We start from the raw sequence: 250,983 nt of genomic DNA, 5'->3' as shown, positions 1-250,983 counted from the left end.
GAAGAATATGCCACAGAGCCTTGGCATCAGGATGTGGCCCAGCTATACCCTATTGCTAATCTTGAAAGTGATGTTGCTCCATTGTAACTGACAGAAATGTGTATGTTCCAATGGATAGAACAAATGACGCCTGGGAGGAGAGCCTATTTTCCACAGCATTTCAAAGAATGTGCCAGTGGTCTGCATTGTCTACGGCATTTCTAACTTCCAAAGAGAGAAAATAATGTTGACTGGATCTACCAGCTCTGAAACTACACCACAAACCCAATACATACGTTGCATCAAGATCTGAAATTTTTGTTTTTGAAGTTTCCCTTAAATCTTTTTGTAAGTTTAATTATACTTTTTTTGTTTCTACAAAATTACAAAACTAATTAACATTTAAATTTCTGCATTTTAAGACTTCATGTGATGATTTCGTCAGGAGATAGTGAGATCCAAAATGTTGTTCTACATGGCACTAACTTTGAACTGTGCATGAAAGAGCAGACTGCGTATTAAGGTATATTTATTCAAGTTTGACATTGAGCCATATTTTTTCTGATATGGAAGTAACATGATTCTGTAAGGACTGAATTCAAGTAAATTACGTAACATTGCAAATAAGAAATGGAAGCAAAACCTGACTATAAAGACCCCTCAAATCTGCTTTGCCATTCAAAAGAATTCTAACTGATTTTCTGCCTTAACTCCACATTCCTGCCCATTCCCCATGTGCCCTGATTCCCTGAGGAACCAAAAGGCTATCTATCCCAGCCTTTAATAAACTCAACAATGGAGCATCCACAACCCTCTGAGGTTGCGAATTCCAAAGATTGGCACATGATGGCAGGCCTTGCTAAAAGAGGGAGTGAAGAGCTTTCATTGGTTTTTCAGCTAGTGGCCAGGACCCTGTCGCCTCCACAAGATTCTACCCATGACATACTGTGAATCTCTCTATGTTTTATCACATAAGCTGCAGTGGTGTAAGTGCACGTTTCACTTATTTTCATTGCATCCCCAACCACATCCATATCCTTGTGCCTTTCTCCTTTCAGAAACCCAAGAAGTGTATTCTGCCACAAAGTGGCAAAACTGAAAGAGGGAGGATGATGAAGACACAGTCAGTCACACTTCCAGCCACCACCCAGAAACTAACACTATAAGTAATTTAGTAATAAGTAAATTAGCTAAGTAATATAGTTACTAATTTAGTAACTATAAGTTATCAGAGACAGAATCTACACATGGTCAGACACTGGACATGAGTAGCCTGCGGCTACAGACCAAAACTAGAATAGAAGAGGTGTCAGCTGTGCTGTTGCAGAGAACTCAAAATCTTTGGTAAGGCAAACTACAGAAGGCAGCTGATGGTAAGTACAATGCAATGCTTGATGCAATGAGATGTTTGCTACAATGTGTACTTTCAATGCCAAGGAGGAATCTGACACCAACTTGGTACAGGTACAGTGCAGAGCTTGGAGCCCATTTTTCCGGCTTAGAAGCGGAAACAAACTTTGTTAGCATGCAATTGGACTCAAGCATGATGCAACTTCTGGCAACCACCTCTCTTGGGAAAACATTGTGGTCAATGGGCCGACGTGAAGGCAAGAACTGAAACTTGGTTCGGTATGTTTTGAGGACCACCTATGCCAAACCCGCAACAACCCACATGACCAGAGGAAGGACAGAGGTGACGCAGCTACAGAAGCTCTCCCAAACACTAACAACCATGAACTGCCAGTTCTATGGACATCTCTGCTGATGCTGCATCAGCTTCTCACTCACGAGAGGAGCAATAGATGACAATGAAATCTCTTACAACTTGGACATACTCAGAAAACACGGACCCTGCCAAGATCTGAAACAGAAAAATTTATAATAGAGAACAAGGAACTGGTAGAATGATTGAACAACTACTTTAGTTCAGTCTTTACAGAGGAAAACACAAATAACTTGCCAAAATGTAAAGGAACCAAGGATTCAGTGAGAAGGAGGAATTGAATGAAATTGGTATTATGAAAAAACTAGTGCTGGAGAAATTAATTGGACTTAAAGCAGATAGATCCCCAGGTGCAGATCATCTACATCCAAGGGTGCTAAAGGTGGTGGGTATAAAAACAGTGGATTTGTTCTTCCAAAGTTCGTTAGATTCAAGGACAGTCCTGCCAGATTGGAGGATGGCAAAAGTAACCCCACTATATAAAAAAAGTAAGGAGGGAGAAAGCAGGGAATCACAGACTGGTTAACCTAACACCAGTAGTAGGGAAAATGCTCAAGTCTGTTCTAAAGAATGCAATTCTAGAAAATATCAATGGGATTAGACAAAGTCAACATGGATTTGTGAATGGAAAATCATGTTTGGCAAACCTACTGGAATTTTTTGAGGACATAACTAATAGAATAAATAAGGGTGAATCAGTTGATGTGGTGTATTTGGATTTTCAGAAAGTTTTGATAAAGTAATATTTCCAATATTACTGACGACGTGAAACTAGGTGGGAATGTCAGTGGTGAAGAGGATGATAAAAGCTTCAAGGTGATATAGACACGTTGACTGGGCAAATACATTGCAGATGCATTATAAAATGGATAAATATGAAGTTATCCACTTCGGACAGAGAAACAGAAACACTTCGGCAGAGTATTATTTAAATGGTGATGGATTGGGAAATGTTGACATACAGAGGGACCTGGCTGTCCGAGTGCACCAATTACCGAAAGCGAGCATGCTGGTAAAGCAAGCAATTCAGAAGAGAAATAGTATGTAGGCCTTCTTTGCAATAGAACGTGAGTATGACAGCAAGGATGTTTTAGTAGCGTGCAGCCTTATTGATACCACACCTGACGTATTGTGTGCAGCTTTGGTCTTCTTATCCAAGAAAGGGCATACTCGCCATTGAGGGAGTGCAACAAAGGTCATCAGATCAATTCCTGGGATGGCAGGATTGTCGAATGAGGACGGATTGGGTCAACTGAATTCCTGCAGTCACTGGAATTCAGAAGAATGTGAGGGAATCTAATTGAAACCTACAAAATTCTGACAGGACTGGACAGACTGGATACAGGGATGTTGTTTCCTCTGGCTGGAGAATCTGGAACAAGGTATCACAGTCTCAGGCTATGGGGTGGGCCATTTAGGACTGAGATGAGGAGAAATTTCTTCACTCAGAGGGTGGTTAACCTCTGGAATCCTTTTCCACGGAAGGCTGCAAGGCACTGTCACTGAACATATTTAAGAAAGGGATAGATAAATTTCTAGACTCTAAAGGTGTCAAGGGATATGGGAAAAGTGAGGCATGGGGGGGGGGGCGGGAGCAGTATGGTAATGAGAGTGAAGATTAGTGACGCTCATACTGAATGGCACAGCAGACCTGAAGGGCAGAATAGCCTCCTCTGGTTCCTATTTTCTATGTTCCTATCATGTGACAGGAGCTGTCGCAGACCAATTATATAAAAGGGACTTACAGGAAACATATTACAATTATTTAAAAGATCTTAATTAAATGGCCACCAAGCCAATATGAGTGAAGAGCTTTTGGCATAGGCTGGGCACATGATGGCTAGCATTTTGGATACTTAGGCATCCATTTTATTTCTGTAAAATAGGCACAACACATCAATGAATTTCATGGCCAAATTCTTCCCTTCCTACAGAAATTTCCGCTCCCAATATTAAACTTGGATCTGTGAATAATTACATCCCCAGAATTTGATTGTTATTTGATATTTTCCAATTCTGGCAGAATGAGCATAATTTCTTAACCAATTAGGACTGATTTCCACCAGGAGATTCCAATAGATGGCAGCATTACTCAACCAAGATTACAGCCTTGCATTAAATAATTCTCAAAACAATGAAACTTTTAAAGAATTTTAATTAAGGTTCCAACACTTTATATATTAGGTTAGGTTTTCTTCTTAAATTTGAAATTCATGTATTTGAATCCTTTGAAATCAGTATACCATTTTGTGAATTAATGTATTCAAGTTGCTTGTTTGCGTCATTTTTCTCATTTACAGTTGTTCTGTTAAAATCTTATTTAAAGGCACTGTGTTACTTAGGCTTTCTGATTTTAATAAAATAAACCATTGCTGTGACAGTTTATTTAGCTCGGATTGTCACCCTAGTAAAGTAACTCATGATCCCTTCCTCCAGTCCACCCCCTAACAAGTTTCTTGTATATGGGATCTAATCTTACAGGTTGCAGTTTTTTTGCACTACTCATCCAAGTAGACACTTTTCATATGGTGATCCCACACATTGGTCATAGAATCCTTACAGTACAGAAAGAGGCCATTCAGCCCATTGAGTCTGTACTAACCACAATCCCACCCAGGCCCTATTTCCATAATCGTCATTCGCCCTGCTAATTCCCCTGACTCTAGAATCAACTTAGCATGACCAGTCAACCAAACCCGCACATCTTTGGAGTGTGGGAGGAAATCAGAGCACTCGGAGGAAACCTACGCAGACATGGGGAGAATGTGCAAACTCCACTCAGACAGTGACCCAAGGCTGGAACTGAACCTGTGTCCTGGGCACTGTGAGGTAGCAGTGCTAACCACTGTGCCACCATTGCCCCCAGGCTGTTCAATCAAAGAAAGAGCATCACAACTAGGTTTGCTGTCCACACACCAAGGTCACAACACAACAGTCCATAATGGGAGCAGCAAGTCACAGAGAGAATTAAACATGATGCATTGCAGGACCAAGAGCATAAGTAGCTAAGCAAGAACCGGGTTGATGCATGAATAGAATGTGTTGCAAGGTAGAATACAAGTGGAACAATAGTCCCCTATCTTTCCAAACCTTTTCTTGAAGCCCCATAGTTCCACTTGTTGGCTGCTCCTAGCTGGTCTTGCAATATCAAGTTACAGAACTAGCTCTTCCATTTTCAAAATGTTGATAGTGTGTTTATAACGTTATCAATAAATATGTTATAGTCACTAGTAAGTATGTTATAGTTACTATAGTTTCTTATAGTTTTCTGCGCCTGTGATAGAGGGGCAGCAATGGTGCGAAGAGGTGAAGCCATGCAGGAATTTGAATACAAAGATGAGACTTTTAGAATCCAGGTGCAGGTGGACCAAGATAGGCAAACGTAGGGCTAAAAGGTGAATGGGGCTTGTTGCAAATTAGGACACAGGCAGCAAAGTTTTAGATTACCTCAGGTCTACAGAGGGTGCAAAGTGGACACAGGTCTGAAGATTTTTGTAATAGTCAAGTCTAAATGTAACAAAGCCAAAAATGACAATTTCAATAGCAAATGTGGAGGTTAAGGAATTTGCATTTTGCAGTAACCGATTTCATTTTCCATTGCTCCTGGTCCTATGGTTAAAAACCAAACTCCATTGTAAAATTCACCAATATGTATGCTGAGGCAGGGATAGAGATCGGCAATTGTACGAGGTGGAAATCGTCGATCTTTGTGATACAGAAAATATAGAAAACATTTTCCCCAACGTCGAACTAGAGGAAATTGTGACTCATTCCAACTTAAACTTAAACACATAAGTTATCTTATCACTGCATTTAAAAGGGATTGGTAATTCAACAAAATCAAACAATAATGATTAGTGGGCTGATTGACTTGTGAATTAATACTTTTGGATGTATTTACCATCTAACGAACAGTAGGGGGCAATACAATACTTTTTCTTTTAAACTGGAACATGGAGTAAACATTTTCAGGAAACAATACCTCCCAATGTTCCCATTTCCACATTGTTCTTAAGCCCAAGTTTAGGAAAAAAGAATCCCTGAGCTGTATGTTTACAAGTTGAAGCCCACTTTAGGATTTGGACATAGTAATTTGGCACAATCTTACCAGCTCATCATGCCAGTCTATCGGCACAGCAAGCTAGTGAGATTGCATATGGAATGTAAAAATCGGGGTCACGCCCGGTTTCTCGCCGCACATGGAGTTACCGGAACGGTGTTGCTGGCAAGATTGGCTTCAAAGGGCGCAAAGCCAACTTAAATATTAATGTCACGCTGGTGAGACTCAGTGCTGATCTCCATCAGCAGAAACCAGATGTGATGGCCTCGCTGGGGAATCAGAGGCCATTGAAGCCTCTCCCAGACAGACCACCACCCACCCCCGTCAGCCCACCCAGTGGGCAGTGCCAAGGTGGACATTTTGCCCCTTAGGCCCCACACCACCTGACCTCTTGGTCCCCAAAGGTGGGGAACTACTCTAAACCCTGTTGGAATGAAGTACTCCTGGCAGGATGGGAGATTCAATCAGGCCCGGCAAGTTCCCAATAATGACATGCAAATTACATTTAAAAAAAGACTCAAATCACTTACCTGTCTTCCTGCCTATTTCCAGCTCAGTCTGGACTCCGGTTGTTCTCTGGCTTTGGGAGATGCACATGCATTCCCAGAGCATGTGCAAATCGAGCAAAAGGCCAACAATGCGATTCTCCTGACTGGACCCGCCAGAAAAGTTGCAGGTCGCGATGAGAGAATCAGGCCCACAGATAGCCATCCGGCTTTTTCTGTAGTTCAAGTGGATGTTAGAGATTCTATTTGAATTAATTGAAGAAAGGCAGGAAGATGTTGATGGGAAATTGTATTCGCTCAGCCAAAAACTTGCTCTGGACAAAATTGCGTCAATATTGCCTAAATAATAATAGTAAAAAGTTATTAACTGTATGTAAATTATTCTGAGATGATTCTGAGAGCTGTGATAAGGCACTATATAAATATAAATTCTTCTTCAATTCAACATCTTTAATCCTTGACCTTTCAATCTGCACACATGTGCAATTATTCAAATCAAAAGTTCCTCATCTTGACTGATTCGTCCCCTGACCTGTACCAGAGATTTTAAAGGAAAGAAAATAGACATGTTAAAATGAAATGAAGTTAATGAGAATAACAAATATATTATGACCTTGATTATCCACGCTCTCATTATCCATGTGGTGTTTCTGATCATCTGTGAAGAAGCTGTCAGAACTGGATCAGTAAACCAGTAAAACTGAAGACCAGTATAATTCAAGGCCAGGCTTCGAGTAGCATCACATTTGGGTCAGGGAGGAAATTGGCATTGGTCCCAGTTGAAATACCAGAGGGAATCATATTGGGAGTGACAGGGCATTAGCATTTGTTAAGAAATGGTCATAATAAAACACTATTTCATCAGAATTGAAAGAGGTTAACTGTAGACAACAGCATAAAACAGAAGCAAAATACTGGGTAAAAGTAATCTAAATATTAAATTTGGAATAAACCAATATGCTGGAAAAAATCCCACATCTTAGGCAGCATCTGTGGAGAAAGAAACTAGTTAAAGTTTTACCTCCAATATGACTCTTCTTAACTGATGAATAAAGGCCCCAAAGAAAAGTCATATTGGACTCAAAACATTAACTTTGTTTCTCTCTCCACAGATGTCGAGTTTTTAAAACCTGTTGAGTTTTTAATGTTTTGAGTCTAATGTGACTTTTTCTCCACAGACCTGCTGAGTTTTCCAGCACCTTCTGTTTTTATTTCAGGTTTCAAGCATCTGCCGTGCATAACCTCGATTAGACACTAGTTGCTAGGGGGGTGTATGTGTGTGTGAGAGAGAGGGAGAGATCATAAAGGGTAATCAACGTTCCTCCATTGATTAAAATGTGCTTCTCTGAAAATAAATCCATAATTGCTCCCCTTCCCATTCGTTTCTGTGAGACTTATTCTGTTAATTGAGAATGCTGTAGAGAACTCCAATGTAAATCACCATGGAAGTGAAAAAAAAACTTTCCACTTTTGCCCATTTTTCATTGTATTTGGTACAAATTTAATTCTCTTTTTTTAAACTTTGCATTATCTGTAAGAAGTTCTCTACAACCACAGGAATTCAAGTATTGATTGACAATGTGTGCTCAGGTGACATTGTCCATATTCATCTATAGGAATTTATAATACAAAGAATTCAATGTGTCCAATGTGGTTAGGTCCATTTGTTTCCATTTTAAAATAATATATTTGGTTTTGATTTGATTTGTCATGATTGGTGTTCCAGGAAAAATGTTGCACCCTGGAAAGAAAGAAGTGCTTTCAATTGAATTGGAGATGCAATCCACGTTTTCACTGAATTTATTCAAAGCAGAATTAGACATGGGAGTCAAGGGTTAAGGGGGAAGACAGCAAAATAGAGTTGAGACCACAACCAGGTGGTCAGCCTCGATCTTATTGAATGGCTTACTGCTACTCTTAAGTCATACATCCCATATACTTATTTCTAGTTACTGCAAACTCCTAGTGAGATACCCTATGGAGTTCATTAAAATGCCATGCGTGCCAGGCAAACTCTAGACATAATTTATAAACAGCTATGAATTTGAAAACTATTTTAATTTTGAATCAAAGAAGGAAAATTAAGATTGATGTAGGCATTTGTTTTTCATTGTTTTACCAATAGCTTCACTGAGTGTGATATTGCCTCCATATTAGGAACGACTAGCAGAATAAACTCCTGGGAAAGATAAGAATAGAATGCTTTACAATGCCGATGTGCTCCTGCAATACATAAGCCAGGGTACTGTACATACCAACTTATTTAGTGGTTCCTATAACAGCTGATCTCCTGTTCATGTGCAAGCTTGTGAATCCGCTGTTGTTTTAAAATTGTTTTAAATAGCTACTTAGGTGGTTACAGTACACTCCCAAAGGCTGGAGTATGTTTATACAAGTCATTCAGTCACAAAATCACTTAGCTAGCTTGAAATGTGGTAGTCATGGTATACATTTAACCTAGCTATTGATGTAATTAGCAATTGGAATTCTAACTATAGCAGATGTTCTTAGAGAATAATATTCAGCCAAAGCTTAAATCAATGATTTATTTTAATCTTCTAGTCAATCCATGTAGCAAATTGGTCTACCATCTCATTTCATGCTTGTCGCCTAGTAGCCATACCCTCCTAACGTTACAACTAGCAAAAATCAGCATGTGTATTTAAATCCCATCTTAAACAGCAGCTAATAGAACTGTAAAAGGACTGTATACCTCAATTACTGCTTACCTCAAATAGAAATCCATTGACTTATATAGGACAAAGCATTGCCAGGCACTGGAACCAGTTAATCATGGCAATGATTTGTAACTGTTCAAACCAATTTTCTCTATAGTTAAAACATTTATAATACAATCATAACCATGGTTACAATAATGGAAACTTTCTTTTCCAACTGCTGTAAAACAACTGGGAGTCACTTCTTGCATTGGATAATAAATTAACATTTGAAGACCTAACTAAAGCATAGAACACTTGAATATTCAATCTATTGTCAAAATGGAGAGAAATCTTTCTGTATACATTCGTTGTTAACATTCTTTACACATAGCAGGAACTCAGCAGGTTAGGCAGCATCTTCCTAACGCATGACCGCTATCATCTAGAACGACAAGGGCAGCAGATACTTGGGAACACCCTCACCTGGAAGTTCCGCTCCAAGCCGTTCACCGTCCTGGCTTGGATATATATCTGTTCCTTCACTGTTGCTGGGTCAAAATCTTGGAGCTCCTTCCCTAACAGCAATGTGGGTGTACTAACACCTCATGAATTGCATGTGATAGAATGATATATCACTAATAGCAGGGGTATCAATTACATTAATACGGACTGATGAAAAAAAAAGTAAAAAACAAAGAGAGGAAGAATTCCAAAAACGTGTAAAGAAACACCTTGTTAACCATGATGCTTCTAGCCCAACAAGGAAGAAGTGGTGGATATAGGAAATGAAGTAGGCCAAGGTGAAGAATGTCTGGGCAATGATGATCATAAAATAATTATGTGTAAATCTGTTAGGGAAACGGTAAAAAAAAATCAAAGACAATAGTATTTGAAAAGAACCAATTATTGTGATTTGAGAAGGGATCACGTACAGGTGGACTAGAAGTAAAAATGTACCAAGAAAAAAATGTAAAGTGAGCAATGACAAGCCTTCAAGCAAATTTTCACAATAAGGAAAGGTGGGACATACAAAGTTAGAAACCCTGATAACAAACAAAATTGAGATTAAAATAAAGGAAAATGTCAGGTACAGAGTATGGAAAACTAGTCAGAATACAGAGAAAATTCAAAGAAAAATTGAAAAAAATGTAAGAGGGACCAAGAAAGAGTATGAGAAAAGATTAGCAGGTAATTTAAAAGACAGCCCAAATATATAAAAGGTAAAAGGCTAGTGAAAGGAATGGTCAGGCCAATTAGGGACAAAAGGGGAAATCTTATTGTGGAGGCAAAGGAAACTACTGTAGTACTTAATAAATATTTTACATTTGTCTTCACAATCAATGAGGATGAAGCTAATGTCACAGTAGAGCAGTGGCAATTCAAGGTACTAGATTGGATGAAAATAGGTAGAAATGAGGTGCTAAATAGAACGGCAGGAAGAACTCTCACTAATGCCATGATGTAGGAGGTGGAAAGGAAGAGAAAAGTCCTCTCTCCACAATGGTCTAGGAGTATATCCAAATAACATTTGAGAAAGTAATGAAGGCTGATAATCATTGCAGTCAATGCCATAGTGTACCCTTAATACTACATCTGCAATACTACATATCGCTGAATATATTTAAGTCACAGGTAGATAGGTTTCTGATAGACAAGGGAATTAAGAGTTATGGGAGAAAGCAAGAAAGTGGAATTGATCCACTTCAAATCAGCCATGATCTTGTTGAATGGCAGGGCAGGCTCGAAGGGCTAGATGGCCTACTCCTGCTCCTATTTCTTATGTTCTTATGTTCTTACATGGCGTTCAAATACAATGTTATAGGAGGGCAAGCACCTGTAAAACTGTATCCAGGCATGACTCAACCGTTTTGGATAAGAAGAAATCAGAAAGGAAGAAGTTTCTCCTTTATGTTGGTATCTTAAAATTAGTAATAGAAAATTCTTCTTCATCTAAAGACTGTCCAAAATGTAGAGAAATGGTAGCAAAAACCCTGAAATCATTTGAGAATTGGCAAAATGCTACAATGCAGGGTGGAAGTAGACGTATGATCTCTCCAGAAGAACAAATTAAGAGGGGTCAAATGACCTTCCTCATCCGGAACTCGTGAAGTTGTGAATACACTATCACAACTGAGAAATTCTTGTGACATGGTCAATGATTGCTCTGCCCAATCCATAATTACAATGATGGTAATCAAATAGTTTTCAGCAACTTCTACTTAGCATTGCTGTCTTACAGCACCAGGGACCCAGATTCAATTCCTGACTTGGGTCACAGAAACTGCACGTTCTCCCTGTGTTTGTAAGGGTTTCCTCCATGTGCTCCAGTTTCCTCCCACAGTCTGAAAGACGTGCTGGTTAGGTGCATTGGCCATGTTAAATTCTCCCTCAGTGTACCTGAATAGACCCCGGAGTGTGGCAACTAGGGGATTTTTATAGTAACTTCATTGCAGAGTTAATGTTAGTGTACTGTGACAATAATAAATGAATTTTAAAACTTTTAAACTTTGTAAATGTTTAATGCTGTCTCTGTTCAGCAGTTAACATTACAATCAGTTATCTTAATCAGTCCCAAGCATGAATTGTATTGACAGAGTTGTGTGAAAGGGAAATTTTACCTACTGGACACTGAACAACAACATTCATAGGTTAAATGTTTTTCACTCTGCCATCAATCCACCTACTGACTCGAGATCTGATGAATGCTTCCAGAATCATAGAATACAATCATAGAAGAATCCCAACTGTGCAAAGGAGGCCATTTAGCCCATTGAGCCTGCACCTAAACAATTCCACCTAAGCCAGATCCTCTGTACCCCACGTATTTGCTCTGCTAACCTTCTGACAGTAATGGGCAATTTAGCATGGCCAATCCACCTAACCTGTTCATCTTCGGACTATGGGAGGAAACCAGAGCACCCGGAGGTAACCCACCCTGACATGGGGAGAACACGCAAGCTCCACACAGTGACCTGAGACTAGAATCAAATCCAGGTCTCTGGTGCTGTGAGGCAGCAGTGCTAACTACTGTGCCACCTGGCTACCCATCAGTTCCCTCAACCAACCCACTCCCCCCAAGGAGTTCCTGAAAAAGTGAAGAAGCCGGGAGAAAAGTCACCACAGGCTGTGCTACTTCTAATATAAGTGAAGTATTTAGAACTTGCACAGAATTAATTTCTTCTGGCAGATTTTCAGGATTTCTTGTGCTTACTTAGTAGCATAATAACAGTTTGAATAGTAACAAATGCATCATAGTCAGATGTTTCACAAAATTGATTCTTCTGGTTGCCATGCCCATGGAAAGGCTTTGAAAAATGTATAAGGCTGCCAACAGGCTGAGTTTTTTTTAATCCTCTTGAACGTGCCCTAGTTCAGCAAGCACCCATGGTGAATTACTGTCCTGATAGGCCATTAATTTGTTTAAAAACACCATTCTCCACATTAAGCACTTCACCATCCACATCCAACACCTCACCCTCCGCATCAACAATCTTTCTCATCTGAACCTCGTAGGCAACCTGAGATTTCTCTCCCAATACAGAAGCACCATACAGATGTATAAGCCTATATGTAATGCTTAACACTGGGGTTCTAGATGATAACAATGCTGGGAATTTGATAGTCAGAGCTGTGCTGTCAAAAGCTGCCACCATTCTTCTGAAATTGTTACAGAATATTGGAGTACAGATTTATTTGCACAAAAAGATCTAAAATCAGTCGTTCAGCATGTAAATTTCTTTTAAAGAATGACTAATCTTTGAAGTTCACCTGGCAAGATCTGCTGACTGTTCATACTTCTTTATAAGATGAACAGAAAATAGCAATGACCTATGGAAGAATCAAGGTGATTCCCAAGAGGCAGGTAAGGGCATGGTAATAGCACTGGTTACTAGCGAGCGCATGAGAAGTTCTCAGTTATCTCATCAAAGCACAATCTCACTGCACATGCTGCTGCTGAGATAAGTCATTCCTATTTTGAATAAATAACCAAATAAACTGAGATAAGTCATCATGCACTGGCAGCAAATCACGAGTTAACAGGAGAAGATCACATCAAATACATCAAGTCATGCTTACAGCTTCATAATTCCAATCATTGCACTTTTAGAGCTCAGTGGACTTTTCCACTTTACCTAATTAAATTCTTTTTGAATTTCACTTCCACCTCTAAAATGGATGTCAAAGCCAGGAGGCACACAGATTAAAAGCAAACTGCTGCGGATCTTGGAAATCTGAAAGAAAAACTGAAAATATTCAGCAAATTTGGTAGCATCTCTGGAGAGAGAAAATCAGAGTTAATGTTTTGAGTCAAATATGGCTTCTTCAAAGCTGAAGGATCATACTTAACTCGAAACTTTAATTCTGACACAAAGAAAAATATGTTTATAAGTTTTTTCTAAACAAAACAGGATTAGAATCCAAACCCACAACCACTTCCATCTAGAAAGACAAAGGCAGCAGATAAATGGGAACATCACCACTTGCGAGATCCCCTCCAAACCACTCACCATCCTGACTTGGAAATATATTGCTGTTACTTTACAGTCGCTGGATCAAAATCTTGAAATTTCTCCCTAACGGCATTGTGGGTCAACCCAAGGAACATGGATTGCAGCGGTTCAAGAAGGCAGCCCACCATCACCATCTCAAAGGCAACTAGGGATGGGCAACAAATGCTAGCCAGCCAGTGACACTTATGTCCCACGAGTGGATAAAAAAATTAAGTTACATTATGTAGAGGTTACAGATAAAAATTAAGATACTAATATAGAACATAGTAAAGAGAGTAAAAAAAATCACTACCAGACAATGGCCAGACTGGCTAGAAACTGGCCTACTCATTACAATACTCTACATCTAACCACCCTACTTTTTTTTATTTAACCACGCTACATCTGACAGTGTGACACTCCCTCAGTATTGCACTAGAGTGTCAGTCAGGATGCTATGCTCACATCCTATGAGTGAGACTCACATTCACAATAAGCTTGCCAACTGTGATTGAATTGCACGCCTGAAGGTTTCATCACATCTCCCCCCCAGCTCGCCAGCCATTACTCAGCCAACACATCCACCTTTGTGATGTACTGCCTTCCTAAGCATGGAAAGCAAAAAGATTCTTATCCAAATGGATAATGCTTGACTGTCAGCCAAACAACATTTTTCCCTCACTTTTAATATTTTTATGTCTAGTAAAGAGAAAAGTTCAAAGAAAATGAAAATAAAAACGATTTTTAGTGTTGCAATGATATTTATCATGTTTGCACACAACAGCATCCTGGCGTTTGATCTTCAACTCCTTGAGACTCCAAGTCAATCCAGAAATTTAGCAACCCTAATCCACCACCATCGGACTTCAGAGGTCAGGGTGATGCCAACTGAGCCAAGGGTAACGCAAAGAAAAAGTAAGTTGAAGCTAGCTTGAGCTTCAAAAATTATATAAATTATTAAAGAAAATCCCTGACAACCCACTGAGGATTAAGTGACATTGTTTTTTCAACGAGTAGGGAGTTCTTACCACTCACTCATCTTCCAATAACTCAGTTTCATACTGAAAGAAAATACAAAAAGAAAATAGAACATAGAACAGTACAACACAGTACAGGCCTTTCGGCCCTCGATGTTGTGCCAAGCTATGTCTGAACCCCAGATCAAGCTATCCCACTCCCTATCATTCTGTTTAAAAATATCCCTGACAAGATTCTCTTTCTGCCATAAATGTCAAAATTTAAAAACAATTAAAGTCTTTGATTTGATTTGTTATTCTCACATGCACTGGGATACAGAGAAAAGTATTGTTTCTTGAAATTTATGCAGGTTCTGCAATGCCCTCACTGCCTACCCTCCATATTGAACTTAGCAACTTTCACTGCATGAAAGGTTTGACGGAAATTCAGCAGCACAAAATTAGGAATGAAATAGCTGGGAACTGGTGAGGACCCTATGCCGGTTAGATGCATTGGCTACGTTGAATTCTCTCTCTAGGTGCACCCAAACAGGCACCAGTGTGTGGTGACTAGGAGATTTTCACAGTACCTTCATTGCAATGTTAATGTAAGCTTACTTGTGACACTAATTAATGACTTAAACTGATGAGTCTGCTTATTGAAGGGTCCTTACACTCTCAGCCACCAGCAAAGATCATTCACTCACTCTCATTCACAAGCTGTCCTTGTCAATCAAAGCGGCCGTTGCCACGGTTTCCAGTGACGTGAGTGGCCCAGGGCCATCGGCTACATTGCCCGGTCGTATTAGCATACGGACGTCACAAAGGCGCCCAGCGCGCCATTGGTCTGCGGCCAGAGGGTGAGGACGGACGTCACAGGGCCGGCGAGGCGCTGATTGGTTGCTGGGGCGCATCCCCGGAGTATGCGCGCGGGGGGGTGTAGACGCTGGGTTCGGAGCGGCTCATTCACTGACTCGGTCCACTCCCTCCATTCTACTGCACAGCACGGCAATGGGAGCATGAGAGCTGCGAACCGGCCCGCAAACCAGAAGGGAGGCGCTTATTATATTTGGGTCAGTGCCCAGCGTCCAAGTCATCTTACGACAGGTTCCATCTTGCTTTGCAAAACGAATTGAGAAGGAAAAGAAAAGCGTTGCCAAGTGACTGACACCTTCATTATAAGTGCGCTGAGGAATTCAAGCCCGGGTTTGTAGTGCAAAGAACCAGGTCGGCATTGCGGGGAGCGAAAGGAAAAGTTGCTGCCAAAGCTCCAGTTTGAGGGATTCCACCTAGGGAAGGGCGAAAGCTTAAACACCGAGTCCAAGGAAGATGATGCAAATCATGGATACGTACAACCAGAAGCATTCCCTATTCAACGCCATGAACAAGTTCATCGGGGCGGTCAACAACATGGACCAGACGGTCATGGTGCCCAGCCTCTTGCGGGATGTCCCCCTGGAGGACGAGGGCAAGAGCGAAGTCAACGGCGTCTCCAGCACCGGAGCATCCAATTACTACTCGGACCAGCGGGACATGTACAACTACTACGTCCTGCTGAAGTCCATCAAGAACGACATCGAGTGGGGTGTGGTGCAACTGGAGGACAGGAAGAAAGATAAAGCCGCCAGCATGGACATGAGGGTGGACGAGCCCGAGGGAGAGGAGGATTTGCAGAAACAATTCCACTATCATCTAAATGGACTGTACACCGTCCTATCAAAATTGACCAGAAAAGCGAACACTCTAACTAACCGCTACAAACAGGAGATCGGTTTCGGTAGCTGGGGACACTGAGCACTGGTTGACTTTATGCTTAAGACTGATGAAGTTAAGCCAAGCCTAACTGAAGGTTGCAAGGTTATTTTTCTGCTCTGCTCCGGGGGAAAAACGGATTTAGCTTGATCACTTAATAAGCCCTTTTTCTGTGTTTTTTTTTCCGTCTTATTGCTGGGAGAAGGGAAGGCTTTTGTAGGAGTATGCTTAAGAAATAAAACTTCCTTGGAACAAGCGTGGTTGTGAGCGGCAGTGCCGGTGGAGATTACATCATTTTACTTTGCACTACTTTGTACTGTATATGTGATGTTTAAAATTGTAATGTCTTGTAACCCGTTTACTCATTTTATAAACGCACAAGATAGACGCGTATCTTTTTACATTCTCTACGGTGTATGAGTTTGTAAAATACGCCTCGGAAGAGGGTTATAAAATGCCTGACACGAAAAGGAGGCTATTGACAGGGCCAATGAAATGACTGAGCTGCATAGTTACTTCTGTGTGCAACTTACGGTATGGAACCAACTGAAAATTTCTGCTAAAGAATAATGACGAGGTTCCTTCCTGTGTCGTCAACCTATCTTTTTTCCTTTTTAAAGCCCTACTTTTGTACAGGGTGTTACATTGAAACCTATGTGTTTAAAATAATAAACTAAGATTTTCACGAGCTTGTGGTAAATTTGGGATTCAGTTAGTAGAAGACGGTTGATCATGGAAAAGCTGGTGACACGTATTTTACGGGCAGAGTTGAGCCTGTTTCCTTCTGGAACCGGGAAAAGTATTGACGCTTTTAATTAATCCGGTTTAGGGAGAGCTCAGGATTTGCTCCCTCTCCCTCGGCGCCGGCTACTGAAAGATCATTGGCTGCCCCCAGAAACTTGTGCAATGTGCTGTCTGAGCAAATGCGGTCTCGGGGTGGATTGTTTCAGGGTGTGGAAGGATTTGTCCTTTCTGCCGCATTCTTTCCCCGCCTTTTACAACTGCGAGTGATCGTGGCTGGGGCACCTCCATGACTATTGAGCTTCCTCTTTCCTATAAACCATGCCTCCCACACAAAAGCTTGGATTTTTTTTTCTCCTTGCCCTCGCCATTAGTTAAAGCCCAGCGATCTGCTTATTACCAAATTCGGGAATTGGGTGATATGATTATTGAAATGACGGAATCGAGGATGCTCATGTGGTTGGGGGTAGAGGCGAGCGGGTGTAAGGGAAACAATGCGCCCGTAGGTCAGACACAACAGACATTTCAGATAGTTCTTTTAAAATGAGCATTGGTAAAACGTACAAGATAATTGATCTGCTGACACAGGAATGAAGAACGGCTTATAGGGAATGCTACAATTGAAAATTACGGCACCGCGTGCATATAGGAAAAGTGCAAAATACGTATTTGAAATACTTTAATGTCAAAACTCTCGTACCTTTTTAAAGAGGGATATATGTCAAAAAACGTTAGTTCGAAATATACGAAGGGCCTGAATTTGCTATGCAAGTCGTATCTTGACAAAGGACCCGAAACAAAGCTGCATTTTTCCATGCTGATAATCGTTTAAAAAAAACAACCTTTTTCCGGGTACGTTGAAATTATGATATATTTCTGGCTTTGTATTAATAAATAATTGCAACTCAAGGTTGGATGATGCAGTCCTACTATAAATGGACGATGAGCCGGTATAAATGTCTCCTCTCCATTCTTAACTTCTCTCTCCACCATTGACGGCTATATCGCCAACACCCAACCCCCACGACTGGAATTCCGGCTCTAAATCTCTCCACCGCCCTCTCATTCTTTCTGGCGTTACAGTCCACCTCTTTGAAGACCGGCATTTTTGGCCCTCAATATTTTAATCCTGTTTCTCAAAGGATAACATTTTAGGTCTATGACCTTTTATCAGCACTGGATGATGTTTAACCCTATGTTTCATTTTTCTAACCAATCCAAAATGAATTTTTAAAAACATCTAGTAAAGAACTTGAGTAAAATAAAGCAATGGGAACCTTTGAACCTTAATATCTGCAAAATCCACTGCTTCTGTTTATTTCAAATTTTTGGCATCTTCACTTTTTTTTGTTTCCTCTGGTTTAAGTTTGTGAAATGCTCTAGAATATTCTTCTTAGCAGTGCTATGTAAACTGTTAAAAGCTAATCTACACTTTCTGGACTATAGACTAATTTTTGTAATGGGACTGAAATTAAATATTCGTCAAATTGTTCCATTGTGTTTTAATTGCAATCGAGTAATGTGTTGGTAGTACACTCATCTGATTCCGAACGGTTTGAGCTCCACATGCTTCAGCTTTAGTTCAGTAATTGCTAGATATCCGGCCCGTAAAATGTGATAAAAGATGGCTGGATTTTATGGTTATCCGCCGGCATGTTTGAGGGCGGGAGGGAACATAAAATGCAGTGTGTGGGTTGGCCAACCCACTGCTTTCCTGCCTGTCACAAGCCTGTCTCCATTTTATGATGGGAGGTGGAGAAGTCAGATTTGCCCTTGTGTTTATTGAGATTCTTGAATGCTTCATCCTGTCTCCACTGCTATTTTACTGCAGGGGCTGGGGTGCATTATTGACCCTAATAATCACATTTTAATTTGACGTTTTTAAGTTTCCTATATACTTTGATTTTGTTCGGGCTGTTCTCCTTTCTTTTGGGGAGCTGCCCCTTTTACTTTGTCCTAATTTAATTTGAGTTTGTTTATTTGGTATGGCCATAAGAGGCCACTGCTATTTTACCCAGGGCAAGAGGAGATCCAGCTCATGGGAGTAGCCAGGTAAGGTTTTAATTGAGCTTGCTGTTAGGCAAAATGGGGTGTGGCAGCAGTGAGCTCTTTTGGGAGGGTTCCCTCTACCCAGGAGAATTTCCAATCTCCTCCTGCCAGGTTATAGCCTCTTTTTCAGTCTTCCCACCCCCCATTTTGTCCTCTTCCCTGGGGCCTTCAGCAAATATCCCAGAATTATTCAGCTTCTGAAACCATCTCTTCCAAAATCATTTACAAAATAGAGATTGGGGTGCTACCAGACCTTGAGAGCAGAATGAGTGGTGACGGAAAGGGGAACCTGTGGCCATTCTGATTTTTAAAGCTGTCAGACTGGACTGCCACTCTATATCATATGACACTCCTGAATAGACACATTCAACATCTGGAGAAACAAAGCCTCGTAGGTCTGACCCAGGATGAGAAGCCAAATTATGGAACAAGCCAGGAAAATCATGGATAGTTAGTAACCTTGCCCTCTGTTTTAGGATCTGGTTGTAATCCCTGCAGTGGCTACCACTCTGACCTGCTATCAACCAATCACATTGGCCAGCAACTCCCTAACGTGGGACCTTATCCCCAAAAGGTGGGGGGTGGGGTGGGTAGAAGCCTCACCTTAACCAGTTAATGCCCTGTCGAGTGTAATATGGCCTGCGAGGCTGTATTACACGGATACTGTGGATGGGCTCCTGAACAATTTTTTTAGTCGGGATATAGGAACATGGCACCCATAAACTCCAGCGCCTAAATGTAAAAGATTGATAGTGCTACTTAAATCAGGGAGTTCTTCCAGAGTCATAGCCACTATCTCAAAAACCTTTCCAACGTCACAACAACAGGTTAACTTGTAATTCATTAAATGTCTCAACATGTTCCCATGCTTTCCTTGTACCTTTAGAGTCAAGAAATCTATCTCTCCTCAAATATAATGAGTGATTTGGCCTCCACAACTTTGTAGTCACGAATTCTACAGATTCATCACCCTCTGAATGAGAAGGTTTCTCCTCAACTCAGTTCTAAATGGTTTACCCCATATCCTGAGGGTTTAACCCCTTGTGTAGACCCCCACCAAGATAGAGGAAACAACATAAAACCAAAAGAGAAAATGCTGGAATATCTCAGCAAGTCTGGCAACAGTCTATACGAAGAGGAAAAGAACTGATGTTTCAAAGCGTCAGCTCTTTTCTCTCCTTACAGATGCTGCCAGACCTGCTGAGATTTTCCAGCATTTTCTCTGTTGGTTTCAGATTCCAGCATCCACAGTAATTTGCTTTTATCCAGAGGAAACAACATTCCTGCATCCAATCTGTCCAGCCTTGTCAAGGATTTTATACACTTCAACTGGATCCCTTCTCATTCTTCTGAATTCCAGTGAATAAAGGCATAGGCGACCCAATCTCTCCTTATACAACAACCCTACCTTCCTAGGAATCAGTCTGATGAACATTTGCTGTACTCTCTCTGTGGCAAATAAATCATTTCTTTGGTAAGGAGACTAGAACTGCACACAATAATCCAGCTGTGGTCTCACCAAGGCCCTGTAAAACTGCAGTAATGATGTGGGTATGCTGGCGTTGGACTGGCGTAAACACAGTAAAAAGTCTGACAACACCAGGTTTTAGTTGGTTAAATCGGTTGGACTAAAACCTGGTGTTGTCAGACTTTAAACTGCAGTAAGACATCCTTACTCCTGTACTCAAGTCCTCTTGCAACGAAGGACAACATATCATTGATCTTCCTACCTGCCTGCTGTACCTTGCTTGCTTTCAGTGACTGGTGTACTAGGGCACCTAGGACCCTTTGTACATCAACATTCCCTAATCTATCATCGTTTGCCCACTCAGTCACCCTGTCTAAATTACCCTTAAGTCTTTACATCTGCCTCACTATTCACATTGTCATCAATTTTCATATTGTCAGCAAACTTGGAAATATTACTTTTAATTCCCTAATCCCCTTTACTCTTGTACTCCATTTCTCCTTTGAATCAATCTCTTGGTCCTTTCTTGCTGAATACTGAACTGCTCCCAATCCACAGGCTTATTACTTTTTCTAGCAATATTATATGACTCCACTACTAAAAATATCCTTAATTTTGTTTGTAAGCCATGTTTGGGCTGCTTCTCTTTTGTGTTTGCACTCAAAAGGAATATTTATCTATTGCACTGCATACATATATTCTTTAAATATTAGCCATTGCTTATCCACCATCATGCCTTTTAATGAAGTTTCCCATCTATCTTAGCCAACTCACACCTCATATCTTCGTCATTTTCTTTGATTAGATTTAGGAGCGTAGTTTCAGATCAGACTTCTTCACTTCCTGTCCTAATGAAGAGTTCTATCATGTTATGGTCACAGTGGCACAGTGGTTGGCACAGTGCCAGGGATCCGGGTTCAGTTCCCTGCTTGGGTCACTGTCTGTGCGAAATCTGCATGTTCTCTCTGTGCCTGCATGGGTTTCCTCCCACAGTCCAGAAGACATGCTGGTTAGATGCATTGGCCACGCTAAATTCTTCCTCAGTGCACCTGAACAGGCACCGGAGTGTGGTGACTAGGGGATTTTCAAAGTAACTTCATTGCAATGTTAATGTTAGCCTACTTGTGACTCTAATAAAACTTTAAATTGTTTTCTATAGGAACAAGATTATTACTTAACCTGTTCTCATTTGGCTTGTGCACAATTGACTTTTTGTTTTAATTCATTCAGAGTGTGGGTGTTGCTGGAAAGATTGGGATCAGAACCCACCCCAGTTGGTTTGAAAAGATGGGTTTGGACCTTCTTGAAACGCTCGCCATGGTTTTATTGCAACTGAGTCTCTTGTTAGGCGTATTTAGAGAACAGACTCGTTAAGGATGAGCGATTCTCTACCCTCATGCATATTACTGAACCAATTAAGTTTTATGACAATCTTGACAACTTCATGTTAGCTTTTTGTTTCCAGATATTTAAAAACAAAACTGAAATAAAATGATCAATCTATAATGGTGAAATTCAAATTAATTCTGTTAAGTTACTAATCTAGCAATATCATATCCCTTCTTTGCATAATAGTGGCTGCACTTCAAAGTGAAAGTTGTAAAGCACCCTGGGATATAAGAACATAAGAAATAGGAGCAGGAGTAGGCCATCCAGCCCTTCGAGCCTGCCCCGCCATTCAATAAGATCATGGCTGATCTGTCACTGCTCAGTTCCACTTTCCTGCCCTCTCCCCATAACCCTTAATCCCCTCTCTTATCAAAAACCCATCATGACAGTATTTTATTCCAAAATCTTTTTACAAATGTTCTTTGTTAGAAAAATCTCATACCTTTCCAGTTGTCAACATGTTTAAAATGACAATTCACAAGGGGATTAGCTTTCTGCTCCAGGATGTATGCAGTGTATGCTTTTACTCCCTCTTATTGTAGCAGTTACTAGTAAAGTGATGGAAGAGTCATCAACAGTGCTATCAAACAGCACCTGCTCAGCAATAACCTGCTCACTGACGCCAGTTTGGGTTTTGCCAGTGTCTCTCAGCTCCTGACCTCATTACAGCCTTAGTTCAAACATGGACGAAAGAGCTGAATTCCAGAGGTGCGGTGAGAGTGACAGCCTTTGACATCAAGGCTGAATTCGACCGAATGTGGCATCAATGAACCCTAGTGAAATTGGAATCGATGGATATCAGGGGGCAAACTGTCCACTGGTTGGAGTCATACCTGGTACATAGGAAGATGGTTGGAGTTGAGGAGGGTCAGACATCCCAGCTCCAGGACGTCTCTGCACGAGTCCCTCAGGGTAGTGTCCTAGGCCCAACAATCTTCAGCTGCTTCATCAATGACTTTCCCTCCATCATAAGGTCAGAAGTGGGGATGTTCACCGCAGATTGCATAATATTCAACACCACTCATGAATCCTCAGATACTGAAGCAGTCCATGTTGAAATGCAACAAGATCTGGACAATATCCAGGCTTGGGCTGACAAGTGGCAAATAACATTCATGCCAAACAAATGCCAGGCAATGATTATCACCAATAAGAGACACTCTAATCACTGCCCCTTAACATTCAATGGTGTAACCATCACTGAATCCCCCACTGTCAACATCTTGGGGTTACCATTGACCAGAAACTCAACTGGACTCACCACATAAACATAGTGGCTACAAAAGCAGGTAAGAGGCTAGGAATACTGTAGTGAGTAACTCACCTCCTGATTCCCCAGAGCCTATCCACTATCTACAAGGCACAAGTTAGGAGTGTGTTGGAATACATCCCACTTCCCTGAATGGGCGCAGCTGCAACAACACTCAAGAAGCTTGACACCATCCAGGACAAAGCAGCCCTGTTTGATTGGCACAACATCTACAAACATTCAATCCCTCCAGCACCGACGCTCAGTAGCAGCAATGTGTACTATCTACAAGATGCACTTTAGCAATTCGCCAAAAATCCTTAGACAGCACCTTCCAAACCCATGACCACTTCCATCTAGAAAGAGAGCAGCAGATAAATGGGAACACCATCACCTGTAAGTTCCCCTCCAAGCCACTCACCATCCTGACTTGGAAATATATCATCATTCCTTCACAGTTGCCAGGTCAAAATTCTGGAACTCCCTCCCTAATGGCATTGTGGGTCAGCCCACAGAACATGGACTGTGGCGATTCAAGAAGGCAGCTCACCACCACTTTCTCAAGGGCAACTAGGGATGGGCAATAAATGCTGGCCAGCCAGCGATACCCATGTCCTAGGAATTAATAAAAAGAGTATCAGCAGAGAATTTCATGCAACGGTTTCATTTCCCACCCTTTCATAATTACCTCAATTCTTTCAAGGACTCTCAGCTCTTTGTTCTTATCTACATTCTGATCCTTGGTGACTCTGGTTGAGGCCCAGTTCCACACATACACTGTTGACACCCAGTTCTAGATTGCCATCACCTCTCCTGACCATTTATTTTCACTGTGTTAGACCGCTTGTCCGACTTTAGTCTCAAGGCAAATTTGCATCCAATTAAACTCAACACACATTGAATTTGGAAACCAAAAACAATTAGTAAGGGAGAATTTGTGCCTTAACTAGTCCCTCAAGCATCTGAGCTTCAGACCTAGATTGACAATATGTATTGTGGGAATGTTGCATGCTTAGGGAAGTCCTATTCTTCAGGGGACATCTATTTATTTCATTAGTGATTCAAAGCAGAATGGCACTGCTGAGTGAAAATCTAGGAGTTATCCTGGTATTGTGGTTAGCATTCCTCTTTCAGCCAATAGCCTGCAACATGAGGTGTTATGATATTTAATAACATGGGGTGCTATGATTTTGTATTGCATTGCCTGAAAAGATTGTGGAAAATGATTCAATAACTCACAAGATGGAATGGATATATACTTGAAAAGGAGACATTGGGAGGGTATGGGGAAAAAACTGGGGACTGGGATTAATTGGTTAGCTCCTTCAAAGAGCTGGCACAGAAAAATGGGCCAATTGGGCTAATTTTGTACTGTTCCAGTCTCTGAAATGCAAGCTGATGTTGAACCATTACAGTTCAAGGCAATTCATAATCCCTCTTACTTATGTGTACTGCTAGATTAGCAGCTGCAACCTCTAAGAACAGAATAAGGTCAAATATAAAGATATCTAGCATGATTTGCTTTCTAAGTGGTACTGCTGCAGACTAAATAGCTTATTTCTCAAAAATTAAGTATTTTGTATTTTAAGTATTTTGAAAAACAACTGATAAAATAGTTCTTGCATTTTTGCTGATATACCTTTTATATACAACACGTTTGCTGAATTCAAGATGTTTCATTTTACTGTTCATAAAGGACAAATGTTTACATTAGAAAAAATGCAGTGTAGTCTACAATTTTGTTGCAAGCTTATTGTTGTGGTGATGTTTATAGATCTAACTTACAATTAATGTAAACTTTACAACATCACAACCTGTTTGATTGAAACAGCCCATAATCATTTCAATTTTATTGTTTTTTTTTCAAATTGCACTTTCTCTCAAGGTATTCATTCTTGCAGATTCGGGTGGTAGGTGATCTCTGACATTTCAGATAAGTGAGCATTATTCTTATCTGAGCTTAGAGGTGCGAAAAATGAAGCTATTTCTGTCATGTGCTTTATCTATGTTTCTCATAAACATTTAGCTAATTCCCAAGTACTTTGGTTTTCTTTTCCCTTATGGCCTTTTGCTTTGTACAAGGTTTCTCAGACTTTATCTTTCAAGAAACGGATTGTTGCACTATGTTCCTCCCAATTATCTCTGTACTTAACGATTCATAATTTTATAGGAAACTCTGTCTTGTCAGTCATGTATAGCATTTTGCTGACACCTCAGTACCAAATAAGAAGTTTAAATATTTGAGCCATATATTCTATGCAAAAATTCACTTTAAGGTTACATATATTTCAGCTTAAAAGCTGATTAATTTAGATTAATTAGTCAGGAGATTAATGATCATTTCTAACCACAATTAGCAAACAAAATACTGTAGCTTAGACCTACTTTTGTGTTGAAACTTAAAGCAGCAAGTTCCTTCACAGTTCTTGTACCTAGTCATGTGTACTCAGCCAAAAGAAGTTATTTGCCAGGGGTGAAATGTGGAATACCTGCAAACTGGTCATCATGAGAAAGACTGGGGAATACGTAAATTTAGAAGTTAATTTGTTAACAATATTATACTGAAGCATGTAAGATCTTTATTTATTCTAGATTTTCTCAGCTAGTCTTGAGCAATAATCAAGGAATATAACATTAAATAGATTAGATCCCAAGATGATTACAAAGGGTTGGAACACTTGAATCCTATGATGGCCTTTTGATTTAGATGTAGGATTCACAGGTTGTAGAACACATGTGCCTACTTCAGTTTAGAACCCTGAACTGGTATAGGTCAGTGCAAAGTGTTTGCTCCAATTCAGAATTCTGAAGTTTGAAGTGTTTAGTTTCCACAATGGACAGCAGATCTTACAAAATTAATATGATTCTAACACATTTGAAATAATAAACATAAAACATTGTAGAGAGATTGCAAAACCCCTTGATATGAAGATGATCATGTGTAATTTTGATAATTAGGTATTATGGTTAGATTTCCAAGATTACAATGAAGAAGCAAATCAGTACAACATAAAGTGAATTATGTGAACAACTAATTAAATGTGTTCTTTAATGAGGAGATTCTAGCAGTATATATGGCTTGGAGCGTTTCTCTGGCTATTGTTAGTGAAGGTAAATTCTCCCCAGAAACACCAGATACTCAATGTAGACAACACAGTAAATCTTAGAACCATAGAAAGATTATGGCTCAGAAAGAGGCCATTCGGCCCATTGTGTCTGCATCAGCCAAAAGAAGAAGGGAAAAAGAAACTAGCTGCTTCTTTTAATCCCACTTTCCAGCTTTGCAGGTTATAGCTCTTCACGTACAGATCCAGGTACCTTTTAAATGAATTGAGTACTTCAGCCTCAGTGAATTCCAGATGTCCACCACCCGCCAGGTGATAAGGATTTTCCTCATATCCCCTCTAATTCTAATGCCAATCACCATGCCCCCTAGTATTGACACCTCAGCTAAGAATCACAGAATTCCGACAGTGCAAAAGGAGGCATTTTTATCCAGCTTCTTCCCCCCCCCCAACCTATATATCTTGGGGCACTAAGAGGCAATTTAGTATCACCAGAAATTCAACCTATCTGGACTGTGGGAGGAAGCCGGAGCACCTGGAGGAAACTCATGCAGACACGGGGAGAACATGCAAATTCCACACAGATAGCCATCCAAGGCTGGATTTGAACCTGGGTCACTGGCACTGTGAGGCAGAAGTCCTTTCCAGTGTGCCACCCTTATGGAAGTAATTTTAATCTGGTCTTTAGACTTGTTTGAAACTTAAGATAGCAAAGTTCACCACAGTTTAAATGCAGTACACAGTGAGACTCAAGGTGAGATTGATCATAACCTTAAAAAGGCACTGAATAACTTTTCAAAGAAGAATAATGTGAAAGTACATGGGACGACATCAGGAAAATGGGCTGTAAATTACAAGTCAAAAGGGGTTTAAGTTGACCATAGAGAAGAAAGACTCAGCAGGATACTGAGCTAAGAACACACTTGGTTCTGTATGGTGAATTATTGGATTTTCATAAACACTTCAAGCATTTCATAAACAATAGAAATTTAGTGACATTTTGTACTAACAAATATGACCGCTATTTTCCAAGCAACAAGGAGGTAAAACAGCAATTTTCTTTTTGCCGATATTTATTCAGAGAAGAATGTTGACTAGGAGTACTCCCTGTACTTGTTAAATCATGCTATTCTGTCTTTAATCATCACTGGAACAGGCAAACAGGCCCTTGATTTGAATATATTCTGAAGGACCTCGATAGGAAATACATGATTCCTTTATCATTGCACTGCACTGTCAGGGTACATAGACCAAAATCTTTAATGGACATTGAATTCACAACAATCACAGGAAATCTTCCCTGTTAATAATTGTTTTTGGTTTCCAAACTCATTGTCTGTTTTGATGCCGTGACAAATAGTTGAGTCAGCTTTTTCAAGAACTTAATCTGATTAGCCTCACAATTTTTTTAACTTTTCTGATACCTTCCTTGAATATCACATGGCTGTGCATACATTCGAAACATTTTTCTTTGTCATAGGCTTAGTTTAAATATCACTAACGTCAATTTGACTCAATGATATAACTCTCACTTTTCAGTTAGATATTTTATACATTTCGAATAAAGATAATTAATTCACTATAAAGCACTATATGGCATCTTGAAATCATGGAACAATGCTATATAAATGCACATTTATTCTTCATCAATGACAACAATTGGGAACACATGTTTATTATTATTATTTAGGTAATATTTGGGAAAAAAACTACCAATTTGCTTCTCTTGTTTAACGTAAGTGTTTTGCAAAACAGGAAGTAGAGGCACTGAACCACTGTGCGCACATAGACTGAGAAACACAGGAAATGTGGTTGTTGCTTAAATTGAAACTTTTTCAAATGTGGTCACCTCCTTGCATTCCCTGCCACCAACACAAATATTACTTCCATTCAAGGAGGATACTGGGTTGATGCACACCAGTAATTTCTCCACAATGGTTGCTGTAAAATCAATTTGTTTACTTTAAAGCACTTCATCCAATCAATCCCACTAAGAAGCAATTAAAGACATTCTGCAGTGACAGATTGCGCCAGTGGGGTTGTAAAGAGTGGGCGACGAGGCAGGATAGGGGGGTTTCGGTGCAATTGATCTGACAGTTGAGTCAAGGAATGTTACTGCTACACGCTATAGATCCATCTCTGCTTAGAAAAGTAATTTATTGTGCCCAGTATTTACTATCTGTATTCTAAATCTTTCTTCTACCAATATTCACTTCTCCTAAAGTAATGATGCTGTATTAGCCTGTGGTTCTTTACGTGCCGGCAATGCTCCAGTACAGTGACCAACCAGTCCATTCTACATGTGAGTATTTACAATGACTGTTAATGAGCTCAGATGTAGGGGGGATCACTGCTGAACTCCACCCTGGCCTCATCCCATATGTGCACTTCCAAAAGTGGTCAGTGGCTGCCAGTAAGGAATGAGAAATCTGGCTGACCTTCCTGTACCTGACTCAGGCATGCTGAGAGCGACTGAAGGAATCCAATTTCAGTCTTAACTGAGACCAGCTGACTTAGCACAAGCTGGATATCAAGGCTGCAAAATTAGCTGAGATCTGAAAATGAATGCTTGGATTGTGATGCACAGTTAACCTGTGCCCGTTCTTTTTAATGCAGACAGCACTCGAACTCTGTGCTGCCTACTCATTACCATGATTGTAGTGTGCAGTCAGTACTGAGTGTACACTGAGTGGCTGCACACATAGGCACGGGGTGCAAGTTCATGAGTGGCTAGCACCACTTAAAGCCTGTAGTACTAAAGTCAGCTGGCACCTCTTAAAGGGGAAATGCATTTTGACTGGAGAAAAGTGGTCAAGCAGAAAGAACACTGAATGTACGGCTCAGCAGACCATGCAGTGTGCTCCATGGTTCTCTGACACAACATTGGATGGCCTGGACAGGGATTTATACACAGGGCACCAGGAGGCCATGCAGGCAGAAACTGTGAAGGTAGTGGGAACAGACAGCAATCAAGAACAATTCACCAGTGCAGCTCTGAGAACCAGGGTGCAGTGCAAGAAGTTCACTGATATCACACAAGTAGTCAGGGTCAATGAATGCATCATCAAGTGCCATATCATTAGAATCATAGAATCCCTACAGTACAGAAAGTTTGACCCATCGAGTCTGCAACGATCACAATCCCTCCCAGGCCCTATCCCCATAACCTCACTTATTTACCCTGCTAACTCCCTGACTCTAAGAAGCAATTTAACATAGCCAATCAATCCAACCTGTTCATCTTTGTACTGTGGCAGGAAACTGGAGCACCCGGAGGAAACCCACACAGACACAGGAAGAACATGCAAACTCCACACAGACAGTCACCCAAGTCATAGAGTCATAGATGTTTACAGCATGGAATCAAGCCCTTCAGTCCAACTTGTCCATGCTGCCCTTTTTTTAAACCCCTAAGCTAATCCCAATTGCCCATATTTGGCCCATATCCCTCTGTACCCGTCTCGCCCATGTAACTGTCTACACGCTTTTTAAAAGACAAAATTGTACCTGCCTCTACTACTACCTCTGGCAGCTTGTTCCAGATAGTCATGACCCTCTATGTGAAAAAATTGCCACTCTGCACTCTTTTGCATCTTTCCCCTCTCGTCTTAAGCCTATACCCTCTAGTTTAGATCCCTTTACCTTTGGGAAAAGATATTGACTATCCAGCTGATCTACGCCCCTCATTATTTTATACATCTCTATAAGATCACTCCTCAGTCTTCTATGCTCCAGAGAAAAAAAATTATCCAGCCTCTCCTTATAACTCAAACCATCAAGTCCTGATAGCATCCTAGTAAATCTCTTCTGCATTCTTTCTAGTTTAATAATATCTGATAATAGGTTTACCAGAACTGTACACAGTATTCCAAGTGTGGCCTTACCGATGTCTTGTACAACTTCAACAGGACGTCCCAACTCCTGTATTCACTATTCTGACCAATGAAACCAAGAATGCTGAAAGCCTTCTTCACCACTCTGTCCACTTGTGACTCTACTTTCAAGGAAAGTAGGAAACTTGTACCCCCAGCTCTTTTTGTTCTGAAACTCTCCCCAACACCCTACCATTAATTGAGTAAGTCCTGTGCTGATTCAATCTACCAAACTGCATCAGTTTGCATTTATTTAAATTAACCTCCATCTGCCATTCATCAGCCCATTGGCCCAATTGATCAAGATCCTGTTGCAATCCAAGATAACCTTTTTCACTGTCCACTATGCCACCAATCTTGGTGTCATCTGCAAACGTGGAGAAAAACTGCAGCAGGCGACGGTGCAGAGGGACCTCGGGGTCCTTGTGCATGAGTCGCAAAAACCCAGCTTGCAGGTGCAGCAGGTGGTCAGGAAGGCGAATGGGATGCTGGCCTTCATAGCGAGGGAGATTGAATATAAAAGTAGGGAGGTCTTGCTGCGGCTATATAGAGCATTGGTGAGGCCGCAGCTGGAGTACTGTGTGCAGTTTTGGGCGCCGTACTTACGCAAGGATATTTTGGCATTGGAGGGAGTGCAGAGGAGGTTTACTAGGCTGATGCCGGAGTTGAGGGGGTTGAGCTATGAGGAGAGGCTGAATAAACTAGGCTTGTACTTGTTAGAGTTTAGAAGAATGAGGGGAGATCTCATTGAGACGTATAAGATGATGAATGGGATGGATAGGATAGAGGTGGAGAGACTCTTCCCGCTCAGAAAGGACAGTAGGACTAGGGGGCACAGCCTCAAGATAAAGGGGGGGCGGTTTAGAACGGAGTTGAGGAAGAACTTCTTCACTCAAAGGGTGGTGAATCTCTGGAATTCTCTGCCCGTTGAAGTGGTGGAGGCTGCCTCGCTAAATATTTTTAAGACGCGGGTTGATGGGTTTTTGATAAGAGAGGGGATTAAGGTTTATGGGGAGAGGGCGGGAATGTGGAACTGAGCCACGACAGATCAGCCATGATCTTATTGAATGGTGGGGCAGGCTCGAAGGGCCAGATGGCCTACTCCTGCTCCTATTTCTTATGTTCTTATGTTCTTAACAACCATGCCTCCTGTATTCTCATCCAAATCATTGACAATGACAAATAACAATGGACCCAGCATTGATCACTGAAGCATACTGCTGGTCACAGTCCCCAGTTTGAAAAACAACCCTTTACAACCACCCACTGGCTTCTGTCATCAAGCCAATTTTGTGCCCATTTAGCTACCTTACCCTGCATCCGTGAGATTTAACCTTATGCAGCAACTTACCGTGCAGTACCTTGTCAAAGACCTTGCTACGTCCATGTAGACAACATCAGCTGACTGCCCTCACCTACTTTCTTGGTTACCCCTTCAAAAAACTCAATCAAATTTGTGAGACATGACTTTCCATTCCCAAAGCCATGTTGACTGTCCCTAATCAGTACTGGTGTCTCTAAATGCCTGTAGATCCTGTCTCTCAAAATATCTTCCAACAGCTTACCCACTAGAGATGTGAGGCTCACCAGCCTGTAGTTCCCAAGCTTTCCCCTGCAGCCCTTTTTAAACAAAGGCACAACATTTGTCACCCTCCAGTCTTCAGGCACCTCACATGTGACTATCGATGATTCAAATATCTCTGCTAGGGAACCCGCAATTTCCTCCCTAGCCGCCCACAATTTCCTGGGATACATTTCATCAGGTCCCGGGGACTTATCTACCTTGAAGTGCTTTAAGACTTCCAGCACCTCCTTCTCTGTAATATGTACACTCCTCATACATTCAGACAGGAATCAAACCTGGGCTCCTGGTGCTGTGAGGCAGCAGTACTAACTACAGTGCCATCACGCTGCCCTAGGTATCCCTACATCTGAATCACAAGCCTCACACTGTTCAATTTGTCCCAGCTATTTAACCACAGCAGCCACATTGCTCAAGCACATTGCACCACACACTTGATATGCTTCTGTCTCACTTTCTGGATAGGAGACACAAAACAACACAAGCAGCAGAATTTAACTGGTAGGAGACAAGCATAGCTACATATTCTCACCCCGGTAGAAGAGAAGGTGCTCACCATTAAAGCAGCCAGGACTGAGGTCACGGCCAGTTTCTGGGCTGGAAGGATCAAAGTGGATAGTATGTTCATACCTATTCCACCTAGAACTTGATTACCTCGCCCTCTTGACTAAAACAATATTGGTAGGAGGAAATGGGTAGTAACATACAGTACAATAGAAACATTTTGGGCAATGGTTGACTTGATGCTTTTGATGTGGTTTTACTCATATTTCCGTATATGAACTTCGTCTTTGATAGACTAAGTAATTATGTACTGAGACAATAGGAGAGTGAAACCGTGAATCTGATAATTGCTATGGAGTTAAGGATAAAGTGAAATGCAAACAAGGCAGCATGGTGGCACAGTGGTTAGCACTGCTGCCTCACAGTGCCTAGCACTGCTGCCTCACAGTGCCAAGGACCCAGGTTCAATTCCTGGGGTGGGTCACTGTGTGCAGTTTGCATGTCTTCCCTATGTCCGAGTACTCGGGTTTTCTCCCACAATCTGAAAGACGTGCTGGTTAGGTGCTTTGGCTATGCTAAATTCTTCCACAGTGTACCTGAACTGGAGCCAGAGTGTGGCTACTAGGGGATTTTCACAGTTGCTTCGTTGCAGTGTTAATGTAAGCCTACTTGTGACACTAATAAATAAACTTTAAGATGGGTAACTGATTTTAATTATTATAAATAATATAAAAAACATAAATTTGTGCTATGGAGTCAAACAGTGATAAATAAACTCAGAAATCTATAATAAATGTAAAATAAAAACATGAAAACTGAACAATGACTGTCCAAACAATAATGTAAATTGTAGTTTATTTGACACATTGTGCTTGCAACAAACGAATACTGCATAGTTTCCATTTCATTATGCTTCAGAGCTTATTTAGTTACCTGCAGCAATCAATTAAACCAAATAATTTAAAAGAAGCTATCTTAAAATGTTCCACCTTTTAATGAAGTTAACCTAACCTAGTTGTGGCATTTCCCATGCAAACAATGTGTCATTTCTGCTTTACTCAGCAGATTATTTTATTCCTTAGTTACTTCCCTAACTCCACAGTTTCTAGGAGCACGCTTAGCTTGGCCCTGACAGCAATGAGCACTTAGAGGAGCTTACAAAACCACTCTTTGTGTAAATTCTGGAGAGCCTTATTGTTCATTTATCAAAGCAAAAATATCTCCAGTGCTTTATTTGCTGCATGCAGAATCTGCTCAATTGGGTTGATGACTTTAAATTAACTATTTGTAAGAATTACCAACTAAAATGTAGCTGTAAAAGTTTTAGTACTAGCTCCACTAGTTTTCTAATAATGTTTCCCGAGCACATCTCTCAGACACTATGGGTAAAAGCAGGCCGGAGTTTTACTTGATTACCATTTACATTGAAATCAGTGAAAATGAAACTTCCAATTGATTACCCGTGAATCTGTACTGTACAGCATTTAGCATGCTGCATTCTGCTGTTGTTACAATTCACCAGTTGTAGAATGTCATTATTTTTGGATGCAAAATATTGTCAGCTCATTTTAGGAGAATATATGATGTTTCTTCTGATCACCCTTCCATTATGCTCTTCAATGTTTTCTCTCTTTCAAATGTGCATTTAGGACGTTTAGAGAGTGGTGAACTTCTGGAATGCATTACCTGTTTCTGGAATGTGAGCCGACTTTCGGCATACCTTCAAAAGGAAACCAGATGTTTCTGGTTGGGGGCAGAGATCACATCATAAAAAGGTTTAGCAGTTGACACATACATAGGGCAGGATTTAATCCAGCTTGTGCAGTGGGAGACATGGTATCTGGGACCACTTAATTATGGGAGAGACCTCACATCAGCAATAGCAAAACCGCACCTAATTAAGTTGGATGCTAGAAAAGGTTATTAGGATTAATAACCTTTTCTAGCATCCAACTTACTAGCTGGTGGAGTTCTGATGTCAGTTAGGCTCATTAATGAGCCAATTGGTACTCATTACCCCTGAGCCCTTTGCAATTTATGATGGCTCAAAGTTTAATTGGAGGCTGCACAGTTTTCCCAAGCTTGTGTAAACCTCTGTTGGGTTTGCTAGTGGTTCCAGGAGTGAGGGATCAACTGTCACTGGGCTGGAGGGGAACAGTGGTGCATGCTGAAAGCCAACCACCCCTTCCCCGAGTCCACCCCTCTCACAATCCTGACGTTGTGTTCCCCATCCAACCTTCACATGCCTGTGGCCTGGGGTCCCATAACGATCTTGGGCCTCCAGTGAGTGCATTGCCCTCAGCAGCCACTGTTCCCACATATGCTGGTGGCATGCTGATTTGACAACTTATGATTGTTTGGCAGTTCTCAGTAATGGTACTTCCACCTCTGGGGACCTCAATCGTAGGGAAGGCCCAATGTTGGCCATGGCCTCTCTTATGGAGTTAATAGAAGTTCCCCGGCAGTCCTCCAGCTGGTGGGTGAGACACCTGTTAGCCAGACAAAATCTTAGTCGTAGCCAATAGGATTTCTTGGACTGATTCCTATTACCTCAGAGGAAAGGAACCTCCCTGATTTTGTTACCTTTTTTCAATATGATAGTCTTATTCATGTTTCTGCACATGTTTCTGCTATGTTCATGATATCAAAAATACTTCACGTAGAACAAGTAAACTTGCATAGCACTAAATTAGGCCATTCAGCCCAAATGTTAATGTTCCACCCAAGTCTTCTCTTACATGAGTCACTTGTTGCAGAATACCAAGCCTCTGACCTGCTCTTACATTAACATGGCTTGTCCAATGAAGTTTCTGGTCAATGATGATCCCAGGATAACGATAGCGAGGAATTTGATGCTAATGCTGTTGAACATGAAGAAGAGGTAGTTAGACTTTTTGTTGTAGAAGTTGGTCATTGCACAGCAATTGTGTGGTGAAAATTTATTTTTATTTAATCATGGGATATGAAATTTAGGCCAGTATTTATTGCCCACCCCCAGTTGCCCTTGAAGGTGGTGGTGATCTGTTGACTTGAATTGCTGTAGTCCATGTGGTATAGGTACACCCGCAGTGCTATTCAGAATTTTGATCTAGGAATATGAAGGAATAGTGCAATAGTTTAAAGTCAGGACGTTTTGTGAGTTGGTGGAGAAGTTGCATTTGGTGATACCTGTGAGCCTTGTTTTTCTAGGTGGTAAAACTATGGGTTTGGAAGTGCTATTGAAGAAACCTTGGCATTTTGCTGTAGTGTTTCTTGTAAATGGCATATCCTACTGCCATTGTAGTGGAAGAAATGAATATTTAAAGGTATGAATATTTAAAGGTCTTTCAAATCAGCTGTATTATTCTGGATGTTTTTTCATTCGTTCATGGAATGTGGGTGTTACTGGCTGAGCAAGCCCTTATTATCCATCCTTAATTGTCCTTCAGTTGTGTGACTTGCTATACCATTTCAGAGGGCGGTTAAGACTCAACCACATTACTGTTGATCTGGAGTCACATATAGGCCAGACTAGGTAACTTCCCCAAAGGATATTAGTGAACCAGATTTTTTTTTTTAACAATCAATACTGGTTTCATGGTCATCATTAAACTTTTTAATTCCAGATTTTTACTGAACTTAAATTTCACTATCTACCCTGGTGGAATTTGAACCCAGGTTGCCAGAGTATTGCTCTGGGTATCTGGATCACTAATCCAGTGACAATACCACTATGTATGAGTTTCTTCAGTGTTGTTGAAGCTGCACTAATCTAGGCAAGAGGGGAGCAATCCATCACATTCCTAACTTGTGCATTTTAGATGGTGGACAGCATTTGGGGAGTTAAGAAATGTGGTCCTCGTTGTTGGATTCCGAGCCTCTTGCCTACTGTTGTAGCCACAATATTTATATGCCCAGTCCAATTAAGCTTCTGGTTAATGGTAACTACCACTTTCTTGCCACTTACTAACTCAAGCCTGAGTGTTGTTCAGGTTTTGCTGCATGTGGGAATAATGGTGTCAGTATCCAAGAAGATACAAATGGAATTGAACACTGTCCAATCATCAGCAAACATCCCAACTTCTGACCTTATGATGGAAGGAAGGTATTTTTAAGCTGCTGAATGTGATTGGGCCTTGAATACTGTCCTGACGAACTTCTGCCTCAATCTGCTGGGGCTTATAAGTTTGGCCTCCAACAATTGAAACCATATTACTTTGTTCTAGGTATGATCACTGTCAGTGGAAAGTTTACCCCAATTCCCATTGTTTAAATTTTACTAGCTTCAATAGCTCCTTAATGTCAAGTGCAGTCACTCTCACCTGAACTCTGGAAGGCAGTCCTTTTGTCCATGTTCGCACCTAAGTTATAATAAGGTTTGGAACTGAGTGGTCTTGGCAGAACCCAAGCTGAGCATCCATGAGCACGTGATTGGTGAATAATTGCTGAATGATAATATTGTCAATAAAGGAAATTCAGCATATCTGCTACAACTCTCACCAATTTTTAAGATGCACATGGAAAGCATCCTTGCCAGATGTATCACAGCTTGGTATGCGCTTTGCTCTGACCAAGACCACAGGAAACTACAAAGAGTTGTGAACATAGCCCAGTCCATGGCGCAAACCAGCCCTCCTTCCATTGATTCCTTCTGCACTTCCCGTTGCCTTGGAAAAGCAGCCAGCATAATCAAGGACCCTGTGCACCCAGACATATTCTCTTCCACCTTCTTCCTTCAGAAAAAGATACAAAAGTCTGAGGTTGCAAACCAATCAACTCAAGAACAGCTTCTTTCCTGCTACCATCAGACATTTCAACGGACCTACCTTATATTACTTTGATTTTTCTCTAACACCCTAGTTATGACTGTTACACTACATTCTGCACTCTCTCCTTTTCTTCTCCCCAATGTATGGTGAGGTTTGTCTGTATAGCTTGCAAGAAACAATACTTTTCACTATATACCAATACATTTCACAATAATAAATCAAATCAAAATCACTTTTGCTGATAATTGAGTGTGGACTGATAGGCATTAATTGGCAAGATTGGATTTGTCCTGCTTTTTATAGACATACCTGGGAAACCATCCAAATGGTTGGATAGATGCTAGCATTGTACCTGCACTGGAATAGCTTGACTAGAGTCTTCAATAGCACTGGACCATGTCTTCGCTTTTACAGTCAGGATTTTGTTGGGGCCCAGAACCTTTGCTATATCCAGCAGATTCAACTGTTTCTTGATATAATGCAATGATGTGGACATGCTGTCGTTGGGCTGGGGTAGGCACAGTAAGAAGTCTCTTAACATCAGGTTAAAGGTTTATTTGGAATCACGAGCTTTCAGAGTACTGCTCCTTCATCAGGTGAGTCAATTGATTATGCTAACAGTATTGAATTGACTGGAGGCTGGATTTTTGATGCTGAGACCTCATGAGGAAGCCAAGATGAGTCATCTACAATTGCTGAAGATGGTTGTAGACATTTCTGCTAATTTTTTGGATTCATGGACTGGATTCTGCCATTAATGAGGATGGTGTCCTTTGTGAGCCTCCTGCTCCTGTTAGTTTTTAAATTGTCCACCACTATTCATGACTGGATGCAGCAGAACTGCAGAACTTTGATGTGATCTGTTGGTTGAAGGATTGTTTATCTTTGTCTACCGTACACTGCTCCTGCTGTTTAGATGCATGTAGTCCTGTCCAAGTTGACCCTTCATACCATAGATGATTTAAAGGCACAACATGGAGAAGTACTGATTTATTAGCAAAGGGAGGATGGAAGGTGGAAGTTAGTAAATAGTTTGTTATTATTTGTATATAATTTACTCATCGTAAGACCAATTTAGTTGATGCAACCAATCAAAGTCATGACAGATTCTGTCTCTTTATAGCACATGGAGTGAGGACAATGTGTTTTCAGGGTAAGAATCTTTTTCCTCACTCAGCCTGTCTTTGAGTTGTCATGCCATCTCAAGAACAAACCCAGCCATTCTAATTGTGGGATGGTACAAGTTCAGCAAATGGTCTGTGTAGCTGTGGAGTTGGATAAAGATGAGCGGACCTGTGGTATTGTAGGGTCTGCAACGTGACTATGATGTTTATCCACTGTGCTGGAGCATTATTTATTCTGGTCTGTCACTTTAAGACAAAGTCAATTAGAAGATGATTGGCATCTTGTCATCTGTTGCCTGTAAATCCCCAGCTTGTGGGGAGAGGCCTGGTGATCAAGGTCAGACAACCCAGTTGGAAATAACTTCCTTATTTATTTTGAAAACATTTGATTCTTTGGTCCATAGTGTAGAAGCAAGAATATGATATAATTAGATAAATAGATAGATAAATAAAATCCAACAAATGGGCAATGCAGTTTCTTACTCTTACAACACATAGGTTTAAAACAAAACAGTGGAAGAATAAACGTTTACATTTTGGCTAACTATTCTGAATTGTCTCAGTTAAATCACTTGGTTATACATTTCAAAATGATGTTCCTTTTATTTCTGGAAGTTTGAACTTTTCTGAGGCAGGCTAGCACAGCACATGTTGCCTGTCTGAGAGTAATATTTCCTGATAGTGTACACTGTTGCACACTACTTTACACTATGCAAAGGATTATTGATAATGTTTAGATTTTTTTTTGAAAGGTGAAATTGTTGCAGCTCTGTTTAACTCAGAGAGAGAAGTGCAGCAGTTTAGAGCGAGAGCCTGCTGCTCCCACAGTGGAAGGTTGCCTGTGCTGTGTTCCGGTGCCGCTGTCCCTCTCTCTCACTATTGTTTGCAGAAGTGGCAGCAACAGCAGTTGTTTAAAACCAGCCTGGTTACCATGGAGAATGGGCCTTTGCGGATCAGCAGCACAGCCGACAACCTCACCGCAGTGCCGAATTCGCGCAGCACTCTGTTCAGTTCCGACTCGGAGGATTATAAATGTGTGAGTATGGATCAGACCCACAAACACCCGAGTCTGCAGGAGAGAGAGAGACAGAGGCCTGCAGGGCCAGCCAACTCCAAAATAAAGATGATCAAATAAATGCACACTTCGCTTTAGACCCTGCTTCGAGTAATGTGGCTTTTGATAGAGGTTCCTTTGGCCCCTAAGTGTAATTATTTACTCCGTTGTGCGCTGTTTAAAAACGACATAGTCATTTTATTTAACTTGTACGTTTTTGTGCGACCTCTGTATGATGAGGGGAAGGGGGCACCCGTTCAATTTTCCTCTGATCAACAAATCTTCCAAATGCTAATTCTGGGGTCTCATTTGCAGCACTGCGGTGAATTTAGTCTCTTCTTTAGCAGTGGAATTACAAAATGCATCAAAAAGTACCTTATTGTGAGTGACTGAGTGTATTTTTGATGTTCTAATGTTTTTCTCTATCAGAGTTAATGAGTAAAGTCCTTGCTTTGGTGGTTTTCAATTTTTAAAAAATGCTGTACCCCTTTTTATTTGTCACATAAAATTTGTCAGCATCCTTAGAATACTGATCTGATGGGGTTGATCTGTATGTGCTGAGGACCCCACTTAGTATTACTAAGAAATACTTTTCACTTACATCATATAAATCCTCTGTAAAGTGCCACTGGCGCCTGTTGCAGTTTTGAGCCGTGAAGTCCTGAGTTCAATCAAAATCTCTCTACAGTGTTAGCTAATACTATTTGGGAGTCTTGCTTCAGAAGCAAGGGGAAGAAATGGGTCAGCACTCCAGCTTATTTTGCAATAATATTGGCATAAAGCATGTTATTGGTGGAGCATGTTCAGTAAGACCAGGATCGGGCCTAGCTATGGTGCCTCTGTTGGTCAGGCATCCTGCAAGAACTCTCAGTATGATGAGATGAAGGAATAGCCATTCAGGGATGTAATGGTGAGCTACTGGTTTCTGGAAACCATAGATCAACGAAAGTGAACGTGGTGGTTTGAAGTTGCACAATTATGTGATTTCAGATGAGTTGATGATGGGATCATGATTTGCTGAAATATCTTGTTTATGAATGTGAAATTAGCTGTGCCTTGTCATGGGGTGAGCCTTTTTACCAGTGTGCATGTATGGAGCAGGTGATTTACAGGAAGTCTTTTGATGGCATCTGTCACAATACTAACCTAGCACTCAAACATTAAATATTTGGATGATGTCCTGACGAATCACCACTGCTGTGAAACTGTAAAGTGGCCAGGCTTTCAAGAAAGGAAATTTAAGGTGAGAAAATTGTATAATGAAAGGCCACGTGCTGAGAATTGATACTATTATTGTCAGTCGATGTCAATTAATTAAAGATCCCTTTATTGAAATAAACCACATAGATTCATCTGGAAGACTGATGGAATAATGCAGATAGCTTTGCATTTGAGTTTGTACTTCCAGCAGGATAATTCAAAATTAATTTCTGCTGACATAGATGACTAGATCACTCCCGACTGGTTTAGAGAGATGATGAATAACAGATTCAGTGAAAAGGAAAGAACTTATCATTTCAGACTGTGTTAATCAGACATTGAAAAAATTAGCATACAATTGAATTATCATCTCAGTATAATTTGACATTGCTAATTTTCTACACCCTCACACAAGGACCAACGTTTGCTAACCTGCACATTCCTCCAATTCCTGTCCATGCTGCCTTGTCCATGACACTGTTGAGTACCAACTTCACATCCTAGTCCCCATATTAGTGAGCATTATAAGTGGTTCCTTTTCCTCAGGTGCTGTTGCCCTCCCTTTCAAAACCACCGTCCGCGCTCACTCAACAAACCCACCTTTGACCACTCAGACTACTGTTTCATCTTCAATTTCTTTCCTTTCCAAATTCCTTGATAATGCTGGGAAATTACACTTACTAGCATGCTGGAAATGGTGGTGGGTGGGTGGAAGGATTCCAGCAGCACAAAGGAATTCTGGAGTATAGGTTTCTCTGTACACTGTTGAGTTTTTAAGTCCATGGTGTGTGACTTTTGGCCCTGACAGGTTTTCTGCTCAGAATTAGGGTTGATTGATAGGTGGGGCTTCCAGTTTTCAGGGAGCATCCTGACAGTCTCTCTGAGCTAGTTTGGTTCAGTGGCAAGCGGGGTGTATTATTTTCACGAGTTGGCTTTGATTGCCATTGATGCCTGACTTCAAGAGGGGCCCCAGTCTGGGGGTGGACAGTGCTTGTTTGGCTGGATGCGGGGGGCAGGAGAATTGGAGGGTGGATTGGTGAGAAGGAGGTCTGATGGTGGAATGTGGAGGAAGTACTTCTACTACTGCTGGCCCACCAACATTGCTGTCTAGGCAGTTACTTTCTCCCTCACAGAGGCTGTCCTCACCTCACTGCAGTTGTTTTGTTTCCCAAAACTGAGGCTGGCCACATGTAACCTACAAGGCAGGTTAAATCTGGGACTTTGAGTCTCATTAACATGTTTAAAATGTCAGCCCACCTCCTGGGAGCAGGTTGGCTGTCTGTATCTGTCCCATCTCAGTAAAACCTGAAAGTCAGCTTCCCAGTGTAATCTAAAACTTTGCACATTTAACTACCCATATGCCCTGCCCAATTCCATTCATTCACATGTATTAAATCTCACCTCCTATGGGGTGCAAAGTGAGGACAAGAAGGGGGAGGGGGATTGCTGCTCACCGTAAACGTTCCATTCCATTCTCCCAGTTTCTCCATTTCCGTTGCACCTGTTCTGTTCTGATGTTACCTTTAAAAATGGTGCTTCTGACGTCTGTTTGTTTTCCTAAACCATGATTTCTGCCCATCTGTGGTAACAGGGCACTCCATCGGCTTTGACTCATTTCCCATGTCTGCTTTCGCTCTTCCCCTCCCTCCCAGAACCATGCTAGGGTCCCCCTTGTCCTTACTTTTCACCCTACCAGCTTCTGCATTCAAAGGATCATCATCCGCCGTTTCTGCCAACTCCAGCACGATGCTACCATGAAACACATCTTCTGCTCATCCCCTCTGTCAGGATTCCGCAGGGATCATTTCCTTCGTGACACCCTGATCCACTCCCCCATCACACCCAACTCTCCATCCCCTTCCCATGGCACTTCATCTTGCAATCACAGAAGGTGCAATACTTGCCCCGTTACCCCCTCCCTCAAGGTCCCAAACACTTCTTTCAAGTTAAGCAGTGTTTCACTTACACTTACCTCAATTTGGTCCATTTTGTTCACTGCTCCCGATGAGGTCTTCTCTACATTGGAGAAACTAAATGCAGACTGGATGACCGCTTTGTGGAATGCCTTTGCTCAGTTCACAAATATGACCCTAACCTTCCTGTTGTTTGCCGTTTTAACCTGCACCCTTGCTCTCATGTTCTCATGTCTGTTCTTGGCCTGGTGCAATGCCCCAGTGAAGCCTAGCACAAGCTGAAGGATCAGCATATTCTAGTTTTGGCATGTTGCAGCCCTCAGGACTCAACATTGAGCTTGACAGCTTTAGATTGTGATTTTTCTCCTCCATCATAAACCCCCTTTTTAAAATAACCCATGCATGTATTGCCTCATTGCAAACACTCCCCACTGTCTCCCAAACCAGGTGGCATCTGTCTTTTGTTCTTAAAGTTGCTGGATTTTATTGCAATCTCTCACAGCTACACTTATATTCTCTTTTTCTTTAGTTCTGATGAAGAGTCAGAAGGACTGGAAATGTTAACTGTGCTTTCTCTCTTACAGTTACTACCAGACTTGCTGAGTTTTTCCAGCATCCTCTGTTCTTGTTGACGTTTAAAGATCCTTTCTGGTGTGGGGCCTCCTTAATTAGTGAATACTTAATAAGAGGTTGTGCTTGGAAATCAAGATTAAAATTTTAAATGTATCATTAATTTTAGTTCATAGAATCCGTACAGTGCAGTCGGAGGCCATTTGGCGCATCAAGTCTGCACCGACTCTGACAGAGTATTTTACCCAGTCCTTATCCCCATAACCTCACACACTAGGGCTAATCCATCTGACCACGCATCTTGGGACAATTTTAACTTGGCCATGCCCCCTAACCTGCACATCTTTGGACTATGGGAGGAAACCAGAGCACCCGGAGGAAACCCATCCAGACACGGGGAGAACTTACAAACTCCACACAGTCAGCCGAGGCTGGAATTGAATCCAGATTGGTGGCGCTGTGAAGCAGCAGTGCTAGCCACTGTGCTGCCTTTTGGTGGGCAATTGGCCAAAATTCATGTTCTTTTTGTATTTGCTGTTTGAATTAGTGAACCCTCTAGTGTTGGTTAATTGGCCATGGCATATGAATTGGTACTCGCCTCTTGTAGAATGTGATTGCTGCTCCTGATTGTAAGCCCTCCAGCTCTCTTTAGGAGGTATACAATATCAATGTATATGCGACAATTTGTTTCAAAAGGTATGCTATTCTTTGGGTAAAAAAAACTGCTATTTTACCTATTTCTGCCATTGCACAATTTTTAAGAATGACCCTCGGTACTTTCCAATGTATCTAATTGAAATGGTTTGTCAATGTGAACTTGGTCTGGTCCTTCATTTTCATAGGCCCCATTCAAATTGCCTTTGTGCTTTTCTGAAATGAGGAGCCAGCTTTTTCAGAGCTCTGACGAAGGGTCACCTAGATTTGAAACGTTGACTCTATTTTCTCGCCAGAGATGCGGTCAGATCTGCTGAGATTTTCCAGCATTTTTTGTTTTTGTTTCAGATTCCAGTATCCACAGTATTTTGCTCTTGTACAAGGACAAATTATGTTTTGTCTTGTCTTGAATAGCAACGTTCCCTGTAATCTGTGTGGCCCTGAACTAACAGTCCATATGTAGCCTGCACACAAGTTCAGCACCTTTGAATTATCATGTGCACAACCATACAAAAAAAAACAAAGGGGTCATGCTGTTTAAAAAGTGTCCACGTAGTCCAAACAAGATAGAGGGAATTTTATTGAAAAGTCCTATGAATCTAGCCCAGCTTCCTAAACTATTTAAATATAGTTTGATGGCATTGGCGGTTAACTTTTGGAGAGTTATGAACTATAATACCTTTCTGTTCCAGTTTCAGTCTTTTCCCTGTAAGATATAAGATGTACATCATTAACCCTTTCCACATGGTAGCATAGTGGTTAGCACTGCTGCCTCACGGTGCCAAGAACCTGGGTTTAATTCCTGGCTTGGGTCAATGTCTATGTGGAGTTTGCACGTTCTCCCTTTGTCTGCACGGGTTTCCTTTGAGTGCTCTGGTTTCCTCCCACAGTCCGAAAGACATGCTGCTTCGATGGATTGGCCATGCCAAATTCTCCCTCAGTGTACCCAAACGGGTGCCACATGTGGTGACTAAGGGATTTTCACAGTAACTTCATTGCAGTATTGTCAGCCTATTTGTGACAAATAATTACATTTTAACTTTAACATACATAATACTGCAGTTGTCTATATTAATTATTATTTCCCTAACACATTGAAATATGCTTTCAATAATTTGGCCTCCTTGACAGTCCTAACAGTAGCTCAAATCTTTGTATCACTTGCCAACTTCATTCCTGGATACTTATATCTGAGATTGTTTAGATCTCAACACTCATCCTTGTGGGATGCTACTGGTAATCTGCCTCCAAGCAGATCCAAAGCTACTGAAAATTTTCTGCCTACATACATGCAGCAAATTCTTAAATCACCACAGTAGCTTCCAACTAATTCCCCAAGATACCATCTTGTAAAGATTCTTATTGTGGTGTACCTTGTCAAACATTTTATAAAAATTCAGGTGAACGTCAAAATAACATGGCCCAACTCCACATTTGCCCAGCCTATCTGCTGCCAAAATTCTAATCCATTCCTGTTAAAGTTTAAAGTTTATTTATTAGTCACAAATAAGGCTTACATTAACACTGCAATGAAGTTACTGTGAAATTCCCCTAGTCGCCATAGTCTGGTGCCTGTTTAGGTCAATGCACCTAACCAGCATGTATTTCAGCAATTGGGGATTGGCAACAAATGCTAGCCCAGCCAGCGATGTCCAAGTCCCATGAGTGAGTAAAAAAAACTTGTATATTCCAATTGTTTCCTGACCAGCAGCCTATCTTCCACCCTCTGTAAACTTGAGCTCTGGTCTGGAGCCAAGAGTCAACATGTCACTCGAAACTTTTTATGCAAATCTAAGGCACCTCCTATAATTTAAACAGCCTTAGAGAATATGAAGGCTTTGGAGAGTGTATGTAAGATTTTATTGGAATGGTTTCAGGGATTAGGGATTATAGGTACGTGGGTGTACTGGAGAAACTGGGGTTGTTCTCCATATAGCAGAGAATTACAAGAGGAGATTTGGTAGGTAAAAAATAATGACGGACTTAGATTGGAAAAGGTTTCTCTTTATTACTCCTATGGTTGAAAGTTCAAAACCAGAGGACACAGATTTAAATGTTTAACTAAAGAGTCAAATAAGGAAAACATTTTTACCCAGCAAGTGGTTAGGAATTGTTATGTACTGCCTGAATATAGTAACCTTCAAAAAGGGATTGGATAAATACTTGAGGCAGAAGACATTGCAGTGACATTCAGTGAGAATGGGTGAGTGAGACAAACTGAGTCAGTCTTCAGAAAAGCAAATGCAGACTCGACAGGCTGAATGGATTCCTTATTTAGCGTACCATTCTATGATTATAAATATCTTGGTGGTGAATGCTAGTCACTTGGCCAAAATTTCTTCCAGTTCTGAAGAGGGAAAATTTGTTAGACGCTAGTTTTTAAACGGGAACTCTGCGACCTATGTTCAAATTCAGCCCAGATCAATCTACTTTGAGTTGATAGGGAATAAAACCTTGCAAGTGCTGCATTTGGGCTAGAAGTTATCAGCTCTTTCTGTTCCCTTCTAAAATGATTCCTGTTTTTGCTCAATCCTCGCTCTTTCTTGGTTCATAGTGACCCTCCCAGTACGTCATTCCCTTCCTGTTGCTCCCTTATTTTCCTTAGTAGCTCTACTATTTGCACCTTGAACTTCCAATTATAACTTCTTGTATCTTCCATTGTTCCTGGCTCTGCTCGTGCTCTGCACATCCTTGCTCTATCACAAAATCATCACAAGGGCAAATAGCAAGAGACCAGAGGCCCATTGGTCTTAACCGCTTTCCCTTTTCTCTTATCCTGCTTCTGGTCAGAGGCTTTGAATGCTTTTAATATTCAATTTACTTGTTTGAGGACAAACACTTTTTGCCTGCCTGCATCTGAATGCCGAATTTGGAATTTGAAATGGATTGATACAGAAGTACAACAGGAAGTAGTGTTTTGTAGATAGGAAGTACACACACACATTAAGGAGTAAAATTAGTCTTCAGTGGTAGCGTGAAATAAGGAATTGGCAACACATTTTACTCCCTGCTTAGTTAGCTTTTCCACAGTAGACCAATTTCACTACTAAGACTTTTTTTAACACATTAAATGTCTATGTGAATTTACTATTGATACTTACAAACAGTAAACACAAAGGAACATTAAAATAAATATTATTTTACTAATTGATCTTTACCTTGGTGAAATATGCTGGCTGCAAACAAAGGAGAACCTAATTTTAAAACATCCTATAACCTACAGGTCACTATCATTGCTGTAAAGCGAGCTTCTGCTGCCTTCTCTCTACTTGGGTGGTAAGTTTTTTTTTTGGTTGTGTTTTATCCATACTCTCTTTGTGCTATACTTCAGTTATATTAAAATTGTTGGACCATATAAGCTTGTAAAAAACAAAATCCTCCCTTAAATATGTTCATATATTTACACACCTTTTCTGATGGATTATCGATTTATCGATTTAGTAGCTTTGCTGTCCAAACAAGAAAGTCCTCTGTTTTCTCCTGGGTTCATAGCTGATCTGCTGGTTTGCAGGTGCAAGTGCGACCCTTGGAACCCCTGAGGGTGTCCCTGAAGCTGCCTCTCTGAGACTCACTGCTCTCTCAATGGAGGAGGCTGTTTATTTCGTGCTTAGGGTCAAAGCAATGACATCAAAGAATAAAACTTTCTTATTGCACAAAATTGAGCCTTGGAAAATAAAGGATGCCCATGTGAATTTCATTGAACCAAGGCTGGTCGAAAAATATTTAGGAGCAAAATTTGATCTCTGGGTGGGTACAAAGGGTAATGTTTGGGAAGTTGAGCTGGCTAATGGATTGATAATCTGAGGGTGAGTCCACTTAAACCAACACAAAAATTTAGTATATTAAAACTTACTTTATCCCCTGTTTCTATTATTACTTAATTCTGTTCCATGTGGACTCCTCCATGATGGAAGTCATGGTTTGCAGACCTTCATGGATCTCCACTGGATCTCTCCACACATCCTTCTGCATATGCAGCATCTGCAACTTGATGAACATCTCCAGAGGCTTGTCCTCTGCCTCCCAACTCAGTCCTTGTCTCCAGCCGTACTCCCAATGTCGCCACCTTGGAATCTCTCTGCCTGTGCACTCTGCTCATCAGCCTTCCATGACCTCCTGTTGCTGATGTTGGACATGAAAATAATGATATGAGATCATCTTATATCAACCTCAGCAGGCAGATGGATCCTCGGTTTAACTCCCAACCTGAAATATGGACCACCAATTTCATTCTCCCTCAGTACTCCATTGGAGTGTTGGCCCTGTTATTTGACCTTGAACCCTGAAATGGGACTTGAATTGGAGCCTTGTGATTCTTAAGACCATAAGACAAAGGAACAGAAATAGGCCATTTGTCTGCCCTGCCATTCAATCATGGCTGATATTTTTTTCTTCCCCATTCTCTTGCCTTTTCCCATAATCCCTGATCCCCTTATTAATCAAGAACCTATCTATCTCTATCTTAAAGACTCTCAATGACCTGGCTTCCACAGCCTTCTGAGGCAAAGAGTTCCACAGATTCACCACTCTCTGGCTGAAGAAATTCCTCCTCATCTCTGTTTTAAAGGATCGCCCCTTTGGCCTGAGGTTATGCCCTCTGGTTCTAGTTTTTCCTACTAGCAGATTCAGAAGAGAGTGCACTACCAACTGAGTCATGGCAGACCCAATTTTCTTGATCCACTTTTGTTGGAGATTGCCAGGCACTTGTATAGCACAAATGTTGCTACCTACTTATCAACCCAAGCCTAAATGTTCTTCAGGTCTTACTACAAGTGGGCATGAAGTGCTCCAGTGTTTGGGGAGTTGCGAATGTCACTTAACACTGCAGTCATCTGTATACATGTGACTTGTGATGGAGGCAATGTCATTAATGAAACTGATAATTGCTGGACTTTGGAGACTACCCTGAGGAACCCCTGCATTGATGTCTGAGACTGAGATGATTGACCTCCAACAACCGCAACCATCTTCTTTTATGTTAGATATGATCTTAGCAGTGGAGAGATTTCCTCCTGATTTTGATTAACTTTAAGTTTACTCAGATTCCTTAATGCCTCATTGGATGAAATGATGCTTTTTCTCGGAGACAGCTACTTGTGCCTCACCTCTTGAGATCAGTTGCCCATATTTAGACCAAGCTGTAATGAGGTCAGGACTGGCCCTGGTGGAACCAAGCTATGGTTTCAATTAGGACCAGTCCTGTGTGTTTATACAGTTAATCTCCCCATTTTTGTATATGAAGAGGGAAATCTCCTGTTCCTTTTGGAATCATTCATGTATGAATGTTGTAGATGCTATTAGGCTTGATGATAATGTTCTCATAGAATTCTGATGGATACAACAAAAAAGGAAGTAATTCAATCTATTGTGTCTGTGTTGGCTCTTCATTAGAGCAATCCAATACCAACCTTGTGCTGCTTGCTTCCCCATATCCATCTTCTTCTGTTTTAAATAGTTATCCAGTTTTATCTTGAAATAGTTAATGGCCTCAACCAAAAAAATTACATGTTCCAATAGCACACTATGTAAGGAGACTTCTCCAAACCTTTCACCTCACTTTGTTCATTTTAAATTGGTGACTCTTAGTCACTGATTCCTCAACCAGAGAAATCACTCTCTTCCAATTCACTGTCATAACCCTTTTTTAACAATCAACCTTATCTCCTCTAGATCTGACCTCTGATAGAAATAGTCATAGTCTGTCATCTTCCAAACTGTATTTCCCCATCATCAACTTCCTGGTAAGTATAATTTGGACACCCTATAGCTTTATTTGATTGCATATAATCCAAAATTGAAAACAACATTCTTAATTGTGGCCTAAGCAATGATTTGTACAAGTTTACCATTGCATCCTCACCCTTGTATATGCTGTTGAATTGTTTGTGAATTATCTGTGTGTTTCTACCTTCAGGAAATTATGCAATTGAACCTATGATCTCTGTTCAGTGTCTTTCAGATGAGTGGACACTCTCACTCCATATTATTTCTCCCTATATATTACTGCATACTTGGGTTGAAATGAAAATTAATGTGGCTATCTGCCTGTGTCCCTGATTAATAATGTCTTAGTGAAGCTTTCTCACACACATTTTGCCATACCTCCATACAATTTTAGTTACCAATTCAAGTCCAAATGATTTTTCTATACCAAAAATAAAAGTAGCCCTAAAGTGATTGCTAGATAAGCCATTTCCAATCTTTCTCTAGTTTGAGGGGTACCCATTTCCTTGGTGAGTCTTTGGTTTCCTGTTTTGTCAGGCAGTCTCCTATCTGTGTTGCTATGTTTACAATACATACACCTGTTTCACTCAACCACACACTTGGTGAATGAAGCCTTGGGAAGCATTGGATCAGTGTTATTTGTAATGCTTTTGGAGAATGTATGCTAATAATTGTATTGTTTTCATGTAGCTCCTTTATGCTCTTTGTGATATGGTTATTCCGAAAGTACACCTCTTTAGCCCAGGTAAGATATTGCTACAAAATTTTAAAAATATGTCTAGTTTTATTTATTAGCATCACAAATAAGTTTACATTAACACTGCAATGAAGTTGCCGTGAAAATCCCCTAGTTGCCACACTCTGGCGCTTATTTGGGTACACTGAGGAAGAATGTAGCACGGCCAATGCACCTAACCAGCGTGTCTTTTGGACTGTGGACGGTGGTGGATTAACTATCGCCCAGACCCCTATGCTGAGCTTTAGTAAGGCCCCCTGCCCCACCCTTCGTTGAATAGAATAAAGTGACATTAGATAACTTATATCATTGTACAATGTATAATGTACTACATGTATAATATCATGAAGTTATATGAATCAATTACAGCCCTTTCATTCATTTATTTTTCATTTTCTTTACATTTGTACTTTAAAAAGCTTCCATGTTTTTTGGTTTACAAAAGTGTTGATAACAACATGTAATTCAATAGATCAAAGCATGTCTGATTCAATGTGCATGAGTGCGAGATCACGAAGTTTCTCATCGCTCATTGTTGAGTGCAAATAGATTTTGATCCTCTTCAGTGCAGAAAATGAATGCTCACCTGCACAGTTAGTGATCATTAAGGACAGATAAATTCGAAAGCAAATGTATGTATTTGGATACACCTCATGCAGTTGATCACTTGTCAGAGCTCAATACATTCCTAAGTATGCACTAAAATCAGTATGTATACATGTTATAGCATGATAATAAATTTTTTTGTTGTATCTATTTTGTATTTATTTGCATGCAGTACAAGTCTGGGGGTTAAGCTCCTCTATTTATAGGTATTTGTTACATTAGTTCACCCACAGGGTATAGTTATGAAAATTTATTCATAAGGGTTAAACCAATTTTTTTTTTGCTCTCGGGTCCCCTTAACTTCCGGGCCCCTAGGCTTAAGCGTACTCAGCCTAATGGTTAATCCGCCACTGACTGTGGTAGGAAACCAAAGCACCTGAAGAAAACTCACGCAGACATGGGAAGCACGTGCAGACTCCGCACAGAAAGTGACCCAATCCGGGAATCAAACCTGGGTCCCTGGTGCTGCGAGGCAGCAGTGCTGACTGCTGTGCCACCGTGCAGTAATTGATAAGTATGCTCACACAACCATTTTCAAAGTGCTGATATGACTTCAGGCTTTTTTCCTCTGTGATCATTTCACTCTGTGGATGCTCTTGAATGAGAAAGATTGCGTGTCTGCTGATGAGAAAAAATATCATCTCGTAGTCATATTAATAGAATAAGCATTTTGGTAATTCACTAGCTATCTGTTCCATTTTGCTGACAGAGAATAAAGGCACACATTTTGATACTGTGGGACAAATGTTTGAAGTAGCATCCATTTTCACTGTAGTTTGTATACGCTTCATATGCAGAATGCCACAGACATGCAACATAATAGGTTGTTCAAATAGAAGATGTGGGTGCTCTGACTGAATCCTATGTAAACCCTATTTGTGTAACACAGTAGCAAAACACTGCGGATGCTGGAAATCTGAAATAAAAATAGAAAATACTGGAAACACTCAGCAGATTTGGTAGCATCTGTGGAGAGAGAAACAGAGCTAGCATTTCAGGTCAATGAATTCTCCAATGAAAGGTCGTTGACCTCAGAATGTTTACTCTGTTTCCCTTGACACAGATGTTGCCAGACCTGCTGAGTATTCCCATTTGTGTAATGTTATGTTTACCTTAAGTTTCTTTTAATAACTGCAGTAGTGAACAGTTTAACATCTCTTGTTCAAGATTGCATGTAACAAAAGTTTAAAACTGTCTTAGACCATAAGATATAGGAGCAGAATTAGGCCATTTGGCCCATCGAGTCTGCTCCACCATTCAATCATGGCTGATATGTTTCTCAACCCCAATCTCCTGCCTTTTCTCTGTAACCTTTGATGCCCTTACCAATCAAGAGCCAGTCCATCTCTGTTTTAAATATGATGTGGAGTTGCCGGCATTGGACTGGGGTAGGCACAGTACAGAGTCTCACAACACCAGGTTAAAGTCCAACAGGCTTAATTGGCAGCATGAACTTTCAGAGCACCGCTCTTTCATCAAGTGACATTCACCTGATGAAGGAGTGGTACTCTGAAAACAGTTGAGGAGGAATTTCTTTAGCCAGAGAGTGGTGAATCAATGGAATTCATTGTCACAGATGGCAGTAAAGGCCAGTTTATTGAATATATTTAAAACAGTCTCACAACACCAGATTAAAGTCCAACAGGTTTTATTATCTAATACTTGGGTGAATTGAATGAGATATGACTTTCAATGGAAAGATATTGTCCCTTACCTAAATTTTGTTCTCTTTTTGATGCTGTTAGGTTATCAGAGTTACAGTAGCTTTGCTGAAGCAATAAATATTGGTGTGTGCAAAAATGTAACTACAATGTTAATTTTGAAACTTGAAAATACTGTTAATTTTCTAAAAAAAAGTTCAGCTGCTTGAGTCTGAGTTGAGCCACAAAAACAAGCAAGGTTCCATCCAATCAAATTTGTGCTTCCAAGTAGTTTGTCAAAACTCTTAACAGGATTCTGACACTGAATGATGACCACTTGAATGAGGAACTAAAGGATGCTCAGCACAGCATGTGATATATTAGGCTCCAACAAGTGCTGCATGTTTTCAGGATAAAATGGAAAGAAATAATGAAGAACAATAGAGATGAGAAAGATGCCATTATGTACTGCACTCTCGTTAAGGTTGCAGTAATGTTTTTTGAAATGTTTTGTCTTTGTGGAGAAGAATTTCCATTGATACCTCTCCTGATTGTCCATCTTTAGTTTGAAGATTGCCTTTTGAAGAATTGCGGTTGTCAAGCTGCGTCCTGCCACCTAATGCACTTCATAGCACATTTAGTGAGCCCAAGCCATCACAGAGTGCATAATTTAATTTTTAACTTTCTTTTATGAAATATAAAAATAAAGGCAAGAGGAGACCACTTAGCTGATGCCATTCAGTTTCAATTCATTTTACCGTATGTGGGTGTCACTGGTGAGGCTAGCATTTATTGCCTATTCCTAATTGCCCTTGAGAAAGTGGTGAGCTGCCTTCTGGAAGCAGTGCAGTCTTGCAATGTAGGTACACCCAGAGTTCTATTAGGGAAGGAGTTCCAGGATTTTGACCCAGCGATAATGAAGGGATGGTGATATATTTCTAAGTCTGGATGATGAGTGGCTCGGGTGATTTTCAGGTTCCTATCTGTCTGCTACCCTTGTCCTTCTGGATGTTAGTGGTCATGGGTTTGGAAGGTGCTGCCTAGGGAGCCTTGGTGAATTTCTGCAGTGCATCTTTTGATGGTATACTCTACTGTCACTGTGCCAGATGGTGAAAAGAGTGAATGTGGAGCAGGTGCCAATCAAGTGGTTTGCTTTGACCTGGATGGTGTTGAGCTTCTTGAGTGTTATTGGAACTGTAGTCATCCAGGCAAATTGGGAGTATTCCATCACACTGTTTACTTGTGCTTATACATAATAGACTGGCTTTGGGAATGCAGGTGATGAGTTACATGATTCAGTCGCTGCAGGATTCTTAGCCTTTGCCCAGCTCTTGTAGTCTTGGTATTTATATGGCTAGTCCAGCTTGGTTTCTGGACAGTGGTAAGTCCCAGGATATTATGGTGTGACCTACTGCTAACAGCATCCCTTCACCACTCACTCCTACATTCTGCAAACTCCTGGCAGAAACAAAGGATAGTTTCAGGAAAATTTTGGGGAAATTCCTGTCTAATCCTCCAAAAGCTTCCTTTTTGATTATGGTAGACTAAAGAGTTTTGCGTTCTTGTAAAAACTTCAGTGAAAATTTAATTCCATTACAGCTGCAACTCTGGAATGTAGAATTTGTTGACATAAAGCAAAACTGCTTAATAACTTGGTCAGGATTTCCTCATTCACTTTGTGAGATCAAGTCACTCCAGTTTGTTGAATAAATTCTATATGTTTCCTACATGGCCAGAGCTTAGTTTGAATCAGAATTTGCAACTGGACTGATTGACTTTTGAAAAAAGTAGACTTTTTAATTCAACAAATTGTCATGTTTAGTGCACAAATATCTGAGAATATAGAATCAAAATGGTTTCCAAATCTGAACAGTTCCTGTCAAACTTCCTCTTGCACCTGTATTCACAGTAGAAATTAGTTTTAGTAGTTAATATGAGTCATTTTATGAACCAAAACTTCCAGCCTTCTGACTGATGTGCACTATAGGACAAACCAAGCATTTCGCACCAGAGACTAAGTAAGGGACTGCCCACAGTATTGACCATATTCTTCTGTCCATTGAGGAGCAATACTGTATTAGCCAAAAAATAATTGTGATACTATTTAGAAATTAGTCAATTAAACAAAATTACAAAGACCACATGACAAGCGTCGATTATAGTAATATGATCCTGGGGAAAACACTTGAACTTAAAAAAAACAAGGGACAACCTTTTAATTAATGCCATGTGCCAAAGTGCTTTAAAGAGGAGGTATGTAAGGTAGAGGAACAGAGTTCATAATGACTTTTATTTCCATCCACACTTCTGATTTACTGCCCCTACCCCCCGTGCTATACATTTTTTTTTCTAAAGGGCTCCCCCAGTCCCTGAAAATTGTACTACACTAGTACCCTCTGGTGAAATGTGTATGCATTCCTGTGTTTTTTTTCTCTGACGAAGAAAGCTGTCCCTGGCAGCTCTGAGTCCTGATAATGCTACTTTGCTATCTAAGCACATATCAGTAAAAGGCTCTGGATAAATGTGTCCAGCATAATGGGAGCCGCCGGAGAATCCAATAACAATTAACTACTAGTCAGAGCACAGCTGTAGGCGGAGAAATACTCCGAAAACACTGAACCTTTTGTGCTTTCCAACTTGGTCTCCTGCTTGTGTATGTTAACTGGGCCTTTTAGCTGCCACTCTGCTGCTTTTCCAATCATCGTCAAGTGTTTCCAGGTCACAGCCCAGCAGCAGCTGCCGCACCCCCCCCGACTCCGCGTCCCCCTCAATTCACCAGTACCTTGCCCTTTTACTCAATTGCTACCAGACCTGAACCCCTCTTAACCTCATTTTTCTGTGTGTTTTTTAGAAAAATAATGGTTTGGTGATACTAGAAGGGATTTTATACACAAGGAAGTCCGTGCCTATGATTCATTTTTAATAATCTGCTAAAATTTGAAAAAATACAAGAACACAATGTGGTAGAAATCCTGTGTACTGTAGTCCAGTTATTTATTGAAATTCACATAGATTTAGAAAGTGATACCAAGAACAAAACATTTGTTTTTACAAATGATTGTACCTTAGTTTAAATACTTCACAGCTTGCATAAGCACATTGCTGTTCTTTTACATGTATTGAAATAAATTTTCCACTCATCGTAGAGGTGCTGATCAGGATCTTGTTTACGCAGATTCTGTGGGCTGAATGGGTTGTCCCAAGAGGGACATCTGTGGCTTGCGCCAAAGTCTTCTGCTTCAGTGGGAAATTAGGTGCCACAGGGGAGCCAGAGGTCTGGCACATGGGTAGGGCAGACCTTTGCTTCATCAGTGCTGGAGACTGTGAAGGTGAGAAGGGATGTGCGCTTCCCAGCAGGCACTGGGAGGAGACAACCTCATTATGCAGCAGAGGCACCTCTATTTAGTGTCATCTTCTGCACTTGCCCCACCACCTGAGGGTCCCTCAAGTTGCACGCTTCTCTAGAAAGTCATGTTATCGAGAGTGTAACAGATTACCATAATGACTGAGATCCTTGTAGGGAGATCTTAGCAAACACCATCTGACTGATGCAGGCACCGGAATCACAACTTCTAATGGTGTAACCAGTGGTTGTCCTGCTGAGCATGTGGCATTTTTTTGTATCACCTGTCTTCTGTGCAACTGTCTTGGACATCTTCAGTGGAGTCAGTGTCCGTGTCTTCATGAGATTTTCATAGTAGCAGCCTGGACTGCCAGAGGATGAAGGAATCATGGTAACAGTGCGCGCAGGTATGGAGGGAGCTCTTGTTGTAGACCAGTTGGCAGTTGAGAGAGTGGCAGCCCTTCATGTTGATGGATCTCGCTCGGTGATCACTAGGTCCTTTGATGGCCATATCAGTGTAATTGTATCTTTGCCTCTATATGCTGTGTTTATGAACTCAGTTCACCTGATGAAGGAGCAGTGCTCTGAAAGCTCTTGATTCCAAATAAACCTGTTGGACTTTAACCTGGTGTAATGAGACTTCTTACTATAAACTTTCAATGAAGGAAATACAGATTGGTCTGTGAGTATGTGGAGCGAGGAAAGAAGAAGTATTTTACTGCTAACCTTATTTGGAAGCTGACCAAAATATTTGCTCAATTACACAACATGCTTTAATTAAAATTGAACAACTTGATAAATCCAGATTTTAGTTTTTTTCAAGTATGTCATAACATTATGTCATTCTAGCTCCTGCTGATGTTGGACTGGTGCTATATATCACTCGTGCAGCTCTTTATAAATAATGGATTGAATTTCCCCTGGTATATTTAACCCTTTGGTGCTATGGGCATAGGTCAGCGCCAAAATTAAATTAAAAAGTTTCTCCTTTTCTGGTTTTTAGTCTTTCGATCAAGAACCATATTGATGGTTGGGAAATGTTGCATATATACAATAAGATGAGAATTTTCTGATTTGGAAATTTGAACCAACCCAAGGTACCTATTACTTATGACAGCATTGGAGATGAATCTGTTGATGTGCTGACATGAACCATGGTTCACATGTGAGATAAACCTCCCTACCTTTCTGCATATTCCATTTCTTTGCTTTTCCCAAACTTCCACAGTAGGGACAGGTTCTTGTTCCCAAATCCCATATTTGTGTCCCCACAATTTCTCTGCTACCTTCTCTTACTTTTGAGCAACTCAGCATTTTCCACCCTTCCCACTTATTACTTACAATCCTTGTCATGCACTGCCCTCCCAGGTTTCATCAACCCTCACCAAATCTCCCCCCTTAACATTCGCATTGAGCATTTACTCACTCTCAATGATTTCAACCTGGACCCTCCCTTTCCTCCAATTTCTCTGCCCTCGTTACTATGCTCAATTCACTCTTCACATAAGCCCGGGGTGACCAAATTCACTAACCCATATACTATAATCTACGGACAACCTTTTCAACACATTTTTATTACCATTGCTTAAATTCCAATGAGCAAACCTTCAGCCTCTTCCTGTTGTGGGTTTTCTTTGTGCACAATTCAGATTGGGGCAAAAACAAATCTGTTCCACTGACATGATTAGAGGCAGCACATACTCACTGCTACTGACTTTGGTAGCCTTGCCCTTCCAATGTGCAAAATCAGTCAGGGGTTTTAAAACAAAAGAAACAGTTGTAACTGATTATTGAACAACATTTGAATCAGAGTACCTTTGATTTGATTTATTATTGTCACGTGTATTGATAGGCAGTGAAAAGTATTGTTTCTTGCGCGATATACAGACAAAACATATCATTCATAGAGAAGGAAAAAAGAGGATGCAGAAGAGGATGTGCCACTGTCACAGCTAGGGTGTAGAGAAAGATCAATTGAATGGACCTTTTTTATTAAAAAGTCTGATGGCAACAGGGAAGAAGCTGTTCTTGAGTCGGTTGGTACATGACCTCAGACTTTTGTATCTTTCTCCTGACGGAACTAGGTTGAAGAGAGAATGTCCGGGGTGTGTGAACTCCTTGTTTATGCTGGCTGCTTTTACGAAGCAGCGGGAAGCATAGATGGAGTCAGTGGATGGGAGGCTGGTTTGAGTGATGGACTGGGCTTTGTTCACAACCCTTTGTAGTTCCTTGCAGTCTTGGTCGGAGCAGGAGTTATACCAAGCTGTGATACATCCAGTAAGATGGTGTATCTGTACAGGTTGGTGAGAGCTACATGTGTCCTAATGTAATACATTCTTACATTCCTGTACTATATTAAACTGTTTCATCCACTTCTAAACAGAGACCAGAAATTGGTGAATGTACAGCGAGAGGATGGGTTAGGGAGCCAGAGAAAATGGCACTGAGGGTCATGCGACCCTGTGTAAGACTACGGGGAAACTACAAAAGAAACCTTGTGACAGTGCTAGATCGATCTTATCACTCCTCGTCCTCCTCTTCCACCCCCCACTGCCAAACCTAGCTGTTCATCTTCCACCAATATGCTATTCAATGGGTTTCACAGCACAGGGAATGCACTGCACTCTTGTATGTCACAGTGCTGCACATGGCTCACAGGTGCAGTTTGGCCACCCTTGATGTAAGCTTAATTTTTTAAAAATCTTTTCATGGGATGTGGGTGTCATTGGCAAGGCCGACATTTGTTTTGCATCCCTAATTGCTATTGAACTAAGTGGCTTGTAAGGCCATTTCAGAGGCAGTTAGAGTCAACCATATTGCTGTTGGGCTAGATTCACATGGATAGCAGATTTCCTTCCGTAAAGATGTTAGTGACCAAATGGGTTTTTCATGACAAATAATGATTGATTGTTTCATGGTCACTGTGACTGAGAGTAGCTTATGTCCCTGATTTATTCATAGTGGGATTTGAACCTGTGGTTGGAATGTTCCCATTTTCTGGCAGAGTGACGCATTGGGTGGTAAAAATGGTGTTTAAGCCATTGGCCCTAACGGTGGCTTTCTCTGCTGTATTATCAGGGAAATAGTTGAAAAAAGTTGGGGGGGGATGCAGATTCCATGATGTAACGCTGATGGAGCCCACCCTGCCAACAACTTAACCTTTCAAAAATTGGCATGCTCTTTTTAAAGGCCACCCCAACACGAAAAATGAAAAGTTAAAAATAAAACTGCAACCCCTCCAAACCTGATATCAAGGTTAACATCCATTCAGTGGCTTCATCTGAGCAGTGTGAGTGATTGTGGAATAGATCTGGGCAAAGGTTCAGTATACGGGTGGTGGTCTGACTTGGATGGCCACAGTCACAATTTGAACTCTTCCTCTAATTCCTTGGCCTGTCCTTAAGCATTAAGGGTTGTCCATATTTTCCGTGAAAGTTGAAACCTGGAACTTCACCACAGTTACCAGGAGATGTGTAATCAATTATTGAGGCAATCATGTTTGTAGGAAATACAGTCTGTTCCAGTAAAGAACTTCAGATGACATTGTGGGTTTTCTTTGAAGTTTCTTTCAATGGGATGAATCTTTTTCAAAACCCTTTTCTTCACATTGGAATCTCTCCATAGTCATAATCCACTTTGCTCCTCTAACCTTCTGTAGCCATGCATCCCGTTTGGAATCTCCCAACTTGGCTTTTATGCAATAGGACCTCCCTTCACCCAGCCATTGTTTTGTGGCTGTCAGCCATGTGGGTCCCATTTTCTGGAACTTGGCCTCTGAACTCTATTGCTCCACCTCTGCCACCTTCTTTGAAAACCTTCTGAAAGCACCAACCTTGAGGGTAAAGCTGCCAGTGTTCCCATGTGTGTTCCTTTATTCCTTCTTATTAGTTTTAAGAGTCATAGAGTTTCAGAGCACGCAAAGAAGCCCATTGTGACCATGAAGGCCATCAATCACCTATCTGTTCTAATCCATTTTCCAGCACTTGGTCCGTAGTCTTGTGTGCTATTGGCATTTCAAGTGCTCATCTAAATAATTCTTAAATGTTATAAGGATTCCCACCTCTAGCACCCTTTTAGGCAGAGTTCCAGATTCTGACCACCCTCTGGGTGAAAAGGTTTTTCTTCACATCTCCTATAAATCCCTTGCCCCTTAACTTAAATCTATGCCTCCTGGTTGAGTGACAGCTCTGCTAGGTGGAATATTGCCTTCCTATTCACCTTACTTATGCCCCTCATGATTTTATACGCCTTAATCTTTCTTCTTTTATCTCTAAATGCCAGGAGCTACATTTAAAGGAACTATCGAAATGCAAGATAGTGTTTGTGGCTGACAATGGGTTAAATTGCCATACGTCTTTTCTCATGATTGCTTGCTGTACACAGCAGCAGGTGGCAAGAAATTTAGTGCCATCTTCCACACATGAGGGCAGTGGAAAGGAAGGGAAACTGTAAACATGTTTAACACAAAAACCTCCCATGTGGCCTGTGATTGCTGCAGATTTGAAATTTGGACATTGACATTGCTCTCAACAATAACTTTAAATGATATAATTAAAAATAGTTGGGGTGTGGGAAGGTCGAAGATTGCAGCCAAAGATCTTGCAAAAATTGGCAATCCTTGTAAATCTGTTTCGCAAGAGATAAAGATTAATGTCTATTTACTTTGATTCGCGCTGATAAGCTAAATGAACAGTGAACCTGGGCACATGTGTCTGAAAATACAAAACATACCAAGGCCATTTAAGAAGTTACCAAGATTGGGTTGTGGTAGAACAGTCAGTAACAAAAAGGACTTAACTATTAGATCATCAGTAACTTGTGTTACTAAACTGTCACAGCACCCTGTTCATTTATATGAATTATTATTAAGTTTCTGATTTGAAGTAACTGTTCAGCTGGGGAAACTAAAAGAACATCATGATTGACTTTATCATCCCTGAGGTTAAGGGAGGGAAAATTGGCCAAGGTTTCTGCTTCTGATTACTAATCATTAAACCCTGCACTTGAAGTATATTAACAACAACTACTTGTATTTTTATAGTGTTTTTAACGTAATAAAGTGGCCCGAGGCACTTCACAGGAGCATTGTAAAGGAAAGTTTTGACACCAAGCTACATTGGATGATATAAATGCAGGTAGATAGGAAGGTTGGTTTTAGGCAGGGCCATGAAAGAGGTAGAAAGGCAGGGAGACAATTCCAGCGTTTTGGGTGTGTGATGTTTGCGCTGTTGGTTACAATTAATTTGGAGTCTTTCCTGGGATGCGAGCATCACTGATATTTATTGCCCATCCTTAATTGTCCTCGAGAAGGTGGAAATGAGCTGTTGCCTTGAGCCATTGCTGAACACTTAACATAGAACGTATAGAACATAGAACAGTACAGGCCGTTTGGCCCTTGATGTTGTGCCGAGCTTTGTCTGAAACCAAGATCAAGCTATCCCATTCCCTATCATTCTGGTGTGCTCCTTGTGCCTGTCTAATAACGACTTGAAAGTTCTTAAAGTGTCTGACTCCACTATCACAGCAGGCATCCATTCCACACCCCAACCACTCTCTGAGTAAAGAACCTACCTCGGACATCCCTCCTATATCTCCCACTGTGAATCTTATAGTTATGCCCCCTAGTAACAGCTACATCCGCTGGAGGAAATAGTCTCAGAACATCCAGTCTATCTATCCCCCTCATCATCTTATAACCTCTATTAAGTTGCCTCTCATCCTCCTCCACTCTAAAGAGAAAAGCTCCAGCTCCCTCAATCTTTCCTCGTAAGACCTACCCTCCAAATCAGGCAGCATCCTGGTAAATCTCCTCTGCACTCACTCCAATGCTTCCACATCCTTCTTATAGTGAGGTGACCAGAACTGAACACAATATTCCAAATGTGGTCTCACCAATGTCCGGTATAGTTGCAGCATAACGCCATGGCTCTTAAACTCAAACCCCCTGTTAATAAACGCTAACACACTATAGGCCTTCTTCACAGCTCTATCCACTTAAGTGGCAACCTTCAAAGATCTGTGATATGAACTCCAAGATCTCTCTGTTCCTCCACATTCTTCAGAACCCTACTGTTGCGGATTACAGGGTCATTCAAATTTGTCCTGCCAAAGTGAATCACCTCGCACTTGGTGTAGGTACCTGCACAGCCCGTTAGGGGAATTCCAGATTTTGACCTACCGACAGTAAAGAAATGGAAATGTAAGGGGACGATCTTCTGGAGAGAAAAATGGCATATAGAGAAATAGGTTGGTTTCCTCTCCAGATCTTTGCACACTAGGTCAAAAAAAAAACAGCTGGGTAAGTTTAATGGATCCCCATGCACAGACGCCTCACCCAACCAATGACACAACCCCCTATTCTCCCTGAACATTGGACTCCTTCCTCCCCACCTCCCAAGCAGTCACTGCTGGCACACCCTCCCCCCGAGCAGCCAGTGCCAGGTTCATGTGTGGGTGAACCTGTTGTAAACTGTGCCAAAGTGGTGTGAATATTGCCAGGGCACGGGCTGCAATTTATATTAAAATGTATTTTAAGATACTTAAATCAGGTTCATTCCAGTTGTGTGGTTTTGCTGCATCTTCAGCCTATGCTGCAGTCTCGTGGATGGCGAGAGTGGGCTTACAATCCTGCCCGTTGTTCCAAGTTAGGGTGAGGTGCAAGATGAAGGGGAACTTGCAGGTGCTGGTGTTCCCAAGTGTCTGCTGCCCTTACCCTTCTAGATAGTAGAAGTTGAAAGTTTGGATGGTGCTGTTGAAGGCTGCTTGGTAAGGTGTTGCAGTGCATCTCGTAGATAATACACACTGCAGCCTATGTGCAATGATGGTCGAGGGAATGAAGGTGCTAGTTGGGGTGCTGATCATGTGGCTGCTTTGTTCTGGATGATGCTGACTTGAGCGTTTTTGGAGCTACAGTCATCCAGACAAGTGGAGAGTCACACTTCTGACGTGTGCTTTGTAAATGGTGTCTTTAGGGCCACAGATTTCGCAGCCTATGACCTGCTGTTGTAGTTAGTGTTCACATAGCTGCTTCAGTTCAGTTTCTGGTCAATGCCTTATGAGATGGGAGGAAGCCACCACCACCAATGGTATCTTCCAGAGCGTTGATGATGGAGCGATTAGAATCAGGTGCTGAACAGGCTAGATTAAATGAGAACCAATATCTCTTGAGAAGTATGAGACTGCCGCAGATTGCAGAGAGGGGAGAATTGATGGAGGATTTGTAAACAAAAGTGAGAATTTTAAAATGAAGGCATTTGTAGGTCAGTGAGCACAGTGGTGATGGGTGAAAGAGATTCGCCCCAAATGCGGACATGTGGAACAAGGGTTTGGATGATTATAAGTTTATAATGGTTAGAATATGGGAGGCTGGCCAGGAGTATGTTGGAATAATCACACTTGAGGTAAACAAAGGCAGAAGTGAAGGTTTCAGCAACTGATGAGCTGAGACAAGGGTGGAGTGCGTGATGTTACAAAGATGAAGTGGATATGTGGTTGGCGGCTTATCTGAGGTCATATACGACACCAAGGTTGCAAGCAGTTTGATTTTGCTGCAGACAGTAGTCAGCAGCTTTTGGAGTTAGGATCAGTTTGTAGCGGGGCCTGAAAGCAATGGCATCTGACTTCCCTATATTTAATTGAAGAAAATTTCTGCCCATCTAGTACTGGGTGTTGACAAGCAGTCTGATAATTAGCAAAAGCAGAGGAGTTGGAAGAGTTGATAGTGAAATAGAAATGGATCTTTATGTGCAAACTAATGTTCATAGAATCATAGAAACCCTACAGTGCAGAAGGCACCCAATTGACCCATTGAGCTGCACTGACAACAATCCCACCCCAGACCCTATCCCCACAAGCCCACACATTTACTCTGCTAATCCCTGTAACCTACACATCCTGGGACACTATGGGCAACTTGATATGGCCAATCAACCTAACCCACATATCTTTGAACTGTGGGAGGAAACTGGAGTACCCAGAGGAAACCCATGCAGACACGAGGAAAACATGCAAACTCTACACAGACAGTGACCCAAGGCAGGAATCGAACCCAAGTCCCTGGAGCTGTGAGGCAACAGTGTTAACCACTGCCACCACGCCATTTCAAAAATGTTGTGTTTTTGGATGTGTCACCAAGGCTCAGCATGTAGATGAGAAGTAGGAGCACGCTAAGGATTTATCACTGTGGGATACCAGAGGTAGTGAGAAGAAAGAGAAGCCATTTTAAGTGATACTGTGCTTAGAATTGGATAGATAAAAATGGAGTTAGGCAAGGTCAGTCTTGCCCAGCTGGGTGATAGTGCAGAGGTGTTAGAGGTGTGATCAACCTTGTCAAAGGCTGAAGACATGCCAAGGAGGATCAATACGGATAGTTTATCTTTGTTACGGTGACTCTGAAAAATGCTGTTTTGATAGGTATCAGGGGTGGAAGCCTGAGTAGAGGAATTCAAACATGAAGTTCTGGGAAAGATGGTCATGGATTTGGATGGCAACAACATATTCAAGGACTTTGGAGAGGAAAGGAAGTTTGGAGATGGGATAGTAATATGTAAGGATGGTGAGGTGTTTTTGTTGACTGGGTAATGGTACCAGTTTTGAAGGAGAAGCAAACAGTATCTTAAAAGCAGGAACTGTCAACAATTACAACTAACATGGGGACCATGAAGGGAAATTAGATAACCATCTGTTTAGTAGGAATAGGATTGAGGGATCAGGGGGAAGCAATGCATTAAGGATAGGACTTGACTATTCATTCACATTTGATTAATGGGCACTTGCAGCAGGAATTTGAAGTTCACCTGTTCTCTGTGCAGCCAGACCATATCAATGACTTGAACATCAATGAAGGTGCTCGTGGGCAGGACCTTCTATCATCTTAATGAAGGAGGTTGGCGTAGATGGAGAGAAGAAACATCATTTAGTGATTGATTGATTTTAAATTTAGTAACAACTTCTTTTTGAGTACATTGTAGCTTTTTGAGAATTATTTGAATTGCAGTTTTAAAAGTGTTGTGAACCTGTGGATTCTTTGCTAATCTTGTGCAGTTTTCCCATCTAAATATGCTGTGCTTTGAAATTTTTACCCTCGTTAAATACCAATGTTTTGCTTTGCTTGTGAGATGATTAGGGTCTCCAATAAAGTGACATTCTCGTGATGCAATCTTGTAAGATGCCTAAATGCATTAAAGAGTTAAAAAAAAACTCCCAAGAGAGAACTGAAAATCCTTTAACTACTACATGTGTCTTCTGGCTGGCCTTGTAGCGTTGGGTAACCAGGAACAACAACTGTGTGTTTTCAAGTATTTTCTTGGAAGCTTACACGTAACCTTTTGAATAGTTCTACAGGTCTGTTTTAAGCGACCTCTTCCTTCTCTGTGGGTTTCCTCGGTCCAAGAGCTTTTCTAACCCAGTGGCTGCATGGTGATGTGCTTCCGTATGGTTCTTTTTGCCAACAGTTAAGAGGTGGTTGAAAATGCAATGCTATCCCTTCCTCTTAACTCTTCCTTTCCGTTCTTTGTGGAGGTGCGTAGCTTTACTTTGGCATAACAAGGGGCATGCACACGGTGGGTCGTGCGTGGGCTGCTCTTGGAGGTTCCGGGAGTGGCCTAGTACTTTGTGCCGGTGTGTGTGCTTGATCCTGGACCGGTAGACGGGCGCCGCAACAGCTCAGTGACTAGCACTGCTAGCTGTGCAGATACATGGATTTGGGCCTGTATCTGTGGGAGTTTGCGCATTCTCCCTGTGGTTGTGTGGGTTTCCTCCGGGCGCTCTGGTTTCCTCCCACACCCCAAAGATGTGCTCTTAGGCTGATTGGTTTACCAAATTGACACTATTCTCCCCTGAATCTGGCTAAGTTAGGGGTTCCACTCGCAGACACGCAGGGCAGGGTAGGTGTAGGAGGGTGCGGCGGCGCGGGCTCGTTGGGCCGAAGGCCGTGTTTCCCGTGCTGGGTTGTTCTTTGTTCTTTGTATATTCCCAAAGCTGTGCAACAACTCAGTGGAATGCAAGAGTCCAAGCTGTTCCCCATTATTTTGTTGTAGCACAAGGCACTCCAGTGAGCTGTGTTTCTTTAAAAAGTTAGGAATGCAAAGAAAGAATCATATTCTTTGAAATTTAGAAGGAACCAGTCAGCGACTCTAGGACCAGGGAGTATTGTCTAAAAATTGGAACCAGACTGGCATTTTGAGTTGGAGCTCTCTGTGACTACAGAGGTGAAAGTAAGGAACACTTTCACTCCTGTAGTCACAGAGAGGCTGGTAGAAATTTGAAACTCTTTCACAAATGACAGTTAGCACCAGATCAGTTGGATAGACTGGGACTTCTTTCCCTGGAGTGTACAAGGCTCTAGGACTATCCAAAGAGTTACTTAACATCTTTTCCCAAAGGTAGGGGAGTCTAAAACTAAAGAGCATTGGTTTAAGTGAGAGGGGAGAGATGCAAAAGGATCAGGGGGGGTGGAGGGGGGTACTTTTTTCACACAGAAGATGATGAGTATCTGGAATGAGCTGCCAGAGGCAGCAGTTAGAAGTGGGTACAATTTTGTCTTTGAATAAGCATTTGACAGCTTGGGTAAGATGGGTATAGAGGGATATGGGTCAAATGTGGGCAACTGGGACTAGGTTAGTGTTTAAAAACTGGACAGCATGGACAAGTTGGGCTGAAGGGCTTGTTTCCATGATGTAAACCTCTATGACTCTATCATTAATTTTGAAACTGAAATGGAGAGATTTTTGTTCGCCGAAGGTATGGGACAAAGGCACGTTTATGGAGTTGGATCACTGAGCAGTTCAGGTCTCATTGAATAGTGGAACAGGCTGAGAGTTAAATGGTCTACCTCTGTTCCTATTTTATTGAGTATTTAACAAGATAGACAAATATTGTGTTATGCTTTAAACTGACTGAAATGCTTTGCAAAGGTGTCTCCCCCCTGCATGAATAAGAAAAAGATGACAGGAAATGAGGGAAAACTGAGATAACCTGTTATGTCTGTCATGGTTTGTGATTTGTGAACATTTGCCCAGGGCTGTTTTTGATCAGTTCATGTTGGCATACTTACGTTGAATTCAGTTCACCAGTTTAGAATGACAGCGTGAACTTTTTGGAATTGGGTACTTCACTTCCTGCATCATTTTATTATTGAGATTTATTAAAACATTCTTAATAAATATGCATCCAAAATAAAACAGTAAATGTCTATTTCATGAAATGCTTATTGCAATAGCTTTTTTTAAAAAAGTAAAATAATCAGCCTGTTAGTTTAAAATTTGCCTTGTTTTACTGATGTGTTACTGGGAGATGGGATTAATGCACAGAATTGTGCCTCTCATGGTTATGAACTGTAAGTCATGATGCCATATGAGATATTGGGTGGCAAGATGGCACAGTGGTTAGCATTTCTGCCTCACAGCGCCAGGGACATGGATTCAGCTCTGGTCTTGGGTGACTGTGTGAAGTTTGCACATTCTCCCCGTGTTTATGTGGGTTTCCTCCGGATGCTCCAGTTTCCTCCCACTGTCCAAAGATGTGCAGGTTAGGTGGATCGGCCATGCTAAATTTACCCTGAGTGTCAGGGGACTAGCATGGTAAATACATGGGGTTATAAGATAGGGGCTGGATGAGATTGTTGTCAGTGAAGCTTGATGGGCCTAATGGCCCCTTTCTGCCCTTAGGGATTCTATGATATTGAGCAGTAAATGTTTATAGCAACGTGGAATCTGCTTACTAGCGAGACCAATGACACAACATATCTAGTGCAGATCAGAAATTTGTAACAGTTGCCAACTTAATTGTTCTTCATCGCATGCCTCATAGAGGAAGATTTAAAGGGCTGACATTTTGAGTTGAAGCTCTGTGACCCGAACTGTCTGATTTATATTGTATTTCGATCAATAAAATGATCAAGCCCTGAAGCAGTTCAGCAGAGTACCACGCTGCTGATCTCTAATATTAGGAGATTGAATTAGAAGGAGAGACTAGAAAAGCACTGTTCAGCTTTGATAGGTAACAGAGGGGGAAGCTGGTGAAGGTACATATTGCCTAGATATACATTGCTGTTCCTTCACTGAAGTGAGATCAAAACCCTGGAACTCCCCTCCTAAAAGCACCATGGATGTTCCCACAAAATTTGGATAGCAGTGGTTCAAGAAGGCAGCTCACTATCACCTTCTCAGAAATAATTAGGGATGGACAATAAATTGTAGTCTTGCCAGTGATGCCTACATTCCATGAACATTTTTTTTAAAAAAAAAGGAAATGGTATATGAAAGGCAAATTTGGAGTATGGCTTCAAATTAAACTGCAGTACCAAGAACTGCAAGTTTGAATTGGTAATCACTAAATTTATGGCAGATATGAAGGGACTTTCTGACTAAGAATGATCAACAAACAATGGATTTCTGGGTGGGTAATGGAAACAAAAACTTGGAGCAAATTACGAAACAGTTCATGCTGTTATGAAAAATTGTAGGTTTTATAAATAGATGGAACATATGGTCTTCCTCCTTTTGTATTTAGATTGTGATCTCGTGGAAAAAGCTGCGTGCTTTATGCCTGTGGACACTTATTTTTATGGATACTAGCGCCTGTCCTGTGAGTGCTCATGGTGAGTCAGAGAATTCTCTGTTTTGTACAGTGTAACATATAGCATATGATAGGGATCACTGATTAGGGTGACTGCAAAATTGGAATATCATATTTGTTCAGCTCCCTAATTAAGTTTATATATTTTTTCAGAAGTCCAGGAACCAGATGGTTATTATGGGGAAGATATTCCATGTTGCAAATAGGTAGGAGACATGTAGAAGGTGTGACGTGAATTAATTTTGTTAAGGTGAGTATCTAGCAGGTATGAGAATTGTGATGGGGTGTCGCAAGAACAGAACTGTATTGGGGCAATGAGGGAGGAGATCTTGGAGTACTGCAAGCAGTGTGGTAAAAATGATAGTCTGCGTATTCTGGTGTGGGAATGTTGGTGAGTGCAGTCCAATGGCATCAGAATAGGGGGAATATCCGACTCTAGGTGCCAGATTTTAACCCATTTAAAGCTCACTCTCTTGTACAGATTTAAGATTTGCCCCTGAGTGTATGTGAAACTGATCAAAAGCTTTGCCTTTGGGTATAAAAGCACTAAGAGGATGAGGGTAAGTTGTGGAAGCATTGCTCACTATAGAAAATGTGGAGAGGAGGATTACTGGATGTAGACATACTGAGAGTGGATCCTGGAGATCCAAATAATGAGATAGAATTGTAGGTACCGCAGAGAAAGACATTTTTAGTGGCTGTGGCGTGGGAGCTGAATATAATTTATTCCAAGCCTATATTTTGGTGAGAATGAAGCTTCTACAAAAGGAAGCCAAGATAAAGGAATTTCTCAGATGGTGGTAGAAGAAAACTATGTTCTTACTATGACTGACAAACGTCATAGTTGCGTGTGTGCTGAGAAAGTGGCTTTTGCATTCCCCAGCCAGAAGAAAAGTGTCAGTGTGTTTAGGTTTGGAGAGGGTAATGATGGGATGTGAATAATACGCAGCCAACTCAGGGAGAAAGAGGGAGAGAAATAGAGTTGGGCAATAAGAGATGCAGTAAGGGAAGTAGGCCGAAAGTAAGTGATACAGCAGGATGCTGTGCCATAGTGACACCTTTCTTGGACATGAGTTAAGAGGATTCACTAGGAATTAATTTATTTGTACGTCTAAATTCAGTACGATGGGAAAAACATGATTTTAAAGGAAGAAGAATGATACCAGAAGTAAGCGTAACCAAAAGAAGACTTCTAATTTTCCAGTATTAAGAACATAAGAACATAAGAACATAAGAAATAGGAGCAGGAGTAGGCCATCTGGCCCTTCGAGCCTGCCCCGCCATTCAATAAGATCATGGCTGATCTGTCGTGGCTCAGTTCCACTTTCCCGCCCTCTCCCCATAACCCTTAATCCCCTCTCTTATCAAAAACCCATCAACCCGCTTCTTAAAAATATTTAGCGAGGCAGCCTCCACCACTTCAACGGGCAGAGAATTCCAGAGATTCACCACCCTTTGAGTGAAGAAGTTCCTCCTCAACTCCGTTCTGAACCGCCCCCCCTTTATCTTGAGGCTGTGCCCCCTAGTCCTACTGTCTTTTTTGAGCGGGAAGAGTCTTTCCACCTCTATCCTATCCATCCCATTCATCATCTTATACGTCTCAATGAGATCTCCCCTCATTCTTCTAAACTCTAACGAGTACAAGCCTAGTTTATTCAGCCTCTCCTCATAGCTCAACCCCCTCAACTCCGGTATCAGCCTAGTAAACCTCCTCTGCACTCCCTCCAAGGCCAAAATATCCTTGCGCAGGTGCGGCGCCCAAAACTGCACACAGTACTCCAGCTGCGGCCTCACCAATGCCCTATACAGCTGCAGCAAGACCTCCCTACTTTTATATTCAATCCCCCTCGCTATGAAGGCCAGCATCCCATTCGCCTTCCTGACCACCTGCTGCACCTGCAGGCTGGGTTTTTGCGACTCATGCACAAGGACCCCGAGGTCCCTCTGCACCGTCGCCTGCTGCAGTTTTTCGCCACGTAAGTAATAGTCCTTCCTACCATTCTTCCTACCAAAGTGGACCACCTCACACTTGCCAACATTAAATTCCATTTGCCATTTCCTGGCCCATTCGCCCAGCCTATCTAGATCCTTCTGCAGACTCTCCACACCCTCCGCACAATTTGCCTTTCCCCCAATCTTGGTGTCATCAGCAAATTTCGACACCCTACACTCGGTTCCCTCCTCCAGATCATCTATATAAATGGTAAATAGCTGAGGCCCCAGCACCGACCCCTGGGGCACCCCACTAGTCACCAACCGCCAATCCGAATAGCACCCATTGACCCCCACTCTCTGCCTCCTATTTGACAACCAATCCTCTATCCACGCTAACACCCTACCCCCAACTCCATGTCCTCTGACCTTCTGCAGTAACCTCTTGTGAGGTACCTTATCAAACGCCTTCTGAAAATCCAGAAAGACCACATCCACCGGCTCTCCTCTATCCACCGCCCTAGACACATCCTCATAGAACTCCAGTAAATTTGTCAGACACGACTTCCCTTTAATGAAACCGTGTTGCGTCTGCCCTATCAAGCAATTCCCTTCAAGATGCCTCGCAATTTCCTCCTTAATGACGGATTCTAACATTTTACCTACCACAGACGTTAAACTAACCGGCCTGTAATTCCCCGCCTTTTGCCTGGCACCCTTCTTAAACAACGGCGTAACATTAGCCGTTTTCCAATCCTCCGGCACTTCCCCGGAATCCAGCGACGTCTGGAAAATAACCACCAAGGCATCCACTATCACCTCCGCCATTTCTTTCAGAACCCTCGGATGCATTCCATCCGGTCCTGGGGACTTGTCCACAATCAGCCCCTCCAGTCTGTCGCGCACCACCTCTCTAGTAACAGTAATGTCATTAAGACCCTCCAGTCCTACCACCTTTCCATCGCTAACACCCGGCAAATTATTCACATCCTCCTCCGTGAAGACAGAAACAAAAAAGTTATTCAAGACCTTAGCCATATCCCCATCCCCTACCACTAGGTCCCCTTTCTCATCCGCTAAGGGACCAACGTTCACCCTAGCCAGCCTCTTCCTTTTTATATATTTATAAAAACTCTTGCTATCCTTTTTTATATTAAGCGCTAGCCCAGCTTCATAGCTTCTTCTACTCTCCTTTATCAACTTTTTTGTCAATCTTTGTTGACATTTAAACCTTTCCCAATCCTCTTCTCGCCCACTGCTCTTAGCTACTCTAAATTCCTCCGCTTTTAATTTAACACTTTCCTTCACCTCCTTCGTTATCCACGGCTTATTACCTCTCTTCCTACTGTCCTTTTTAACCATCGGAATAAATTTCTGCTGAGCACCAAGAAAGATCTCCTTAAAGATCCTCCACTGCTCCTCAGCAGACCTACCTTCCAACGCGCTCCCCCAGTCCACATTCGCCAATTCTTCTCTCATCCTACCATACTCCCCTCTATTCAAACAAAGAACACGTGTCCGGGAACCCACTTTCTCCTCCTCCATCTGCAACAGAAACTCCACCATACAATGATCACTCTCTCCAAGAGGATCCTTCACCTCAAGGTCCCTAATTCTACCCGCCTCATTACATAGCACCAGATCCAAGATAGCTCGCTCCCTCGTCGGCTCCAACACACACTGTTCCAGGAAACTATCCCGGCAGCATTCCAAGAACTCCTCCTCGAGCCCACCTCGTCCAACATGGGTCGACCAATCAATATGCAGATTGAAATCCCCCATAACTACTGCCGTCCCATTCCTGCACGCCGCACTTATTTGCGCGTTAACAGCCCGCCCCACCTCCAGATCATTATTCGGGGGCCTATAGACGACACCCACCAGCGTCTTCCTCCCTTTGCTGTTCCTAATCTCCACCCACAACGATTCCACTTTCTGCTCTTTGGCTCCAATATCATCCCTTGCTACCACCTTGATGCTGTCCTTAATCAGCAGAGCTACGCCACCCCCTCTTTCCTCCTGCCTATCCTTCCTAAACACTTGATAGCCCTGTACATTCATCTCCCAGTCCCTGTCACCTTGCAGCCACGTCTCTGTAATGGCCACCAGATCGTATCCATTTGTGTCGATCTGCGCCACCAGCTCATCCACTTTATTCCGAATGCTTCGTGCATTCAGATAAAGCGCTTTCATCCCAGCCTTCTTCTGGACCCTATTTGCCGTAACGCCACCACTTGGGACATCCTCAGCCTCTTCCCTTACCTGTACCCTATCCTTAACTGTAGACCTCCTAACATCACCTACCCTCGCACCCTCCCCCCCCCTAATTAGTTTAAAGCCCTGTCTACAGTCCTCTTTACTCGATTCGCCAGCACTCTGGTCCCAGCACGATTCAGACCAACCCCATCCCGCCCGAACAAGTCCCACCTACCCCAATACTGGTGCCAATGCCCCATAAATTTGATCCCATTCCTCCCACACCAATCTCTGAGCCACCCATTCACTTCCTTTATCCTGTCAACCCTACGCCCGTCTGCACTCGGTTCAGGCAGTAGCCCAGAGAAGACCACCTTGTCGGTTCTACTTTTTAATTCCATTCCCAGCTTCTCATACTCCCTCCCCAGATCCTCAGTCCGCACTTTGCCTACGTCGCTGGCACCCACATGTACCACCACAACTGGGTTCTCACCCTCCCACTCCAGCTAGCTGGTCTTTCATTGCATTACAGTTGGAGGGTCCTGGACTAAATGTTTTACCTCAGTGTTCATAAAGAATGTAATAACGACAGTACAGTTTACCTCAAAACAGTAGACAATAAAAGCTTTTATTGTTATAACACTGAGATTAAAAATGAACAGAATAAAGTAGAATGTTTAAGTGAGAATTAAATGTCATTCTAGAATCACAAAAGAACATCTAAGCCCACAGAAATCAATGTGAATCACTTGCGTCATTACTGACTGACAACAATGAAAAGGTTACTAATGAGCAGTGCTGCCCGTTTAGATATGCTTTAGTGAATTTGTGACTTGATGGAGCATTAGATACAACTGACTGAATAAATTCATAGAGCAGCAGGTAGTAATAAATTAATAAGTACATTGAACTCTTTAACAAATGGAGAAACATGCACCAGTGAATTATTAAAATAATGACTAAGTGAAGTAATAAATCATAAACCAGTGGGCACAACAAGAAATCAATAGATTGGTGAAGCTGTAAGCATCTATGAGTTATTACCATCATCCTGCCTTTGTCAAGGTTGTCTCCTTCCTGCAGAGCTTTTACTGATTTCCGGGTGCTTCATGTTTCAGGGCACGATGAAGACTTTGGTATATTTTCTGACTGTAAAGTATCCAATATTAATCCTTAATATTTTAAATATAAAGATTTTAGTTTGCTGAGAATTTTAATGACTATATTTATATTTTATATTTGTGTAGCAAACTTTAAGTAATATTGTTTAAAAGGCTGGGGAGTTGAACTAACGAAGTAGCTCTTACAGAGAGATGACATGGACAGAATAAAGGGCCTTCTGCATTGTAACCACTCTGATTCAGTGTTGGCTTAACCACTAAGAAGAAAGATTACTAGGATAAAAGCTTCTAGGGAAAAGGATTGGTGTTGGTATGGGGTTGTTGCATTCAGGGTGTTGATAAAGTTTCTAAAAAGTGACGAACCCCAAAGACCAGATGGTTTCCAACCCTGCATCTTATAGAAAGTAGGTGAGCTTCCGAATTTATTCAATTTAGGAACAGTTCCTTTGGAAAGAAAAATTGCAGATCAATCTGCTATTTAAAAAATGGTGAGGGGGAGAGATATAGAAGGGTTCACAGATGATAGTGAGTGCCTGGAACAAGCTGCCAGAGGTAGTAGCAGAGGTGGGTTCGATTTTGTCTTTTAAAAAGCATTTAGACAGTTACATGAGTAAGATGGGTACAGAGAGATATGGGCCAGACACAGACAATTGGGACTAGCTTACTGGTTTTAAAACAAAAAGTGGCATGGACAAGTTGGACAGAAGGGCCTGTTTCCATGCTGTAAACCTCTACGACTCTTAAAAAGCTGGAGAAACTGCTGCCCATTCCTGAATGTGAAGTTATGCGTATAGTTGGTTGTCACAAGAGTGATATAGCTAAGAAAACAGATGAGCAATTGGATATCTGCAAGAAAATCCATTCTGGGGAAATGGGTTGATAAAGGATCTGATGTGAGCAATATTTATGTGATTTTTTAAAAAAAAACTTATTGTTGAGGTGTGTGCATCATTGGTAAGGTCAACATACATTGTTCATCACTAGTTGGTCTCAAGAAGGTGGCTTCCTTGATTCATTGCAGTCCAAATGGTGAAGGTGCTCCCAAAATGCTGTTAAGTAGTGGGTATCTGGATTTTGATGAACTACTGGTGACATATGTCCAAGTTACAATGACATGTAACGGAGAGGGTATCTTAGAGATATTGGTGTTCTCATTTACCTGTAGTGCTTGTCGTTGTAGTTGGCTGAGGTTAAATATTTCAGCGTAACCACAAAAGTGTCCCCACCCAAAGATTTTCCTAAATGTTCCTCAACCTTCAAAGGATCTCTTTATAGCAGCAAAAAAACAAAAAGGGAACACAGTCATGCTCAAAATAGCAACATGCATTTGCACCTGTTGTTCAGTAAAATATCCTGAGACGTTTCGCAGGAGTATGAGTAAACAAAAGTTGACAACCACATAAGGTCTAAAAACTTAGTTAAAGAAGTAGGTCTTCAGGAATGTCTTAAAGGAAGAGTGAAGCAGAGAGATGAAGAGAGGGAATTCCAGATAAATTGGCAGCTGTAGACACAACCCCCAACTGTGGACTGACAAAAATTGGGGGTCCTCGGGAAGTCAGAATTGGAGCAAATCACATATGAGAGTTGTGGGACTGGAGTGACAAAACTGACAGTAAGTGAACATGAGAGGATGCAAACAGGCTTAGATTGGTGTCAAGATAAAACAGCATTTTGGCCTCTGTGCAGAATTGTAGCCACTATTGTGCTTTTTATAAAACCATCTCAGAAAGTTTGCAAAATGAAGTTACAACATTAATTATTTTCAGACAAGGTCAGGTCCAGTTGTAAGCAAAGATTCAAATTATTGTGAAAACAAGCAAACAGAAGTTGTAAAACTTTTCCTGTGTTCTTTAATAAGTAAAAGCAGGATCCAAATACCTCATGGTCCAGAGTTTATGTTCTGCTTTCTGAATTAGTGATTTTTCACCGCAAGCACACTGGAAATTTTCTGTTTACACGTGTTTTATCGATATATTGGAGAGATTCCCTGTCTGTGTGTTTCTTATGGTGGGTGGCAGCACACTGTTTACCGCTGGCAGAATTTTCTGGTCCTGCTGTTGTCAATGGGATTACCCATTAATTGCACCCATACTGCTGGGAAACTGCAGCGGAGGTGTGCTGTCGGTGGGATCAGAAGATCTTCTGGTCCCGCTGATGTAAACAGCTAGATAATTATGATGAGAGTATGCACACGTGTAAAGCTGGTAAATTGAATTTTATTCCATCATATATCAAAGGGTTTGGGTACCTCTGTCTCCTTCATGTTCACCTTGAAAGATCTCATGGATGTCACGGTGATTGAGATCATCTGGCCAGCTATCTCTCTCCTTTCCCCTAACCCACCTGGCCAGTCTTCCACACAGGTTCCTGCTGCCCTAGCCCTGAACTTGCATCTTTCTCTTGTTTCTCTTTCATACCCCTTCAACTTTTTCCAAGTTCATCTTGTCCTTGAAACTGATCTCGTGCTCCCACAACCCTTATTAACAATAAACTGCTGTCTACCTAACATCCTTTCCTGGCTCCCATGTTTGTCTATGTCTTATTAATTACATTGTAACAGTTATATGGCAGTTATATTGTTCAGGTTTATTGGCAATTACATTGTTAAACAGGCAGTGGGTTTATACTCATGGAAAGCAACTGGCCCGGATGGGATTCTCGGACGAGCATTCAGATCCTGCATGGCTAGCTGGCAGGATGTTTGCAGACCTCTTCAACCTCCGTTTACAATCTGAGGTCTCTAATGGCTTCAAGAAAATGACCATCATCCCAGTATCAAAGAAAAGCCAAGCAGCATGCCTTAATGAGTATCATCCAGTGGCTCTGACATCCATCATTATGAAGTGCTTCAAAAAGTTAGTCATGACACAAATCAATTCTGGCCTCTCAAATTGTCTGAATCCACTACAGTTCATCTACTGCCACAACAAGTCCACAACAGATGCCATCTCCCTGGACCATCTAGATAACAAAGATACCGATATCAGATTCCTGTTTATCAAATACAGCTTAGCCTTCAAAACCATTATTGCTCCGAAACTCATCTCCAAACTCCGTGGCCTGGAGCTTGGCCCCTCCCTCTATGACTGGATCTTGAACTTCCTAACCCACAGACTGCAATCAGTAAGGATAGGCAACAACACCTCCTCCACAAACACCTTCAACACTGGTGCCCCACAAGACTGTGTCCTCAGCCCCTTACTATACTCCTTACACACCTATGACTGTGTGGCCAAATTCCCCTCTAACTCAATTTTCAAGTTTGCTGATGATACCACTGTAGTGGGTCAAATCTCAAACAATGACAAGATGGCGTACAGGAAAGAGATCGAGAATCTGGTGAACTAGTGCGACAACAGGGATCTTTTCCTCAATGTCAACAAAACAAAGGAGATAGTCATTCACTTCAGAAAGCGTAAAGGAAAACATACCCCATCTACATCAATGGAGATGAAGTAGAAATGGTCGAGTGCTTCAGATTTTTAGGTCTTCAGATCACCAGTGACCTTTCTTGGTTCCCTCCATGCCGACACAACGCCTCTACTTTATCAGAAGACTAAGGAAATTTGGAATGTCCGCTATGACTCTCACCAACCTTTATAGATGCACCATAGAAAACATTCTTTCTGATTGTATCACAGTTTGATATGGCTCCTGCTCTGTCCAAGACTGCAAGGAACTACAAAGGGTTGTGAACGAAGCCCAGTCCATCACGCAAACCAGCCTCCCACCTATTGACACTGTCTACACGTGCCGCTGCCTTGGAAAAGTAGCCAGCATAATCAAGGACCCCATGCACCCCGGACATATTCTCTTCCACTTTCTTCCATCGGGAGAAAGATACAAAAGTCTGAGGTCATGTACCAACTGACTCAAGGACAGCTTTTTCCCTGCTGCCATCAGACTTTTGAATGGACTTACTTCGCATTAAGTTGATCTTTCTCTACACCCTAACTATGACTGTAACACTACATTCTGCACCCCCTCCTTTTCTTCTGTATGAATGGTATGCTTTGTCTGTATAGTGCGCAAGAAACAATACTTTTCACTGTATACTAATAAGGGTGACAATAATAAATCAAAACACCTATAAATGGGGATAGGGGCTGCTGTTTTAATTTGTTCCTTAGTTTATTTGATTTAGTTTGTTTTTTACTAATTAATCAGCTCAAAGAATATAACTGGGACACTGGGGGGTTTATTTGTGTCTCAATTTAATTGATTTACAGTTCAGCTCCAAAAGCGTATAAATGGGATTAGCTGGGACAGTCATAGGTGGAGCAATGTTGACTGTGAAGTAAGTCAATAAACTCTGCTGTAATTTCTTTGGGTGTCAAATTTTGTTTGATAATGTTCCTATGAATTACCTTGGGTCATTTTATTGCACTTACATAGTACCTTTAATGTAAATTGTTGATGTTATTAATCATAGAATCCCTACAGTGCAGAAGGAGGCTATTTGGCCCATCGAGTCTGCATCGACCACAACCCCACCCAAGCCCTATTCCCATACCCACGTGTTTACCCTGCTAATCCCCCTGACACTATGGGTTAATTTGGCATGGCCAATCAACCTAACCCGCACATCTTTGGACTGTGGGAGGAAACCGGAGCACCCAGAGGAAACCCACACATACGGGGAAAATGTGCAAATGTCACACAGACAGTGACCAAAGCTGGGAATTGATTGCAGCTCCCTGGCACTGTGAGGTAGCAGTGCTAATCACTGTGCCACCAAGCCACCAACATGATTGGCATTTCCCTAAAGCTCAATAGTTAAATGCATCAGCTGGTGTATAGTGAGCTATGATGGTCAACATTGATTGTTTTCTCTGGTGAATAACCATATGCTGCAATGAATTTGTCTGTAGGACTGAAGAACCTGGCAGGATTGGAGTGGTGTTGTGGGGAATGATGTGAATTGATATTGAACAAACGAAAAATAAATGAATGAAATGAGTTGCTCACATGCACGTATTTTCAAATCATCCTGTTGATTGGTGCTGAATGGTGGAGAGGAAGGAGGTTTAAAACATTGATTTTTGGTTCTTCCATGTTGCTGGTTCTTGGACAGATGACGTTGGGAGAGTTAGAATTTGCTTCAGTGTCACAGGCATGTGGGGGGCAAAGATAAGCCAGGGTGTCCACTCTTTTTGAATCTGTTCTGCAATTTCCGTTGAAAAATTACCTTCCGCAGATGTTGATTGAGGGCAGGATTGGTATTGTCTATGATGACACTAATAGTCAATAGCCTGCTAGCATTCACTGTCTAGGTTGGTGCATGGATAAAGACTGTTGAGCATATCTTAGTATAAATTAACCCTTCAGGAGAGAAAGAAACGATGATTTTAAAGCTGAAAATATTTCACATATCTACTTTTTTTTATTGTTAGGTACAATTTGAATGTTCCATTTCACAGATTTAATACCTGGAATGCACATGCACAACTAACAATTAACCAATGGAATATGTTAAACATGATATATTTGGTTTTCCCCCTCATGTAATTGTCACCATATGTTGGTGAAATGATAAATAATTATTAGATTAGGTGTTCATTGGAGTAACACAAGACAGAAAAGGCTGTGTGGCCTCTTTCTGTATCTCAAGTGCTTCATGATTGTCCAAATCAGATGTTCCGGTCATATCCAGATTAAAGCTGTTTGTAATACCCAATCTGAATGATAACGAAGTGGGAATTGAGCACAAGACCTGTTGTACGTGCCTTTCATGTGCTGCCCTTGTTAACTGAGCCTTTGAGAAAATTATTTTCTTACACAGGAACTACCACAACTTGCATTCATTTAATGCCTTTAATGAAGTAAAACATCCCAAGGCATTTCACAGGAGAGTTAGTAAACAAAATTGGGACAATAAGTCATGTAGACATAAGTTAGGAGGGCTGAATTAGATTTGAAGGAGCAGGAGCATCCAGGAAAGAGGCAGAGAGGCTGAGGAAGGGAATTCCATAGCCTGAGGCCTAGGCAGCTGAAGGTACATCTACCAATACTGGAACAATTAAAATCAGCATGTCCCAGAATCAGAAGAGCACAGATATCTTGTAGAGCTGCAGTGCTGGAAAAGATTAGATATAGTGAAGGGTGAGACAATGGACGTATTTGAAAATGATCAAAATTTTAAAATCCAGATGATCTAGGACCAGACTCATGTTGGTTAGCCAGCACAATGGGGATGGATGAACAGAGGAGGACTCAGTGCAACTTGGAATATTTTTGGATCAGCCTAACTTTATAAAGTTGAAGCTGCTCAACATAGATTGATTTGTGAAGAAGTGAAACAAGGCTTTGTCTGTTTTTAAGGACAAATTGGGTCAGTCATGGGAGTGAGCACTCAGATTTTTGAGTACTGCCTAAAAAAAGGGACATTTTATTTGAGCTTTTCGTCTTGCACTCATCGCGGCAGCTGCGTAAAATAAACCAGCAGTAAAATAACAATTTATACTGCATGGGAAGAGACTGCTGATGGGTTGGCAAGTGGACTGTGATTGGGAGAGAAGTTGCCACTGAGGGTACAGCAGAGAACAGTTAACTGCTAAGCTGTCCTCTGAAATGGCCTAGCAACCCACTCTGTTTCATGGACAATTAGAAATCGGCAGACAAATGCTGGCCTTGCCAGCAACTCCCATATCTAATGAAAGAATTTGGGGAAAGGAACTGCTCAGCACATGTTTAAATGAACTTGCTTCAAGTGAAATACAAACAGAAAATACTGGAATGCTGTTCAGCAGCATCTGTCCTGTGATCTTTAATTTGAACTTTAGTTGACCCATTTGTACAGGCATGCTATAGTTGCAATGAGTACTGTTGCAATATAAGTTTGTAAAATTTTTATTTCTGATCAAAAGATGCTGCTTTCCCGATACATATGAAGGTTTGTGGAGGTTTGAAGTTGAAGAGACGAAGTTGCAGTAATATGTTGGGTCGCGGTAAAACTGGAAGCAAAGGGCACGCTACGGCCAGGACTTGCTCCTCCAGAGCTGGTCTCCAGTTCCTGGTGGGCTGCATTCACCAGCTGCTGCGGAAGGGCCACTGTGCCTAGTGGGTGGGCACTGGGGTGCCTGTCTACTTGGCCGCTGTGCTCGAGTACCTGACCACCGAGATCCTTGAGCTAGCTGACAATGTGGCCTGGGACAACAAGAAGGTTCCAATAAATGTTTCCCGCTTTGAATTTTTGAATTAAGGTGTGTCCTTTACCGATCAGTGGCCTGCAATGAGCGATGAAGCTTGGTGCCAAAAGCCCTGTTATAATGTCTGTCAACTAAGGGTGAATTTTATAATGGTCCTTTTGCCTTAGTAGCTCACCTTTTAAATTTGAAGAAGGTACTTGTGGCTTTATCCTTGAATATTCATTTAAGTTGGGTTTGAAAGATTTAACCCATTGATTCAAAGATGAAACAATAGAGCTCAAAATGATTTTATGGCCTTGTTTGGATCATTTAAGACACTGGTTTTACTGCCAGCCTTATATCTCATTACAAGCATAAGAATAAATCTCTGCAGGTTATGGCCTGATAATGGCTCAATGAAGGCATGAATTGCTATTAACTTGGTGTTGCTGATAATCAGTTGTAAATCTGCTCATGAAGCATGACAAGAGCAAAGTTTAGATGAATTTCAAGGTAGATTCAAAATCCAAATTTGATCTGTTAGGATTGTGTTAGACATGCCAAGTCCAAAATAATGTAGAAATATTGTGCCATTTTTCCTTGTTCTAGGTGGTTCTGGATGCCTAGTGGCACCTGACATTTCTTGTAACTAGTTTCACTTTTTTTCTGGATGCTTTAGTTCCTTTTAAAAGTTATATGTATTTCCAATGTCCTGAGTTGGATCATCCACTGTTACATGGGTGAATAACCTATCTCCAGGTTCCACACTGTGGCACAGTGAAATTGGTATTGAGTACAAAAATAAGAGGAGGATGGGGCTTTTTCTGATTTCCAATTCTTCTCCACTCCTGATACTCTATGATAACAGCCTGCAATTCAGCAATTTCATGGCTGAAAACTACAACCTATCATTTCATGGTGTTCTGCTGTGAACCAGCAGAGACCCACTCTGCAGAGCTCTACAGTTAAGTAGCCAGAATTGAAAACTGATTTGAGATTTCAACATAAGGCCTGAAATTTGCATCAATTAAAACCAGAATTAGAAGAGCAAAGTCAGGATTGAGTTTCCAATCTTCATATTTTTAAATGCTGACCTTTTCTGTCAGGAGTAGGAATCAGTTGGACCATGCCCACCATTTTAAAAAAAGCAAGGACTGAAAGGGGCATCAGAGCAGTTTACAATCATGTGGGAACCACCGCCTCATGACCCCAGAACCTTGTCCGGGTCGCATTCCCATATTGGGAAGCCTGCTGTAGAAACACCAACGTCTGTTCAATATCTCTTACATAACTACTCCATCTGCTATGAATATAGAATACTCTAAGAGCACACATGTCCAAAGATGTTGCTTGTGATTAGTGCTGAGAAATGGACAGAGTTGTGGTGTGTAATTCCAAAATACTAATATACACATATAGGGGGCAAAAAGTGGAAATTGACTTCTTTATCCCCCATAAATTTTTGATCTTGCAGATGCTCTAATTCTTCATAGTGAGAAGTGTGACATGTTAATATGATGAAACTGCAAACTAATTTTTATTCCCATATTTATTAGTACTGTGTTTAGTATTGATTTGGCGTTTGTAGGAAACTGTACAACAAGATATCTATTATATTCCCAAAGTAACAGCAAATGTTCAATGCATCCTATATAGTACAGAATCGTTACAGTGCAGAAGGAGGCCATTCAGCCATTGAATCTGCACTGCATTCTATCTCGCCTCATTTCCATGCTTTATCCCTTTAATCTTGCACATTCTTTCTTTTCAGATAGCAATGCAATTCCTTTTTGAATGCTTCAATTGAACCTGCCTCCACCCCTTTCTTAGGAAGTTTGTTCCAGACACCAATCACCCTCTGAGTGAAAAATTACTTTTACTCCTTTTGCCAATTATTTAAAATCTGTGCCCCCTAGTTCTTGATGTCTCTTGAGTGGTCCTGTCCATATCCCTCAGTATCTTGAATACCACTATCAAGTCTCCTTTTGGCCTTTTTTCTGAGGAAAACAGTCCCAACCTCACTAATCTACCCTAATAGCCACAGTTTTTTAGACTTGGAATAATTCTTGTGAATCTCTGCTGTACTCTCTCCAAAGCCTTCACATCCTTTGTGAAGTATGGCACCCAGAACTGGATGCAGTCCTCCAGATGAGACCTAACTATTATCTTATACAAGTTCAACATACCTCTTTACTCTTGTACTCACTGCTCCTATTAATAAAGCTTAAGGTACCATATGTTTTACTAACTACTCTCTCAATCTGCCCCGTATCTACAAATACTTATGTATGTATACACCAAGGTCCCTCTGTTCCTGCACCTCCTTTAGAGGTTCTCCCTTTATTTAATACTGTCTCACCATATTCTTCCAACCAAAATGAATCACGTATCTTCATCTATCACTTGTCTGCCCAATCCACCAACACGTCCTTTCGAAATTCAAGATTTCCTCATCACAGTTGATGATGCTTCTGAACTTCATATCATCTGCAAATTTTGAAATCATGTCCTGCACATCATCGTTTCAGTCACTAACACGTATCAGGAAGACCAAGGGTCTCTCAACACTGCCCCCTGAGGAATTCCACTACAAACCTTCCTCCAATCTAAAAAAAAATCATTTATCGCTACTCTTGTTTCCTGTCACTTAGCCAATTTCTTATCCATTTAGCGTTATCCATCTTATCTGTTAGTCATTTCCGTTTACTAAAACCATCCATACACTAAGGCCCTGATATTACTGGCACGCCAGTAATATCAGGCTTGCAGAACGGCATTCTCCGTTGGCCTTAGACACGATCTCACGAGCCTCGAGCAGGCGTGCCAGTAAAATTCCAGCCTAAGTATCTGATTCTAGTAGCTAGAAATTGAACTAAAATGCACGACTGTTGGATTTTTCAAACGTGTTTGCACGTGACTTCTGATCTAGCTCTAGAGATGAAGAAACTGCAGGAAGTTGTGGTAGATACAAAATACAGGGGAAAAACTGAAGTAAAACTGTCTATTTTTAATAGCCTAGTGAATGTACTGCTATGTGAGTTATAAACCACATTCTACTGAAATTTCAAAACCTGCTGAGCAAGTCTGGTGACACTGTTCTTGAATTTGTTTGCTAGAAAAGAGCTTAGAAATTGGCAGTTTGAGCTTCACCACACCTAGAGTTCCTACAGTTTTGCACTTGCATTGGTTGTTCCGGAATTGTTGAATCCACATAGTTGCATAAACAGGGCAAATTTGACACAACACAAACTGTATGATATTGTGGAAACATTTCCATTCATAGTTCCTCTAACATAAATTGGGCCTGTGTTACCCTGATGTGATTCTCGTGTGCTAATCATGTGTGTTATAAAAATGATTAGGTGTTGGCTTGTCTCTAACTTGGTTGAGTTTCTGGCTTCAGCAGAGTAATCTGGAGGAGGTTAGAGCTTAATCTTAAAGCAAGAAATGGCAGGCAACCGATGTTGTTCTCTTGCAAACCACAGAATTCTGATTAAAGTGTGGTGTTATCAGAGGCCTCAACCAGGATATCTGCGTACATAGTTTCAGCATTAATATCTTGGGGTAGGGAGGGCTTGGTCTTCCAATTTGCATTGAGATTCCTATACAACATTTCCCAGTCTTTCCATGCTTTTGGGGACAAAGAACATCAAATTCATGATACCTCTGTTTGTGCTATGTTTGCTCTAGATGCAACTTCTTGTACTGCTTTACTAACAAAGCAAAAAGGAAAAGAAATCTTCTCGAAAGTGAGTTATAAGTACCATTTAAAATTTACAACATTCTGACCTAGAATCATAGAATCCCAACAGTGCAGTAGGAAGCCATTTTGCCCTCGATTTTTGCCCTCGATAACTCCACTGCAGTATTAATGTAAGCCCACTTGTGATACTAATAAATAAACTTATAGGGCTACAGGGAAAGAGCAGGGAGGTACATTGTACTTCCAAAGAACCAGCATGGAAAACCATGTAAAATTCCAATGTATTTCACATGATTTTTGTTTAGAAATTGGTGACATCAATGTTGGGCTCAGTTAATGCATAAAGCACTAAGGTACAGATGCTGAGCAATTTCCATACATGTGGAATTACTTTAGTGACACACAGTAAAATTCACTGAACACAAAAATGTGATGGCTGGAACAAAAAAATTAAATATCGTTATACTGTTCACTTTGGTATAATATTGTATCAACATGTGATATATTTAAAAAAACAATTATATTTTAATGTGGGAGGTTGATTAATCAAGTTCGAGAGCTACTTATGTTAACGAACGTTCTGTTTATATTAAAGCATTTTGTGAAAATCCCGATAAATATTTACCATAACCTCTGATTGCTTCTTCAGCTAAAAGGTGCAGCAGCCTAGATCGTGGATCATTTAAGAGCTAAATTATAATCATTAATTTTGTTTTGTTGTTGGTTGATTGGAACTGTACTTTCATTGGGGCTGCTGGCTTTGCTGTATGTTTGATGTTGATTTGAATCAGAAATATTTTATTTCCGTTACTTCTGACCTTGACAAGGGTAAAAATTCTCAAATATCATTAGAAGGAATTTGAAAAAAAGCAGCCAAATGACGTTGAATGCAATTTTTACTGCTTGCCCGTTTTTCAGTGGTTATGCGGGGAATGATGAATCTCTGGAAGTGATTGCAAGTTAGCAATCCAATCAGAGATACTTAGATGATGTCATAAACCAAGATGATAAAATGCGTAGCTTATAACTATTGTCTGAACTCTCAACATTAAATTACTGAATTGCACCAGAACTTCTTTCATAACAACCTGTTAATTTTGTTGAGTTATAGGGCTGGTTTTCATGTGAACTAACATATCCCAAACATAAATCGAGGCAGTGTGCACCCAGCCAGTTTCAAATTTCAGTGAACCAGGCTCCATTTATGGTTTCAACTCATCAGAATGAAATGGGAAGGAGCAAGATGCAATTACTGTCACCTACTTGGCTTTCATTTGTGCTAGGGCTGGTGTGGGCTGGAGGACAGAGATTGAATGCAGTGGGAAGGGGGAATAATGTGTGTGCTACTGCTGGAGGTCTTGAAGGAAACTTGAAGGAAAATCCTTCCACATCATCTTGACAGAACAAGATCGTCTTAAGGCTGTTTAAAGCAAGTGTGGCATGGAAGGGATTCTATGGCCAGTTGACTTTAGAAACAATTAAGAGGATAGTATTTATTGTAGTTTCCCTAATGTTCTGGTCTCTCTTCCAATAGAAAATGATCCTGAGCCTGACTGTGGCTGCACTCTTTGATAGTATTGCCTATCTGATGGTAAGTGAGTTAACGTACCTTTAACGTACAACACAAATTTGGTAGATACTTTTATCGGTCTGAAAACCTCAGAATTTATGATTGTTAGCTGTAATAACTGCTTTTTGTCTTTTTCATGAAAATAATGTTTTAGTATTGTATCCTTAAACAGAACTGTCTTATGATATAGAAAAGCTGTACTGCTATGTTTCCAGTTACTATTATTTGAAAGATTTTAAAATATCTAATCCGAAAGATGTGCAAACTATTACTGTCTATTTAACTTTTCTAAATGGTATATTTTATGTAAATACTATTTGGATGCACTCTGTGACAAAATCTTCTTAAACTCATTACCCCAAAATATTTTTGGAGTTTTTAATTAGTTTATTTGTCAAACTTTACAGAAAAATACATCTGTGCCAAAGAGAAAGTTTGTCCTTTCAAAGTGCATTCCTTTGTACTATGGCAGTACATACAAAGGCACTATAATTATGTATGTGATGGAAAATGTGCATTTCTCTGAAGAATTGGTTTGCATATTTTGGAATTTGATTTGGTTTCCACTCAGTGATACGAAACTTATCTTTTGTAACAGGGAGAAGTTATCCCAGATGGTGTTCTTTGCAACTTTCAAGCCTGGTGGCTTACATACTTTGGTGAGTGCTTTGGTCCTTCTCCTACTTAGGAAACCCTGATTTCTAATATGATAAATTCCGAGCATCAAGCAACACTGAGTGTTTTCTCTCGCTGAAAGAAGGACTTACATTTAACTAATACATTTCATTACCGTAAGATGTTCAAAAGCACTTGACGGCCAATGAAGTGCATTTTGAAGTGTAGTTGCTGTGGGGTTTCCCACAAGTTCATGTGTGGGAAAACTGTTCACCTGCTTTCTCTAATTTATTAATATTTCTGTATCACAAAAAGCTTTCTGAGCCAAAAAGAATTGGAAGCACTTTTGGCAATTCATAATCTTTATGAATAGAATTGGTACGTCATATGGAAAGTTTTTATCTGACCTTGATTGCATATGTTTGTAGTACTCGTTTTTCAGGCTGTACCAGTGGCTCTATTCTTAAAGGGACCATTCTGATAATTGCAGCGGAAGGCTGCATTCTGGGCTATGCCATTTGCATGAAATACCATTAACTTAGTGAGCTGGGAGATTATGAAAAGAGAAAATGGCAGTCATGAGTGAAATATCTGATAAATCCAGAACATTCCAAACATTCCATGTTTTCAACAAGTGTTGTACCTCAGCAATATATACATTGAGAGAAGTTAGAAATGTCAGTAGCTTTTCTCCTTTACATTGACTGTTTGCATGTAGTGTATTTGAATAGAATGCAGTTTTCAGTTGCCATATGTCCCTAATTGTATATGAATACTTTAAGCACCCGCTTTTAGCATTAGCAGTTTAAAAAAAAACTGTCTTTCCAATTGGACAGGTGGGGACCCTGGAATTTGTGGATGTGGATGCGAGTGGCATTCTCGCCCAGCTGTCATCTGAAGTCCTTAAGTCAGGGTGACCATATAGAGTGACACTGTATTTGAGGCCTCATCCTGCCACCGCTGGTATTCTCCCTCCCTCAGGGAGCCAAAGAGCAACCCTGTTAAGTTTTTGAACAAGTTAACGATTTGCTTATGTTTAACAACTGTGTAAATACATTAACAAAAGCTAAATCTGATTTAATGCCTGATCACTCAGCAGAAAAATACAAATTGCTTTAAACTCCCCACACAAATTCCATTGCCTGGTCACTGACTCCCTGACAATAATCTGGGACTGAACAAGACTCTCACAGTCTGTATGTTGTATTTGGCCTTGAAAATGACCTCTGACCACACCATCACCAAGGTCACCTAATTCTACCTCCGTAAAATCTCTTACTCTTCCCCATCTCCGTACTTTTGTTAACTCTAGAATGGCTATACTAACACTTAGCTGACCTTATATGTCCCATCATCCATAAAGTTTAGTTCTTCCAAACTCTTATTTCCTGTATCCTAACTCTCTCAGCTAGTCCTTTTCACTCATTATTACCCCTCTGGGTTGGGCAGTGCTTCAGTTTTAAAACATCATTCTTGTTTTCAAATCTCTCCACAGCCTCACACCTGCCTTCCTCTGTAACTGCATACAGCCCTTCCACCCTTCAAGACACTGGTGTTCTTCCAGTTCTGACCTTTTGTGCATCCACTGTTTGAATTTCTCTATTGTTGCGGGCTGTACCTTCAACTGCCCACCCTCTTGAACTTCCTCCTGCCTGATGCCTTCTCTCTCCTTTTAAGATGCTCCTTAAAACCTACCCCGTTTAGCAATACTTTTGACCATGTCCCCTAATTTCTCCTTGCCTTGATGTGTTTGTGTTTGATAAAGCTCTGGTGAAGCAGGGTGTTTTATTACATTAAATTTGATTAGAATGCTGTATAAATTCAAATTGTTGTGAATATTGAGACCGTAAGATCTGCAGGACTTAAGCATTGTTCAGTCACTACAAATATTTTTTTTTAATGTACAAATAGTTCTTTGAGTTTTAGGAAGGTAACATTTTTGTATCAGCCAAATATTGGGCATTATTTGCTAAACGGCATCCTTCAGCTTGTTTTTCTAACAACTGCGTTTTACACACTATTTTTAGTTTGAGACTCTCTGATAATCTTGCGCAAAAAAGGGAAAAGACAAAACATTGTTTTACAAATTTCCAAGGACTAAAAATATTTCAACTACAAGATGTAGGAAATATGTCCTCTTAGCTTACTCAGTGCCACTATCTATATCTTTGTAAATGCTTAGAATGTATAAATGGAGCTCACCAACTCTTAACTAAATAAGCTATTAATGGATCTACAGTCTCAAGAAAATATGTCAACATCGGTTTTTACTGCTTTGCAATGATCTGACTAAATTGTGAACAGTCCTGTTCTAGGAATTAGTTGCTTTCTGGGAATAATTTGCAGCTTGGCAGTGATGTGTAGATCATTTGCCCTTTGCAGAACTGGTCTGGTTTTCATCCTGCTGTTTAAGAATGGGATAAAATTGAAAACTATCTCCTGTAACATGAATGCCCTTGACTTTTTTTTAAAGAAGGCATTTCTTTACTCTCACCAAGCACAGTTCTTCTTCCTTTTCTGAAGTTAGCAATTTATACTCTACTTGATTTCAGGGGCTACAAAGCCCCTAGTACCTCATCCAAATGTCCACTTGTCAGTCAAGGCGCAGTGTGATTAAGCTATTCAGGAATTTAGAGCAACTCAGCCCATTACTGTCCTGTAGCTGCATTTCACATACCCACACTTTCCATCAGAAGCAAAAATCTGAGATTAGCTTTTCTTCCTAGTCTGGCGTTAAGGCAAGTTCTGCAAAAGGCAGATGATCCACCAAGTTTAAAATTATTCCCAGAAAGCAACTAATTCCGAGATCAGAACTATTCACTTCAAATTTAATCTTCATCAGTTTTCCTTTGCAGAGAATGTACTGATGATCAGAGAGCTAAAGAAAATTGTGCCATCTGTGTAAATGCTGAACCCTTTACCCCAAAGGCTATTTAACTCTTTTAATGCAAATGGCACCAACTGGTCTTGTTTCCTGATACTTTGTAGAGCCATTAATGCATTATTTAGTCGATGAACTGTAGCCTGTCTATGACTGTCAAGCAAACATCAAAAGCTCAAAAGCAATTGGGAATCAGTTGTAAGTCCCTCCTCATTTATGTTCAATATTGCAACATGATAATGGTATTGAAAACATAGAGACATTCTGATAGCATTGAATCTCATCTCATTGAATACCATTGATTATACTGCTGTGCAGAAAAGAACTTAGTCAGTTAATAGTTCTACTGTTTATTTGTTTTATACTTACAGTTTATAACTCACTCCCTTTCTTCCTCATCTCATTGTTTGTGCTCATAATATTTCTAAAGTTGTATACAAGTACAGGTTATTTTACAGGTTATTTTATGTTTAACAAGTACTCCCACACAAATCCTTTAGAAATTTTTGAGTTTAAAAAAGACAAACCAACATTTAAATGGTGTGTTTCACATCTTGAGGATGACCAAGTATTTTGCAGTGACTGAAGTATTTTCGAAGTGCAGCCATTGTTGTATCATTGTAACAGTGATTTGCACAGAGCAAGTTCCAATTTGTTTGCTGTGTGCAATACCAATTTGCACACAACAAGCTCCTATAAACAGCAATGTGACAATGACCAAATAATTTACTTCGGTGATGTTTTTGGTAACAATGTTCTTAGGATGTGGGTATCCTGCAGTTATTGGCCCAAATAACCTTTGTTCCTGAGTGAGTCCTGAACGGCTTGTCAGCTACAACCAGGAACTCATCATGCCTGCTGGTGTTCTGGAGATCGATAACAGGAACAAGAAAAGGGATATAAAGGGATGATCTATGAGGAAAAAAGTTAACCTCTATTTCCTAGTTAGAAGAAAGTTAAGACGAGTAGATAAAAGTATTAAATGGTACAGTTGGATCCAAAGTATGACTTTTCAGTAGACGGTGAGACAAATACATGAGTCTTAATAAAACATCAATTTGTGTGGCCTTGCATATAAACACTAGGAATATGGTTGGGATTTCTCACAATCAGCTGCTATGACTTCAGGAATGAAAGAACGGAGTTCTACTTGATTTTCCTCTCAAGTTATTGTAGCCCACTGGGTGAAACCTCAATGAAATTCCTAGTAAAGGAGTCATGACCAAGTTCTGTCTTCTGGTCAAACTGAGTTAAAAGGCCTAGGGCAGAGAAAAGAGAAGAGCAGAGAGGACAAAAGAGGTGAGAGGATGGGGATAAAGGGCAGAGTAAGACAAAAAGGGATCCTTGACTGGGTGTGAGAAGTGAGGTTAGCACTAGGAATACTAAAGAAACAAGATGAGAATGTTGAGTAAATTGAGGAGCAGTCATTTCAGTTAAGCTTTGAATTTGGTGATGCTTCATGTTCCGTTTAAAATAAAATAATTAGTTCAAAGATATCTGAGTCCAGTAAATGCTGTGATCAGATGTGCTGAGGGTGCACCAATGTCTCAGGTGCATAAACAACACATTCAGTCTCATTTGGAAAATGAAGAAAGAGCGCAGCCTTGTGAATGAATGAAGTTGTGAACACAACTCAACTGGAAAATTGGCAGCGTTGACCTGAATGTGGTGCACTCTGCCTGGGTATCCCGATGAAATTGAACTTTAATTCTCCGGCTATTAAACCTATTCATGACTCCTATTGATCGACCGCAGCTCAGCCTTCAACACCATTATTCCAAGAAACTCATCTCCAAACTCTGTGGCCTCGGGCTTAGCTCCTCCCTCGGCAATTGAACTTCCTAACCCACAGACTGCAATCTGTAAGGACAGGCAACAGCACCTCCTCCACAATCATCCTCAAAACCCGTGCCCCTCAAGGCTGTATCCTCAGCCCTTTCCTATACCCCTCATCCATCTATGACTATGTGGCCAAATTTCCCTCCAACTCGATTTTCAAGTTTGCTGATGACACAACTGTAGTGGGTTGGATCTCAAGTAATGACGAGATGGAGTACAGGAAAGAGATAGGGAATCTGGTGAACTAATGTGACGTTAATAATCTCTCCCTCAATGTCAACAAAAACGAGGGAGATAGACATTGACTTCAGTAAGTGTAGTGGAGGACATGCCCTGCCTACATCAATGAGGACAAAGTAGAAATGGTTGAGAACTACAAGTTTTTAGGTGTCCAGATCACCAACAACCTGTCTCCAGACCATGCTGACACTATAATTAAGAAAGCCCACCAATGCCTCTATTTTCTCAGAAGGCTAAGGAAATTTGGCATGTCAGCTATGACTCTTCTCATCAATGTTTACAGATGCACCATATAAAGCGTTCTTTCTGGTTGTATTATAGCTTGGTGTGGCTCCTGCCTGTCTAAGACTGCAATAAACTACAAAGGGTCATGAATGAAGCCCAGTCCCCAGTCCATTACTCAAACTAGCTTCCCACTCATTGATACTGTCTACACTTCCCACTGTCTCAAAGCAACCAGCATAATTAAGGACCCCACGCACTCTGGACATACTCCCACCTTCCACCTTCTTCCGTTAAGAAAAAGAAAAGCCTGAGGACACGTAATAACTGACTCAAAAACAGCTCTTCCCTGTTGCCATCGGGCTTTTGAACGGGCCTACCTCACGTTAAGTTGATCTTTCTCCACACACCCTATCTATGATTGTAACATTACATTCTCCAATCTGTCCTTTCCTTCTGTATGTATGGTATGCTTTGTCAGTATGGTACATAAGAAACTATACTTTTCACCATATATTAATACATGTGACAATAATAAATCAAATAAACTAAAATTAAAGATCTTAAGGAATTGGATTTTTTTTAGAGAATTCAAACTTGGTAAGAAGCCATCCCATGACTATTACTCAGACCTGTAAAAAAAATTGCACCAAGCTTCTTTTTAATTAAGGAATTTCTCAGAAGCGGAGGCTGAGTGCTTTAAATGGGAGCAACCTACTTGAGCATCACATAGGCTGTTTCAATCATACTGGGGTGTGGACACAGTTAATGTGGAAAACTAATTTTTTAAAAAATTTATTCATTCGTGAGACATGGGCATTGCTGGCTGGCTAACATGTTTTTGCTCGTCCTTAGTTGCCCTTGTTCAGAGTCAACCACATCGCGGTGGGTCTGGAGTCACATGTAGGCCAGACCAGGTAAGAACAGCAAATTTCCTTCTCTAAAGGACGTTACTGAACAAGATGGATTTTTCTCACAAGCAACAATGGTTTCACAGTCATCAGTAGATTCTTAATTCGAGATATTTTTATGGAATTCAAATTCCACCAGCTGCCGTGGTGGGATTTGAACCTAGGTCCCCAGAACATTAGCTAAATTTCTGGATTAATAGTCTAGCGATAATACCAACAGGCCATTGCCTCCCCAGTAATACTGACTGGTAACAAGATGTGATTATCAATGGATTACGCTGTTTCAATAGTTCATTATTCCTCTTGGAAATTAAAGCTTGTAGAAGTTTTAACTTCACAAATTTATGATATTTTTGTGTTGAGTTTTTGCTAATTATAATTTTATCTAATAAAAATGATTTTAGTGACAATTTCAATCCAATGCTTTACTATCTATTTGCTTCCTTTTGTGTGGGTGGGGGTTTGATAGCCAACCATTCTTTGTGACCATATTATGGTTGAAATTACTTAAGCTGAGATATGAAATGATATTTTATTGGCCTGTACCTCCGACTTTTGGATGTGGAATGTACTGCACCATCAGTTGACTACATAAACATGTTAGGTCATTATAAAACTTATGGATTGAGAAACCCTTGGCATTTTTATCTGTAATAAATACTGCATTTTTCTGGACCCAAAGGGCAATCTGACCAAGATGCTAAGTGACAATTCCAATTGCAACTTCCAGAAAAATTGAGGATTTTTTTCCTGGATTAAATATGTTCCCTGTAAGGTTTTGAGCTGCTGTAGTTAGGTTTTAGCAGTTTGTGAACTGAGTTCATGTAGAATTTTTCAGTGTATTCAGCGCTTTATTTTTCATCTTCAGAGTACTTCAATTTGAATAAACTGAGTTTAGGTTGCAGTAACAGAGAAGAAAGGCAATGTGTGCCATTCATATGTCTGTTAATGAATGGAGCGTTGATGTTACCAGTTTCCCAATGAAAGTGAGCTTATGCTATTTAAAGTTACTACATTAAATGAAGAAATACCACAAGCTCTATTAGCTCATCTCTCATTGGCAATAGGAACAACGTGAGATTTGTTACCCAATTTGGGAAATTATCCAATTTTTAAATTTTGTAGTAGGGCTACATATTTCTGTCTCTTGTTGGAAGTAAAATCTGTGTGCTTGGATACTTAGATGAGCATGCATATACATCATAATGCATGACTTAAATATAAAGAACACGTTGGAAGGGTTGAGTTTGAGGATTGCCTCACAAAGTGATGTAATTTATCACTGTAATTTAAAGAAAAAAATTAGCTGTACACGGCTTTGAGAGAGCAAACCTTCAAACAATGCAGAGTTCTAGAGAGGGTTAATTGGGACAAGAATATGAAATAGTAGAAAATAGAACTGTTTTAAAGCAGTTTTGATATTGTGGAAAAAGAATGCATTCATAAGCGAAGAGAAATCTAGGAAAATCTTAAATGATAGGGGCAGAATAAGGAGTTCAAAATAACCTGAGCATCAAGCAAAATATTACAACAAAATAGTGAGAACTTGGAGTCATATAAAAATTAGTTGAGGAAGAGTAATATAAAGATAGATTGTATAAAATTGCAGCAATGTTCAAATAACATTGTATAAACTTGAGAGTGAGATTTTAGGGTAGCACCCGCCCCAAGATTGGAAATTTCCACCTGAGATTTAAATGGTCCATCAACTCTTCTGTCCCACCCGAGATCTTTCCCGCAGCAGGACCAGAAGATTTAGGCCACAGTGTTTTTTTTTGTCATGTCCAATGTGGAGATCTATGCTTTTGTTGAGATATACCCTCGCACCTTGCAGCACTTGCTGCTCTTCCCTGACTATAGCTGTTCAGTCATTGCATCTTGAAGATCATCACTCCTGGCTGTTTGGAAGGATTGGTTGTGGACCTTGGTGGCATCTTGCAAATGACTGCATACCTCTGCACCTCACAGATTACTGAAGTCCTAGATGAGACCTTGCAGGCACTAAAGGGGCTCGGGTTTTACTGGATTCCCCCTGTTTCAGGATGTTATGAATTGCATCTACTTGATCATCGAGACATCCAGTGATCACCCACTCAAATTCACCTCACTCTATTTTCAGCTAGTCCGTTGTTTGCATTTGTGGGGCTTCACCTTTCTAGAATTGAACGTGCTGCCAAGCACATACTCCTTAATTTTAGACTCCCGTACCTTTGGGAAAAGATATTGACTGATACAGCTGATCTGTGCCTCTCATTATTTTATAGATCTGTATAAACTGTAAAATCCGAAAAGGACTTGTTTTCTTTCCTGAGACCAGTAGATTTCTTCCTGTTTCCAGTTTCTGAGCACAGATGAGAATGTCCGGGGTGCATGGGATCCTTGATTATGTTGGCTGCTTTTCCAAGGCAGTGGGAACTGTAGACAGTATCAATGGATGGAAGGCTGGTTTGAATGATAGAGTGGGCTTCATTCACAACACTTTATAGTTTCCTGCGGTCTTGGAGAGGGCAGAAGCCAAACCAAACTGTGATTCAACCAGAAAGAATGCTTTCTGTGGTGCATCTGTCAAAGTTTCCTTAGTCTCCTGAGGAAGTAGACCATTGGTGGGCTTTCTTAACTATAATGTCTGCATGGAGGGACCAGAACAGGTTGTTGGTGATCTGGACACCTAAAAGCTTGAAGCTCTCGATCATTTTGACTTTGTCCGCATTGATGTAGACACTATGCTTCCTGAAGTCAATAACTATCTCCTTCGTTTTGTTGACAATGGTGGAGAGATTATTGCCGTCCCGCCAGTTCACCAGATTTTCTATCTCATTCTTGTACTGTGTTTCATCATTGTTTGTGATCAACCCATTATGGTAGTGTCATCAGCAAACTTGAAAATCGAGCTGGAGGGGAATTTGGCCACAAAGTCAAAGATGTATAAGGAGCATAGTGAGGCACAACCTTGTGGAGCACCTGTGTTGAGGATGATGGTGGAGGAGGTATTGTTGCCTATCCTTACTGACTGTGGTCTGTGGGTTAGGTAGTCTAGGATCCAGCTGCAGAGGGAAAGGCCAAGCCTCAGGCCATGAAGTTTAGAGATGAGTCTCGTAGGAATAATGGTGTTAAGGGCTGATCTGTAGTCTATGAATAGAAGTCTCCTTTTTGTGATCCTGTCCCAAATTTAAACTGAAGTGCTAAACTGCCTTAATGTGCCATGTCATAGTCATAGAGGTTTACAGCATGGAAATAGGCCCTTCGGCCCAACTTGTCCATGCCACCCTTTTTTTAAAACCCCTGAGCTAATCCCAATTGTCTGCGTTTGGCCCATATCCATCTTACTCATGTAACTGTCTAAAAGCCTTTTAAAAGAAAGAATTGTGCCCGCCTCTACTACTACCTCTGGCAGCTTGTTCCAGACACTCACCACCTCTCTGTGTGAAAAAAAATTGCCCCTCTGGACACTTTTGTATCTCTCCCCTCTTACCTTAAACCTATACTCTTTAATTTTAGACTCCCCTACCTTTGGGAAAAGATATTGATTATGTAGCTGACCTGTGCCTCTCATTATTTTATAGACCTGCATAAACTGTAAATTCTGAAAAGGACTTGTTTTCTTTCCTGAGACCGGTAGATTTCTTCCTGTTTCCAGTTTCTGAGCACAGATGAGGCACCACTGACTCTTTGTGATCGCCATACAGGTTGCTTTTCACTGGATGGTGACCCTTACTTAAGAAAATAAATGTCCTCCTTTACAAGGCTTCTCAATATCTACAGAGTTGTTTTATTGCATGATGTACAACTTGTGTTTGTTGCAGTCATCTCTTTTACTTAGGCACAAGACAACTTTAAAGGGGAACGGAAGCCCTTAAGAGCTGCTTATGCCAACCCTGTGATGTTGGCGGCTGTGTGCTGGGAACAGCGAAAATGTATTAAATAAGTTGACCTTGTATGTTAGCATTTTGCAGGCACACAGAGTACCCGAAGAAGGCTGCTCTTGATATCTTTCTGTATTATCATTATTGGCTTCGTAACGTATACTGTTCTGGGAACAAATAACAATCTGAACATGAAAACGAGCCATTAAACTTTCTAATCAATATAAAGTCTTAAATGTGCCTGTTACTCCTATAAAATATGTATTTCGCCATCATTGTTACAGCCGTGCTGAGAAAATGTGTTGGTAAACAGCAGGATGGCACTCCTGATGCTCTGCCAGTTATTTATTTTCGCACTGCTTCTACTTGTTTGAGAAATATCGTTCTCCTGGTCTGGTGAATGGACCATTTGATTATGACTTGATCCTGTTGCACCAAAGCAACAGTTAAACCTTGTACCTGTACAGCTCCTTAAACCTAATAAAGTATCCCAAAGTGCTGCACAGCAGAAGTATTAAAGAAAAAAAAGACCATCCTGGATGACCAAAACTTTGAGAGAGGTTTTAAGGAGTTTCTTAATGGAGGAAAGTGAGGCGGAGAGGCTGAGAGATACTCCAGAGCTTGGGGCCTCGGCAATGGAAGACACGGCCATCAGCTGTGGAGCAATTGAGACTGGAGATGCTCAAGAGGCCAGAATTAAATAAATTGCAATATCTCAGAAGATTATGTGGCTAGAGGAGATTAAAGGAATAGGGAGAAGTGAGAGATTTGAAAGCAGTTGAGAATTTTAAGATCCAGGCATTGTTTGACTGGGAGCCAGTGTAGGTCAATTTGCGCAGGGATGATAGAGAACATGATTTGATGTAAATTTGAACTGGCCTTAAGTTTACAGAGGATGTGGATGACCAAACAGGAATGCATTTGAATAGTCAAGTTGAGAGATAACAGAAACATGAATGAGGGGGTTTCAATTGCAGATGAAATGAGGCAGGGGCAAAGTTAGACAATGTTATGGAGGTGAAAATAAGCAATCTTTATGATGCAAACGTGACAGAAGCTCATTTTGAATTCAAGTGTGACACCAAGTTTGCAAACAGTATGGTTTAGTCTCAGATAAACCAGAGAGAGAGATAGAATAAAAAAGTTTATTTATTAGTCACAAGTAAGGCTTACATTAACACTGCAATGAAGTTGCTGTGAAATTCCCTAGTCACCACACTCTGACGCCTGTTCAGGGCAATGCACCTAACCAGCACGTCTTTTGGACTGTGGGAGAAGACCGGAGCACCTGGAGGAAACGCACGCAGACACGGGGAGAACATGCAAACTCCGCACAGTGACCCAAGCCAGGAATTGAACCTGGGTTCCTGGCGTTGTGAGGCAGTAGTGCTAACCACTGTGCCGACATATCGCCTAAAGTATCTAGGGAATTGAATTTGGAAGGGGAGGCAAAAGCAATGGCTTTGGTCTTCCTAATATTTAATTGGAGGAAATTTCTGCTGATCCAAGACTGGAAGTCAGATAAGCGAGCTGATAATTTAGTAACAGTGGAGGATTCAAGGGAGATAGAAGTGAGGTAGGACTAAGTGTCTTCAGCGTCATGTGCTTTCAGATAATATTTCTGAGAGGCGGCGTGTAGACGAGCAGTAGCTGCAGTGGTCCAAGGATAGATCCATGAAATAACATTATAGAAGAGAAGCTTTGTGAGTAAGACTCTGAACATGGATATAGGAATGTGTATGCAGTTTATGCAATTACATACAAAGTTATTTCAACCTAACCTCAACGAATACAAAGAAACCAATTGGAGTGTTTTAAAACTTTACTCACTAAACACATTTGGATTTTGAGAGTATAGAGATGTCAAAAAGTTAGGTATGTGTCTACAAGTTGGCCGTATATACTTGGGTCTGAGAAGGATTCAAAGGCTGGCTAGGGAAAGGCAGCTCAGTAATTACAAAATGTAGTCATGCTGAAGAGGAAGACTTTCATATGGCCTGGGAGGCAAGTGGCTGGTCCTGTAATGTGCTGCATCAGACATATCCAATATTTTTTGAAAATGACTTTAAAGTTATTAAAAATAAACTTTCATATAATCTAGCAGGAACTCTGTTTAGCTTAGAAAAATATTGCTCTGAGGTGAAGAGAGAGAGGCAATACACTTGCAACATTCAGTTGATAGTGAAGTCATGGAAATAATTCTGTCAGAACAATCTGCACAGATAATTTTCGAACCTTTATGTTCCTACTGGGGAGATGAACCAGTCAGGCACATATATCCAAAATTCAATTAAGTGCTGTGCACGAGTTTCCAATTAGTACTGATGTCTATGAAACCATTGTCAATTATCGGAAAAACCCCATATGGTTCACTAATGTCTTTTAGGGAAGGAAATCTGTCGTTCTTATTCAGCCTGGCATACAGGTGACTCCAGAACCACAACAATGTGGTTGATTCTCAACTGTCCTCCAAGGGCAACTAGGGATGGGCAATAAATGCTGGCCAGCCAGCAATGCCCATGACCCACGAATGAGTAAAATTTAAACAGGCAGTTGAATTTCAGACTTGAGATTGGTGTGATAGAGGTTCCACCCTGTAGAATCCTGAAGTTGAAAAACAATTTTGGATCTGTATGTTTTTGTGCATTTTGCCTTTAATGCTTAACTCATTTCCTGTTCACGTGCAGATTGGTGTTCCCTGGCATGGGTTTGTTGCATAACAGTCAACCTATATTTCAACTTGGTGAAAGAAATCAGAACAGATCGTTTTGCAGTGTGAGTATTGCATTAGGTGTTATTCCGTCTTTGAACTTGCTTTGGGATTGTGATAAAAGTACTACAAAACTATAACATTTTTCTACACTTATTACGGTTTGGCCAATGACTCTTCAGCTATTCAAGACGGATGCTGTGTGCTGGTTATTTTTCTTGTACGTGTAATGGAAATCAGGCTACTAAATTCCTGTTCAGCTAGATATTCGTAAGAAAGCCATTTGATCCATTGAGTCCGCATCAACACTCTGATAGAGCATCTTATCCAAGCCCTATTCCATAACCCCATAATTCCCTGAGTCTATATATCTTGGGATGCTAAAGGGCAATTTAGAATGGCCAATCAACCTAGCCCGCACATTTTTGGACTGTGGGAGGAAACTGGAAGAAACCCACACAGACACAGGGAAACACTATGCATATTTGTAAAGTTTACTCCTGTGAAGTAATTTTTATTTAAAAGCAAGTCTGAGAGGATTGAATCTGTGGACATGCTGCTGAAGTTTGGTTCTTCAGTAACATTACTTGGACATCACTGATTTCTTTCATTTATTAGTGTTCCTTGCCCTATTTTCCCCTATGTATGCTTACAAACCATTCATATAGTCAGTGCAATAGGGAGGGAATTACTTTCTGTGTAGTCAGTTGAGTGCAGAAATGGAAGCTGAGTTGGAAGCCTCAACTATATTTTTCTCCTTGTTTTGTGTTTCTCTGCTAGGTTTTGTGCCTAATTTTCAGCTTGAGATTAGCAGCTAACACCCCATGCTGAGATTCAACCTCTATTTTTACAGTTTTTAGACCAGCACACATAGCACTTTACTGAATCATCTCAATGAACTAATGGATTTTAAAGCTTTGGAATGAGTTACATTATTTACTGAGCCAAAAATCAGTAAACGAAGTATAAAAATCACTGCTGTTTATAAACCAGAAGTTCAGAATTCGATTCTTCCACATAAAAATGTGAATGATCAAAGTGGATTGCATTTCTTAGGAGAGGTACGGCACACAATGATTAAAATATATTTGTGAGTTCTTAGCATTTTAACAAATGAAGTTGCTGTTGCAGCAGACAAATAAGTCCTTTACTTTCAATATGAAGAACTGATGAATGACTGCAGCATTAACAACCATGACACAATGTGATCCCAAGGACATACGTGAACAAGGTCTTGGTTATGACCTCAGCCAGATGCACTTTATTGCTTAAAATGTGCTCTTCCTGTATTGAATCTTTAAATCTTCCCAATATAGTTAATACTTGCTGGATTAAGATGTTTGAATCATTCAAAGGATGTAGACATCACTGGCAAGACCAGCACTTATTGCTCATCCCTAATTTGCCTTTGAAAAAGTGGTGAAAGGCTGCCTTCTTGAACCACTGCGGTCCATATGGTGTTGGTACACCCACAGTGCTATTAGGGAAGGAGTTCCAGGATTTTCACCCAGTGTCAGTGAAGGAACAGCGATATATTTCCAAGTTAGGATGATGAGTGGCTTGGAGGGCAATTTCCAGGTAGTGGCATTCTCATGTATCTGCTGCTCTTGTTCTAGATGCTAGCGCTTGTGGGTTTGGAAGGTGCTGCGTGAAGAACCTCCATGAGTTCCTGCAATGCATCTTGCAGATTGTACACACCACTACCACTGTTTGCTGGTGGTGGAGGTAGTGAATGTTTTTAAAAAATAATTAATTGCAAAAGCAGAATACTGCAGAAGTTGAAAATCTGAAATAAAAACACGAAATGCTGAGCAGGTCTGGTAGCATCTCTGGAGAGAAAGAGTTAATCTTTCAAGTCTAAGTAAAATTCTAATGAGAGGTCAGTCATCAATGTAAAATTTTAACACTGTTTCTTGCATCACAGAGGCTCCCAGACCTGCTAAGTATTTCCAGCATTTTCTGATATTTAATAAATTGCTATTTGAATCGAAAGTTGCTTCATAATGGCAGCACCTTGTCCCTTATTGAATCTCCCCCTAACTTTATATCATCTTCCCTGCCCAAATACTGTGCTAGTGCTGCAGGCCTTATCACTAAGTCACATTTTGGTATCTCTCCCTCCTCCTTTTGGTATCTTCTATTCCTACAAGTACTTCACCTCTCACACGTTTTCTTTTAAAATTCTTGTTGTCCTCTGGGTCACCCTCACCAAGGAGTTGAGCTTTATGGGGCAGACAAGAAAGTGAAGTTAAGGCCGCAATCAGGTCAACCACAATCTTATTGAAGCATATTTGAAGGACCAAGTGATCTGTTTCTCCTCATTTCTCCTGATTAAGCCTCCCTCTTTATTTTCCTCTGTCTCTGCACTCAGCAACTCCTCATTCTCAGTAATTTTAATCACTATTTAAGGCCCTTCAGTTGCCTTTCTTTTAAATCTAATTTCCTGGTATCTTCTCTCCTACCTATATTTACAGAAACAGCCTTTGTTTTCTCTACTGCAGGTAACTGAGAGAATTTTTTTTATTTGTTCATGGGATGTGGGCATTGCTGGCTCGGTCAGCTTTTATTGCTCATCAGTAATTGCCCTGGAGAAGTTGGTGGTGAGTTGCTGCTAAACTGCTGAAACTTCCTTTTATTTTTCACCTATTCGCATCTCTTTTACCTTTTTTCAAACCCCACTTCCTTCTGTGCCTGTGGCAAGTCGCATCCCAAGTCACTCAAGTGCACCTTCATTTCACTTAACATTTCCTAAGTTTCGGCCTTTCATTCATCACAAATCTCCTATATTTGTTGATTTTCTTGACTACACTTTTCCTCCACCTTTTTGACCTAGTTTCCAATAAAGTTTGGAGTGCTCCTATTGCTATCTTCATTCCGTTGCAGTCTTCAGTGTATCTGGTGCATAACTGCTTTAGCTATCCATTTCAAGTTCTGGCTGGGCTCCATTAATTGCTATCAGGTCTCAGTGTTCTGCCAAAATTGCCCACTACTCCCAGGATAATTCTGGAGAGCAAAGATAACCTCCATCTTCTTTTCTGCAATACGAATTACCTTCTTGAACTCCTCTTGCATCTTGCTCTCACCGCCATCAATAGTTATGAGAACTTCATGGACTTTCTTTGTCACCTAACGTTTGTACTGTCCATCCAGCTGTCTCCGTTACTTTACAAATCTCTCCCTTTCTCATTGGTCCGCCTAGCCCTAGCAACTTTTTGGCATATCTCCAAGTCTATGTCACTACAAACTGTTGTCAAGTAACCTTTCTGTTGATGGTGCAATCCTGCATACCACATTGTTGTTGTCCAAATCTGCATTTTTGAACATTAATAATGGGTTAAAAAATGTAGCTGAGAATTGTAAAAAAAAAACTTGCAGCATTGTTACACGAAGTGAATGGCTGACTCTTTCATTTTAAAGTACTCTGCGGGCTTAATAAATTCACAAAGCATGAAAGCAAAACAACTGATTTATAACTGATGCTTGAACTTGGAGGACTGTCATACCAGGAAATCATTCTGAGATACCCATTATTTTCACAATGTACAGTGAAGTTCATGTTCCAGAATTTCTAAGCTCTTGATGCATGTTGATCCCTGCACATAAAAAAAATATATAATTCTATATTAAATCAGCCTGTACTAAAATACTGCACATGAAATATTTTTCAGCCTCCACCCCCAACCTTATAAGTAAAAAAAAACATGAGATATCAGAGCATACAGGCAAGGTCAAATGTGCAATTCTTGCACTGTACTGAGCTTGCTAATTCAGCTGGAGCAAGTTCTGGCTGGGCTACATTAATTGCTATGAAGTCTTAGTGTCCTGCCAAAATTGCTCACTACTGTCAAGATTATTCTGGAGAGCAAGGATAAACTTCATCATCTTTTCTCCAATACGAATTACCTTCTTGAAAGCCTCTTGCCTCTTGCTTTCACCGCCATCAATAGCTATGAGAACTTCATGGACTTCTTTGTCACGTAATACTTGCACTGTCCATCCAGCTGTCTCCGTTGCTTTACTAATCTTTCCCTTTTTCACGAGTCAAACCACTCCACCTAGCCCCATTAACTTTTTGGCATATCCCCAAATCTATGTCACTACAAACTGTTGTACAATGCTGTTTTGTTGTTGATTTGCTTGTGGGCATCATGGGCTGGAAAAGCATTTATTGCCCATCCCGAATTGCCCTTCGAATGATGGCGGTGAGCTGCTGTTGCAGTCTTTGTGTTGCAGAAACACCCAAAGTGCTGTTCAGAAGGAAATTCCAAAATTTAGGCCCAGCGACAATGAAGGAATAGTGATATATTTCCAAGTCAGGATGGTGAATAGTTTGGAGGGGAACTTGCAGATGTTGGTGTTCCACCAGTGCATTTGCTGCCCTTGTTCTCCTAGGTGGTAGAGGTCACGGGTATGGAAGGTGCCGCAGAAGGAGCGCTGATGAGTTACTGCAGTGCATCTTGCAGGTGGTATGCACAGCTGCCACTGGTCGTAGAATTGATTGCAGAATCCCAAGGCTGAAGGGAGGGAGAATCAGCAAGAATCTTTTTCATATCCGTCCAGTATTTGTTTTCGAAAATGCAGATGTGAAAATTGGGTGACAATAGAGTTTGACTTGCCTCTAGTTTCCACCATTTATTACCTTACCTAAGATCAGCTTTAGGCTTGTACGTAAAGAACTATGAACTGTGTGAGATACTTGAGGCTTATACCAGTCGAGGCAAAGCTAGCAAGGTCAGTGGGTCCAATGTGCATCGAGAGCTCAGAAATTCAATTGAACCACGTACTTCACCACTCATTGTAAAAATAATGGATATCTCAGAGTGATTTCTTGGTCAGACAGTCCTAAGAGTACAAACGTCAGTTATTGTTTTTGTGCTTTGTGAACTTATTAAGCCTGCAGAATACTTTATCATAAAAGAATCAGTCATTCAGTCAGTGTAACAATGCTGCAAGTTACAAGATTCCCCAGTTGTGTTTTTTTAACAATTCTTTGCTACATTTTCTAACCCATTATTAAAGTTTAAAAATGCAGATTTGGACAATAATGGTGGTATTCAGGACTGCATCATCCAACAGAAAGGTTATTTGACAACAGTTTGCCGTGATGTGGACTTAGGAATATGGCAAGACGTTGGTGAACATAAGAACATAAGAAATAGGAGTAGGCCAACTAGCCCTTCGAGCCTGCCCCGCCATTCAATAAGATCATGGCTGATCTGTCTTGGCTCAGCTCCACATTCCCGCCCTCTCCCCATAACCCTTAATCCCCTCTCTTATCAAAAACCCATCAACCCGCGTCTTAAAAATATTTAGCGAGGTAGCCTCCACCACTTCAACGGGCAGAGAATTCCAGAGATTCACCACCCTTTGAGTGAAGAAGTTCCTCCTCAACTCCGTTCTAAACCACCCCCCCTTTATCTTGAGGCTGTGCCCCCTAGTCCTACTGTCCTTTCTGAGCGGGAAGAGTCTCTCCACCTCTATCCTATCCATCCCATTCATCATCTTATACGTCTCAATGAGATCTCCCCTCATTCTTCTAAACTCTAACGAGTACAAGCCTAATTTATTCAGCCTCTCCTCATAGTTCAACCCCCTCAACTCCGGCATCAGCCTAGTAAACCTCCTCTGCACTCCCTCCAAGGCCAAAATATCCTTGTGTAAGTACGGCGCCCAAAACTGCACACAGTACTCCAGCTGCGGCCTCACCAATACCCTATACAGCCGCAGCAAGACCTCCCTACTGTTATATTCAATTCCCCTCGCGATGAAGGCCAGCATCCCATTCGCCTGCCTGACCACCTGCTGCACCTGCAAGCTGGGTTTTTGCGACTCATGCATAAGGACCCCGAGGTCCCTCTGCACCGTCGCCTGCTGCAGTTTTTCTCCACGTAAGTAATAATCCTTCCTACCATTATTCCTACCAGCGTGGACCACCTCGCACTTGCCAACATTAAATTCCATTTGCCATTTCCTGGCCCATTCGCCCAGCCTATCTAGATCCTTCTGTAGACTCTCCCCACCCTCCGCACAATTTGCCTTTCCACCAATTTTGGTGTCATCAGCAAATTTCGACACCCTACACTCGGTTCCCTCCTCCAGATCATCTATATAAATGGTAAATAGCTGAGGCCCCAGCACCGAACCCTGGGGCACTCCACTAGTCACCATCCGCCAATCCGAATAGCACCCATTGACCCCCACTCTCTGCCTCCTATTTGACAACCAATCCTCTATCCACGCTAACACCCTACCCCCAACTCCATGCCCCCTTACCTTCTACAATAACCTCTTGTGAGGTACCTTGTCAAACGCCTTCTGAAAATCCAGAAAGACCACATCCACCGGCTCTCCTCTATTCACCGCCCTAGACTCATCCTCATAGAACTCCAGTAAATTTGTCAGACACGACTTCCCTTTAACGAAACCGTGCTGCGTCTGCTCTTATCAAGCAGTTCCCCTCAATGGGGTTTGGCAAGTGAGAAAGGGATAAATTAGTAAAGTCATGGGGAAGGCTGGATGGACAGTGTTAACTCTATGCAAGTGGGTGATTTTGTATGGGTTAAAGTCAAGTCCAGTGTGTTTGGAAGAGGAAAAAATTTTGGTCAAAAACATTTTACTGCACATACACAGGTTCAGTTCTTTCATGGCAAAAAGATACAGGAATATTTCATGACTGTGAAGTATATAGCATCAAAACATTATTTATGTATAATTGTTATTGAAGACAGTCATTGGATAATTTACCAGAGTAAAACAGTTTGCATCATTTAATCCTTGTGTTATATTGTTATTTTGCTTTTGTGTGTGAATGTAGGATGCAGCACAAGGGAAAGGAGCCCCTGGATTGAATAGTGGAATTTATTTTTAACCTTTTGAATTCCTGTAATATAATTTAATACTTGATTAAAGGATATCTAAATTAGGATCACTGTTTGTGATCAAATTGTACGAGTTGTGAATGAAGCTAAACACTGAAATCACTGAAAAACAATCTGCCTGTGCATTTTATAATAGAGGAGAGTATATGCATTCCCTGCACGAGTACATGATAAGGCGGGTACTAATAGGGTAAAATAAGGAGAAAGGTATTTGCTTCTCAAAATAACCTTGGCAATTAATCCAGTTAATGATGATGCCACCCAGCACATGGAGATTAAACTTGATATTTTGAAAATGTCAACAGTTGCTTTACTGTTCAGATCCTTGTTCAGGTTTTTGGCAGCTATTATTTGGTTACTCTGATTTTTCTTTGGTGTTTGTTTCTATAACTTGGCAACAGAAAGCTTTCCACACACTCAGACTTCCTGATGAATCAAAACACAGGTCGTGCACAATGCATTAGTGAGCGTGTGCCCTGCTTCTCACATTGATTATCCTTGAGGCTTGCTTAATTGTAATTACGTGTAATTGAAATTACATTTTTGTGAACATTTTTGTGCTCAAGGCTTGTATCCAAGAGGAGCTAAGTTGAAATTCACCAGCTCATTTTACATAGGATCCTCGTATCCAGCAGGGAGGGAACCTTTCCATCTCACGAATCTTGACTAGCTCTGTGAGAAGAAAAGCCAGTCTGCTATAACATGCATTTCCTACCCAATAGGACAGGTGATAGTGTAAATTAGACTTTAAAGCCATTGTAACAGTGCTTCTTCGAAACTAATATAACTGAGCATCTTCAGCCAATCTTTATCTAAATAAACCACAGTACCAAGAATTAATTCAGAGCAACACTCAGTTCTGTGGACTGATTTACCACTGCTGATGCTGGAGTTGATTCGCTGGTGACAGTCTCACATCTCATAAGGCAATAGTTTGTGCCATGGTGGTCAATACTCTTTTACACACGGCCTGATGTGGTTCAGGAGCTCCACTCTGGTGTGACAGTACCTGCTGCATGTGTTCTGGAGAAAGGCAGTGAGCTGTGAAGGTGCACAAATTGCTGGCCTCTGTTTGGAAAGGTGGTGAAAGAGGTGAGTAGAAGCAAAAAGCTCAGCTGCCCAAGAAGACAGCCTAGGGGAAACTATCAGCTTCCAGATGTCATGGCCATCAATGATTGTTTGCCAGTTGTCGGTGTCAATGTTTGCCATGTTCATATTTTGCTTGCAGATGTCCTTCTCAGGGAAATGTGATTCGGTGGCCAGTTGACGGTACAGAAGTCTTTCGATACAAGACTGTCATCCATCCGATAAATGTAACTGTGCCAATGCAGATGTTGGTTTAGCAATGAGTGTATGCTGATAGAATTAGCATGCTGCAGGATCTCTGAGTTGTTGACCTTGTCCTGCCAAAAGCTGCTGAAGATACGTCTGAGACTACAAAGGTGGAAACTGCACTGTCTTTTTGTCTGTGTAGCATATGATGTCCAGGTCTTGCCATTATAGAGGAGTGCGCTGAGGATGCAGGCTTGGTAGACTCGCAGTTTGATGTTCTAATGTCACTGTTGTTTCACATTTTCACACTCCACTTGGATTTAACAATTGCAGTTTTTCCAATGTGTGTGTTGACTTCAGCATTGAATGACGGATTGCTGGTGATTTCAGAGTCTAAATAGATGAAGCTATCACCAACCTCCCGCGTCACATTAACAGTGCTGATACATGGCAGTATGGCAACATCCTGGACCATGACATTCAGTGCTGATGGCCAAACTACCAAAGGCGTGAGAGAGATTGCCCAGTTGCCACTGAAGGTATTTTTAGTATGGAATGAAAGAGCCATCGTCAGCATAGAGCAGCTCGCTGAGGACGTGGCACGCCTTTGTCTCGAAACTCAAGCGAGCAAGACTGAACAGATTTCTGTCAGTTCTGATATGCAAGTAACACCCCTTCCATTTGACCAAAAGCATATGACTGCCGTCAAGGGAAGAATATGCCAAAGAACATTAATGCCAGAACACAACCCTGTTTGACCGCCACTGAAGATCTCAACAGGTTCCAATGTTGCATTATCATAGTTAATTTTGCCCATCATGTTGTCATGGATATGTCGCGGAAAGAGAAGATCATAGTGAGCAGCTTCGACAGGCAGCCAATTTTCTCCAGCATCTTAACTGGACCACCTCTGCTCACATGGTTGAATGCCTTTGTGAGATGAAAGCAATATAGAGTGATCTCTTTTGTTCACATTTCTCTTGCAGCTGCCAGATTGAGAATATCATGTTAACATTCTGACGAAGGGTCATCTAGACGCAAAACATTGGCACTACACTCCCCCTCCACAGATGCTGTCAGACCTGCTGAGATGCTTCAGCATTTTCTGTTTTTAGTTCAGATACAGCATCCGCAATATTTTCCGTTTATATTAACATTAGTCGTTCTAGTTCTGAAATGGCACATTCAGCTAGGATCTGTAGTAAGTCTTTGCATCAGGCACATCCTAAGGTACTGCCCCCTCCCTCCAGCATAGATTGAGAAGTTTGTGCAGATGTTTCTCAAGCTTGGTGAGTTCAGGTGATCAGCATCAGCAGCTGGAATTTTAGCCATGTTGAGGAGTCATCAGCTTTGCTAAGCTTCTCCATTCTAAGTTTAATATCCAGTTCTGTCTTGACAGGCAGGCTTTCAAGCAAAAGCAAAATACTGTGGATGCTGGAATCTGAAACAAAACAGAAAATGCTTGAATATCTCAGCAGTTCTGACAGCACCCGTGGAGAGAGAATAGAGCCGACGTTTCGAGTCTGGATGACCAGTTGTAATGTGGATGTGCCGGCGTTGGACTGGGGTAAACACAGTAAAAAGTCTGACAACACCAGCTAATAAATCGGTTGGACTTAAACCTGGTGTTGTCAGACTTTTTACTGTGACCAGCTCTAACCATGGGTCATCCTGACTCGAAATGTTTGCGCTACTCTTTCCCCACAGATGCAGTCTGACCTGCTGAGATTTTCCAGCATTTTCCATTTTGGTTTCAGGCGTTCTATGGTGTCTAGAGGTTCCTCAGTCACGGTGCTGTTCTCAAGCACAACTCCACATAGTGTTGCAGCCATCTCTTCAACTGTTAATTACAGTTAGTGATGACGTCCACACCTTTGTTTTCAGTGGAGCAGTTCTTCTTTGCTGATAGAACTGTTGCCTATTTGATTCCTTCATACGTACCCCTAGCATTCACTGTGTCGAAGGACATCTGGATGTTCTGGCAGATTTGTAACCAGTAGTCATTGGCGCACCGCCAAGCAGTCTGGTGGATTTCCTGACCTCTGCTCTGCTATCATAAAGTGAATGCTGCAGAAATAAAAAGCTTCAAATTTTACAGGGAAGGATGGAAAATAGAGAAGTATTCTGATAAATTTATTCTGATTGCTCTTGAAGATGATGTTGAGCAGCTTACTTGAGCTTATGTAGTCCATGTGGTTTAGGTACACCCACACTGTTGTTTGGGAGGGAGTTCCAGGATTTTGACCCATCTACAGTGAAGGAATGGTGATACAGTTCTGACAAGTAAGGATAGTGTATGACTTGAAGGGGAACTTGCAAGAGGTAGTTCCCATATGTCTTTTGCCCTTCAAGGTGATAGTGATTGTGGGTTTGGAAGATGTTGTTGAAGAAGGTTTAGCACATTGTTACGTATCTAATATAAATTACTGCCAATGTGTGCTAGTGATGGAAGGAGTAAATGGTTTTTAGAGCCAGACAAAGGCTATGGCACAGAAAGAGGCCATTCATTCTATCATGCCTGCCTTGGCTGAAAAAACTAGGTGCCTATTCAAATCCCACCTTCCAACATAAAGTCTGTAGCCTTGCAGGTTACAGCACTTCGGGTGCGGATCAAGATACCTTTTTATGTGAGTTGAGGGTTTTTGCTTCAACCCACAATCTGTGCAGTGAATTCCAGAAACCTACCACCCCTTGGATGAAAAAGCTTTTCTTAATATCCCCTCTAATCCTTTTACTAATTCCTTAAATCAATGCCCCTTTATAATCAATCTCTCTGCTGGGGGAAATGAGTCTTTCCTGTTTACTGTATCTAGGCCCCTCATAATTTCATACACCTCAATCAAGTCACCCTTCAACCTCCTTTTGTTCTAAGGAAAACAACCTCAATCTACCCAATCTTTCCTCGTAGCTACAAATTATCAAGTCCTGGCAACATTCTTGTAAATCTTCTTTTGTACTTTTTCCAGAGTAATTATGCCCTTCCTGTAATGTGGTGACCAGAACTGCACAAAATACTCTAGCTGTGGCCTACCCAGCATTTTATACAGTTCCAGCATTACATCGCTATTTTGTATTCTATATCTCATTCAATAAAAGAAAGCATTCCATATACAGTCTTTGCTACCTTATCTACCTATCCTGCCACTTTCAGGGAGCTGTGGACATGTACTCCAAGGTCTCTCACTTCCGCTACCTCTCCCAATATCCTCCTGTTTATTGTCTGTTACACTGCTTTGTTGGCCCTCCCCTAATGCATTTCCTTACACTTCTCCAGATTGAATTCCATTTGCCACTTTTACACCCCTAAACCAAGCCATTGGTATAATTCTAGAGTCCATGCACATTCTCTTCATTATCAACTATGTGGCCAATTTTTGTGTCACCTGCATTGGGATTGAGGGTGGCAGTGCTGTGTTCTGGAAGTTATGACATATTATTTGCTTTCCGGAGAATGTTTTTAACTGCAACTTGATTGGAGGAATAGGTGATACCACTCTGTTCCGAAGAAGAGCCCTTCCTGAAATGTTTTCCAGCTTGTGTGTTTCTACTTTTCTGTTCTTTTTGCTTCACATTTACGTCATTTTTGGTTCCTTGCTTTATGCTTTGCCTTCTGCATTCCTCCAGATCAATACCATCACTTAAAGTAGCCTTATATGCGCCAATAATGTGCTTTGTTAATACACTGGTTCATGGGTCTCATTACACTGGTGCTTTATTCCAGACAGTTGCAATAAGTCATGCCTGCAGAGGATAGTCTTGATCTCCCAGGAGCTAACTTTGCTTGCATTAGTGGTTCACAAAGTGCTCGCACAGTGGACTGCTTTGAAACAATGCTATTATGACTACTCCAAGGGAAGCAAGCAGCCAAGTGAATTATGCAGCATTGCTGGTTGCAAATCAGGCCCAAATAAGATTGTGGAATTATTTTCTGTTTGCCTAGGACTCCTTGAATCTTCAGAAATCTTGACATGTTGCCATTAATTGATCATGCTAAAGAAATTGCGACGTGGTATTAGTAAATGCCAGGTCAAAGACATTGTGTGCATGCACACACTATGATCTGTATGTGTATCTCTGCCTGTATAATCTGGTATGGGAATATAAGTGGCAGATATCATCTTCTGAGCATCCTTTATGTTGTCTCCCAAAGAAAAACGCAAATTCAGAGGAATTCCCATTGGAAAATGCATTGTGCCCTGTGAATGGTGAACTAGTTGATGGAAACTTGCAGCCTCCCTCACAACAAATGTCTTAAAGAGGAATGTGAGAGTAGTTGAAAACAGTAACTAATTAAAAATAGTTTCCACGGAAACAGGTTTGAAGAAAGCTTTAACTTCACGTTTTCAAGTTCACAGAATTATTATAGTACAGAAGGAAGCCATTTGGCCCATTGCATTTGCACTGGATCTCTGAATGAGCAGTTTACCCTAGTGTATTCTCCCATCTTCTCCTTGCAAAACCCTGCACATTCTTCGTTTTCAGATAACAATATAATGAATTCCCTTTTGAATGCCTAAATTGAAACGGCCTCCACCTTACTCTCAGGCCAGATCCAAACAACCTAATGCGTGAGAAAAATTTCAATTGCTTCTTTTGCTAATTACTTGAAATCTGTACCCCCTTGTTCTCATTCCTTCCACAAGTGGGAACGGTTTCTCTCTATCTACTCTACCCAGACCTCTCATGATTTTAAATACCTCCATCAAATCACCTATTGATCTTTCCTTCTCCAAGGAAAACAGCCCCAACTTCTCCAATCTTTCTACATAATTAAAGTTCCTCATTCTGGGAACCACTCTTGTGAATGTTTTCTGTCCAGTCTCTGATGCCGTCATATCTTTCCTAACGTGTGGCACTCAGAACTGTCAGAGTACTCCAGTTGCAATTGAACCATTGTTTTTCTTTTAAACAGTGTTGGCACTAGGCTCTGGAATCGCTCTACTGCCTTCAAGCTAAATGACAGGAAAACAAACCTTGAAATTATTCAGTGCCTTTCATGACCTAAGTACTTCACTGGCTTCTGGTTTATTGGATGGAAAATCTATTCCAAGATTCTCTCAAATATAATTCTGCACGAGAACCTTATTTAAAAATCTTTTCAGAATTTGAATATCATTTTGACTATCAAAATAAAATGTGACCAGTTTTTGATTTAATTAAGAGGCTGTTAACTGAAGCCAGGGAACAGTGGGTGCACTGAGAATCAATTTCTGACCCTCACTAGATACAGGTGAGTTACCAGAGGGCTGGAGGTCTGCAAACATTGTACCATGATTTAAAAATCAAGGAATAAGCTGAATAATTATAAGCCCGTCAGTCTGACTTTGATTGTAGTATTATTATTTGAATCAATTCTGAGAGATAGGATAAGAACATAAGAACATAAGAAATAGGAGCAGGAGTAGGCCATCTAGCCCCTCGAGCCTGCCCCGCCATTCAATAAGATCATGGCTGATCTGTCGTGGCTCAGTTCCACATTCCCGCCCTCTCCCCATAACCCTTAATCCCCTTGCCTATCAAAAACCTATCAACCCGCGTCTTAAAAATATTGAGCGAGGCAGCCTCCACCACTTCAATGGGCAGAGAATTCCAGAGATTCACCACCCTTTGAGTGAAGAAATTCCTCCTCAACTCCATTCTAAACCGCCCCCTGTTTATCCTGAGGCTGTGCCCTCTAGTCCTACTGTCCTTTCTGAGCAGGAAGAGCCTCTCCACCTCTATCCTATCCATCCCATTCAACATCTTATACGTCTCAATGAGATCTCCTCTCATTCTTCTAAACTCTAACGAGTACAAGCCTAGTTTATTCAGCCTCTCCTCATAGTTCAACCCCCTCAACTCTGGCATCAGCCTAGTAAACCTCCTCTGCACTCCCTCCAAGGCCAAAATATCCTTGCGTAAGTACAGCGACCAAAACTGCACTCAGTACTCCAGCTGCGGCCTCACCAGTGCCCTATACAGCTGCAGCAAGACCTCCCTACTTTTATATTCAATCCCCCTCGCTATGAAGGCCAGCATCCCATTCGCCTTCCTGACCACCTGCTGCACCTGCAGCTGGGTTTTTGCGACTCATGCACAAGGACCCCGAGGTCCCTCTGCACTGTCGCATGCTGCAGTTGTTCGCCACGTAAGTAATAGTCCTTCCTACCATTATTTCTACCAGCGTGGACCACCTCGCACTTGCCAACATTAAATTCCATTTGCCATTTCCTGGCCCATTCGCCCAGCCTATCTAGATCCTTCTGCAGACTTTCCACACCCTCCGCGCAATTTGCCGTTCCACCAATCTTGGTGTCATCAGCAAATTTCGACACCATACACTCGGTTCCCTCCTCCAGATCATCTATATAAATGGTGAATAGCTGAGGCCCAGCACCGACCCCTGGGGCACTCCACTAATCACCAACTGCCAATCCGAACAGCACCCATTAACCCCCACTCTCTGCCTCCTATTTGACAGCCAATCCCCTATCCACACTAACACCCTACCCCCAACTCCATGCCCCCTGACCTTCTGCAATAACCTCTTGTGAGGCACCTTGTCAAACGCCTTCTGAAAATCAAGAAAGACCACATCCACTGGCTCTCCTCTATCCACCGCCCTAGACACAGCCTCATAGAACTCCAGCAAATTTGTCAGACACGCCTTCCCCTTAATGAAACCGTGCTGCGTCTGCTCTACCAAACAATTCTCCTCAAGATGCCTCGCTATTTTCTCCGTGATCACGGATTCTAACATTTTTCCTACAACAGACGTTAAACTAACCGGCCTATAATTCCCCACCTTTTGCCTGCCACCCTTCTTAAACAACGGCGTAACATTAGCCGTTTTCCAATCTTCTGGCACTTCCCCGGAATCCAGCGACGTTTGGAAAATAATCACCAAGCCATCCACTATCACCTCCGCCATTTCCTTCAGAACCCTTGGATGCATTCCATCCGGTCCTGGGGACTTGTCCACAATCAGTCCCTCCAGTCTGTCGAGCACCGCCTCTCTAGTAACAATAATGTCATTCAGGCCCTCCACTCCTACCATCTTTCCATCGCTAACACCCGGCAAATTATTCATGTCCTCCTCCATGAAGGCCAAAACAAAAATGTTATTCAGGGCCTCAGCCATTTCCCCATCCCCTACCACTATGTCCCCCCTCTCATCCTGTAAGGGTCCAACGTTCACCCTAGCCAGCTTCTTCCTTTTTATATATTTATAAAAACTCTTGCTATCCTTTTTTATATTAAGCGCTAGCCCAGCTTCATAGTTTATCCTACCCCTCTTTATCAACTTCGTTGTCATTCTTTGTTGACATTTAAACCTCTCCCAATCCTCTTCTAAGCTGTCACTTGGAAAGGAACGGATTAATCAGGGTAATCAGTATGGCTTTGTGATGGGTAGATCGTGTCTTACTAATTAATCACATTTTTTTGAGGAATTAACAAAGAAGATTGGTGATGGCAGTGCAGTAGATATTGTCAAATGGATTTTAGTAAGGCTTTTGATAAGGTCCCACATGGTAGGCCAGTCAGAAAAGTGAAAACCCACTGGAGACAAGGCAATGTGGCAAATTGGCTCTGACAAGAAAAAAAGGGTAATGGTTAATGGATGTTTTTGCCAATAGAAAGCTGCTTCCAGCGGTAGGCTCAGTGTTGGACCCCTTGCTGTTTGTTGTATGTATTAATGATTTAGACTTAAATATGGGTGGCATGATTGGGAAAATTACAAACGACACACAAAGTGGCTGTGTAGTTGATTGTGGAGAGGATAGCTGATGTCATTACAATTATGTCAATGGTTTGAGTGCTTGGAAAGGTGGCAGAAGGAATTCAATCCAGAGAATTGTGACGTAATGTATTTGAGGAAGGCAAATGAATGGAATATTCAGTAAATGGGTGGATTTTGGGAGGATTTGAGGGAATAAAAGGACTTTGGAGTGCATTTTCACAGGTCCTTGAAGATGGCAGGACAGGTGAATAAAGTAGTAAAGAAAGCATACAAAACATTTTCCTTTATTGCATGAGGTATAGAATATACCTCAGCTGACATTTACTGTTGGAATTGTGTAAAATGCTGGTTAGGTCAGAGTTGGAGTTTTCTGTACAATTCTGGTCGCCACATTACTGTAATTACTTAATAGTTCTGGGGAGAGTATTTTTTTTCATTCATGCATGGGACAACGCATCTCTGGTTGTCTAATATTTATTGCCCATCCCTAGTTGCCCAAGGGCAGTTGAGACTCAACCCCATTACTGTGACTCTGCAGTCACATGTAGGTCAGACCAGGTAAAGAATGTTAGTGAATCAAATGGATCTTTCCAACAGTCAGCAATATTTTCATGGTCATCACTAGATTCTTAATTCCAGTTTTGTTTTACTCCAACATGTGTTGCGACTGGATTCAAACCACTGTCCCCAGAACATTAGCTGAGTTTCTGGATCAAGTGAAAAACATAACTATCTGGTTCTCTTCTCCATTTTACTGCTGTTCCTATTTCTCATGCCCCCTCTTTTTCTTAGTTTTTCCATCACTCCTTTTCTCATTTTAGCTGCTTTTAGTTCTTTCTCTTCAGTAGCCATGTTTTTCATTTTGTTATTTTCTTTCCATTAGCCACTGCTGTTATATGGTTTAAAAAAATATCAGTGGTGTCAGAATTGTAGTGGGTGGTACAGTATATGCACATGAGCATCAGAATCATGGAGTCATAGAACCCCTACAGTGCAGAAGGAGGCCATTCACCCCATTGAGTCTGCACCGACCACAATCTGACCCAGGCCCTATTCCCATAACCCCACATTTTTACCCTGCTAGTCCCCTGACACTAGGGTCAATTTAACATGGCCACTCAACCTAATCTGCACATCTATGGATTGTGGGAGAAAACCAGAGCACCCGGAGGAAATCCTTGCAAACGTGGGGAAAATGTGCAAACTCCACGTAGACAGTGACGTGAGGCTAGAATCAAACTCAGGTCCCTGGTGCTGTGAGGCAGCAGTGCTAACCACTGTGTCACTGTGCCACCAATTAGTGTAGCTTAACTTGGGAACCAGCACGCCCAATCTGAGCCGCCTTGCCCTGCTCACACTGATAAGGAAGCACAAGCAGTTTCACCTGTCCACAGCAGAGCAAAAGTTGCCAGCAGGTTCTTTACCCCACCCCTGCAATTACACTAAACAAAACCAAGCAATTGGTCAATTTTTTTTTCATGAACTACAACACCAGGTTTGAAACTTTCAATGGAAATCGCAGTTAGATGGCACAAGTCAGTCATCACAATAAACAGCCTTTCCATTTCTCCTTCCCCCTCCACCATGTCTCAGTGGCAGCAACAGCACTCTTGTATTTGAATCTGTAGGCTGTAGTTTCAAGGTACAGTCCCAGATACTTGGTAGCACTGAAGGAAAATGCTGTGCTGTTGGGAGGTGACACTGTTTAGATGAAATGTTAAACCTCTCAGGTGTATGTAAAAAAAAAACCCGTGGCTATTTTTGAAGAATTGTATGGGAATTCTCCTGTTGTCTTGATCAACATTGAACTTACAACTGGCACCACAAAAAAAATGAGCTGGTAATTTGCTTTATTGGGGCCTTGATGCATGTAACCTTAGACACCTTACAATGGTGATGTCATTTAGGAAGCATGTTCTTGGCTGTGAAGAACTTTGGACTATCTCATGGAGATAAAAGGCATAGTAAAAATGCAAATTTTCTCTTCAGTCCCTTCTCTTGATGTAATCGTTCACTCTATCCTCTCCAAACCCATATCCCTCTTCAAACTCCCTATCCCTCCTACTCCTATTTTCATTGGATTTATTATTGTCACATGTATTCATATACAATCAAAAAACCCTCTTCCCCCTTCCCTTGCTTGTTCCTCTCCCTGTTTCTCATTTTTCTGTCTCGTTTTTCCCCCCTCCATGCCTCTTGCTACAACTACAATTTTTGAAATGCTATTTAATCAAAGCATCATTATGAATTCACTCTTTTCTATATGTAATGTAGAAATCTATTATAAAAATATGAATCCACATATAGATTGGATAAATACAGTGTATATATAATCTTGTCAATTTAATTTGTGTTTCTTCCCTTTTTTTAACCACATCTATGTCAGATTGACCCCTCCCTTGGTCATGCCACAGCTAGAATAATTAATCCAACATGGTTTTACAAATGTTTGGATGATTCACCCCCTGATTTAACTTTGTTGATGAATTACAAGTGAGAACCTGCATTCTATAACTGAGCAAGGCATTGTAGATCATAAGTTTCTTTTGATTAACTCTCCCTGTGCCCATTCTAAAATACCTTGATTTGAAATTTTTCTGCAGTTGTCTTCTATTCAGATTGGCTGGCATTTACTCACTTCTCAATTTTTATTTTGGCTTGCAAAACAATTTAATAACATTGCAGTTGGATAGTCCTCAAATGTATTTGTATCTCTCAAACATATTTTATTTTAGGCATTGTACCAGGAATGTGAATACTTGCACAATCAAACTTTATTAATTTACTTTATTAATTAATAAATTTACTAAATCAAACAACCAGTCAAAACCGGAACAGTATTAAATATTCATATGGATAAGTAATGAATTTCCTGTAAGATCTCTGTTGCTCCTTAAAACTTGATTCATATTACCTGAGTTATGCTATGGAAATGTCTTGTTTTTAAGTAAGGAGTTTCTCCTCATAACTATCAGATTATATTGCATGTAAACTCTCTTAGTCAGAAATCTGCAGATTTCTATTTGAGAAGTTACAGTAAGCATGCTTGCATATTTGCGTAAAAGTTACAGTTGGCAGGGTATTAGATATGCAACCTTTTAAATGATGACAATGAAGTGTATACTTTTCTGTTGGACTTTTTCACTCCTGCACATGGCAGCTTGGAATTTTCTGTCCATTCCCTTCAATGAGCTAACAATTGTGAGCTGGTCACATAACATCAGAGGGAAAAGCAACGTGAAAGCCTTTTCTCCTTCAATAGCCAGTGTCGTGAGTGAATAATGGTGTTCCTCCACTGGTTTTTGGAGCTGTATGACTTGGTGAATTTTCAGTTTTGCAATATAAGATGTTATATTTTGCTATTCAGTTAAGTTCAAAAAGGTCAAGCAAAGCATTGCAGTAACTCAGCTTTTTTCAGGCATGGGGGTTTGTGGTGAAGGTTATTACTAATACAATATTTGCCTGGACTTGATCCTGTCATTTGAACTACAAGTGATTGCACAAAGCTCATGAACAACCTCCTGCGTTTCTGGCAGCTGACTGGTTCCTCCTATGAGCACTTGCTATATAGCTTGTTTTGCAGTGATGGGCAGAACTGTGAGTCATGTCGGGAAAAATACAGGTAACTGGAAGCCAAAAGAAAAATGAAGTTTGGTGATTTTTCTTCCCAATGTGCCAGAGGCTTCTGTGGTGCTGGGTGTGGAGGCAACTGATGCACATTGCTATCAAAAGTACAGTTGTATATTTTGAGTTGCAACATAGAATGGCTCTTATATGTTGAATGGTTTGGAATGCATATGTATAATTGCTGGGAATAATTTCTTAAAGCTTTATCACTTGGCAATTATTGATGCAATAAAAATGATGACAGTAGAACAATCAACAATAACAATTAGTGCAAGTACTAATTATTTTAAGCTGAATTGTTAGAGGCATTGGCTCAGTACGATTGGAGCATGATTACTTAATGGTTGAATTCTATTTTTATGCATTTTAAAAAGGTTGTGTGCTTTGGAAAGGTTGATAGATTTCTTTCAGTCAGTACGAGTAGTGTGGATTTGAAAGGCCTCTGACCAGAAAACTAGTTGCCAATCATGGGGGCTCTAGTTACAGTTCTACTTGGGCTGCAGCATAACAAGGAGATGGAGTATAGGCAACAGGAAGGAGGAGGAGGAGGAAGGCTCACAACAGCAAGCCATGCGACCTGGGAATCTTCATTGAACACTTCCCCTACCTCCACCTCAAATTGGGTCACTGCCCGAGACAGCTTTGATTCACCAAGGAGATGGTCACACAACCTGAGTGTGCCAGCAGCAGTCTGAACTGAGTGACTGACAAACAGCAGCTGGACCACCAGCAGTGTGACAAGAGTGAAATGATGAATGATGTCTTCCTGAGAGAGGACAGCAGATTTTTGCACCACAAAAGCATTGTCACTTCCTGGAGCAATGTCTCGGCAACCTGATAATCTGCCGTAGCAGATTGCTGGACTGCTGTAAGACCCTGCAAGACCTTTTAACTGCTGGTATCCACAGCCATGATGGCAGCAATCAGAGCGTGTATGGCAACAAGGAAAGATCTCATGACTTAGTCTGAACCTCCACTGTAGCACTATAATGTTAGGTCGATTCTGCTTTTGCTGAAATGGAAGCCGAGACTTTGGCCACTCATGTATCATGGATAGGTTTTCCGTGTTTGCCAGTTGAAAGGGTGAGCTCCAAGCTCTGCTCAAAGCCTTGTGCTAAGTTTGAGCCGAGCTCCTTCATGAATGCCCAATCTAGGATGTAGCTATCTCCAGGCCTGTTTATTTCCGGATCCATGAATACAGCAAACTGACTTTCTGGCGCGAGACTACAAGCAACTAACTTTGTGAGCTGCAGAAAGCCCATCCCATCAAGAGAGTCCAATAATTACTTTTTCATATGAAATTTGGCTGTTTAATTCACCTAAATTACCCTGAAGAAATGATGATTTTTTTTGTCACCAGGCCTACAATGGTATTTTCCAGAATGAGTCAGATACAAGAACTATGAACTATTTGCTTATAATCTGTAAAAGTGCACTCTTCTCTTTAACTGTATTTCCTTTGATTGTGTTTGCGTGTGTGTGACTGTTAGATTTTGGGGTAAGGACTTGAATGATGAGCAGGTGAATAAACAAATCCTCTCTCTTTATTTAAATCCTCGAAAAGCTTGCTGCTGCTTATTCAAATTGTCCACACACACCCATCTTCCAGTGAGGAATTCACTGATTATGGACAGCAGGGAATGAGGATGAGGATTTCACTTGTTCCCTCTCACCTTGTTTCTCCCCCCTCACATTATTTTATAATAAAACTGTAGGTCATCCTACCGCATGCTTTGTTCCTGAACTATAGGGCTAGAAGATCCAGGGTTCATTTTGGCGCTTGTGATGCGTCAACTGATTGAGACCAAATGCAGAATTTTGACAGTGTTTGGGAGGATGAACATCAGTTGTGGTTCACACTTCAGCCCTTTGGTAGCATTATTTGCTCCTATTTATCATGTATAGGAACAAGAGTCGGGCATTCGGCCCATCGAGCCTGCTCCGCCATTCAGTATGATCATGGCTGATTGAATGCTTCACTGCTTTTTACCCACACTACTCCCATAATTTGTCACATTATTATGAATCAGAAATCTATCAATCTCTACCTTAAACATACTCAATGAATGAGCTTCCATAGCCCTTGAGGATAGAGAATTCCAGTCCCCGTGCTGTGGGTTGAGCCACAATGCCGGCGATTGATGCAACTGAGTGGCTTGATTGGCTATTTCGGAGGATAGTTGAGTGTCAACTACATTGCTGCAGTCCTGGAGTCACGTGTAGGCCAGATCAGGTAAGGACAACAGATTTCCTTCCCCAGAGGACATTAATGAACAGTTGGGTTTTTCTGACAATTGACAATGGTTTCATGGTCATCAATAGATTCTTAATTCCAGATTTTTTTTAAAATTCAAATTCCACCATCTGCCATGGCGGGATTCGAACCCAGGCCCCTAGAACATTAGTTGAGTTTGGATTAATAGTTTGGCAACAACACCCATCACTAGGCCATCACCTACCCCTTTCTTCAATCTCTCTTCATAAGACAGTCCTGCTATTCCCGAAACAAGTATGGTGAACCTTTATTGTACTCCCTGTATGGCAATAATATTCTTTCTGAGGTAAAGAGACCTAAACTTACACAACTTGGATTTAGTCCTTTTGAGTATTGTTGGAACGGGACTCATCCAGGCAAATGGGGAGTATTCCATCACACTCATAATTTTTGCCTTGTGGATGGTGGACTGACTTTGAAGAGTGGATCACACAGTGCTGAAATCCCATTCTCTGATCTTCTGTTTACAGTTTTTATAGAGCTGGTCCAATTCAGTTTCTGGTCAGTGTAACTCCCACAATGTTGATGGTTAGGGATTCAGTAATCGTAGTGCCATTGGATGTTGAGGGGAGGTGGATACACTCTCTCTCGTTAGAGATAATCATTGTCTGACGCAAATGTTCTTGCCACTTATCAACTCAGGTCCTGCTTCATATTGACATAGATTGCTCCAGTATGTGAATGCACGGTTTGGAAGAATGATGGAGGCAAATTCAATCATAGTTTTCAAAACCGAATTAGGCAATTATCAGAAGAAAAAGTATTTGCGGTGCTAGGAGGAAAAGGTAGGAAGTGGGACTGGTTGAATTTCATTTGCCGAAAGCAGGCATGGATAAAATGGGACTAATGGCCTCCGATGCTGTAACCAATTTGTGATGAGCTATTAGACCACACATTAGATTGGCTGCTTTTTCTGCTCTGTGACCAAGAATATTAAAAGCCAGCTCTCGGTTTGTTTTTGAATATTTTTTACTTATTAAAGTTTCATCATTTTGGAGGGGGCGTAAAGGGTGAGAAGCCAAAGACAGTGCTTTGCTACTCTCTTGTTTATCAGAAGAATGAGATTTAATCATTTTTGAAACAATGGATTAAGAAGATTAAATCCTGTTTTCAGTCTAAATGAGTAATCTTATTTGTGACTAAATCTGGAACAAACTGTTTCTCTTAATTTGAAAGGTCATTAAATGTCTAGACAACTATTGCAAGCTGCTAAATACTAGATTTCTTTGTAGAAGCTATCATCTCCAGTGGCAAGATTTGGCAAAAGTGATCCCTGCTACGTTAATTCACATGGTTGGAGTTTAGAGATGTGTTTATCAATTTAACAGTATACTGCAGCTGTTGGCACTCCTTAATGATTACCCATGATGATGTTGATTGTGCAATCACCAGAAGGAAATGGTCTTGTAAAGGAAACTAATACGAAACAGTGAATACAATAAGTGAGGCATACTTAACACTGCATTAGTCTTGTGTCACTTTATTTTTATTCCCTTTGTTGACTCCTGTTATCTTTAGTTAAGGCATGCTAGTGAGACTCTGCATCTGTCCTTTTTGCCGGGTAGAATAATGTATGGAAGCAAATTCTCTTGCTGATTGCCACCTTCCACTGATACATTGCTTGAGTTGTATTGTTGGTGGTCTGACTCTTTTTATTCCCTGTCCTCACTGAATGTTATATCTTACCCAAAATCTCTGAGAGAGGGGCAAACAGGAGAGAAGAGAAAAAGGAAAAACTCTGATTTTGGACTAAATAAACCATCAAAAAAATAACTCCTGCAAATGTACTGCTGCCCAACTATCCTAGAATGTAGAAGATTGGAGATAGGATTCTACTGGCCTTAATGCACCAAACATGAAAACCAAATCAAATTTTAAAAATAATTGACACAATCATTTCCTTTTAGTTATATATTCTGAACTGCTGTAATAAAAACTTACTCATCTCAGAACATAAGAACAAACATAAGAACATAAGAAATAGGAGCAGGAGTAGGCCATCTAGCCCTTCGAGCCTGCCCCGCCATTCAATAAGATCATGGCTGATGTGTCGCTGCTCAGTTCCACTTTCCCGCCCTCTCCCCATAACCCTTAATCCCCTCTCTTATCAAAAACCCATCAACCCGCATCTTAAAAATATTTAGCGAGGCAGCCTCCACCACTTCAACGGGCAGAGAATTCCAGAGATTCACCACCCTTTGAGTGAAGAAGTTCCTCCTCAACTCCGTTCTAAACCGCCCCCCCTTTATCTTGAGGCTGTGCCCCCTAGTCCTACTGTCTTTTTTGAGCGGGAAGAGTCTCTCCACCTCTATCCTATCCCTCCCATTCATCATCTTATACGTCTCAATGAGATCTCCCCTCATTCTTCTAAACTCTAACGAGTACAAGCAAGTAATCTGTGACTTTATCAAGCAAGAAATAACTCCACCAAATAATCAAAAATACTTTCATAATGAACTCCACATTTTTAAATAACAAACTCCCCCGTGTTGTGCTCTGACAATAATAGGTGCCATTAGAAGATAAATGTAGCAGGAGGGCATCTCACTTAGCCAAGTGCCAATCCAACTGGAGTTTGGGCTAGATTTGATAGCTGTTTGCCTGAGCCAATTAAGAAAATTCCTGCCTCAAAGTCCTCCACTTCTAGGTGGAGTGTTTCTAGATGATCAGAAGATGTGGATGAGTGATAAAAACAATTCGACCCACCTGGACTGTCCAAACGGAGGAAAGAGACCTGCAGTTCTTCCCCCACCCACCCCTCCCCCCAAACCTAACTCCCCATAACTGTATTCTAATTAATAGAAACACCATACTCAATCTTAAATGACAATCTGCTTTTTGTCTATGCTACTATAGTCAGAAGTCTTGTGTTTCACGTGCTGATCATTCCTTAGATGAAGGTCCATTTCCACTCCCTTAAATTTGCCGTTTACCTGTGTTCTTTATTATGTTATCATAGATACAGTTCAAGTAATTTTCTGGATTTAATATATCAGTGGTACACCGGTGGTTAGCACTGTTGCCTCAGTGCCAGGGATGCAGATTTGATTATCCGCTTGGATCACTGTCTGTGGAGTTTGCACGCTCTCCCCATGTCTGCATAGTTTTCCTCCGGGTGCTCTGGTTTCTTCCCACAGTCCGAAGTACGTGCTGGTTAGGTGCATTGGCCATGGTAAATTCTCCCTCATTCTATCCAGACAAGTATCAGAATGTGGCGACTAGGGGATTTTCACAGTAACTTCATTGCAGTGTTAACGGAAGCCTACTTGTGACACCAATAGATAAACTTTAGGATTCTACGTTACTGTCAACCACAGGCAACTCTTTGATACAGACAAATCTTATCCTTTCCTCTCCCACCAGCTGAAGGAATAATGGTGGAGTTGAAAAGACAACTAAAAACATTGTTTCACAGGTGAAACCACAATGTGATAACTTCTGCATGTTTCTTTTGTTTTGAGTGACGTGCACTTGTTCCAAACAGCTGCTGTATGGTTTCCTGAAGAACTGAGACTACTGAGTATGCGCTAATTTGGCATTTTTCAAAGTGAGGCCCACGACCCGCAGATGGTCATGTGCTGTTGAAAAATGGTAATCAAAAATGATCCCCAAAGATTGCGGGATCATTTTTTCTGTTTTCTCCTTGGATACGTTCTCGCTGCAGTTTATGACCACATGAGGAAAGAATAAACAGCTTTGCATGCACTTAGCACCAAGCGTCCTGTGCGTACATGCACTTGGTGCGAATTGACTTGGTGCGAACTTTCTTTCCCTTTCTAGTGAATGAATTGTAGACATGATAGACATGGATCATTTTGGTAGGAAGAACAAGGAGAAACATTATTAAATTCTGGTGCGTGGGAGCAGAGGGATCTAAGAGTATATGTGCACAGGTCATTTGAAAGTGGCAAGACAAGTAGAGAGAGCAGTTAATAAAGCATATAATATTCTGGGCTTTGTTAATAGGGACATAGAGTACAAGGGCAAGAAGGTTATGCTGAACTTATACAAAACATTACTTAACCTCAGCTGTAATATTCAGGTTTGGGCGCCACAATATAGGAAGGATGTGAACACATTGGAGAGAGTGCAGAAGAGGTTTACAAGAATGGTTCCAGAAAACTTCAATTATGAGGATAGATTAGACAGATTGGAACAATTCTCCTTGGAGAGAAGAAGGCTAAGAGGATATTTGATAGAGATGCGCAAAATCGTGAGGAGGCTGAACAGAGTGGCTCGGGAAAAACTATTCCCACTTGTAGAAGGATCAAGAATGAGAGGGCACAGATTTAAAGTGGTTGCAAAAAACAGAAATGTGACGTGAGAAAGAAATTTTTCACACAGCAAGTGGTTCAAGTGTGGAATTGTGTGGTGCCTAGAAGTGTGGTGGTTACCTAATCCTAACCTTGAGACATGAGTTTTATAATTTCAGAGTGAGTTTTTCAAGTTCTTGCATATTCTAGTATGTTGAAACAATGCTAGTTTGCTGTGATTCATTATTGTTACACCCAGTAATTATCAATGCAATTACCTACATTTCTAAAAGTATATTTTATAGCATTACTGTACCACAGAGGGTGGTAAGCATTTGGAATGGACTAATAAGGAAAGTGATCAAAGCTGACAAGGACAATAATTTTAAGAAGATTTGATTTGATTTATTGAGCTGGAATTTGGCAAGAAAAATTGAGGAATATGGATAATTTAAGGGAGCTGGTGGCATAGTAGTATTGGACTAGTAATCAGAGACTCAGTAATAATCTGGAGACCTAGGTTCAAACCCCACGTCGGATGTGGAATTTGAATTCAATACAAATCTGGGATTCAAAGTCTAATGATGGCAATGAAGCCTTTGTTGCAAAAACCCATCTGTGACTCCAGAACAACCAGTAATGTGGTGGACTCTTAAATGCTCTTTGAAATGGCCTAGCAAGCCACTCAGTTATATCAAACTACTAAAATGTCCAAAAAGAGCATGGATTTCTTGGCACCGGAAAAGGCAAACCCAGCTGTACCGACCATGCAAAGTTCTCCTTAATAAGATCAGAGTACTTGAGGACAGGCAAGCTGACTCACAGGTCAATCAAGCCTGACGTAGTCATACGCATTGTATGTCCCAGACACCACCAGCACCATTCCTGGGTTTGTCCTGTCCCACTGTTACGCAGTACTGTGGTGTACAGTTGGGAGGGAATTACCCAGGGAATCTGCAACATTGACTCTGGATCCAATGAAGTTATGGGGTCAGGTCAAACATGGGCAAGGAAACTTCCTGTTGATGACTACATGTCTTCTCCACTCAGTTAATAATCCATTTAGAGATGGCAAGAGCACAGAATGGGGACTTCTTCACCAAAGTAGCCTGGTAGAACCACTACAGAACGAATGAATAGTTTAGATACTTTTAAGTGATCTATATTTGTTCTGTTATACATTAAAAATATTGTATAGTTTTAAGTGGGTTTAATTTAATTTAACGTGCTTAGAAGAAACCTATAGTTAGATTCATGCTGGACAAAGATGTTTATATGTGTGAGAATCCAACTGGGATTCTATTATATTTAGAGAAGTTTAAGGCATGTAGACTAAATAGTTGCAGGCATTGCTTTAGCAACCAGAGGCCCACTTGCCAGAGAGGGGAACTATTTTTATTATTTATTTTTAACTGGAAGCTAGAGCAGATGGGAACAGGCAGCTAGAGAGAAAACATCTCTCAGCTTTGCTAGAAGAAAATCCATTTCATTGAGTAATAGTTAAGAAGGCCAGTGCCAAAACTCTAAGGACATTTAAGGAAACCTGAAAACTGATGAAGGATTTCAAGGAAGCCTTAAGTTATAGGAGCAAAGATAAAATGGGAGGAGAACATGTACTGTTCATTCAAGAACTAGTGAGGAGCTGGTTAGTAAGAAATCAAAAAGATGTCTGGTGGCTCTTATGAAATGCTAATTGAAATAATTGTGGAGCAATCAATTGCTGGACCTCGAGTGTGTAAAAGCCCCTCAAGATAAAGAAACTTTAATGGGGCTATTCCAAATCCTGGTGTGGATTCATTGTTAAAAATGGAGCAGAAGCTTTGGGTAAAAGAGTCAATTGTAAAACCTGGACTGGAGTTTAGAATGCAACCTGCTAATGGAAGACCTTATTACAAGAGAAAGTTTTAAAGTGTGGTAGGAGTGGAGCTTGGAAACTCTCATATGCCAATCATTTGGGGGGATTCTGAGGAGAAATCCACAGACACTAATTTGGGCTCAGAGAAGAGTATATACTCGACTGTTCATGTCATGTGCTTAAAAGGGACTTTGCGCGACATTGAGACTACAATAGCTTCAAATGTAATGTGTCATCTGTATTAATCTTAAAATCTATGTACATTCATTAAAGTGAGGAGATAAACAAAGGAGTATTGTATTATCCAATTTTTTAATGTTTAATAAATGTTTTGTTTTGTTGTTAAAGCTAATTAGCAGCCTTTGATTAAAATAAAGTAAAGTTTACAGTTTTTTGAAATGGGGTTCCGTTCTGGGATCTTCCCATCCAGTTATAATAACAACTGGGACCATAACAAAAGGCCATTAGGTGATAAAGAACATTAACTGCAAGACTGGGTCTGCAGCAGATGGTGAGGGAACCAACAAGTCGGTAAAACATCCTGATCAACCTGCCTGCTGCAGGTCTGTCCATGACCATGTCTGTAGGAGTGACCGCTACACAGTCCAGTGGAGACAGAGTCCCGTCTTCACACTGACGATACCCTCCATTGTGTTCTGTGGCACTACCATGCTAAACAGATGCATGGGAACATCACCGCCTGGAAGTTCCCCTCCAGCCTGCCACTGCCATCCCTTACTACACATCCCTTACTACATCCCTTACTAGGATTGCAGTGGTTTAAGAAGGCAGCTCATCACCACCTTCTTGACAGCGATTAGGGATGAGCAATAAATGATGACCTAGCCAGCAACGCCCATATCCCAAGAATGAATAGTTGGGTTCATTTGACATACAGTCATTAAGGGATTTCTAGTATTTTGCATTCCTGCATTCTCACTTCTACTTACTTGATAATTATTGAAGCCACAAGGTTTATTCATTGAAGTCAGTCAGACAACAGTTTGGACATACATACATTCTGCTTTATTCTGTCTGGTATGTGGAGTTACTCACCTATGAAACAAGATACATTAGCACTGCATTTTTTTGAACATGAAACACTACCTGACAACGGTGGAAAACCAGCAGAACCAGTTAAACCAAATCGAGTTCCACCTGTTATAGATGAATTTCATGCTAAACCAGCCTGGCCTGATAGCATGGTGAGGTGGAGGCTGACTCACTGGTGGTAAGTAGGCTCTAATGATTTTGGTTTGACGCCATGGACTGAATTTTCACCTGGATGTATAGGTGTGTTTCAGTGCACAAATGGCCACGCTCAGTGTGGGTGGAAATCTGATTTTCTTCCATATTCCCAGCCCCACAGGATTTGTTTATTGCTTTCACTGGTTGTATTCAGGCATGTGAAAGAACTGGGAAATAAGAGAAAAGACTGATTTATAGCAGAATTTTAATAAACCAAGATCTAATTAATATGGTCGTTGCTTTACATCTATTATTTTCAATGCTGTACATACATAATTAGTGTATTAACAGATTTAATTAAAGATAATAGTGCTGAAGGAATCAGTTGTCCTTTAATATTTGAAATTCGTGCAGGCCCAAAAGCAGGAATTATAAAAATCTTTTCTCCGTATCGGTGAGCTCATGTTCAAATAATTTAATCGAAACTTGGCTCAACTCTCGCCTTTCTGCAAGGGAAGTCTTGTTAATAATCAATTCTTTTCAAACTTCAATTGAAAATACAGCTCATTGAATGTTTACTTGTTTTACTCCACTTGAGTATAATTTCCTTTTGGCTTGCATCTCTTAATGTTATGAAACTCCACGTGCAATGCTTGTGAAGGGTATGGGTCAGAAAATTGGGCAGCTGATCTTGAGGTCCTGAAATGTAGCAGAGTAATTGTAGCAAGATATGATCTTTATAAACCAAGGGACAGAGTGGGGTGGGGGGAAGAGGTGGGGAGTATTTCTGCAGCGCACAGAGCCCTGCACTGAGTTTGAATCATTATTAACATAAGGTAATTAATGCTGTATTTCACAATATTCCTTGCCGACTTATAGTGGCACACGGCAGCTCAACATAGTTGGTCTGCGTTGACTTAATCCTTGAATCAAGTTTTTTATACAAGTTGCTTTTTGACAATGAGCAGTAATCTCCATTTAGTATTTTACACAGAATCTTTAGTGTGTGCATTTTTGGCTTGTTGCTAAAGTTTTCAATTTGCTAATCAGTACATTCTTGTAACCTTTGTTATTGCGGCTACTGTACAAGTTGTTGCGAACAAAATTGAAATCTTCCCTATGCACTGCATGAGCTGGATGAGGTCAAATTCATATGGGAACAAAATCTTCAGGGTAAATTACACCTCAAAACATACAGGTAAAAAAGAAAGATGCTACCATTGTTGGATATCTGTAGCATGCAGAGGACAATCAGTAGGCAAGAATAGCTGTCTACCTTATGGTTGTCTGTCTGTGTAATGTAACATGTAAACTATCTGTTCCCTCCAGAGATACTGACCTGTTGTAAGATTCCAAAATTTTAATAAACTACATGTTAACTCCAAGGATCTGTCACAATGTTCCTACCAAAGAACCACAGAATGGCAGGAGGAGCCATTTGGCTCCACAAGTCCTCACCGATTCTCTGAAAGATCATCTTACCCAGGCCCACCACCCCGCTTTATTCCCATAATCCCATGCATTTACCATGGCTCATCTACATAATCTATACATCTTCGGACACTAAAGGGCAACTTATCATGGCCAATCCACCTAACTGTGGGAGGATACTTGAGCACCTGGAGGAAACCCTGCAGACATAGGGAGAATGTGTGAACTCCACACAGACAGTCAGCCAAGGCTGGAATGAACCTGGATGCCTGACACTGTGAGGCGGCAATGCTAACCACTGTGCCACTGTTCCACCCAGGTACCTGGTATCTTCCCTTATATCCCCTGGTTATCCCCAAACTGCCTTCCTCGACAGTCCGATTCTCACACAGTTTTATGGACTGTGGTGAGTCTTCCTTGAACTGTGAACAAGCAGCAGGATCCTGGGGCAGTTTGCCAGATAAGCCTGTCTGCAGTGTATTTTTCTAATAACACATGACTGATGCTAAGTTTGTCAGATGAAGCACCTTTATCACTTTGCAAATGGAAAGGAGGCTCCAGTGTTGCAAGGGGCATAAAACTTTTACTAGCAAATAATCTTTGAATAGTTCCAAGAATTACTGACGTGACGCTGACATCTATCAATGCTTCAACTGAAATAAAAACAGTAAATGCTGAATAAACACAGCAGGTTTAGCCACATCTGTGGAGAGAGAAACATTCCAAGTCCATACGATCCTTCTACAGAATTCTCCTGAAGAAGACTCACACGCACTCAAAACGTTAAATCTGTTTCTCTCTCTACAGCTACTGCCAGACCTGCTGAGATTATCCAACATTTTCTGTTTGTGTTTCAGATTTCCAGCATCCCTGCAGAATTTCGCTTTTATTTGAGTACTTCAGCTGGCAGTCCTGATGTAGTCCTGATGTAGTCATGATGTGGAGATGCCGGCGTTGGACTGGGGTAAACACAGTAAGAGGTCTGACTACACCAGGTTTAATCCAACCAATTTATTTGATAGTAAACTCACAAGCTTTCGGGGTTTGCCCTTTGTCAGGTGAATGGAGAATTCTGGCCTCAGACAGAGCGTATAACAGCACAGACAGTTTACAGATTACTGTAATCTGTAAACAGTCTGTGCTGTTATACGCTCTGTCTGAGACCAGAACTCTCCATTCACCTGATGAAAGGCAAATCCCAAAAGCTTGTGAGTTTACTATCAAATAAATTGGTTGGACTTAAACCTGGTGTTGTCAGACCTCTTACTAGTCCTGATGTATGCATGAGTAGGAAAATCTATCACTCCCTAGAAGTCCAAGCATTTTCTGATTATATAAATTCAATTATGCATTTTGCCCTGTATGTTAATGAAGCAACCACAATAATTTTGTCCAGCTGTAGTCCACCATACCTTCATTATTAAAGAATTCAAAAGCAATTAATGCATAGTTGTCTGGAAATCACACCTAATGTTTGCAGCCATAGTAAAGAGGTCCAGTGCAACAACAGAGCACAGATACAATGGGACTCATGCCAATGAGAGGTAAATGCAATCTCTGTATTTGAAATCTGTTTCTACAATGGGCACATGCCATCACTGAAACTATGCTATTCCAATAAAATTCACGTTTTGTGGCTCAGCAGTTGTAACATTTTTACGCTTCTCTTTGACTCCACTTTGCTGGAACTATTTTGCTATATTTAGTTCATTGCTTTTCCGATGTCTTTAGAGATACTTTCCCTCTCTGATATTCTAATCATACATTCATATCTGAGGAATGCAAGGAACTAAGTGATTTTGGCTGAACCCAAACCAAGTGTCGCTGAGTCGTTATCAAGGTGCCGGTGTCACTTAATGACATTGATGATGACCCCTTCCATCATTTCACTGATGATTGGGAGAAAGCTAAGAGGGCAGCAATTGTTCTGGTTGGAGGAGTTGTGTTTTAGAATGCTTAGGATACCTTGACAATCTGCTACATAGTCAGGTTAGATGCCTGATCCATAACTGATACAACTTAGCTATGAGAGCAGCTAGCGCTGGTATGCAAGTCTTCAGCATCACAGCAAGGATGGTGTCGAGGCCGATGGCTTTTATTGTCTCGAGTGAATGCTGTTTTCAGCTGATCTCACAGTCTGTTAAATCCATCATTGATAGATTTCTGTAAATGAGTACGCAGGGTCTGAGTGGCATCAGTCACAGCATGTGAAAATTGGTCTGTGTTTTGGGATGGCTCTACAGATAGCTGTGAAGACGCCACTTACTCTGTGGTGCTGATTGTTTGTATAAATCCCTTGTGTGACTGCAGTGATGTTGGAGGAGTACTGTTGCACATTCTCTGCCAGCTGCTGCAAGCTGTTTATCACAGACTCAAGGATGTGGAAAATGTCTTCTGCTCCTGCATTCACTTATTGAATAGGATGCCAGTTTTTTGCCTATACAGCCGGTATATGTTGTGGACATTCAGCCCATCTAATTCCTTTAGCTTCCTCTTCCGCTTTCCACTTGTGTGTTAAAAATCGCCAATCACACATTCCTCAAACTTAGCTAACTTCTCTGCAATGTTGATATTTGTTCTCACCCCCGGATAGCTGGAATACTTGATGTAACCTGCTTTGAATTTCTAGATTTTAGTTCTACTTGCTCTGGAGTTTTTATCTTGGAACGATTCTATAGGAAGAACATTTGCAATGCATCCTCAAGACAATGCCTTCAAAGACAGACACAAGATCATAATACATTCCATGTGTCACGCACATGTTTTGCAAATGTAATCCTAGATTAAGAAAGTAGGTCGCTGAAGGGGGATCATCATAATTGGAGTATACGTAATGGATGGTGGCACCAATACTCCAAGCTCATCCCAGTTAATCTGTTCTACAGATTCATAGTCAGAAAGGGTAAGGGCTGCATTGTCACACTGAGTAAACTGTCCCAGCATGGATGGTCCTTGCCTACCGTTGTGCTTTCTCAATATTTGCAAAACACGTTTAATAAAATGTTAGCAGTCACACGAGCACCTTTCCCCATCACCCTTGTCCAAAGCTTAGCACATCTGTAACCAGACCAGTTTCTTGGGAAAAGCTGTTAACAGTGCCTCACTGCAGTCATACCCTACTGTTTCAGTTGTAGAAACGAATGAAGTAACATCGCAAACAGCTTTACATGTTACTGTCCTGAGAGTGTGAGAAACATCTGTCTATAGGCAATCAGCTTGTGTACAAAGGTGAATGCTATGACTGTCCTCCGATGCCACTGAATTTACTTTGCACTTTCCCTCAGTTGCGATAGACCCAGGGATTTCATTCACTTGCACAACTAAATCAACAGACCAAAGTCATCACTAGAAAGTCTGATGCAGGAAGTGCAGTCAAACAGCAACAAGACTTCAAGAGCAGCCATTACTAAATGAATGAGTTTAGGTACAGCCTTTGTAGCCTGTACTTCTCCAAGTCTATATGTTTGTCCTTCAAACTGAGAAACAGCAAACTTTCCTTTTATGGAAAGAAGCTGCCCATTAAGAGTGACTGGGTCAAATAATATGTTACTTATCCAACCATAATTTGGTCTGCTTCCAGAGCGTGTTCAGAAAAGTATCAGCTAAGGCCATATGAAATAGGTTCAGGGTGGGTCATACAACCCCATGAACCTCCTTTTACTATTCAATAAGATCATGGCTAATCTGACGTTGGCTTTAGTTTCACTTTCTACTTAGTCTCCAAGATCCTTGACTCTGCTAATGGTGTGTTAGTTGTATTATTAATACTGTGTTACTGGCTGGTCACGTGCTCCTAATCTTTGGTCACCCTATGCACAAGGGGACACGGAGGGAGGAGAACATCCTCATAACACCGCTCCTGGGCCTGGCTACCATGGCCTTTAACAGAACAAAGTAGCAGGTGGTCAAGGGGCCACCTGACCCAGCTGTCTACCCCTCTATCATGGCTGTGTTTGCAGCTGAGTGACCCCAGAGAGAAAACACAGTTCAGATCTTCCATGACCAGTGTGTGCTGCAGGGGCTGGGGTGCAGCATTACCCCGAGTAATAATGATCCTGTGGCACCCCAGTAGTTGTATTTTGTCAACCTGGAAATGACCTATTTATCCCAACTTTGTTCTTGTTAGATGGCCAATCTTCTCTCAACACCACAAGCTCTGAACTTATATTGTGACCTTTCGGATGATGCCTCATTGAATGCCTTTTGGAAATCCAAAAAAGCTACAACTACCCATTCATTTTTTTTCAACTCTTATTTTCAAACACAATTTCCATTTCACGAACACACATTGACTGTGCCTGATCAGAAGATTTTCTGAATGTCCTGCTACTTCTTCCTTAATAATGGCATCCCAGTAGTTTCCCAATAACAGACGTTAAGCCAACTAGCCTATAGTTTCCTGGTTTTTGCCACCTTCCCTTCTTGAATAAAGGCATTGCCTTTGTGGGTTTCCAATCTGCCAAGATCTTTCCAGATCCACCAAGATCATAGGGAATTTTGGAAGATTGCAACCAATGCATCCATTAATTCTACAGCTACTTCTTAAGGTTCCAGGCTCAAGTCCCACTCCAGGGCTTGAGCACAAAAATCAAGTTTGATAATCCAGTGCAGTACCAAGGGAGTGTGCACTGTTGGAGGTGCTGTTATTTGAATAAGATGAGGCTCTATCTGCCTGCTTGGGTGGATGCAAAAAATGCAAAGGGCAGAGGAGTTAACCCTAGTGCCCTGGCTGATGGTTATTCCTCAATCACCATCCCAAAAAAAAAGCTGTTCATTACCACAATTTTTTGTGGGAGGTAGTTGCACACATGTTGACTACTGTATTTCCTGCATAATGACAGTTTTTACAGGCTGAATTTTACATGCCCGCCAGGGGACACAAAAAATAGGGTGAGTGCCCATCCCACCATATGCCTGCCTATTCCTGTGCTCACCTCATGCTACAAATTTGGCGGTCAGCCCACCATGTATAAATATATAAACATTATTGACGGCACAGTGATTGGCACTGCTGTCTCACAGCGCCAGGACTTGAGTTCAGTTCCCAGCTTGGGTGCTCCAGCTTCCTCCCACAGGCCAAAGATGTGCAGGTTAGGTTAATTGGCCATGCTAAATTGACCCTAGTGTCAGGGGATTAGCAGGGTAAAATGTGGGGTTACAGGAATAGGGCCTGGGTAGGATTGGGGTCAGTGCAGACTTGATGGGCCGAATGGTCTCCTTCTGCACTGTAGCGCTTCTATGACTCTTTTATGATTCTGCATTTATTATCAAGCCAATTGCTCCTGATAGTATGTAGCCCATGTCATAAAATGTTTGGTATGGCTAGCCGGGTAGGAACAGGAAGCCCGATTTTTTTTTAAACTTAAATGTTCTAAGGGCGGGATAGAAGGAGAGATCACCTTTCAATGGTTGAGCTATGCCGATTGCGAGTCAGCCATCCCTTAGGTCATACTGTCCCACCCCCTTTCCTACCTGTTCCCTCCCTTAAACCCACCCCTTCCTGTCCCACCCTTCTCATTAATCAACCGAAACCTTCTGGCCCAAGAGCCTGCTTCAGGGATCAATAGACCTTAATCTTATTGATTTTCTTATCCTTTTGCAATCCCAGCAGCCACTGCTACTGCCTTCCTGGTGCTGCTAGGATTGGTGGAGTTGCTAACCAATTGGATTGGCTAGTGCCAGGATTGGCCAGCAGTTCTGGAGGCTGGGCCTTGAATCTTACTTGACACTCATTCGTCTGTCCCACAGCACCTGATGTCTGTGGGACAGGTCCATGTGGGACATGTTGGCTCCTTTCCAGCATCGTTTCTGGGGTCCTCCTCCTCCCACACACACACTATCTAGCCCTACACTTCAGAAGTGCTTCATGGAATTCAAATGTTGAGATAAGGTTATCATGAATAACACCATATAAATGTAAGTCTTTCATTTAAGGCCCAAAGATATAGGCATTAAAGATAATTAATTGTATGAATTCCTCCCACCCTTTTGCCTCGATTCTCTACAAATGTTAGGATGCTTTTTGGAATATTTGTTGATGTCTCTGCCATTTCCTTATTTCCTATTATTAATTCACAGTCTCATTCGCTAAGAGATCAGTGATTATTTTAGCTCCTCTCTTAGGGACAAGAGTGGAGAGTTGTGTATTGAGTCGGAGGGAGTGGGGGAGCTCCTGAATGAATACTTTGCGTCGGTATTCACGAAGGAGAGGGGTTCGGAATCGTGCGGTCTCTTGGAGGGAGCAGAGGTTCAGTTGCAGGATATAGTTATTACGAGAGAGGAAGTGCTAGGGCTTTTAGGTAGCGTAAGGACGGATAAAGCTCCGGGGCCTGATGGTATTTATCCCAGGCTGCTTAGGGAGGCGAAAGATGAAATTGCTGGGCCTCTGGCGCACATCTTTGTCTCTTCTTTGGACACAGGTGAGGTCCCAGAAGACTGGAGGGTAGCAAATGTGGTCCCGTTGTTCAAAAAAGGTAGTAGGGATAACCCTGGGAATTATAGGCCGGTGAGTTTGACGTCGGTAGTAGGGAAGTTAATGGAAAAAATACTTAGGGGTAGGATGTATGAGCATTTGGAGCGTTGCGATCTGATTAGGGATACGCAACATGGCTTTGTTAGAGGGAGGTCTTGCCTTACGAATCTGATGGAATTCTTTGAGGAGGTGACAAAAACGGTTGACGATGGGAGAGCCGTTGATGTCATCTATATGGATTTCAGTAAGGCGTTTGACAAAGTCCCTCACGGTAGGCTGGTAGAAAAGGTTAAGGCGCATGGGATACGAGGCCAGGTAGCTAGGTGGATTGAGAACTGGCTGGGAAATAGGAGACAGAGGGTAGTTGTGGAGGGTACCTTGTCGGGCTGGAGGCCAGTGACCAGTGGTGTGCCGCAGGGCTCAGTACTGGGACCTCTCCTCTTTGTAGTCTACATAAATGACTTGGAAGAGGGTGTAGGTGGTGTGATCAGCAAGTTTGCTGATGACACCAAGATGGCAGGGTTGGCGGGTACGGAACTGGATTGTCAGGTGATACAACAGGATATAGATAGGTTGGTGCAGTGGGCAGATAGGTGGCAGATGGCATTTAATCCTGACAAATGCGAGGTGATGCATTTTGGACGGAATAATGCAGAGAGGAGCTATGTGATAAAAGGTAGGCCAATTAGGAGTATAGACGTACAGAGGGACCTGGGAGTGCAGGTTCACAAATCCATGAAGGTTGCGTCACAAGTGGAGAACGTTGTTAGGAAGGCTTATGGGATGTTAGCCTTTATAGGAAGGGGCTTAGAGTATAAAAGCTGCCGTCTAATGCTTCAGTTGTACAGAACGTTGGTTAGACCACATTTGGAGTACTGCGTCCAGTTCTGGTCACCTTACTACCGGAAGGACGTGGAGTCTCTGGAAAGGGTGCAGAGGAGGTTTACCAGGATGTTGCCTGGCATGGGGGGACTGGGTTACGAGGAGAGATTGAAGAGACTGGGGCTATTCTCCTTGGAAAGACGGAGATTGAGAGGGGACATGATTGAGGTATATAAGATACTGAAGGGAATAGATAGAGTTAATAGTGAGAGACTGCTCCCTAGACTGGGTACGAACACGAGAGGTCATCACTTAAGGGTGAGGGGGGGGAGGTATAATTTGGAGGTAAGAAGAAGGTTCTTTACGCAGAGAGTTGTGGGGGTCTGGAATGCGCTACCGAGTAGGGTGGTGGAGGCAGGAACGTTGGACTCGTTTAAGATGCAGTTAGATAGGCACATGAGTGAAACGAGAATGGAGGGATATGGTAGGGGCTATTAAATAGGGTTAAACCTCGGGAGACACCGGAAGGGCAGGCTGTATGATTAATATTTTTTGTCTTTATTCCACAGGTGGAGGTCCACCTCGTGTCAAGCGAGGGGCATGCACACGGCGGGTCGTGCGTGGGCTGCTCTTGGAAGTCCAGGAGTGGCCTAGTACTTCATGTCGGTGTGTGTGCTTGATCCTGGACCGATAGATGGGCGCCGCAACAGCTCAGTGACTAGCACTGCTAGCTGTGCAGATACATGGATTTGGGCCTGTGTCTGTGGGAGTTTGCGCATTCTCCCTGTGGTTGCGTGGGTTTCCTCCGGGCACTCCGGTTTCCTCCCACACCCCAAAGATGTGCTCTTAGGCTAATCGGTTTCTACCAAATTGACACTATTTCTTCCCTGAATCTGACTGAGTAGGGTCCCATTCGTAGACATGCAGGGTAGAATAGGTGTAGGGTGATGCGGCGGCGCGGGCTCGTTGGGCCGAAGGGCCTGTTTCCCGTGCTGGGTTGTTCTTTGTTCTCTTTGTATACTTCTACAAGTGTACTGTTTGTGATTTTAATTTTTTTCAGTCACTCTATTTTGGCATACCACAATTTGATACCATCTTTATCTGCTTTAGTCAGCCTCAGCTGATTTGTCCTTGTAGAGTCTCTCTTTCTCAATGGAATATATCTTTGTGAGAATTATGAAATATCTCCTTAAATGTCTGCCAATGCTTCTCAACTATCTTGAGGTGAGGCTCCTAAGGTTGGCGTAAAAAATGCCACAAGCAAAAACTGGACCCTGATGCTGACATTTCCACCTAAGGTCACCTGGCAATGGAAATAAAATCAGATTGCAAATACCTTCATAATTATCCATTATCTCCCCATCCCCGTTAAAGTTATTTTATGGACCAATAAAACAGATTCCTGAGGAAGTAAAAGACGTAAAAAGTCTGACAACACCAGGTTTTAGTCCAACCGATTTATTTGATAATAGACTCACAAGCTTTTGGGGTTAGTCCCTTCGTCAGGTGAATGGAGAACTCTGGTGTTGTCAGACTTTTTACTGTGTTTACGCCAGTCCAAAGCTGGCATACCCACATCAGAAGTAAAAGAAAGCAGCACTCATTCGTGTTTCTTTTGAGGTTATGCTTTGTTGTCATCCTCCTCAAACAGGAAGAGTGGGATGGCTTACACTGAATTTCATCTTGGCGACCAACTGTACCTCTCTATTGAAATAGAAATCTTTTGGACTAATCCTTGCAGCTTTTTCTCCTTGCTTGTGCGTGATGTACTGTGTTTAATTGCTTCTGTGTTCAGGCAAAATTTAACAAATGAAGTTGAATTTTTGCCACTTGACGATGAAGGCATCCTTACTGGTTTTAACAATATTGTCTCTGATGTTATTTGTAATTGTATTTTGCTATTTGAGTGCCCTGGTTCTTGTGTGAAGCATATACTTTGTGTGTTTGATGAACCATTATACATGCTGTTTTCTGCTAATACCTTTGAATTGGTAGTCTGAAAGTTGGGGGTGGATTATCTCTGATTGTGAAAAACATCCATTAAATGTTTAGCATCTATTATGCACACGGCAAGGTTGTACTCATTTTGTGGAGACCTACTAATGTGATTTATCTTTCCAGAGAGTGAAATATTCCTGTAATTAATGTCCCATCTTGCTATGATTACCATCAATAAAGCACTAGGCTAATCATGTGTAAATGTCCTATGGTTTGAATAAAATATAACTTCTTTGTTGGCTTTTTGTGTCATTTACACCTAAGACCAGGTTTAAAGGAAAAATGGTTTCCCACTCAAACTGAATGGCATGCTGAATACCAGAAACATCTTGCATTTCTGAACTATAGTTCTAAGTTGCATTTCCTATAATTTTTGCATCGGTTCATCACAGGCTGTTTGAAATGCTGTTCCTGTCAAAAGAACAAACCTCCATTCCTCAGTATTCTTCAGCAGGAAAGCACCTACAGTAATTGGGATTTCTCTTTAAAATGATAGGGATTATTACTGACTTAATCATTTATCTTTAACTATTAGCTTTGATTTTTCTAACCAAAAAAAACTCAAATGATGGAAAATAGATAAGTATTTAATTCAAAAATTGTATTCTAAGCAAAGTAATTTTGGAAAGACTAGTTAAAATTGTTTCATTAAAGACTTGTACTAAAATTACTTCCCAGAATTTCTTTTCTGTTTTCACAATTTATTCGCAAATTACAACAGTAATAAAGGCAAACTACTGCGGATGTTGGAATCTGAAACAAAAACAGAAAGTGATGGAAAATCACAGCAGGTCTGACAGCATCTGTGAAGAGAGAATAGATCCAATGCTTTGGTGGGTGGGGGGAATCTAATTGAACAAAGGGAATGAAAATGGTGATGATAAAGGCTGAGAAAGATGTTAGGAGTGTCCACTACGAGATGAGAATGTGTGAACGGCAGTACAAAGGTGCACAGTGTCGAAAGGCAACCTGAGGAATATGAGAGACACTGAACGTGAGCCGGAAGTTGGGAACGGTTGTTATTTAGGTGCACTGATGTCTGCACCTATCATGCCATGAAGCAAAACTGTGCACCTTGGCACTTAAATGTTTAAAGTGTATAACAGTTTGTTTTATCTTTTATTGTTTGCTAGAATTAATTTTTTGCTCCCCCTTCCCCCCATATTATCTCTTGCAGTGCATATTATGTTGCCGCCTGGGGTGTCCCTTTCATTTTATCCTGTCTTCCGCTCTTTGGAGATTATTACGGTCCTGCCGGGGCATGGTGGTAAGAACCATGGCTGTGCCAGTAGATAATGTAAATTTTGTGTGAATCAACGGTCTTTTGCCATTTGCGGCAGAAGGAAAATCCATTCAATAAAATAGATTCAGGGGTTGAGTTATCATTTGAATTGTGAATGAGTATCTGCTCATTATTTGTGGAGTCTTGAGAGGAAACGTATGAGATGGGAATTTGTATCTAAATAACTGTGTTACTAAAAAAAAAAGGATTTTTTATGTCAGTTTGGAGATGCCAGATGGTTGTAAAATAATGTTTCCTGGGTGGGGTGAGGGCATGGTTTGCTTTTCTTGTTACTGTTTACATTGGCATTGAGTCATACATACCTGTTAAGTTCCATCTGCTGAAATTAGTTTGGGGTGACAACAAAAGTATGGCCACACTAAGGTACCTCCAGCAGAATAATTGAGGGTTTCTGCAGTTGCAGTGCACCTATGTGTGAAGCACACTGTAACTTTTTTTTATATGGGAGAAAACGCAAGCTCTCAAATATGCATCTTGTCTTTAAAAGCAATGGTGGGTTTCTGGAATTCAACCTGCGAGAGCTGTGGACCAGTCTGATTGCTGCGCAAGCTGTGGATGTGCGCCGGCGTTGGACTGGGGTAAACACAGTAAAAAGTCTGACAACACCAGGTTTAAGTCCAACCGATTTATTATCAAATAAATCAGTTGGACTTAAACCTGGTGTTGTCACACTTTTTACTGTGCTGCACAAGCAGCAGCAGTAGCCAGGACCAGGATTACAAGTGCTTAGTCCCAGAGTCCAGGACTAAGTTAGTCACAGCAGGGAGGGGTGATGAGACCTGGGAAGGGTGGGGAGTGGGCAATTGTCGCATGATAGAGAAGCCATGTGAAGGGAGCACCCGTGGGAGACAGGTCTTGAGTGGGGAGGTGTGCCCAATGTGGAAAGGCAACCCTAGAGGGAGGTTCCCCTCTTTCCTCCCGAGGCCCGATCAGGGTGACCTGCCAGACTGCATGTCTGTCCCATCCTCCCGCCAATAATTGGCTACTTAAAGGCCTGAATTGGGCTGAGGGCAATGTGATGGCTATGCCATCAATTTCATTGGAAATTTAACTGGCACCCCCAAACTGACATTGTGGGACTGGAAAATTCTGCCCAAAGAATCAGCTGGGTAGAACACACAATCTTCATCAAAGCATTGAACATTTTACCTTAATGGGATAAGCCTCCTTGTTTGTCAGTATTTATGAAGTCATTGGTGTCTCTTTTAGTGCAATTAGCACCTGTGCTTTCACTGGAGAATGGCCATGAATTGCAAATGATACCAATACCTTTTGGCAAGCCTCCGCAGCCATTGTAAAAATGCGTCCTCTTTTCTTTCACCACCACAAATTCCTCTTTCTATCATCAGCAGTAAAAGCTTCAAACTTACATTAACACTGTAATGAAGTCCCCTAGTCGTCACATTCCAGCACCTGTTTGGATACACTGACGGAGAATTTATCTTGGCCAATATGCCTAACCAGCCCATCTTTCAGATTGTTGGAGGAAACCGGAGTACCCAGAGGACACGGGGAGAATGTGCAAACTTGACAGTGACTCAAACTAGGAATTGACCAGGATCCCTGGTGCTATGAGGTAGCACTAAGCCATCACATTGCCCACAGAAATCATGCAAGAGCAGATTCCTCTCCAAATTTTGTGCTTTCTGTCCAAGTGTGCTACAGACTAAACTCTTTGGCCATTAGTTATTCCAGTTAGAAGGAGGTACTCCCATCACAATTCTCGAACTCAAAAATATTCATCATCCTAAAACCAATCAGATACAGTTAACAGAGATCTGTCAATTCTTCTTTCTGAATGGCTGAACCGAACTAGCCTCAATTTCCCCTCATCTGGATATATCTTGTGATTATGAGTGGCATTGTGGAACACATAACATTTGTTGCTATGTAACAATTGTTTCAGAAACTGAGTGGATCAAAATCGATGAGACACTTGGAATGGGTGTTCCTTCCCAATAGTTTTGTGTTTGGTGTTTTGCATGAGGCATGTCAAGTGAGGAGATGGGTGTGCCTCAAGCAAATCATGCAACTTCTCCAGAATGCTGAACGGAATGTGGCAATACTGGTTGAACATTCTCTGCCTCTGTCTGTTGGTAGATTATTATGTAACGTCTACGTTCTTTTAGAAATAAAAATGGAGTTCTTTATGACTCAGCCATCTCATAAGTTTTATTTCGAGACCAGTCATCACATGAAAATTCCTGTTGAAATGGGAAATAGATTTGTTGTGAGGAACTTTCCAGTGCTTGCTTACATTACAAACAGAAGGGAGTTGAATTTAAAGAGATCAGATCTCTCCTCTCACCAGCCAACCATGAGCTCCTTAACTTTTTTTGACGTGGTCTTGTGAAGGAAGAATGGGATGTAAAGCATTCCCCCTGGGATGTCAGACATATAGCTAGCTGGAGCAATGGCAGTTCGCTGCTTCATTTTATTTTTCTGAGATTTAAACCCGGGCTCATGCATCAGCAAGGATTTCAGCCTATCCTGGAATATGGAAGGTTAGATGATTTGGGAAGATTCAAATCTGGCCTTACTCGGGGCTAGAGTTCTGAATTCCCTCTGTTCGGGATCAGGCAGAATCAAAACCCTTGGTTTTAGAACTCTCCCTGTACAGCCACTGATTAAAAATGTTCGGAAGGGTTCAGTGGGGTGGGGGGTGTGGGGGGGCAAGTTCACAGGGTGTTTAGCACTCGGGGTTACCTCCAGGAAATGCTCGGCATCTCATTCAAGGGTCATCCTGACGTGAGAGGTTGGCTCTAATCTCTCTCCACAGATGCTGTCAGACCTGCTGAGATTTTCCAGCATTTTCTGTTTCGTTTCAGATCTCAGCGTCCACTGTATTTTGCCTCTATCTTTTTGATGGTATGGCTGAGCTGCTCCTGTTCAGTTTAGCTCCCCTCTCTTCACCTTAGCTCCTGTGGGTTCAGCTGTTCAAACCCAGGGGCTATGGTTAGGCTGATTGTCAGGAGATTGGGGTGTTTTATCGGGACTTTGGCCGCTTCTGGGGATTCCAGTCAGTGTCCGGCTCAGGCACTAGCACAACTGGAATGGTCCAGCTTTTGCTGCTAGATGCTTTAGGTTGGCATGGCAACAGGCAGGTAACCTGCCGCTGATCTTGCACTGGCCTTTCTGGTCCTGGATGATGAAAAGATGGCCTTCTGGGTAGTTGGCACATCCATCCCATATGTCGCTACAGTGCTGTAGCCTGGCGGATTGTTATAGGTCATTTAAAATATGGTAGCTAACTATCTCTGGCCACTTTGCAATTCTGCAGGATTTGCAAATCCTCCAGGCTGGTTGGGACCTCTTTTTGCTGGTTGCTGGGTAGTGGGCTCCATGTATTTTGCGACATGACTGCCATCTGGTTAAATCTCTCTGTACCTGCCGGTGGCTTTTCAACTGAGTGAGACATCACCCTCATTCTTTCATGAGAGGGCTGTAGGTTTAAATTTCCTTCCAACGTTAGAGACTGAGTGTCCCCTGTATCCAGGAATCATACAATGGATTGGCTCACATTTTGGGATAAGTAGGGCCAAAATCTTTGATGAGACAAAACTCCAGATACTTGTTGGAAGTTTATCCAGTTCAGGTGCACAATACCATGTCCTCCAAGGCATCAGTTTCTATAGTGAGAGCTGTTCTGCACCTGACATTGGGGCATCCTTTGAGGGATTATTCATATCAAGCTTAATTAGGCCAGCCGACATCCGCGCAACGTTTAGCACTCAGGTCTGGAATAGCTTATTCTTTTGCAGTGAGAACATACTGGTCACTAGGGTTTTTCCTTTTGGGCTGGAAGGAGACTTCTTAACACCTTTCTTTTCTGGGTGGGGGCCTTTCCTAACGATATTGCTCTGCTTATCTTTTCAATGCTCACAAGATTGGAACGGATGTGTCTGAGTTTGCAGGCATTTGGATGAGACCGTAGTTGTCTGCTGTGACAGCTGCGTCCCTAGCTGTGAGGATTTTCTGCTTCTCCAAGTACATTCATAGGTTGGTGGGCGGGCAATTCTTGATTTCCTCCAATAACACCAACTCGCGCGACTTCCTTATAGGTACATGGGATTCTCTGAGATCTGATCCATTGGTTGAATGTGATTTGCAGTTCAAACTAATATAGGTTTGGGTGGGCTTCTTATAAGTGTATTGGAATTGCTGACAATAGGTCTCCAGGACTAAACCTTAAGCACTTAGGATGGAAGCCTTTGTCTGCTTATAATTAATGGACACATCAAGAGTCAGCAGGGCTCTTCCTGATAGCTGCCCTTGAATTACAAATGTCCAGATCTCTGATGGCCATTTGAACTGTCTTGCTATTTTTTAGAAAGTGTCAAAAACTGACTCCACATCATGTTCAAATTTGGGAATAAATTTCACACACAGAAAGAAGATTAGAGTTAGATAGGGGCTGCTACTGGATAAAGAGGGGTTTTCCTTGCAGTTTCTAGCTGTCTGCTCTCTCTATCACTTTGAGCTGTTTACTTATAAATTTAAAAGTTGGAATTCCCTTTCTCTTTCTTGCTCCCTCGCTTTCTCTTTTTCTCTTTCTCCTTATCTCCCTTTCTTTCTCCTGAAATTCTCCTTGCGATCTGAGATTTTTTTCAGCTCGAAATTGTCTCGGGGACGGGACTCAGAGTCATGGCTGAACTCCACATCTAACTGTTCTAACAGTAATGTGAGATCCAAATGTTCTACCAAAAACTGGATCAGTTCACTTCTTCAGGCAGCATGGTGGCACAGTGGTTAGCCCTGCTGCCTCATAATGCCAGGAACCCAGGTTCAATTCCCAACTTGGGCTACTGTCTGTGCGGAGTCTGTGTCTGCGTAGATTTCCACCAGGTGCTCCGGTTTCCTCCCACCATCCAAAAGATGTGCTGGTTAGGTGCTTTGGCCTTGCTAAATACTCCCTCAGTATACCCAAACCGGTGCCAGTGTGCAATGGCTAGGGGATTTTCACAGTATTTTCATTGCAATGTTAATGTCAGCCTGCTTGTGACCCTAATAAATAAACTTTAAACTTTCCTAAACAATTGTGACTGAACCTCCCTAGAACTGTACCTTGCTAGCTACAGCTCTCAGTTGCATTGTACAGTAAGAAGTCTCACAACACCAGGTTAAACAGGTTTATTTAGTATCATGAGCTTTTGGAGCGCTGTTCCTTCATCAGGTGAGTGCAGCGCTCTGAAAGCTCGTGATACCAAATAAACCGTTGGACTTTAACCTGGTGTTGTGAGACTTCCTACTGTGCCTACATCAGTCCAACATCAGCATCTCCACTTCAGTTGCATCGTATGGAAGGCTGCCAAGGTTGCATTGTTCAAATTTCCTTCCTTGATCCACATTTGGGCATCAAAAGTTGCCATTTTCTTAGTGTTAGGGAAAAGGAATTTGCTATGATAAGTTACTTGTGTTTTAAAATTTGTTCCAGCCTTGCAGTTTTCCAACTTAGACTCTTATCAGAATTGGCTCATCTCAAAATTGGATCTGGTCAAGGTCAATTGGGATACCTTGACGAGGCCCCAATTCTGTAACGGATAGAAGGGAATTTAATTTAAACAGTCCTGATTTCTTCTCTCTCTGCCCATCTGTAAACAGAAAGGTTAAAGGTTAACGTTTGTTTATTGGTATTATGCTTACATTAACACTGCAATGAAGTTACTGTGAAAATCCCCTAGTCTAGAAAGGTTGATTTCCCCCTTTATAGGCATCACATGTTTCTCAATCCCTCAGTTTTGGTGAGATCTGAAATCTATTAATAACCCCACAGCAAACTTGAGATAAGATAAGTTTTGAAGATTACTTTATCTGTACACACTCAAACACAGGAGAGAGGATCAGTTTTGGGGTGAGGAGCAAGCGATTCAGAGGGAATTTGAGAAAAAAATATTTTCATGCAGAGGTTGGTGGAAATCTGGAATGCACTATCAGTGAAGGTAATGGAGGCCAGAAACCTTATAAACTTTAAAAAATATTTGGATGAGCACTTGAAGCATCATAACTTTCAGGGGTATAGGACAAGTACAGGGAAATGAGATTAGCGTGACTTTAGTGGTAGTTATTGTTTGGCTAAATGGCCTTTTCTGCGCTGTATAATGCTGTGACAATGAAATAGGCACATAGAGATGGAGTAGCCTAATAGGTGATGTACAGAGGTTCCAGTAGAAACAGTGTAGAGTTGGGCGAAGCATTCAAACCTGACAGGGCCCCTTTCCTGTGCTGCTGCTTGGCAGATGGAAGATGGCAAGTTGATTTTCAGTACAACTAGACTGTAAAACTGGTCTAGTTCTTCCAACTATTGGGGGATGAGTGGCAGGGGGAAGTGTCACGTGACCACTCCACTTTGGCTTTGCGAAAAGATGTACATTCCTTTTTCTGGGTTAATGTTCTAACCATTAAAAACTTGAAAGGAATATTGCAGAGCTATTTGTCCTAGCAGACTAGTAATCTCCAGCGGCCAGGCCTGGCTTATGAAGTGTAGATGGACTTTGTAAAATTTTGTCTGAATTTGGTCTCCACGACCCACAGGGGTCATTACTTTCCTCGATATTGTTCAAAGGTCACCACCAGACATAGCTTCAATAATTTTAAAAACATCGTTGTCCATTTTTTAAATTTTAGGAATTAACCATGATATGTATGTTATTAAATACAGTCTTAGCCTTGTTACATGAGGCAATATGCATTAGTAATATGAGGTCACACTTCCAATTCTTTCTGCACTCTTCCTTTACAATTGTATACAGCCAACAACTATAGAATCAGGGAGATAGATTTTGAAGGGGAATAATTCTTGTGCATTATAAGATTTAAGATGCGAATTGAGTTTGATGCATCAAAGCTCCTGCTCCAGGTATTTATGTTTTTGATTTTGTTCCTTGGAAGATGGACAAGATCATCCTAACGCAGCCCCCCCTTGATCAGAATTTTGTTCGTTTTTACAAAAGGGAGAAATCATAATATGCAAAGTATGAATAAAATCACCGAAAATGTATTAAAGTTTATTTATTAGTCACAAGGTATTAGTGGGGTGGCATAGTGGTTAGCATTGCTGCCCCACAGCTCCAGGAATCCAGGTTTGATTCCTGACTTGGGTCACTGTCTCTGTGGAGTTTGCACATTCTCCCTGAGTCCGCGTGGATTTCCTCCGGGTGCTCTGGTTTCCTCCCACAGTCCAAAGATGTGCAGAACCGTGCTGCCCCATTGTTAGAAAGCAGGAACAACCATAGCTGAAAGGGTTAGGTGCATTGGCCATGCCAAATTGCCCCCTAGTGTCCCGGGATGTGTAGGTTAGAGGGATTAATGGGGTAAATGTTTAGGGTTGTGGGGATAGGGCCTGGGACGGGAGTGTTGTCAGTGCAGAGCTTGTACTCGTTAGAGTTTAGAAGAATGAGGGGAGCTCTCATTGAGACGTATAAGATGATGAATGGGATGGATAGGATAGAGGTGGAGAGACTCTTCCCACTCAAAGGACAGTAGGACTAGGGGGCACAGCCTCAAGATAAAGGGGGGGTGGTTTAGAACGGAGTTGAGGAGGAACTTCTTCACTCAAAGGGTGGTGAATCTCTGGAATTCTCTGCCCGTTGAGGTGGTGGAGGTTGCCTCGCTAAATATTTTTAAGACGTGGGTTGATGGGTTTTTGATAAGCGAGGGGATTAAGGGTTATGGGGAGAGGGTGGGAATGTGGAACTGAGCCACGACAGATCAGCCATGATCTTATTGAATGGCGGGGCAGGCTTGAAGGGCTAGGTGGCCTATTCCTGCTCCTACTTCTTATGTTCTTATGTTACTAGTCTGCTAGGACAAATAGCCCTGCAATATTCCTTTCAAATTTTTAATGGTTAGAACATTAACCCAGAAAAAGGAATATACACACTTTTGCAAAGCCAAAGTGGAGTGGTCACATGACATTTCCCCCTGCCACCCATCCCCCAATAGTTGGAAGAACCAGACCAGTTTTACAGTCTAGTTGTACTGAAAATCGGCCTGCCAATTTCCATCTGCCAAGCAGCAGCACAGGAAAGGGGCCTTGTCAGGTTTGAATGCTTGGCCCAACTCTACACTGTTTCTACTGGAACCTCTGTACATCACCTATTAGACTACTCCATCTCTATGCGCCTATTTCATTGTCACAGTGTTATACAGTGCAGAAAAGGCCATTTAGCCCATTGAGTCTGCATCGACAATAACTACCACTAAAGTCCCGCGAATCCCATTTTCCTGCACTTGTCCCATATCCCTGAATGTTATGGTGTTTCAAGTGCTCATCCAAATATTTTTTGAAGTTTATAAGGTTTCTGAATCTCCTGCTCCTCACCCCAAAACTACGCCCCTTTTTTTCTGCACTGTAAGGTTTCTGTGATTTCTATGACAAGTAGGCTTACATTCACACTGCAGTGAAGTTACTGTGAAAAGCCCCAGGTCACCACATTCCGGTGCCTATTCGGGTACGCTAAGGGAGAACTTAGCATGGCTAATGCATCTAACCTGCATGTCTTTGGACTGTGGGAGGAAACTGGAGCACCCGGAGGAAACCCACGGAGACACAGGGAGAACATGCAAATTCCACACAGACAGTGAAGCAAGCCGGGAATCGAACCGAGGTCCCTGGCGCTGTGAAGCAGCAGTGCTAACCACTGTGCCACTGTGCTGCCCTGTTGTTAGAAAGCGGGAATAACCAGTTATAATCCGATAACATATGCTGGATCTTTACTTCCCAAACTGTAGCCTGTTTAAAAATTGATGAATTTCAAGTTAGCAGGGTCAGGCTTTTTGTAAACCTTGCTGATTTAACAACTTGTGCACCATTTCTGTTTTTCTCAGCAGTATTTAATGTCACAACATCCTGACTAAATGAGACAGTTGAGAGATCTAATCTGATGTATTACGTATAGCAGCACAACATAAAATGCCCACACAAAATACTTACCCGTATTTCAGTGTGATGTCCTGGAAGACCTAGTAGCAGACTTTTCTTTCTTGCAAATTAAGTAAGCATTATTTATTGGAATTTCTGAATTTATTATGGTGAAATCGAATTGGAGAACTAAAGTTCATTTGATTTATACCATGCTTAAATAAAACATCAGTCCATGTGGTGACTAAATACTGTGCTTTTTCCCAGCGTATTTTCTCTTATTTAGCAGGGTTTAAACCAAGTTCTTGTAACTGGTGAGGAATGTCTGATTTGCAAAGGCCTTTATGTTTAATTAACATTGGCCATTTCTGTTCCTATCTTTCCCTGTGATTACCGACTCTCTTTTGACAAAATATTTAAGGTAACAATTAGGGAAGTTCTCCTACGAAGTTGAGCACAAAATGTGGTCCAAGTTCATGGAATCGTAGAATCCTACGGTGCAGAAGGAGGCGATTTGGCCCATCGAGTCTGCACCGACCACAATCCCACCCAGGCCCTATCCCCGTAACCCCATACTTTTACCCTAGCTAGTCCCCCTAACACTAAGGGGCAATTTAGCACAGCTAATCCACCTAACCCGCACATCTTTGGAATGTGGAAGGAAACCGGAGCACCCGGAGGAATCCCATGCAGACACGGGGAGAATGTGCTAACTCCACAGTGACCTAAGCTGGGAATTGAACCCAGGTCCCTGGCGCTGTGAGGCAGCAGTGCTAGCCACTGTGCCGTCCACACGGTGGCACTATGGTTAGTTAAACAGACATTTTGGAATATCAGTACCTTACACACCTGCAGAGGTAGCAAAGAAAGGTATTGATGAGGAGGTATTGATGACACTTCCTTTAATTTACCCCTCAGTTGTTCATGCTACATGACATAGAAATCCCCAATTACAGGCAAAATCGAGCATGTAACCCCCAAAAAAATGAAGCTTATGTGGTCTGTTACCTTGACTATGCTGTTATTTGTCTATAGGCTCTCCAACCATGCCATGGTTGTTGATATGATCATGCCATCTTCTTCTATTTTCATTCCTCTACTGTCCAGCTCCATGAGACTGCCTTAACATGATTCCACTTCTACCTGTTCAGATGCAGTGAGAACATCTCCAGTAATGGTGGCATTCTGGGGAGGCAATGGTCTATTGGTATTATCGCTAGACTGTTAATTCAGAATCTTAGCTAATGTTCTGGGGATCCGGGTTCGAATCCTGCCATGGCAGATGGTGGAATTTGAATTGAATTTTTTAAAAATCTGGAATTAATCTACTGACAACCATTGTTGATTGTTGGAAAACGCCATCTGATTCACTAATGTCCTTTAGGGAAGGAAATGCTGACCAGGTCTGACCTACATGTGACTTCAGAGCCACAGCAATGTGGTTGATTCTCAACTACCCTCAGGCAACTAGGGATGGGCAGCCAGCGACGCCCATGTATGAATTAAAAAAAAGTGGCATCTCTTTCTGCCCCAACACAATTTCCAAGAATCTGTCTCTAGTTTGCTCCATTTTTTTCATCTCCATTGTGCCCCTTAATGAAGTTATGCACAAGCATGTGTTCAGCTTCCACATGTTAGCTGGTGCCACCCAGCATCTTTCAGCTTCAACTCAGTGCATTTGACACTGCCTCCACCCTTTGCCTCCAACATCACGTCTGAACCAGATTGCACAAAATTTGCTGTACTTCATACTGAGCTTCAAACTCTACATTTCACCACCAGCGTCTCCGACTCCAATTTCTGCAGTGTTACCCAGCTGTCTGCCCCTACCTTAGTCTTGCTGCTGCTAAAATCTTGGCACACACTTCTGTTACCATTTGACTTGATTTTTCCAGTGGCCCTCTTTGCAGGCCTCCTACCTCTCATCATTTGGAAATCCAGCTTATCACAAGATGGGGTTAAAATGGCAGAATTTTGTCCTTGTAACTCCTTTCAGCTCCGCAGCTTTTTAAAACACAGCATTGATACTGAAGATGAGGTCTGCTTTGATTTATTGATCTAAGCTTTAACTTGAGCTGCCTTGTCTTTTGCATCACATCCCCCTGAAACAATATACTGGTTATGTCAGGTGCTATCAAATTGCAATCTGACACAAGAACCTTGCACTGTACTGCAAGACACAAACACGTTTGGGCTTTGAACTGGCTATTGACATGGGTTTGATTTAAATCTATTTGCTTTGCAATTGGTTTAAAATCATCATCTGGAGCTTGACAATTTATACGAAGCTTGAATAATTGCAGCAAATTAAATGGCATAATTTACGTGTTACCTCATGATGCAAAGCAGGAAAAAATATTACAACCCCCAACCACCACCACCACCACCCTGGTTGTATCTGAATGTTTAAGGCAGTATAAAAGGCTTTTTTTTTTCATTTTTCTTTTCTCAGCACACTACAAAACAGCACATGTTAAATATTTATAAACTTTGGTTTTCTTTATTAGGAGATAAATTACACCAACTTCACACAGAGAAAACATACTTTGATTTTCCTGGTCATTTTCCTGGGGATCCCTCAGCCCTGGCCCTCGGAAACTAGGCTATGGAGCAGATGCATTTGGGCCTCCAGGACAGGCAGAGCCAGGCGATGTTGGAGCTTCTGGAGCTCAGTCCAGCTATCCTGGCACCCCATGGAGTGTCCCCGGGGCCTTTGGACACACCAAGGGAGGAGGAAGGGCTTGAGCCCGTGCAGGGGCCTTCCACCCAGGAGACTCTAGATGTCCCCAGAGCTTCTGATTCCCCGCTTTCTCACACCGGGGCATTTCAGGATGGCACCGAAACATCACAGCTGGCACCTCCACCTCCGATGTGTATCTGGGGTAGCACCTACATGAAGCAGTAGGCCACACAAAGTTAGAAAATTGTAGGGTCACCTAAGAAGGCCACCAGTAGTCAGGGTTAGGTTTTGGTCAATGTTAAGAGCACAATTAAATGTTTTTTGCATTTCACAGCTGTGACTAATCTGTCTCTGATTCTCCCTCCACAGAGTTGAGTATACCCCAGTCTCGTGCATCGAGACGCAGACTGCTGTGCCGCGCAATACCCACCCCACAACCAAACGCCCTAGACCACCTGCACTACTTTCTCCAGCATCCACTGGACCCTTGGACAGACACCACCCCATGTCATGCCTCACTCCCTCCCCGGTCGTGCTCCCAACCCACTGCCCGACCCTTACTGCTACGTGGGCCCAGGAGCCAATACGCATTCGGAGAACAAGATGGGTTCCCGTTCATTGCAGAGTATATGCAATATGAGTATTTTTGTTAACCAGAGCACCCTTGCTTGGAACATCAGCTACCTGAACTGATGAGTCCTCAAGCAGCACATGGTGCACTCCTCCACATCCCTTCCCCACCCCCTCCCCCAAAACCCCAGCCCTCAGTCCAGTGACTCACCACAGCCCACGGCCAGAACAATGGAACTAATGGACAACACCCCACCCCACAAATACTATATGGAACATCCCTGGGTCTGGGGACAGCACTTCCAACTCTCCAGGGAGTTCCCCACAAATAACAGAAAGTTTCCAGGCCCTGCCTCCAACCTCCCCTGCAGCCTGCGAGCTGCAGCTCCATAACACTTACTTACTTAGTTCTGTTCAACACTGCCACGCTAGGTCCTGACTTTTATACAGCCGTTGTAAACCCTGCCAGCGTGATGTCACACCAGAGTGGGGGGAGAAGCTAGCTGGGGGGGTTGGAGATTCTAGTTGCGCACCCACTAATTAGATGTTAAGGTATGTAAACGCATGCTAATTTCCGTTACGATGATTTTCAGCGTGGATCCGTCGATGCCAAAAAACTTAGGTTGGGAGATGCGCAGAAGCCTGAACGTGTGAATTGGCTGCTGCTCAGGTCTCCTGGCCCGCTGCGCTACAAAATCAAAACAGCGGGATGGGAGAATCAGAAATGCAGAACAGAGAGTTGTTCTGGTTTGGGAGTTGGCTCTCAAGAATCATTGTAGCTTGGTGTAGGGAGATTGGATCTTGATGAAATCGAGGGGCAGTGCCAGCCCAGTGAAGCTCGCTGGCTGTTAAAGAGCTGAAATTGCACCAGTAAGTAGAGACTGGAGTGCAGACTTGGAAATCCAGGGGAGCAGAGTCTCAGGAAATGGGTTTCAACCCATGGGAGGTGTGTAGTTTGTTGGGGCAGTCTGAGTTGGAGCAGTTTTGAGGGTTTTCAGAGGCTTAATCTTTGACAGTGATAAGTTTGGAGTTGCTCATGAGGGAGATGGAACTTCATCGAGATTGGTTGGCTCAGTTTACTGGTGTCATGGGGTGGTTGCTGAGCAATCTGTGGATCTGTCTTGGTTGCATCTGTTATGTTGTGCTATATTTGACTACAGTTTGACTGTTAATTCCTGAATGTTAATATAAGATAGATATTGTAAATTCTTTTTGACCTTGTATTGCAAAATTATATAATGGATCTCACCAAAGATCTGGGGGTTGGGTCTTGGATCATAGCACCATCTGAGCAGTCCTCTGACACTTTTACCAAAGTCCTCTCCCTGTATTTTTAGTTTAGTCACGTAGCTCTGCTATACAGGCCTATGTCTATTAACCTGGACAGGCAACACCATAGACCTCTATATTTCTGGCCCTCATGGTTTCTTCAGTGGTGTCAGTGGGGAACTCTGCACAGACCACAGAGCTGCTTACCTCAGGGGAATCAGTTTAAGTCAGTTTAGCACGACTCCCCTATGGTTGTTTGCGTTTTTAAAGAAGTGAAATATTAGAATTGATTCATTTGTAATTAATATTGATGGAACAAAAATAAAATGTTCAAATCTTCAGCATTTCTTGAACTAATTATTTAAAACTCCATTTAAATTGTCTTTCAAAATCACAATTCTTATTTTGAACAGGAACTTTTAATGACTGTTGTTTAATTCAGTGCCAGGTTGTGATATGTATTCATTTGCAATTTACATGGATAAGATGAGCAGTTTGTACCATTTGTTTAGTGTTCTAAATCCACCAGGGATTGAAGACAAATATTTTATTTTAGCCTTGGGCTAGATTCTGAAGCATGATTGGTTAAAACAAAGCCACATGTGGTCAAATGGTTTCCCACTGATTCACTACAAAGAGGAAACATCACTAAGAAATGGAACAATGTTCCATATTGTCTGCTGATCCCGCTGAATGTTAAAGTACTCACATAGAGGAATAACATTCCTTAAGCAGCACATTACTTGGCAAAATCACTAATTTTGTAATTCTGTCACTTGCAATCCGACAATTGAAAACAAATTTCTGTGATACGTAGGCATACGTATAGACAAATGTATATGCAGATATTTAGTTTTTTTAGCTTGCTAACTGCTGCTTTTGCAAAGCAACCAGACATTATAAGCTGAGTTTATCGATTAATTGCAACCAAACAAGATCTCGCAATCTTCATTTTTTCCATTTACATTTGTTATCATGTCTGCTGTTGTTGGTTAGCACTTATCTGTTCATCGTAAATTGAATTTTTATTGTTTTATACACTTCATATTGATTTTAAAGGTCTCAGCTGCTTTTTATTTCCCTTTCCCTATTTAAAGAATGTTTCTTCTCTTCCAGCTGGATTACAGATGATCATGTTGCCTGGCGATTTGGCATGTAAGTATGGCTGATTTAACTCTGAGCTCATAATACGTTTCAGGTCATCAACGTTCTCTTTTCATCTAAAATGTGGAACTAAAAAAATCTAATAAGACAAGTTCAGCTCTGCTCTTAATGTACTCCGATTCCTCTTGATAACAAATATCATTATGTGATTTTCCATTCTTGTAGTTACACTCTTGTACGTCATTGTTTATCCATGTGGAAGTAATGCTTTGATATCTGAGTTTAGTGAAATAGTTTCCTCCAAGTGACAACACCTCTTAAATCCCAACTTGTAATCAATGTATATTCTCTATTCTGTAGGCTTCCTCTCAGAGTGATTTTGAGAGAGGTTTAAGCTGTGCAGGAAATATATCAATGCATTATATGTTGAAAACAAGTGTTTTCAAGATTCCAAAGGTATTAAACCAATATGAGTTGCTAAAACCCACCTGGAATTTACTAAAATCTTGCAGCATGTCAATGGCTGTGTCATAATGCTTTTTCCTAGCACAAAGCTCCAAAGTGACTGAAACCAATTTGTAAATGGATTGTATATTCATGAGTCCCAGGAAGAAATGCCAAAAGGAGAACCCAGGCTCTGTATGAATTTTTTAAACCTTCCAGGATGATGAACACCCTCTGCACTTACCAGAAGCATCTGAAATAGTCTGATCGGGACACCATTTTCTGTATCAAGCATGATATGGCTCTACAAAAGATTCTCCCTGTGAAACTGACTGCATCCCAAAGACTACAAAATGATCATATATATAATCCACTGCTATATCATTCTACCTAGAAATTGCTATCCAAACAGCCATTGCTTGTAATTATTTTAATGGATAAAAATACTGCATAGCTAGTTACCACAGAGAACTCAGTCATTATACTTTCATCGTTGTATTTATTCTCAGCATTGTGCTTTATTTCCTCATGCCCTATTTTAAGCTTCTTCATAGCATCCTCCTAATATCAGGGGTGACAGACTGGCTGGTTGCTGCTGCAGAAGTCGCTTCTCGTGGAGCACTTGTGGCAGGCTTCTCACTGAAAAATCATATGCTGATGATTAGCTTTTAACAGCCCTTCCATCATTATTCGCTGGCCCTCTGAGAGAATTTTTTTTAATGAAAACTCTGAATACATAGGAGTGTAAGAGTACCATTTCTCTGCTTTCAAAACTGTGTGGCGACTAGGGGAATTTCACATAACTTCATTGCAGTGTTAATGTAAGCCTTACTTGTGACTTGTTATTTAAAAAAATAGTGGTTAGCGCTGCTGCCTCACAGTGCCAGGGACCCTGGATTCAGTTCCAACCTCGGGTCACTGTCTGTGCGGAGTCTGCACATTCTCCCCTTGTCTACATGGGTTTCCTTTGGGTGCTTCACTTTCCTCCCACAGTGCAAAGGTGTGCAGATTAGGTTGACTGGCCATGTTAAATTGCCCCTTAGTGTCAGGGAGGCCAGCAGAATCAAATCGTGATGTTAGGGGGATAGGGCCTGGGCGGGATTGTGGTCGGTGCAGACTTGATAGGCCAAACAGCACCCCCCTCCCCGCATTGTAGGGGTTGTATCGTATGAATTTATTCTTGCCGTCATTTTCTTCCTCATTGATATGTCCCTCGATTGCATCGCATCTCTCTTCCACTTCCTTAGCTCCACAAGAACCTTTGTGCCAACTTCTTAACCTCTACCCCTACCCATACCTCTCAATGTATTCTTTAAAAAAACATCTTTTCAAAGTAGCTTTTGGTCACGACTTCTCAATGTCTTACCCAGGCTCGTTGTCTGCTTCTACACTCGTTATTAGTTATTTTATTGTCTATCACCTTTCTAAAGCATGTTTTCTACATTACTGAGCATGTGAGTTATTATTAAAATGAGCTATGTACTTATGATTTGTTATAACAGTGTAGAGATTAGTTGCTCTGGCAAAGACCTGTTTGTTTTAAGAGCAATTGAATGTCTCTGCACTAAGGAAATTGTGCTGTATATCTTGAAAGAGATTTAAAACTTGCATTTATTTATTTTTTGCAGATGGTACATTCCATTGTTTGTCCTCATCTTTCTGATGATGTCCTGCTATCTTCACATTTTTTATGTAGCTAAACAGAGGGTAAGGATCCAGATTTGAAATTCCTGAAATATAATAAATTCTTGCAAAAAATCAATCCCCAACTTATACGTTTGTTTCTCTTTGAGTTTATTTTCTTCTATTTAGGGAACAAGTATAGTAATCATTCTTCATGCTGGTGATTTTTTAAAATGACGGATGGTAAAGCTATCAATCATGTTAAATATCTCTCCCGAGTGCCTGTTATGTTAATAATATGGTTATTATCTGTAACTATTTACTTCTGTTGCTTATTACTTTCTGGGATAACTTGCGGATTGCATCAGCTTCATGTGCATTTTCTATATGCACAATGTAAAATTGTGTTAATACTGCAATCAGTGGATAGGCCAGTAATTAAGAATAGATTGATTAAAATGTTTGATTAAAAGCTGGGCATAGGTTAGTCTGGGTGAAATAAAGGAGGAAGTAATTTGCATTTACATGGCACCTTATTATTTCTCCTAGTAATGCCCCTGAGAGCTAGCTATTGAACAAATAGCTTTGAATGTCAGTTAATATTTAAATATGCAGCATGTAGCTTTTCCAGTGCTCTGTTTTTAACACACCTGAAGATGTGATGGGTCTGTGAATCACTTCATTATTTTATTTTTAAATGACAGAATGCAACTGCAATGCACCATTTTCTTACACTTTTGGCTTTTCTGACCTTGTGATGGATTTGTTCTTGGGGCAGCACGGTGGTACAGTGGTTAGCATTGCTGCCCCACAGCGTCAGGGACCCGGTTTCAATTCTGGCTTTGGGTGACTGTATGAGTGGAGTTTGCACATTTTCCCTGTGTCTCCGTGGGTTTCCTTCGGGTGCCCCAGTGTTCTCCCACAGTCCAAAGAAGCGCAGGTTAGGTGGATTGGCCGTGCTAGATAGTCAAGTACCCCAAGGTGTGAAAATTAGGGTGATTGGTGGGGTAAATATATGCAGTACAGGGATAGGGCCTAGGTGTATCATACTTGGTTGGACAGTTGTTGCAGATACAATGGGTTGAATGGCTTCCTTCTGCCCTGTAGGGATTCTATGATTTTGTTCTATGATTCTAAGATATTTAGAGCATTAGTGTACAAAATAGGAGCAGCAGTAGATCATGCTCTCCCCCTCAGGCCTGCGGCAATGTTCAGTAAGATCATGCTGATCTTCAGCCTCAATTTGCTGTGTCCCTAAGTAGTTGATCCCCTAGGTGTCCAAAGGTTTATATATTTCAGCCTTAAATGTGGTTGATGATTGAGCATTCGCAGCCCTCTGAGGTAGAGAATTTCAAATATTCACAGCACTGCAAGTGAAGAAATTTCTTCTCATCTCAGTCCCAAATGGCCAACCCATTATCCTGAGACTATTCTCCCGAGTTCTTGGAAAGGTGCCTCTTAGCATCTACCTTGACAAACCTCTCAAAGTCGTTATGTTTCAGTGAGGCCACCTCTCAATCTTACAAACTCTAAAAAGTATGGGCCCATTTTACTCAAACTTTCCCCATTCCTCTCACCCCAGGAATCAATTTAGTGACTGGTCACTGCATTCCCCTAAGATAAGTATATCCTGCCTTTGATATGGAGACTAAAGCCATACACAATACTTAATGTGGAGTCTCATCAAAACTCTGCACAACTGCAGCAAGACTTTCTTCCTCCTATGCTCCAATTCACTGACAAAAGAAGTCAACATAACCATTTGCCTTCCTAATTGCTTTCTATGTTACGTTATGTATAAGGACACTCAACTGTTCCGGACACTAAAGTTAAATGGTTTCTCACTATTCAAAAAATATTGTGTTTTCTTCCTAGTAAAATGAATGACTTCACATTTTCCCAGAATTTACACCATCTGCCTCCTTCTTGCCCACTCACTGAAACTATCTACATCCCTTTGCAGGATTTTTGTGTGTTCCTCACAGCTTACTTTCCCAGCAAACTTGGCTATATTACACTCAGTCCCTTCATCTAAGTCATTAATATATATCGTGAAACGTTGATGCCCTCACATTAATCCTTGGGACGCGCCACTAATAACAGCTTACTAACCTGGAGATGACCAATATTTTTCCCCTGTTCTCTTGTTTTCTACCCTTTCATCAATCCTCTATCCATGTTAATATATTACCCCCAACCCCACGAGCCCTTATCTTGTGCAACAGCCTTTTATGTGACATCACATTGAATGTCTTTCGAAAATCCAAATGTACAACATATACTCATTACCTACTTTGTTAATTACATCGGCAAAAAGCGCTTAGATTTGTGAAACACTATTTCCTTTTCAAAAAAGTCATGGCTGTACATAACCTAAATGATGACACTGCAATGCAGTACTGAGATAATGCTGCACCGTTGAACATGCACCTTTCATATGAAGTATTTAAACTATCTATCTGTCCTGTCAGCTGGGTGCAGAAGATCCCATGGCACTATTTTGAAGAAGAGTCTGGGAGTTATGCCAATGAGCCTGGCCAATATTTATCCCACAATCAACATTGCAAAAAGAGGGTATCTGCTGTTTGTAGATCTTGTTGTGTATGAATTGGCTGCTGTATTTTCTACATTATCAAAGTGACTATACTTCAAAAGTACTTTGTTGGCTGTAAAGTGTTTGGGATGACTTATAATCATGAAAGGCAATTTAGTTCTTTCTTTAATCATATTATGATTCTCTAAGTACCATTACCACTTAATTAATAATGGCTTCCAGTGTTTTCCAGATGACTAATGCTGGCCCCTCAGCCCAATCTATTGCCCTACAATCCACTGAGACCGCTCCTGAATGTGGGAAATTTTGGAAGATCATAGTTTGTGCATTCACTAACTCTGTACCCACTTTGTTGAGAATACTGGAGTGTAGACCATCAGATCCAGGGAATTTATCGACTTTCAATCCCATTAATTTCTTTAGTACTTTTCCTTCACTAATATTAACTATGTTCCTCGCTTCCATTAGATATTTGGTTCCCCAACATTCCAGATTTGTGTTTAGTGAAGAGACTCGTAAATATTTGATTATTTGTTAGCACATTTTATTTTAATCCAGCATGCTGAAATGGACTTCCTGTCCATCAGGGGTGAATATCCTGCCTGCAGCATTTTTATCTGGGGCCACGGGTCCACATGTCCCATAAAATCCAGCTCATGATGCATGTTTTCTGACGCCATCTAATTGTCTGCAAGTCATGCATTGTTAATTTTTTCAAGATTCTCTCTCTCTTTCTCCCCCCTCCGCCCCCATCTTCCACCTCCATTAATGCAGCCTATCAGACTGTAACTGTAGTACCATCATAATTAATCCAGTGCTGCACCAAAAATAATTGATGTCTCTGGAATAATGATTTTTTTTTCTCTAACTGTGGACAGGCACGGCTCTAATGGAAGGGGCCGGCCACTGTGCGAGTTTCCGTCATCTACAGGATCAATAAAATTAACAGTCTTGGACTGGGGAGCTCGTGCATTTTCCTGAAAGTCTTTTTGCAATAATAGATTGCCTGGGGTTGCATAAGCTGATGTCTCCTGCTGAGTCAACACTCAGACATCCTACCCACCAGTATAGCCTGCTTAACTTCCACAAAAAACCTTGCAAGATCAGTGTTTTGTTTGTGTCTACTTCAGTGTTGCCGTTTTACTGCTAACGGTATAATATCCATTTTAAGCAGTTAAGAATTTTACAAATAAAGAATAGCTCTATTACATTTTTACCGCAGATGATCCAGTGCCACGCAAGGCTGATTGAAATATGTACTAAATATTGTTTTTGTTCCAAGGATGCTTGGCTATTTTGATTTAATTATAAATACTTGTTCATTTATAGTGCATTTTGCTCTATTTGTAATGCCAGATTCTGAATCTGTAAACCCATGTTTAGCCAGATGCATGTGAAAACACAGTCAAGTTCACAGTGAAAAGTCAAGATTTTTCAGACAGAGTTAAAATAGGTAATCATTATAAACCAATTTTAAGTAAGTGCAATCACTTGACTTGTGTCTGAATAAATTTATATCTCTGTCATCTGAATGCAGAATTTGAAGATAATATAGATATTTCAAATCTTTCAGAATGTTTTTAAGATAAAAAATAATATTTAAATACGGGCATAAGACAGTGAAGTCAGTGCACATTTGATGGGCCAAATGGCCTCTTCCTGCACTGTAAAGATTCTGTAAATATTTTGAATTCTTTGATCATTGTTGTATTGTGTGAGACTTAAAGGCAAGGGCAGTGTTTTAACTACAAGCACTATTAATCAAATATAAATAGTTGTGATCGTCTATTATTTATTTGTGATCCTTATCCACATTCTTTTCTTTAGGGTAAGTGTTAACTTTGACTGAAAATTTATCAACTCTGAAATGTTTGTGTTTATTTATTTTGTTCTTTCCAAAAAAGTCCAGTTTTCCATTAGAAATGCATTAAGGTTGTGCTCTGTATGTACTTCTTAAGTAACATTGTAAGAAGATAAATTTGGTAGGCTGCATTTGAATTCTCTGAATGTAGATTTAATTGACTTTTTTGATTTGCTAAGATGTTGCAGGTTGAATTGGATAGCCTCTGAAAATGGGCATGGGAAACACGATGCATAATTATCCCACTCCAGTTGTTTGGAACATAGGCAGGATGCCAACTTTGTGCTGCTTTCTCGTTTGCATGATTGCTGCATGCCGTCAATGCTAAGTGCAATATTGAGTGGCTGCATGTCTCTATAGAGGATCCAACTTTGTGTAAGACTGTTATCACTCACAACCAACCTGTATCTCTTAATGGGGAAGTACATTCTGCCTGGAGCAGATGCTGGAACTGTGTGTGGACAAGAGTCAAATAATGAGACTACCAGGGTGAGGGTGTGCTCCAGGATTCTTACACACTGCACTGGATGCTTTGATGGAAGTGGAGAGACGTAGAGAAATATTAGAGATGTGATCTATCCACAGGGACTAGGAGGCCTCCAGACAAACTTTGCAAAGGCCAGATAGCTGTGGTAATCAATGCTTGCAATCCAACCCTGAGGACCTGAATGCAGTGCCACAAACAGTTCAACAACATCACATGTATGGTCAATGTAAATGAGTTGATCTCCAAATGTCATATTCCACCAACTACACCACTACCCTTACACATTGCCCAATGCACCACACTCCTACACCTCACTCTTAACTAATCTCTCCCGATCACAACTCATACCTGTTGTGTATGTGATGTCTGTCACCTTAAGACAGCACAGCAGAAGAGGTTACCTGACTTGAAGGACCAATGGGAACTGAGTGTAAGTGATCACCCCACAGGGTGAAATCTTCTCTCAGGCAGAGTCATTAAGTAAACCCACAGTGCGGTTAGGGAGGAAGTTCCAGGATTTTGACCCAGTGGCAGTGAAAGAACAGCAATATATTTTCAGGTCGGGATGGAGGTGGTGGCTTGGAGTGGAATTTCCAGGTGGTGATTTTCCTATGTGTCTGCTGCCCTTGTTCTTCAGTGTTGTAGTGATTGTGGGTTTGGAAGATGCTGTCTACGAGTCTTTGATGACTTTCTGCAGTGCATTCTGCAGATTGACATACTGCTGCCACTGTGCATTTGTTGCAGGAGGAAGTGAATATTTGTGAATGGGGTGCTAATCAAGTGGCTGTTTTCCTGGAAGGTGTCAAGCTTCTTGAATGTTGTTGGAGCTGCACACAGCCAGGCAAGTGGAGGGTGTTGCATCACACGCCTGACTTGTGTCTTGTAAATAGCTAGGCTTTGGAGAGCCAGAATGTAAGTTAGTTGCCATAGGATTCCTAGGCTCAGAGCTGCCCTTGTAGCCCACAGTGTTTATATTTATATAGCTAGTCCAGTTCAGTTTCTGGTCAGATATTGATAGAGGGAATTTCATTGATGGTAATGCCATTGAATGTCAAGGGACAATGTTTAGATTTTCTCTTGTTAGAGATGGTCAATTGCTATCAATAGTGTGACAGAAATGTTTCTTGCCAACCCAAGTCTGAATATTGTCCAGGTCTTGCTACATTTGAACATGGACTCTCTCAGTATCTGATGGGTCATGAATTACCACAGCTGTCTGGCCTTCGCAAAGTTTGTCTGGAGGCTTCCTAGTCCCTGTGGATAGATCACATCTCTAATATTTCTCTACGTCTCTCCACTTCCACCATCAAAGCATCCAGTGCAGTGTGTAAGAATCCTGGAGCACACCCTCGCCCAGGTGGTCTCATTATTTGACTCTTGTCCACACACAGTTCCAGCATCTGCTCCAGGCAGAATGTACTTCCCCATTAAGAGATACAGGTTGGTTGTGAGTGACAACAGTCTTACACAAAGTTGGGTCCTCTATAGAGACATGCAGCCACTCAATATTGCACTTAGCATTGACTGCATGCAGCAATCATGCAAATGAGAAAGCAGCACAAAGTTGGCATCCTGCCTATGTTCCAAACAACTGGAGTGGGATAATTATGCATTGTGTTTCCCATGCCCATTTTCAGAGGCTATCCAATTCAACCTGCAACATCTTAGCTGAACATCATGCAGTTGTGTTTAGGACACTTCCCCGAGAAAGCCTTGCTGTGATGTTCTGGACCTGAGACCTCCAGCAATCACAGCCATCTTCCTTTGTGTTAGGTCTGACTCCGACCAGGGGAGACCTTTCCCCCTGATTCCCATTGACTCCAATCTTGCTCAGACTCCTTGATGTCATACTTGGTCAAATGCTGCCTTGATTTTAAGAGCCATCACTCTCACTTCACCGCTGGAGTTCTGCTCTTTTGCCCATTTTGAACCAATGCTGAAATGAGGTCAGGAGCTAAATGATCTTGACTGAACCCAAACTGAGCGTCAATGAGCAGCTTATTACTAAGCAATTGCCTCTTGATAACACCGCTGATGACTCTTCCTGTTACTTCACTGATTATCAAGAGTTGAGTGATGGGGAGGTAATTGGCCAGTTTGGATTCATGCTGCATTTTGTGTGCAGGGCATAGGTGATTTTCCACATTGCCAGGTAAATGCAAATATTGTAATTGTACTGGAACAGCTTGGCTAGAGGAGCAGCAAGTTCTAGAGCACAAGTCTTCCATGTTATTGCTGATATATCAATAGGGCCCATCGCCTTTGCAGTAACCAGTACCTGCAGCCATTTCTTGATACCACAGGGAGTGAATTGAATTGGCTGAAAACTGGCATTTGTGATATTGGTGATCTGCAGAGAAGATGGATTGAAATGGATCATCCACTCTGCTCTTCTGGCTGAAGATTGTTGCCAGCACTTCAGCCTTTTGCACTAATATACTGGGCATCCCCATCATTGAGGATGCAGACATTTGTGGAGTCAGTGAGTTCAATTATACATCACCATTCAGGGTTGAATGTGGCAAGAATGCAGAGCTCAGATCCAATCTGCTAGTTGTGGAATCGTTTAGCTCTGCCTATCACGTGTTGCTTACACAACATGTACATGTCTGGTACATAGGTAGTCCTGAGTTGCAGCCTCACTGGGTTGACACTTCATTTTTGGGCATACCTGGTGCTGCTCCTGGTATTCCCTCCTGCACACTTCATTGAACCAGGGTTGATGATTCCTTGGCTTGGTGGAGGATATGCCAGGCCATGAGGTTACCAATAGTAGTTGAGTACAGTGCTGCTACTGGATGCCCAGTTTTGAGCTGTTAGATCTTTCAAACTCTATCCCATTTAGCATGGTGATAGTGCCACACAACATGATGATAGTCATCTTCACTGAGCAGGGATGGTGAAGGTGGTTTCTGGGACATTATTGTAACATATGATTCTGTGAGTATGACTAAGTCAGGGTGTTGCTCTCCCAATTTTGGCACAAGCCTGTAGATGTTAGTAAAGAGGACGTTCTGTTGTTGACAGGGCTGAACCTGCTGTTGTCATTTCCAGTGCCCAAGTCAATGCCAGGTGATCATTCGGTCTCATTCCTTAAAGGCTTTCTAACAGTTTGATACAGCTGAGTGGCTTGCTAAGCCATTTCAGAGGCAGTTAAGAGTCAACCACATTGCTGTGGGCCTTGATTCACATGTAGACCAGAACCAGACTGATTCCTGGGATATCAGGACTGATGTATGAAGAGAGATTGAGTTGGCTAGGATAACATTCATTGGAGTTCAGGAGAATGAAGGGGGGATTTTATAGAAACCTATAAAGTCCGAACAGGTCTAGAAAGGGTAGATGCAGGAAGGATATTCTTGATGATGGGAGAGTCCAGGACCAGGGATCATTGTCCAAGGACATGGGGTGAATCTTTTAGGACTGAGATGAGGAAAAATGTCTGCACTCTGAAAGTGGAAGCCTGTGGAATTCACTAACACAGAAAGTAGTTGAGACAAAAACATGATATGCTTTCAAGCAAGAGTTAGATGTAGCTCTTGGGGCAAACAGGATCAAAGCATATGGGGGGAAGATGGGATCAGGCTATTGAGTTGGATGATCAGCCATGATAATGAGTGAGGGAGATGTTCGACAGGCCGAAAGGCCTATTCCTGCTCCTATTTTCTATCTAACAGTTAAGGATGGTAGATTTCTTTTCCTAAAAGGCATTAGTGAATGAGGTGGGTTTTTATGACAATTGACAATGGTTATATGGCCATCATTAGAATTTTAATTCCAGGTTTTTTTTATTGATTCAGTTCACATTCTGCCTTCTGCCATGGTGGGTTTTAATCCCAGGTCCCCAGAACATTAACCTGATTCTTTGGGTTACTAGTCCAGTGACAATACCACTACATCACCACACTGGGGGGAATTTTCCTCTGAAATGTAGGGGGTGGGGGGAAGGGGGCATACCATGCAAAGATCCATTGACGTCCAGTAGGATTGTCCGGTTTCGAGGTGAGCCCGGCCGGAAAATCCCACCCATTGTTCCTGACTGAGATTCAAGTTGGAGAATTGTTCCCAGAACACCCTCGATGGGTTTGGTCTCCTGCTGAGAGTCCATATCCCCCACTCTTCTGCTCATCATACTCCCACTTCTAATAGTTTGTTCTGCTTTGTGTTGTTGCTGCTCGTTTGATCTGATATGCTGTAGTTCACGGGGAATGATTACTACTGCACCTATTTCTAGCAGTTAGTACTTTCTGCAGAATTGTTCAAGTCAGAGCCAAGTCTGTATGTGCTGCACCACTTCCTGTACACCTCAGCAACCTTTAAGAATTTTAGAAACCATCAAATATTTTACAGTTGTACAGACAACCAAATCAGCAACTAACGTGAAAGTAGCAATGTATCTCCACATATGTGGATGCAACACATGTGCATGCCAATATTTCACCGAAGTGTGCAAACATCCCAAAGGTGTCAGTTTGAAGACAAAAATGGCACTCGGTGGGCAGGATTTTGTCCACGCTTGTCTCGAAACCAGAAAATCCCACCAAAGGTCAACAGACCTTTGCATGGTCTGCCCCCCACCCAGCCCCTGCCCCCCTGACTACGATTCCCGTGGCAGGCGGAATGGGAAAATTTGCCCCACCTTGGAGTTGAACCACCAGACACTAAGGAGCTAAATTTCGTGGCAATTGTTTTCCATTTCTAAATCCGCGTTCTGCCATTCTTTTCACACAGGTTTTAACTTGGTCTGGGCCATACGATCCCGAACGAGAGAGAAGCAAGGTACGGTTCAGATGAGACTACAACTTAGACTCAAATAAACCCCTGTAAATTACTGGTTAAGAAGGCTCTCCGTCTTCCAGTATTGGGGGGACAGATTTAACAGAAATGTTTAAAGCAAGTTCATGGCTAAGTAAGTTAGATGCTGACCTTTCACCGCTGATGCTAGGCTCAAAGCCAATCCAGACAAATAATTAGCAATCTGTCATGCTAAATGAAATTTTTTTAAATTTATTTTTGGAAAATGGGCATTTTAAACAACTCTATTTGTCCCACACTGTGTGTTAGATCAATGTTGTGGATTATGATGATGCCATTTCAGGCCATGAATGAAGAATACGCATGAAAGTTATTGTGTAGATTGAGTAAGTTATGTTTAGTCATTAAAAAAAAATTAGCACTATACAATTCTGGCAGTACAGCTGTAACTTGTAGCTGATACTGATGTACAAGTACCCATGCCATAATTTTATTTTTGATAGCAAAGCTGCAATCTCAAATTATTTTTACTTAACATCTGGGCGATGCGGTGACACATTGGTTAGCACTGCTGTCTCAGAACCAGAGACCTGGGTTCAATTCCAGCCTCAGGTGACTGTGTGGAGTTTGCATGTTCTGTCTGCGTCTGCCTGGGCTTCTTCCGGGTGCTCTGGTTTCCACCCACACTCCAAAGATGTGCAGGTTAGGTTGACTGGCCATGCCATAAATTGTCCCTTAGTGTCAGGGTAAATATGTAGGTTACTGGGATAAGGCCTGAATGGAATTGTTGTCAATGCAGACTTGATCGGCTAAATGGTCTCCTTTTGAACTTTTGGGATTTTATGATCAATTCTTCAATCCCAGATATAAAAGTCATTTTTGTGTGCTTTTGCTTGAAATAAAAAAAGAATGAAATCTCTTCTGAATATTAACATTTGTTCATGTTATCTGGATTTGAATCAATTCCAAGGATGAATGAACTAATTTGTTATGAATAATGCGAGGCAACTCCATTGCTGTTTTCTGGGAAATATCAAAGGTTGAAGGACCTGAATATGCTGCATATTGTGTGTGCTGATAGCAGGAAGTGAGAGCATCCAGTATTCCTGCAGGACTGATAGGTGAATGCTGCCCCTCGCTGGCTGACAGTAAAACTACAGAAGGTTTTGTCATCAAATGTCTTGCATCTCGTTTTTCAGGAATAATTAACCGAGTGCAAAATAATCCTGTTCATTATAGGTTTTTACTTTTAGCCTATTCCCAACACAATGGTTCTTTTGAAGAAAGCTTCCAATATTTAGATATGAACCAACAAGGACACAGCATGATTTTTTTGTTTGATTGGATGGTGGATACTAGGATCGTTTGTATTTTGACCAAGACTGGTTAATTAGCTGGAGTGTTCTTGATGCATATTATGGTCAAAATATTATCTTGATTTTATAGATTGTATAAAGAATAATGAATGATTTTTAATGTGTATCAGAAATTAGCATATTTTTATTAATAAAAGCTTGTAGGCACTGCAGTGCTGTTAGTCTTCTGACATACGTCACTTATTTTGTATTCTAGCAAGGCATCCCTATGTGGAGGCAATGGCCTAATGGTATTATCACCAGACTATTAATCCAGAAACTCGGTTACTGTTCTGGGGACCCGAGTTCAAATCCCACCAATTTGAATTCAATAAAAAATATCTGGAACTAAGAATCTACTGATGACCATGAAACGATTGTCAGAAAAACCCATCTGGTTAACTAATGTCCTTTAGGGAAGGAAGTCTGCCGTCCTTACCTGGTCTGGCCTACACATGCCTCCGGAGCCACAGCAATGTGATTGACTCTCAGCTGCCCTGTGAACAAGGGCAACTAGGGATGGGCAATAAATGCTGGCCAGCCAGCAACACCCATGTCCCACAAATGAATTTTAAAAAAATAATAAACCAGGGGCTTTTATGAAGGGTTGTTTTCAGATTTTTAAATACTATCATCTAATCTTGATAAAATAATTAACTCTTAACACACTGATGCACTGCTGCTAAGGCTTGCAGAATCAAGCAGCCCAAAAGGTGGTCTCACTTTTTGACTCCTGCACAGTCATAGCAGGTTCTCTCCGAGTTATTGCAGTGGCACACATTAATAATTTAGCTTCTAATACAAGGATTAATTTACTAGTAGTCAGATGCCTTGTGAACTCTGGATGTAATTAGTTTAAAACAAGACTGCAGCTTTGCTCTCTCATTTTTAATGATGAGTTTTCTACTGGACTTGCTATGCTGATAAATTATTTTTGTGAGAAACGATTGAAAACCGGTGGAACCAAATGTGTTCAGAAATTGTTTTCTTTTTCTCTCAATGTAGATTTTATTAACTCTGGAAATCAAGCCACTTAAGTGGTACCCATCTGTATACCTGGCGGTGTCTCTTTTCCCTCTCATTAACAGGTGAGTGAAAATAATTGTTGCCATTGCTGCTGCTTTTGGTACTTAATAGGACTACTGTAATTATAGCTTATGATCAGTAACACTAAAGAAGCAGTGTTAGGTAAGCTAATGTGGCTAAAGGTAGACAAGTCTCCCGGCCCTGAGATGGCGGGGGAAATAGCAAATGCACTAGTGGTAATTTACCAAAGTTTGCTGGACCCTAGGGTGGTTCCAGCAGATTGGAAAACAGTAAATGTGACTCCACTGTTTAAAAAAGGAGGTAGATAAAAGGCGGGTAATATAGGCCAGTTAGCTTAACTTCTACAGTGGGGAAAATGCTTGAATCTATCATCAAAGAAATAGCAAGACATCTGGATAGAAATTGTCCCATTGGAAAGACACAGTATGGGTTCCTGAACAGCAAGTCATGTTTAGCTAATTCAGTGGAATTCTTTGAGGATATTACAAGTGCGGTGAACAACGGGGAACCGGTAGATGTCGTGTATCTGGATTTCCAGAAGGTACTTGACAAGATGCTGCACAAAAGGCTGCTGTATAAGGTAAAGGTGCACAGTGTTATGGGTAATGTATTAGCATGGAAAGAGGATTGATTAACTAACAGAAAGCAGAGAGTGAGGATAAATGGGTGTTTTCTGCTTCAGTGCCTAGTGGTGTGCCTTAGGGATCAATGTTGAGACCGCAATTGCTTACAATTTACAATAATGACTTGGAGTTGGGGACCAAGTGTAGTGTGTCAAAGTTCGCAGATGACACTAAGGTGAGTGGCAGAGCAATGTGTGCAGAGGATGCTGAACATCTGCAAAGGGATATAGATAATCTAAGTGAGTGTGCAAAGTTCTGGCGGATGGAGTACAATGTTGGTAAATGTAAGGTCATCCATTTTGGCAGCAATAGCAGCAAAGTGGACTATTGTTTAAATGGTGAAAAATTGCTTCATGCTGCTGTGCAGAGGGACCTGGGGTGTCCTTGTGCATGAATCACAAAAAATTGATTTGCGGGTGCAGCAGATAATTAAGGCAAATGGAATTCTGCTCTTCATTGCTAGAGGGATGAAGTTTAAAAACAAGAAGGTTATGTTGCAGCTGTAGCTGTCTAGTTGGAAACTCCTATGGTGATTTTTTTTTTATTTTGTTTCTGCTGTATAATTTTAAAACGCAACAGTTTTTTGGGATGGCTTTATGTCCTTTTAGAAGCTGTTTTGTTTGATAGACTTGTCAAAGTCAGCAAAGTTTCCTCTTTCACAGCTCTAGGCCATGCCTGAAGTACTGAGTACTGTTTTGGTCTCCTTACTTGAGATAGGATATGCTGGCACTGGAAAGGGTGCAGTGGAGAATCACTAGTTTGATTGTGGGATTGAGAGGGTTGGCTTATGAAGAGAGACTGAGTAGACTGGGATTACATCCTTGGAATTTAGAAGAATGAGGGGTGATCTTATAGAAACATATAAGATTATGAAGGGAATAGATAAGTTAGATGCAGGAAGGTTCCACTGGCGGGTGAAACTAGAACTAGGGGACATAGCTTCCAAATGAGGGGAGAAGATTTAGGACTGAATTGAGAAGCAACTTCTTCACCTAAATATGTTGTGAGTCTGTGGAATTCTCTGCCCAGTGAAGCAGTTGAGGCTACCTTGTTGAATGTTTTTAAGACAAAGATAGATACATTTTTGAACAGTAAAGGAATTAAAGGTTAGGGTGAGCAGGCGATTAAGTGGAACTGAATCCACAAAAAGATCAGCCATGATTTTATTGAATGGCAGAGGAAGCCCGAGGGGCCAAATAGCCTTCACCTGCTCCTGGTTCTTAAGTTCTTATTACTGTAGTAAAGTAGCATGACTACTAGATGATTACTGTCAGATTAAAGATTCTTTATCTTCTGAGGGAGGAGTCAAAAACAGCATTCTAATTTTCCTTTTTAAGAGGATTGCATCTAATGCGGTGGTAGACACTTTGTTCAAAAATGGTAACGTAGCAAAATGTATCCTTAGTTGCATCAGTTAATATGTTGTTCTGCCCAGCCTTCCTCCAGGGTAGTTGCTAACTCATATGGTGGTATTTTTTTGTTACTGCTGTATAATTTTAAAACGCAATAGTTTTCTGAAGTGCTTTTATGCTCTTTCAGAAGAGATTCTGTTTGATGGACTTGCCAAATTCAGCAAGTTTTCCTCTTTCGCTTCTGGAACCAGAATTTAAACACAGCCCTGAAAAGTAGGATAACCCCCCTCGCCCCTCACTTCGTATACTGTAAAAGCCCAGGGTTTTGGGGAATTTCCGTTTGCAAAATAACCTCTATCGGTTAAGATAAAAGTCTGATCAAGTCCATGAACTATAGGAAAGTACAGATGGACGTTTTAAAAAAAGCCCATGGTTTAGTCCCTGCTTGATCATCTTTCTCTTCCTCCCTGTGCCTGCAAAAAAGAAACATTCGGAGCAATAAAAAAAACTTAGCATTGAAAATTTAAACATCAGCCTTGGAGGGCCTAATATTATCTTTATGGAAGTGAATGGGTTTTTAGGGAGTCAAAATCTTGTCTGAATAGGACTCCAAACTTTGGATTCTGAGAATCTGAATCAAAGCATACATTGTGAGGAATAAAAGCCCAAGTAGAAACTATTTTAATCTCACATCCATTCAAGACCTCGAGAGACAGTAAATTTTAAAAACTCGGAAATGCACCATGAAAAAACATGCGCTAAGGAATAAATGATGAAGGCAACAGTTCATCAATTAGGAGAAGGTATCGAGCACTAATAAGTATTTTCAATAACCATTTCTTTCTTGTTTGTGAAATCCTTTCTTTCATTTTCTCCTAATTCAGAGTCTTTTATTTTGCCATTCTTTTCTTCTCCGCTTATTTTATGCTCCTTTTCTCTCTCCCCACATCCCTCACTATGTCTCCCACAGTCCTACTTTTTGCTTTCCCTATCTCTATGAAGACTCTTTCTTTCTTGCAGTGTCCATTTGTTGTATCAGGGTAAATTTTCAGATGGCATTTAATCTCAGTGGACCTGTGGCTCAAATTTCCAGTGAGACCACAATAAGGGCAGAGCTCATGTTAAAAAAAACTGATGAGAGTTTAGTTTTAATGGCCCCAACAAGGAGCCGCTTTCAGTGTTCTAATGCTGTAACTCTGCCAGAAAGGCCAGGAACTAGGCAGGAATCCCCTCCCTCTCTGGGACACAGAAAGACCACTAGAGATACATACGTGTGGTGAAACCAAGCTTGTCATATTGCCAAAAGCCAGCAGCAGTTTAGACTGGGGACCATGGCCTAGAATTCTGAAAATTTACATTTATTTCTATTGTTTCTAAAGCACCTCTTCACACACAATCGTTCTCAGTGCCGCAGAAACCCACCAGTGAAATCCAAATTAGGGAAGCTCTCCTGATCGTGGAAAGCAATCGGAGATAGCGATAGATATTTCCAGTGAATACGCTTCAACAGTTATTCTGGCAAATGCTCCAGTGTAAAGGGACCATTGTGTTGATCACAGAATCATAGAATCCTACAGTGCACAAGGAGGCCATTCAGCCCATTGAGTCTGCACTGACCACCCAGGCCCTACCCTCATAACCCCAAGGATTTACCCTGACTAATCCCCCTGACACTAAGGGGCAATTTAGCATGGCCAATCCACTTAATGCACACATCTTTGGACTGTGGGAGGAAGCCGGAGCACCCAAAGCAAATCCACGCAGACACGGGGAGAATGTGCAAACTCCACACAGACTGTGACCCAAGCCGGGAATCAAACCCAGGTCCCTGCCATTGCGAGGCCACAGTGCTAACCACTGTGCCACCATGCCATCCTTTTTAAAGATCAGATGGTCCATTTGAATCATAGAATCCTTACAGAAGGAGACTATTTGACGCATCCTGCACCATCAACAAACTCATCCAGGTTCTATCCCCTCAGCCCCACAATCCCACTGACACTGAGGGGCAATTTATCATGGCCAATCGGGCGGCACATGCTAAAAATTCCCCCTTAGAGTCCTGAAATGCGTAGGTAGAGGAATTAGCTGGTAAATGTATTGGGTTGGGGGGGTTGGGGCCTGAGTGGGATTGTGGTCGGTGCAGACTCGATGGGCCAGGTGGCCCTTCCTGCACTGTAGGGTTTCTATGATTTCTAATCCACCTAATCTGCACATCTAAGGAGTGTTGATGGCAGTTTAGAATCATAGAATCGATACAGTGCAGAAAGACGCCATTCAGTCCATCAAACATCACCAACATTTTGACAGAGCATCTTACTCAGGCCCTCTATCCCACCCTACCCTTATAATCCCACACATCTACCATGGCTTATCCACCTAACCTACACATCTTGGGATACTAGGGGGTAATTTAGCATGGCTAATTCACCTAACCTGCACACCTTTGGACTGTGGGAGGAAACTGGAGCACCCAGAGGATATCCATGCAGACATGGGGAGAAGGTGCAAACTCCACGTAGACTTCCGAGGTCGGAATTGAACCCAGGTCCCTGATGCTGTGAGGCCATAGCATTAACCACTGTGACATTGTGTGGAGTGTGGCCAGGTGCCAGAATGTGGATGCTCCCTTCTAGTTTCTGTTGGTAGTTAAAGGGCTCAGCCATCTGGGACATGCACACTGCATGGTGCAAAAACAACAAGCATGAAACCTAGCATGTCACCAATAAAAGGGGAGTCCCATGACAGATAGAGAGAGAGTGAATCTAGGAGGAGATTCCAGTGAGTAGTCTCAGACAGGGGGACCACAGGGGAAGGAACTGCCAGGAGAAAAACTCACTGGACATTTTGGGAGGTAGAAGGAAAGGCTCCAGGCAGGAAAAATGCTGCTGTTACTATGGGTACAGATGCAGCAGGTAATTAGCAAAATTAACAGAATGGTATCATTTGTTACAAGGGGAATTGAATACAGGAGTTGAGGAGGCTATGCTTCAGGGTATTAGTGAGAGCACATCTGGTGTCAGTTGTGCAGTATTGGTCTTCTTATTTAAGGAACAGTAAGTAGTTGAGCGACACTAAGCTGAAGTCCATCAGCTTTATTTGGTAGCACGAGCTTTCAGAACATTGCCCCTTCATCAAGTGACTTAAGGAAAGATGTAAATGCATTGAAAACAATTCAAGGTTTACTAGTTTGAAAGGTAGAATGGGCATATTGTCTTATGAGAAAAGGTTAGACAAACTAGGATAGTATCTGCTGGAGTTTAGAAGAGTAAGAAGCAACATGACTGAAACATTTAAAATCCTGGATGACTTGTCAGTGTGGAAATGGAGAGGACGTTTCCTCTTGTAGATGAATCTAGAACTATGGGCTACAGTTTAAAAATAAGAGGTGGCCTATTTAAGACAGAGATTAGTTTTTTCTCTGAGGGTCTTGACTCTAGAATTTTCTTCCTCAAAAGGTGATTGAGGCAGAGTGTCTGAATATCATAAAGACAGAAGTAGATAAATTCTTGGTAATCAAGGGGTGAAAGATAATCGGATAGGCAGGAATATGAAGCTGGGATTGAAATTAAATCAGCCGTGAGCTTATTGAACAGTGCAGCAGGCTCAAGGGACTAAGTGGCCCACTCTAGCTTCTAATTTGTATGTTTGTACATTAGTATGTTGACAGGCTTCAGGTAGTGAGGGCTCAAGCAACCCAAGAAGGCGTTAGAAGGTTGTTTCCTTCATATTGGAAAGGTTAGGGCTCAGAAGAAGCCCTGGGAGACATTTATAGTTCAGAGCAGCCAGGAGACTGGAGTTTTGATAAACCTAGGGCGGTGCCATCTCCATGAAGCTTACAATCTGCTAAACAGCTGAATTTGCACCAGTGCTTAAATGCAGCTTTGTGAATCATATGGAAGGGAGTCTCGGGAGAAGAGATTGAACCTTCCGGAGGAATGCAGTCAGTGGAACAGTTGAAGTGACTTTTGAGGAAATAACCTTGCAATCCCTTATGAGGTAGACAGAGTTTTCTCAAGACTGTGTAACTCAGTATGCACACTGACATAAATGTTTTGAATTGTTTTATCAATCTGACTTTGTATAGTAAAGTTTACTTTGGACGGGATTGTCTGGCCACGCTCGCCCCAAAGCCAGGAAATCTCACCTGGAGGGCAATGGGGCCTATGCATAATCCTTTCCTGATTTCCATGGCGGGCAGGGTGGGAAAATTCCCCCCATTTTGTTTGTTTAATAGCATGGAGGTTTTATTCTCTTGCAGATTAGCTGGAGTTACAAACCTTTTCTATTTTAAATAAAATGTCATTGGTCCTTAATCATAACATTGGGAACATTGGCAGCATTAATCAATCTGCAGTTCATATCTGCATCAAGTAACTGACTGATGTACATTTTTTTAAAAAAATGTTCACAGGATGTGGTGTCACTGGCTAGGCTGTCGTTTATTGCTCGCCAGAAATTATCCTTGAGGAAGTGGTGATGACCCACCTTCTTGAACTGCTGAGCTCTATTTGATGTAGTTACACCCACAATGCTATTAGAGAGGGAGAAGACAATATAATTCCATGTCAGGACATAGTCTGCGACTTGAAGTGGAATTTTAAGTAGTGATAAAAGCAAAATACTGCGGATGCTGGGATCTGATGAAGGGTCATCCAGACTCGAAATTTGAGCCAGTTCAGGAGCTGTTGATGGCCCAGAATGCCTTATGGATGCCCATATTTGAGCTGCTAGGTCTATTCTGAATCGGTTCCATTTATCAGGGTGGTAATGGCACACAACAGAATGTCCTCCATGTGAAGGTGGGACTTTGTCTCCACAAAGACTGTGCTGTGATCACTTCTACTAATACTATGATAAATAGGAAAATGTGGGACATGTAGATTGGTGAGCTCATAGTCCAAATAGGTTGCTTTCTCATGTTGCTTCCCTCACTAACCAACACAGGCCCAGACAGATAGCAATGTCATCCAGGAATGGCAGTAGTGGTGCTACCAAGCCACTCTCGGTGATACCAGTGATGATCAATATGGAGGAGTGCTAATTCATTAGCTGAAGAAAGACAATAGGTGACAATCAGCAAGTGGTTTCCTCACATGTTGACCTGATAGGCTTCATGATGTTGAACCTCCAAGGGCCACTTCCTCTTGAATTATATACCACTATAATGCCACCTCTGCTGGCTCTGTATTGCTGGTGAGCAGGACATGCATTCCGACCATTATTTTGTAAATTGAGTTTGTATCTTTATATGCCCTGTTTGTGAACTGAAATCCCATTCACCTGATGAAGGAGCAGCGCTTCGAAAGCTAGTGGCTTTTGCTACCAAATAAACCTGTTGGACTTTAACCTGATTTTGTGAGACTTCTTACTGAGTGAGGGCATGCATGGCAATGGGGATGGTGGAAACTGGCTGAAAGACATGATTCTGTTGTATTACTATTTCAAGGTGTTGCTAACTCATCAGTGGGGCATATCTCCCAAATTTAATATAAAACCCAAAACATTATTGAGGAGGATTTTGCAAAGTCATTTGGCTGCGTGTGCCTTTGCCATATTCAGTAGCTGGGTCAATGACAGGTCGTCTGTCCTAATTAAGGGCAGTTAGTGATCCTTGTAAAGATGATCATCTAGAGTGAAATTTTATACCCAGAGAATGCATCTCAGCATTATACCTTGACCTTTCAAGAAAATAAGGGTTAAAATCACTGCCAATAATAATATAAAGGAAAAGGCCCTGCAGTGATTGTGTGGCCTGTTGAACGTGTGTTTGATGGAAGCTTCCCTCTCCAGCAGCGGCCCAAAAGTAGGGGAGGGGAGGGAGCAGCTTTGACGCTTAGTATAAGGAGAGGAGGGGATCTGATTGCAAGAAGGGTAGAGTTGGAACAGCACCGTAGGAAAGTTTTTTTAAAAAATGTTAACCTTTCCTTTTGAGAGCAGCTGCTGCAGCATCTGCTGTGCTCATCACAAACCTTCCCAAAGGGATTTTAAAACAGGCATTAGGCCCCTCATTAACATATGTAAGGATGCTAATGCCTGGTTTTAAGAGACGGCTCAGGACACCTAAAATATAGGCCCGGTTAATTTCACAGTATCCCAAACGTGTACCCAGATTGGATGTGGACCGTTCCACGGTTAAATCTGTCATTGCTGCACCTGTTGTAACACCCAAACAAAGTCTATTCAATGCCTAATAATTTGTGTCCTAACGTCCCTTTGAACTTACATAAACGAGGGCTTAAAATTGGTTAGCATCTTCCAAGGCACTAAGAATAAAATATTCCTGCATCTGAGGGTAAGTTCACTGAACCAACCCAGTTATTATAGCTTGAACGTTTCTGCTCAACACCATATGCTGACTCCAAGGTCAAACTTTGATCTGCCAATAGCTTACATTCTGCATTAACAGTGAAATGTTACTACGTATGCACCACAAGGTGCAGGTGATAAGATTAGAGTATCTGAACAGTCTTATAATTATCAATCATAAAGATTTATCGTTTGGAACAAAATAAAGATGTGTTCCATTTGATCTAGGATTCTGTTCAATATTCGAACCACTTACTGTCTCTGAAAGGACATTGGATGTGTATTGTCTTTCTTTGCAAATATGTTTGCAAATGAAACCAAAAGAGAAAATGCTGGAAAATCTCAGCAGGTCTGGCAACATCTGTAAGGAGAGAAAAAAGCTGACGTTTTGAAACATCAACTCTTTTCTCTCCTTACAGATGCTGCTAGACCTGCTGAAATTTTTCAGCATTTTCTCTTTTGGTTTCAGATTCCAGCATCCACAGTAATTTGCTTTTATCTTATGTTTGCAATGATATTTAATCACTAAATATTAAAATGGGGGGGGGAGAGATCTTTGTTTGGGCGCTGACGTGTCTAGTGGCACTAGGCAGGCATACCTCAGTTCACCAGGGCGCGTAGTGTCATTGGTCACTATCTGTACAACCCATGAACGATTTTCTCCCCACAATTTTCTAAGAAATAATCCAACCATTTCCCCTTGATATTCCATGGCATTACCATCGCTGAATCCCCCACTATTAACAGCTTGGAGGAGGGGGGGGGGGGTCACCATTGAAAATAAACCTAACTGGACTAGCCACCTAAATACTGTGGCTACGAGAAAGAGCATGTCAGAGGCTAGGAATTCTACAGAGAGTAACTCATCTTCTGACTCCCCATAGCCTGTCCACCATCTACAAGGTACAAGTCAGGAGTGTGATGGAAGACGCTCCAGTTGCCTGGATGAGTGTAGCTCATAAGAACATAGGAAATAGGAGCAGGAGTAGGCCATCTAGCCCTTCGAGCCTGCCCTGCCATTCAATAAGATCATGGCTGATCTGAAGTGGTACAGTTCCACTTTCCCGCTTTCTCCCCATAACCCTTAATTCTCTTGCCTACCAAAAACCTATCTACCTGTGTCTTAAATATATTTAGTGAGGTAACCTCCACCACTTATATGGGCAGACAATTCCAGAGATTCACCACCCTTTGAGTGAAGAAGTTCCTCCTCAACTCTGTTCTAAACTGCACCCCCCCTTATCTTGAGGCTGTGCCCTCTAGTCCTGCTGTCCCTTCTGAGCGGGAAGAATCTCTCTACCTCTACCCTATCCATCCCCTTCATCATCTTATACGTCTCTATAAGATCCCTCCTCATCCTTCTAAACTCCCGAGTACAGACCCAGTCTATTCAGCCTCTCTTCGTAGTCCAACCTGCTCAGCTCTGGTATCAGCCTAGTGAACCTCCTCTGCACTCCCTCCAAGGCCAAAATACCCTTGCGCAAGTGCGGTGACCAAAACTGCACACAGTACTCCAGCTGCGGCCTCACCAGTACCCTGTACAGTTGCAGCAAGACCTCCCTACTTTTATATTCTATCCTCATCGCTATAAAGGCCAGCATCCCATTCGCCTTCCTGATCACCTGCTGCACCTGCAGACTGGGTTTTTGCGACTCATGCACAAGGACCCCCAGGTCCGTCTGCACCGTAGCATGCTGCAGCTTTTTGCCCTTTAAATAGTGATCCCTCCTACTATTATTCCTGCCAAAGTGGATAACCTCACACTTGCTCCAACAACATTCAAGAGACTCAGCACCACCCAGGACAAAGCAGCCGTATTGACTAACACCTCAATACCCACTCACTTGCTCCACCACAAACGCATAGTGGCAGCAGTGTGTGCCATTTAAAAGATGCACTGCAGCAACTCACCAAGGCTCCTTAGACAGCATCTTGCAAACCCGTGACCTCTTCCACCTAGAAGGACAAGGTCAGCAGATCCCTGGGAACACCACCGCCTGTAAGCTCTCTTTCAAGCCAGTCATCATCCTGACTTGGAACTACATCTCCGTTCCTTCACTTCCGCTGGGTCAAAATACTGGTACTCCCTTCCTAACAACACTGTAGGTCACACTACATGGACTGCAGCAGTTGAAGAAGGCAGCTTACCACCTCCTTCTCAAGGACAATTAGGGATGGACAATCAAAATGCTGGCCTAGGCAATGACATCCACGCCCAATGAAATAATTTTTAAAAATGATGTAACCAAAGATCAAGATAACTTTGTTCATCATATATTGTTCTTTACAACAAAACTGCCTCAATTATACACAATGCAAGAAAAACATTGATGAAATAATTCAAGTATTTAAGGTACCTCTGCAATGAGGCAGGCCCAAAACAGTATTGGGTAGAATGATTAGGATATTATTCACCCAGATTTATCAGCAGGGAATAGAAAATAACCTAATTGCTAGGAATTAAATGATTTTGTCTTCAGTTCTATTCCTGCTCCAAATAAATGATCCCTGTGGAAAACACGGTATAGTGTTTTGTACTACAATTGATACATCACCATTCTAGATAATTAAGATAAAAGTTTGTTCTGTCTTCATTTCCTGTTGGCTTTTGCTATTTTCATGTCATCTAATGATTTTCTATTAAGCCGTTTGCAAGTTATTAAATCCATTCAGAGTCACTATCGTATCTGCTTCACTACATACCTGCCTGGAACTCGCTGCCTAGTGAGGTAGTGAAGTAAATACAATAGTGACTTTCAAGGGGTATCTTGACAAGTATATGAATAGGATGAGAATGGAGGGATATGGTCCCCAGAAGGGTAGGGGGTTTTAGTTAAGTCGGGCAGCATTGGCGGTGCAGGCTTGGAGGGCCGAAGGGCCTGTTTCTGTTAAAAACAAAATATGTGGGTTTACCACACCACCATTGCATCTTACTGAAGCAGATACGATAGTGACTTTGAATGGATTAAATAACTTGCAAATGGCTTAATAGGAAATCGTTAGATGACATGAAAATAGCAGTGAATTATGTGAATTATGTTACGTACCTGTCGTTATTTCCTTCTGATTTCAGATATCCCTCTGTTGTTTAGCCCTGTGGGTGCTGTGTTAGCATATATAAACCACAATGAAAGCAATATTTTAGAGTATTAGGATAACTTGGCAGTGATTAAAAGACGCTGATCTAATGAAAACCTTCAGATGGCATCTTCAATCATAGTAGTGAAACTTGAACAATTTTATTACGTTAACTGAACCACAGAACATGGTCACAGGCCTTGAACTCACTCACTTTATAACTAATTTAGAAACAGTCCCAATGAGTCAACCATATTTGTCCTTTGTAAACATTGGTATTAACATTTTTCAGAATAAGTTCCACAAACCCTTTTATGTTGATGGGTTTACCAAGTGCAAGGTTAAGATACTGGATTCTGAACTCTGTACTTCTGTACATTGTAAAAAGTCTGACAACACCAGGTTTAAGTCCAACCGATTTATTTGATAGTAAACTCACAAGCTTTTGGGGTTTGTCCCTTCGTCAGGTGAATGGAGAGTTCTGGCCTCAGGCAGAGCATATAAAGCACAGACAGTTTACAGATTACTGATTAGAATGCGAATCTTTACACCTAACCTGCTGTTCAAGTCCTAAAGTGGCCGACAAGGCCACTTTAGGCCTTTAGTTACAACTAACAGCAGGTTAGGTGTAAAGATTCGCATTCTAATCAGTAATCTGTAAACTGTCTGTGCTTTATATGCTCTGCCTGAGGCCAGAACTCTCCATTCACCTGACGAAGGGACAAACCCCAAAAGCTTGTGAGTTTACTATCAAATAAATCGGTTGGACTTAAACCTGGTGTTGTCAGACTTTTTACTGTGTTCACCCCAGTCCAACGCCGGCATATCCACATCATGACTTCTGTACATTCAGACATGTTAATCCAGGTCATGATCTGCTTTATTTCTGATCAGTTTATTGAACAACAGGGTGAGAGGATGAAATTCAGCTTCGTTGGAGATGCTCATCAGATAGTGGTGTGGACCAGCCACTCATTATTTAAGCCTGCCTGGTTTTCCATACCTTTTCAGTTCAATTCTCAACCAATTCACTAACACTTGTTTTGCTCTCCCACCGATGCTGAATTTCGTCCCCAGTGCCTCTCATAAAAATTCATAGGATGTGTTGAAGTATAAACTTTTAAACTCTCACTTAAAGTTGAAAATGATCAGTTCCTTCAATGGGGAAGACTTTGGAAAATGAAATTCTCTGTTGTAAAAAGCAAGCCCAGGAACATTTCTTTTCCTCAGTGATTACCTCCTAATAAGGATGCGTTTTCTAAAACTACAAGGAGGTAAGATTCGTTTTGGGCATTCACGCTCTAAAGCTTGTTTGCTCCTGTGCTTTGGTTAGTGGGCCATTCATTAAAAGGTGATATTTTCCATTTGTGAAAGGAGAAATTTAGTTTTAAAAAAAGGAGTTACTTTACTGAGCACACTTTCGACCTCTGAGGAGCACAAAATGTTCAGGTAATCTTCAAATATCTAAATATGCTTTTGTGTAAGTTCCAAATGAATGGCATTAACATGCAACTTAAAGCACCTTAGTAATGGTTGGATTCACTTTCTCCTAGTTTCCTGTAAATGATTTCTGGTTTATTATCCATGTATCGTACACATAAGTAAACTTTAAACTTTTATGATACGCAAGTTGGCTTACAATAACACTGCAATGAAGTAACTGAAAATCCCCTAGTCGCCACACACTGGCCCCTGTTAGGGTACACTGAGGGAGAATTTAGTATGGCCAATGTGCCTAATCAGTATGTCTTTTGGACTGTGGGAGGAAACCGGAGCACCTGGAGGAAACCCAGGGGAGAACGTGCAGACTCCGCACAGACAGTGACCCAAGCCGGGAATCGAACCTGGGTCCCTGGCACAATGAGGCAGCAGTGCTAACCACTGCACCACACACATGCTCCATTTGACAACTTTGGGGTGGAAGTAGTGTACAAAGGTTTACAAGAAAATATAAAGTGTTGGTTGGTGATCCTAAAATTTAATTACCTACTCGCTCCATTTTCTTCCCATTTTCCACAGTAATAATATTGTTACCAATTCAGATTGTGTGCACAGACGAATCCTAGTTTAATCGATTTTACAATAGCTGTCCTTCAGTTAAGAGCGTTTTAATAAAATTGTTTTCTCTAAAATCAAATGGCAATTATTTTTACTTTAGGTACCTGGCTTTCCATATTTCTAAAACTGTAGAAAAAGATTAGATTATTAGGGTTTCATAGATTATTAAACCATTCAGTTTAATCAGAAATAACATGAAGCATTTTTTATTTATTCGTGGGACATGGGCGTTGCTGAATGACCTGCATTTATTGCTCACTCCCAGTTGCTCTAGGGGGCAGTTGAGAGTCAATGACATTGCTGTGGCTCTAGAGTCACATGTAGGCCAGGCCAAGTAAAGATGGCAGATTTCCTTCCCTAAAGGACGTTAGTGAACCAGATGGTTTTTCCTGACAATCGGCACTGGTTTCATGGTCATCAGTAGATTCTTAATTCAGGTATGTTTTATTGAATTCAAATTCTACCATCTGCCATGGTTGGATTCGAATCTGGGTCCCCAGAATATTATCTGGGTTTCTGGATTAATAGTCTAGTGATAATATCACTAGACCATTGCCTCCCCTAGCAAATAAAACACTACTTCACACCTAAGTGACATTAATGATGATTTTTATTTAGAAAATGTTGTGATGGAATTGAATTGTATTTGGAGTCCATAAAAATCTGGTAATCAGGAAACATTTTTTGCTTGGATCAGAATTTGCATTTAATTGTTCCTTGATCCATAATTCCACAAATCATGAGGAAATTTTATGATGTGTTGGAATTGTATATTTACATCAGATTTATTGTTATTTGCAGTTCATTAGATTTGATGTTAGACTTAAGGGTGTGCATTACTGATTGAGGTAGCAGACACTACACAATATTTTAACACAGAGACAAAGGGTTGTTTTCAGCTGGAGAATTACCTTTAAATTTCCAGAAACCTAATACATATTTCCCCCTTTGCATGGATATACTTCCTGGTTACAATGGCCCAGATCTTCTGTTCTCTCGGTAGTCGGAGATCTGATCAAGCCCCTAAGATACACAACAGGATAGAATAGAAGCAAATACTCTATGGGAATTTTCCAGGAAGTTGAACTCCAAATATGCAAATTCCGAACTCCCCAGGAAATTCCAAAAAAATCTCCAACTCTGATTTTGTGTTGGAATCTTTAGGCGGTTCCTACCTACTAACCTGGATAGTGACACTGGAAATGAACCTAGGTTGGGATTTTCCAGCCCTTCCCTTCCTGCCAGCAGGATCTTCCAGTCCCACTGAAGGCAACCCCAGCATGTGACATGGCCGGTGAGCAATGCAAATGGCCATTGACTTCAGCAGGACTGGAAGATCCTGCTGGCAGCCAATAGCGAGCCGCCACTGCCTCTGGTAAACCCGCCGCACAGGAGTGGGTGATCCCAGTCGGAGTCTAGTTCCCGGGTTATTATACATCTGACCCCAATCCTTCACACTGACCACCCGACTCCCCCTGACCCAACCTCACCCCCAAGCCAACCTCAGCACTTGACTCTCCCCGACCCAATCTCACCCCCAAGCCCCCCGACCCAGCCTCACCCCCAACCCAATCTCACTCCTGACCCCCCCAACCTCACCCCCCAACCCCTCAACCCAACCTCACCATCCGACTCCCCCCAACCTCAGCCCCAACCCAACCTCACCACCCGATCTTCCCTGACCGAACCCTACCCCCAACCTCACCACCCAATCCCCCAACCCAACCTCACCATCCGACTCCCCCCAACCCAACCCTACCCCCCCCAACCTTACCACCCAACTCCCTCAATCTCACCCCCGACCCCCAACCTCAACACCCAACTCCCCCCAACCCAACCCTACCCTGCCAACCTCACCACCCACCCCCGCCAACGTCACCCCCAACCCCCCCACCTCACCACCCAACCCACCCAATCCAACCTCACTGCCGACCCAACCTCACCCCCAACCCCCTGAACCTCACCTCCAACCCCCCGACCCAAAATCACCACCCAACGCCCCCGACCCAACCTCCCCGACCCCCACCAACCTCACCCCCAACCCCCTGAAGCTCACCTCCAAACCCCCGACCCAACCTCACCACCCAAACCCCCGACCCAAATTCACCACCCAACTCCCCAACACAACCTCACCCCCAACCCCACACAACCTCACCCCCAAACTCACCCATGACCCCCCCAACATCTTCCCTGACCGCCCCCACCCAACCACCCCAACCCTACCCCCGTCCTCCCCAACACACCCTCACTCCCAACCTGCCCCCCGAACCACCCTGACCCCCCCCAACCTCACCCCGACCCCCCCAACCTCACCCCGACCCCCCCAACCTCACCCCGACCCCCCTCAACCTCACCCCGACCCCCCTCAACCTCACCCCGACCCCCCCCAACCTCACCCCGACCCCCCTCAACCTCACCCCGACCCCCCTCAACCTCACCCCGACCCCCCTCAACCTCACCCCGACCCCCCTCAACCTCACCCCGACCCCCCTCAACCTCACCCCGACCCCCCTCAACCTCACCCCGACCCCCCTCAACCTCACCCCGACCCCCCTCAACCTCACCCCGACCCCCCTCAACCTCACCCCGACCCCCCTCAACCTCACCCCGACCCCCCCCAACCTCACCCCGACCCCCCCAACCTCACCCCGACCCCCCTCAACCTCACCCCGACCCCCCCCAACCTCACCCCCGACCCAATCATAGAATCCTACCCAGCTGTCACCATATCTCTTTATCCATTTACCCTAGTGACCCCCTTACCCACATTGCTTTACCTACCCTACCCCCTCATCCACCCTACCACTCTTACAACTTGCCTCATCCACCTACCCCCTTTACTCACTGTTCCTTTTACCCACTCTATCCCCTTGTCCACATGCTTCACACACACTAATTCCTTACCTTACCCACCTTACCCGAGCAGCTGCTTGACCAATTGGGAGAGAATGACTGGTTTTGTGCCTATATGGCTCTAGTGTGTGTTATCTACAATATCCCTAAAATATTGTTTCAATATCAGTAAAAGTTCACCATTAATGAAATACAATAGGAGTTGTATCTAATTATTTAACCGGTGATGTTAGGAGGTCTACAGTTAAGGATAGGGTACAGGTAAGGGAAGAGGCTGAGGATGTCCCAAGTGGTGGCGTTACGGCAAATAGGGTCCAGAAGAAGGCTGGGATGAAAGCGCTTTATCTGAATGCACGAAGCATTCGGAATAAAGTGGATGAGCTGGTGGCGCAGATCGACACAAATGGATACGATCTGGTGGCCATTACAGAGACGTGGCTGCAAGGTGACAGGGACTGGGAGATGAATGTACAGGGCTATCAAGTGTTTAGGAAGGATAGGCAGGAGGAAAGAGGGGGTGGCGTAGCTCTGCTGATTAAGGACAGCATCAAGGTGGTAGCAAGGGATGATATCGGAGCCAAAGAGCAGAAAGTGGAATCGTTGTGGGTGGAGATTAGGAACAGCAAAGGGAGGAAGACGCTGGTGGGTGTCGTCTATAGGCCCCCGAATAATGATCTGGAGGTGGGGCGGGCTGTTAACGCGCAAATAAGTGCGGCGTGCAGGAATGGGACGGCAGTAGTTATGGGGGATTTCAATCTGCATATTGATTGGTCGACCCATGTTGGACGAGGTGGGCTCGAGGAGGAGTTCTTGGAATGCTGCCGGGATAGTTTCCTGGAACAGTGTGTGTTGGAGCCGACGAGGGAGCGAGCTATCTTGGATCTGGTGCTATGTAATGAGGCGGGTAGAATTAGGGACCTTGAGGTGAAGGATCCTCTTGGAGAGAGTGATCATTGTATGGTGGAGTTTCTGTTGCAGATGGAGGAGGAGAAAGTGGGTTCCCGGACACGTGTCCTTTGTTTGAATAGAGGGGAGTATGGTAGGATGAGAGAAGAATTGGCGAATGTGGACTGGGGGAGCGCGTTGGAAGGTAGGTCTGCTGAGGAGCAGTGGAGGATCTTTAAGGAGATCTTTCTTGGTGCTCAGCAGAAATTTATTCCGATGGTTAAAAAGGACAGTAGGAAGAGAGGTAATAAGCCGTGGATAACGAAGGAGGTGAAGGAAAGTGTTAAATTAAAAGCGGAGGAATTTAGAGTAGCTAAGAGCAGTGGGCGAGAAGAGGATTGGGAAAGGTTTAAATGTCAACAAAGATTGACAAAAAAGTTGATAAAGGAGGGTAGAAGAAGCTATGAAGCTGGGCTAGCACTTAATATAAAAAAGGATAGCAAGAGTTTTTATAAATATATAAAAAGGAAGAGGCTGGCTAGGGTGAACGTTGGTCCCTTAGCGGATGAGAAAGGGGACCTAGTGGTAGGGGATGGGGATATGGCTAAGGTCTTGAATAACTTTTTTGTTTCTGTCTTCACGGAGGAGGACGTGAATAATTTGCCGGGTGTTAGCGATGGAAAGGTGGTAGGACTGGAGGGTCTTAATGACATTACTGTTACTAGAGAGGTGGTGCGCGACAGACTGGAGGGGCTGATTGTGGACAAGTCCCCAGGACCGGATGGAATGCATCCGAGGGTTCTGAAAGAAATGGCGGAGGTGATAGTGGATGCCTTGGTGGTTATTTTCCAGACGTCGCTGGATTCCGGGGAAGTGCCGGAGGATTGGAAAACGGCTAATGTTACGCCGTTGTTTAAGAAGGGTGCCAGGCAAAAGGCGGGGAATTACAGGCCGGTTAGTTTAACGTCTGTGGTAGGTAAAATGTTAGAATCCGTCATTAAGGAGGAAATTGCGAGGCATCTTGAAGGGAATTGCTTGATAGGGCAGACGCAACACGGTTTCATTAAAGGGAAGTCGTGTCTGACAAATTTACTGGAGTTCTATGAGGATGTGTCTAGGGCGGTGGATAGAGGAGAGCCGGTGGATGTGGTCTTTCTGGATTTTCAGAAGGCGTTTGATAAGGTACCTCACAAGAGGTTACTGCAGAAGGTCAGAGGACATGGAGTTGGGGGTAGGGTGTTAGCGTGGATAGAGGATTGGTTGTCAAATAGGAGGCAGAGAGTGGGGGTCAATGGGTGCTATTCGGATTGGCGGTTGGTGACTAGTGGGGTGCCCCAGGGGTCGGTGCTGGGGCCTCAGCTATTTACCATTTATATAGATGATCTGGAGGAGGGAACCGAGTGTAGGGTGTCGAAATTTGCTGATGACACCAAGCTTGGGGGAAAGGCAAATTGTGCGGAGGGTGTGGAGAGTCTGCAGAAGGATCTAGATAGGCTGGGTGAATGGGCCAGGAAATGGCAAATGGAATTTAATGTTGGCAAGTGTGAGGTGGTCCACTTTGGTAGGAAGAATGGTAGGAAGGACTATTACTTACGTGGCGAAAAACTGCAGCAGGCGACGGTGCAGAGGGACCTCGGGGTCCTTGTGCATGAGTCGCAAAAACCCAGCCTGCAGGTGCAGCAGGTGGTCAGGAAGGCGAATGGGATGCTGGCCTTCATAGCGAGGGGGATTGAATATAAAAGTAGGGAGGTCTTGCTGCAGCTGTATAGGGCATTGGTGAGGCCGCAGCTGGAGTACTGTGTGCAGTTTTGGGCGCCGCACCTGCGCAAGGATATTTTGGCCTTGGAGGGAGTGCAGAGGAGGTTTACTAGGCTGATACCGGAGTTGAGGGGGTTGAGCTATGAGGAGAGGCTGAATAAACTAGGCTTGTACTCGTTAGAGTTTAGAAGAATGAGGGGAGATCTCATTGAGACGTATAAGATGATGAATGGGATGGATAGGATAGAGGTGGAAAGACTCTTCCCGCTCAAAAAAGACAGTAGGACTAGGGGGCACAGCCTCAAGATAAAGGGGGGGCAGTTCAGAACGGAGTTGAGGAGGAACTTCTTCACTCAAAGGGTGGTGAATCTCTGGAATTCTCTGCCCGTTGAAGTGGTGGAGGCTGCCTCGCTAAATATTTTTAAGAAGCGGGTTGATGGGTTTTTGATAAGAGAGGGGATTAAGGGTTATGGGGAGAGGGCGGGAAAGTGGAACTGAGCCACGACAGATCAGCCATGATCTTATTGAATGGCGGGGCAGGCTCGAAGGGCCAGATGGCCTACTCCTGCTCCTATTTCTTATGTTCTTATGTTCTTATGTTCATATATCCTTATTACTAAGATATGACCCTCTACTCCCTCTGGTGGCTAGATGAGTGATCAACAACCTATGAAACAGATCACTGCAGGTTTAGGGACATTCAGGTAATCAATATGTATGTTATATTGTTTGTCTACTGATAATTCAGAATGAGTTCAACTCAGTTTAAAATTACTATACTAAACCCATGCTATTCGATCCCTTAATACCAAATTGGGTCGCCTGCCGCAAATGGAACAGTTTCAACTGAGGCCCAATAACTAACCAGTGCCTACAGTTATGTCATTTGAAATCATGACAATGAAATTATCGAGAACGCAAGAGTTTATTTTCTTATACATGGATATTAAGCACATTTGTATTGATGTCATTAAAACTTACACTCACTAAAATTATTTATTTTAAATTCTTTGGTAGTTTACAGGTTTGTTAACATCCATTGTCCAATTTTATATGCACAAAATTGGCATTTAATTGAGGAACTACAAGAGTACTGAAAGCTTTGAACCTCTATCCCAGAAAGAGAGAAGACTCAAAGTCAAGGTTAAGCGTTTACAAGTACATCATGTCATATAATTGCATATTTTGAACAGGAAATGTCAACAACTAATACTTGTCTTAACCACACCTTCTGATAAGTTCCTACTGCTGCGAGAAACTCAATGATTGTTTAGTGGAGGACTGGGAAATGTTGTTTAGGTCTTCATCAAAAATTTAGTTTGGGTTAATCAGTTACCTTTTTCTGCGACATTCTGTAACTATCCCCAATGTTTGTGTTGTAGGGCTAATATTGATTTGTTAGAATTTCTGTCTTTAAATTGCAATAGATATAATGCTGTATTTTGAGATATTTGATGGGTTTTTAACCTAGCCTAGAAGGCATAGGGAACCCTGGGCTGGGATTCTCCTGCATTCTATGGACTGGTTGACCTAACAGGGAGGGAATTTGATACTATAGTAGGGGACCTCAGGTGAGGGATCAGAGGCCTTGTAGATATGAGAGGTTGGGTTCTTGTAGAGAGAATCGGAGGCCAGGATGAGAGGATTTGGCGGGTTTGGTAGAATGAAGGCCTGAGGTGGTTGGGTTGTCAGAGTCCTCAGCGTAAGTGAGGGATTGGAGTCATGGTGGATCGGATTGAAGGCCTGGTGCAGAGGAAGTCTGGCACGGAGGGTGTCTCATCTCATAGGCAGTGCTGGTGGGCATGTTTGATATTAGAGAGTGGCACAGTGGTTAGCACCCAAGTTCAGTTCCTGGCTTGACTCACTGTCTGTGCAGAGTGTGTACGTTCTCCTCGTGTCTGTTGGTTTCCTCCGAGTGCCCCGGTTTCCTGCCACAGTCTGAAAGACGTGCTGGTTGGGTACATTGACCCGAACAGATGCCAGAATGTAGCAGCTAGGGGAATTTCACAGTAACTTCATTGTAAGCCTTACTTGTGACTAATAAATAAGCTTAACTTTACTTTTACTTATTGGCATGCCGGATCTAGGAAGTAATTGTAAAAGCACTCACTTCCTGGATCTATCAAGCCTATGCTTGAAGATAGCTATTGGATTCCTTGACCTCAGGAAGCCCAGCTGATCACTGGAAATTACAAGACTATGAGGTAAACTTATTGAAACATATAAGATTCTGAAGAGGTTGGACAAGATAGATGCTGGGAAGACGTTTCTTGTCGTGGTGAAATCTAGAACGGGGGGGACAGTTTTAAAAAGAGGTCTCCTGTTTCAGGTGGAGATACGGAGAAGTTTCAAGGGGATCATTAGAGCATTGAAGGCTGGGACATGGAATATATTCAAGATTTGATCGACAAGGGAATTAAATATTATAAGAGCATAAGAACTAGGAGCAGGAGTAGGCCATTTGGCCCCTCAAGCCTGCTTGCCATTCAATAAGATCATAGCTGATCTTTTTGTGGACTCAGCTCCACTTACCGTCCACTCACCATAACCTTTAATTCCTTTACTGTTCAAAAATTATCTATTGCCTTAAAAATATTCAATGAGGTAGCCTCAGCTGCTTCATTGGGCAGGGAATTCCACAGATTCACAACCCTTTGTGTAAAGAAGTTCCTCCTCAACTCAATCCTAAATCTGCTTCCCCTTATTTTGAGGCTATGCCCCCGGTTCTAGTTTCACCCGCCATTGGAAACAACTTCCCTGATTCTATCTTATCCATTCCCTTCGTAACCGTATATGTTTCTGTAAGATCTCCCCTCATTCTTCTGAATTCCAATGAGTATAGCCCCAAGCTACTCAATCTCTCCTCTTAAGCCAACCCTCTCAACTCTGGAATCAACCTAGTGAATCTCCTCTGCGTCCCCTCCAGTGCCACTATATCCTTTCTCAAGTGAGGAGACCAAAACTGTACTCCAGGTGTGGTCTCACTAGCACCTTATACAGCTGCAACATAACTTTGCTGTTTTTAAGCTCCATCCCTCTAGCAATGAAGGACAACATTCCATTTGCCGTCTTAATTACCTGCTGCACCTACAAACCAACTCCTTGAGATTCTTGCACAAGGACACCCAGGTCCCTCTGCACAGCAACATGCTGCAATTTTTTTACCATTTAAATAATAGTCCATTTTGCTGTTACTCCTACCAAAACAGATGACCTCACATTTACCAATATTGTACTCCATCTGCCTCGTCCACTCAATTAGACTATCTGTATCCTTTTGCAGACTTTCACTGTCCTCTGCACACTTTGCTCTGTCACCCATCTTAGTGTCATCTGCAAATTTTAACATAGTACACTTGGTCCCTAACTCCAAATCATCTATGTAAATCGTAAACAATTGCGGTCCTGACACTGATTCCTGAAGCACACCACTAGTCACTGATCGCCAACCAGAAGAACACCCACTTACCCCTACTCTTTGCCTCCTATTAGTTAACCAATACTCTATCCATGCTAATACATTACCTGTAACACCGTGTACCTTTATCTTACGTAGCAGTCTATGGTGCAGCATCCAGACACACCACATCTACAGGTTCCCCATTGTCCACTACACATGTTATGTTCTCAAAGAATTCCACCAAATTAGTCAAACATGACCTTCCCTTCATGAACCCATGCTGCATCTTACCAATGCAACAGTTTATATCCAGATGTCTCGCTATTTCTTCCTTGATGATAGATTCAAGCGTTTTCCCTATTACGGAAGTTAAGCTAACTGGCCTATAATTACCTTCCTTTTGTCTACCTCCTTTTTTAATTATGGCTGTTTTCCAATCTGTGGGAACCACCCCAGAGTCCAGCAAATTTTGGTAAATTACCACTAGTGCATTGCTATTTTTTCCGCCATCTCTTTTAGTACCCTGGGATGCATTCCATCAGGACCAGGAGACTTGTCTACCTTTAGCCCCATTAACTTACCCAACACTTCCTCTTTCGTGATAATGCTAGTTTCTAGGTTCTCACCTACCATAGCCTTCCTGTCATCAATTTTTGGCATGTTATTTGTGTCTTCCACTGTGAAGACTGACATAAAATACCTGTTCTGTGCCTCAGCCATTTTTTCATTTCCAGTTATTTTGTTCCTTTTCTCATCCTCTGAAGGATCAATGTTTAGCCACACTTTTACATTTTATATATTTCTAGAAACTTTTGCTATCTGTTTATATATTCTGAGCTAGTTTACTCTCATAATCCATCTTACTTTTCTTTATAGCTTTTTTTTTGTGGCTTTCTGCTGACCTTGAAAGATTTCCCAATCCTCTAGGTTCCCACTAATCTTTGCCACTTTGTATGCATTTTCTTTCAATTTGATATTCTCCTTTATTTCCTTAGATATCCATGGCTGATTATCTCTTTTTCTACAGTCCTTCCTTATCATTGGTATATAGTTTTGCTGAACATTGTGAAAGATCACTTTGAAAGTCCTCAATTGTCCCACCATAAAGTTTTTGCTCCCAGTCTACCTTAGCCAGCTCCTCCCTCATCCCTTTATAGTCTCCTTTGTTTAAGCACAAGACACTGGTATTGGATTTCACCTTCTCACGCTGCATCTGTATTTTAAATTTAACCATACTGTGATTGCTTCTTCCAAGAGGATCCCTAACTGTAAGATCATTAATTATTCCCATCTCATTTCACAGGACCAGATCTAGGATAGCCTGCTCCCTTGTTGGTTCTATTACGTACTGTTCAAGGAAGCTATCACGGATGCATTCTATGAACTCCTCCTTGACTGACCTGGTTTGACCAATTGATATGGACAAGGGGGGGGAGGAATGGGTGGGCAGCAGGCAGGAAAGTGGAGTTAAGTCCACAATAACATCAACTATGATCGTACTGAAAGGCGAAGCAGATGTAATGGGCCAAATGGCCTACTCCTCTTTTAATTAGGAACTTATGAAAGACAAATTTGCTCACAACGTCATTATCACATTTATTGTCCATCCCACTCCTAGGTGTGAATTGGATGGCACCCACCTTTCAGCCTCAAAGTCAAAGTCAGAGGTGGACGGGTAACAACAGCTCTAGATTGTGAATCAGATTTGCAGACTTTAGTACAATCCCTTCCCCTCTCCACAACCCAAACCTTCCAGTTTTTTTTAAGGTTAAAATTCCTCCTGTTGAGTGCATGGAATGGGTTTGAAACCACTGAGACCTTATCATTCCTTTCCATTATAGTGGTGGAGCCACCCTCTGTCAGTCTGCCTGCCTGCCAATGCCAAGGCTGATGAAACAAATGGTTTCACAGATTTTCTGTCTTCACACTGAACCTCTGTAGATGATAAGTATCTTTCAATTTGAAGTTGTGTTTGTGGGGATAAAATTGAAGCACCAGTTTGAAATATCACAATATACTTGTTCTTTCACAGAAAAAATAGAAATACAATGGAAGATTGATATTTACTACTAACACATGTTTATACAACAAAAGCTAATTGAGACATCTGCGGTAAATTCAGGAGAGGAAAGGCATTTATAGAGGCAGTGGCAGTCTTATTATTAAACCTTTTGTGGTGGACATTTTGATGCAAGATCTGCAACTTTTCCCTATCCATTTATGTCAGCTTGTATTAGAAGGGGTAATGTATGCTCACTCTTAAGATAGCTAAAATGCCAAATTAATGACAATGGAGATCACTTTGGGAAGTGCCTTAGTGAATGACACACAAAATATGGGTTACCGTAGTTTGGTTGCTGTGCTGAAACACCAGATATTTTCCCTGTTTGTTTTTGTATTTGTTTATGGCGTGAACTCATCAAACAGTTTTCTGCCTTGACTATTTCTTTGAGGTCCCCATCTTTCTAGCAGTTGTGAAATGTTTGCAGAAGGAATTCTACTGAATTATCTTATTACAGTCCTCAGATTCCTTATCCTTGCTTTTCAATCCAACAAGCTTTGCTACAGTTTATATTAATTGAAGAAACTGGAACAGTAAGGTTGCATCTAAATTATGCTTTTGATGCTTTGCACATAGAGATTTCCCTGGTCCCTCACTTTACCGCAAACTGTTCTTAATCTGAATTTTACTTGCCTGAGTGAAGATAGTGTCTCAGAACAGGGAGGTATTCAGTCTGGAGTTAAATAATTAGTACTCTTAGGCAGTCCCATGGGATCGAAGAGGATTTGCGTCCATTCCAGTTCAATGGGTACTGAAATGGCTAATCAGCCCAATGTGTAGTCGACAGATTCTGCCACATGGGGGCCAAGTGGTTCTTGCTGGGTTGGGTAGATGACTTACTTGGAGCTTTTGCCAATGTCTCAGCTTCACCTCTGCCTGTTCCCAGCTTTGTCTGTTGATGTGTCTGATGCAATCCTAAATGAACCTCCACCATTTTTGTCGGTTACAAGCCAGGGACACCCATTGATCAATGGGGATAGTTGACCTCTTCAGGGATTCTTTGAGGACATTCTTAAAGCGTTTCCACTGTCTTCCTGGGAGTCGCTTCAGTTCCGTGTTGCACAGTTGCTTCGGGAATCTGGTGTCAGACATATCAGCGACGTCCTGCCTAACCAACTGGGTTTTGAGTTTTAGTGCCTTGATGCCTGGCATGTTGGCTTGCTACTTCTCCAGAGATTTGAGGTGCCTGCTATAGGTTGTCCAAGTCTCCAAAACTCTAGAAGCGCAGGGATCACTGCTGCTCGATGGTTTTCATGTTGTGTTTGAGATTGGGTTTGAGACAGTACTCTGATCCAGTATAATTAATGTTTTAATATGGGGCTGCATTATATTGGTTTAGTTCATTCTTGGCCATGGAAATTGGGGGAAAAAAAAGTTCCTTTATATCCTTAAATGTTACAACATTGTGAAATAGTGGAGACTTTTTCCTTTTGGCCTGTTTAAAGAACCTAAGTACAGAGGGTTTATAATATTATTATACTTTGTCCCATAACAGTGTGGTGTCAGTGCATGCACACCCACACACCCCACCACCAGAATGCATCAATATGTAAAGCTATAATCTGAACATTGGGCAGGAATTCAGAAGGGTGCAGATAACAAAGAATCAAAACAAAACTAAGAAAAGGGAATCAAAAATCCTGTTGTTATACCTAGTAACCCATGTTTTGCTGTGTACCCTGTTCAAAATTCTATGTAAAAATATGACTTTAAAGTCCTGAAACTGAGATTTTTGGGCTGGATTTCTTCCTGCTACTGTGCTGAGACCTGTAACTTTTTTCTTTGAAATTTATTTTCTTCCTCCTCAATGCATTTTGTCTTCAGAACTTGAACTCACATGATGTGCACTTTTTTATTCACATTTTCTTTCACAACCAACAGTGATATCTTTTGACAACTGTGTACCACAGCAGCTATTTTCCTATATGTTTGTAAGGCAGTCAAAAAGCTCTGTGGCACTCACTACACTGCACAGCTTTTAAATTATTAAATGTCGACTTCCCCAAATTCGCAACCCTGTGGAGTGCCAGTCACGTCATTTAGTTGAATATAGATTTCAGGAATACAGATAGCCTTTTCCCCAGTTGTAATGACTCCCCTACTGTAATGGTTTCTAAGCAAAAGCATCCGTGAACCTCTGTTACTATGGAGACAGTTTGAGCTAGCCTTGTTGGAGTCACACAGGATCGGGAAGGTGCTGGTCCTCCAAGCACAAGCAAAACTCGGGCACTTAAATCTAATGGATCAGTTTCTGATTTGCCCCGAGTTAGGCAGACAATTTGAGTCAGTGTCACTGAGCATTGGTCCCTTGGTCAAATTTAATGGGAAGAATAATGTTGATCTGGCTTCTTATCTAGTAACGCTTAGTCATCTTTTACATTGTTTTGATTAAAAGGCCAGTTAATGTGAAGTTTTTTATCAGGGATTGCTCCAATCAGCTGAATCTATTTAATATTGTTTTTGCTTGCCCACCTCCTTTCCCAACTCTACCCCAATTATTTATTAACAATTATATTACTGGCACAGTTCACTGACTGAACATGATTTACAGAATGATTGAAAGTATATTTTGCTGTGAAATCCACAACAAATGATTAACTATCTGTAACATGTCAGCAATGCCTCTTATTATGACAGCAAAATAAATGGCTTTGCCACACAGGACATATTGGCAGATTAATTTCAGGCACCGGGTTGCTTCAGATTTTGGGTTGCCTTTTGACTTTTCGTGCAAGTTTTTTAAATGACCTATCCCGTATTTCCTTTTAAAGCTAATTAATATGCCTTGATGCTGACCTTGTAAAAGAATAAATTGTTTTAACAAAGTGTTTCCATGACTGAAACAGATCACCCAGCAGGCACGGTGGCGCAGTGGTTAGCATTGCTGCCTCACAGCACCAGAGACTCAGATTCACTTCCCGGTTTGGGTCACTTTCTGCACATGTGGAGTCTGCACGTTCTGCCCGCGTCTATGTGGGTTTCCTCCAGGTGCTCCAATTTCCACCTGTAGTCCGAAAGACATACTTGTTAGGGTGCATTGGCCATGCTAAATTTTCTCTCAATGTACCCGAATAGGTGCCAGAATGTGGCAACTAGGGGATTTTCACAGTAACTTCATTGCAGTGTGAATGTAAGCCTAGTTGTGACACTAATAAGTAAACTTGAGAATCTTTGTGCAATACTGTGCCTTTAAAGTCCGGTTGTCATTCAAGTAATTCATGTAAAACAAACCCTGTGGATAGTTGATACAGGCTTTTGAACTTTCCAGACTGCTACCAGTTAAATTTACCACTCTGACATGTACAGTGGCAGGAATCATCTGTCTGAGGAGTGCAAACTATCAGGGTATGGGATAAGTCTGAATTTACTTAATAACATAAGAGTACTTTGCTTGCATTAGTTACAAACGCAAGTTGTATAAACCTTTGCACCATATTTAGTATGAAATATGTTAAACTGTAATTTCCACCTTTTCTATCTAACCTCTGTTTTAAACTCAAAGCATCACACATCTGATTATTACTCCGATCAAGTCATGCTGGCATTAGCATGGCAAGATCAAAAATACATTCGATTTATTTTCAAAATTGTCAAGAATTGTCTCTTGTCAAAACTGCAGTTGTGAGGAAAGAATGAACAATAAACAAGACAGCTTTTGCATTTTTAACGGTCACTTATTACCACAGCATCGACAATTTTGCTCTGCGCAGTTAATATGATCATACATAATCATGATACATGATCATACATGAAGATGTCGTGGAGTCCTTTGAGTAGTAATAGAGAATTTTTAATGCATGTACGTGACATTCGTGAATGGTCAAAAATTCTCAGTCACCATAAAAAGCACAATAAGGTGAAACAGCCACAGTTGTCATAACTTTGAATTGGTTAGCAGCTTTTTAACGGAGATGGAGAAATGCCAGAATTCCATGTTTCAAGTATGTATCTCTAAAATGAAAATTTTGTTCCATACTGGGCAAAATATCAACATGATGGCAATCTGTTTATCATAATTTATTAGAAAGTTCTGCACTCCAAATGATGCATGAAAAGAAATTGTAAAAGAGACAAGTTCTGCATTAAACATTTTCTTGCTAGATGTTTTTCAACAGTTCCATAAAACAATCCCTGTTCCACATACAAACCCATTTCATGTTTTGTGTATTACACTTAAAAGGACCCGGCAGGGTGACACCATGGTGCTGAGCACTGACATTCAGTGCCCCTGAGTGGGATGAACATAGGTTTGACTCCCCCATCAGTCTTGCTTTGATCTGTAGTGTGCTGAGCAGAAGCTGCAGTGTGTCTGTCCCTTCAGGGAAACAATCAGAAGGGTGGGTTATGCCTGGGTTACACCTAGCATCTTGTCTCACTTGTAGCTAGTTGAAGGAAGAGGAACAAAGACTTAGCAGGTCTGATCATGGGATAAGTTACAATCAAATGTTAAATAAAATTAAAACTCTTTAAAACTGCAATGCAAATAAATATTCAAGTTTTAACTGTAGAAATTGAAAAGAATATTAAAATGTAATGTGGATGATCTGGGGTAAGTTTTTTCTTCTTCCTGCAACTTATTCCCTTCTTCATCTGTCTAACGTGATTGAAGTCAAGGTGACAGCTGTGTTCTCTGTTGCCAAGTTGCTACCTGCACCTCTTTGGCAGCCAGGAAGTAACAAAGAAGTTCCAAGGATAGCATTTTCCCATCCCTCTAGAGAGAAGTGCCACAGCCTATATTTGCCAGCGCCCCCACCCACACCAATGTGAAGATCAGGAACCAAGGGAAGTATAAAGCTACTATTTGCAGTGTATGGCAATACCATTAACCACCTCTGGGGAAAAAGGTCATTACAGTAATAATATGTAAAAATGACAGACAATACAATTTGCTATATAAGCTATTCAGGAAATAGGAGTACAATGCCAATTAAAGGAAAAGCAATAATGAACCCCAGTCTTAGCCATGTCAGTACCATATTGTATTTGGACATGTTGTAAATAGACATTAACTGTTAATTGTGTAGGTCAAGACTTTGAGATTTCTTGGGTAACTTATCCAATTTTTTTCTTACTGGCTGAACAGTAAACTCCTGTCACTGCCTCTTTGGCTTCGAACTGTGAGCATAGAACATTAGTCATGAGATTTTCACTTCCCCATGACGTAGTGGAAAATTTAACACAGAAGATGGTTTGAAAATATATCATTTTCATTCTACTTATAATTCTAACCTCTTTAGTGTCTTCATCTTACATTCTTCAACCAAGAAGCAAGAAATATGGTCTGTCCTACTCTGGTAATGCCCACTTCCTTAAATACTGTTGGACTCTTTGCTTCTTCATGCATTGCTCCACCACTATGACACACCAAGGTTTACGCACTGTGAGTGGCATATCTGATCTTGAGAAGCCCTCCCTGTTGGTAGAGGATGAATGTGAATAACTCCCTATTATAATCAGTGAGAGGAAATTAAGGCTTGTACTGCCAGAGTGACTAGAAAAGATCATTTAAGCTTTCCACGCTTATCGGGTTCTAAGCCTATCTCAGTTGATCATGGAAACTGCACCTTTTCGGTCCAAGCAAATGTGAAAGCAGGGAACTTGGAGATGCAGTGCCAATGTCCCTCAGCAAATTCCGATGTATTAAAATATAAGCTGACAGGACTTAGCAATTTTGGGCTGAATTCAGGAAAGTGATTTCATGATGGAGAATAGGCAGAATTGGTTTCTTTCCTAGTTTCTGGCCACAAAAAAAAATCGTTGCCCCAATTTCTAACTCAAACCATATGGAAAATGGCAAGGAATTTTGCTATATGACTTTTAGAAAGCATATGTCACTGAGAGACTGAGGCATCTAATTCCATTCCTTTCCCCAGCCAATATATTAGATTGAAGCAAACTGTTTGCAAACTTCTTTGAGCTCAACTTGTGTTTCCAGCTTTATATCTCCTCCATCGCAAAGAATGGGAAAAATTGAATGGAGGGAGAAGGAAATTAGTTCTGTGGGACAAGAGGAAGCAGGAATGATTGGCCTGCCTGTCTTTGCCTCAATAGAATCAGTCATTGATATCTACCTTGTTCTCATTGGTTATAGAAACCTCACCATGCCTTTGTTACTCCCAAATATTACTATTCAGTTCTTACCTTCAACTTCCTAGTCCCTGCCTTCCAAAACAGTTGCTCGTATCCTATCCCAAGCTATTCCACTCAACCATTGCCCTGTGCTCACTGGGCTATATTGATAGCTGGTCTCCCATCACCTCTAATTTAAAATTCTTTGTTTTTAAATCCTTTTATGGCCTTGCCCCTCCGTGTCTCTGTAACGTTCTTCAGTCACTAAAATCCTCAAAACTCACTATTTCTCTCTGCAGAATCTTGTGCATCCCCACTACTAGACACGCCATAAACTAATGGGGATGGGGGTGGCAGGGAGTAGCAGATGAGAGGATTCAGGAAGAGAAAAAGTCAGAAGCAGCAAAGGCAAAATTGTGGCTTGAGGGTAGAGCAGCAGTCAGAGTAAAAACAAGCAGAGTGGCCCAGAAAAGGATAGTGAGAGTAACAAAGATCATTGGACATTCGTGGCAAAAGTGGCATGTGGAAAAAAGTCAAAACTAAAGCAATGGGCAAAACATAGACAACAAATTTGAAGCCTGTTGTCAGGTGTTGGAGTAGCTGGTATATTGTTCTGTGACACGCTGTAATTTTTAGCCTGAGTTGGGTTAAAAAAAAATCTCCATTCAGCGTTATCTGTACATGCATCCTTACTTTGACCAACACCCAAATATTGAGCATTGACAACAATGAGAAGAAAAACACAGTCGTGCCAAAATCATGTCAGCATAAATGGTTAAATAATAGCATGTTTTCTTACAGCTCGACTACCTGCCCCAGTGGTGGTAACTGCCAGCTTGTAAGTTTTTGGAACAGATTTGAATCAACTTCAGTATTGAGAAAAAGCTGTCTGCAGAATATAAATCTCATTAGCCCCACAGGAAAATGTGTTGCATGTTTCACTGCTTGATGTAGAGAAAGGCATTCGTGCCAACCAACCCAGATATTTGATTGAAGGGCGGTGCCATTATGACTCCACTCTTTTTTTTGTTCCAAATAACAAAGTAGCTTGAGTAGCACAGATTTAGAAAGTAAAGCCCAAGCAAACATTTAGAAAATGGGCAGCTTATCTGTGACAAAGGCCAGGCACTTAACTTCAAAAAAACTAATTTAAACGTGTAGGTGGTCTGTCAGAAATAGTTGTGTACTCCGCTTTCTGAACTGACACTCCAGCCAGCCAGCACTGTTGGATCAAACAGTTCTTGTATTATGCACAAGTGCGGGAGTTTATTATCGTCACTTTCCATTTATTAGTTCATACCGCTGGTGCATTCACTCTCTCTGGAACTAGAACCATGTTTACACAATGGCTTTATCTGAAATTTTACCACTGTTGTGAATTAAAATGCAGAGCATGCAAATAGACTGAATTTATTTAATCCAATTTTACATTAAAGTAAAAACTTCCACCTCCTCATGGCACTTTAAATTTGCCACTAAAGCTGATGGATTCAAATTGAATAGGTCACAAGTGGTACTCTCTAATAGAATACAAATTCAAAGGTATTTTGTCCATCCTGCAAGTGAATTTGCATCAAGTCAAATGCCTTTATCTAGTTTAAGCATCTACCAGTTTCTGATCCAAATAATACAAAAGCAGGTTGGCTATGCCATACTCAAATTGACCAGTGCAATAAAAATAAGCAAAATAAATTGTGAAATTTTAATATATCCATATAAGTAGATAGTCTTTTGGTTGCCGTTTAGCCTGTCTTACATATTCCTTACTTCAAGGCTATGTTTCCCAAAGGAATTCTGATATCTTGAACTCTGTATTAGGGCTTTATCTAAGGTAGGATTTTTCTTCCTAATCTAGCAGTGTTTCCAGGTCTTGTGTATTTTTCATTTTCTGTGTAAAGGAACAAGCAAACAAAGTATTAAGCATACTAGATTGCTGCTAATTAACTTTTGTAGCTCACGGTAAAGGTGTTTTCTTTCATAAATAGATGCACTTTGCAAATAAGATCTTCTGGCTTGAATACAGAATAAAGCAGCGTTCAACTTATCCCATCATTTTCATAAGAATGTAGTTCAATAGCTGGTGGGAATGGTGAATGAGTTTATGTTTTACATTTGCTTTTTTATGAAAAACACTTGTGTAAAGTATCCTTTTAATGTTTTTACATGTTATCTGTTTGCGGATACATTCAAAGTACTTTTTGTATCCTCATGAAAATACTTAATAAAAGATCGAGGTGGTCTCAGTCCATAATAGGACTTTGTTACCTCCTCATTCTTTGTCCTGAACCAGTGCAGATCATGCTGTGCTTGTCCTCGAATAAAGAAATGAATAGGATCCATAAAGATGTAAATGTTATAATGTACCTGCAAGATACTTTTCGAATATCCAAAAACCTTATTTCCTGTGCCACAATTGTATGCCAACATTTGTAATTGAAACTGTCTTTGTAAACATAGAAATCTATGAGTAGATATTTTTATAGTGGGAGATTCCTTGTTTGAGTATATCAAAGCTTTGAGTCATTTCATCCTACCCTGTGCGTTCTCTCATGACTGAAGAATCCAGTACAGGATTGGCATGGCTATCCATATGTTGTTGTTGTTGATGCTTGGGGGATCTTCTGTAGCTGTGCCACCTCTGGTATTCTTCTGGGCAAAGTGGATGTTGTGAGTAGCATACAGTCTTCAAAATATGCTAAACCAAGTTTTGCTGCTTGCTTACTTTTGGTGCAGGGTGACAGAGAAGGAGATGTTGGAAGTCTTAAAGTGCATCAAGGTAGATAAACCCTCGGGACCTAATGAAGTGTATCCCAGGACATTGTGGGAGGCTACGGAGGAATTTGTGGGTCATCTAGCAAAGATATTTGAATCATCGATAGCCACAAATGAAATGCCTGAAATGTTGAGCCTTTGTTTAAGAAGGGCTGCAGGGAAAAGCCTGGGTACTACAGGCCAGTGAGCCTCACATCTATAGTGGGTAAGTTGTTAGAAGGTAATTTGAGAGGCAGGATCTACAGGTACTGAGAGATGCAAGGACTGATTAGGGACAGTCAGCATGGCTTTGTGAGTGGAAAATCATGTCATATAAATTTGATTGAGTTTTTTGAAGGGGTAACCAAGAAAGTAGATGAGGACAGTGCAGTTGATGATGTGTACATGACTTTAGCAAGGCCTTTGACAAGGCACCACATATTGCATAAGACTAAATCTCATGGGATTCAGGATAGAAAATTGACTTGATGACAGGAGACAGAGGGTGTTTGTAAAGGTTTGTTTTTCAAACTGGAGGCCTGCGACCAGCGCTGTGCCTCAGGGATCAATGCTAGGTCCACTGTTATTTGTTATTTGTAGCCTTTAAAAGCATTTAGACAGTTACATGGGCAAGATGGGTATAAAGGGATATGGACAAGTTGGGCCGAAGGGCCTGTTTTCATGCTGTAAACCTCTATGACTTTATGACTGTATGTTAATGATTTGGATGAGAATTTAGTAGGCATGGTTAGCAAGTTTGCAGATGACACCAAGATTGGTGGCATAGTGGACAGTGAAGAAGGTTATCTAGGATTGCAATCGAATCTTGATCAATTGGGCCAGTGGGCTGACAAATGGCAGATGGAATTTAATTTAGCTGAATGCGAAGTGATGCATTTTTTTAGATCAAACCAGGGCAGGACTTACTCAGTTAATGGTAGGACATTAGGGAGAGTTACAGTACAAAGAGATCTAGGGGTACAGGTTCATAGTTCCTTGAAAGTGGAGTCACAGGTGAACAGAGTGGTAAAGAAGGCATTTGGCATGCTAGGTTTCATTGGTCGGAACATTAAATTCAGGAGTTGGGACGTCTTGTTGAAGTTGTACAGGACATTGGTAAGGCCACACTTGAAATACTGCGCACAGTTCTGGTCACTATTATGGAAAGGATATTATTAAACTAGAAAGAGTGCAGAAAAGATTTACTAGGATGCTACCGGGACTTGATGGTTTGAGTTATAAGGAGAGGTTGGATAGACTGGGACTTTTTTCTCTGGAGCGTAGGAGGCTTAGAGGTGATATTATAGAGGTCTATAAGATAATGAGGAGCATAGATCATCTAGATAGTCAATACCTTTTCCCAAAGTTAGGGGAGTCTAAAACTAGAGGGCATAGGTTTAAGATGAGAGGGGAGAGATACAAAAGAGTCCGGGGGGCAGTTTTTTCACACAGAGGGTGGTGAGTGTCTGGAACAAGCTGCCAGAGGTAGTTATAGAAGCAGGTACAATTTTGTCTTTTAAAAAGCTTTAGGCAGTTATGTGGGTAAGATGGGTATACAGGGATATGGGCCGAACTTGGTCAATTGAGACTAGCTTCGGGGTTAAAAAACAGCGGTGATGTGGTCAAGTTGGGCCGAAGGGCCTGTTTCCATGCTGTAAACCTCTATGACTCTGAGACTGAATTTGCAACGTTTTCCCAAGAGAGGTGGTCTGCAATGCACATATTTTTTTCTGGGTGTCCTTGTATTTTTTGTACTGTAACTTTGAAGTTGTTTGCCCTGAGACTGTTCCCTATTGAAGACTTACCTGGGGATTCTGTAGTCATCCTTACGGGAGACATGGGCTGTCGAATTTTCTGGAGGGTGGTCTCCAAACTATTGAGCCCAGCATGATGGAGGACCTTGTTTGTGATTTTGTCCAGGTATTAATTTCTCATGATGAATCTTTGGTATCTTTGGAAGCGTTCCAGAGTTTGATGTGGTGCCTATAGTTAACCTAGGATTCTGTGTCATACAGTGAGTTGGTGAGGACAATGGATTGGTAGAGTTTGATCATAGTCTTCACTCTAATGACAATCTGCTTCAAGATTAAATCATAGAGTCAGACATGGATAGGATTTGCTTTCTGGAAGTGTGCAACGATATCTTCATCAATAGTGATATCTTCAGAGAGCATGCTACAGAGCTATGGGAATTGTTCTGCAACCTAGAGACTGCTACCATCAACATTATATCTGGTGCTTCAAAAAATAAAGTTTAAAGTTTATTTATTAGTCACAAGTAGGCTTGCATTAACACTGCAATTCTCAAATGCTGTGAGAATCCCTAGTTGCCACACTCCGGCATCTGTTAGGATACACTGAGGGGGAATTTAGCATGGCCAATGCACCTAACCAGCATGTCTTTCGGACTGTGGGAAGAAACCCACACAGACACGGGGAGAAAGTACAAACTACACAGACAGTGACCCAAGCTGGGAATCGAACCTGGGTTTGACGCTGTCGGGCAGCATTGCTAACCACTGTGATGTGGCGCCGCCCTATGTACCTGGTGCTGGCTGAAACATAACCTCACTTTTGGAGACCAAAGATTTCCACAGCAAATTTGTTTGCCATAGTCTGGATGTTTTTCTTGTTATGTGCAGTTGGAACACTGTAATCTGCATACTAAAATACTCTGATTATTGTCTCTGACTTCGGTCTAAGCATGTAGTCTGGAGAGATTAGAGTTTCCCAGAATGGAATCTAACATTGATGCTTGTCATGTCTCTGGTGGCTTCCTAAAGCATTGCAGTAGAGATTGAAGAGTTGGGGGAGCCAGGACACATCCTTTCTTTGTGCCACTGGTCACCACAATGACATTGAACGTCTCACTACAGGCACAAACATGTTCGACTGTGCCATCATGTTGTAGGTGCAGGTTTTGGCAAACCATAGACCAAGTCAATTAAAAGCTTTAGTTTGGCCTAGAACAGCATATACAGATCCTGATTTCGCCTTCCACATTTTTCTTGTACGTGGTGCAAACACCATATTAGCTGTCCCATGATTAGCCGTGAAACCATATTGTGATTCTGGGAGCGGATCATCTGTGAGGTTGCCCTGTGGATGGTTTAATAAGGTCCTTATGAAGATCTTTCCTGCAATTGAGTAAAGACTTATTCCTTGGCAGTCACCGCATGCTTTTTGGATTCTTTGCATTTGCAGCTTTTGACTATTTTCAGTTTGTTAACATCTTTGAGGTTCTGTGGAACTTACTTCTGATCTTGGGTACTCTTGAAGATGGCTATATGTTTATTAACAAGATCTGTACTATTACACAGCCAAATCTCTGTTGGAAAGCCTTCTGGACCTGGGTCTTTGTCTTGTTTGGTTGAGTTGATTGCTGTTATCATCTTTTCAGTGGAAGGAGAAAGATTCAGGCTTTTTTTCTCTGACAGCAACTCAGTTTGATGCAGAGAATGTGGGAGTCTCAGTGGAGAATTTTAGCAAAGTGTTTATACCAGCTTTCCATTACAGCTGCTTTATCAATGATGTGTTCATTCCTATGAGCCCTTTTTTCTACCTTCGCATCATCTTTAATGAGCAGAGTCCAGAGTTATCTGGATGGCATCCTGATCACTGGAAGAGATGAAGAGGAACGTATTTGGAAATTAGATGCCACTCTTCAGGGATTGGAGGATTATGGTCTGAGAATCCGCAAGGACAAGTGTGAGTTTTTCCAACCCTCTGATGAGTATTTGGGACATGTGATTGATGCCACAGGCCTTCACAAATTTCCTTCAAAGGTCAAGGCTATTACAGAGGCGGTTGCACCTTAGAATATTAATCCTTCTTCGGATTGTTGAACTATTATGGAAGATTTATTCCAAACCTGGCTTGAAGCCATTACATAACCTTCTGTGTCAGACAAGAAGTGTAAGTGGTCAGATCAACGCAGTAATGCCTTCACGCCAGCTAAAGAAGCATTACTTAAATCGGAAATTCTCATGTTTTTTGATCTTACTCCTCTCCTTACAGTTAGCTTGGGATGCATCCCCTTATGGTGTAGGAATGGTGATCTCCCACGTCATTCCATTCGGTGAAGAAGGACCCATTGCTTTTGCATCTCAAACCTTGAGCAAGGCTGAAAGTAACTCCACACAGATCAAAAGGGAAGCATTAGGAATCATCTTTGGAGTAAAGAAATTCCATCAAACGGGACAGATTTCATATTGTTGATGGACCATTATCCACTAACTATCATTTTTGGACCACGCATGAGAATTCCATAACTTGCAGCAAGTAGAATGCAAAGATGGACATTGCTTTTGTCTTACTTAGACTATTAATTGTCGACAATCAAATCTACATGGTAAAGCAGATAGACTTTCAAGATTGCCACTGCCAGGTTTTTTCTCAGACTACTTGAGCAGGAATATCTTCTACTTTGAGCAAGAAGACAATACACCAGTCACTTCTGGAAAAGTGAAGAAGCATACTCTCCAATTTAACACAACCTGAAGATGTACTACTTCAGGAGATTGGAGCTCTCATTCCATTCAGGATGTGTTCTATGGGGATTCAGAGGAATCATTCTGCCATAATTGAGAAAGCAGGTGTTAGAGCAGTTACATGAGGACCATTGCAGAATTGTACGTATGAAGGAAATAGCGAGGAGTTATTACTGGTAGCCTGGACTGGTGTAGAAGTTGAAGAGGAAACTGGAACACATTCCTCCTGCGTGAAGGTAAGAAACCTGCCACCCTTAGCACTGCTGCATCCATGGGAATGGCCTGACGAAGTTTAGCGACGAGGGCACTTGGAGTTTGCAGGACATTTTGAAGGTCATATGTTATTGATAATATTCGATGCTCACACAAAGTGACCAGAGGTTGCTGTGATGAAATCTACTTGATTGGATAAGACTATTGAGAAGTCAGTTTACCTGAACAATTGGTAAGCAATAATGGACTCTAATTTGTCTCAATTTGAAAGTGTCTTGCAAGAGAATGGTATTCAACATATTAAGTGCACACTATATCATCCTGCTACTAATGGACTAGCAGAATGTTTAATCCAAACTATGAAATGTATTTGAGAGCAAGCAGGGAACAAAGTTCGCTAATCAAACATCTTAACAAATTCCTACTAATGTATAGGAATTCCACATATTCAATGACCAAGACCACTCCTGCATTACTAATGATAAAGAGAAAACAACGATTAGCATTCATTCTGTTGAAACCTCTGAAAACAAAAGGAATTGTACACTGCAACAGCCAAGGCAGATAGATAGAACAGTGGGAAAGCAAATCAAAGCATAGTCAAAGGACAAGGAATTTTGGCTGGGAATTACTCCACAGGAGAGAAATGGTTTCCTGCCACAATCCTTGCACAGACTGCACCTGTCTCTTATATTGTCCAGACCAGAGCGGAATTTAATGTTGAATTCGCTGGAAAACTGGAGTAATTCACACTGGTTTTTGCAGTAGGAGTTCAGGGTAGAACCTCTCATTCTGTGCAATGCACAGACCACCAGTATAAAGTACCATTAGATTTCAGGAGGCAGGGCCTATTCCCACCTGGGAGGCTGAAACCAGTGGATCTCTGTGCATGCGCAGTGGCCCTGAACGGTCAGCCTCCCGTTTGCTGGCCAGCCTGGGACCCCAACTATGCCGCCTCTCCCTTCCCCACAGCTTGAGCCGTTCCTGGGCCAGCCTCAGCACCCTCCCCACAATGCCCATTCCCACTCCCCACCCCCTGCAGGTAGATCCTCCCCTCCCCCCAGTCACTGGCCTCCCTCCTGTCTCCATTGATCCCAATGGCAGAGTGGCAGCAGAACCCCCAGCCCCATCAATCACTCCCACAGGCCCACACCCTTGGTACTGCCCCATACCCAATGGACAGTGCCAGGGGGCCCCTGAGATTGGGCATCTTACCACATGGGCAGTGCCAAGCTGGCACTGCCAGGATGCCCATGCCCAGGAGGCACCATCCTCCCCATCCGACCCTGATTGCCCCCCTTTCACTCCAGCAAGGTTGGGCCGCTCGTTCTCTGAATGTGGGGAGCTAGTGTAATCCCCGCTGGAGTGAAACACTCTGGCAGGGTGAGAAAGCGGGACCAGAGACTTCAGATTTAAATTACTTAACCTGTCTTCCAGCGCAGATCTGATGGCGTTGGAAATCCGGTGCTGGGAGATGCGCATGCCCGGCCGTGAGATTCTCCCATGCCACTGCGCTGGAACATTAATGCAGTGGGTTGGGAGAATTGCCCCTAACGTTATCTGGAGAAGACATGCGGACTGGCTGTTGGCTGGGAGAACATGTCACTAGAATCAGCACCTGCGGCGAATCACAGTTTAAACAAAGTCCTGACCTGAACCTTCCTATAACCCTGACACCAACAGACGCTGTTGAGGAAAGCAACACCTCATCTATAGATCAGGCAACTGGACAACCTCTGGTGCCTATGTCAATGCTATTTAAACTTACCACCGATGAAGTTAGTGCAAAGACAGAAACGCCAGAAGTTACCACCAGTGAACAGCTGAAGATGCCAGAGGTTTGCTGTCAACTGTTCTGAGGGTGATGACCTCCAGACTTATCTGACTTATTGATAATTACTGACTTATTGACTATCATTTTGAACTTGTTGGGATGTTCAGTTGAAGGGGGAGAAAATGTTGTGTATTTGCATCAATTTTTATTAGCTTACTGAAGCTCATTGTGTTAATGTATTATGCACTGACCAGAAGTGACTTCACAAGTCCCTAGTGTGGGAAACAGGCAGAGAAGAAGCAACATGTAAAAGGACACATACTTATAAATAAAGCTCTGTTGTTTTATATCCTCGCATTAAATTCCAATATACAACTGTCAGAGGGAAGGAAGATTCTGTCTGAGTAACCTTGGTGTATTGCTGCACCTTGTACATATTGCAACCAGGGAGCGTTGATGGTGGACAGATAGATATTGAATTCAGTGGCAGGAATTCAGCAAATTGCTAGATCCTGGATGGTAATGAGCTTTGAGAGTTGTTGCAGCTGCACCAATCTAAGCAAGCAGTAAGTATTCCATCATACTTGTTGTGTCTGCAGGATTGATGTAAAGAGGCCACGCAGGTTCAACAAACTAAGGAGCTTTATTAAGGAGATGTGTTCACTCCAGGCTGTAAACCTATCCTGTGCAGGTACCTGTGCAAACGATTGGTGATGTGATTTCCAGTGATGTCACGCATGTATTATCTTAAAATGCCCAGTTCAGCATCAATGCTGCTGAGAAGAAATCACGATGAATCACAATAAATGCACAACATTTTCTCCCCCTTTAATTCAAACTTCCCCAACACATTTAGGCAAATATAACATTAACAATCAATTATCATTCTTTGGGTGTTGGTGAATCTCAGATGTCTGCTTCTTGGCACTAGTTGTAACCTCTAGCGTTTTGGCTTTGTATGTCTTCAGTGGTTGTTTTGACTGGTGACTAGAGGTTGGCCCTGTGCTTGATCTACAATTGAGGAGTTGTTTTCCCTAATATATTCTGTCAGCGTCAGGATTTCAGGAAGGTTCAAGCTGGAACTCAGCACAGTTGAATTCATACTCATTGCAGATTTTACTTCTGATGAATCGTTTCTCCCCGCCAACAGTTGGTCCGCATGCCTCCTCCAGGTGACATTTTAACAGAGATGAATTAAATTGTTGCTGACTTGTAACTTCTGTGTTTATGCGCATTCAAGATGATAGGTGAAGGAAGGGAAAGAGGATGATAGAAATGAACAAGTCATTGATAAAGCAGCTGTGATGAAAAGGTGATACGAACACTTTACAGAGGAAAATTGAGAGGGAGCCCTACTTGGATTCCTTACGCAGCCTACATGTTACTCCAGACCCACAACAATGTGGTTGATTCTTAAATGCCCTCAAAAATAGTCCAGTCATTCAGTGAAAGGGCAATTAGGGATGGGTAATAATGTCATCCCATGAATGATAACGTAACTCAGAGAGGAAAATGGGAGCGATGGTGTTCCCACAACATCAATGCCCTGTCTTGCACAGATGGTGGTGGTTATTGGTATGTATTTTTATTAGATTACTGAAGCTCTGGTTGTGTTAATGTATTCACATATTCACCAGCAGTGACATCACAAGTCCCTAGCTTCGTCTACACTGACTTGCATTTGAGCATCCCACCCAAGCCTATCCCCGTAACCCCACTAATTCTCCTTAACCTACACATCATGGGACACAAAGGGGCAATTTTAGCAAGGCCAGTCAACCTAACCTACACATCTTTGAACTGTGAAAGGAGCACCTGGAGGAAACCCATGCAGATATGAGGAGAAATGTGCAAACTCCACACAGGCAGTCACCCAAGGGCCAGAATCAAACCCAGGTCCCTGGCGCTGTGAGGCAGCATGCTAACCACTGTGCTATCATGTTGCCCATTCTTTGAACACAGTGCTGATGCTCTCATGCCACCCACTATACAACCTTAAATTTGCATTTTTTTTGGAAAATGAAAATACCGTACCTTTTGGTCATAAGATTGTGTGATATGCAGCCAACTAACCGCAGTATCACAAATTGACGGGGTTTAAGTTTGATTTCACACTTTCAAAATCCAAACCTCAACAATTTGCAGTACAGAGCTACGAAGCAAAAGTCAAAAGTAGGGACAGAGCTTTTTTGGAATGTTCTTGCTTATGATTAACAGCCATCTCAAAGATTAGTATGACCAATTTTTCTTGCCCAAAGACCGTTGGAAAGCTGAATTATGACCGCAATTGTCCATTCACTGAAATGCCAATCTATTTGGAGGTGTTAAGCAGATTGTAGGTACTATCTCATCAGGAGATAAGGAGAGTTGGTGGTCTATCAATTTGGGCCCATCTTATACATTTTCCAAAAGTCTTTTCATAGTCTTTTATGTACAGCTGTTAAATCTGTTAGTCTAAAGTAAATTAAATGTGTTGAGCATTTAATTTGGGCAAATAAATTTAACTTTGAAAACAATATTATAGAATCCTACAGTGAAGAAGGAGGCCATTCAGCCCATTGAGTCAACCATAATCCCACCCAGGCCCTATCCTCATTACCCTAGCTAGTCCCCCTGACACTAAGGGACAATTTAGCATGGCCAATTCACATAACCCACACATCTTTGGACTGTGGGAGGAAACCAGTACACCTGGAGGAAACCCACGCAGACATGGGGAGAATGTGCAAACTCCACATAGACAGTGTCCAAGGCCGGAAATCAAACCTGGATCTCTGGCACTGTGAGGCAGCAGCACTAACCACTGTGCCACCATATCCAAAACTAGCTCATAGTTCTGCTTCTTCTGATTGTTCTCAGAAACATAGAAGACATTGTTCCCATCTGGTAATGTTTGTTCCCCTGGTACCTTCAAGATTGATGTGGAGATGCTGGCATTGGACTGAGGTAAATACAGTAAGAAGTCTCATAACACCAGATTAAAGTCCAACAGGTTTATTTGGTAGCAAAAGCCACTAGCTTTTGGAGCGCTGCTCCTTTGTCAAGTTCTGTTCACAAACAGGGCATATAAAGACACAAACTCAATTTACAAAATAATGGTTGGAATATGAGTCTTTACAGGTAATGAAGTCTTAAAAGTACAGACAGTGTGAGTGAAGAGAGGGCTAAGCACAGGTTAAAGAGATGTGTATTGTCTCCAGCTGGGACAGGTAGTGAGATTTTGCAAGGCCAGGCAGTTAGGGGGGTTATAGATAATGTGACATGAACCCAAGATTCCGGTTGAGACCGTCCTTGGTGTGGAACTTGGTTATCAGTCTCTGCTCAGTGACTCTGCGTTGTCATGTGTCATGAAGGCTGTCTTGGAGAACGCTTACCCAAAGATCAGAGGTTGAATGCCTGTGACTGCTGAAGTGTTCCCCAACAGGAAGAGAACACTCTTGCCTGGTGACTGTTGGGCGGTGTTCATTCATCCGTTGTCATAGCATCTGCATGGTTTCCCCAATGTATCATGCCTTGGGACATCCTTCCCTGCAACATATTAGGCAGACAATGTTGGCCGAGTTACAAGAGTATGTACCACGTATCTAGTGAATGATGTTCTCACGTGAGATGATGGCATCTGTGTCGATAATCCAGCATGTCTTGCAGAAGTTGCTATGGCAGGGTTGTGTGGTGTTGTGGTCACTGTTCTTTTGAAGGCTGGGTAGTTTGCTGCGGACAATGGCCTGTTTGTGGTTGTATGGTTGTTTGAAGGCAAGAAGTGGGGGTGTGGGGCTGGCCTTGGCGAGGCGTCTTCATCAATGACATGTTGAAGGCTCCGGAGAAGATGTCATAACTTCTCCGCTCTGGGGAAGTACTGGATGACGAAGGATACTCTGTCCGTCCTGTCCTGTGTTTGTCTTTTGAGGAAGTCGATGCAGTTTTTCATTGTGGCACATTGGAACTGTCGATCAATAAGTCGAGTGCCATATCCTGTTCATATGAGGGCATCTTTCTGCGTCTGGAGGCGTCTGTTGTGATCCTCCTCATCTGAGCAGATCCTGTGCATATGGAGGGCTTGTCTGTGGGGGATGGCTTTTTTAACATGTTTAGGGTGGAAGCTGGAGAAGTGGAGCATCGTGAGGTGGACTTGCAGTACAGTGAGGTGCTGAGGTGACCGTCCTTGATGGAGATGCATGTGTCCAAGAATGCAGCCGATTCTGGAGAGTAGTCCATGGTGAGTCTGATGGTGGGATGGAACTTGTTGTCGTATAGTTGTTTCAGTGATTGTCCACCATGAGTCCAAAGTAAGAAAATGTCATCGATGTATCTAGTGTATAACATTGGTTGAAGGTCCTGTGCGGTGAAGAGGTCTTGTTTGAGTCTGTGCATGAAGATGTTGGCATATTGAGGTGCGAATTTGGTCCCCATGGCTGTTCCGTGTGTCTGGATGAAGATCTGGTTGTTGAAGGTGAAGACTTTGTGGTCCAGGATGAAGTGGATGAGTTATGAAATTGCATCTGGAGACTGGCAGTTGTTGGCGTTGAATACTGAGGCAGTTACAGCAACGCCATCGTCACAGGGGATGTTAGTATAGAGTGCCGAGACATCCATTGTGACGAGGAGTGCTCCTGGTTCAACTGCTTCATGTGTGCTGAGTTTCTGTAGGAAATCTGTAGTGTTGCAACAAAAGCTGGGGGTTCCTTGTACAGTTAGTTTCAGGATGCCCTCGACTTAGCCAGAGAGGTTCTGGTCCCATTGCCCGATACGATGGGATGGCCGGGTGTGTTTGCCTTGAGGATCATCGGGAGGCAGTAGAGATCTCCAATGCAGGGAGTACATGGGATGAGAGCACAAAGGGTGCTCTGAAGATCCGGATCAAAGGTCTTGATCAATCTGTTGTGTTGATGGGTGTGTTCTTTGGTCGGATCTATGGGTAACTGTCTGTAGTGTTCCTCGTTGTTCAGTTGTCGGTATACTTCTTTGCAGTAATCCGTTCATTCAGTATGATGATGGCCACTCCTTTGCTGGTTTGATGGCAATGTTGGCTTGCTCTTGAGAGCACAGATAGCGTTGCATTGTGTTGGGTGATGTTTGGGTCTATCTTGTGAGTGCGGCTGATGAATCTGGTGTTGATGCATCTCCTGATGGCTTGGGCATAATGTCAAGTCGAGGGCAGCGGCCTTCTGGTGGATCCAATTTGACTCTTTCCTCTTCAGTTGCTATACTGCGGATCTCTCTGTCGGCTGTTCCGGTTCGTTGGCTGTCTCATTGTGTTTGCTGTTGACCTCTTGGGCTTTGTGGAAGAACTCCCGCATCCTCATTCACCTGATGAATTCCTCTGTGTCTGCTGTGAGACTGATGGGATCTATTTTAGTGGTGGGGCAGAAATTGAGCCCTCGGCTGAGAACTTCGATTTCACCTGGTTGAAGTGTGTAGTCTGACGAGTTGACAGTGGACTTCACTGCAGTTTTTTCTACAGTGGTACTGGGGGAGACTTGGTTGCTGCTGGTGGTGTTGTCATGTTTCCTGTTCTTGGTGTGCATGTAGATGGCAGAGTTCCTTTGTCTCATCTGCTTGGCAGAGTTTTGCAGCTGGTCTGCATCCTGAGTGCAAGTTGAGAATATGGACTGTATCTTGGCTTCCAAGATGTGGTGTTTGCCGTAGAGCTGGTGTATGAGGTGGTTGAGGAGTGTGAGAGAGGTGCGACGGCAAAGTCTGTCAGTGTGGTCTGTGTTATAGGTTGACCTGAGTGGGTTTGTGATCTGTAGTCCTTTCGGTATCTTGTCTGCTTTCTTGTATCTTTGTAGAAACTTGATGTCTGTGTCAATATGTGCGATCTTCTTTAAGATCGTCCCCACTTGGTGCCAGCAGTTTGCGGCCTGTACCTTCAAGATTGGCACACATGGATGCAGGCCATTTGGCTGTCCGTTGCCTGTATCAGATGTAAGGCCTATCACAGGGTCATAGTGGGAAGAAGAAAAATTATTTATTCTCAAAAAAAAGTCTGCTTTCCTCTAAACTATCTGTATCTACAACGCACATATTCCTTAGCCTGGAAGATGAATTAGCAGTTTCTACCTGTACTTCGTCTGGGGCCCAAATTGATAGGCTGACAACTCTCCCTATCTCTCTCTGGGATAATACCTACCTTCTGCTTAACACCTACAACTTAGATTAGTATTTCTGCAAATAGACAACTGTGGCCATAATTCAGTGTGCCAATAATCCTTGGGCAGTTTAGGAGTAATTTGTAATGGCAATATATTTTATAATATTGTTGCCATATTTTACTTAAAATGAACTGTCATATACAGGCTAGCAAATATGTTAGGTTAAAGTAAGTTAAATGTGTTGAGCATTTAATTTGGGCAAATAAATTTAATTTTGAAAATAATATACAATTCTAACTCATGATTCTGCTTCTTCTGATTGTCCTTAAGAATATAGAAGACACAGTTTCCTCCTGATAGTGTGTGTTCTCCTAGTACCTTCATACACACTATGATTCATCACATCAGCTCATTTAGACTGAATGACAAACAGCCCTGCAGTTTCCACTGGCCTTGAGGTTAGGCCACCTGTACGTTTGCTTTGCAGATTCTGTGAATTCCCTGCGTTTGATTTAAAGTTTACTTATTAATGTCACAAATAGGCTTACATTAACACTGCAATGAAGCTACAGTGAAAATCCCCTTGCAACACAAAAGTATAGTAAGAAGTCTCACAACACTAGGTTAAAGTCCAACATGTTTATTTGGCAGCACAAGCTTTCGGAGCGCTGCTCCTTCATCAAGTGAGGGAGGACTTGTATTCACAAACAGCATATACATACACAAACTCAATTTACAAGATATTGATTGGAATGCGAATCTTTACAGGTAATCAACTCTTAAAGGTATAGACGATATGAGTGGAGTGAGGGCCAAGCACAAATTAAAGAGGTGTGTATTGTCACTAACTCACTAATTAGTTGGTAATCTCACTAACTGTTCTGGCTGGAGACAATACACATCTCTTTAACTTGTGCTTGGCCCTCTCTCCACTCACATTGTCTATACCTTTAAGACTTGATTACCTGTAAAGACTCGCATTCCAACCATTATCTTGTAAATTGAGTTTGTGTCTGTATATGTCCTGTTTGTGAACACAAGTCCTCACTTACCTGATGAAGGAGCAGTGCTCCGAAAGCTTGTGCTGCCAAATAAACCTGTTGGATTTTAACCTGGTGTTGTGAAACTACTTACTGTGCTTACCCCAGTCCAACACTGGCATCTCCTCATCAACACAAAAGTAAACGAAAAATAATAAATTTTTGGTAGGCAGAATGTATTTAATATTTCAGCATTATATAGCAAAATTAGATTAATGTCATTGTTCTGGTCTTTATAGCAATGTAATTACAATAATTTATTACCACCTTTCATACAAGTGTTGTCCTATACCTGTACAGCTCAAGGCTGTTCTTATTTATTTATTTATTTTGTTGTGATGTGCAGCAATGCGTTACCGTGTTTAAGAATCTCCAATACAAGTTACTGTGAAATTAAGACAGATTTATAAGGTGGAATTTTTTTCTAAGTGCAGTGACAGGTGGTTTTGACCCACCGTTCCTGCTGGGTGGAATGGGGTGAACTCACGCCACATCTGCGCTTGCAGCCTCATTAATTATGCACAAGTGAGCATCCCTTTGAATCACCTTGTGGGTCAGAAGCTGATTCATCCGGCCGCCATCAGCGAGCGATTTCGAAGGTCTGGTTGCCACCTGTAAATGCCAGTCCAACACCCTCACTTCACTCTCTCTAGCCCACATTGCTTTCATGGGACTGTGCAGGATGTCTGGAACCTAGAGGCAAAAGGCCAGCAGCTTCAAGGAGAAGTCAGCTCCTGAGTCAGCCACCATGTCTTGAGGCCATGATTCCAGGAGCCTGGATTCAGAAGCATGTCCTCTACCCTAGGGATGGCGCCAAGAAGGACACCAACCTCACTTCCCCAGCCTGGGAGGCTGCTGCCCAGGAGATCGGTGCAACTGGCAACTGTACCAGAAGCACCCAGATGAATGATCTCATCTGCTGTGCCAGGGTAAGTCCTCCCTCAGCTCCCTCCATTACCAAACTCTTAGCATGGCATCATGTACTCAAACAGCGACTCTCACCTCACCACCATCTCATCTGTCATGGAGCTCACATTTCATCCTCTGATTCTTCTGGAGAGGGTTCTTTGTATAGTCCGATTGTGAAAGGCACAGCAAACTGTGATCAAGCGGGAAACGCTCTCTCTTACGTGTTGCAGAGAGCTACTTGAGCGGTCCAGGCTTCTGAATCACAACTTCAGAAAGCTGGTCTGCTCTATGAGGGAGTGTATGGAGCTGTGAGCAGCATTTTACCTTTCCTCGGCATGGGTCAAAGGCCAACCCACTGCAATCGTCAGCCACCATTTGAGTGGGGTAATCCTTATCCCCCACACACCATCCCTGATCCAGATCCAGTTGTTGTTGTGGTGGACTTTCTCCCATACACACTCACGCACACACATACACATATCCTGGGGCCCAACACCTGTGAGACCTGCAGGCCCCACGTGGATCTCAACCCACCAAACCTGGAGTCTGCGTGCATTCCTTTCAGTAAAGGATACAGTATCCTTTTGACCCCCTTGTTGGTGAGCATTTCATGCAGCTTGTCAGGAGTCGGCTTCCCTCCCCTCAGTCTCCCCTGTGCTGCCCTCTATTGTTAGTCATCCTCACCCACTTCCTTGTACCTCTGCCTGCCATTGTGCTCCCTCACCTTTTTTTCTACCTGCCCTTCCACAACCCTCCTTCCATATTGCCCCCCCCCCCTTCATCAGCCCACTCTTTCACCTCGCATTCCACCCCTGGTTAAACTTCAGTCTGTTGAAGTGGAAGTGAAGGGTCTGGGAGTCTGCAGCATGGTAGGGAAGGAGCTGGAGGGCACGAGCCAGCAGATTGGTGTTCAGTGCAGCCATAGCTGTGCAACACTCTGACGGGCAGGGTGTCTATGTTGCCCTCGTCTCAATTGGAAGGCTTGATGAAATTTCGGCAAGCAGCTGTTTTACTGAGTGTCCATGGGATGTAAATAACGCTCACATCACCAGGCAACGGGAGCACCAACCCGCCATTAATCCACTGTTTTTATGCTGGTGTGTTTCCAACTCCAGCTGGATTTTCCAAACACGTCGCAGGTGGGATGGGATAGGAGAATTCCGCTCATGATTTTTATTTTCCCACTTTGTAAGTCTAATAGGTAAATATTGGCAGAGCTGAGGCTTGGAAATCCCAATGTACATTTGCTGTAGTTTAATTAGTTAATCGTGTAGCTAATCATAACACATTACTGGTCAGCTTTCCATTGCTTATTCAGCTAGGTTCATCCTATCCATTAGCACTGTGACCTGCAGGTTGGTCTGAAGCAGAATTGCATGTCTCAGAGGCAAGAGGACCTTCCAGATTGAATTTGTTACTTTAAGAGTAAGGTCAAGCATCAGCCAAGCTCTGGAATATTATAGACCTTCCCATGTCAACTACACACACCGAGTTCCAGACGTCCATCAGCAAATGTGTAATCATTTACAAATGATGCTATATCAATTGTTAACTTTAAATCTGAGACTGACAGATGTTTCTTAACCTGGGTCATTGTGGATGTGAAGCAAAGGAGTTGGGTCACAGATCAACCATGACTTAGTTGAATAGTGGGAAATTCAATGGCTTACCCCTGTTCCTATGTTGCTGTTTTGAAGTCATTATTATACATTATTTTATTCATTCATGTGCACAAAACTCCATCTCTCTCAAATTCTTGAATGAGACTACTTTAAGAAACCACCTCTTAATCAGGACCGTAGGTTCAATTTTGACTGATGTTGCTCTCAGCTACACAGTTTTGTTCATTCAAGCAAATTGAGTTAAGAGATAATTAGGGAGATTTTCCTCTGTCTCTGCTCAGTTGCACTGGAGCATCTGGCCACAGTGAATATCAGACAGTTGGTGAGTTAGATTGTATGTATGCAAAAAACCTGTTGATTGTTCTGATGCTCTTCACACCAAGCCTGGGCACAGACCCAGGAAGAACTCTCTGAGTTTCGCCTGAAGCTTCTGTAATTCCCTGACCTAAACTACAGGTGTAGTTTGACGAGGGAATTCCCTACTTGAGAATTTTTGGTTAAAGATTGTTAAAGCTGCTTTGATTCATTACTTTCTGTTCTGTTTGTTTCTGTATTAGGCTGCACAATGCATTTGATCCCAGCCATCCTGTTTTCGTCCTGACACTCCTCCATGTTATTACTGCTCCACTGCATGGACTGGCCAATGCCATTGTATTTGGACTTGACAGGGAAACATGGAGCCAGCTGAACTTAACATCTCTCCAGGTAACATTTACTGATCTATAACAACTCCTTGCCTTATTTTCTCCTGAAGAATCCCCTATGGTGGCTCCAGGTTTTGCATTTTACCACAAGTCTCCTGAGTTTCAAACTTGAGAAACTTCTATCCCTTGAAATTGCTGCAGGACTTTAAAACTTGAGGCAGTGTATTATTTCCTGTGTGAGTCATACAAGCTGAACCGTGATATTAAAGTTAGTTTGACTGCAACAATTTGAGTGTGATTCTCACACTGCCGCACTTCTGATTGGTTGCTGTCCCACTATCTCATCCCCAGCTGCAACACCAAAAGCAATGAAGCTTTTGCGATTTTCATGTTCTAATGTAACCTAATGATAACATGCTGTGAGGGTCAGCTGACCCAGGAGACAATGTAACCAATGGCAAAGTGGTGTGGTGGTCAGCTGACCCAGAATATATAGAAAGCAAGTGGGGATTGTGGAGAGCATTTGTGACTCTGTCGATTCTGCTGTTCACTGTAGAAGATTAGTTTAGGGAGTTGGTTGCCAGGCATTCTGGTGACATGTCCAGCCATTGGAGCAGTTTTTGTCCTAATGTTGTGAAAACGCTGACCATGTTGGCTCTCCTGAGGACTTCTATGTCTGGGATTTTGTCTTGCCATTTGATGTTGAGGAGTTTGCAGACTAACATAGATGGAAACAGTTGATCTCGTTTGCGTGTCGCTGGTAGACTGCCCAGGTCTCACTTGCATGGAGAAGAGTGGAGAGAATGACTGCTTGGTCGACCTTGAGCTTGGTTTTTATCCTCGCCCCTCTATGTTCCCAAACTGAATAGTAAAGCCTTCTGAAGGGCACACTGTCCTTGGCAGTTCTGGCATCGGTCCCATCATCAATATGAAGGCAGCATGAGAGAGTGCTGCCTAGGTAGGTGAACGTCCACAGCATTCAGCTCCTGGTTGTTTACTCTCATTGTCAGCTCTTTATAGAGCTTTTCTGGGAGTAGGTTGGAACATGACTTCTGTCTTCTCTATGCTGATGACGAGACTGAAGTTATCACAGGATGCAGAGAACAGATCCATAATGTGCTGCATGTCTGTCTCACTTCCAACATTTAGTGTACAGTCATCAACAAATAGAGGGTCTCACAGTCTACCAGCGAGGACCCTAGTTGCATAGCACGTTGAAAAGCCTGCCGTCTGTTTGGTATTTGATGTCTATGCCTGGGTCCTCATTCTGGAAGGTGTCAGTGAGCTGCAAACATGCTGTTGAAGAGGGCCAGTGCCAATATGCAGCCCTGTTTCACTCCATTGGTGTCAAGGTGGAGGGCTGAAGTCTCTTTGTCATTACACAGGCCTGCATGTCATGGTGAAACTGTCAAATCTGAATGAATTTGTCTGGGCACCCAAACTTGCTCAGAATCTTCCAGAGCCCTTCATGGCTGACTGCGTCAAAGGCTTTGGTTAGGTCGACAAATGTGGTGTATAGGTCAGCATTTTGTTTTTGGCATTTCTTCAGTTGGCAAGCAGCAAACACCACGTTGATGGTTCCTCTACCTTTTCTGAAACCACACTGGCTTCCTGATGTAGAACTTGGTCAAGATGTAATATGAGTCAGTTCAGAAGGATTCTGGCAAAGATCTCTCTGATTGTCACAAGACTGGTCATTACCTTTGCATTTGTAGATGTGAACAATGAAGGCTTCTTTAAAGTCTTGTGGAAGGACCCCTTGCTCCAGTATGGGCTAGAAGAGCTAAGTGAGCTTTTTAAGCTGCTGTGATTCACCCTATTTGTAGATCTCCACTGGAATTTGATAGGCTCCAAAGGCTTTCCCATTTGATAATTTCCGTGCCGTTTTCTCTGTTTCCAGCAGTGTGGGTGAAATGCCTATGGCAGAATTGGCATTGACTTGGGGCAGCCTATTTATAGCTTCATCATTGATGTAGGATGGTCTGTTGAGGATGTTACTGAAATGATTAGCAAACATCTCCAGGATCTGAGATATCATCGAGTGATGTGGTCCTACCAGCACCGAGTAGCTGAGAGGATTTGGCTGGTTGGGGACCATAGCCCATCCTGACAGATTCGGAGAAGCACTTCAGGTCATTTTTGTCAACATAGGTTTGTATTGAATCTGCCTTTTGACTCAGCCAATTGTCTGACATCTCGTGTAGTTTGTGTTGGACTGTGCTGTGGACATTGTTATAAGCAGTTGTTTTGGCTGTGGACTTATCATTTAGATATACTCTGTGTAACTTGTATTTTTCTCCAAGATGCTTGACCTCAGCGTCATCTTCATAAAAATGTCACTGTAGTCAGGGAGTGGAGATCGTCATAGCATTTCTCTTTGATGACTTCAGGATTGGTCACTGGGGGGCGTATGATGGTAACTTGCTTCTTGCCTGCCAGTGAGGCCTTGAGTGACATGAGGCAGTCATCTAGACCCTTCGGATGGCCAGTCAGCTTGTATATCAAGCAGGAACCATTTCAGGAGTATGCCAAACAAGATGGCAGTACAAAAAAACCCTTTTATTTCTTGTCTACATGTTGCCCCTCAGCAATATTATCTGAAAGCACACCATCAGTTTCCATATGTACTCTGACAACACAGAGCTCCACTTCACCACCATTTCTCTCAACCCTCTCCATTGTCTCAATCAGACTGCTTGTCCAACATCCTGAACTGACTGAGCAGAAATTTCCTCCCAGATAGATATTGGGGAGCCTAAGTCTGCCATCCCTTTCTCCGTGGCATCTTCCTGAGGCCAAACCAGGTTCTTTGTAAACATGGGCCAGAATTTTACTGGGATGGGGGGGGGAGCATAAGATTGCACGGACGGAAGTCCACCGATACTCCTATTTCCTGCCCAGCCTCAAAATTTTATGCTGATGGGCGCCCAAAGACAGATAGTGAGAAACTAAAAATGTTTAATCCTTGATCTCAGGCAGGAAGTCAGGGGTGCTCAATCAGAAGGCCCTTTCATACTGACGATTGCCCTCCCCTCAGAGGCCTGGGAATTCCGGCCACCCCCTCCCCCAGCCTACTATGTACCACCAAGATCATTCCCACTCTCCCCTCCTCAGTAGCCCTGGTATTTATCTGATGTGGTCCCTGGACTGCAGCACTGCCCGAAGGAGCTGGAGAGCGGACAGCCAATCAGATTGGCCGACAGCTCCCCAAGCGGGAGCTTGGTACAGACAAGAAATGCTGCCCGCTGCCAATCAGTGCCCAACTGAGCATAAAATGACAGTGGGTGGGGATGCATTTCTCTGCCAACTCTCACGATGTCAGGCAGTGAGTGCTTAACATCCTGAAAATTTTGGCCTTGGTGTAATGTTTGACCCTGATTTGAGCTTCCAGTCACATATCTGTACCATCATAAAACTGCCAATTTCCACTTCCATACTATTGCCTGACTTTATACCTTTCTCAGCTCATCTGCTACTTGCCTTTGTTTACCGCTAAACTTGACCATTCTAATGCAACGCTGAATGGATTTCTACATTCAACCCTTTGTAAACTTGAAGTCATCTAAAAGTCTGCTGTCCATGTCCTAACATGCACCAAGTCCCATTCGCTCCTCACCCTTGTGCTTGCCGATCTACATTGGCTCCTTGGTATGAAATGCCTTCTTTCCCTCTAGCCCTTAACCGTTTCCAATCCCACAACCATCCGAGACATCAGTGCTCTTCAAATTCTGGCCTCTTGCACATTCTTGATTTTAATCACTCCGTCATTGGAGAGATGGTGGCATAGTGATAATTTTACTAAACTACTAGTAATCCAGAGGGCCTAGACTAATGGGTTCAAATCCATCATGGCAGCTGGTTCAATGAATAAATCTGGAAAATGAAGCTAGTTTCTGTAACAAAGAAACTATTGATTATCATGAAGACCCATCTGGTTCACTGATGCCCTTTAGGGAAAGAAATCTATCATCTTTGCATGGTCTGGCTTACAGTTGAATCCAGACCCAAAGCAATGTGGTTGATGCTTACCTACCCTCAGAAATGTTCAGTTCAAGGGCAATTAGTGATGAGCAACAAATGCTGGCTTTGCCAGTAGGGTCCATATCTCATGAAAGAGTAGTGGCTGTGACTTCAGCTGTTAAAGCACCAAGCTCTCAAATGCCCTCCCTAAACCTCTCCATCTCTCAATCCTCCTTGAACCTTTTCTCAAACCCAGCTTTTGGTCACCTGTCCTAATATCTCCTTATGCTGTTCAGTATCAAAATGTATTTTCTAACACTCCTGTGAGGTGACATTTTGCTAGGTTGAAGAGGCTACATAATTACAAGCTGATGTTATTGAAATAAATTGTGAAGTATATTGCATAAAAATACAGTTGTCCATTTTTAAATGAATACTCGTGTGTATTATTTTTGGAGTTTGCCGAACATATTAAGTAAATTAGTTAAAAGTTATAAAATTGTGAAGTGAAAAACTGTAGAAAGATTTCAAGGGATAGAATTGTGTCTGACTTTCCCACTGTAATATTAACTGAAACACCAGATGAGTGAATTGCATGTCCATTAATGCCATTTCTTTTCCACCAAAGTAAGAGAACTACCACAAAAAAATTAAAATATTTAATGTATGTGCTTGTATTGTGCCCGGCTAACCCTTCATTGCTGACTTTTGCAAAAGTTTAGAAAACACTTAATTTAACCACCATTAATGGATGGGGACCATCACATCTGGGCACCAAAGAGGCTACAAGTTGTGCAACATTGTTGGCCATTGACGGGGCATCACAGCCTGGAAAGAATTATAGGTTTCCCCTAGTGGCACTATTTGTAAGGGGGCTGTATTTAAATATTGAATCTTTGCCCAAATCTCAAGTTATGGTCGTAGTATCTTCATAAAAATGACTTGATTACTGTTTCGTCTATCCAGCAATAGGATGATATAGACCCCTTTAGCAATCCCCAGACAGAGCATACCTCTTGTTCCTGGACATAAGCATAGAATCCCTACAGTGCAGAAAGAGGCCATTTGGTCCAGTGGGCCAACACCAACAACAATCCCACCCAGGCCTTATCCTCAAAGCCCCATATATTTATCCTGCTAATCCCTCTGACACAAAGGAACAATTTAGTCTGGCCAATCAACCTACCCTGCACGTCTTTGGACTGTGGGGGGGAAACCAGAGCACCCGGAGGAAACCCACGCAGACATGGGGAGAATGTGCAAGCTCCGCACAGATAGTGACCTAAGGCCAGAATTGCACCCATGTCCCTGATGCTGTGAGGCAATAGTGCTAACCACCATGCCACCTGCTGCCCCATGATTATGTATAATCATACAGATTAGCAGAGTTGATTGGGAAAGTTCATTCCATGTTGAAGTTTGCCTTTACAGTAAGTAGTCTGACCACACCAGGTTTAAGTCCAACTGATCTATTTGAAGTTTGCCTTTTCCAGCTTTGGAGGGTTGTAACCTGACTGGTGGTGGCCTTGTACTGGAATATTGCCACAAAGGTTGTTATATTTTTCTCAAGATTCTATAATTATTCCAGGAACAGAGCTGCTGCAACTTCTGCAAAAATGAAAAAAGCTCCAAGTAAAATACCAGCAGCAAAATTACCCAGATTGTATTTCCTGTTCCAGTAACTGTTAACCAAACATCAACAGCTGAACCTAAATTTCTTGTGTAGAGAAATTCAAAAGCAGAGTTCATCATTGCTCACTGAACCAAGATTGTTGAAGCATGCTTTAGGCTACAGGAAATCTGTGACTTGCATTTCGGTAGATCAGTATGATTTCCGTGCTTCCAGTGAGCACCAGGGTCAAAGCCTTGAGATATCTGTGCTTATTACAGTCGTCTGCAGCTGCACCCTGTTGTTGAGCCAGTTAATAATAATGTTACAAAAAAATCGCATGTCAACACAGTACTTAACGGTGTCCCATCAGGCTGATGATCAGATTAAAGTATTTCAGCCAAAATTAAGTTGAATTTCAACACAGAACTATATCTAAAGCAATTCATGCATAGCTTTGATGCCTTGTCATTGGCTCCATCAATTAATTAGTCTGTTACTAACCCTGACCTTGAAAGTAATCCTTTAGTTTCTTTGCTCTGCATTTCTGCAGTTTTGTTTTCATTTTGCGGACTTTTCTAGTAAACCTGCTTGTATTAATTATTTTCTGCTTATTTTAATCTTTTAACTTTGGTACAACCTTTCAGCAGAAATCATGTGGCTCATATATTGGGAAAGATTACCTGTCTCCGCTGCATAGATGTTACCCCTTTCCCTATTCACCAGGTCAAAAGTGCCCTTCCAATTTGTCTTCAGAATAATGAAAGTCCCTAACATACTCAGAACAGTTAAAAAGGTTAAAAGATGGTTGTTGCTTGAATTGTTATTCTGTGCATTTTTGTTTGTTCTAATCGTGTATTTTTATTATAACGAATTTTATTAAACTTTCACACATTACCTTTTAGATGGAAAAGACATAAAGCCCCCCCAAGCATGTCCCCGAAATCATTCTTTTATTGCAGTGCATGACATATTCATTTTTTCAGCTTGCTTTCCAGTCCAGATTTTCTGATACGACATTGATTAAGGAGTACCAGCCAGGGCCAGTGCGCTACATGGCCCATTTGGAAAGCGATTCCTCAGACTCATGTGATGACGGCACAGGAGCAATTTATTCATCCACCGTGACATCTAGGGACAGAAGGCCCTGACAACAGAAACACCCTGCAACTGAGCATGTGCACTCTTGGACTCCTAGACAAAGGAAGAACCCCTCTGTGACACTCGAGATGAGCTGTCAACCCTCATTATTAATTTTAGGGTCTTAATATTTAATGTCATAAAACTGGAACAGAAGCTACAGATTTGTAGAGGAGGCACCGCGCTAAACATAAACACATAGTTAAAAAGATTGTTCCTTTCAGCTGTGTCTGGTAGCTGTGTTAAAATGATAATCTAAAGCTATTCAGGAAAAATAAGAAAATAATTTTGAGTAAGGGAGCATTGTTTGAGTAAATTGGTGCAAGGACCATATCTGAAAAGTTAAGTGCAGTGTTTTATTTCAAAATAAATACAATTGTTTTATACCTTTGTTGAGGGCATTGGGTTTAAGATTGTTTTTGCTTTAATTTGCTTTAATTTGAATGTTTTTAGTACAACACGTCCTCAATTTGGCTGGCTTGTCTATCTGGTTCAGGTTGTGCTAACAAAATTCTAATAAGTGAAATATTGCATTTGTCCAGAATGCGGACTGTTCAGGGGGTAGGAAGGTTGAAGAGGAGAGGCAATACACAGCTGCAGAACCCTTAGTTATATGGCAGAGGCCCAAAACCACTTCACCGCGTTTTGAAAATGTTTACAATTTTATTTTAACATCAGTTACTGAAAAGTGCCCAGGTTATTGAAGATAATTATCAAAGATCAAGCAGACATTACAGCTATTTGTAGATGCCTAAGTCCATAACATTTGTAGCTTAGTAGCTCATTTTACTGGTGTTATTTTGGGATTGGTTTTTACCCTTGGCATGGGTACTTTGTTTTTTCATTCTTGTTTGTAAAATTATTGTGCTTAACTGCAGCAGACTGAAGCTTCCCTGCAAGATGTGCTGTTAATTGAAAGGGGCAATTCTGCCTTAGATTCATCTTTCATTTGATTTTGATGGTTTGGTAGAAACTCCATAGAAAGTATAGGCCACCAAGGTGGCGTGTCACCATGGCTGTAGCAAGATTCAATTAGCACTCACCATCAACTGCTCTAAGCTGTCTTTAGCAGCGTGGCAGTCAGCTCAGAGCAGTTCTATGGAATCCTGGCTACAGATTGTCTGCAATTGATACCTGTCCTATGGCAAAAGCAAAAACGAGTTTATCCTCAAGTTTTTACAAAATTGTAGCCTTTTGCAGCAGAGACAATCACTGTCAACCTTGTTTTATGATCAGTTAGTACCCCTGAAGCAGCATTAGTTGGGCACTCATTGCAATTTATTCTTACTGCATTTGCCCCCACATGTAAAATCACATACACTAATCAGGTGTTAAACTCTTAGCGAGAATGAGAGAAGTCCATTATAGTAATATAATTCAGCTATCAAGCAAACTGGGAATCTAATGCTGCGTGCTTATGCATTTGGGTCATCCTGTTCCACATCATTTGATAATCCCTGCTTTAATGCATAGGGAGTGAAATTGAACTTCTGTAGAGCTACAAAATCAGCAGGGTCAGATCAGCTGCCCATGATGGACACTGTCTCAATTCATTTTCATTAACTGCAGTAGAAAGCAAAATCAGGAAAATTATATAAGGGACAGCCATTTTGCTGTTGTCCAAAGTCGAATTTCACCTTATAGTAGTTCAGCAGAACAAACCAAAACCCATAACAAGTTTAAAATATGAGTTAGGCGTTGACACTATATGAAATGTCAAGTATAATAACAGTAATCATAGAACTTTATACTTCTGAAAGAGTCTTTGGCCAGAATGTTACAACTGTTCACGCTGACGGGATTTTCCCATCCCGCTGCACTGAACTGAGATTTGTCTGGGTGCCAAATTCTCCAACTTCACTGCAGTGGGAGCTTGGCATGAAATGGCTGCTAAGATCACACCCATTGTTATTAATAAAATTTGCATTTATGCAGCACCTTTCACAATCTCAGCATGACCCAAAATATTAGAGAAACTGTATTGCTTTTATTCAGATGGTTTCTTGTGACCTTTATGTCCACTGGGAGAGCAGTTTTACATCTCTTCTGAAAAATGTTGTCTGAGATAGCACAGCACTTGCTCAGTACAGCACTGTAAATTATATGCTCAAGTCTCAGAAAAGCGGTTTGAGCTCTCAGCCTTCTGACTGGGAGCGGAGACTGTTACCTCTGAGCCACAGCTGACATTGATAGGCCGTTTCTTAATCCTGTGCCACAGTGCTGGATAGAGAGAAAGCTGTGAGGACTAGCCCCTGCCCCACCTAAATGGATATCATATTTGTCAGTCACTGAGTGGTATTGATGGGAACTCTGAAGATTCTTCAGTTGTTTTGTGTCACAAGCCAGTGTTTGAAGGAAAATTATGCTGGCAAAAGCTGCCATTTGGAGCTCCAAACAGAGTAAACTAATAGAGAAAAAAATATACATTTTTAAAAAATAAAATATATTTATCTTTACACATTTTTACAGAACTAATTCAAAAAAGGAAATGAGCGTTGAAAAATATTGGATAAATTGGGCATCAACCTGGTGATTTGAAAATTGCCGTTTTATCTTGATTTGTAAGAAGTAATTTAGAGTATGTTATTTTTCCGTTTAATTGCGGATATACTTTTAATATGTAGTAAATGTAGGCCAAATGATCTAAACAAAATCTCTTTTTGAACGGAGAGAGAATTTGGAGATTAGTAGGGAAACTCAGAAGCTCAGGTTTCCACAATTTCTTTTAGCAGGTTCCCTGCCTGGGAGTCATTTTGAGTAACAGTGTTGTCTTCCAATTAGACGGGGAGCGCTCAGAAGCAAAGCACAAGTAAGGGGCCTGTAGCCTGCTTATGGGAGCATATGCATGGGGGAGGAGGTGGGGGGGCACAGCAGAAGTGTCTAATCCCCAACCCCAGGAGGGGAGTCCAATTTTGGATGCCTTTGTGGACGAGTGGGTGCAATAGAAAATGGTAAGTTAAACCCAGAAGTCGGTGGCTTCAAGGTGGTTTAAGATTTCTAAAATTTCACCAGACCCCAACCCATTCCTTTTACAGGGTTAAAATTCTCCCAAGTAGGAATAATTACTGTGAAGCCATGACATTGCCAGCTATAACTGCATCAAGCACAGGCCAATTAAGATATTTTCTCTTTCTCTTCCCCTCGCTAACACCCCCACTATCAGGCTGCACACCATCTTATATCACCTTCCATAAAGAAACAATTGGGGGTGGGGGAGGCTATCCCATCATGAACACTCTCAATCCCTTTGCAAATAGCCATACGGTACAATCACATCATCTTGCTTTTTGTATCCTTCATTTTATAAAGAATAACGGTCAACTCACATGAATTGTAATTGCAACATGCACAGCAGATGATGTGGTTTCCTGGGGTTCTGCAGCTTGAGTCTGCTTTCAGAAGATAGCGAACCCGAGGCCTCCGTTGTTTCCTGTGGATCCACTCTGGATGCGCAAGAATAATTCTTGTAAATTATGTCACTGAGTCACATACGAGAGAAAGTGAATAGATGTCACATACTTCCCTGAAGCTCAGAAGATTGATTTTTTTTTAATCCATCATGGGCCTTGTATATAGATTTTTTTTTCTCCATAACCTGGTTGTGTGTTTTAAACAAACAAGTTGTCCTGAGACCTGGGTGATGTAGTGCTGTCCTTTAACATGCAGGGCCAGGGTTTGAATCTTACCCAGACTAATGCGATGAATGTCTCCTTTGCCTGACATATACAGGAGGTTGTTAGCGCTTATGATAGAGATAGGCAAAGCCTATTGACATAAAAATGACAGAAGTCAAAACAACTTACCTGGTCCTGCTTCCCCGCTCCCGAATGCTTTTACCCCCGCCGGCATGCTGTCACACCAGCTAGAATCACTACTGATGCAGCAGCAGGGACCAAACATGATGGCTACACTGTGGGGATCAGAGCCCATTGAAGTCCCCTGGTGATTATGGGTATGGCCAGGCAGTGCCCAGTTGGACACTGGGTGCCAGGGGCCAGGCCAAGAGGATGTGGCCTGAGAGGGGGGGTGGGGCAATGATGGGGGCGTGCACAATGCTGAGCTTATGCAAGGGGAGCTCTGCACAGGGGATGGTCAGCGCGGGAAGCTCTGCAAGGGGGTAGTCAGCAGGGGGAGGTCTACAAGGGATGGTGATTAGCAAGGGGGGTGGTTGGTAGGAGAAACTACATGGGGGATGGTGGGTGTGGGAACTCTGCAAGGGGGTTGTTGGCAGGGGGAGTGGGGCATGCAGGGTGGAGAAGTGCAGGGGTGGATTGTGATGGGGTGAAGTATGCTGGTGACCCATGTTGGTATGGGAGGGGATGGCAAGGCTGCTGATGGTGAGAAGGAGGTCTCCCGGTTCCATCAGAGATTGGGGTGCCCTGCACAAAGGAGCCCGAGCACTCAGAAACTGGCTATCCCAGCGTTCTTGGGCTCCCCCACACTCCCCCTCCCCCCCAACTACCAGTGCAAAGCTCCCAGCTGTCAGAAAAACTAATCGAAGTGCCAAAAGATTGCAACGCCGAGTTCACCCAAAAGACCTATGTGGAGCATGCCTGTTTCCATGCTGCTAATGATGCTTAGAATTTTGGGGGGAATTTCTGCCCTGAAACTCTAGAGAATGCAGGTCTAACCTCCTTGATATCTCCCTCTAGGACAGTACAGCCATCCCAAGAATTGGTCTGATGAACCTCTGCTGCACTGCATCTATGACAAGGATATTCTTCCTTGGATAGGGAGCCCAAAGCAGCGTGCACTATTCCAGGCACAGTCTAACCAAAGTACTATACAATTGAAGCAAGACATTTTTACTCCTGCACTTTCATCATCTTGAGATGAAGGCCAAAATGCCATTTGCCTTCCTAGTGCGTGCTGTACCTGCACATTAGCTTTCAGTGACTTAGAAACAAGGAACCTGGTCCCTTTGGACATCAACACTTTCAAATCTCATTGTTTAACAAATACTATGACCTCCCTTCCTATGACAAAAATGAGTAACCTCATATTTATTCCATTATATTCCTTCTGCCATATTCTTGCCCCCTTACAAAATCCCCTTGAAGTCTCTTTGCATCCTCCTCATAACTCACATTCCCACCTAGTTCTGTGTTATCTGCAGACCTGGAAATATTACATTTCGTTCCCACATCCAAATAATTGATGTATATTGTGAGCAGTAGGTACCGATCTTGAGGTACCCCACTAGTCACAGTCTGCTAACCTGAGAATGACCTGTTTATTCCTATTCTTTTTTTCTGTCTGTTAACCAATTCTCGATACATGCCAGAATATTATACCCATGCCAGGTGCACTAACCTCTTGTTTGGGACCTTATAGGAAGCCTTCTGAAAATCCAAAAACACAACAGCCGGATTCTCCCAAAAAATATCTAAGTTCCCAACATGGGGGAAAATGAGTAATTCCCGCTGGCATGTTAGCATACTTACCAGAGCAAATGTCTGACACTCAGAGCATTGTAGAGTGCCTCAGCGGATTCATGCTGAAAAATAGGAGGTGGGGCCTATTCCCACCTGAGAGGCCAACAGCATAGCACTGAGCAGACCACTACACGTGTGTCAATCTGTCAGTGCTGAGATTGGCGCATGTGCTCTGACCCCCATTGCTTTTCAGTGGCATTCCGCCCCCCGCGATCACTGGCCTTCCAGTTGTTCCTAGGCCAGCCCCATGTCGTTCCTACTACACCCCACCCAACTGAGCCTCTCCCCCACCCCAATGGCCAGCCCCAATAGCTCTCACTCCCTGCCTCCCCCACCCATCCTCTTTGTGGTGAGTTGCCCCACCCCAATAGGCCCTGCCCCCCCCAGTAGGTTCCCCTCTGGCCCTGCCCCCTTGGCACTGCCTGGTGCCCAGTGGGCAGTGCAAAGGTGTCCAGTGGATGGTACCCATGAAAGGCACCACCTCCTGTTACCCCAACCTCCCTCTGTTCCCTCCAGCGGGGTCAGGCACCTGTTTCATGTTAATGGGAAGGAGTGTAAATGCCAGTGGAGGAAATCACTTCCGGCAGGGGGGAACGACACTGGCAGGCCTGGGGAATACCATCCCGGGCCCATTAATGATATTGAACTGCTTGTTTCAAAGTGATAATCAGCACCTCGCTAATTTCTGGCGCAGAGCTAATTACACTCAAAAACCTAGCCTGGGAGACACGTGGAGGCCGGGGTGCCCAGCATGAACCCTGCGAAATAGTTGCCACTGATGTCTGCCAGCCTGCTGCACTACTCAAGCAGCGCAACAAGCTGGAGAATCCTGGTCCATATATATTGATTTCTTCTTATCTGTTCTACTAGCAACATCCTCAAAACCTCCCAACAGGTTTGTTAAACATGAATTGTCTTTCATAAATCTATGTTGACTCTGCCTGATCCTACCATTATTTTAAGTGTCCAGTTTTCACATCCTGGCTTTCTCTCACCCCTCTTAAACTGTGGGGTTACATTTTCCAAGTTCCAATCTGCCATTTGCCTTGTACAGGAATCTTCCAATCTGCAGGAAACATTCCAGGATCTATAGAACTTTAGAAGATGACCACCAATGCATCTGCTACCTCAACGGCTACCTCTTTCAGCACACTGGGATGGAGATCAGTCCCATTAATTTCTCAGCGCTGTGTTTTTTTACTGATATTAATTTCCTTTAATTCCCCATTCTGACTAGCCCCCTGATTCACTACTATTTCTGGGAGATTTCTTGTATCTTCCTCCATGAAGACAGATGCAAAGTAATTATTTACCTTCTCTGCCATTTCCTACTCTCCATTATGAATTTTCTTGTCTTTGCCTGTGATGGACCAGATTTGTCCTTGCTAATCTTCCTTCTTACATACCTATTGACTGAGGCTTTTACAGTACATTTTTATGTTTCTTGCTGTTTTACATCGACCTTTATGCTTTCCCCCACCCCTTTGCTCCACCATTGTCAGCTGTGCCTTCAGACATCTAAATTGCTTGCTGTGATATTTATTCCCTAAATCCCTCTTCTGAAGACTCCACAAAGCCCACCTCCTTAACCTAGCTTTAGATCACCTCCACTAATATCTGGCTCAGCATCAACTTGATTACGTCTTGGTGAAGCACTGTGGAACGTATTTCCATGTTAGAGGTGTTGTATAAATGGAAGTTTTGTTATGCTTCAGTTTTACGGGATCCTTTTCAAATTCAGTCGCTGCTAATCAGGTTGTGGGGTCAGCCCTCTGCCAAACCATGAATCATAGAATCATAGAATGAAGTGTGGCATAAAATAAAATCGATTTGATATACCATCCTCATCTAAACAGCAGTGGCAAAGCACGCTGGAGCTGGAGAGAATTAATTTTTGAGTAGTACTCTATCTCCTAGAGGTTAATGAAAACGGCTATTTGTAGAGATCTAGCAACAGACATTTGAGTTAGGAAGACCGAAGAGATACATGACAACATAAAATTCTGAAGGTGCATTTCAAGTTCAATATTGCATAATCCTTATGATTGTACGTTGTATCAAAAATTACTGCAAGATAAATCAAATGAAAAATTTCCAAAATATCACGTGAAGTTGTTCTTCCACTAAACTCAATATGAAATTAGCAGTTTAACATGACTGTTCTCAAGATGTGTGGCTGATTAACACCGTGCTACTATTTTCATGTTGGGGAGTGTAAGGTTGAAGAGAGAAGGAAGTAGTAATTGGATGATGTCAGGCTGGAGTTTTTAAAAGCCAGTTGATAATGGAAAGGAAGGCTGAGGCACTTCCACAGCTAGGAGGCCTTTGGAAAGAATGACTTACTGCGGAACACCGCTTAATGAGTCTTAACTACAGCAGAGTGAAGATGCAGGGAAAAAGACAAAGCATGTAGGATGCTGTAACTGACTACTGAGCTGTTTAATTTTTAATCTTAGCCCCAGTGCAGTGAAATCGAAAGGAGAAAAATATTTTTTGTTGCTACAGAGATTTATTCAATCTCCTGGATTAAGATTGTGATTGACAGAAGAACAAGGATTAGCTGTGGTCATTTTGTTCACAATATTCAGGTATAAAGTTTTTTGTAATTATCTTTGCTTTTAATGCAGAGAGAAAGAACTGTAAAACAGATGGAAATGAGTGAGAATGTGTCCGACAGGGTAAGCTACAAAGTCTGAAGGCACAAAATAAGCAGCGTGGGCACAGCAGGAAGTTTGTAAACTGAAAGCCACACATATAAGTGCAGAAAGAAGAAAGGACATTACATTTGATGTTATTGGGTCAGTAAAGATTGCAAATGCCTTCTGGTGTTGTTTTACTTATGAATCAACGTGACATTTTATAGTGTTGTTGTACTAAGGTAAACTGGAATCATAACCAAAAAAATTTTAAAGCAAAAGCTAATTAAAATAGCTTGAAACTGAGCAGAACCAGTTGCTAAAATAATTGCTTTAACTATAAATCTGCCCACACTCCTCACAATAGAGAAATTGACCTATAAAGCTTTGTAGAATCAATTCTGCAGTCAGTGCATGCATGTAAATAGTGCTATTTGAATGACAACCCTAGCCGGTCAAATTCTATGGTGTCAGATCATTTGTGTAATTGTAATATGTTCCTTTATGTTGCCCTGACATCTGCTTAGCCTTGCAGGAGGTCATCAGGAAACTGTAGAGCACCGTAGAATGAATGGCAACTCCACAGAATCCTGTGGTGGTGTCTCCAAGTATAGGGGTTCAAGTGACGATGCAGGTCTGACCACCCCCCCGCCACACCCGATCCTTCAAAGGATGGTAGCACCATCAATTGTTGAAAAATAAATATTTCATAGAGCTGCCAGTGTATTTTGCAGTCATCTTCCTTTATTCAGTTGTAGCTGTCTGAGGTCACCTGACCTTTGGTAGAATAAAATCCATTTTAGTTCATATATGCCAGGGATTAACTGGTGCTCTGATGGCAATGCGGGGAGTTGTCATTATATCTGCACGCGTGGGAATCCAACCACTTGAAAATGATACAACTTCTCCCATTGTTCCCTACATTCTGTTGACCAGAACTGCAAGGAACTCTGTACTATGGCCAAATCAAAAATAAAAACATAAATTGCTGGAAGTACTCAACAGGTCAAGCAGCATCTGTAGGGAGAGCAACCGAATTAACAGCCACGATTCTCCCAAAAGCACTAAGTTGGCGGGAAAACTGTTCTAAATCCTGACTGTTCTCTCAGTTCAACTGCACACTCGAATCTCCCCACTCTATGCACTGCAGAGGTCCCAATCATGAATTTTGTTAAAAACCCAGGGGTGGGGTGGGGCGGGGGGGGGGGGGGGGGGGGCCTATTCACGCAGGAGTCTAACAGTTCTGCGTCTGCGCAGTGGCCCCAATCTGTCAGTCACCCCATTTGCTGGCCTGCCCAGGACCCCTGCAGTGCTGCCCCTCCAGCCCCCACAGCCCAACTGCACCCCCACAACAATTTCCAGGCCAGCCCTGAACCCCACCCCCACCGATAATGAAATGTAAAAGACATTTAAAACATGTTAAAAAATGATTCAAATTACTGACCTGTCTTCCTGCCAGTTCCCAGCGTGGTTTGGCCTGCGACTGTTCACCAGCTCTGAGAGATGCGCACCCATTCCCAGCACATGCACAAACCCGGGAACAAGGTTGGCGCCGCGTATCTCCCACCGTGACCTGCTGGAAAAGTTGTGAGTTGCTGTGAGAGAATCACGACCAACATTTCAGGCCTGTGATCCTTCATCAACCCAATGCCTTCTTCCAACTTCAACGTATTGGCCCAAATTCCCCCCAAAAACTTCAAAGTCCTCAATTTGCAGGAAAGTGGGAGTAAATCCCACAGATCTTTTCAGCATGACTCCCAGATTGAATCTCCGACACTCTGTGCATCACAGAATGCCTCAATGGAATTCCCTCTGAAAAGCCTTACCCCACCAAGAAGCCAGCAGCATGGCACTGCGTGGGCTGCTGCACATGCAGCCATCTGTCAGTGCAGAGATCAGCGCACATGCAGTGGCCCCCACATTGCTGGCCTTCACCAACCTCCCCCCTGCTGCCCCCCCCTCCCCCTCCCCCATGTATGTTGCCACGCTAAGGGGCCAGATTTTGCTGTGAAAATAACAGTGCAACTTACATGAATTGTGCAAGCTACATACTGAGTTAAACAGTGAATCCAGATGTTGCCATCTCCTTCAGTAGCTGTATGAAAGCAGCATTTCGCTATCCAGGTCTCCATTCAAGACCTGAGGTTCCTGAACTGAATTCATACGTACAGACCAGTCTTGCTACAGAGAATTAGTGTTTGTCCATTCCAATCAATGGGCTGGGTTCTCCAACCTCACCCACAGCTGGGATTCTCCAGTCCTGCTGCTGTGAACAGAGATTTGGCAGTGGCAGTGAGTCATGTGAGACTGGAGAATTGCGGCCTAAGTATTTTTAAACAAATGATGAGTCTTAATTTACTGCCAAACAATCTCTCCAACATTGGAAATTGACTTTTTTTATTGGCACAAAAATTTACTGGAATAATATTTACTTCAGCCTTTTTTTATCTCTGTCCCTTTTTGTCCTACTTTTTGCACGTGATTGACGTTGAATTCAGTATTCTAACTCTCACTCCCTTCTTTAGACTTTGTGCTATTGTATTGACAATTCTTCAGTCTGATTAGTTTGGAGAGATACTTTAACATGTAGTTGCTTATCCTGTTCATCCAGATCCCCTGTAGAGGAGGCCCGACCATTTCAATGTGCTGTTAACATAAATTGTCATGCAAAAACTCTGTTTGTCATTTACAGCAAAATCTGCCCAATGTTTTCATAAGGCATCAAAATATTTTCACTGTGGCACTGGGATTTTTAATCATTTCCTGCCATTATTGTTTAATATAGGACTTTTTAGGTTTTTTTAATTTGCTGTCCTTTGTATGTCATTGTTATGTTAGACTATCTGCTACCGGGCTATACCCCCACTATTTTTTCAACTTCTGGGATTTACACCAGTTTTGGTTTGTTTTGTATCTCATGCACGTTTGGAGAATAGTGCAGAAATATTGGATTAGCAGCCTGTTGAATCTTCTCATGAACATCATCCATGGTCAACAAGCTCTGGAGTGGGACTTGAACCTGAAGCTTCTGGTTCAGAAGCAGGGCTGCTCCCTACTGAGCCAAAATACCTCCATGCGTAGCGATGTTGTCCAGTGTATCACCCTCTGAATTTTTCTCTCCTTCATTTTGGGAACATGTTTGGCATTTTTCCTGGCTCTTTTCAATGGGTTTATTTGATAGTAAACGCCACAAGCTTTGGGAACGCTGTTCCTTCATCGGGTGAAACAACAGCATTCCGAAAGCTTGTTGTGTTTACTATCGAACAAACCTGTTGGACTTTAACCTGGTGTTGTGAGACTTCTTTCTGTGTTTATCCCAGTCCAACGCTGACATCTCCACATCTTTTCAATGAAACAGCAATTTACTCTGTCACCATCCCGTCCCTCAGCAGAGCAAGACCACCATCCAGCAAAAACAAAGTAACATGACCATGTTGCATATCAGTGATTTCAGTAATTGGGCTGAATAACCAGGAGATTTAGGTTAGGGTGTGGGAGGCAGGAAGGAAATATTTTCTAGTGATTTATTGAAAGAGTCAATTTTGGTGGGCAAACTCAAAATCGTGTTTTGTTCCTGGAAAATTATGAAACTGATGTTTAAGCACAATAATCAACTGATGTGAGATGAATGCATCCACACTGCAATTTTATTTATCAGGAGTGGAAGGCCTGTACTGTGCAATGCTTGGAAAACACTACCTATTGTATTCTTTATAAGTGTGCTTCCCACAAGTACAAAGAGCAGTTGATTTTTAAAATTTATTTATTAGTCACAAGTAGGCTTACTTTAACACTGCAGTTAAGTTACTGTGAAAATTCCCTAGTCGCCACACTCAGGTGCCTGTTCAGGTTCACTGAAGGAGAATTTAGCATGGCAATCCGCCTAACCAATACGTCTTTCAGACTGTGGGAGCAAACTGGAGCACTCGGAGGAAACCCATGCTGAACGGGGTGAATGTGCAGACTCCACGCAGACAGTAACCCAAGTCAGGAATTGAACCTGGGTCCCTAGCACTGTGAGCAACAGTGCTACCCACTGTGCCACTGTGCTGCCCCAATGATGGTGCTGTCCCAATGAATATTGAGTGACTGTGGAGGTTACAGCTTTGCAGTCATCTCCACTACGTCTAGTGTTTAACACTCTTGGTGTAAACATTTCAGCCCCAAAATCAATGAATGAAAACTGGGAATGTTGTGTATGGGGTGTGACATGCTGATTTCTGATTCTGCTGTCTGTATTTCTGATCACTGAGACTCTGTGCTTGGAGCAGTCACGCAATTTAATGACTGATCTTAAAACATTTCGTTTTTCCCATATAATTTATTGCAATTACAGCCATTTGCTCTCAAAGAACAAAGAAAATTACAGTACAGAATTAGGCCCTTCGGTCCTTCAAGCCTGCACTGACTATGTTGCCCGACTTAACTAAAAACCCCTACCCTTCTGGGGACCATATTCCTCCATTCCCATCCTATTCATGTATTTGTCAAGATGCTCCTTAAAAGTCATTACCATATCCGCTTCCACTATCTCCCCTGGCAACGAAGTCCAGGCACCCGCTACTCTCTGTGTAAAGAATCTGCCTCGCATATCTCCTTTAAACCTTGCCCCTCGCACCTTAAACCTGTGACCCCTAGTAATTGATTCTTCTACCCTAGGAAAACGCTTCTGACTATCCATTCTGTCCATGCCTCTCATAATCTTGTAGACTTCTATCAGGTCACCCCTCAACCTCCATCGTTCCAGTGAGAACAAGCCAAGTTTCTCCAAACTCTCCTCGTAATTAATGCCCTCCATACCAAGCAATATCCTAGTAAATCTTTTCTGTACCCTCTACAAAGCCTCCACATCCTTCTGGTAGTGCGGCGACCAGAATTGAACACTATATTCCAAGTGCGACTTAACTAAGGTTCTGTAAAGCTGCAACATGACTAGCCAATTTTTAAACTCAGGTGACCTGGCCAATGAAGGCAAGCATGCCGTACGCCTTCTTGACTACCTTCTGTACCTGCATTGCCACTTTCAGTGACCTGTGTACCTGTACACCCAGATCCCTTTGCCTATCAATACTCTTAAGGGTTCTGCCATTTACTGTATATTTCTATCTGTATTAGACCTTCCAAAATGCATTACCTCACATTTGTTAAACTCCATGTGCCATCTCTCCGCCCAAGTCTCCAACTGATCTATATTCTGTTGTATCCTCTGATGATCCTCATCACTATCCACAAATCCACCAACCTTTGTGTCGTCTGCAAACTTACTAATCAATCCAGTTACATTTTCCTCCAAATCATTTATATATATTACAAATAGCAAAGGTCCGAGCACTGAACCCTGAGGAATGCCACTTCTCACAGCCCTCCCCCATTGCTACACATCCATTGCTACACTCTGTCTTCTTTGACCAAGCCAGTTTTGTATCCACTTTGCCAGCTCACCTCTGATCCCATACGACTTCACCTTCTGTATCAGTCTGCCATGAGGGACCTTGTCAAAGGCCTTACGGAATCCACGTAGACAACATCCACCGCCCTACCCTCATCAATCATCTTTGTCACTTCCTCGAAAAACTCGATCAAGTTCATGAGACATGACCTCACCTTCACAAAACCATGTTGCCTTCACTAATACGTCCACTTATTTCCAAGTGGGAATAAATTCTGTCTCAAAGAATCCTCTCCAATAATTTCCTTACCACTTATGTAAGGCTCACCAGCCTCTAATTACCTGATTATTCTTGCTACCCTTCCTAAACATAGGAACAACATTGGCTATTCTCCAATCCTCTGGGACCTCCCCTGTAAGAAGTCTCACAACACCAGGTTAAAGATCAACAGGTTGAACTCTAACCTGGTGTTGTGACACTTCTTACTGTGTTTACCCCAGTCCAACGCTGGACTGGAGTAAACACATCATGACCTCCCCTGTAGCCAGTAAGGATACAAAAATTTTTCTCAAGGCTCCAGCAATTTCCTCCCTTGTCTCTCTCAGTATTCTGGGGTATTTCCCATCAGATTCTGGGGACTTGTCTACCTTAATGTTTCTCAAGATCCCGAATACCACCTTTTTGATCTCAACATGGCTCAAACTTTCTACACATCCTTTCCCAGACTCATCATCCACCAAGTCCTTCTCTTTGGTGAATACTTACACAAAGTACTCATTTAATACCTCATCCATTTCCTCTGGCTCCATGCATCGATGCCCGCCCTTGTCCTTGAGTGGGCCAACAATATCCCTAGCTACCCTTTTGCTCTTTATATATGTATAAAGAGCCTTAGGATTTTCCATAATCCTGCTGGCCATTGCTTTTTCATGACCTCTTTTAGCTCTCTTTACTCCTTGCTTAAGTTTCTTTCTACTTCCCTTAACCTATCCGAAATGCGACTTCTAAGGAGAATGACAGATTTCTAAGTAATCACTAACTGATACGTTACTGGGCTTAAGTAGCTGTTTAAGAGTCTTGTTTTTTCTAAGAACATTTTCTCACAATATTAAATAATTGCAAACACACATTTAATTATTTTCCAGAAGCATTTGCGAATGTTCTCAGATGAACTGGCAAACAATATTCCAGATTTCTCATTGCTGTATCATTACCACGTGGCTGTCTAGCTACACCTGTATCATCTGTGCTGTGATCATCTTACAGAACTTTAAAAGATATATTGTAAACTTCTGTCAAACCTGTCTACTCAACTCTGTTGACTCCACTGCAACTTTATTTAACTTTTTTTGTCATCGGTCTATTAGAAGTATGTCTCAGGTTTTTTCTTTACCTGTGTGAAGATGCTTCTAACAAAGCTTTCACTAACATTTAACGAATATGGTGAGGGTTTCGAGTTCTTTAGCTCTGAGCTGAATTTCGGTCAAAACTTTTACTACCAATTTCACCCCCTTCCCACCTCTGCAAAATAACACATTGTTTATCAGTTAAGCCTCTTGAAGAGTAACATTTCTTAAAATGGCTGCACAGTACACTGTATGAAATAATTAAACTGCCAATGTTCAAGTTTTTTCATTTGTTTTACCTCTCTTTGGATCTATGGCACTCTTCTTCTTCTCACTAAGAAAAAGACAAGTTCTCTGTAAATCCTAGTGTGTTAATATATCTAGAAGTGATAAATTGCCTCTCCAATCTTCATTTTGCCTCACTTGTTCAGTCTTGCACTATCTGACAGGACAACTAAGATTGAGTAACATATTTTGCAATTTATAACTGTCTCAATGCTTTTTATATGAAGTTATGGTATGTCACTGTTAGTCATTTTAATATTATGGCTATTAAAATAAATTTGTAGAAAAATATTAATATTTTTGTTATGTATATGTGATTGTGACAATTATCAACATTGTTTGTACAATTATAGTGTGTTCAAATGTGTTTGAAACGTTTAGTAAGTTATTTGAATCATCCTTCATGTAAACATCTAAAAGTATAACATGATTTCCCAATGGCTCAGTGCCAGGTACATGCCATAGTGTGATGATTGTAGACTAGGAGGATCCCAGTTTGACTTAAAAACAAATTACTACCAACGCTGGAATCTGAAACAAAAACAGAAATGCTGGAAAATCTCGGAAGGTCTGACAGCATCTGTGGAGGGAGAACAGAGCTAACATTTTGAGGCTGGATGAGCCTTCATCAGAGCCCAGTTTGATTCTGGTTTATACTAAGTTAGCTGATTCTCAGTAAGGGGGATAGGCAGCCTGGGCTAAAGGAGAAAAATATCTGCCATAAATACTGCTCCCAATTGATCTCCAGTTCCTCTTGTGCCTCAGCCTTTGGAAATGAAGAGCTGAAAAGTGTGCAGCAAAGAATGAACTTGAAATGTTGATTGCACATCATTTAAATTAGTAACTAACTAAAATATTCCTGATACTGGTGTTTAGGGTTTGCTTTGGGTTTCTGCTTTGGGTGCAATCAACGATCAAGTGCAAATTTGCTCCCAGAATTTCTGCGATTTTGAAAAGGTTTTTTTTCTCTTGAGCTTATGCTCAAACGCATTTTCATTCTGGCAATCACAAAATCTGTTATAAATTTACACAATTAGGCAGCATTTCAAAGTGCCACTTCAAGACAAAATTTTACACTTGCTAGAAACAACATTCATTCATATGCAGGGACCCATTCTCTGCAAACAAAATAAATATATGTTCAAACTGTATGCCTGGAGCATGGGGAGCCTATTGTCTCCGTTTGTTTTCTCCATGGCAACACCTCAGCCAATCAGAGTCAACTTGCCAAACAGTCAGCACCCTTTTCTCCTCTAGTACACATTACCATGAAAGTTTGAGATTTTGTACTCCTTCCTCCTGATGAGTGTTAAGTTGAAAACCTTCAGAAACATGGCTTTCTTTACAGCGAGATAAAATTTTGCTGTAAAGATAGGCTTTGACACCTTTCAGATTGCTAATTTAATGTGGATTTATTAATACAGCTGAAAATGTGGTTATCATAGAAAAGTAAGCATTCTTAATCTGTGTTAATCCACCACCTGTGTGCAATCTAATGTTAAATTAAAGTGACTTTCACAAAAATATACAAAACAATCTGCTCACTTGTTATATTGAGGCACAATAGTCAGTTTCTTAGTTTTTTTCTTAAATTGCAATTCAAAAGCTTTTGAAATGTGTCAATTAGTGTCCTCCTGCCCAAAAGGATCAGTTTATATTTTAAGTGCCTGCTTGAAAACCAGCAAACAAGCACAATTAGTGGAAACTTACAATGGTGATTAATGCACCTTGAGGACAATGTCTAGCACGCTAATTTCTAAGCTGGCGCAGAAGGTTGTGGAAACTCAATCTGGACCAAGCATAATTTGAATTTAAAGTTCTACGATCTGTGGTCATGTTATGTTAATATGGGGAAAATTGCACTCCAAAGGTTCGCTGAACTGAGTGAAAGGGTACCCCAAAATCTCAGTTCAAATTATTGATAAACTTTATCCATGGCACAAGTACTTAATTCCAGCACAGACCATTTCTCTGTCTGTGGCATTAAGAATCATGAAAATAGTTGTGGCAGTTGCCCCCAGGCATCTTACAAAATACATCCTTCTGCCAAAGTTTAAAATACATACTGAGAGGTTTTATTGACAAATATAATATTTGGAATATTGTTTTTTTTTAATTTAAGTTTGAGCCAAAGAAACAAGAAAACATGTAGATTTGAAGTTAAACTCTTAAAATTAAATTTGACAGCTCTGATGCAGATGAGCTTTGTGTACCTTTATAAGACTATGATTCATATTGTCAATTGGTAAAATCAGTGTATTTATGAGAGTAATAAATTTTATTACCAATGTATCAAATGGCTTTGTCCTTTGCTCTTTCATTTTTATAGTCATTAGTACTGTGTACTTGAAAGAGTCAACATGGTAAATTATTATTTTCTGTTAAGACCTTGCATCTCTAAAACTATTGTGAAATGTATTTAATGAACATGATTTTTTTTTAAAAAAGGGCAGAGGATCTGTGCCAGAAAGTTTCATAGATTTCTTTCTCGAAACCACATTCTTATATAGAATTATTTTCATTATATTTTTCCTTTCTTCACCGTGAAGCAGCATCCCCACCAGGAGAAAAGGCTAGAAACGTGTTCCCTGAGGCCTCTGCCAGTGACATTTTATAACTAATCTGTAGGAGGTGCCGAAGTGTAACAGAGATAACTCTGACGAAGGGTCATTTGGACTCAAAATGTTGGCTCTATTCTTGCCCCACAGATGCTGTCGGACCTGCTGAGATTTTCCAGCATTTTCTGTTTTTGTGTGAGATAACTAATGATTTCCTAATCATATTCTTGTGGAGAAGTACTTGGTTTCCTTCCTCTGCTTCTTCTTGAGAGGATCATCAGGAAGATAGAGGACAGAGGCTGGAGCACTGTTGGCACACCACTGTGCCAACAAACCTTTTGAATTACGGGGTGAGGGCACACATCTTCAGTGAATTGCCTTTCAGTGGGGCAGGAATTTGAAACAGTACCCAGATTCACTCGATCTTAATCTGGTTTCCAATCCATCCAAAACACCACTAGGAGATGCATAGATGAGTCTTCCATCTACTCTGTCTACATCTGGCAGAGATTTTCAAAACATGTCTGAGAGGTTCCTGGCTACCCAATAGTTCCATCCAGGGACTTCATCTAGTCATTCTAATGTGACCTAGAGTTGGTGTAGGTCCCATACTGATAGTTATGGGAAGACCCCATAACTACCAGACTGAAAATTAACTGATCCCAGAGAGGTTGGTTAGTTTTCACATCATGACATTTCACTTCCCTAGGAGCAATGAAAAAATTGAATCATATTTTTCTTCAAATCTTCCTTTACTTGGCATTGTCTTGTTGGAACAGCAAGATGCATCTCCTAGGAGTGGGCAAAACTCCTATGCCTCTACAGATACAGGGGTCACCCATTCCAAATTAAAATTCCTCCATTCATATTATTTTGGATAGATTGAACATTGTGGAGAGTGAGTGGTGGAGGTTTTGTACCCTTTAGTTTTGCTGATAACACAATAGATTAATGCACCATGCGGTACAAGAATAAACAATTTTTTTTGCAAAAATATACACTATTCATAAAATATCTGAAAGAAACATTATAATACATTTCAAGTTAACATAACGGAAGTGCAATGATATTTTTCTGGAGAAATGGCAATGCATTCTGAGGTGTTTCAGTACATTACATAAGAAATAGGACCAGGAGTAGGCCATCTGGCCCCTCGAGCCTGCCCCGCCATTCAATAAGATCATGGCTGATCTGTCGTGGCTCAGTTCCACATTCCCGCCCTCTCCCCATAACCCTTAATCCCCTCTCTTATCAAAAACCCATCAACCCGCGTCTTAAAAATATTTAGCGAGGTAGCCTCCATTAATAAGAACAATGCAAATATTTCAATATTTTCATTACAGAGTACAACTTTAAAGTAAAGTTTATTTATTTATTAGTCACAAGTAAGGCTTACATTAACACTGCAATGAAGTTACTGTGAAATTCCTCTAGTTGCCACACTCCAGCGCCTGTTCGGACCACTGCACCTAACCAGCATGTCTTTCAGACTGTGGGAGAAAACCAGAGCACCTGGAGGAAACCCACGCAGACATGGGGAGAATGTGCAGACTCCACACAGACAGTGACTCAAGCCAGAAATCGAACCTAGGTCCCTGGTGCTGTGAGACAGCAGTGCTAACCACTGTGCCACCCACATATTTTCAGAATGACTCCATTGCAGTGTTAATGTAAGCCTATTTGTGACACTAATAAATAAATAAAATTCTGTTCAAATCAGTCATATTGCATTTAGGATTAAGTACACAGTCTGAAGGGTTTTACATGGTTATTAGCCCCTTAGCTGACATTGGCTGAAAGACCTCACAGAGTGATAGCTGTCCCAAGTTTAGAGAGGTGGTGCTCGACAGACTGGAGGGGCTGATTGTGGACAAGTCCCCAGGACCGGATGGAATGCATCCGAGGGTTCTGAAAGAAATGGCGGAGGTGATAGTGGATGCCTTGGTGGTTATTTTCCAGACGTCGCTGGATTCCGGGGAAGTGCCGGAAGATTGGAAAACGGCTAATGTTACGCCGTTGTTTAAGAAGGGTGCCAGGCAAAAGGCGGGGAATTATAGGCCGGTTAGTTTAACGTCTGTGGTAGGTAAAATGTTAGAATCCGTCATTAAGGAGGAAATTGCGAGGCACCTTGAAGGGAATTGCTTGATAGGGCAGACGCAACACGGTTTCATTAAAGGGAAGTCGTGTCTGACAAATTTACTGGAGTTCTATGAGGATGTGTCTAGGGCAGTGGATAGAGGAGAGCCGGTGGATGTGGTCTTTCTGGATTTTCAGAAGGCGTTTGACAAGGTACCTCACAAGAGGTTATCGCAGAAGGTCAGGGGACATGGAGTTGGGGGTAGGGTGTTAGCGTGGATAGAGGATTGGTTGTCAAATAGGAGACAGAGAGTGGGGGTCAATGGGTGCTATTCGGATTGGCGGTTGGTGACTAGTGGGGTGCCCCAGGGGTCGGTGCTGGGGCCTCAGCTATTTACCATTTATATAGATGATCTGGAGGAGGGAACCGAGTGTAGGGTGTCGAAATTTGCTGATGACACCAAGATTGGGGGAAAGGCAAATTGTGCGGAGGGTGTGGAGAGTCTGCAGAAGGATCTAGATAGGCTGGGCGAATGGGCCAGGAAATGGCAAATGGATTTTAATGTTGGCAAGTGTGAGGTGGTCCACTTTGGTAGGAAGAATGGTAGGAAGGACTATTACTTACGTGGCGAAAAACTGCAGCAGGCGACGGTGCAGAGGGACCTTGGGGTCCTTGTGCATGAGTCGCAAAAACCCAGCTTGCAGGTGCAGCAGGTGGTCAGGAAGGCGAATGGGATGCTGGCCTTCATAGCGAGGGGAATTGAATATAAAAGTAGGGAGGGCTTGCTGCAGCTGTATAGGGCATTGGTGAGGCCGCAGCTGGAGTACTGTGTGCAGTTTTGGGCGCCGCACCTGCGCAAGGATATTTTGGCCTTGGAGGGAGTGCAGAGGAGGTTTACTAGGCTGATACCGGAGTTGAGGGGGTTGAGCTATGAGGAGAGGCTGAATAAACTAGGCTTGTACTCGTTAGAGTTTAGAAGAATGAGGGGAGATCTCATTGAGACGTATAGGATGATGAATGGGATGGATAGGATAGAGGTGGAGAGACTCTTCCCGCTCAGAAAAGACAGTAGGACTAGGGGGCACAGCCTCAAGATAAAGGGGAGGCGGTTTAGAACGGAGTTGAGGAGGAACTTCTTCACTCAAAGGGTGGTGAATCTCTGGAATTCTCTGCCCGTTGAAGTGGTGGAGGCTGCCTCGCTAAATATATTTAAGACATGGGTAGATAGGTTTTTGATAAGCGAGGGGATTAAGGGTTATGGGGAGAAGGCGGGAAAGTGGAATTGAGCCACTTCAGATCAGCCATGATCTTATCGAATGGCGGGGCAGGCTCGAAGGGCTAGATGGCCTACTCCTGCTCCTATTTCTTATGTTCTTAAGTTTGATTGCATCCCTCAACACATAGTCTTGGACTTTGGAATGTGCCAGTCTGCAACACTCAGTCGAGCACAGTTCTTCGCGTTGGAAGATCAACAAATTTCGGGCAGATGAAAGGGTGTCTTTCACCGAGTTGATGATTCTCTAGCAGCAGTTGATGTTTGTCTCAGCGTCCCTGGGAACAGGTCACCTGTGTCACAGAACTGCTTGGGAAGAACCTCGACAATTACCACTGCATCTCGCTCCAGATTGTCTTTGCAAAAGCATGGCTCACAATGAGTTATGCGCTGCCTCTCCTCCCTCCCCCCTCCCCCGAGGGCAGCATGCAGTGGCGCAAAGACTTCGGGGGTGCATAAAGGATCTGACAGGATTAAACAATACACACCAGCAGAGTTTCAGATTTGATTCCCCTGTCTGTGCCATATTAACGTGCAATAGCTCACGCACTAGTGTCAGGCTGGCTGATCTGTGGGGAGGAAAAAAAGTAACCAGGATTCCTGCCACTGAATGCTATGCATGTACTGCAGGAAAATTTACATCTGATAGACATTGGATGAAAATAAGTTCTAATTTAGCAATACGCTCTCCATTATCCAGGAGCCTGTCAGTATTCACTCTGCAGCATCACACGCGAAGAATTGTCACTTGAATGTGGTAAAGAGAGTTGCTGGTGTCTATGGAATTATATCTGAACTGGAATCTGCCAGTATTAATCAAATGGTGTAAATGAATTCTGAATGGTTAAAAATTGGTGCAAATCCCACTATAATAGTAAAGCACTGATCACACTCAATATTCACATCGTTATTCACTGCTCCGAGTGAAGATTTCAACAGATTTGGATAGAACACTTGTGGTGATGGCAAAAAAGTGTGCATAAGTGAAAGTTAACAGAAATGTCACAATAGGGTGACAACAATTCTGAAAGCCTTTAGAAAGGTTTTTAACGTATCTCGGCCCATTAGCAACCTCTGTCAAGACTGAAGGTCTGGGCATTGACAGACAGAAATGAAAGGAAAGGAAGTTTTGGATACAGACAGCAATCCACATGCAATAACGGAGGTGCCCACTACCTGAAGCATGGTGATGATGTCTGAGAATTGCCCTTGGGTCAGAACTACAACCCTGCTGCAAACCAGTGGAGGCAGCTGCGCAGTACTGTCACTGGCCGCTCCAGGGCTATGATCTACGTTAACAGGTCTCTTCACAGCAGACAATATAGCTAAGTATCTGGCTGGCTATTGTAACCTGCAGCCCACAAAAACTCTTCCCCATTTTTGTTGTCAAGTAGATACAACAATGCCTGTTACTGTAGTGACACTGAGATGAAGTTTGATGAGATTAGAGGAAAGGACTCCTTTTGAACTCAGGGGATCAGGATGGGGTGCACAGCTCTGTGACTTGGGACACATTCGGAGAAAGGGAATGATTCAATGAACAGAGCAGTAATATCCCTTAAATAACAACCTCAAATCAGTTGCTGCTACAGGAACTCACGGTTCAACAACAGATTTCCCACCTCTGAGAATAAAAAATGTATGCACTTGCATCTACTTGGCACTATTTCTGCTCTTTAATGAGAAGTGTCAAAGCAGTCTGGGATGACTCTTCTTATTCCTCCATTCCTACAAGAAAGCCTTCATCCTGTGCTTCTCCACAATGGCATAAAACAAGATCCGGAATGTTCTGATTTGGTTCCATTTCCCAGCATCCCTTTGCACATCATTAATATCTAATTTAATCACTTCTCCATATAAACCAATGGGACCTTTCTGGCCTTTATAGTGAGGAGGATTGAATATAAAAGTAGGGAGGTCTTGCTGCAGCTGTACAGGGCGCTGGTGAGGCCACAGCTGGAGTACTGTGTGCAGTTTTGGTCGCCGCACTTGCGCAAGGATATTTTGGCCTTGGAGGGAGTGCAGAGGAGGTTTACTAGGCTGATACCGGGGTTGAGGGGGTTGAGCTATGAAGAGAGGCTGAATAGACTGGGCTTGTACTCGTTGGAGTTTAGAAGGATGAGGGGGAATCTTATTGAGACATATAAGATGATGAAGGGGATGGATAGGGCAGAGGTGGAGAGGTTCTTCCCGCTCAGAAGGGACAGCAGGACTAGAGGGCACAGCCTCAAGGTAAGGGGGGGGCAGTTTAGAACAGAGTTGAGGAGGAGCTTCTTCACTCAAAGGGTGGTGAATCTCTGGAATTCTCTGCCCGTTGAAGTGGTGGAGGCTGCCTCGCTAAATATATTTAAGACGCGAGTAGATAGGTTTTTTGTAGGCAAGGGAATTAAGGGTTATGGGGAGAGGGCGGGAAAGTGGAACTGAGCCACTTCAGATCAGCTATGATCTTATTGAATGGCGGGGCAGGCTCGAGGGGCTAGATGGCCTACTCCTGCTCCTATTTCTTATGTCCTTCAAGACGGAAAAGCAAGCGGACAGGAAAATGATTAATATAGGGTTGAGCAGGACTATATATTGATCTACATTTCGTAGTGGAGAAGCATGGCTACCAGAGCAGTATATGAAGCTGCGTAAAAAATAGTTCAGTTTCTGCTGTTGGCCCATAACTTTGCCCTACTCATGGTTGGATCTCATGGGGATGTAACATGTCAATAGTATTTATGTGTAAGATGATCTTATCATCTCTCTCATCTGACATAATTGGCAAAAGACAGTTTAAGTCTGGTTATAGAAACAAGAGGAAGTACAATCAACAGTGAAGGAAAATCTGCCCATCAGCAAGGAACAAATCTAATAGATTAATGTGTCTGTGTGGGATGCAGGTGAATACACAAAAATGTATTTAAATGGATTTTTACTAAAATAGCTTGTGGGCTGCTATCTTCATGCGTTACTACAAATGTATGTAGTGTTATTATAGATTTTTGGATCTACTCTGATAAAAGTTATCAAGATTTATAATCTCCATGGGGATCATTGAATGGTGTAAAATCCAGTTGTTTTTTTTCATGGGAGGGGCGCAGGCTGGGGTTCAATGTGGATTTTGTTCAGAAGGAGGTAGGATGATGTAAAAATTAAAGTTTATTTATTGGTGTCACAAGTAGGCTTACATTATTAACACTGCAATGAAGTTACTGTGAAAATCCCCTTGTCGCAACACTCCTGTGGTACACTGAGGGAGAATTTAACCTGGCCAGTGCACCTAACCTGCAAGTGTTTCAGACTGTGGCAGGAATCTGAACCACCCAAGGAAACCCATGTGGGCAAATAATAGTGAATTGGCATCAGGCCAAACATGGATAAGGAAACCCCCTGCTGATTACCATGTCCCCCCTCAGCTGATAAATCAGTATTCCTCCATTTTGAACACCACTTGGAAGAAGCACTGAGGTCGGCAAGGACGCAGAATGTATTCTGAATGAGGGACTTCAATATCCATCACCAAGAATGGGTCAGTAGTACCACTACTACTTGACAAGTTGGTCAAGTTGTAAAGCTTTAGATGCTAAACTGGGACTGCAGCAGGTAGTGAGGGAGCAAACAGGAGGGAAAAACATACTTAACCTCACCCTCACCAACCTGTCTAATGCAGATGTATTTTTCATGATGGTATAGGTATAAATAAATAACCATCACAAGAGTCCCTGTGGGAACAAACTCCCATCTTCACATTGAGGATATCCTCCATGTTATGTAGCACTACCAACATGCTAAATAGGATAGACTTCAAACAGATCTAGCAATTCAAAATTGGACAACCATGAGGTGCTGTGGGCCATCAGCAGTAGAATTGTACTCAATCACAATCTGTAGCCTCCTGGTCTGGCATAACCCCCACTCTACCATTACCACGAAGCCAGGGGATCAACCCTCGTTCAATGAAGAATGCAGGAGGGCATGCCGGCAGCAGGACCAAGCATATCTAAAAATGAAGAGTCAACCTGGTGAAGCTACAATGTAAGACAGAGCTGAGTGATTCCACAACCAGCAGATCAGTTCTAAACTCTGCAGTCCTGTTAGATCCAGCTGTGCATGGTGGTGAGCAATTAGAGGAGAGGTTCCACAAATATCCCCAGCCTCAGTAATGGAGGGGGGGGGTGGTGATTGTGCATTTATCACAATCTTCAGTTTGAAGGGAAAAGTGGATGATCCATCTCAGCCTCCAGGGATCCTCAGCATTATAGATGACAGTCTTCAGCCAATCCAAATCACTCCATGAGATATTAAGAAATGGCTGAAGATACTGGACACAGTAAAGGCTCTGGACCCAGATAATATTCAGGCAATAGTACTGAAAACTTGTCCTTCAGAACTTGCTGTGCCCCTGGCCAAGCTGTTCCAGTACAGTTACAACACTGGCATCTCACTAGCAACGCGGAAAATTGCCCCAGCATAATCTGTGCACAAAAAGCAGGACAAATCCAATCTGGCCAATTACCACCCCATCAGTCTACTCTCCATCATCAGTAATGTGATGGATGGGTTCATAAACAGTGCAACCAAGCGGCTATTGCTTAGTAATAACCTGCTCACTGATGTTCAGTATGGATTCCGCAAAGGTCACTCAGCTCCTGACCTCATTACAGCCTCGGTTCAAACATACACAAAAGAGCTGAACTGCAAGAGGAGGGGTGAGAGTGACTGCCCTTGACACCAAGGCTGCATT

General features: G+C 42.0%; 2 protein-coding genes across 4 annotated transcripts; both read left to right on the top strand.

Moving 5' to 3' along the window:
• Window positions 1-15,335: 15,335 nt before the first annotated feature.
• mid1ip1a (MID1 interacting protein 1a) lies at window positions 15,336-18,358 on the top strand. The gene has a single exon (XM_080203860.1). It carries the CDS (start codon window positions 15,704-15,706, stop codon window positions 16,166-16,168), a length of 465 nt encoding a protein of 154 aa, XP_080059986.1. The 5' UTR covers window positions 15,336-15,703; the 3' UTR covers window positions 16,169-18,358.
• Window positions 18,359-18,812: 454 nt separating this feature from the next.
• LOC145353271 (cyclic AMP receptor-like protein A) lies at window positions 18,813-225,641 on the top strand. 3 transcript variants are annotated; one of them, XM_080203862.1, is made up of 14 exons: window positions 18,813-18,919; window positions 38,807-38,953; window positions 46,532-46,584; window positions 49,723-49,777; window positions 85,547-85,603; window positions 86,181-86,241; window positions 98,841-98,928; window positions 139,832-139,921; window positions 154,453-154,491; window positions 156,513-156,591; window positions 166,141-166,188; window positions 168,525-168,607; window positions 218,462-218,609; window positions 225,104-225,641. In XM_080203862.1, the coding sequence occupies exons 2-14, from the start codon at window positions 38,849-38,851 to the stop codon at window positions 225,266-225,268; spliced, it is 1,071 nt and encodes a 356-aa protein (XP_080059988.1). In that variant the 5' UTR covers window positions 18,813-18,919; window positions 38,807-38,848; the 3' UTR covers window positions 225,269-225,641. The 3 variants fall into 3 exon arrangements, with proteins under 3 accessions (XP_080059988.1, XP_080059989.1, XP_080059987.1); XM_080203863.1 differs by lacking the exons at window positions 18,813-18,919; window positions 38,807-38,953 and adding an exon at window positions 28,275-28,389; XM_080203861.1 differs by lacking the exon at window positions 18,813-18,919 and having other exon boundaries at window positions 38,772-38,953.
• The last annotated feature ends 25,342 nt before the right edge of the window (window positions 225,642-250,983 follow it).

Source organism: Carcharhinus amblyrhynchos, chromosome 15 (assembly GCF_965287045.1).
Source record: "Carcharhinus amblyrhynchos chromosome 15, sCarAmb.v2.hapA, whole genome shotgun sequence".
NCBI classification, from domain to species: domain Eukaryota; kingdom Metazoa; phylum Chordata; class Chondrichthyes; order Carcharhiniformes; family Carcharhinidae; genus Carcharhinus; species Carcharhinus amblyrhynchos.
The sequence above is the reverse complement of the archived record's forward strand: the minus strand, read 5'-3'. Positions and strand labels throughout refer to the sequence as shown.

Bases quoted from the DNA above. Each gene is read 5' to 3' on its own strand.
- mid1ip1a (XM_080203860.1), top strand. From the start codon at position 15,704: ATGATGCAAATCATGGATACGTACAACCAGAAGCATTCCCTATTCAAC.
- LOC145353271 (XM_080203862.1), top strand. From the start codon at position 38,849: ATGGAGAATGGGCCTTTGCGGATCAGCAGCACAGCCGACAACCTCACC. The intron at 98,929-139,831 runs GTGAGTATTGCA...TATCTCTTGCAG, and splicing joins AGAACAGATCGTTTTGCAGT to TGCATATTATGTTGCCGCCT. The intron at 218,610-225,103 runs GTAACATTTACT...TCATTTTTTCAG, and splicing joins TGAACTTAACATCTCTCCAG to CTTGCTTTCCAGTCCAGATT.